The 288,358-nt window shown below is 45.6% G+C and overlaps 3 protein-coding genes across 3 annotated transcripts; all 3 read left to right on the forward strand.

Moving 5' to 3' along the window:
• Positions 1-5,617: 5,617 nt before the first annotated feature.
• LOC120994402 (oocyte zinc finger protein XlCOF6-like) lies at positions 5,618-183,565 on the forward strand. Its single transcript, XM_040422936.1, has 3 exons — positions 5,618-5,680; positions 161,546-161,608; positions 180,816-183,565. The coding sequence occupies exon 3, from the start codon at positions 180,929-180,931 to the stop codon at positions 182,948-182,950; it is 2,022 nt and encodes a 673-aa protein (XP_040278870.1). The 5' UTR covers positions 5,618-5,680; positions 161,546-161,608; positions 180,816-180,928; the 3' UTR covers positions 182,951-183,565.
• LOC120994457 (oocyte zinc finger protein XlCOF22-like) lies at positions 85,819-109,575 on the forward strand. Its single transcript, XM_040423032.1, has 4 exons — positions 85,819-86,089; positions 103,832-104,971; positions 108,084-108,223; positions 109,360-109,575. The coding sequence occupies exons 1-4, from the start codon at positions 85,819-85,821 to the stop codon at positions 109,573-109,575; spliced, it is 1,767 nt and encodes a 588-aa protein (XP_040278966.1).
• Positions 183,566-208,651: 25,086 nt separating the features above from the next.
• On the forward strand, positions 208,652-231,455 carry LOC120994404 (zinc finger protein OZF-like). The gene is made up of 2 exons (XM_040422938.1): positions 208,652-208,721; positions 229,977-231,455. Exon 2 carries the CDS (start codon positions 230,068-230,070, stop codon positions 231,418-231,420), a length of 1,353 nt encoding a protein of 450 aa, XP_040278872.1. The 5' UTR covers positions 208,652-208,721; positions 229,977-230,067; the 3' UTR covers positions 231,421-231,455.
• Positions 231,456-288,358: the final 56,903 nt, after the last annotated feature.

The following is a 288,358-nucleotide window of genomic DNA, read 5'->3' on the forward strand; positions in this document are numbered from 1 at the left end:
ACAGTGACCTCCACAGACCCCCGCCCCCATAACAGTGACCTCCACAGCATCCGCCCCCTTAACAGTGACCTCCACAGCACCCGCCCCCATAACAGTGACCTCCACAGCACCCGCCCCCATAACAGTGACCTCCACAGCACCCGCCCCATAACAGTGACCTCCACAGCACCCGCCCCCATAACAGTGACCTTCACAGCACCCCGCCCCCATAACAGTGACCTCCACAGCACCACGCCCCCATAACAGTGACCTCCACAGACCCCCGCCCCCATAACAGTGACCTCCACAGCACCCGCCCCCATAACAGTGACCTCCACAGCACCCGCCCCCATAACAGTGACCTCCACAGCAACCCGCCCCCATAACAGTGCCCTCCACAGCACCCCGCCACATAACAGTGACCTCCACAGCACCCCGCCCCCATAACAGTGACCTCCACAGCACCCCGCCCCCATAACAGTGACCTCCACAGCACCCCGCCCCCATAACAGTGACCTCCACAGCACCCTGCCCCCATAACAGTGACCTCCACAGCACCCCGCCCCCATAACAGTGACCTCTACAGACCCCCGCCCCATAACAGTAACCTCCACAGCACCCGCCCCCATAACAGTGACCTCCACAGCACCCGCCCCCATAACAGTGACCTCCACAGCACCCGCCCCCATAACAGTGACCTCCACAGCACCCGCCCCCATAACAGTGACACAAGTGACCCCATTTTGGAAAGAAGACACCCCAAGGTATTCCGTGAGGGGCATGGCGAGTTCATGGAATTTTTTATTTTTTGTCACAAGTTAGCGGAAAACTATGATTTTTTTTTTTCTTACAAAGTCTCATATTCCACTAACTTGTGACAAAAAATAAAAACTTCCATGAACTCACTATGCCCATCAGCGAATACCTTGGGGTGTCTTCTTTCCAAAATGGGGTCACTTGTGGGGTAGTTATACTGCCCTGGGATTCTAGGGGCCCTAATGTGTGGTAAGTAGTTTGAAATCAAAATCTGTAAAAAAATGGCCGGTGAAATCCGAAAGGTGCTCTTTGGAATGTGGGCCCCTTTGCCCACCTAGGCTGCAAACTACTTCAGCCCCCCTAGCTTAAACCCCCTTAATGACTAGGCCACTTTTTACAATTCTGCACTACACTACTTTCACCGTTTATTGCTCGGTCATGCAACTTACGACCCAAATGAATTTTACCTCCTTTTCTTCTCACTAATGGAGCTTTCATTTGGTGGTATTTCATTGCTGCTGACATTTTTACTTTTTTTGTTATTAATCGAAATTTAACGATTTTTTTTGCAACAAAATGACATTTTTCACTTTCAGTTGTAAAATTTTGCAAAAAAAAACGACATCCATATATAAATTTTTCTCTAAATTTATTGTTCTACATGTCTTTGATAAAAAAAAAAATGTTTGGGTAAAAAAATAAAATGGTTTGGGTAAAAGTTATAGCGTTTACAAACTATTGTACAAAAATGTGAATTTCCGCTTTTTGAAGCAACTCTGACTTTCTGAGCACCTGTCATGTTTCCTGAGGTTCTACAATGGCCAGACAGTACAAACACCCCACAAATGACCCCATTTCGTAAAGTAGACACCCTAAGGTATTCGCTGATGGGCATAGTGAGTTCATAGAACTTTTTATTTTTTGTCACAAGTTAGCGGAAAATGATGATTTAATTTTTTTTTTTTTTCTTACAAAGTCTCAAATTCCACTAACTTGTCACAAAAAATAAAAACTTCTATGAACTCACTATGCCCATCACGAAATACCTTGGGGTGTCTTCTTTCCAAAATGGGGTCACTTGTGGGGTAGTTAGGGCCCCTGGCATTTAGGGGCCGAATGCGTGAGAAGTAGTTTGAAATCAAAATCTGTAAAAAATGCCCTGTGAAATCCGAAAGGTGCTCTTTGGAATGTGGGCCCCTTTGCCCACCTAGGCTGCAAAAAAGTGTCACACATCTGGTATCTCCGTACTCAGGAGAAGTTGGGCAATGTGTTTTGGGGTGTCTTTTTACATATACCCATGCTGGGTGAGATAAATATCTCGGCTAAAGACAACTTTTCCCATTTTTTTTATACAAAGTTGGCATTTGACCAAGATATTTATCTCACCCAGCATGGGTATATGTAAAATGACACCCCAAAACACATTGCCCAACGTCTCCTGAGTACGGCGATACCAGATGTGTGACACTTTTTTGCAGCCTAGATGCGCAAAGGGGCCCACATTCCTTTTAGGAGGGCATTTTTAGACATTTGGATCCCAGACTTCTTCTCACGCTTTAGGGCCCCTAAAATGCCAGGGCAGTATAAATACCCCACATGTGACCCCATTTTGGAAAGAAGACACCCCAAGGTATTCAATGAGGGGCATGGCGAGTTCATAGAATTTTTTTTTTTTTGGCACAAGTTAGCGGAAATTGATTTTTTTTTGTTTTTTCTCACAAAGTCTCCCTTTCCGCTAACTTGGGACAAAAATTTCAATCTTTCATGGACTCAATATGCCCCTCACGGAATACCTGGGGGTGTCTTCTTTCCGAAATGGGGTCACATGTGGGGTATTTATACTGCCCTGGCATTCTAGGGGCCCTAAAGCGTGAGAAGAAGTCTGGAATATAAATGTCTAAAAAATTTTACGCATTTGGATTCCGTGAGGGGTATGGTGAGTTCATGTGAGATTTTATTTTTTGACACAAGTTAGTGGAATATGAGACTTTGTAAGAAAAAAAAAAAATAATTCCGCTAACTTGGGCCAAAAAAATGTCTGAATGGAGCCTTACAGGGGGGGGATCAATGACAGGGGGGTGATCAATGACAGGGGGGTGATCAGGGAGTCTATATGGGGTGAATAAGGGGTTAATAAGTGACGGGGGGGGGGGGGTGTAGTGTAGTGTGTGTTTGGTGCTACTTATTACTGAGCTGCCTGTGTCCTCCGGTGGTCGATCCAAGCAAAAGGGACCAGCAGCGATCAAAACAGCGTCTAATATACCTGTTAGGGGTTAAAAAAAAATCACATCTCCAGCCTGCCAGCGAACGATCGCCGCTGGCAGGCTGGAGATCCACTCGCTTACCTTCCGATCCTGTGTGCGCGCGTTCACAGGAAATCTTGCGTCTCGCGAGATGACGCATATATGCGTGACTCTGCGCAGGGCTGCCGCCTCCGGAACGCGATCCTGTGTTAGGCGGTCCGGAGGCGGTTAAGAGGGGGGGGGCATACATTTTTTTTGCTATGGTGGCCAGTCATTTCTAGCTACGCCCCTGCTCATCACTACAGCCCTTAACCCCCCCCCCCCCCCTGTTAATAAAAAATAAAAATAAAATAACACTCCCCTCCTCCATTTGCTGGCGGTGCTGACTGGAGGACAGGACCTGTGAGACGTCATCACGCTGGAGGCAAGTCCTGTCCTGAGCTTCCTGTCAGCAGCGAGTGTTCACCACAGCGCCAGCAAATGGAGGAGGGGAGGGCTTTTATTTTGCAAAAGCAGAGAAGCGGGCATTAATATTTTTGGGAGCCACAGTATGATAGCAACTTAACACCCTGTGATAAGCCACGCCCACAACCCATTTGGGCCGTTATTATTTGCTGGGAGAGGCGGTGACACTGGGTGCAGGTGATCTGTGTCTGTCAGTAATAGAGCCGCGATCTGCTCCTGACGTCTGGTCTCAGTGCACATTAGTGGAGCCCAATGTCCGGGGACCGACCCTTCTCTACTCATCCGGACAGCGACTGACCTCCTCCCGTCAGCCCATACATTCTAGTGAACCTCCTCCCGTTAGCCCATACATTCTAGTGAACCTCCTCCCGTTAGCCCATACATTCTAGTGAACCACCTCCCGTTAGCCCATACATTCTAGTGAACCTCCTCCCGTTAGCCCATACATTCTAGTGAACCACCTCCCGTTAGCCCATACATTCTAGTGAACCTCCTCCCGTTAGCCCATACATTCTAGTGAACCTCCTCCCGTTAGCCCATACATTCTAGTGAACCACCTCCCGTTAGCCCATACATTCTAGTGAACCACCTCCCGTTAGCCCATACATTCTAGTAAACCACCTCCCGTTAGCCCATACATTCTAGTGAACCTCCTCCCGTTAGCCCATACATTCTAGTGAACCACCTCCCGTTAGCCCATACATTCTAGTAAACCTCCTCCCGTTAGCCCATACATTCTAGTGAACCTCCTCCCGTTAGCCCATACATTCTAGTGAACCACCTCCCGTTAGCCCATACATTCTAGTGAACCACCTCCCGTTAGCCCATACATTCTAGTAAACCACCTCCCGTTAGCCCATACATTCTAGTACACCACCTCCCGTTAGCCCATACATTCTAGTGAACCACCTCCCGTTAGCCCATACATTCTAGTGAACCACCTCCCGTTAGCCCATACATTCTAGTGAACCACCTCCCGTTAGCCCATACATTCTAGTGAACCACCTCCCGTTAGCCCATACATTCTAGTAAACACCTCCCGTTAGCCCATACATTCTAGTGAACCTCCTCCCGTTAGCCCATACATTCTAGTGAACCACCTCCCGTTAGCCCATACATTCTAGTAAACCTCCTCCCGTTAGCCCATACATTCTAGTGAACCACCTCCCATTAGCCCATACATTCTAGTGAACCTCCTCCCGTTAGCCCATACATTCTAGTAAACCACCTCCCGTCAGCCCATACATTCTAGTGAACCACCTCCCGTTTGCCCATACATTCTAGTAAACCACCTCCCGTTAGCCCATACATTCTAGTAAACACCTCCCGTTAGCCCATACATTCTAGTAACCACCTCCCGTTAGCCCATACATTCTAGTACACCACCTCCCGTTAGCCCATACATTCTAGTAAACCTCCTCCCATTAACCCATACATTCTAGTGAACCTCCTCCCGTTAGCCCATACATTCTAGTGAACCACCTCCCGTTAGCCCATACATTCTAGTGAACCACCTCCCGTTAGCCCATACATTCTAGTGAACCACCTCCCGTTAGCCCATACATTCTAGTACACCACCTCCTCCCGTTAGCCCATACATTCTAGTAAACCACCTCCCGTTAGCCCATACATTCTAGTAAACACCCCCGTTCTCCCATACATTCTAGTAATCACCTCCCGTTAGCCCATACATTCTAGTACACCACCTCCAGTTAGCCCATACATTCTAGTACACCACCTCCCGTTAGCCCATACATTCTAGTAAACCTCCTCCCATTAACCCATACATTCTAGTAAACCTCCTCCCGTTAGCCCATACATTCTAGTGAACCACCTCCCGTTAGCCCATACATTCTAGTGAACCACCTCCCGTTAGCCCATACATTCTAGTACACCACCTCCTCCCGTTAGCCCATACATTCTAGTGAACCACCTCCTGTTTGCCCATACATTCTAGTGAACCTCCTCCCGTCTGCCCATACATTTTGTTAGTGGTCAGTGTGACTTCAGGACATGCGCAGTAGTGCAGCAGGCACGCGCTGTCCGGTGTTCTGAGAAAAAACCTTACCCTGAAAGAAAACCTTACCCCACGTGACTTCCGGGGTGTGTGCGCCTCCGCGCTTGCGCAGTACAACGGGCGAATAGGAACTTAGTGAACTCATGATACACCGGCAGATACCACCCGGTGACGCACGGACCCGACCCCCCCTCAGACTCCTTCCTGTTGGGACCTTCCTGTAAGTACTGAGGTGATACAGAAGGGTCTCTCATCTGACAGAGGCTCAGATTCGCTCGCAGTCTGTGTGACCGTTATGTGGCCCCTCATGTGCTGAGGGGGAGGGGGACACACGCTGGGTCACGTGTGTGATGTAGTCAGTGGTATATATATATACACAGACCTGTTCACAGCGGCCCCCCATAGACTCCGGACCCCCATAGACATATGAAGGGGGATCAGTCATTGCCTTATTACTATCCCCTCAGAGTCTGACGTCTGTGTCTCGTCTGTGTATTATTACTGGGGGCGAGCGAATGGTCGCGGAATCCATAACGGAATTCTCCGATAACCGAACCTTGTGCGCCAAACCGGATCACACAAGTCGCCTCCTCCCTCATTATATATGTATTATAGACCAGCAGAAGACCCGGCTTCACTCCGGTATATCCCCCATAACAGTGACCTCCACAGCACCCCGCCCCCATAACAGTGACCTCCACAGCACCCCACCCCCATAACAGTGACCTCCACAGCACCCCGCCCCCATAACAGTGACCTCTACAGCACCCCGCCCCCATAACAGTGACCTCTACAGCACCCCGCCCCCATAACAGTGACCTCCACAGCACCCCACCCCCATAACAGTGACCTCCACAGCACCCCGCCCCCATAACAGTGACCTCCACAGCACCCCGCCCCCATAACAGTGACCTCCACAGCACCCCGCCCCCATAACAGTGACCTCCACAGCACCCGCCCCCATAACAGTGACCTCTACAGACCCCCGCCCCCATAACAGTGACCTCTACAGCACCCCGCCCCCATAACAGTGACCTCCACAGCACCCCACCCCCATAACAGTGACCTCCACAGCACCCCGCCCCCATAACAGTGACCTCTACAGACCCCGCCCCCATAACAGTGACCTCCACAGCACCCCGCCCCCATAACAGTGACCTCCACAGCACCCCGCCCCCATAACAGTGACCTCCACAGCACCCGCCCCCATAACAGTGACCTCTACAGACCCCCGCCCCCATAACAGTGACCTCTACAGACCCCGCCCCCATAACAGTGACCTCTACAGCACCCCCGCCCCCATAACAGTGACCTCTACAGACCCCCGCCCCCATAACAGTGACCTCTACAGACCCCGCCCCCATAACAGTGACCTCTACAGCATCCCCGCCCCCATAAGTGACCTCCACAGCACCCCGCCCCCATAACAGTGACCTCCACAGCACCCCGCCCCCATAACAGTGACCTCTACAGACCCCCGCCCCCATAACAGTGACCTCCACAGCACCCTGCCCCCATAACAGTGACCTCCACAGCACCCCGCCCCCATAACAGTGACCTCTACAGAACCCCGCCCCCATAACAGTGCCCTCCACAGCACCCCGCCCCCATAACAGTGACCTCCACAGCACCCCGCCCCCATAACAGTGACCTCCACAGCACCCCGCCCCCATAACAGTGACCTCCACAGCACCCTGCCCCCATAACAGTGACCTCCACAGCACCCCGCCCCCATAACAGTGACCTCCACAGCACCCCGCCCCCATAACAGTGACCTCTACAGACCCCCGCCCCATAACAGTGACCTCCACAGCACCCGCCCCCATAACAGTAACCTCCACAGCACCCGCCCCCATAACAGTGACCTCCACAGCAACCGCCCCATAACAGTGACCTCCACAGCACCCGCCCCCATAACAGTGACCTCCACAGCACCCGCCCCCATAACAGTGACCTCCACAGCACCCGCCCCCATAACAGTGACCTCCACAGCACCCGCCCCCATAACAGTGACCTCCACAGCACCCGCCCCCATAACAGTGACCTCCACAGCACCCCGCCCCATAAGTGACCTCCACAGCACCCCTCCCCCATAACAGTGACCTCCACAGCACCCCGCCCCCATAACAGTGACCTCCACAGCACCCCTCCCCCATAACAGTGACCTCCACAGCACCCCGCCCCCATAACAGTGACCTCCACAGCACCCCACCCCCATAACAGTGACCTCCACAGCACCCCGCCCCCATAACAGTGACCTCCACAGCACCCCGCCCCCATAACAGTGACCTCCACAGCACCCGCCCCCATAACAGTGACCTCTACAGACCCCCGCCCCCATAACAGTGACCTCTACAGACCCCGCCCCCATAACAGTGACCTCTACAGCACCCCCACCCCCATAACAGTGACCTCTACAGACCCCGCCCCCATAACAGTGACCTCTACAGACCCCGCCCCCATAACAGTGACCTCTACAGCACCCCGCCCCCATAACAGTGACCTCTACAGCACCCCCGCCCCCATAACAGTGACCTCCACAGCACCCCGCCCCCATAACAGTGACCTCTACAGACCCACGCCCCCATAACAGTGACCTCCACAGCACCCCGCCCCCATAACAGTGACCTCTACAGACCCCCGCCCCCATAACAGTGACCTCCACAGCACCCCGCCCCCATAACAGTGACCTCCACAGCACCCCGCCCCCATAACAGTGACCTCTACAGCACCCCGGCCCCATAACAGTGCCCTCCACAGCACCCCGCCCCATAACAGTGACCTCCACAGCACCCCGCCCCCATAACAGTGACCTCCACAGCACCCCGCCCCCATAACAGTGACCTCCACAGCACCCCGCCCCCATAACAGTGACCTCCACAGCACCCCGCCCCCATAACAGTGACCTCCACAGCACCCTGCCCCCATAACAGTGACCTCCACAGCACCCCGCCCCCATAACAGTGACCTCTACAGACCCCCGCCCCATAACAGTGACCTCCACAGCACCCGCCCCCATAACAGTGACCTCCACAGCACCCGCCCCCATAACAGTGACCTCCACAGCACCCGCCCCCATAACAGTGACCTCCACAGCACCCGCCCCATAACAGTGACCTCCACAGCACCCGCCCCCATAACAGTGACCTCCACAGCACCCCGCCCCATAACAGTGACCTCCACAGCACCCCGCCCCCATAACAGTGACCTCCACAGACCCCCGCCCCCATAACAGTGACCTCCACAGCATCCGCCCCCTTAACAGTGACCTCCACAGCACCCGCCCCCATAACAGTGACCTCCACAGCACCCGCCCCCATAACAGTGACCTCCACAGCACCCGCCCCATAACAGTGACCTCCACAGCACCCGCCCCCATAACAGTGACCTCCACAGCAACCCGCCCCCATAACAGTGCCCTCCACAGCAACCCGCCCCCATAACAGTGCCCTCCACAGCACCCCGCCACATAACAGTGACCTCCACAGCACCCCGCCCCCATAACAGTGACCTCCACAGCACCCCGCCCCCATAACAGTGACCTCCACAGCACCCCGCCCCCATAACAGTGACCTCCACAGCACCCTGCCCCCATAACAGTGACCTCCACAGCACCCCGCCCCCATAACAGTGACCTCTACAGACCCCCGCCCCATAACAGTGACCTCCACAGCACCCCGCCCCCATAACAGTGACCTCCACAGCACCCTGCCCCCATAACAGTGACCTCCACAGCACCCCGCCCCCATAACAGTGACCTCTACAGACCCCCGCCCCATAACAGTAACCTCCACAGCACCCGCCCCCATAACAGTGACCTCCACAGCACCCGCCCCCATAACAGTGACCTCCACAGCACCCGCCCCCATAACAGTGACCTCCACAGCACCCGCCCCCATAACAGTGACCTCCACAGCACCCGCCCCATAACAGTGACCTCCACAGCACCCGTCCCCATAACAGTGACCTCCACAGCACCCCGCCCCCATAACAGTGACCTCCACAGCACCCCGCCCCCATAACAGTGACCTCCACAGCACCCCGCCCCCATAACAGTGACCTCTACAGAACCCCGCCCCCATAACAGTGCCCTCCACAGCACCCCGCCCCCATAACAGTGACCTCCACAGCACCCCGCCCCCATAACAGTGACCTCCACAGCACCCCGCCCCCATAACAGTGACCTCCACAGCACCCTGCCCCCATAACAGTGACCTCCACAGCACCCCGCCCCCATAACAGTGACCTCCACAGCACCCCGCCCCCATAACAGTGACCTCTACAGACCCCCGCCCCATAACAGTAACCTCCACAGCACCCGCCCCCATAACAGTGACCTCCACAGCACCCGCCCCCATAACAGTAACCTCCACAGCACCCGCCCCCATAACAGTGACCTCCACAGCACCCGCCCCATAACAGTGACCTCCACAGCACCCGCCCCCATAACAGTGACCTCCACAGCACCCGCCCCCATAACAGTGACCTCCACAGCACCCGCCCCCATAACAGTGACCTCCACAGCACCCGCCCCCATAACAGTGACCTCCACAGCACCCGCCCCCATAACAGTGACCTCCACAGCACCCCGCCCCATAAGTGACCTCCACAGCACCCCGCCCCCATAACAGTGACCTCCACAGCACCCCGCCCCCATAACAGTGACCTCCACAGCACCCCTCCCCCATAACAGTGACCTCCACAGCACCCCGCCCCCATAACAGTGACCTCCACAGCACCCCGCCCCCATAACAGTGACCTCCACAGCACCCCGCCCCCATAACAGTGACCTCCACAGCACCCCGCCCCCATAACAGTGACCTCCACAGCACCCGCCCCCATAACAGTGACCTCTACAGACCCCCGCCCCCATAACAGTGACCTCTACAGACCCCGCCCCCATAACAGTGACCTCTACAGCACCCCCACCCCCATAACAGTGACCTCTACAGACCCCGCCCCCATAACAGTGACCTCTACAGACCCCGCCCCCATAACAGTGACCTCTACAGCACCCCGCCCCCATAACAGTGACCTCCACAGCACCCCCGCCCCCATAACAGTGACCTCCACAGCACCCCGCCCCCATAACAGTGACCTCTACAGACCCACGCCCCCATAACAGTGACCTCCACAGCACCCCGCCCCCATAACAGTGACCTCTACAGACCCCCGCCCCCATAACAGTGACCTCCACAGCACCCTGCCCCCATAACAGTGACCTCCACAGCACCCCGCCCCCATAACAGTGACCTCTACAGCACCCCGGCCCCATAACAGTGCCCTCCACAGCACCCCGCCCCATAACAGTGACCTCCACAGCACCCCGCCCCCATAACAGTGACCTCCACAGCACCCCGCCCCCATAACAGTGACCTCCACAGCACCCCGCCCCCATAACAGTGACCTCCACAGCACCCCGCCCCCATAACAGTGACCTCCACAGCACCCTGCCCCCATAACAGTGACCTCCACAGCACCCCGCCCCCATAACAGTGACCTCTACAGACCCCCGCCCCATAACAGTGACCTCCACAGCCCCCCCCCCCATAACAGTGACCTCCACAGCCCCCGCCCCCATAACAGTGACCTCCACAGCACCCGCCCCCATAACAGTGACCTCCACAGCACCCGCCCCATAACAGTGACCTCCACAGCACCCGCCCCCATAACAGTGACCTCCACAGCACCCCGCCCCCATAACAGTGACCTCCACAGCACCCCGCCCCATAACAGTGACCTCCACAGCACCCCGCCCCCATAACAGTGACCTCCACAGACCCCCGCCCCCATAACAGTGACCTCCACAGCATCCGCCCCCTTAACAGTGACCTCCACAGCACCCGCCCCCATAACAGTGACCTCCACAGCACCCGCCCCCATAACAGTGACCTCCACAGCACCCGCCCCATAACAGTGACCTCCACAGCACCCGCCCCCATAACAGTGACCTTCACAGCACCCCGCCCCCATAACAGTGACCTCCACAGCACCACGCCCCCATAACAGTGACCTCCACAGACTTCCGCCCCCATAACAGTGACCTCCACAGCACCCGCCCCCATAACAGTGACCTCCACAGCACCCGCCCCCATAACAGTGACCTCCACAGCACCCCGCCCCCATAACAGTGCCCTCCACAGCACCCCGCCCCATAACAGTGACCTCCACAGCACCCCGCCCCCATAACAGTGACCTCCACAGCACCCCGCCCCCATAACAGTGACCTCCACAGCACCCCGCCCCCATAACAGTGACCTCCACAGCACCCTGCCCCCATAACAGTGACCTCCACAGCACCCCGCCCCCATAACAGTGACCTCTACAGACCCCCGCCCCATAACAGTGACCTCCACAGCACCCGCCCCCATAACAGTGACCTCCACAGCACCCGCCCCCATAACAGTGACCTCCACAGCACCCGCCCCCATAACAGTGACCTCCACAGCACCCGCCCCCATAACAGTGACCTCCACAGCACCCGCCCCATAACAGTGACCTCCACAGCACCCGTCCCCATAACAGTGACCTCCACAGCACCCCGCCCCCATAACAGTGACCTCCACAGCACCCCGCCCCCATAACAGTGACCTCCACAGACCCCCGCCCCCATAACAGTGACCTCCACAGCACCCGCCCCCATAACAGTGACCTCCACAGCACCCGCCCCCATAACAGTGACCTCCACAGCACCCGCCCCCATAACAGTGACCTCCACAGCACCCGCCCCATAACAGTGACCTCCACAGCACCCGCCCCCATAACAGTGACCTTCACAGCACCCCGCCCCCATAACAGTGACCTCCACAGCACCCCGCCCCCATAACAGTGACCTCCACAGACCCCCGCCCCCATAACAGTGACCTCTACAGACCCACGCCCCCATAACAGTGACCTCCACAGCACCCCGCCCCCATAACAGTGACCTCTACAGACCCCCGCCCCCATAACAGTGACCTCCACAGCACCCTGCCCCCATAACAGTGACCTCCACAGCACCCCGCCCCCATAACAGTGACCTCTACAGCACCCCGGCCCCATAACAGTGCCCTCCACAGCACCCCGCCCCATAACAGTGACCTCCACAGCACCCCGCCCCCATAACAGTGACCTCCACAGCACCCCGCCCCCATAACAGTGACCTCCACAGCACCCCGCCCCCATAACAGTGACCTCCACAGCACCCCGCCCCCATAACAGTGACCTCCACAGCACCCTGCCCCCATAACAGTGACCTCCACAGCACCCCGCCCCCATAACAGTGACCTCTACAGACCCCCGCCCCATAACAGTGACCTCCACAGCACCCGCCCCCATAACAGTGACCTCCACAGCACCCGCCCCCATAACTGTGACCTCCACAGCACCCGCCCCCATAACAGTGACCTCCACAGCACCCGCCCCATAACAGTGACCTCCACAGCACCCGCCCCCATAACAGTGACCTCCACAGCACCCCGCCCCATAACAGTGACCTCCACAGCACCCCGCCCCCATAACAGTGACCTCCACAGACCCCCGCCCCCATAACAGTGACCTCCACAGCATCCGCCCCCTTAACAGTGACCTCCACAGCACCCGCCCCCATAACAGTGACCTCCACAGCACCCGCCCCCATAACAGTGACCTCCACAGCACCCGCCCCATAACAGTGACCTCCACAGCACCCGCCCCCATAACAGTGACCTTCACAGCACCCCGCCCCCATAACAGTGACCTCCACAGACCCCCGCCCCCATAACAGTGACCTCCACAGACCCCCGCCCCCATAACAGTGACCTCCACAGCACCCGCCCCCATAACAGTGACCTCCACAGCACCCGCCCCCATAACAGTGACCTCCACAGCACCCCGCCCCCATAACAGTGACCTCCACAGCACCCCGCCCCCATAACAGTGACCTCCACAGCACCCCGCCCCATAAGTGACCTCACAGCACCCCGCCCCCATAACAGTGCCCTCCACAGCACCCCGCCCCATAACAGTGACCTCCACAGCACCCCGCCCCCATAACAGTGACCTCCACAGCACCCCGCCCCCATAACAGTGACCTCCACAGCACCCCGCCCCCATAACAGTGACCTCCACAGCACCCTGCCCCCATAACAGTGACCTCCACAGCACCCCGCCCCCATAACAGTGACCTCTACAGACCCCCGCCCCATAACAGTGACCTCCACAGCACCCGCCCCCATAACAGTGACCTCCACAGCACCCGCCCCCATAACAGTGACCTCCACAGCACCCGCCCCCATAACAGTGACCTCCACAGCACCCGCCCCATAACAGTGACCTCCACAGCACCCGTCCCCATAACAGTGACCTCCACAGCACTCCGCCCCCATAACAGTGACCTCCACAGCACCCCGCCCCCATAACAGTGACCTCCACAGACCCCCGCCCCCATAACAGTGACCTCCACAGCACCCGCCCCCATAACAGTGACCTCCACAGCACCCGCCCCCATAACAGTGACCTCCACAGCACCCGCCCCCATAACAGTGACCTCCACAGCACCCGCCCCATAACAGTGACCTCCACAGCACCCGCCCCCATAACAGTGACCTTCACAGCACCCCGCCCCCATAACAGTGACCTCCACAGCACCCCGCCCCCATAACAGTGACCTCCACAGCACCCCTCCCCCATAACAGTGACCTCCACAGCACCCTGCCCCCATAACAGTGACCTCCACAGCACCCCGCCCCCATAACAGTGACCTCTACAGCACCCCGGCCCCATAACAGTGCCCTCCACAGCACCCCGCCCCATAACAGTGACCTCCACAGCACCCCGCCCCCATAACAGTGACCTCCACAGCACCCCGCCCCCATAACAGTGACCTCCACAGCACCCCGCCCCCATAACAGTGACCTCCACAGCACCCCGCCCCCATAACAGTGACCTCCACAGCACCCTGCCCCCATAACAGTGACCTCCACAGCACCCCGTCCCCATAACAGTGACCTCTACAGACCCCCGCCCCATAACAGTGACCTCCACAGCACCCGCCCCCATAACAGTGACCTCCACAGCACCCGCCCCCATAACAGTGACCTCCACAGCACCCGCCCCCATAACAGTGACCTCCACAGCACCCGCCCCATAACAGTGACCTCCACAGCACCCGCCCCCATAACAGTGACCTCCACAGCACCCCGCCCCATAACAGTGACCTCCACAGCACCCCGCCCCCATAACAGTGACCTCCACAGACCCCCGCCCCCATAAGTGACCTCCACAGCATCCGCCCCCTTAACAGTGACCTCCACAGCACCCGCCCCCATAACAGTGACCTCCACAGCACCCGCCCCCATAACAGTGACCTCCACAGCACCCGCCCCATAACAGTGACCTCCACAGCACCCGCCCCCATAACAGTGACCTTCACAGCACCCGCCCCCATAACAGTGACCTCCACAGCACCCCGCCCCCATAACAGTGACCTCCACAGACCCCCGCCCCCATAACAGTGACCTCCACAGCACCCGCCCCCATAACAGTGACCTCCACAGCACCCCGCCCCCATAACAGTGACCTCCACAGCACCCCGCCCCCATAACAGTGACCTCCACAGCACCCCGCCCCCATAACAGTGACCTCCACAGCACCCCGCCCCCATAACAGTGACCTCCACAGCACCCCGCCCCCATAACAGTGACCTCCACAGCACCCCGCCCCCATAACAGTGACCTCCACAGCACCCTGCCCCCATAACAGTGACCTCCACAGCACCCCGCCCCCATAACAGTGACCTCTACAGACCCCCGCCCCATAACAGTGACCTCCACAGCACCCGCCCCCATAACAGTGACCTCCACAGCACCCGCCCCCATAACAGTGACCTCCACAGCACCCGCCCCCATAACAGTGACCTCCACAGCACCCGCCCCATAACAGTGACCTCCACAGCACCCGTCCCCATAACAGTGACCTCCACAGCACCCCGCCCCCATAACAGTGACCTCCACAGCACCCCGCCCCCATAACAGTGACCTCCACAGACCCCCGCCCCCATAACAGTGACCTCCACAGCCCCCCCCCCCATAACAGTGACCTCCACAGCACCCGCCCCCATAACAGTGACCTCCACAGCACCCGCCCCCATAACAGTGACCTCCACAGCACCCGCCCCATAACAGTGACCTCCACAGCACCCGCCCCCATAACAGTGACCTTCACAGCACCCCGCCCCCATAACAGTGACCTCCACAGCACCCCGCCCCCATAACAGTGACCTCCACAGACCCCCGCCCCCATAACAGTGACCTCTACAGACCCACGCCCCCATAACAGTGACCTCCACAGCACCCCGCCCCCATAACAGTGACCTCTACAGACCCCCGCCCCCATAACAGTGACCTCCACAGCACCCTGCCCCCATAACCGTGACCTCCACAGCACCCCGCCCCCATAACAGTGACCTCCACAGCACCCGCCCCATAACAGTGACCTCCACAGCACCCGCCCCCATAACAGTGACCTTCACAGCACCCCGCCCCCATAACAGTGACCTCCACAGCACCCCGCCCCCATAACAGTGACCTCCACAGACCCCCGCCCCCATAACAGTGACCTCCACAGCACCCGCCCCCATAACAGTGACCTCCACAGCACCCCGCCCCCATAACAGTGACCTCCACAGCACCCCGCCCCCATAACAGTGACCTCCACAGCACCCCGCCCCCATAACAGTGACCTCCACAGCACCCCGCCCCCATAACAGTGACCTCCACAGCACCCCGCCCCCATAACAGTGCCCTCCACAGCACCCCGCCCCCATAACAGTGCCCTCCACAGCACCCCGCCCCATAACAGTGCCCTCCACAGCACCCCGCCCCCATAACAGTGACCTCCACAGCACCCCGCCCCCATAACAGTGACCTCCACAGCACCCCGCCCCCATAACAGTGACCTCCACAGCACCCTGCCCCCATAACAGTGACCTCCACAGCACCCCGCCCCCATAACAGTGACCTCTACAGACCCCCGCCCCATAACAGTGACCTCCACAGCACCCGCCCCCATAACAGTGACCTCCACAGCACCCGCCCCCATAACAGTGACCTCCACAGCACCCGCCCCCATAACAGTGACCTCCACAGCACCCGCCCCATAACAGTGACCTCCACAGCACCCGTCCCCATAACAGTGACCTCCACAGCACCCCGCCCCCATAACAGTGACCTCCACAGCACCCCGCCCCCATAACAGTGACCTCCACAGACCCCCGCCCCCATAACAGTGACCTCCACAGCACCCGCCCCCATAACAGTGACCTCCACAGCACCCGCCCCCATAACAGTGACCTCCACAGCACCCGCCCCCATAACAGTGACCTCCACAGCACCCGCCCCATAACAGTGACCTCCACAGCACCCGCCCCCATAACAGTGACCTTCACAGCACCCCGCCCCCATAACAGTGACCTCCACAGCACCCCGCCCCCATAACAGTGACCTCCACAGACCCCCGCCCCCATAACAGTGACCTCTACAGACCCACGCCCCCATAACAGTGACCTCCACAGCACCCCGCCCCCATAACAGTGACCTCCACAGCACCCTGCCCCCATAACAGTGACCTCCACAGCACCCCGCCCCCATAACAGTGACCTCTACAGACCCCCGCCCCATAACAGTGACCTCCACAGCACTTGCCCCCATAACAGTGACCTCCACAGCACCCGCCCCCATAACAGTGACCTCCACAGCACCCGCCCCCATAACAGTGACCTCCACAGCACCCGCCCCATAACAGTGACCTCCACAGCACCCGTCCCCATAACAGTGACCTCCACAGCACCCCGCCCCCATAACAGTGACCTCCACAGCACCCCGCCCCCATAACAGTGACCTCCACAGACCCCCGCCCCCATAACAGTGACCTCCACAGCACCCGCCCCCATAACAGTGACCTCCACAGCACCCGCCCCCATAACAGTGACCTCCACAGCACCCGCCCCCATAACAGTGACCTCCACAGCACCCGCCCCATAACAGTGACCTCCACAGCACCCGCCCCCATAACAGTGACCTTCACAGCACCCCGCCCCCATAACAGTGACCTCCACAGCACCCCGCCCCCATAACAGTGACCTCCACAGACCCCCGCCCCCATAACAGTGACCTCTACAGACCCACGCCCCCATAACAGTGACCTCCACAGCACCCCGCCCCCATAACAGTGACCTCTACAGACCCCCGCCCCCATAACAGTGACCTCCACAGCACCCTGCCCCCATAACCGTGACCTCCACAGCACCCCGCCCCCATAACAGTGACCTCTACAGCACCCCGGCCCCATAACAGTGCCCTCCACAGCACCCCGCCCCATAACAGTGACCTCCACAGCACCCCGCCCCCATAACAGTGACCTCCACAGCACCCCGCCCCCATAACAGTGACCTCCACAGCACCCCGCCCCCATAACAGTGACCTCCACAGCACCCCGCCCCCATAACAGTGACCTCCACAGCACCCTGCCCCCATAACAGTGACCTCCACAGCACCCCGCCCCCATAACACTGACCTCTACAGACCCCCGCCCCATAACAGTGACCTCCACAGCACCCGCCCCCATAACAGTGACCTCCACAGCACCCGCCCCCATAACAGTGACCTCCACAGCACCCGCCCCATAACAGTGACCTCCACAGCACCCGCCCCATAACAGTGACCTCCACAGCACCCGCCCCCATAACAGTGACCTCCACAGCACCCCGCCCCATAACAGTGACCTCCACAGCACCCCGCCCCCATAACAGTGACCTCCACAGACCCCCGCCCCCATAACAGTGACCTCCACAGCATCCGCCCCCTTAACAGTGACCTCCACAGCACCCGCCCCCATAACAGTGACCTCCACAGCACCCGCCCCCATAACAGTGACCTCCACAGCACCCGCCCCATAACAGTGACCTCCACAGCACCCGCCCCCATAACAGTGACCTTCACAGCACCCCGCCCCCATAACAGTGACCTCCACAGCACCCCGCCCCCATAACAGTGACCTCCACAGACCCCCGCCCCCATAACAGTGACCTCCACAGCACCCGCCCCCATAACAGTGACCTCCACAGCACCCGCCCCCATAACAGTGACCTCCACAGCACCCCGCCCCCATAACAGTGACCTCCACAGCACCCCGCCCCCATAACAGTGACCTCCACAGCACCCCGCCCCATAAGTGACCTCACAGCACCCCGCCCCCATAACAGTGCCCTCCACAGCACCCCGCCCCATAACAGTGACCTCCACAGCACCCCGCCCCCATAACAGTGACCTCCACAGCACCCCGCCCCCATAACAGTGACCTCCACAGCACCCCGCCCCCATAACAGTGACCTCCACAGCACCCTGCCCCCATAACAGTGACCTCCACAGCACCCCGCCCCCATAACAGTGACCTCCACAGACCCCCGCCCCCATAACAGTGACCTCCACAGCATCCGCCCCCTTAACAGTGACCTCCACAGCACCCGCCCCCATAACAGTGACCTCCACAGCACCCGCCCCCATAACAGTGACCTCCACAGCACCCGCCCCATAACAGTGACCTCCACAGCACCCGCCCCCATAACAGTGACCTTCACAGCACCCCGCCCCCATAACAGTGACCTCCACAGCACCCCGCCCCCATAACAGTGACCTCCACAGACCCCCGCCCCCATAACAGTGACCTCCACAGCACCCGCCCCCATAACAGTGACCTCCACAGCACCCGCCCCCATAACAGTGACCTCCACAGCACCCCGCCCCCATAACAGTGACCTCCACAGCACCCCGCCCCTATAACAGTGACCTCCACAGCACCCAGCCCCATAAGTGACCTCACAGCACCCCGCCCCCATAACAGTGCCCTCCACAGCACCCCGCCCCATAACAGTGACCTCCACAGCACCCCGCCCCCATAACAGTGACCTCCACAGCACCCCGCCCCCATAACAGTGACCTCCACAGCACCCCGCCCCCATAACAGTGACCTCCACAGCACCCCGCCCCCATAACAGTGACCTCCACAGCACCCCGCCCCCATAACAGTGACCTCCACAGACCCCCGCCCCCATAACAGTGACCTCCACAGCACCCGCCCCCATAACAGTGACCTCCACAGCACCCGCCCCCATAACAGTGACCTCCACAGCACCCGCCCCCATAACAGTGACCTCCACAGCACCCGCCCCATAACAGTGACCTCCACAGCACCCGCCCCCATAACAGTGACCTCCACAGCACCCCGCCCCCATAACAGTGACCTCCACAGCACCCCGCCCCCATAACAGTGACCTCCACAGACCCCCGCCCCCATAACAGTGACCTCTACAGACCCACGCCCCCATAACAGTGACCTCCACAGCACCCCGCCCCCATAACAGTGACCTCTACAGACCCCCGCCCCCATAACAGTGACCTCCACAGCACCCTGCCCCCATAACCGTGACCTCCACAGCACCCCGCCCCCATAACAGTGACCTCTACAGCACCCCGGCCCCATAACAGTGCCCTCCACAGCACCCCGCCCCATAACAGTGACCTCCACAGCACCCCGCCCCCATAACAGTGACCTCCACAGCACCCCGCCCCCATAACAGTGACCTCCACAGCACCCCGCCCCCATAACAGTGACCTCCACAGCACCCCGCCCCCATAACAGTGACCTCCACAGCACCCTGCCCCCATAACAGTGACCTCCACAGCACCCCGCCCCCATAACAGTGACCTCCACAGACCCCCGCCCCCATAACAGTGACCTCCACAGCATCCGCCCCCTTAACAGTGACCTCCACAGCACCCGCCCCCATAACAGTGACCTCCACAGCACCCGCCCCCATAACAGTGACCTCCACAGCACCCGCCCCATAACAGTGACCTCCACAGCACCCGCCCCCATAACAGTGACCTCCACAGCACCCCGCCCCCATAACAGTGACCTCCACAGCACCCCGCCCCCATAACAGTGACCTCCACAGACCCCCGCCCCCATAACAGTGACCTCCACAGCACCCGCCCCCATAACAGTGACCTCCACAGCACCCGCCCCCATAACAGTGACCTCCACAGCACCCCGCCCCCATAACAGTGACCTCCACAGCACCCCGCCCCTATAACAGTGACCTCCACAGCACCCAGCCCCATAAGTGACCTCACAGCACCCCGCCCCCATAACAGTGCCCTCCACAGCACCCCGCCCCATAACAGTGACCTCCACAGCACCCCGCCCCCATAACAGTGACCTCCACAGCACCCCGCCCCCATAACAGTGACCTCCACAGCACCCCGCCCCCATAACAGTGACCTCCACAGCACCCTGCCCCCATAACAGTGACCTCCACAGCACCCCGCCCCCATAACAGTGACCTCTACAGACCCCCGCCCCATAACAGTGACCTCCACAGCACCCGCCCCCATAACAGTGACCTCCACAGCACCCGCCCCCATAACAGTGACCTCCACAGCACCCGCCCCCATAACAGTGACCTCCACAGCACCCGCCCCATAACAGTGACCTCCACAGCACCCGTCCCCATAACAGTGACCTCCACAGCACCCCGCCCCCATAACAGTGACCTCCACAGCACCCCGCCCCCATAACAGTGACCTCCACAGACCCCCGCCCCCATAACAGTGACCTCCACAGCACCCGCCCCCATAACAGTGACCTCCACAGCACCCGCCCCCATAACAGTGACCTCCACAGCACCCGCCCCCATAACAGTGACCTCCACAGCACCCGCCCCATAACAGTGACCTCCACAGCACCCCCCCCCATAACAGTGACCTTCACAGCACCCCGCCCCCATAACAGTGACCTCCACAGCACCCCGCCCCCATAACAGTGACCTCCACAGACCCCCGCCCCCATAACAGTGACCTCCACAGCACCCGCCCCCATAACAGTGACCTCCACAGCACCCGCCCCCATAACAGTGACCTCCACAGCACCCCGCCCCCATAACAGTGACCTCCACAGCACCCCGCCCCCATAACAGTGACCTCCACAGCACCCCGCCCCATAAGTGACCTCACAGCACCCCGCCCCCATAACAGTGACCTCCACAGCACCCCGCCCCCATAACAGTGACCTCCACAGCACCCCTCCCCCATAACAGTGACCTCCACAGCACCCCGCCCCCATAACAGTGACCTCCACAGCACCCCGCCCCCATAACAGTGACCTCCACAGCACCCCGCCCCCATAACAGTGACCTCCACAGCACCCCGCCCCTTTACACCGATCCCCCCCCACCCCTTAACCCTGACCCCCCACAGTGCCCCGCCACTTTAAAATGGGACCTCCACAGCAGCCTGTCCCTTTAACAGTGAGTTTCACAGCAGTGGCGCCTGCCCCCTTAACAGTGACCTTCACAGTGTCCGCCTCTTTAATCCCCTAAAAGGAGTATTCCCATCACAATGATCACTGTTAAATCTCTTAATGATTTGACAGTAATCATTTTTGTAAATTCTTTTTATTACCCAATTCCCACCTTTTTTGAGAAAATAAGTCCCCTCTTACCTGATTGTTGTCTTTCGTCTCTCCCCTGATTACGGCCAACACTCGCTTGCCGAATCCTGTGGCCGCGCTTGCGCAGAAGACTGAAGATTTTCTCCCGGCCGGGCCGCACAATGTCCTGAACGCGCACACCGCCATGATTACTTCTTCCTGGCCGGTATAGTACAGAGCCGCGACCGCGCACGCCGACTCTGTACTATACAGGCCAGGAACAAGTCACCATGGCGCGTGCGCGTTGAAGACAGTGTGCCCAGGTCATATTTAGAAAATCTGCCCAGTGTCACTTTATGTGGTGATGACATTAAACGCTTTATCTTATCCAGGCCGTTCTGAGACTGTTTTCTCGTCACATATTGTACTACATGACACTGGTAAAATTGAGTTAAAAAATTACATTTTTATTAATAAAAAAAAATACCAAATTTACCCAAAATGTAGAAAAATTTGCAAGTTTCCAAATTTCAATTTCTCTACTTTTATAATAGATAGTAATGCCTCTTAAAATAGTTATTACTTTACATTCCCCAAATGTCTACTTCATGTTTGGAAAATTTTGTTTGGATGTTACAAGGTTTAGTAGTTTATAAGCAAATCTTGAAATTTTTCTGAAAATTTCCAAAACCCACTTTTTCAGGAACAGTTCAGGTCTGAAGTCACTTTGTGAGGCTTACATAATAGAAACCACCCAAAAATGACCCCATTTTAGAAACTACAGCCATTAAGTTACTTTTACAAACTTTGTTAACCCTTTAGGTGTTCCACAAGAATTAATAGAAAATGGAGATGAAATTTCATAATTTCACTTTTTTGGCAGATTTTCCATTTTAATCAATTTTTTCCCAGTAACAAAGCAAGGGTTAACAGCCAAACAAAACGTAACCACCTCACATCCGCCCATAGGATATAAACGTCCTATGGGTGGATGTTTAACTCTGAATGAACGTCCTGTCAGAGATCGCAGCTGCACGCTAATCGTCCAGATGCCGAGCGGGGAGCCTGCTGTCAGTGACAGCAGGGCAACCCAGAGAGAAGGCAGGGACAGTTCCCAGGTCTCCCTGCCTTCTAGATCTTTGTATACACAGCACTCACTATAGGAGACAGGGGCTCATATTTTGCAGGTTGAGTTGACGGTTAGATTGGTACTATTTTGGGGGGCATACGCCTTTTTTATTGCTTGGTGTTGCACTTTTAGTGATGTAAGGTGACAAAAAAAATCTAGAAAAATGTTTTTAGCACAGTTTTTGTTTTCTTTTACAGTTCTTTTTTTACGGTGTTCACCTGAGGGGTTAGTTCATGTGATATTTTTATAAAGCCAGTCGATACGGACGCGTGGCGATAACTAATAAATCTACTTTTCTTTTTTTGTTTACTTTATTTTGGGAAAAGGATGTGTATTTTATAAATTTTTTTACTTGAAACTTTCATTTTTATTTTTTTTGGAAAGCTTTATTTTTCTAACTTTTTTTCACTTTATTTTTTGTCCCACTCTGGGTTTTCAACTTTGGGGGTCTGATCCCCTTTACAATGCATTACAATACTTCTGTATTGTAATGCATTGGCAGTAAGTGTATTACTCACAGGGGGCTGGATCTCACAAGCTCTCCCGGAAGGCATCGGGCTCCCCGTCACAGCAGCGCGCATATGCCCATACGCACCAAAAAACTGCGACTTATCAGTGGACTCCGGTCTACGGTTATTTATGACAAACTCGGCCAACGACAAAAATGAAGACCACTCTTCCTGATTCTCAGAGACAAATCATCTCAAATAAGGCTCCAGATTCTGTAGTGTAATTTGAGACTGGCACTCCTCCGTATGAGATAAATATCAGTCGTAGCAGTATTCTCTGAGTAATTCACAATTTTAATATGTTCTAAGTAATTCACAATAATTTAAATTGTGAATTACTCAGAGAATACTGCTATGACTGATATTTATCTCATACAGAGGAGTGCCAGTCTCAAATTACACTATATATTTCTCCTCTTTTTGATTTGAGTGAATCAATCGAGACTAGAGCACCCATTCCACGATTGTCAGAGGGGTGAGCTTTTTGTCTATACCATATATTAAGTCTCCAGATTCTGGTTAGTGCGCTTAGTCTGTCCGTTTGACTGAGGATGAAAGGCAGAAGAGAAGGACAATTGGACCCCCAGACGAGTAGAGAATGCCTTCCAGAATCTGGAAACAAATTGAGTCCCTCTATCAGACACCACATCAGAGGGAATGCTGTGTAGTTTCACGATGTTATCGACAAACACTTGAGCGAGAGTTTTGGCATTAGGTAAACCTGATAATGGTATAAAGTGCGCCATCTTGCTGAAGCTGTCAACAACCACCAGAATCACAGTTTTCCCAGAGGAATTAGGCAAATCTGTGATAAAGTCCATGGACAAATGAGTCCAGGGTCGGGATGGGATAGACAAGGGAAGTAGAGATCCCGAAGGCCGAGTATGAGTCACCTTAGCACGCGTAGAAGTCTCACAAGCTGCCACATAGCCCTCAACACATTTACGTAACCCTGGCCACCAGAATTTCAGAGAAATGAGATCCACAGTGGATCTGCTCCCAGGGTGTCCCATAAGAACAGTATCGTGATGTTCCTTAAACACCTTGTGTCGTTGTTCCAAAGGGACAAACAACTTCCCTGGAAGACAAGAATCAGGTGCCTCTACCTGGGTCTCCAACACCTTTGCCTCAAGTTCAGGATAAAGGGCAGATACAACCACCCCATCAGCCAAGACTGAGAAATCCACGCCTTTCTTAGTCATATCAGTCCCTTTAGCAGTGACCTCCAGAGTATCCACCTTTCTAACAGTGACCTTCATAGTACCTGCCCCTTTAACTGTGACTTGCATAGTGCCCGCCCCTTTAACCACCTCCGGACCGCCTAACGCAGATTCGCGTTCCGGAGGTGGCAGCGCTGCGCACAATCACGCATATACGCGTCATCTCGCGAGACGCGAGATTTCCTGTGAACGCGCGCACACAGGCGCGCGCGCTCACAGGATCGGAAGGTAAGAGAGTTGATCTCCAGCCTGCCAGCGGCGATCGTTCGCTGGCAGGCTGGAGATGTGTTTTTTTTAACCCCTAACAAGTATATTAGAAGCTGTTTTGATAACAGCGTCTAATATACCTGCTACCTGGTCCTCTGGTGGTCCCCTTTGTTTGGATCGACCACCAGAGGACACAGGTAGCTCAGTAATATGTTGCACCAAGCACCACTACACTACACCCCCCCCCTGTCATTTATTAACCCCTTATTCACCCTTGATCACCCCTGATCACCCCATATAGACTCCCTGATCACCCCCCTGTCATTGATCACCCCCCTGTCATTGATAACCCCCTGTAAGGCTGCATTCAGAGGTCCGTATGAATTTTACGGATCCACTGATAGATGGATCGGATCCGCAAAACACATACGGACGTCTGAATGCAGCCTTACAGGGGAGTGATCAATGACGGAGGTGATCACCCCATATAGACTCCCTGATCACCCCCCTGTCATTGATAACCCCCTGTAAGGCTGCATTCAGAGGTCCGTATGAATTTTTACGGATCCACTGATAGATGGATCGGATCCGCAAAACACATACGGACGTCTGAATGCAGCCTTACAGGGGAGTGATCAATGAAGGAGGTGATCACCCCATATAGACTCCCTGATCACCCCCCTGTCATTGATAACCCCCTGTAAGGCTGCATTCAGAGGTCCGTATGAATTTTTACGGATCCACTGATAGATGGATCGGATCCGCAAAACACATACGGACGTCTGAATGCAGCCTTACAGGGGAGTGATCAATGACGGAGGTGATCACCCCATATAGACTCCCTGATCACCCCCCTGTCATTGATTACCCCCCGTCATTGATCACACCCCTGTAAAGCTCCATTCAGATGTCCGCATGATTTTTACGGATCCACTGATAGATGGATCGGATCCGCAAAACGCATACGGACGTCTGAATGGAGCCTTACAGGGGCGTGATCAATGACTGTGGTGATCACCCCATATAGACTCCCTGATCACCCCCCTGTCATTGATTACCCCCCTGTCATTGATCAACCCCCTGTAAAGCTCCATTCAGATGTCTGCATGATTTTTACGGATCCACTGATAGATGGATCGGATCCGCAAAACACATACGGACATCTGAATGGAGCCTTACAGGGGGGTGATCAATGACAGGGGGGTGATCACCCCATATAGACTCTCTGATCACCCCCCTGTCATTGATCACCCCCCCTGTCATTGATCACCCCCCCTGTCATTGATCACCCCTCTGTAAGGCTCCATTCAGACATTTTTTTGGCCCAAGTTAGCGGAATTATTATTTTTTTTCTTACAAAGTCTCATATTCCACTAACTTGTGTCAAAAAATAAAATCTCACATGAACTCACCATACCCCTCACGGAATCCAAATGCGTAAAATTTTTTAGACATTTATATTCCAGACTTCTTCTCACGCTTTAGGGCCCCTAGAATGCCAGGGCAGTATAAATACCCCACATGTGACCCCATTTCGGAAAGAAGACACCCCAAGGTATTCCGTGAGGGCCATATTGAGTCCATGAAAGATTGAAATTTTTGTCCCAAGTTAGCGGAAAGGGAGACTTTGTGAGAAAAAAATAAAAAATATCAATTTCCGCTAACTTGTGCCAAAAAAAAAATTTTTTTATGAACTCACCATGCCCCTCATTGAATACCTTGGGGTGTCTTCTTTCCAAAATGGGGTCACTTGTGGGGTAGTTATACTGCCCTGGCATTCTAGGGGCCCAAATGTGTGGTAAGGAGTTTGAAATCAAATTCTTTAAAAAATGACCAGTGAAATCCGAAAGGTGCTCTTTGGAATATGGGCCCCTTTGCCCACCTAGGCTGCAAAAAAGTGTCACACATGTGGTATCTCCGTATTCAGGAGAAGTTGGGGAATGTGTTTTGGGGTGTCATTTTACATATACCCATGCTGGGTGAGATAAATATCTTGGTCAAATGCCAACTTTGTATAAAAAAAAATGGTAAAAGTTGTCTTTTGCAAAGATATTTCTCTCACCCAGCATGGGTATATGTAAAATGACACCCCAAAACACATTCCCCAACTTCTCCTGAATACGGAAATACCAGATGTGTGACACTTTTTTGCAGCCTAGGTGGGCAAAGGGGCCCATATTCCAAAGAGCACCTTTCGGATTTCACTGGTCATTTTTTACAGAATTTGATTTCAAACTCCTTACCACACATTTGGGCCCCTAGAATGCCAGGGCAGTATAACTAAACCACAAGTGACCCATTTTGGAAAGAAGACACCCCAAGGTATTCCGTGAGGGGCATGACGAGTTCCTAGAATTTTTTATTTTTTGTCACAAGTTAGTGGAATATGAGACTTTGTAAGAAAAAAAATAAAAAAATCATCATTTTCCGCTAACTTGTGACAAAAAATAAAAACTTCTATGAACTCACTATGCCCATCAGCGAATACCTTAGGGTGTCTACTTTCCGAAATGGGGTCATTTGTGGGGTGTTTGTACTGTCTGGGCATTGTAGAACCTCAGGAAACATGACAGGTGCTCAGAAAGTCAGAGCTGCTGCAAAAAGCGGAAATTCACATTTTTGTACCATAGTTTGTAAACGCTATAACTTTTACCCAAACCATTTTTTTTTTTACCCAAACATTTTTTTTTTTATCAAAGACATGTAGAACAATAAATTTAGAGCAAAATTTATATATGGATGTAGTTTTTTTTGCAAAATTTTACAACTGAAAGTGAAAAATGTCATTTTTTTGCAAAAAAATCGTTAAATTTCGATTAATAACAAAAAAAGTAAAAATGTCAGCAGCAATGAAATACCACCAAATGAAAGCTCTATTAGTGAGAAGAAAAGGAGGTAAAATTCATTTGGGTGGTAAGTTGCATGACCGAGCAATAAACGGTGAAAATAGTGTAGGTCAGAAGTGTAAAAAGTGGCCTGGTCTATCAGGGTGTTTAAGCACTGGGGGCTGAGGTGGTTAACAGTGAACTCCACAGCGCCTGTCCGTTTAATAGTGGCCCCTGCCCCCCATGCACGTAGCAGTGTAGTTGTGCCGTCATACGTGATATCACTGAATATTTTAAGAACCTGCAAACTGCTAAAACCTGTGATCAGTTATGACAAGCTTGAGTAGGACCTGCGAGCTTCTATTGGCTAATAAAGGACATGTGACTGTGTAAATGGCAGTTCGGATTTAAGTGAAAGACCTGCTGGCTTCTATTGGCTAATGCAGGTCATTTTTTGGGAATATCTTAGGAACGGTAAGTCCTAGAGAGCTGAGACCCGCTCTAAAACCTTCCCGTACACCTGATGTAACTGTGTGCCAAATTTGGTGAAGATCGGTCCAGTCGTTTGGTCGCGCATAACGAACGTCTAGACAGACAGGCAGACAGACAGAAATTCATTTTTGTATTATAAGAGACTAGCAGAAGGACCTGGCTTCGCACGGGTATATTTCATCTATTTCGTTTTATGTTTCCGTGTGTCGTAAAAAGATATCGACAGTTTCCCCCATAACAGTGACCTCCACAGTGCCCGCCCCTTCAACAATGACCTTCACAGTGCCCGCCCCTTTAACAGTGCCTGCCCCTTTAACAGTGACCTCCACAGTGACTGCTCTTTTATATATAAAAAGGAGTTTCTGTCTGTCTGGACGTTCTTTATGCGCCACCAAACGACTGGACGGATCTTTACCAAATTTGGCACACAGGTACATCAGGTGTCCGGGAAGGTTTTAGACCTTCAGCTCTCTAGGACGTACCGTTTCTGAGAGATTCCCAAAAAATGACCCACATTAGCCAATACAAGCCTGCAAGTCTTTCTCTTCAAATCCCAACTGCCATAATCACAGTTTTACCCCAGGTTTCCATAACAACCCAGCCATTTTTCTTTACTGCTTAAAGGGGCGGGCACTGTTAAGGTCACTGTTATTAAAGGGGCGGGCACTGTGGAGGTCACTGTTAAAGGGGCAGTCATTTTGAAAGTCACTGTTAAAGGGGCGGTCGCTGTGAAAGTCGCTGTTAAAGGGGCGGTCGCTATGAAAGTCACTGTTAAAGGGGCGGTCAATGCTAAACTGTTGGTCACTGTTAAAGGGGCGGGCACTGTGGATGTCATTTTTAAAGGGAAGGGTTCTGTAGAGTTCACTGTTATGGGGGAAACTGTCGATATCTTTTTATGACACACCGAAACATAAAATGAAATAGATGAAATATACCTGCTAGTATAAGATGTATAGAGACACACACACGTACTACCAATGACAACATCTACAATTTATATGTACGCCTTTGATGAAGTCCCACTGTGGGACAATGTAAAAATTTTATTTTTTAAAAAGTGAAAAAAGGTGTTTTTTTAATAATAAATTAAAGTTTCAAGTAAAAGAAAAAAAAAGCTTCATCATAAAATCGTGTATAAAAAAATAAAAAACTGACATATTAGTTATTGCCACATCCATAACGACCGACTCTATAAAAATGGCACATAATCCACCACTGTTAAAAATAAAAACTGCAAAAAATGCCTTTTTTTTTTTTGTCACCTTACATAACAAAAAGTGTAATTCCAATGATCAAAAAGATATATATACCCCAAAATAATACCAATAAAATCGTCATCTCTTCCCGCAAAAAATGAGCCCCCATATAAGACAATCTCCCAAACGATAGAAAATTATGGCTTTCAGAAAATGTGGAGACACTAAAACATGGTTGCCTCGCCCGTAATAACCTGCTCTATAAAATTTTCACATGATCTACCCCCTCAGGGGAACGCGGTTTAAAAAATATAAAAAAAATATTGTGCCAAAATTGCCACTTTTTGAATATTGTAATATTGAATGATCAAGAAATCATATGTACCCAATAATGGTACCAATAAAAATATCAGCTTGTCCTGAAAAAAGAGCCCCTGCACAAAAAATAAAAGAAATGTAGCTTTCAGATAATCAAGACTCAAAAATGCTTCATTACGTTAAGCTGAACAAAAAAAAAAATACACATATTTGGTATTGTCGCATTTGTATCAACCTGCGCTATAAAAACAACACATGATCTATCCTGTCAGGTGGTGCCTCCTTGCTTCACAAAAAGCAAAATATGGAGCGATCAAAAATCATATGTACCCCAAAATAGTACCAATTAAACTGTCACCTCATCCTGTAGTTTCCAAAATGGGGTCACATTTTGGGTACGGTTGAGCGAACCGGAACTTTAGGATTTTTGGAACCCGGACCCAAACATTTTTAGTAAAAGTTTGGGTTCGGTCTTCGGCGCTTTCTTGGTGCTTTTTGAAAGGCTGCAGAGCAGCCAATCAACAAGCGGTTAACTGTGTGCCCTTAGAAGCCATCACAGCCATGCCTACTAATGGCATGGCTGTGATTGGCCAGTGCAGCATGTGACCCAGCCTCTATATAAGCTTGAGTCACGTAGCGCTGCACGTCACTCTGCTGTGCTTAGTGTAGGGAGAGGATGCTGCTGGTGATTTCAGGGAGAGAATAGGAGAGAATCTTTGTTCAAAACGTGAATCTAACTCAGCGATCTACATACATTTTTTTTGTGTGGGTGCAGGGCACAATTTTTTTTATCCTTCCCTGAGCCCAGTGACCGAAAAAAAAAAAAAACTTTTATAAGTCAGTTAGGTGGGTGGCGGCGGCCATTTTATGCAAGCTCAGTGCACCAGCACTGCATCTGAACTTTTGGGACATTGAAATCCAAGCTTTAAGTGGGTCAGGGCGTGTGAGATACACCTTTTTTATACAGGGGTTCAATTCTGTTATTTGAAACACAGCCATTTTTGGCAAACTAATTTAATTGAGGCCTAGTCTGGATCAGGGCATGTGATATACACCCTTTATATACTGAGGTTATATTGTTCTATTAATAAAACACCCTTTTTTGTGCAAAATATCCAATTTTCCTGGCCTTGCACCATCAGCACGTGTGAAATTCCAGGGTTATATACTGCTGTCATATTCAGTTATTTATCAAATACCCATTTTTGGCACAAATCTTTAATAGCGGCCTAGTGTGGGTCAGGGCATGTGAGATGCACCCTTTATATATAGGGGTTATATTCTTCTATTAATAAAACACCCTTTTTTGGGCAAAATACACAATTGTTGCGCCCTTGCAGCATCAAGACGTTTGAAATTTCAGGGTTATATACTGCTGTTATATTCAGTTATTAAATAAACACGCGTTTGGGGGGAAAAAAAGTAGGTTTTGCAGCCTTTGCTGCATATGTCATTGTGAGATACAGCCTTTACATAGTGTGGTTCTATTCACTTATTTGAAATAAAGCCATAGTGTGGGTCAGGGCGTGTGAGATACATCCTTTAAATACAGGGTTTCTATTCAGGTATTTGAAATACAGCCGTTTTGGGCAAACAAATTTAATTGAGGCCTAGTCTGGTTCAAGGCGTGTGAGATACACCCTTTATATACTGTCGTTCTTTTCTACTATTAATTAAACACCCATTTAGGGCAAGATCCTAAATTCAAGAAATATGAGGAGAGCGTCAAATAAGGGACGTGGCCCCGGTCATGGTGCTGCTGGTGGAGCTCCTGTTGCAGGGAGAGGACGTGGTCGATCTGTGCCAGCTACACGCACAAGTGAAACGCCTTCCTCAGGTGCGAGTAGGCGACAAAACCTGCAGCGGTATTTGGTCGGGCCTAATGCGGATCTACGAATGGTGAGGCCAGAACAAGTACAGGTGATAGTAGATTGGGTTGCTGACAGTGCCTCCGGTTCCTTCACATTGTCTCCTACCCAGTCTCCTGCTGAAAGACCACAGTTGGCACCTGCAGCCGATGTCCATCAGTCTTTCACCTCACCCCCTTGCAAATCAGGCAAGCAGTATGAGGCCCAAGTCATGCAGCAGTCTCTTCTGCTTTTTGATGACTCTGTTAGCAGGGTTTCCCAGGGCCATCCACCTAGCCCTGCCCCAGAAGTGGAAGAGATTGAGTGCACCGATGCCCAACCACTTATCTTTCAAGATGAGTACATGGGAGGACCGTCGCAGCACGTCTCGGATGATGACGAAACACAGGTGCCAACTGCTGGGGCTTTCGAAAGTGTGCAGACCGACAAGGAGGGCAGGGGTGAAGACTGGGTGGAAGATAATGTGGAGGACGATGAGGTCCTCGACCCCACATGGAATCAAGGTCATGCGAGTGACCTATGTAGTTCGGAGGAAGAGGCGGTGGTCGCACAGTAGATAAGGGAGCAGGGTGCAAAAGCGGAGCGGCCGTTCCTCTAGACAGTACGCCTGCTACTGCCCACCGCAGCAAGGGACCGAGCACACCAAGGCCAGCTCCAAGGAGTTCCCTGGCGTGGCAGTTCTTCAGACAATGTGCTGACGACAAGACACAAGTCCAGATTTGGGTTAGGTGTTCTGTAGATTTTATTATTTTCCCTTATAACATGGTTATAAGGGAAAATAATAGCATTCTTAATACAGAATGCTAAGTAAATTAGGGATGGAGGGGTTAAAAAAAATAAAAATAATAATTAAACCCTCCATCCCTAATTTACTTAGCATTCTGTATTAAGAATGCTATTATTTTCCCTTATAACCATGTTATAAGGGAAAATAATAAAGATTGGGTCCCCATCCCGATCGTTACCTAGCAACATGCTTGAAAATCGCACCGGATCCGCACTTGCTTGCGGATGCTTGCGATTTTCACGCAGCCCCATTCACTTCTATGGGGCCTGCGTTGCGTGAAATACGCACAATATAGAGCATGCTGCGAGTTTTCACGCAGCGCACAAGTGATGCATGAAAATCACTGCTCATGGGCATAGCCCCATAGAAATGAATGGGTCTGGATTCAGTGCGGGTGCAATGCGTTCACCTCACGCATTGCACCAGCGCGGAATTCTCGCCTGTTTGAAAGGGTCCTTAATCTTATTAATCTTATTATTTTAATCTGTTTATTATCTTAATCTGTTATTTGAAGGGCCCCCTAGCCTGGACCTTTTTCTGCGGGCACCACTGTCTGGACCTGATCACTAGGTACCTCGATTATTGGTATGTTTTATCCCATGATGGGACTTGTAGTGCTGTTTACTATTATTACTGTGATTCTAAGGCCCCTTTCACACGGGGGGGGCGAGTATTCCGCGCGGATGCCATGCGTGAGTTGAACGCATTGCACCCGCACTGAATACCGACCCATTCATTTTTATGGGGCTGTTCACATGAGCGGTGATTTTCACGCATCACTTGTGCGTTGCGTGAAAATCGCAGCATGCTCTATGTTCTGCATTTTCCACGCAACGCAGGCCCCATAGAAGTGAATGGGGTTGCGTGAAAATCGCAAGCATCCACAAGCAAGTGCGGATGCGGTGCGATTTTCACGCACGGTTGCTAGGAGACGATCAATCTTTATTATTTTCCCTTATAACATGGTTATAAGGGAAAATAATAGCATTCTGAATACAGAATGCATAGTAAACTAGCGCTGGAGGGGTTAAAAAAAAAAAAAAAAAAAAATTTAACTCACCTTAGTCCACTTGATCGCGCTGCCGGCATCTCCTTCTGTCTCCTTTGCTGAACAGGACCTGTGGTGAGCATTAATTACAGGTAAAGGACCTTTGGTGACATCACTCCGGTCATCACATGATCCATCACATGATCTTTTACCATGGTGATGGATCATGTGATGACCGGAGTGACGTCACCAAAGGTCCTTTACCTGTAATTAATGCTCACCACAGGTCCTGTTCAGCAAAGAAGACAGAAGGAGATGCCGGCAGCGCGATCAAGTGGACTAAGGTGAGTTAAATTATTATTATTATTTTTTTAACCCCTCCAGCGCTAGTTTACTATGCATTCTGTATTCAGAATTCTATTATTTTCCCTTATAACCATGTTATAAGGGAAAATAATACAATCTACACAACCCCGATCCCAAGCCCGAACTTCTGTGAAGAAGTTCGGATTTGGGTACCAAACATGCGCGATTTTTTTCACGCGAGTGCAAAACGCATTACAATGTTTTGCACTCGCGCGGAAAAATCGCGGGTGTTCCCGCAACGCACCCGCACATTTTCCCGCAACGCACCCGCACATTTTCCCGCAACGCCCGTGTGAACCCAGCCAAAGAGCGACGCCTGTCATCTGCATGTCATAGTGACTCACAGTATTGTTTCACTACCACAGCAGACTCCCGATGCGTGTTACTGCAAGGCACAGTGTTCTACACCACTATCAAGGCTCTATGCATACCAGAAATTGTCGTTTTTTAACGCAATTCCCGGTGAATTTTGATAGAAAATTTGGTAAACCGTCCGAATAGAATTTTTTAAAATTTGCTCATCTCTAATGATAATACTGGCCGCCTCCTAAGTCAATTATGGAGGATACTTCTTTCAAAAGGAGCGTTATTACTGCAAGGGCCGCGCTCCTGTGAGAGATCCCGAATACTGTCACATGTCAGATATTTACCCCACTAACATTTAGTATTAGAATTGATGTTCCACGTCTGTTCCACCAATCTTTGTACACAAAAATGACGCCCTTCAGCCCGACCATCGGTAGGCTGCTGCTTTTTGCAATGAACATCCGTTTACCTTGAGAGAAGACGCGGAGTCAAAAAAATGCATTGAAATGCCGGATCCGTCTTTCCGGTGTCATCCGGCAAAACCGATCTGGTATTTTTTTTCCCCACCTTTTTTTCGATGATCCGGCATTCAGGCAAGTCTTCAATTTTTTTTCGCCGGAGATAAAACCGTAGCATGCTGCGGTTTTATCTTTTGTCTGATTAGTCAAAATGACTGAACTGAAGACATCCTGATGCATCCTGAACGGATTACTCTCCATTCAGAATGCATGGGGATATGCCTGATCAGTTCTTTTCCGGTATTGAGCCCCTATGACAGAACTCTATGCCGGAAAAGAAAAACGCTAGTGTAACAGTACCCTTAGATTGCACACAGGTGGACATGATTTCACTAATGATGGGACTTCTGAAGGTAATTGGTTGCACCAGAGCTTTTTATAGGCTTCCTAACAAAGGGGGTGAATACATACGCACAGGACAATTTTCTGTTTTCTATTTCTAAACAATAGTTTTATTTATATATTTTTCTTATTTCACTTCATTAACTTAGACTATTGTGTTCTGATCCATCACATAAAATTCATATTAACAAAACATTGAACTTAAGGCTGTAATGTAACAAAATACGAAAAAGTCGAGGGGGGTGAATACTTTTGCAAGGAGCTGTAAGTCCGTCAAGTTCAACCAAGGGATCGGTGGGGAAGCGAATCCCAGAAGGAAGTGAGACTCAGATTTCTACACATTTTCATAAGCATTAGTGTCATTTACTTTTAAGAATTCATCTAAACCCTTTTTAACACCGTCCACTGTTCCTGCTGTGACCACGTCCTGAGGAAGTCTATTCCACAGATTCACAGTTCTCACAGTAAAGAAGCTTTGACGCTTCTGGAGACTGAACTTTTTCTTCTCCAGTCGGAGGCAGCGCCCCCTTGTCTTTTGAGGGCATTTTACATGGAACAGTTTTTCACCATATTTTTTGTATGGCCCATTTATATATTTGTATAGGTTAATCATGTCACCCCTTAGACATCTCTTCTCAAGACTAAATAAATTCAATTCTTTAATCTTTCTTCATAACTCAGACCCTCCATGGCCTTTATCAGTTTAGTCGCTCTCCCCTGTACTTTTTCCAGCTGCAGGGCATCCTTTCTATGGACTGGTGCCCAGAACTGAACTGCATATTCCAGATGAGGCCGCACCAACGCTTTGTAAAGTGGTAATATCACATCCCTGCCCCGCGAGTCCATGCCTCGTATAATGCATGACAATATCCTGGTGGCCTTAGAATGGAATAGTTATGGGGGCACTGTGGATGTCACTGTTATGTGGGCGCTGAGTATAAGTGAACTGATGCAGAACTGACATACGGATGTGGAGAGCACATGGACGTCATCAGTGTGTTTTTTACATCCGTATGTCCGTTCCAGTAAAGACAGAACATGTCCTATTCTGGTCTTCAAAATGAGGACCTCAAATCCATAGAACTCAATGGAGCTGAAAAATATGTGGATCGCAAAATGGATACGGTCGTGTGCATAAGGGTTTAGATACACCGCTCAGCAGGCAAGATCATACAAGATAGGATTAGATATACCACTCAGCAGGCTGTGTCATAGAACATGGGATTAGATACCCCGCTCAGCAGGCAGTATCGCACACATACATGATAGGATTAGATACAGATGTGATTGGATACACTTGCTGATTCAAGCTGTTTTTCACACTCTGGAGATGGTGAGGGCAGAGCCTGTGGACGGTCAGTGATGGGATTAGATACACCGCTCAGCAGGATGTATCACACAGGATAGGATTAGATACACATGTGAGGGCAGAGTCTGTGGACGGTCAGTGATGGGATTAGATACACCGCTCAGCAGGCTGTATCACATAGGATTAGATACACATGTGAGGGCAGAGTCTGTGGACGGTCAGTGATGGGATTAGATACACCGCTCAGCAGGCTGTATCACACAGGATAGGATTTGATACACATGTGAGGGCAGAGCCTGTGGACGGTCAGTGATGGGATTAGATACACCGCTCAGCAGGCTGTATCACACAGGACAGGATTAGATACACATGTGAGGGCAGAGCCTGTGGACGGTCAGTGATGGGATTAGATACACCGCTCAGCACGCTGTATCACACAGGATAGGATTAGATACACATGTGAGGGCAGAGCCTGTGGACGGTCAGTGATGGGATTTAGACACTGGGTGAAAAGTAGATTCCTGTCTGGGTGCAGAAAGATGGACACAGGAGTTGTAGTGGGCGTGGCTGCTGCAGAGAGAGCAGTGTGGGGGCGTGGTCAGCCTGTGACTGTGCAGTGCAGCCAGGCTTGTGTATCAATAAAGTTATGTATTCAGCAAAACAAGAAGGGGAGAAAGTAAACAGATCTGCCAGGATAGTCTGATGTCTTCCAGGGGGGAAGGAAAGCTCAGACATGAGAAACGGGTATTGGGGGCTTATGTATGCATGGTGAGGGTTTTAGGAACACATAAAAATAATTTAGATTTTGGGACAGGACAACCTCTTTACCCACCTCCCGTCCGCACGTGGACTATAAACGTCCGGGAGGGGGATCTCTATCTCTGAATGGACTTTTCTGAACGTCTATTCAGAGATCGCAGCTGCACACAAAGGGTACATTCACACGACCGCAAATGGGTCCGCATCCGTTCCACAATTTTGCGGAACGGGTGCGGACCCATTCATTTTCTATGGGGACGGAATGGATGCGGACGGCTGTCCGCATCCGCATTTGCGGAGCGCGGCCCCGATCTTCGGGTCCGCAGCTCCGCAAAAAGATAGAGCATGTCCTATTCTTGTCCGCAGCTTGCGGACAAGAATAGGCATTTCTATGGGGGTGCCGGCTGGGTGTGTTGCGGACCCGCAATTTGCGGGTCCGCAACACACCACGGTCGTGTGAATGTACCCTCATCGTGCAGCTGCAGATCGGGTTGTCCGCTGTCAGTGACAGCAGGGCAACCCTTAGAGAAGGCAGGGACAGTTCCCAGGTGTCCCTGCCTTCTTGATCACTGTATACACAGTGCGTTTACTGAGCGCTGTGTATGCAGAGCAGGAAGCGCTATTCACTTCCTGTTCCGGCCCGGCGCTCATGTGACCGCCGGGGTCGGGAGAGTGCAGGAGCTGTGTGAGGTCTTCCACAGACCTCGATCAGCCCTGCACTGAGGCTGTACAGCACAGTATACCGCTGTACAGCCTCTCTGGGGGGTGTATTTCCCCAGTAACTGGGGCTACTATGTCAGCCCCAGTTACAGGAGAAATCAATAGTGAAGAAAAAAAAAGTGAGCTTAAATGTCCCCCAGAGGTCTTCTATGACTTTATGGGAGACGGAAAAGTGTAAAATAAAACAAAAAAAAAGGTTTCACATGTAAAAAAATTTTTTCCCTAAGTAAGGAATATATATATATATTTTTTAAATAGAATTTTTTTTATAAAATAGACATATTTGGTATTGCCGCATCAGTGACAGTCGGCTCTATAAATATATCACATGATCCACCCAGTCCGATGAACACCATAAAAAAATGAAATAAAAACTGTAAAAAAAGGCTATTTTTGTCACCTTACATCACAAAAAGTGCAACACCAAGTGATCAAAAAGGCGTATGTCCCAAAAAATGGTACCAATAAAAGTCACCTCATCCCGCAAAAAATGAACCCCTACATAAGGAAATATAAAAAAATAAAAATAAAAACTATAGCTCTCAGAACATGGACACATTAAAACATAATTTTTTTGTTTCAAAAATGCTATTATTGTGTAAAACTTAAATAGATAAGAAAAAGTATATATATTAGGTATTGCCACGTCCGTAACGATCTGCTCTATAAAAATTTCACATGACCTAACCCCTTATGTGAATGCTGTAAAAAAAAAAAAAAAACTTTGCTAAAACGACCAATTTTTGGGTCACCTTGCCCCATAAAGTGTTATAATTGATCAAAAAATCATATGTACCTAAAAATAGTGCCAATAAAACTGGCACCTTATCCCCTAGTTTCCAAAATGGGGTCACTTTTTGGGAGTTTCTACTATAAGGATGCATCAGGGGAACTTAAAATGGGACATGGCATCCAGGGCCGGTGCAAGGATTTTTGCCGCCCTAGGCAAGATAAAAATTGCCGCCCCCCCCCCCCTTATCAGATGATCTGCCCATATCATGTTCCACCCCTTTCTCAGCTTTTAAATTAAAAGAACTGCTATGTTTCCCTTAGGGTTAATCCAGCTTCTTGTAGCCGTCTCTTTTTGCGGAACGGAATTGCGGACCCATACATTTCTATTGTGCGGCCCCGATCCGGAACTGCGGACCCGGATCCGCAATTCCGATCCTGAAAAAAATAGAACATGTCCTATTCTTGTCCGCAATAGTGCTGGCAATGTGCGGTCCGCAAAGTGCGGAACGCACATTGCCGCTGTCTATCTTTTGTGGATCCGCAAAACACACACGGATGTGTGAATGGACCCTAAATGTGAGGTAAATTAGTTTCCAATGTAGTATTAATAACTAAACAATTACATAATAAACATATTGCATTGTCTACTTACCACCAGGACAATAAGATGATCTGGTCTCTGGCTGCAGTCTGGCTCTTGGTCTGGCTCTGCGGACTCCCTTGTCACTCTCTTCCCCCCCCTCCCTTGTCACTCTCATTATTCCCCCCCCCCTTGTCACTCTCATTATTCCCCCCCCCCTTGTCACTCTCATTATTCCCCCCCCTTGTCACTCTCATTATTCCCCCCCCTTGTCACTCTCATTATTCCCCTCCCCCTTGTCACTCTCATTATTCCCCTCCCCCTTGTCACTCTCATTATTCCCCTCCCCCTTGTCACTCTCATTATTCCCCCCCCTCCCTTGTCACTCTCATTATTCCCCCCCCTCCCTTGTCACTCTCATTATCCCCCCCCCTCCCTTGTCACTCTCTCCCCCCCTCCCTTGTCACTCTCCCCCCCCTCCCTTGTCACTCTCATTATTCCCCCCCCCTGTCACTCTCATTATTCCCCCCCCCCTGTCACTCTCATTATTCCCCCCCCCTTGTCACTCTCATTATTCCCCCCCCCTTGTCACTCTCATTATTCCCCCCCTTTGTCACTCTCATTATTCCCCCCCCTTGTCACTCTCATTATTCCCCCCCATTGTCACTCTCATTATTCCCTCCCTTGTCACTCTCTCCCCCCCTCCCTTGTCACTCTCATTATTCCCCCCCCTTGTCACTCTCATTATTCCCCCCCTTGTCACTCTCATTATTCCCCCCCTTGTCACTCTCATTATTCCCCCCCCTTGTCACTCTCATTATTCCCCCCCCCCCTTGTCACTCTCATTATTCCCCCCCCTTGTCACTCTCATTATTCCCCCCCCTTGTCACTCTCATTATTCCCCCCCCCTTGTCACTCTCATTATTCCCCCCCATTGTCACTCTCATTATTCCCTCCCTTGTCACTCTCATTATTCCCTCCCTTGTCACTCTCTCCCCCCCTCCCTTGTCACTCTCATTATTCCCCCCCCTTGTCACTCTCATTATTCCCCCCCCCTTGTCACTCTCATTATTCCCCCCCCTTGTCACTCTCATTATTCCCCCCCTTGTCACTCTCATTATTCCCCCCCTTGTCACTCTCATTATTCCCCCCCTTGTCACTCTCATTATTCCCCCCCTTGTCACTCTCATTATTCCCCCCCTTGTCACTCTCATTATTCCCCCCCTTGTCACTCTCATTATCCCCCCCCTTGTCACTCTCATTATTCCCCCCCTTGTCACTCTCATTATTCCCCCCCTTGTCACTCTCATTATTCCCCCCCTTGTCACTCTCATTATTCCCCCCCTTGTCACTCTCATTATTCCCCCCCCTTGTCACTCTCATTATTCCCCCCCCTTGTCACTCTCATTATTCCCCCCCCCTTGTCACTCTCATTATTCCCCCCCCTTGTCACTCTCATTATTCCCCCCCCCTTGTCACTCTCATTATTCCCCCCCCTTGTCACTCTCATTATTCCCCCCCCTTGGCACTCTCATTATTCCCCCCCCTTGTCACTCTCATTATTCCCCCCCCTTGTCACTCTCATTATTCCCCCCCCTTGTCACTCTCATTATTCCCCCCCCTTGTCACTCTCATTATTCCCCCCCCTTGTCACTCTCATTATTCCCCCCCCTTGTCACTCTCATTATTCCCACCCTTGTCACTCTTATTATTCCCCCCTCCCTTGTCACTCTCTCCCCCTCCCTTGTCACTCTCATTATTCCCCCCCTCCCTTGTCACTCTCTCCCCCCTCCCTTGTCACTCTCATTATTCCCCCCTTGTCACTCTCATTATCCCCCCCTCTCCCTTGTCACTCTCATTATCCCTCCCTCTCCCTTGTCACTCTCATTATTTCCCCCTCCCCCTTGTCACTCATTATTTCCACCCCCCCTCCCCCTTGTCACTCATTATTTCCACCCCCCCTCCCCCCTTGTCACTCATTATTTCCACCCCCCCTCCCCCCTTGTCACTCATTATTTCCACCCCCCCCTCCCCCCTTGTCACTCATTATTTCCACCCCCCCTCCCCCCTTCTCACTCATTTCCACCCCCCCTCCCCCTTGTCACTCATTATTTCCACCCCCCCTCCCCCTTGTCACTCATTATTTCCACCCCCCCTCCCCCCTTGTCACTCATTATTTCCACCCCCCCTCCCCCCCTTGTCACTCATTATTTCCACCCCCCCCTCCCCCCTTGTCACTCATTATTTCCACCCCCCCTCCCCCCTTCTCACTCATTTCCACCCCCCTCCCCCTTGTCACTCATTATTTCCACCCCCCCTCCCCCTTGTCACTCATTATTTCCACCCCCCCTCCCCCTTGTCACTCATTATTTTCACCCCCCCCCTCCCCCCTTGTCACTCATTATTTCCACCCCCCCTCCCCCCTTGTCACTCATTATTTCCACCCCCTCCTCCCCCTTGTCACTCATTATTTCCACCCCCCCCTCCCCCTTGTCACTCATTATTTCCACCCCCCTCCCCCCTTGTCACTCATTTCCACCCCCCCTTGTCACTTTCATTATTCCCCCCCCTTGTCACTCTCATTATTCCCCCCCTTGTCACTCTCATTATTCCCCCCCTCCCTTGTCACTCTCTCCCCCCCTCCCTTGTCACTCTCATTATTCCCCCCCTCCCTTGTCACTCTCATTATTCCCCCCCTTGTCACTCTCATTATTCCCCCCCCCTTGTCACTCTCATTATTCCCCCCCTCCCTTGTCACTCTCATTATTCCCCCCCCCCCCTTGTCACTCTCATTATTCCCCCCCCCCCTTGTCACTCTCATTATTCCCCCCCCCCCCTTGTCACTCTCATTATTCCCCCCTTGTCACTCTCATTATTCCCCCCTTGTCACTCTCATTATTCCCCCCTTGTCACTCTCATTATTCCCCCCTTGTCACTCTCATTATTCCCCCCTTGTCACTCTCATTTTTCCCCCCTTGTCACTCTCATTATTCCCCCCTTGTCACTCTCATTATTCCCCCCTTGTCACTCTCATTATTCCCCCCTTGTCACTCTCATTATTCCCCCCTTGTCACTCTCATTATTCCCCCCTTGTCACTCTCATTATTCCCCCCTTGTCACTCTCATTATTCCCCCCTTGTCACTCTCATTATTCCCCCCCTTGTCACTCTCATTATTCCCCCCCTTGTCACTCTCATTATTCCCCCCACCCCTTGTCACTCTCATTTTTCCCCCACCCCTTGTCACACTCATTTTTCCCCCACCCCTTGTCACTCTCATTATTCCCCCACCCCTTGTCACTCTCATTATTCCCCCACCCCTTGTCACTCTCATTATTCCCCCACCCCTTGTCACTCTCATTATTCCCCCACCCCTTGTCACTCTCATTATTCCCCCCCCCTTGTCACTCTCATTATTCCCCCCCCCTTGTCACTCTCATTATTCCCCCCCCCCTTGTCACTCTCATTATTCCCCCCTTGTCACTCTCATTATTCCCCCCTTGTCACTCTCATTATTCCCCCCTTGTCACTCTCATTATTCCCCCCTTGTCACTCTCATTATTCCCCCCTTGTCACTCTCATTATTCCCCCCTTGTCACTCTCATTATTCCCCCCTTGTCACTCTCATTATTCCCCCCTTGTCACTCTCATTATTCCCCCCTTGTCACTCTCATTATTCCCCCCTTGTCACTCTCATTATTCCCCCCCTTGTCACTCTCATTATTCCCCCCCTTGTCACTCTCATTATTCCCCCCACCCCTTGTCACTCTCATTTTTCCCCCACCCCTTGTCACACTCATTTTTCCCCCACCCCTTGTCACTCTCATTATTCCCCCACCCCTTGTCACTCTCATTATTCCCCCACCCCTTGTCACTCTCATTATTCCCCCACCCCTTGTCACTCTCATTATTCCCCCCCCTTGTCACTCTCATTATTCCCCCCCCCCTTGTCACTCTCATTATTCCCCCCCCCCTTGTCACTCTCATTATTCCCCCCCCCTTGTCACTCTCATTATTCCCCCCCTTGTCACTCTCATTATTCCCCCCCTTGTCACTCTCATTATTCCCCCCCTTGTCACTCTCATTATTCCCCCCCTTGTCACTCTCATTATTCCCCCCCTTGTCACTCTCATTATTCCCCCCCTTGTCACTCTCATTATTCCCCCCCTTGTCACTCTCATTATTCCCCCCCTTGTCACTCTCATTATTCCCCCCCCTTGTCACTCTCATTATTCCCCCCCCTTGTCACTCTCATTATTCCCCCCCCCTTGTCACTCTCATTATTCCCCCCCTTGTCACTCTCATTATTCCCCCCCCCCCTTGTCACTCTCATTATTCCCCCCCTTGTCACTCTCATTATTCCCCCCCTTGTCACTCTCATTATTCCCCCACCCCTTGTCACTCTCATTATTCCCCCACCCCTTGTCACTCTCATTATTCCCCCACCCCTTGTCACTCTCATTATTCCCCCACCCCTTGTCACTCTCATTATTCCCCCACCCCTTGTCACTCTCATTATTCCCCCACCCCTTGTCACTCTCATTATTCCCCCCCCTTGTCACTCTCATTATTCCCCCCCCCCTTGTCACTCTCATTATTCCCCCCCCCCTTGTCACTCTCATTATCCCCCCCCCTTGTCACTCTCATTATTCCCCCCCTTGTCACTCTCATTATTCCCCCCCTTGTCACTCTCATTATTCCCCCCCTTGTCACTCTCATTATTCCCCCCCTTGTCACTCTCATTATTCCCCCCCTTGTCACTCTCATTATTCCCCCCCTTGTCACTCTCATTATTCCCCCCCTTGTCACTCTCATTATTCCCCCCCTTGTCACTCTCATTATTCCCCCCCTTGTCACTCTCATTATTCCCCCCCCTTGTCACTCTCATTATTCCCCCCCTTGTCACTCTCATTATTCCCCCCCCTTGTCACTCTCATTATTCCCCCCCCTTGTCACTCTCATTATTCCCCCCCCCCTTGTCACTCTCATTATTCCCCCCCCTTGTCACTCTCATTATTCCCCCCCCTTGTCACTCTCATTATTCCCCCCCCTTGTCACTCTCATTATTCCCCCCCTTGTCACTCTCATTATTCCCCCCCCTTGTCACTCTCATTATTCCCCCCCCCTTGTCACTCTCATTATTCCCCCCCCTTGTCACTCTCATTATTCCCCCCCCCTTGTCACTCTCATTATTCCCCCCCTTGTCACTCTCATTATTCCCCCCCTTGTCACTCTCATTATTCCCCCCCTTGTCACTCTCATTATTCCCCCCCTTGTCACTCTCATTATTCCCCCCCTTGTCACTCTCATTATTCCCCCCCTTGTCACTCTCATTATTCCCCCCCTTGTCACTCTCATTATTCCCCCCCCTTGTCACTCTCATTATTCCCCCCCTTGTCACTCTCATTATTCCCCCCCTTGTCACTCTCATTATTCCCCCCCTTGTCACTCTCATTATTCCCCCCCTTGTCACTCTCATTATTCCCCCCCTTGTCACTCTCATTATTCCCCCCCTTGTCACTCTCATTATTCCCCCCCTTGTCACTCTCATTATTCCCCCCCCTTGTCACTCTCATTATTCCCCCCCTTGTCACTCTCATTATTCCCCCCCTTGTCACTCTCATTATTCCCCCCCTTGTCACTCTCATTATTCCCCCCCTTGTCACTCTCATTATTCCCCCCCTTGTCACTCTCATTATTCCCCCCCTTGTCACTCTCATTATTCCCCCCCTTGTCACTCTCATTATTCCCCCCCTTGTCACTCTCATTATTCCCCCCCTTGTCACTCTCATTATTCCCCCCCTTGTCACTCTCATTATTCCCCCCCTTGTCACTCTCATTATTCCCCCCCCTTGTCACTCTCATTATTCCCCCCCTTGTCACTCTCATTATTCCCCCCCTTGTCACTCTCATTATTCCCCCCCTTGTCACTCTCATTATTCCCCCCCTTGTCACTCTCATTATTCCCCCCCTTGTCACTCTCATTATTCCCCCCCTTGTCACTCTCATTATTCCCCCCCTTGTCCCTCTCATTATTCCCCCCCTTGTCACTCTCATTATTCCCCCCCTTGTCACTCTCATTATTCCCCCCCTTGTCACTCTCATTATTCCCCCCCCTTGTCACTCTCATTATTCCCCCCCTTGTCACTCTCATTATTCCCCCCCTTGTCACTCTCATTATTCCCCCCCTTGTCACTCTCATTATTCCCCCCCTTGTCACTCTCATTATTCCCCCCCTTGTCACTCTCATTATTCCCCCCCTTGTCACTCTCATTATTCCCCCCCTTGTCACTCTCATTATTCCCCCCCTTGTCACTCTCATTATTCCCCCCCTTGTCACTCTCATTATTCCCCCCCTTGTCACTCTCATTATTCCCCCCCTTGTCCCTCTCATTATTCCCCCCCTTGTCACTCTCATTATTCCCCCCCTTGTCACTCTCATTATTCCCCCCCTTGTCACTCTCATTATTCCCCCCCTTGTCACTCTCATTATTCCCCCCCTTGTCACTCTCATTATTCCCCCCCTTGTCACTCTCATTATTCCCCCCCTTGTCACTCTCATTATTCCCCCCCTTGTCACTCTCATTATTCCCCCCCTTGTCACTCTCATTATTCCCCCCCTTGTCACTCTCATTATTCCCCCCCTTGTCACTCTCATTATTCCCCCCCTTGTCACTCTCATTATTCCCCCCCTTGTCACTCTCATTCTTCCCCCCCTTGTCACTCTCATTATTCCCCCCCTTGTCACTCTCATTATTCCCCCCCTTGTCACTCTCATTATTCCCCCCCTTGTCACTCTCATTATTCCCCCCCTTGTCACTCTCATTATTCCCCCCCTTGTCACTCTCATTATTCCCCCCCCTTGTCACTCTCATTATTCCCCCCCCTTGTCACTCTCATTATTCCCCCCCTTGTCACTCTCATTATTCTCCCCCTCCCTTGTCACTCTCTCCCCCCTCCCTTGTCACTCTCATTATCCCCCCTCTCCCTTGTCACTCTCATTATCCCCCCCCCTCTCCCTTGTCACTCTCATTATTTCCCCCCTCTCCCTTGTCACTCTCATTATTTCCCCCTCCCCCTTGTCACTCATTATTTCCACCCCCCCTCCCCCCTTGTCACTCATTATTTCCACCCCCCCTCCCCCCTTGTCACTCATTATTTCCACCCCCCCTCCCCCCTTGTCACTCATTATTTCCACCCCCCCTCTCCCCTTGTCACTCATTATTTCCACCCCCTCCCCCCTTGTCACTCATTATTTCCACCCCCCTCCCCCCTTGTCACTCATTATATCCACCCCCCCTCCCCCTTGTCACTCATTATTTCCACCCCCCCTCCCCCCTTGTCACTCATTATTTCCACCCCCCCTCCCCCCCTTGTCACTCATTATTTCCACCCCCCTCCCCCTTGTCACTCATTATTTCCAACCCCCCTCCCCCCTTGTCACTCATTATTTCCAACCCCCCTCCCCCCCTTGTCACTCATTATTTCCACCCCCCCTCCCCCCTTGTCACTCATTATTTCCACCACCCCCCCCTCCCCCCTTGTCACTCATTATTTCCACCACCCCCCCTCCCCCCTTGTCACTCTCTTTTCCCCCCACCTCTAGTGTAGCGTGGCCGAGCTCTGTTCGGTCCGCGGTACTGGAGCACTTGTTTCCTGTACCCGGCCGGACTGAAAGGAAGCGCACACTAAGTGAGCACTTCCTGTCAGTCCGGCCGGGTACAGGAAACAAAAGCTCCTGTACCGCGGACCGAACAGAACTCGGCCACGCTACATTAACAGCACAGAGCAGACACAGCAGGCGCAGGCAGGATTCTTTAGAGCGGCAAGCGCTCAGCCTCAGTCGCGCCGCCGGCCGCCCGAACTTATATAAGCAATTTTTTTATTTTATTTTTTACCGCAACAGGCGCCGGGCGCCCCCTGCTGCATGGCGCCCTAGGCGACTGCCTAAGTCGCCTTACTGGTGGCGCCAGCCCTGATGGCATCTTAAAACCAGTTCAGCAAAATCTGCCTTCCAAAAACCATGTGGGCTCCTTCTGCGCTCTGCCGTGTGCCCATACACCAGTTTATGACCACATGTGGCGTGTTTCTGTAAACCGCAGAATCTGGGTAATAAATATTGAGTTTTGGTTGGCTGTTAACCCTCGATGTGTTAAAGAAAAAAATTGATTAAAATGGAAAATCTGCCAAAAAAGTGAAATGTAAAAATTTGATCTCCATTTTCCTTTAATTCTTGTGGAACGCCTAAAGGGTTAACAAAGTTTGTAAAATCAATTTTAAGTAACGTGAGGGGTGTAGTTTCTAAAATGGGGTTATTTATGGGGGTATCCACTATGTAAGCCCCACAAAGTGACTTCAGACCTGAACTGGTCCTTAAAAAGTGGGTTTTGGCAATTTTCTTTAAAGTTTTAAGAATTGCTTCTAAACTTTTTATGAGGTATCACTTTCTGTTTTAAAAGCACAGAAATCAAAATTTTAAAAATTGTGAATTTTTCCAAATTTTTGCTAAATTTGGGATTTTTTCATAAATAAAGGTGAAATATATTGACTCAAATTTATGACTATCATGAAGTACAATTTGTCACGAGAAAACAATATCTGAATGGCTTGTATAAGTAAAAGTGTTCCAAAGTTATTACCACATAAAGTGACATATGTCAGATTTGCAATAAAAAAAATAATAATATAATAATGGCTGCACACACATATAAGCAGTAAAGCTGAGAAATGGGGATCATTCTAAATTCAAGTGGTACTATACCTACTATGTCAGATTTGCAAAATTAGGCTTGGTCAGGAAGGGGGCAAATGGCCCGGATGTGAAGTGGTTAAGTCCTTTTATGAAGTTTCTCACTTAAAAAAATGTATTGTACTTACCTCATCCATTTGATTGTGTAGAGGCCGCCGTGGCCATCTTGCTTGAAGATCCAGTGCAAAATCTCGTGCGGCTCGTGATGACGAGACTTCACATGGGATCTTCATGTAGAATGGCTGCGGCGGCCTCTTCGCACTCAAATGGATGAGGTAAGTATGAGTTATTTAATTTTTACCACGATTTCAGGGAAAATCGATTAATTACCACGAAGCACGAGGAAATTCGACTTTGCGATGAATCAAATTTTCCCTGAAATTCGCATTGAATTCCACTTTGTCAGCTTTGATTTGCTCTACGCTAGTTATGTAATCACTAATCAATCAGTAAAACTGCAATTAAGGCTCCATTCAGACCTCCGCACTTTGGGTCCAGATCCTGACGGACCCGTTCGTTTTCAATGGGGACAAAAAGATGCGGACAGCACACAGTATGCTGTCCGCATCCGCAATTCCGGTCCGCGGCTCCACCAAAAAATAGAACATGTCCTATTCTTGTCCGCAGCTGCGGATCCGCAAATAAACTTCGGACGTGTGAATAGAGTCTAAGAAAAAGGGAAATTGGTGCAGAATAAATATGACTTTAGTGATCAATGCCAATGATGCTCCTGTGTGTGTCAAACTGAATTTGGTAACAGATTTATTTTATTTAATGCATTCAATGTCTTATTAGCAGTTAGTATTTATAACATTGGTACATTTTTTTTATCTGCATGTTAATTACATTTTATATTAACTGTTTGTGTGTAATTAGGAAAAAGAGAACCTTTTATCTTATAAATTTTTTCTTTCTTTAGGTGAAGATTGGATAAAAGGCTCCCATGGTCATCTAATTCTATCTCCTTCTTATGAAATAGAAGGTAATCAATCCCAAATTAGCAATAATAGAACCGGGCATAATCTGGGTGAGATGTCTGCAAATTCTGAATATGGGAAAGATTTTGAAAATGATGCTGTGCACAAAGAAATTCAGAAAGATGAACAGTCATGTTCTGAAAGACAGAAAAGTTTTAATTTTATATCGGGTGTTGCTGAAAATCAGAGAAATCACACAGGAGAGAAGCCATATTCATGTCCTGAATGTGGGAAATATTTCAATGAGAAATCAAGTTTTGTAAAACATCAAATAATTCACATAGGAGCAAAGCCATTTTCATGTTCAGAATGTGGGAAGTGTTTTCGTCAGAAATCACATCTTGTTGAACATCAGAAAACTCACACAGGAGAGAAGCCATTTTCATGTTCGGAATGTGGGAAGAGTTTTAGGAGTCAACATTATCTTAAGATACACCTGATAACTCATACAGGAGAGCAGCCATTTCCATGTCCGGAATGTGGGAAATGTTTTAGTAATAATTCAATTCTTGAGGTGCATCAGAGAATTCACACCGGGGTTAAGCCATTTTCATGTCCTGAATGTGGGAAATATTTTAACGTGGAATCAAATCTTGTGAAACATCAGAAAATTCACAGCGGGATGAAGCCATTTCCATGTCCTGAATGTGAGAAGTGTTTTAATCGGAAAGCATATCTTGATATACATCTGAGAACTCACACAGGAGAGAAGCCATATTCATGTCCTGAATGTGAGAAATGTTTTACTCATAAATCAAGTCTTATTAAACATCAAAGAAATCACACAGGAGAGAAACCATTTCCATGTCCTGAATGTGAGAAGTGTTTTAGTCATAAATCAAATCTTGATAGACATCTAAGAACTCACACAGGAGAGAAACCATTTCCATGTCCTGAATGTGAGAAGTGTTTTAGTGATAAATCAAGTCTTGTGACACATCAGAGAATTCACTCAGGAGAGAAGGAATTTTTATGTCCTGAATGTGGGAAATACTTTAATGTGAAATCAAATCTTAATAAACATTTGAGAACTCACACAGGAGAGAAGCCATATTCATGTCCTGTATGTGAGAAATGTTTTACTCATAAATCAAGTCTTATTAGCCATCGGAAAATTCATACAGTGAAAAAAAACATTTCCACATCCTGAATGTGAGAAAAGTTTTAATCCGAAAGAACATCTTGATACACATCTGAGAACTCACACAGGAGAGAAGCCATATTCTTGTCCAGAATGTAGGACGTCATTTAAAAGTAAACATTATCTTGAGTCTCATCAGAGAACTCACACAAGAGAGAAGTCATTTTCATGCCCTGAATGTGCAAAGTGTTTTACTCAGAAATCTATTTTTGTGAGACACCTGAGAATTCACACAGGAGAGAAGTCTATTTACAGAATGTGGGAAATGCTTTAGCTGTAAGGGGTTGTCCAGGCTTTTAACCCCTTCACGTATTATGACATAACTGTACATCATAAAGCCTGAGGGGATGTATCTAACCTGACAGGGAGCGCTGATTGCGTTGCGCCTGCCATTTAACCCCTCAGGTGCCACGATCAATACAGATCGCGGCAGCTGTGAATGAAGGCAGGGGGATGCTGCTTCCTCTGGGTGCTGGCACACAGCATAATTCTGACATGCATTTAGGATGCAGTTTTTTTTATTGTAGCTAGCTGAAATTACTTAAATGATCCCCACTATGCAAAACACCAGGGGTTAACGAGGCGGCCAAACTGGCTATATTGAAAACTGCATCCTGAATGCATGTCAGAACTATCCTCAGAATAGGTCATCAATATCAGACTGGTTGGGGTCTGACACCCGGAACCCCCACTGATCATCTGTACGAGTAGACTGCTAGCGCAGTGCACACGTGCCTTTTCTCTTCTCTCTTCCTGCTCTCCGCTGTATGTCTATGGGACAGTAGCGGTGAACAAGAAGAAAGATGGGAGACGACGCGTGCGCACTACGTGAGCCATCTCCTCAAACAGCTGATCAGCTAGGGTGTCGGACCCCCGCCAATCTGATATTGATGACCTATCCTTAGGATAGCGTAGAAGTAATCCCAGCAGGCGTTTCTCAGTTCTTTATTATAGCATATAAATCAAAGTTTTTCAGGACGTGTTTCATCCCGTCCAGCCGTCCTCAGCTGATTGAACAGGAAGGTCAACAATATAGGAGATCCTGGACAACCAATTTAAGTCTAGTGAGACATCTGAATATTCATATGAGGAAGAATCCATACATGCTTAGAGTCTAGGAGAGATCCATTGTAATATTCAGAGTGTAGAAAATGTGGCAGGTGTGGAGCTTAGTTTTAGGACCTGCTGCTTCACCCTGATTTCTGATCTACAGGGTGGGCCATTTATATGGATACACCTTAATAAAATGGGAATGGTTGGTGATATTAACTTCCTGTTTGTGGCACATTAGTATATGTGAGGGGGGAAACTTTTCAAGATGGGTGGTGACCATGGCGGCCATTTTGAAGTCGGCCATTTTGAATCCAACTTTTGTTTTTTCAATAGGAAGAGGGTCATGTGACACATCAAACTTATTGGGAATTTCACAAGAAAAGCAATGGTGTGCTTGGTTTTAACATAACTTTATTCTTTCATGAGTTATTTACAAGTTTCTGACCACTTATAAAATGTGTTCAATGTGCTGCCCATTGTGTTGGATTGTCAATGCAACCCTCTTCTCCCACTCTTCACACACTGATAGCAACACCGCAGGAGAAATGCTAGCACAGGCTTCCAGTATCCGTAGTTTCAGGTGCTGCACATCTCGTATCTTCACAGCATAGACAATTGCCTTCAGATGACCCCAAAGATAAAAGTCTAAGGAGGTCAGATCGGGAGACCTTGGGGACCATTCAACTGGCCCACGATGACCAATCCACTTTCCAGGAAACTGTTCATCTAGGAATGCTCGGACCTGACACCCATAATGTGGTGGTGCACCATCTTGCTGGAAAAACTCAGGGAGCGTTCCAGCTTCAGTGCATAAAGAGGGAAACACATCATCATGTAGCAATTTCGCATATCCAGTGGCCTTGAGGTTTCCATTGATGAAGAATCGCCCCACTATCTTTGTACCCCAGATACCACACCATACCATCAATTTTTTTGTTCCAACAGTCTTGGAGGGATCTATCCAATGTGGGTTAGTGTCAGACCAATAGCGGTGGTTTTGTTTGTTAACTTCACCATTCACATAAAAGTTTGCCTCGTGACTGAACAAAATCTTCTGCGTAAACTGAGGGTCCTGTTCCAATTTTTGTTTTGCCCATTCTGCAAATTCAGTGCGCTGATCTGGGTCATCCTCGTTGAGATGCTGCAGTAGCTGGAGTTTGTAAGGGGGCCATTTGTGAGTAGCTAATATCCGCCGAAGGGATGTTCGACTAATGCCACTCTCCAGTGACATGCGGCGAGTGCTACGCTGTGGGCTCTTGCTGAATGAAGCTAGGACAGCCACTGATGTTTCTTCATTAGAGACAGATTTCATGCGTCCACATTTTGGCAAATCCAACACTGAACCAGTTTCACGAAACTTAGCAAGCATTTTGCTAACTGTAGCATGGGAGATGGGTGGTCTCGTAGGGTGTCTTGCATTGAAATCTGCTGCAATGACCCGGTTACTGCGTTCACCAGACATCAACACAATTTCTATCCGCTCCTCACGTGTTAACCTCGGCGACATGTCAATGGCTGTAAACAAAGAGAAACTTGTAAATAACTCATGAAAGAATAAAGTTACGTTAAAACCAAGCACCATTGTTTTTCGTGTGAAATTCCCAATAAGTTTGATGTGTTACATGACCCTCTTCCTATTGAAAAAACAAAAGTTGGATTCAAAATGGCCGACTTCAAAATGGCCGCCATGGTCACCACCCATCTTGAAAAGTTTCCCCCCTCACATATACTAATGTGCCACAAACAGGAAGTTAATATCACCAACCATTCCCATTTTATTAAGGTGTATCCATATAAATGGCCCACCCTGTATAACATAAAGGTGTTTCCAGGATTAGAAGAAGAACTCCTTTACTCTAAAACATCACGTCTTCTGTCCAAGGGTTGAGCGCAGCACTGTAATTCTGCCACATTAACTTTAATAAAGCCATACCGCAATACCAGACATAACCTGTGGACAGATGTGGGGCTGTTTCTCTAAGAAAGCAGCCACAAGTTCTAATCCTGTACAACCTCTACAAATATCTGGATATAATACCGAAAACTATTATTACTACAACTATAGATCAGCAAATCTCTTGAGGTTAGTTTGAGTCATATTTGTCCAAAGTGACCTTGCGATTCAATTAGGGTGGAATCAACTCTTCTATTTGCATGTAATTATAATGTAATATAGCTGCTGAGTTATTTAATAAAATGCACCTGTATAGCGCCACCTGCTGTTTGTTGTTTTCCTTATTTCTCTATCCACCTAAGTGACATTACTGAGGAGGACGCACATGCTCACTTATATCCTTCATCGGTCACCAGCCCTTTCCATGGTTAGAAGCCATCACAGGTGCCGGCAGGAATAACATGGACAGGACGAGAGCTGCAGCAGAAAGGACATGCTCCGTGAGAAAGGACATGCACCTGAGCTGCCAGCTTGAAATGAATCTAGAAGAGCAATTGAAAAAATGATTGGGAACATCATTGGATCCACATGATCTACAGGCTGGTTTTATCTTTGTTAGAAAGAGAGTATTATGTTTTGTATAAAGTCCAATTTCCCTTTTTTTAAAAATTTTTATGGGTTAATTCATTTAATTGTAGCGTAAGAATAGTAGTAGTGGTAGTATCGGGTATGGTAATGGAATTGGCAGTAGGGGGATTAGCAGCAGCAACATGATAGTAGGAAGGCAGACAGTGGCATAATGGTGGCAGCAGCTGTATGTCACAGAACATGATGGGTGGAAGGCAGGCGGTGGCATGATGGTGGCAGTAGCTGTGAAGCACACAACATGGTGGTAGGCAGGCAGAAGCAGTGGCATGATAAGCACCCTCTGAGCAGATATAATCATCGGCCTCAGACAGAGGATTGTGAAAATCTGCATGAATCTGCGACTCATTCTTTTGACGAGAGTGATATTTTATACACTGGTGAAGGACAGCTTGGTTTGCTTGGGTGTCACAACTAGAGATGAGCGAATTGAAGTTGGTGAAGTTGAATTCGATTTGAATTTGAGGAATAATTTGATTTGTCCCAAAGTCGATTTTTCTTGCGCTTCATGGTAATGAATAGTATTTTTTCTAAAATTGCAGCTCCACATGTTAGAAAGAGGAAGTAAGAAACCAGGGAAAGAGGGAGCACCCATAATACCATGCAGATAGCCCATCAGCAGCTAGCCAGCCCCTGTGATGTCACAGCCCTATAAAAAAAAGTCTCACTCTCATTTCTTCTTGTTGCATGTTGAAGCTCTACTTGGAACCTTGTTAAGATCCAACAATGTAAAATATGATTTTTTGCAATTTTTCAAGTGGTCTTAAACTTTTGATCAGGACTGTATGTGCTGTGAGGTCTCGCTCAATCTGTACACTGCGTGCAGAATTATTAGGCAAATGAGTATTTTGACCACATCATCCTCTTTATGCATGTTGTCTTACTCCAAGCTGTATAGGCTCGAAAGCCTACTACCAATTAAGCATATTAGGTAATGTGCATCTCTGTAATGAGAAGGGGTGTGGTCTAATGACATCAACACCCTATATCAGGTGTGCATAATTATTAGGCAACTTCCTTTCCTTTGGCAAAATGGGTCAAAAGAAGGACTTGACAGGCTCAGAAAAGTCAAAAATAGTGAGATATCTTGCAGAGGGATGCAGCGCTCTTAAAATTGCAAAGCTTCTGAAGCGTGATCATCGAACAATCAAGCGTTTCATTCAAAATAGTCAACAGGGTCGCAAGAAGCGTGTGGAAAAACCAAGGCGCAAAATAACTGCCCATGAACTGAGAAAAGTCAAGCGTGCAGCTGCCAAGATGCCACTTGCCACCAGTTTGGCCATATTTCAGAGCTGCAACATCACTGGAGTGCCCAAAAGCACAAGGTGTGCAATACTCAGAGACATGGCCAAGGTAAGAAAGACTGAAAGACGACCACCACTGAACAAGACACACAAGCTGAAACGTCAAGACTGGGCCAAGAAATATCTCAAGACTGATTTTTCTAAGGTTTTATGGACTGATAAAATGAGAGTGAGTCTTCATGGGCAAGATGGATGGGCCTGTGGCTGGATTGGTAAAGGGCAGAGAGCTCCAGTCCGACTCAGACGCCAGCAAGGTGGAGGTGGAGTACTGGTTTGGGCTGGTATCATCAAAGATGAGCTTGTGGGGCCTTTTCGGGTTGAGGATGGAGTCAAGCTCAACTCCCAGTCCTACTGCCAGTTTCTGGAAGACACATTCTTCGAGCAGTGGTACAGGAAGAAGTCTGCATCCTTCAAGAAAAACATGATTTTCATGCAGGACAATGCTCCATCACACGCGTCCAAGTACTCCACAGCGTGGCTGGCAAGAAAGGGTATAAAAGAAGAAAATCTAATGACATGGCCTCCTTGTTCACCTGATCTGAACCCCATTGAGAACCTGTGGTCCATCATCAAATGTGAGATTTACAAGGAGGGAAAACAGTACACCTCTCTGAACAGTGTCTGGGAGGCTGTGGTTGCTGCTGCACGCAATGTTGATGGTGAACAGATCAAAACACTGACAGAATCCATGGATGGCAGGCTTTTGAGTGTCCTTGCAAAGAAAGGTGGCTATATTGGTCACTGATTTGTTTTTGTTTTGTTTTTGAATGTCAGAAATGTATATTTGTGTATGTTGAGATGTTATATTGGTTTCACTGGTAAAAATAAATAATTGAAATGGGTATATATTTGTTTTTTGTTAAGTTGCCTAATAATTATGCACAGTAATAGTCACCTGCACACACAGATATCCCCCTAAAATAGCTAAAACTAAAAACAAACTAAAAACTACTTCCAAAAATATTCAGCTTTGATATTAATGAGTTTTTTGGGTTCATTGAGAACATGGTTGTTGTTCAATAATAAAATTATTCCTCAAAAATACAACTTGCCTAATAATTCTGCACTCCCTGTATAATTAGGGTAACTGCACACATTGCAGATTCCATGCAGATTTGATAAATCTTATGTACAATTTGCTTTGTTCTTACGAGCAGAAATTGACCCTCTAGGTGGATTTTGAAATCTGCAACAAGTCAATAGTTTGTGTGATTCCGCACCCTCTGTAGAGTGGTTTTCCCCATAATCAAAAGTGAAATAATAGTGCAGATTTATGTAATTTTATGCAGTCTTTAGTGAGAATTTTATGCTGATTTTCTGCATACAAATCTGCACCGTGTGCTAATACCTGCAGGCTAGAGAAGCAGAAAATCTACAGGTGTTTCCATGTGGATTTCTGTGTTTCCACACAATCTGCACCAAATATTCCATGTTTTACTTGTTTTTTATGAAAATTTGATGTGGTTTTACCGTAGATCTCAGCCCTCAATTAAAAAGAGTGAAATCCACACACACAAAAAAAAATCACACACAGAATGGACATAATGCAAAATCCACTCAGCAGATCAATTTCTGCACGGAAGAAACAAGAAAAGCGTCCATGACATTTTTGTGATCTCATACACTCTGCCGGTGCTATATTACACTGCAGTTTTCCTGCACAAGAATCTGCAAAGAAAAAAAAAAGATGCTGCGTCCATAACGTGTGCCGCTACCATTAGGGAGGATTTATCTACAGTGCTTTTATCTAATCAATTGTTTTTTGCTACTTTTCTGGGAAAATAACCTATTTCTTTTTCTTCTTTTTCGGGCGGGAGATCTTCCACCGCCTTGATCATCTTTTTCTAGGATTGGTCAGCCACTAGGCCGTCCCTCTCCTTTCTCTTCCCCTTTCCTTGCTGGACACCTGGGGATGAAAGAGCGAGATATTCCTCCTCGTAGGAGACTACAGCAGCTGGAGGAGCGGTTAGTGCTACTGCAACGGTGGCAATGGGGAGGGTTGGGCTGGGGGCGGTGGAAGGTGCCACTGAGGTAATGGGCAGTTGGATCTGGGTATCCTTAGTGGTGGTGATAATGGGGCGGGAAAGGTGGGGGGGGGGGCTGAAGCATGGCCCAGGGCAGGTGTCTGCTTACTCTCCTTCCTAGGTGGTTTTGCCTTGGGTTTGGTCACCGCCGGAGTTGAGGCTGGGGTGGGGTTCCCGCTGGCCGGAGCTCTGGGTGTGATGGCTGCCCAGATCCCTTTCCTCCTCGGGCAATCCTTGTAGACGTGGGAGTCCAGACCGCACAGATTGCATACCGTCTTCTTGGGGCAGTCCTTGAAGTCGTGCCCTGCCACATGATTCTGCAGGTGTTTTCCTTGCAGTCCTTCATCTGGTGGCCCTTTTTGCTGTATTTTGTACAGACCTGCGGCATATCTGGGTAGTAGATGAGGGCCGAAGAGTTGCCCAAGGAGAATGACTGTGGCAGGTGCTGTACGCCATCCAGGTCTGAAGGGTCTTTGTTGAGGTGGACGATGACAGACCACTTGCCAGTCCAGAAGTCGTTTCCGTCCAAGATGTGGGTGGGATCCCTCACCACGGTGCAGAACCGCTTCAGGAAGGTGACGATGTCCTTGCCTGGGATGTGTGGATTCCACATAGAGATGATCACTCTCCTTTCTTCCCTCTGTACGGGGCAGCTGCCCACAAAGCGCCTGAAAGGGGATTTCGGTCTCGCTGCTTTGACCATCTCCCAGTACCTTTTGCAGATGGCCATGAAGGCAAAAGTGATCCAGAACATCCCCGCGAAGAATGAATGGATGCTCACCACTTCTGGCTTTGCGAATCCCTGTTCCAGGACCATCTTCTTGCCAAACATGCACTGGCTCATGTCCGGAACTCTCCCGTCCACTTCCTTCAGCTTCAGAACGACGTTCTGCCTCATATATTTCTCCAGGGTTGGGGATGCCTGGGCTGGGCTTCTTGCCCTCCTGTTGCTTTGAGGGAACGGGTGCCGCCGGGTCAGTAGCCGATGAAGTGGAGGCTGAAGGGTCCTGGTGGGCCTCTTCCGTGGCCTTTCTTCCTTCTCTAGCATTCTTCTTGGTCTTAAGAGGCTTGGAGGTTGAGGCCATGGCTTCTTCCTTTCTGCCTTCCTCTCCATTAAAAAGCTTCTCAAAATGTTCCCTTTGCCACTGGTGGGTGGGGCTAGTCAGATTCCTTCTTGCTGGGCAGAGCTTCTTCCGGGGAAGGTCTTCGCCGAGCTTCTTTTCCTCGCCGGGGTTTACTGAAGTCAAAGACCTTCAGGCCAAAGTCTTCAGTCTTCGTCGTCTGGGTTCCTCCTCGAATCTTTGCAAAGATCTTCTCCTTGATCACAGTCGGAGAAAATCTTCCAGTCGTCGTTGTCTTCGGCTGTCGAGAACCAAGTAAGCACTGTCTAACGTCGTACACCAAGACTATTAAGCTACAGGCCAAGAGAAGGTCAGAAACCAGAACACTCTTGTTCCTAGGGGAATAGCCCTACACACAATAGCAGCAGTGAGCTGAATCTGAATTTAATCAATGATGCTCAAAGGCAGAGTGCAGGGGGTACCCAAAGGACCTGGGCCGGCAAGTCAAAGCAGACTGATGAGAACAGATACTTCACTTGATCTTAGCCAAGAGTCCGAGAAGCGATCTCTGTCCTAGCACATGGCACATCTGTCCCTATGCTCAGATCACTGTAAAATGGAAAAGAGCGGGTGGGATTAGGCTTTTTATAGGGCTGTGACATCACAGGGGATGCTTTTTGGCTGGCTGCACGGCAGTATGGATCACATCTCTTTCCTGGGCTTCTTACTTTCACTTTGAAACACGTGTAGCCACCATTTTAGGAAAAAATCGATTAGAAACATAGAATGTGTAGGCAGATAAGAACCATTTAGCCCATCTAGTCTGCCCAATATACTGAATACTATGAATAGCCCCTGGCCCTATCTTATATGAAGGATGGCCTTATGCCTATCCCATGCATGCTTAAACTCCTTCACTGTATTTGCAGCTGCCACTTCTGCATGAAGGCTATTCCATGCATCCACTACTCTCTCACTAAATTAATACTTCCTGACATTACTTTTAAACCTTTGCCCCTCTAATTTAAAACTATGTCCTCTTGTAGCAGTTTTTCTTCTTTTAAATATTCTCTCTTCTTTTACCTTGTTGATTCCCTTTATGTATTTAAACGTTTCTATCATATCCCCTCTGTCTCTTCTTTCTTCCAAGCTATACATGTTAAGGTCCATTAAAGGGAACCTGTCACTGGGATTTTGTGTATAGAGCTGAGGACATGGGTTGCTAGATGGCCGCTAGCACATCCGCAATACCCAGTCCCCATAGCTCTTTGTGCTTTTATTGTGTAAAAAAAACGATTTGATAGATATGCAAATTAACCTGAGAGGAGTCCTGTACGTGAGATGAGTCAGGGACAGGACTCATCTCAGATTAATTTGCATATGTATCAAATCGTTTTTTTTACACAATAAAAGCACACAGAGCTATGGGGACTGGGTATTGCGGATGTGCTAGCGGCCATCTAGCAACCCATGTCCTCAGCTCTATACACAAAATCCTGGTAACAGGTTCCCTCTAAAGGATAACTGTCACATTTAGACCCCAATTTCAATTTTCATATATGTAGTTACTAATAACATGATATTCCAGAATCAGTTACCATCAGTTACTATTAGACTGACTTACCCCATATTTAATAAGATTCAGCCCTTATCAACCAGTCTGCATAAAACTGGGAAAAAATAGTGGCTATTTTTTCCCGATGTGCCATCCCCCCTTACACCAGCATGTGTCTTGTAACATCACCCGTGCTCTGACCAACTCAGTTATTGGAAAGATCCACTTAACGACTGACACATGGACAAGGATTGTGGGCCCTAAATCCATCAGGATTTCCGCCACCACATACATGAGTGGCTGCAGCCCCCCCTTCTCCTCCTCCTCCACTTTCACCTCTGAATTCTCATCTTGCAGCACCAGTCAGCCATCAGTCAGTAGCTGGAAGCAGTGAAGCACTGCAGTGGGGAAGCTGCAACAGGCCATGCTGAAACTAATTTGTTTAGGTGACAAACAGCACACTGCCACAGAGCAGTGTCGGAGTATAAGGGACCAGACTGAGCTGTGGCTCTCGCCACTCAACCTAGAACCAGGCATGGTTGTGTCTGATAATGGCCGTAATTTGGCAGCTTTGGAGCTCGGCAAGCTCACACACATCCCATGCCTAGCCCACGTGTTCAACTTAGTGGTTCAGCGGTTTCTCAAAGCCTACCCCAATTTGCCTGAGCTACTGGTGAAGGAGTGCCGCGTGTGTGCCCATTTCAGAAAGTCATCTACAGCTGCCGCCGGTCTGGCAACGCTGCAGAAGCACTTGCAATTGTCAGCTCACCGACTGTTATGCGACGTGAGCACGCGCTGGAACTCCACGTTCCACATGTTGGCCAGGCTTTGTGAGCAGCAGAGGGCAGTAGTGGAATCCCAGCTGCAACATGGTCGTTGCCTTTCCAGTCATCTTCCGCTCTTCACAAGCGAGGAGTGGACACGGATGTCTGACCTCAGTGAGGTTTTACGCAACTCTGAGGAATCAACACAGATGGTGAGCAGCGATTCCGCTATTATCAGCGTAACCATCCCACTTATGTGTCTATTGAAACGCTCGCTGCTCACAATGAAGGTGGACGCTTTGCATGTGGAAGAGGTGGAAATGGGGGAAGACCTTACACTGGGTGATAGCCAGACCACCCTCAGTTCGTCTTCTCAGCACAAATTGGATGATGATGAGAAAGAGGAGCAGGAGAGGGTTGCTTTCGCTACAGAGGGTAGTACCCATAGCATGTTTATTCCATCTATTCAGCGTGGATGGGCCGAAGAGGATGAGAAGATTGAGAGTCATTCTCCTGATGAGAACAGCGAAGTCTTGTCTGTTGGGACTCTGGCACTGACTTTGTTATGCTGCCTTTCCTGTGACCCTTGCGTTGTACGCAATTTGGCCAACACCGATTACTGATTGTTCACCCTTTTCGACCCCTGCTACAAAGAGAACTCATCTCTCATTCCTGTGGTGGAAAGGACTAGCAAAATGGTAAAATACCAGAAGGTCCTTGTGGAAAAATTTCTCCAAAAAGTTCCAGCTGACAACGCTGGTGGCAGAGTACATAGTTCGTTGGTCAACCTAGGAGGGGAGATGAGGGCAACACACAGCAGCAACCTCACCCTGATGCGCGGCCTAGTGTCACAAGGAGAAAAACGTTTTGGAAGATGGTGAAGGAGTACGTAGCAGACCGTGTCAGCGTTCTTAATGATCCCTCTGTGCCTTACAACTATTGGGTGTCCAAGCTGGACACGTGGCATGAACTGGCGCTCTACGCCTTGGAGGTGCTGGCCTTCACACAGCTTCCTAGCATATAACGACTGACGAAAGCCATAGTTCGTGTCCATGGGTTCCACCTCATGTGGACAGTCAGCTCGTACATGGCCAGGCTCCCGACACCGCCAGCAGACTATCGGACCTGGGTCAACAGGGGGTACATCCCGGGCGGGTTTGGTGGGAACAAATCGCCAGGTCTGGGGATATGCATCAAATTTAGATGGTGTACCTTGTAATTTACCTGGGTGCCACGGAGACTCTGAATCACCTGTGCCAGATGAAGGTAGGAGACACTGCAGCGGAGGATCTGTTGGACTCAGGGAGTCTGGTGACCCTGGTAAGGGCTCCCCTGGTACGGTCCACTGAGTATACTGGCCGGTAAGTATGGGTCATATGTATTCATGGAGACTTAAAAGACTACCCCACTGCTATGGTGTCTCTATTCACGGTTGCCGGCAGGTGGACCCATGAGGTGGTTGTCGCCACCAATCTACACTACAAACGTATAATAGGGAGAGACTTCCCGGCACTGTGGCCTGCTACGAGAGTGACTGATACCCATGAGACAGGGGTAACCCTAGCAGAGTGGTTTGGCTCAGGAGGGAGACCAGAACGCTGGGAACCTGAGTCCAAAGGGCCAGCGGTAGGGGTGACTGCCACTTCGGTGGAAGAGGTGGAGACAACCCCGCTAAGTGTGATGGTGGGAGACATGGAGGACTTGCCGCCGGGCCCTCAGCTGGCAGACCTCAATGTCTCCGGAGATAATTTTGGTACCGCCCAACATCTTTAACCCGGGTGATCAGGTTTTGGTTCTGGTACCGACCGTGGACAGTTAATTCCTGGCGAGATGGCTGGGGCTCTACGAGGTACTCGAGAAAGTTGGAGAGGTAAATTACAAGGTACACCAGCCAGGGCGGCGGAAGCCAAAGCAGGTTTACCATGTTAATTTACTTAAACCTTGGAAAGATAGGGAGACCTGTACTGAAGACAGTCCATGGCCGGGTTTTCTAGGGGAAGAGGTTCCCGCTCCTATGTCTGATGCAAGGGAAGCGGTTGCCACAGTAAAAATTGCTGACATCCTCTCCTCTAAACAGGTTCAGGAGACCAGGGAGTTCGTTAGTCGGAACACGGATGTGTTCTCGGACCTCCCTAGACGCACTTCCGCAATCCAGCATGACATTGTCACTGAGCCTCAGGCAAAAGTCCGGTTAAAGCCATACCGGGTACCCGAGGCTCGGCCACAAGCCATCTCGGAGGAAGTGCAGCTCATGCTGCGGCTAGACGTCATCAAGGAGTCTAAAAGTGAGTGGGCCAGTCCTATAGTCTTAATACCCAAGCTGGATGGGACATTACGTTTTTGTAACGATTTTCGTAAGCTAAACGAAATATCTAAATTTGATGCATATTCCATGCCTCAGGTGGATGAGCTTATTAAAAGGTTAGGCCAAGCCCGGTATTTTGCTGTTTTGGACTCACCAAAGGGTACTGGCAGGTACCCTTGATGGAGGCTGCCAAAGAGAAAATTGCCTTCATTACACCAGAGGGGCTGTACCAATATAAGGTGTTACCCTTCGGTCTGCATGGCGCCCTTGCCACTTTTCAACGTCTAATGGACATTGTGCTTCGTCCACATCGGCGGTACACCTCAGCTTACCTGGATGATATTGTCATTCACAGTACCGACTGGGAAAGTCATCTCCCCAAAGTACACGCTGTAGTGGACTCCCTTCAAAAGGCTGGTCTAACAGCTAACCCAAAAAAATGTGCGATAGGGTTAGAGGAGACCAAATACCTAGGGTATGTCATTGGGCGCAGAGTCATCAAACCCCAAGTAAACAAAATAGAGGCGATAAGGAATTGGCCCCGACCTGTCACCTCTAGGCAAGGCATTCCTGGGAATGGTGGGCTATTATATGAGGTTTGTTCCCCATTTTGCCACTTTAGCAGCTCCATTGACAGGGCTCTTGAAGGGACGGAAGTATGTGATGGTCCGCTGGAATGACGAGGCGGAAGAAGCTTTCTCCGCTTTCAAGTCAGCCCTGTGTGGGTCCCCGGTTTTGGTGACGCCCGACTTCAAAAGGGAGTTTATAGTACAGACCGATGCCTCCGAAGTAGGCCTCTGTGCTGTACTGTCTCAGAAAGTCAACGGGGAGGAGCATCCCATTGTCTTCCTCAGCCGTTAGCTCACTCCAGCCAAGACCCGGTAGAGTATAGTGGAGAGAGAGTGCCTGGCCATCAAGTGGGCACTCGAGTCTCTCCGCTATTATCTGTTAAGGAGAAAGTTCTGTCTGGTGACCGACCACTCCCCTCTCAAGTGGATGAGCCAGGCCAAAGAGAGGAATGCTCGGGTCACCAGATGTTCTTGTCCTTGCAAAACATTAAAGGGAGTCTGTCAGCACATTTACCCCTTTTTAACAGTTCCCATAGCGCTTTAGCCGCAACACAGATGATTAAAACGGTACCTTTTATATGCTTTTGTAGACTTGTAAAACTGCCAAAAACTAACTTTGATGCATATGTAAATGAGGGCTCGCAAGTGCCCAGGGGTGGCGTCCACCACATTGGTGCCCAGGCAGCTTTGCCTCTTCGGCTCTTATCCCCGCCTAGCCTCTTCCTCTGCCCGCCCATCTGTTTTCTCTCCCCCCTCAGCGAGATCCCGCGCCTGCGCACTGACTTCCTTGGCCGGGGCATGAGCACTGCGATCCCCATTGCTGGCACGGCACCGCAGTAGCTTATGCGCATGCGCCAGCTAACGGATCAAACAGATAAATTTACCTCTCTTGGCTCTTGTCTGCAGTGACAGCTGCTCGCTCAGCTTTCCTCCTCTTTTCCTGCGCTGATGGACCGCCTCCTTTCTGTGCATAAGCTACTGCGATGCCGTGCCAGCAATGGGCATCGCAGTGCGCATGCCCCGGCCAAGGAAGTCAGCGCACAGACGCGGGATCTCGCTGAGGGGGAGAGAAAACAGATGGGCAGGCAGAGGAAGAGGCTGGGCGGGAATAAGAGCCGATGAGGCAGAACTACCTGGGCACCAACGCGGTGGGCGCCGCCCCTGGGCACTTGCGAGCCCTCATTTACATATGCATCAAAGTTCGTTTTTGGCAGTTTTTTCAAGTCTACAAAAGCATATAAAGGTACCGTTTTAATCATCTGTGTTGCGGCTACAGCGCTATGGGAACTGTTAAAAAGGGGTAAATGTGCTGACAGACTCCCTTTAAGTTTACAGTAGAACACAGGGCAGGCCGGTTACAGCGAAACGCGGGTGCCTTGTCCCGGGTACACTCTGGCGTGTGTTCACCCCCTCAGGGTTAAACAAAGGGAGGGGGGGTATGTGACATAGCAAGGGGTTTTGTTTGGGAAGGCAGGTATTTTCCTCCCAACATGGGCGACTGGGCTGATTTCTAGCCAGGTGAGATCAAGAGTTTAAGTGGGTCTGGGTTTTGGCAGCACCTGGCTGACCTTTAAATAGTCAGCTGGGCTCAGCAGCTGAGTCTCTGTTTTGGGATTTGAAGCATGGTGCTGTGCTGGAAGGTTGAGATCCGCATGAGGGCTGCATGCTGGGAAACAGGCCCCCTAAAGCCTGCTGTGGACTGCTGGGGATAAAACGGCTAGCACGGTGACGTGTCTGTTCTATGGACTTTTCATTGTGTGAATTAACACCAAGACTGTAATGAGTCGTTTTTCTTTTGCCTTTTGCGTGAATAAACACTGACATTTTGATTTACGAACTTGTTTTGCCTCTGTACTGCGTCCGCTTACACTGCCTACCAGAGAAAATCCTTACAAGGGTCACCAGCAGGCCCTCGCCCCTAATGTTTTAGATGGTCAGATCAGCAGCAGGCCCTCACCCATAATGCTTTAGATGGTCAGATCAGCAGCAGGCCCTCACCCATAATGCTTTAGAGGGTCAGATAAGGAGCAGGCCCTCGCCCCTAATGTTTTAAAGGGTCACCAGCAGGCCATTACTCCTAATGTTTTTGAGGGTCACCAGAAGGCCATCAATCATAATTTTTTAAGGGTGTGTATGATGCCCTCCTTTACGTGTAATAAAAGGTGTATTTGGAGTGCCGGTTCCTTGTAATTTTTGGGAGCCCTTTCACTTAGTGCATAGGCTTTATGCGTGTAGGAGTCCCACTACCAGAACAATTGTACCACAATGTGAATGAGGCCCTCCTTTCTGTGATACACAGGTTGTATCAGAGTGCCTCTTCCTTGTAATTTTTGGCAGCCCTTGCACTTTATATACAAGTAAATATATAGGAAAGAATGTTTCCTAACAATTTTTCCTCTAAAATCTATTTTATCTTCTGTTTTATGCGTATTATTGTAGTCTGTAAAAGTGGCGTACTAATCGGACAACATCGGTCCCAGCAGCGACCTGGGAGTCCAAGATGCATCCAGAAATCCTCCCCATGCTGTTCCCAAACCATCTTGGTGGTGTTTCCATCAATTTCTGACCTTTTCCTGTAAACCAGACACACTCCCCTCTTTAGAGCAGGTGCTCTCGTTCTCCCATTGTTTTCCATTGTGCTCGGGTGCTCTGCAGAGCACCCGAGCATCCCAAAGTGTTCTACTCGAGCACTTTGGTGCTCGATCAACATTAGTAACTCTGCCCCTCGCCACAATAAACACCCGCTCTGGTGCCACACTACTGGCCTGACAGGAAAGGTTGTCCGGGGAAAACTCGGTGAGTTGCAGCCACAAATCAAGTTTGGCTGCCCAATAGTCCAAGGGATCTTCGATGTGGAATGGCAGGGTGCAGTGCAAGTATGCCACCACCTGCATGTTCAGGTTCTGCTCTATGTCTTGCTGCTGTTGGTGGGTGGGCTCATCAGAGACTCTAGACTTAAGTTGCTGCTGATGGAGCTGGTACAGCAGCCAAGTGACTACATAGGATCTCTTGATAAAAAAAAAAGCCCCCATTTTGGACCGGTAGCAAGGGTCTTACATGGTACGGAGCCAGTAGTCATCCCTCTTCTGAACTGTGACAATTCGGCTGTCACTACGCAAGCAACCAAGCATGCATCAGGCCATTTGCACAAGGGACTCGAAGGGACTCCCGGCCTCCATCTCCACTGCATACTGCCACTGTGTCTCTTGGTCATCTGCCTGGTCTTCCTCATCGCACTCTAACTCCTCCTGCTCCTGTCACTTTTGCAGAAAAACCACCCATTTCTATATACATTGCTTGTGTATCAATGTCCTCCTCCAGTTCAGCCCCCACAGGGCTTAGGTGGCCGTCTACTTGTCCAGCCAGATTTAGTAGCATCTGTTCCAGGAAATGAAGCAGTGTAATTACGTTGTACATCCTGTAGTCCTGGCGACTGACAAATAAAATGGCCTCCTCAAAGGACCTGAGCAAACGGCAGGTTTCACGTATGAGCTGCCACTGGCTAACGTCAAAGTTACACAAGGGAATTTTCCTGCATCATCAAGAAATCGTTTATGGCCTTCCTCTGCTTATATAGTCGGTCCAACATGTGAAGGATGGAGTCCCGAGTGGAAACGTTGCATATGAAGTGATGTTGGGGAATGCCATTCTTCCTGTGTAGCTCAAAAAGGGTGTGCTTTGCAACCACATTAACCACATGCATCATGCAGAGCGCATGGCTTGATGCAGCACTGACACAATGTTCTTCCCATGGTCGGTGACCATGGTTCTGCTCTTAAGTTGGCAAGGAGACAGCCAGGATTCAATTTCTTGATGGTGGACGTGGAGCAGTTCCTCCCTCATGTAACTCCGTTTGCCCAGGCAAACTAGGTGCAGAACAGAGTGACACTGCCATGCCCTGCAAGCTACGACCCACAGCTTCAGACCGTGGAGGCGGCAGTGACGTCATCTGGCCAAGTTGCTAATGTCGCTGGGCAGGAACCACATTTACTCAGTGGACCGTAAAGGACATATATTGTCCTTGACCGTAGTTACAGCTACACATGTCAGTGCTCAGTATAAACTTTAGCAGACACTGACAGGCTCAAGGACTGGCCCACCTTCTGTTCAACATAGGTGTGCAGGGCTGGTACTGCCTTTTTGGAGAAGTAATGACTGCTTTGGACTCTCCACCTTGGCTTGGCACAACCCATCAGTGCAGGGTCCACCAGAGTCCAGGGAGGGACTGAAATACAAGCAACTTGGCCTGGAGCACGTTCAGCTTTTTGCACCATTGGATAAGTGCACTTGTACTGTTGTATTTTTGCAATTGCCTTGGTGATTGATTGCTGATGAAATGACTGAGGAGGAGGAGGAGAAGCATCAGGAACAATAGATGATGGGAAGGAAACACAGCTGCCTTCTGTTAAGGTGGTGGAACCTTGACTCCAGGAAAAGGGGTGCGAACCCAAAACTGACCAATTAAGTAAAGTAGGAACTGATGCTAAGAGTGACGCCTGTGAACTAAATTGCATACTGATGTATAGTAACTGTTTGACTACCACAGCGGACTAGCTATGCAAGTTTCTGCAATGTCCAGTCATATACATCAAGATACATACTCTCTGCAGCCGGAAAATAGTTGTTTTTTACTGTGCTTCGTCAAAAAATAATTCAGTTCAAATCAAATTTTTGGAGGAAATTCGGAGAAGCATCCCAATTGAATTTTTTAAAACGTCACTCATCTGTAATAATTATATACAGGAGATGCCCAGGTTATACCAGCATGCTCCATATCACTATAAACAAGAAGATGTATAACTTATACCAGCTACAAAAAAGTTGTAGAGTCCAGCTTCCCATAAAAAAAAATATTTGATTAATTTGACGTAAAATCCAGACATCCAATACAGTATAAAATGTCTACGCGTTTCGGACACCAATATATAGGTGCTTTATAATTAGGTTCGAGAACTTTGCGAAAATGTTCGGGATCCGAACTCGCCCCAAACTTCGCCCCGAACCCCATTGAAGTCAATGGGGACCCGAACTTTTCGGCATTAAAAAGGCTGTAAAATAGCCCAGGAAAGGGCTAGAGGGCTGCAAAGGCAGCAAAATGTAGGTAAATCCCCTGCAAACAAATGTGGATAGGGAAATGAATTAAAATAAAAGAAAATAAATAAAAATTAACCAATATAAATTGGAGAGAGGTCCCATAGCAGAAAATCAGGCTTCATGTCATAGCAGAGAATCAGGCTTCGTGTCACCCACCACTGGAACAGGCCACTGTCAGATATTTTTAGGCCCCGGTACCCAGACAGAGGAGAGAGGTCCCATAGCAGAGAATCAGGCTTCATGTCACCCACCACTGGAACAGGCCACTGTCAGATATTTTTAGGCCCCGGCACCCAGACAGAGGAGAGCGGTCCCATAGCAGAGAATCAGGCTTCATGTCACCCACCACTGGAACAGGCCACTGTCAGATATTTTTAGGCCCCGGCACCCAGACAGAGGAGAGGTTCATTCAACTTTAGGTTGCCCTGCAATATAATGGTAAAAATTAAAAAAAGAGGATTGAATGAGGAAGTGCCCTGGAGTACAAGAATATATGGTTAAGGGGAGGTAGTTATAAATGTCTAATCTGCACAAGGGATGGACAGGTCCTGTGGGATCCATGCCTGGTTCATTTTTATGAACGTCAGCTTGTCCACATTGGCTGTAGACAGGCGGCTGTGTTTGTCTGTAATGACGCCCCCTGCCATGCTGAATACACGTTCAGACAAAACGCTGGCCGCCGGGCAGGCCAGCACCTCCAAGGCATAAAAGGCTAGCTCTGGCCACGTGGAAAATTTGGAGACCCAAAAGTTGAATGGGACCGAACCATCAGTCAGTACGTGGAGGGGTGTGCACACGTACTGTTCCACCATGTTAGTGAAATGTTGCCTCCTGCTAACACGTTCCGTATCAGGTGGTGGTGCAGTGACAAAACTTTTCCACATCTCTGCCATGCTAACCCTGCCCTCAGAGGAGCTGGCCGTGACACAGCTGCGTTGGTGACCTCTTGCTCCTCCTCTGCCTTCGCCTTGGGCTTCCACTGGTTCCCCTGTGACATTTGGGAATGCTCTCAGTAGCGCGTCTACCAACGTGCGCTTGTACTCCCGCATCTTCCTATCACGCTCCAGTGCAGGAAGTAAGGTGGGCACATTGTCTTTGTACCGGGGATCCAGCAGAGTGGCAACCCAGTAGTCCGCACACGCTAAAATGTGGGCAACTCTGCTGTCGTTGCGCAGGCACTGCAGCATGTAGTCGCTCATGTGTGCCAGGCTGCCCAGAGGTAAGGACAAGCTGTCCTCTGTGGGAGGCGTATTGTCATCATCCTCCGTTTCCCCTCAGCCACGAACCAGTGATGGGCCCGAGCTGCGTTGGGTGCCACCCCGCTGTGAACATGCTTCATCCTCATCCTCCTCCACCTCCTCCTCATCCTCGTCCTCCTCGTCCTCTAGTAGTGGCCCTGTCTGGCCACATTTGTACCTGGCCTCTGCTGTTGCAAAAAAAGTCCCTCTGAGTCACTTCTAAGAGACTGGCCTGAAAGTGCTAAAAATGACCCCTCTTCCTCCTCCTCCTCCTCCTGGGCCACCTCCTCTTCCATCATCGCCCTAAGTGTTTTCTCAAGGAGACATAGAAGTGGTATTGTAACGCTGATAACGGCGTCATCGCCACTGGCCATGTTGGTGGAGTACTCGAAAAGGCGCAACAGGGCACACAGGTCTTGCATGGAGGCCCAGTCATTGGTGGTGAAGTGGTGCTGTTCCGCAGTGCGACTGACCCGTGCGTTCTGCAGCTGAAACTCCACTATGGCCTGCTGCTGCTCGCACAGTCTGTCCAGCATGTGCAAGGTGGAGTTCCACCTGGTGGGCACATCGCATATGAGGCGGTGAGCGGGAAGGCTGAAGTTATGCTGTAGCGCAGACAGGCGAGCAGCGGCAGGATGTTAATGCTGGAAGCGCGAACAGACGTCCCGCACTTTATGCAGCAGCTCTGACATGTCGGGGTAGTTGTGAATGAACTTCTGCACCACCAAATTCAGCACATGCGCCAGGCAAGGGATGTGCGTCAAACCGGCTAGTCCCAGAGCTGCAACGAGATTTCCCCCATTATCGATTATTACATAGGTGTATACCCAGCGTACGTAGAGGCACTTTTTATTGTATTTTACATTTAGTCATGAGACTATTGGCTGCCTTCTCTTGACGTGCGCTTTTTAATTTTTCAATCTTATTTGTACTAAAAATTAACTTTTATTTATTATATTTAATAGTTAGTGAATAACTTATTACTAGCCTGCTTAAATTATGTATTTAAAACTTTCACTGATGGACTTAAGTTGTGCTATACTCAATGTATTGATCGACTAGCAGCCGTTTGAAAATGGTGGCTGCGACTAGATTCAGCTGGCAGGTTGCCTCTTATTGTGCTGAATAAATATAAGTATTTGCTATTTAGTCACAGTTGTTCGCAACATTGTCAGCAAGCTGCTTGGTTTATGTGCCTATTGGCGCTATATCGTAGCGTTATTGGTACTGCAGGTTCTGCGATAACTGCCTGCTGCCTGTCTTATCTACTGAATTAATACAATTGACAGTACAGTCTCACGCTGTACTGCCTTATTGGCAACGCGGTCACCTGCTGTACTCAGGACTGGCTACTCTATAGCCAGCGCTCTGATATTAGGTCCACAGTGTTCTAAAAACTTAGATTCTGCCCCCCGACATGTTTCGCCATAGATATGGCGTCCTCAGGGGATCGGGCAGTCTATGAGGAGAGTGGAATTGCCGGGTCTATTTGAAAACTCCCACTGGGATGACGCAATAGGTTTCAGCCAATGATCTTGCTCCTTAGTGAGCTCGTCCCTATTACTTCTCACGTGATCTCTAATAGGCTGTTTCTATCGCCCAGTTCTGATGTGTTTACTCGCGCGATCTCACTCTGTTCCCGCGCATGTCTCTGGACTTTGAGCTTTTACGATTTGGATTCACTGGCTGATCTGTCCGTGTTGGATTATTCGCCGATCATCTGATGTTGAAATGTGTAGATTCGGCTGGGATGAGGTACTGCGCATGTCGCTGTACTTAGAGATTTTGTAGGCCGTGTTGATTCTCTGCGCATATCTCTTATACTTGGGTATTTTTATCTATTCTCTCTTCCTGCTTATCTTCCTTTTAGCGCTTTCTCTCAGGGCTTGGATAATTTTATACCTTCTTTTTGTCCTGTTATTACAGGCATGATGTATAATACCTTCTTACTGTTGATATTAATATGGTATTTATCGTGTGCCAAACCACCTGTCCTGATTTCGTTGTTATCTTTATTTGAACATTTTTCAACTGTATAGCTGTGAATTGCATGATTTTGATACAGTTATATTTTATTACTTATTTTTCTAATTCTTATTTTTTATATATTATTTTTTTGTTTTTTTATGTTTTTAAGGGGGTTCCTTACAGGTCCAAACAGCATCATCTGGATCCACAGGAAGGCGACGCGCCCACTACGATCTACATCTCTTCCAGGTATTAATTTGAGGTATTATTAGTTATTATTGTTATTTTCCTACAGACCTATCAGCTGACAGTGAATTTTCCAGTGGGTATTGCATTATATAGACTCCTTAAGTTGTTTACATTATAGTTTTTATATAATTTTTTATTATAAATGTGCCACTCTCCAAATTATTAAATTCAAGAAGGTCTAATTACTTTTATTTCGTTATTGTTTTGTTCTGTTATTTTAATTAGGATAATTTTTACAAAAATGATGCAAAAGTGAACCCTTCATTTAGGCCTAGGGGTGAGAGACTTCTGAGTCTATATATCCAGCGAGTTTCTTCCTGCTGTAATTTTTTATCTATATCCCCTTGTCTCGGGCCTATATCCCCTTGTCTCGGGCCCCCATTATCGCACACCACCAGGCCGGGCTTGAGGCTCACCGGCAGCAACCACTCGTCGGTCTGTTGTTCTATACCCTGCCGCAACCCCTGTGCGGTGTGGGGCCTGTCCCCCAAACATATGAGTTTCAGAACGGCCTGCTGACGTTTACCCCGGGCTGTGCTGAAGTTGGTGGTGAAGGTGTGTGGCTGACTGGATGAGCAGGTGGAAGAAGAGGAGGAGGAAGCCGAGTAGGAGGAGGAGGAGACAGGAGGCAAAGAATGTTGCCCTGCGATCCTTGGCGGCGGAAGGACGTGCGCCAAAAAGCTCTCCGCCTGGGGCCCAGCCGCCACTACATTTACCCAGTGTGCAGTTAGGGAGATATAGCGTCCCTGGCCGTGCTTACTGGTCCACGTATCTGTGGTTAGGTGGACCTTGCCACAGATGACGTTGCGCAGTGCACACTTGATTTTATCGGATACTTGGTTGTGCAGGGAAGGCACGGCTCTCTTGGAGAAGTAGTAGCGGCTGGGAACAACATACTGTGGGACAGCAAGCGACATGAGCTGTTTGAAGCTGTCTGTGTCCACTAGCCTGAATGACAGCATTTCATAGGCCAGTAGTTTAGAAACGCTGGCATTCAGGGCCAGGGATCGAGGGTGGCTAGGTGGGAATTTACGCTTTCTCTCAAATGTTTGTGAGATGGAGAGCTGAACGCTGCCGTGTGACATGGTGGAGATGCTTGGTGACGGAGGTGGTGGTGTTGGTGGTACATCCTCTGTTTGCTGGGTGGCAGGTGCCAACGTTCCTTCAGAGGCAGAGGAAGAGGCTGTGGCGGCAGCAGCAGAAGAGGTAGCAGGGGGAGCCTGAGTGAGTTCCTTGTTTTTAAGGTGTTTACTCCACTGCAGTTCATGCTTTGCATGCAGATGCCTGGTCATGCAGGTTGTGCTAAGGTTCAGAACGTTAATGCCTCGCTTCAGGCTCTGATGGCACAGCGTGAAAACCACTCTGGTCTTGTCGTCAGCACATTGTTTGAAGAACTGCCACGCCAGGGAACTCCTTGAAGCTGCCTTTGGGGTGCTCGGTCCCAGATGGCGGCGGTCAGTAGCAGGCGAACTCTCTTGGCAGCGGGTGTTCTGCTTTTGCCCACTGCTCCCTCTTTTGCTACGCTGTTTGCTCGGTCTCACCACTGCCTCTTCCTCTGAACTCTGAAAGTCAGTGGCACGACCTTCATTCCATGTGGGGTCTAGGACCTCATCGTCCCCTGCATCGTCTTCCACCCAGTCTTCCTCCCTGACCTCCTGTTCAGTCTGCACACTGCAGAAAGACGCAGCAGTTGGCACCTGTGTTTCGTCATCATCATAGACGTGCTGAGGTGGTATTCCCATGTCCTCATCAGGAAACATAAGTGGTTGTGCGTCAGTGCATTCTATGTCTTCCACCGCTGGGGAAGGGCTAGGTGGATGCCCTTGGGAAACTCTGCCAGCAGAGTCTTCAAACAGCATAAGAGACTGCTGCATAACTTGAGGCTCAGACAGTTTCCCTGATATGCATGGGGGTGATGTGACAGACTGATGGGCTTGGTTTTCATGCGCCATCTGTGCGCTTTCTGCAGAAGACTGGGTGGGTGATAATGTGAACGTGCTGGATCCACTGTCGGCCACCCAATTGACTAATGCCTGTACCTGCTCAGGCCTTACCATCCTTAGAACGGCATTGGGCCCCACCAAATATCGCTGTAAATTCTGGCGGCTACTGGGACCTGAGGTAGTTGGTTCACTAGGACGTGTGGCTGTGGCAGAACGGCCACGTCCTCTCCCAGCACCAGAGGGTCCACTAACACCACCACGACCATGTCCGCGTCCCTTACTAGATGTTTTCCTCATTGTTACCGTTCACCACAATAAGAAAAAAATTATTTGGCCCAATGTATTGAATTCAAATTCAGGCCTTTTTTTTTACAGGCACCTAACACTATCTGGCTATCTATCTATGTACCGTATTACACTAATACAGGCACAGCAGTAACCACAGATTTAGCTGAATATAAATTGTAGGCCTAGTATTTAGACCCTGGATGAAAGGTTTCCTTTTACGGACAGAATTATACTTGGAGATGCACGGTAGCGTGTGAAGTTATTGAGGATGACCCTATCAGCACTTGAATTTGCACCTTGAATGTAATATACCCTTTTACGGACAGAAATACACTATGAGATGCACAATAGTGCGTGCAAATTTAAAGGCTTATGCTATCAGCAATTGTAATTTAACACTTTGTGTAATATACCCTTTTACGTAAAAAATACACTTGGAGATGCACGCTGAGTGTAATATACCCTTTTACGGACAGATTTACACTTGGCCTGCAACAGCAGAAACCACTGATTTAGGGTATTGCTATTTTGGGAATTGAATTTCACCCCAGAAAAAAATATATCCTTTGCCAGACAGCAGACAGTATTACACTTGGCTAGCCACAGCTGGAACACCAGATTTAGGGGATTGCTATTTTTGCAAGTGAATTTCACCCCTCAATATAATATAGAAAATTCTATCCTGAGTTTCTGGGGGTGACAATAAGCACAGCCAACCCCCTGATGTAGGATATAGAAAAAAAAAAAAAAAAAACTACTATTGATGGTTAAATGGACTTGGTGGCAGCTTGTGCTGGCGCACCACAAAACACAAAATGGCCACCGATCACCCCAGAAAAAAGTGACAAAGAAACGCTCTGGGCAGCCTAAAAACAGTGGGCAATTAACTAGCAGAAGTTGAATGATTCACAGCTGTAGATCGATCACTTCATTAAGTGTTTTTGCTGAGTTAATCCCAGCCTAATCTCGCCCTAACAGCAGCAGCTGCATCCTCTCCCTACACTGATCAGAGCAGAGTGACGTGCGGCGCGACGTGACTCCAGCTTAAATAGAGGCTGGGTCACATGCTGCACTGGCCAATCACAGCCATGCCAATAGTAGGCATGGCTGTGATGGCCTCTTGGGGCAAGTAGTATGACGCTTGTTGATTGGCTGCTTTGCAGCCTTTCAAAAAGCGCCAAGAAAGCGCCGAACACAGAACCCGAACTTTTACGTAAATGTTCGAGTTCGGGTCCATGTCACGAACACCCCAAAATTCGGTACGAACCCGAACAATACAGTTCGGGTTCGATCATCCCTATTTATAATGACATACAAATAAAAGACTGAGTCCCCTTCTTATAAGCAAGGATAAAGACCAAGCCAATTAATAAAATTGCTCACAACCCATGCAATCAAGATGGGAGTGATCAAAACACAGAAACCAAATAAGGGGAAGCACTTAGAAAAATTTACTACAAAACATTTAAAACAATCATCCAAAATGCAAAATGAAGTGATGCTTTTTATTCAGACCCTTAGGTGCACAACTTCCCAATCTGAACATCCAGAATGTCTCTGCTGAGAAGCTTCTGTCTGTAATTCCCACCTCTGACAGGGAAAGAAACTTTCTCAACTCCTTGTGCTGAAAACGTAGCCCTACTGCCTTTGTGAACAGCGGTAAAATGGAAGCTGGCCGCGGACACATTGCGTGTGCTATAATGAGGGATATCAGACACATGTTTTCTGATTCTAGCTTTAATTTGTTTCGTTGTACAACCAACATACTGCGATTTACAGTCCCGGCAAGTAATAACATAAACCGCATGTTCCGTATGGCAGTTCATCTTTTGCTGTATTAAGCAGCTAGATCCCTTCGCTGTAGAAGTGATGGTTTGACTTACCGTCATATATCTACAGCCGATGCGTCTATTGCCACCACATTTAAAGCTGCCTTTATATGAAAGCCATGTATGCACAATTACAGGACGGTCAATAAACAGACTGGGACTGACTTTCTGTCCTATGGTGGGAGCTTTCCTCGCTACAAATCTGACTCCTGCTGAAACCACATCACCCCAGTCTTTATCGTTATTTAGTACATGTAAATGTTGGTGGATAATCGTACAAATTTGTGTATACTCCTTACTATATCCTGTTACAAAGGCGATGGGCTTCTCCTGTCTCTTGGAAGTTAAGGGTCCATTCACGCGTCAGTATGTGTTTTGCGGATCCGCAAAACACAGACACCGGCAATGTGCGCACATCGCCGACACTCGTAGAAATGCCTTTTCTTGTCCGCAATTGCGGACAAGAATAGGACATGTTCTATTTTTTTGCGGAACGGAAGTGCGGATCCGCGGATGCGGACAGCACATTCTGGCCCCATTGAAAATGAATGGGTCCGCACCTGTTCCGCAAAATTGCGGAACGGATGCGGACCCATTTTGCGGACATGTGAATGGACCCTAAATCTCGATTTGTTAGGCTAGTTTAAACTATATTAGTGGTGACCTCTTCTCCTGCCTTATGATGAAAAATGAGGCTCTTTCTATCTCGTTTAAGTGCCAGCTGTCTAGCCTCACTAATGCTTTCTGGAGGGCATTGTGTCCTTTGCAGTCTGAACGCGACCCTATCTGCTTCCTGTTTGAGCAATTTCGTCGAGTTCTACTCATCTCACCTTTAGGTATGTTTTTGATAATATGCGTAGGATGGCAAGATGTTGCTAGAAGGGTAGTATTGCCTGCAGTTTTTTTCTTATAGGTGTATGTGAAAACCTTATTAAAATCGGCCTGCGAGCAGAGATCCAGGAAGACTATTGATGCAGGGTCACTATGTGCAGTGAGCTTAATGGAGGGAATGCACTGATTCCGATATTCAATGAATGGTCTAATTTCAGACGCCTTTTTTTGGCCAAACTAGCAGCATATCATCTATATATCTACCATACCATTTAATGCTCTGAAGGAAAGGATTGCTGTCTGAAAACAAAAAGTTTTTCTCCCACCAGGCCATAAATATGTTGGCAACAGACGGTGAAAATTTGGCCCCCATGGAAACTCCCGAGATTTGGAGGAAAAAAAATCTCCATTAAACATAAAAAAAATGATGTCGCAATAAAAAATCTATTGTAATGCATATAAAATCCTGGAGAGCGGATGTATAATTGCTGTACGTTACCAAATACCATTGCAGAGCTTCTATGGCCAAATTGTGGGGTATGTTTGTATATAGTGATGTGATGTCTGCAGTAATCCAAATATAATGCTCCTGCCATCTAAAATCATCAAAGGAGCGCAAAACCGTACAAGTATCTTTTATGAAACCCGGCATGAGAGGGATTATGGGTTGTAATAAGGAATCGACCCACTCCGATAACCTTTCAGAGCAAGAGCCGATGCCTGCAACAATGGATCTAGATACTTAATACAGCAATACATGAACTGCAATACGGAACATGCGGTTTATGTTATTACTTGCCGGGACTGTAAATCGCAGTATGTTGGGTGCACGACGAAACAAATTAAAGCTAGAATCAGAAAACATGTGTCTGATATCCCTCATTATAGCACACGCAATGTGTCCGCGGCCAGCTTCCATTTTACCACTGTTCACAAAGGCAGTACGGATACGTTTTCAGCACAAGGAGTTGAGAAAGTTTCTTTCCCTGTCAGAGGTGGGAATTACAGACAGAAGCTTCACAGGAGAGACATTCTGGATGTTCAGATTGGGAAGTTGTGCACCTAAGGGTCTGAATAAAAAGCATGACTTCATTTTGCATTTTGGATGATTGTTTTAAATGTTTTGTAGCAAATTTTTCTATGTGCTTCCCCTTATTTTGTTTCTGTGTTTTGATCACTCCCATCTTGATTGCATGGGTTGTGAGCAATTTAATTAATTGGCTTGGTCTTTATCCTTGCTTATAAGAAGGGGGCTCAGTCTTTTATTTGTATGTCATGATGAAGAACCTATATATTGGGGTCCGAAATGCGTAGACATTTTATACTGTATTGGATGTCTGGATTTTACGTCAAATGAATAAAATAATCTTTTTATGGGAAGCTGGACTCTACAACTTTTTTGCAATTTCTACATGACCGTGTCCGGGCCATTTGTCCGTGCCTCCCAAAGAGATACACAGGTGAGCGCTGCAATACGTACGTCTATCAACTTATACCAGCTGTACATATATAATTAGGGATGAGCCGAAGTCGATTCGCATAAAACTTTGTTCTAATACTGTATGGAGCTCCGTACAGTATTAGAATGTATTGGCTCCGATGAACCGAAGTTATTGCTTTGCGAAATCTCGTGAGACTTCAGGCAATAATTTCATAAATTAATTTGTACTGAAAAAAAACATTTCCCGAACTCGGGTTCAGTTCCAAGTTGTAATTATTGTAATCATTATTGTTATAATTATAAACGGGAGATACCCAGGTTATACCAGCTGTACATATATAATTATATACAGAAGATACCCAGGTTATACCAGCTGTACATATATAATTATATACAGAAGATACCCAGGTTATACCAGCTGTACATATATAATTATATACAGGAGATACCCAGGTTATACCAGCTGTACATATATAATTATATACAGAAGATACCCAGGTTATACCAGCTGTACAGTCGTGGCCAAAAGTTTTGAGAATGAGACAAATATTAGTTTTCACAAAGTTTGCTGCTAAACTGCTTTTAGATCGTTGTTTCAGTTGTTTCTGTGATGTAGTGAAATATAATTACACGCACTTTATACGTTTCAAAGGCTTTTATCGACAATTACATGACATTTATGCAAAGAGTCAGTATTTGCAGTGTTGGCCCTTCTTTTTCAGGACCTCTGCAATTTGACTGGGCATGCTCTCAATCAACTTCTGGACCAATTCCTGACTGATAGCAACCCATTCTTTCATAATCACTTCTTGGAGTTTGTCAGAATTAGTGGGTTTTTGTTTGTCCACCCGCTTCTTGAGGATTGACCACAAGTTCTCAATGGGATTAAGATCTGGGGAGTTTCCAGGCCATGGACCCAAAATGTCAACGTTTGGTCCCCGAGCCACTTAGTTATCACTTTTGCCTTATGGCACGGTGCTCCATCGTGCTGGAAAATGCATTGTTCTTCACCAAACTGTTGTTGGATTGTTGGAAGAAGTTGCTGTTGGAGGGTGTTTTGGTACCATTCTTTATTCATGGCTGTGTTTTTGGGCAAAATTGTGAGTGAGCCCACTCCCTTGGATGAGAAGCAACCCCACACATGAATGGTCTCAGGATGCTTTACTGTTGGCATGACACAGGACTGATGGTAGCGCTCACCTTTTCTTCTCCAGACAAGCCTTTTTCCAGATGCCCCAAACAATCAGAAAGAGGCTTCATCGGAGAATATGACTTTGCCCCCAGTCCTCAGCAGTTCATTCACCATACTTTCTGCAGAAGATCAATCTGTCCCTGATGTTTTTTTTGGAGAGAAGTGGCTTCTTTGCTGCCCTTCTTGACACCAGGCCATCTTCCAAAAGTCTTCGCCTCACTGTGCGTGCAGATGCGCTCACACCTGCCTGCTGCCATTCCTGAGCAAGCTCTGCACTGGTGGCACTCCGATCCCGCAGCTGAATCCTCTTTAGGAGACGATCCTGGCGCTTGCTGGACTTTCTTGGACGCCCTGAAGCCTTCTTTACAAGAATTGAACCTCTTTCCTTGAAGTTCTTGATGATCCTATAAATTGTTGATTGAGGTGCAAACTTAGTAGCCACAATATCCTTGCCTGTGAAGCCATTTTTATGCAACGCAATGATGGCTGCGCGCGTTTCTTTGCAGGTCACCATGGTTAACAATGGAAGAACAATGATTTCAAGCATCACCCTCCTTTTAACATGTCAAGTCTGCCATTTTAACCCAATCAGCCTGACATAGTGATCTCCAGCCTTGTGCTCGTCAACATTCTCACCTGAGTTAACAAGACGATTACTGAAATGATCTCAGCAGGTCCTTTAATGACAGCAATGAATTGCAGTGGAAAGTTTTTTTGGGGATTAAGTTAATTTTCATGGCAAAGAAGGACTATGCAATTCATCTGATCACTCTTCATAACATTCTGGAGTATATGCAAATTGCTATTATAAAAACTTAAGCAGCAACTTTTCCAATTTCCAATATTTATGTAATTCTCAAAACTTTTGGCCACGACTGTACATATATAATTATATACAGAAGATACCTGTCATGCCCTGCTCTGACTATGTGCGGAGTACGGCCAGAATAGCAGCACGTGTTTAGTTTTTTGTTTTGTTTTGGAGTCGTGCTGGATCCGCCTCCCTTCAGGTGCACTGGGTGGGGTCATTGGTTTAAATCTCACTCAATCCCAGTGTTCTGTGCGGGTTATAGAAATCAGTCTGGCCTTGGAAGCAAGGAAGGAAGGATTGTCTGTTCCAGCTCAGATAAGATAAGTTTGGTAGCTCAGATAAGATAAGTTTGGTTTCTGTTTTTGTTGTTTGCTGTCTAGGTTGTTTGTGTGTCATCTGTTCCCTCCAGGTTCTGAGGGAGCAGGCTGCTCCTATTCCCCTTTTCACCATCTCAGGGATTCTAGGGTATTTTAGCCCAGGCACGAGGACACATTATTCCTACCATCAAGGTCTGAATGTGGGCTTAGCAATGTAGGGAGAGAAGTCAGGGATTTGCTAGGAGGTGACCCTTCCCCTGCTTCTCGCCTAGAAACTGGTTTGTTGGTTTATCTGTGTATCTGAGATCCCGTCCGCCGTGACAATACCCAGGTTATACCAGCTGTACATATATAATTATATACAGGAGATACTTAGCTTATACCAGCTGTACATATATAATTAGGGATGAGCGAATCGACTTCGGATGAAACATCCGAAGTCGATTCGCATAAAACTGTTCTAATACTGTATGGAGCTCCGTACAGTATTAGAATGTATTGGTGCCGATGAGCCGAAGCTACTGCTTTGCGAAGTCTCGTGAGACTTTGCGCAATAACTTCATAAATTTATTTGTACTGTAAAAAAACATTTCCCGAACTCTGGTTCGGTTCCAAGTTGTAATTATTGTATCATTATTGTTATAATTATAAACGGGAGATACCCAGGTTATACAAGCTGTACATATATAATTATATACAGGAGATACCCAGGTTATACCAGCTGTACATATATAATTATATACAGGAGATACCCTGGTTCGTTAACACAAAGCACAAGGAAATTCAGATTTGTTGCAAATGGAAGTTTTCCTAAACTTCGGTCTGAATGCTGCTTTGGATGTTTTACTTTGCTCCACACCATAACTATATATAAGATGATGTATAACATATCAAATGTACAAAATAATTCTAATGCTAGTACATGTCTGAAATACATTTGTCTTGGTTTGGTATAAATGGATAACATGAGAAAAGAGAACATCTGCATCAGAGGAGACATCACTGCATGTAAGAGGTATATCGTACTGTTGGTAATGCTTACGGCTCATGCACACGACCGTGCCGTGTTTTGCAGTCCGCAAATTGCAGATCTGCAAGACATGAATGCTGGCCATGTGCGTTTCGCAAATTTGTGGAATGGAAAAGGTGGCTCATGATAGAAATGCCTATTTTTGTCTGCAAAATGGACAAGAATAGGACATGTTCTGTTTTTTTTGCGGGGTCACGGAACGGAGCAACAGATGAGGACAGCAAACTAAATGCTGTCCACATATTTTGCGGCCCCATTGAAGTGAATGGGTCCAAATCTGAGCAGCAAAACATGCAGCCTGGATGTGGACCCAAACAACGATCGCATGCAGGAACCTTAAGTTCAAATATGCCGTTAACATTAGGGCTGTGGTAGGGGCTGGATTGAGAAATTGGCAAGGTGGAGACACTATATTTCAATTTTTACCACAGGCAGCAAAAAACTAAAATCTGCCCCGGCCACAACTTTTGAACTGTATCTGCAGATCTGGGAGAGCAAAATCACTATCTAAATGATGGGAGTAGTTGTCATTGTGAGGCTAATGTCCAGGTGAGGATCTCTCGCTATTGTTGTGTGGACAATCACACGTCTCTGTGAATGTGGTAGACGATACACAAGGCGCGGCCTCATCTACACATCCCGGTGCGGCAATGTTTTCATTTTGTTGGAACTTTAATCTATTTACATTTTTCTCATTGACAACAGGTTTTTTATATCTATCAGATGACATGCTCTTGTAAATACTTAAGGATATAGCCTAGTTTGATAATTAAACAACAAATTCTTTCATCTACATATTACAGAGGAGCAACGGTTACATATCTGTGAAACTATTTTTGTTGAATTCCACTTAATTTGCAATAAATCTTCTATAGACAATTATACAAAAAGAAAACCATGCAAAAATAAATAAAAGATCCCCTAGCCCTCCGCCAACCCACTCAGAGAGAAATGAGGAGGGGAAAAAAAAAAAAATATATATATATATATATATATTTTACCCGATTCCCCATGCTCTTCATGGTACTGCTAAGTATATTTACCCCAATACTCTGAACCCAAAAATCTGGTGAATCCATTTTGTTCGTTTTTTTTTTTTTGTAATTACCCTTTTAAAGAGTCTTTAGGCCTAAAAGAATGCTCGCTTTTTTCTCTATTATACCACTACTACTCCCAATGATAGATAGCCAAGACCGTGAATGCCGAACAGTGTGTTGTCTGCCAGGTGCTCGGGTTTGGCATATTGCGGATCGGATTGACAGATTGATGGGTGGGGCTGGGGAAGACCCGGCGCTCATGGTACACATTGGCACCAATGACAAAGTCAGTGGGAGATGGATGGTCCTTAAAAAGGACTTTAGAGAACTAGGTGAGAAGCTCAAGTCCAGGACCTCCAAGTTAGTGTTTTTAGAAATACTACCAGTGCCACGAGCGTCACGAGAGAGACAACGGGAGCTTAGGGATTTAAATAAGTGTCTCAGAAGCTGGTGCAGGAAGGAAGGGTTTGGGTTCATGGAGAACTGGGCCGACTTCTCTGTCGGTTACAGGCTCTACAGTAGGGACGGGCTGCACCTTAATGGGGAGGGTGCAACTGCCCTGGGGGAAAAAATGGTTAGACGGCTGGAGGAGCTTTTAAACTAGGATCTGGGGAGGGAGGTGTCATACTAATAAGGGGGTAGATAGTGTAGATAGACAGTGGGTTATACAAGGGGACAGTGGGGTTTTAGTGGGGCCTGGGGTTAGCGAAGAAAATAGGGAGAAGACTGGGCATAACTATACAATTATGAAAAATAGAACTGCTGGTAACAAGAATCTGTTATATACAAAAATCAACCAAGGTAACCAAAAAATCCTGGATAATCACTTTTACAGTTAATAGTAATTTAAAATGTATTTTCACAAATGCCAGAAATCTAGCTAGCAAAATGGCGGAGCTAGAGGCTATGGTACTAGAAGAACACATAGATGTAGTTGGTGTGGCTGAGACATGGTTGGACTCTTCGCATGACTGGGCTGTAAATATTGAGGGTTTTACACTATTTAGGAACGACCGGGTCAATAGAAAAGGCGGTGGTGTGTGTCTGTATGTGAGGAGTGATCTGAAGACAAGTGTGAAAGAAGCAATTGAAGAAGCAAATGTGTGAGGATGATGAGGATGTGGAAACCTTATGGGTGGAAGTTCAAAAGGATATAAACACTCAAAAAATAATACTTGGTGTAATCTATAGACCCCATAACATCCCAGAGGATATAGAAATGCAACTGTATAACCAAATAGAGCAGGCGGCACAGGCTGGTACAGTGGTCATAATGGGAGATTTTAACTTCCCAGACATTGACTGGGGTCATGGTTCTGCCTCAACCGCAAAGGGGAGAAAAATCCTCAACTTGCTGCAGGACCACTTTATGGGCCAGTTTGTAGAAACTCCCACTAGGGGCGATGCTCTGTTGGATCTGGTAATTTCTAATGATGCAGAGCTTGTTGGTAATGTTACGGTTCGAGAAACCATAGGTAATAGTGACCACAATATAATTATATTCCCCCTAAACTATAAAAAGCAAACTCTGTCAGGCAGAGCAAAGACACTGAATTTCAACAAGGCTAATTTCCCTGGGCTGAGGGCAACATTTGAGGGCATAGACTGGGAGCAGCTACTGTCACATAATAATACTGAGGATAAATGGGAGAGCTTCAAATCCACATTGAGTAATTGCACTAAAAAATTTATCCCTTTAGTTAACAAATATAAACGGCTAAAATTACCCCCTTCCCCCCATGGTTTACAGCTACTGTAAAAAGAGCAATATAAGACAAAAAGAGGGCATTTAAAAAATACAAATCTGAGGGGTCAGCTGTAGCGTTTTAAGATTACAAAGGGCTTAATAAAATCTGCAAAAAGGCGATAAGATTATCAAAGATACAAAACGAACAGCAGGTAGCAAAAGAAAGCAAAACAAATCCCAAAAAGTTTTTTAAATATATAAATGCTAAAAAACCTATGTCTGAGCAGGTAGGTCCCATAAATAATGGTGAAGGGGGGGTAGTCACTGAGGATATGGAAAAGGCAGAGTTCCTAAATAGTTTTTTTTAGCTCTGTATATTCAAAAGAAGCAAAGGGAGCTGATATCTGTGGTGTCAGGGCTGTTAGTACATGCAGTGATATACTCAATTGGCTAACTGTAGATATATTGTTCAAGAGAAGTTAAATAGGGTAAATGTGAACAAAGCTCCGGGTCCAGATGGAGTACTCCCAAGAGTGCTTAAAGAGCTCAGTTCAGTCATTGCCATGCCCCTGTTTATAATTTTTAAGGATTCTCTAGGGACTGGTACAATGCCAAGTGATTGGCGCAAGCCAAACGTGGTGCCCATATTCAAAAAAGGATCAAGGTCCTCCACAGGTAATTATAGACTATTTAGTTTAACTTCTGTTGTGGGAAAAATGTTTGAAGGACTCTTAAGGGACTATATACAAGAGTATGTGACTATAAATAATATTATAAGTGATAACAAACATGTGTTTACCAAGGACAGAAGTTGTCAGACTAACCTGATTTTGTTTTTATGAGGAGGCGAGTAGTAGCTTGGAGAGAGGGGCGGCTGTGGATGTAGTGTTTCTGGATTTTGCAAAGACTTTTGATACTGTCCTTCATAAACGCTTAATAAGTAAAGTAAGGTCTATTGGCTTGGAAAGTATAGTTTGTAATTGGATTGAAAACTGGCTGAAAGACCGTGTCCAGAGAGCTGTGGTCACTAATTCCTATTCAGAATGGTCCCAGGTTATAAGTGGTGTACTCCAAGAATCAGTGCTGGGCTCTTTATTATTTTATTTATTTATTAATGATAATTGAGGACAGGATTATTAGCATCATATCTATTTTTGCAGATGACAATAAGCTGTGTAGAACTGTACAGTCTATGGAAGATGTCCACACACTACAAGCTGACTTGAACACTTTGAGTGATTGGGCATCAACTTGACAAATGAGGTTCAATGAGGACAAATGTAAAGTTATGCATCTTGGTAGTAATAATCTCTGTGCTTCATATGTCCTAGGTGATATAACACTGGGAGAGTCACTTATAGAGAAGGATTTGGGTGTCCTTGTGGATGGTAGATTAAATTACATCATACAATGACCCATCTGCGGAAGCCACCTTGACGCCTGGTGGATGGGCCCGACACACGTTTGATCAAATATGTGCGCTTAGATAAATTTTTGAAGTCACCACCACCTAAAACTAGAGGAGGGGTACATAGGTCTGCCGCCCAGACTGAGTCTGGATTAGAAAATATGGATCAGTTAGAACGGGGTTTATCAAAGGCCAGCTCCTCCCATAGTGAAGGTTTTGATAGTATTAATAAAAAACTCCAGGATATACTGGGAGTAGTAAATGCTACTAATACCTCGGTGGCAGAGCTGACTTCTTCCCTTGCAGTAGTTCAAGGAGATGTCACCATAATAAGAGATGAAATGGCGAAGTTGAGACTAAAAGTGAAGGAATTGGAATCTGCAGTCAACTCTGTCACCGCGGAGAATGGTCAATTAAAGAACAGACTAGAAGAGGTAGATGAAGACCGCTCTTGGTTAAGAAGGAAAGTGGTAGAGCTGGAGGACAGATCTCGTAGATATAACCTGCGGCTAGTAGGGTTCCCAGAAGGGGCAGAACAGGATAACTCGTCGAATTTCATTCAGAAATGGCTGGTAGAGAGTCTGGGACCAGACTATGATGTGTCTACCTTCTGTGTGGAAAGAGCCCATAGAATCCCCTTTAAAAAACCTCCTCCAGGGGCCCCTCCTAGAGCTATCCTGGCAAAATTTGTTTGCTCAAAGGATCGGGACTGGGTCTTTAGACGCAAAAGAGTAGTAGCAGACATACAATTTAATGGTAATCTGATATCAATCTTTCCTGATTTTTCGCGAGAAACCCAAAATAAAAGAAGATCCTTCTTTGAAGTGAAAAAAAGATTGATTGCAGCTAAGATTAACTATTCAATGCTATATCCCGCTAAACTGAGAGTGGTATATAATGACTCGGTGCGTTTTTTTTTCCACACAGACGGAAGTGGCGCAATGGTTGGATTTAAAGGGTCTATGAACGGTGCGGAAGGTGGGTGAGGGGGGAGGTTAATGAGGGGAGGTGGCGGGGGGGAGGTTTGGTGGAAGGAAAGAGGTTGATGGGTATTGTGAGATGCCCTGTCAACCAGATAGGGGGGGTTTTTGGGGGTGGGTTTAAGGGAGGGATTGGCTGCCGTCGTTTGCTGTGTAGATATGCGTGCTTCTCCGTTAAGGAAGGGGGCTTTTTTCTTTCATAGGATATGCCGTGTAACATTCTATTTTGGAATGTGAGAGGGCTGGGAGACAGGGTGAAGAGGACGGTGGTGTTTGACCTTGTAGTTCGCCACCTGCCGGCGATTGTGGTACTACTGGAGACCCACGCTACAGCAGATAGGATTTACACACTGAAAAGGAAATGGGCTTCTCTTGAGTACCACGCTTGCTACTCTTCTTATGCAAGAGGGATTAGCGTATATATTCATCATGGGATGGAGTATCAACCGCTAGATAATTTGATTGATAAAGAGGGTAGATTTGTATTTCTCCATGGGTATTGGAAAGGACAGGAGGTCATATTGGCTTTTATTTATATCCCCCCCACCATTTAATGCAACGGTGTTTGCACTGCTGGTTCAATATATATATACAAAAAATCAATGTGCGCTTTTAGTGGCAGGTGACTTTAATGCAGTACCTAATCCTGAGTTGGACCGGTTCTCGTCGTGCTCCGGGCGCGGCCGCGCGGGATCCCCCTTGACTGCTGTATGCCAGGAGCTGGCGCTGGTCGATATCTGGCGCCACCTATATGGCAATAAAAAAATCTTTTCATGTTTTAGCCAGTCATTCGGGTCAATGTCCCATATAGATCTGGCGTTCGCAAGTCGTGATCTGTGCGGTCGAGTCCTGAGAATGAGATATGAACCCCACGGAATCTCGGATCACTCCCCAGTTCTTGTTGTGTTTAAGGAGGCTCCAAATATAGGTAGAACTTTTAAACTGAACCCGCACTGGTTTGATGTGATAGGGGAGCAATCCCAAATAGACCAAGATAATTGGGATTTTTGGGACCTTAATGTAGGATCGGCACATATTCACTATGTGTGGGACGCTTTGAAGGCTCATATAAGGGGCTTATACTTTAGTAAAATTAATAGGTTCAGAACGGAAGTACGGCGCAGGGAACAACAATTGACAGACTTAATAAGGAGTTTACGCGCCGCACTAATTGACTCCTATACGGAACAATCTATTAAACAGTTAAAAGAGGCCAATTTACAGCTTAAGACGCTCCTTTATAAAAAAGCACAACATAAGCTCCTATTTCAGGGCCAGAATCGTTTCTGCGAATCTGGTAAAACGGGCAGGTTTCTGGCTCGCTTGGTGGCCAACCAGAGGGAGTCTACCAGTATAAGAGAAATTAGGAACCTACAGGGTGCTGGGGTGAACTCTGCAGAGGAGATAAGGGAGGAATTTGCGAGATATTACTCTACCCTCTATAAATCTGAGTCTATGATTAGTCGCACCGTTATGGATCAATATCTTCAAAAATTAGAGCTCCCCCAGTTATGTTCTCAAGATAGAGAGCGCTTGGACTCCCCCATTCTGTTAGAGGAACTCCAGGCGACTCTTTCCTCTCTAAAATATAAATCAGCCCCTGGATCAGATGGATTGCCGTTTGATCTTTATAGGTATCACGCTAGCGCACTTTTGCCGATCCTGCTTTTAGTCCTGAATGAATCTCGCGTATGCTGTGCTTTACCTCCATCATTTGGGGAAGCAGTGATTATTTTGGTCTTGAAAAAGGACAAGGATCCGTGTGATATGGGGTCATATAGACCCATATCACTCCTGAATACGGATTATAAGATTTTCCCCAAAATTCTGTCTAATCGTCTAAAGAGGGTTATAGCGGGTTTGGTACACCCCAATCAGACGGGCTTTATTCCGGGACGGCAAATACAGATGAGTCTATATAGGGTTTATTTGAATCTGTCTGTTGGGGGTAGTATAGACCACTCCATTCTGTCTTTAGACGCCGCAAAGGCGTTTGACAGGATGGAGTGGCCTTTTTTGTGGGCTACAATGTCCCATTTTGGCATTGGGAATCCCTTTTTGGAAATGACTCAAATGCTATATGCACATCCTGTTGCATGTATTAGTGTCAATGGTATTAGATCTTCCCCCGTTACGATGCAGAGAGGGATGCGACAGGGTTGCCCCCTGTCTCCTCTCCTCTTCGCTCTCTTTATTGAACCATTGGCTTCTCGGATTCGCTTAGATAGCCGTATAGACGGTTTTGGAGTAGTGGGAGCGGGCGATAAAATAAGTCTATATGCCGATGACGTGATTCTGTTCCTGGACCAGGGGTGGAAAATTCTCCCGTATGTCATAGAGGTAATAGAAGATTATGGTAAACTATCAGGCTATAGAATCAACTGGTCAAAATCATCGCTCCTCCCGCTAAACCGGAAAGCTGTAGACGAGGGGAGGCGAGTTCGTGTTTTGGTCCCCAATGACACTCTAGATTATTTGGGGGTTAAGATTGGGCTCCCTATAAATAGGTTTTACGATCTTAATCTGGCCCCGGTTCTGAATAAAGTTAGGGACAAAATCTGCGCTTGGCGGAAGCTGAGACTGGCACAGACGGATCGAATAGCTCTGATTAAAATGATTATCCTCCCTATAGTTTTATTTCCGTTGTGTGCCTCCCCCATTTGGATAGATGATATTTTCTTTCATAGGTTAGAGGCTATGATCAATGATTTAATTTGGGGAAGGAAGAGGGTTCGCATAAAGCAGAGATATCTATGGTTGTCGGAGGCAGATGGTGGGCTGTCATTACCCTTTTTTCAAGGTTATTATTTGTGTGCACAGATTCAGCGTTGTTGCTGTTCCGAGAAGAGTTTACTTTCACAATATTTGACAAAGCTTTTTGATAGTCCAGTTGATAATATTTTTGTATGTTTGGAGAATGGGTTTATGGGAATGAGGAGGTCCTTGTTGATCCCGTGCTCACTGCAGAGGGTTTGGAACAGACTGAAGAAGATCCTTAAATCTTCCGGTCCGTTTGGTTTCACCCCTCTGTGGGAGAACAGGGAGCTGGAGGAGTTCTTCAAAATTACAGATTTTGGTTATTGGGTACGTAATGGTATCAACAGGGTGTCTGACCTTTTTTATATTGGTCAGTTTAAATCACTTTTGGAATTTGGTTTTACTGATAGTTCACCATTAGATTTATTTATGTATTCACGTTTGAAACATATATTTGAAGCCTCTAGGAATAGAGGCCTCTTCTGTCCACGAGAGAATATATTTTTTGATTTTTGTGACGCTCAGAAGTATGAAAAAGTGAAGTTATCCAGACTTTATGCAAAACTCCGAATTGCACTGGCAACTGTAACACCTTTCAAAAGCACAAATAAGTGGGAGCAAGAGCTGAATTGCCCCCCACTACAGTGGTCTACTATTTATAGGAATATGAGAAAGGCGTCAGTTTCCAGTGCGCACAGGTTAATCCAATTTAAGATCCTCCACAGACTTTACTATACGCCTAAAATCCAAGGAAAATTTCCCCAAAATAAAGATCGGGATTGCTGCTGCTCCAAATGTGGATATATTAATGCGGACTATGTCCACTTGCTTTGGAGCTGCAGCAAAATAAGAAGTTATTGGGATGAGGTTTTCGTTACCCTACAAAGGGAGAGCTCAATGAATTATAACCCGGGGGTTTTGATAGTGCTCTTTGGAGAATGTGGGTCAGAAGTGGAAGTCCCGGCCCAGGTCAGACGGATTTGGATGCGGGGATTGATGGTCGCTAAAGCTATATTGATAAAGTATTGGGGCTCTGTCTCCCCGCCCTCAACAAGGGAGTGGGGTTCATATCTTCAGAGAATTAGAGTTTATGAGGACATTGAAAGGAAACGGAGAATTGCACGCACATCTACATAGACATAATTAATATTATTTTACACATTGATGAATGGAGTGGACGGCAGCCAATGGGGGGGGGGGGGTGGATATAGTTATTATTAATTGTCGTGAGGGTGTTGTATAGAATTCTTCTTTTTGTAAAGATGTTTATGATTGCCATGCTAGGCATACCGTTGTGATTATTACTGTTTTATGTATTAATATCATGATTTGGAAAATAAAAATATATATTTATTTAAAAAAAATATGTGCGCTAAGAGCTTCCATTGACTCCTTCATAGTAGGTATTATACCACTTTTATTTAGAATGATCCCCATTTCTTAGCTCTATTGTTTGTATGTATAATGGTGTGCAGCCATTTTTTTTTTTATAATCATGTTTGCTTCATGGTTATGCACCTGCGATTCTGAAGGTTCTAGTCTTAAATATTCCTGTAGCATACAATGTCAATCAGCTGCTTCTAAGGTCACCAGGATATTGTCATGCATTAAACATGAGGCATGAACTCGCGGGGCAGGGATGTGATATTACCACTTTACAAAGCGTTGGTGCGGCCTCATCTGGAATATGCAGTCCAGTTCTGGGCACCAGTCCATAGAAAGGACGCACTGCAGCGGGAAAAAGTACAGAGGGCGACTAAAATGATAAGGGACATGGAGGGTCTTGGTTACGAAGAAAGATTAAAAGAATTGAATTTATTTAGTCTTGAGAAGAGACGTCTAAGGGGGAACATGATTAACCTATACAAGTATATAATGGGCCATACAAAAAATATGGCGAAAAGCTGTTTCATGTAAAATGTGCTCAAAAGACAAGAGGGCACTGCCTCCGACTGAAGAAGAAGAAGTTCAGTCTCCAGAAGCGTCAAAGCTTCTTTACTGTGAGAACTGTGAATCTGTGGAATAGACTTCCTCAGGACGTGGTCACAGCAGGAACAGTGGACAGTTTCAAAAAGGGTTTAGACGAATTCTTAAAAGTAAAAAACATTAATGCTTATGAAAACATGTAGAAATCTGAATCTCACGCGTCCCCACCTATCCCTTTGATAATCTTGATGGAGTTATGTCTTTTTTTTTTAACCGTATTAACAATGTACATATGTAACAAATACTCATGTAAAGTTGTCACATAGGTATTTCCCTCTGAGGCCCCATGCACACGACCGTATCAGTTTTTCGGTCCGCAAACCACCGATCCACAAAACCTTTATAACGTCCTTGTGCACAGTGTGGACATATTAACTTCAATAGGTCCGTGATCCGCATAAGGTGGTGAAGAATAGGATCTTTGGTCATCCTTAAATGGAGACTTTCATATATGTGAATTATGGATGGAGAGTCATGTGGTTATAGATCTGGATGGAATGTATCTCATCAGGATGTAAAATGCTCATTGTTTACACTGATTCTCACATGAAAAGGTCTCGGAGTATCCCAGGAATCTCTCACAGATGCTAAATAGGAGTGTGGACAATAGGTCTCTACCCTGCAAATACAATGTGTAAATGAAGGACCATCTCAGGAGGCCAGAAAATGCTAAACTGATTGATGAGGAGAAGGCTCCATTATTCTTTCCAATGTATATTGTAATGAGGAAAGCCAGATCTGATGATCGTAAGTTTCACTGATTATGAAGGTGGAACTGTGCGTCTCCTGGGGGGAGGAGGAGTGGCAGATAGCTATAGACACCAAAGGGGTATAAAAGACCCAAACATGGCTCAGAAAGCTAGAATTCACCAAGGGAATTGACTTGGATCACTGACTTGCTGAAGAGAAGACACTGACTGGAGATCAAGTCCTGAGTGTGTGGAGGGTCCATGTCTGGTAAGTGTCACTGAACTGACTGTAAGTGGAAGGAATTATAAAATATTGTAATCTGTGCTGTGTATAAGGACAATGCGTCTCTGTAATGTCTCTTGTGTATGTCTCCATGTAGATCTCCATATAATTCCCATCATAACTGGACACTGATTTTCCACCTTTTACAATCCACATTTTCTACACTTCTTCTTGTATTTAATTTCTTGCCCTGAACCTTAGACTCAGACCCAGTAAGAGGGAGGAAATTCTTACAATGGGAATAACTCTTTCCTGGAGGTTCAGTGATGGCAGCAGTGACTGGTGATTGTCCGCACTGTAGTGTGTAAGTAATTGTACACGCAGTGTCCATACATGTGATAGTACATACGTGTAACTGTGCCGGGAACACGGACAATCACCGATCCTGACTGCCATCACTGGACCGCTCCAAAGCATCAATAATAGGAGGAAAGAAGATTACTGACAGGGGGAATCTTTAATTGGTGTCTGATTTGTCAATACGTTATTTTCACCGTAGATACTTTTATTTCCAGCACCTCTATAGATATCTGTACATAGTAATATAATAACGGTCTCTATACAGAAAGCAGTCAGTACAGAATATAGTAAATATCACCCCAAAGTCATCTATTACACACAAGCTTAGAAGTGTCATAAAGCCGTCCAGAATGTCTTTTGAAGGTTTTTTGTGTCCTTATGACTTGAATAAATTCATTATTATTTAAAATGAGCGACTGGAGGACAATCTTCTAGTTTGGAACTATATTAAAATGAGGAGAAAAGCAAATGGTTAAAAGAGCATCATGGTGATTATTATTATTATTAATTCATTTAGATTCCATCATATTCCAGGCACTAGACCAATCCAATATTAAAATATGTATAAAATGCCGTACAGAAACAATGTCAATCAGAAAACAGATTCTAGTGATTTTACCATAAGAAATATGTGTCAAAGCCTCACTTCTCCACCTGGGTCCATGTGCCAGTCTCTAGGGGCTGTTGGGATCCATGCACCAATCTGTAACTCCTCATCTCCCACAATTAATTAAATAAAATGAATAAGACAATAGAAATATTACTTTATTATAAATGCATTACCAGATTCCCCTCATTATTTATAATGGTAGTGTCATGGTGTGGCTCACTGTGACACGGGTTGCCATGTTTCCTCACATTGGTTGCTCTGGCATACTAGCTATGGTGGATACCGTGTAGGCTGCTTCCCATGGGTAGGTACGGCAGCCTGTGTGCATACTGTTCTTTCTCCCCTCCCTGATGTCTGGTTCTTGTGGGGTAAATGTCTTGGTCTGGCTGTGGTCACTATGTGCTATATATTCCTGTTAGCTATGGACCTGGAGGTCAGTCTGTCTCCAGATTTGCTGGGTGCAGGTGCCATGCACCTAACCTGGGGCTCTTCCATCTTCCCTGTCCATGTAGTCACCTACTGAGACATCAAGTTCACCTTGTCCGGTTCCATGTCTTGTGTGCAGCTCTGTCTGTTCGCCCATGGACTTACACTGCATGGAGAACAGGCATCTGCTAGTCTGGTACTTTGTCTTGTGTGCAGCTCTGTCTGTTTGCCCATGGATTTAATCTGCATTGGGAGCAGGCATCTGCTTATCTAGGTCTTTGCCTTCATGGAGAAGGCTCCTGGGTTCTCTAGAGGAAGAACATCTAGAATATGTATCCAGTTCTGCCTGTGACCGCCATGCATCCATTCCGCATGGAGTCCAGTCATCTGCCTGTCTGCCGGTCTGTGCAGCTTTGCCTGTGACCACAATGCATCCGTTCTGCATTGGATCCAGGCATCTGTCTTGTTTTCTGGTTCCTGTTATGTCTTGTCTGAACAGTGTCCTGAGTTTGTTTGGGTTCCTGTTTGTGTGTCTGGACTGTTGGTGCTTGCACCAACATCTGTCTCGGCTTGTAAGTGGCCAAGTGCATCGGGACCATCCTGCAGGTGCAACCAGTGAGCTCTCGGCTAAGTTAATCCCCACCATCAGGGGCTCTATGAAGAACGGGGCTCACTGAGTTTCCGTCCTCTGGGTTTGACCCCAAGTCAAACCGGTGTACTTGGTCCAGTGGTATTACCTACCAATTAACCCTTACCTGCTGGTCCAGCTTACTGTCATGTCCTGATTCATTATGGACCTTGCCCTGCCTGTCTGCTTGTTTTGGTGTGTTTATGCCTGAGAGATGTTCTAGGGGTCCGAATAGCCCTCGGGCAGATCTATAGATTCATGTTCTGAAATAACCCATCCTGCTGTGTGATTAGGACTGGTTTTCTTTGTACTTATAGGATTGTGGTATTTTTATTCTAGACTGATGATTGCCCTGTAGAGAAGACAAGCCATTATAAATAACGAAATGTTTGATGTTTTTATAGTAAAGTAATATTTCTGTACAATAATGTTATTTTATTACTTACCAGAGAACCCCCTTAGGTTGGGCCCATTAACTGCCCTCAACAAGTTTTGTAGTCCCTTTGGCTTTGCTTCCACAACTATCATAAACCTGCAATACAGAAATCTATGTCCCTTACAGAAGGGGAACCAGAAGAGAGATACAACTGATTTATAACAACGTCTGGCTCAATGCTGCCTTATCTACTTGATCATGTGACCATAGCTGTCCTGTTCAACTGAGACTTTATATATTATATTTCATGATGGAAATATCTGAAGTCAGTTTTCTGTGTCGGTGTTGAACTACTTTGCACCAAACATCTCAATTGTCATACATTGTTTGATCAATTTGGCTCATCTTTAAACCTAACGCTCTTGTCCAGAAATGTTACTCCAGATTTTTACACCACCGCTCTACAAGGTGCTGATAGCATTCTTTAGAAATGTTGGCCCATATTGATAGGATAGCATCTTGCAGTTGATGGAGATTTGAGGGATGCACATCCAGGGCACGAAGCTCCCGTTCCACCACATCCCAAAGATGCTCTATTGGGTTGAGATCTGGTGACTGTGGGGGCCATTTTAGTACAGTGAACTCATTGTCATGTTCAAGAAACCAATTTGAAATGATTCGAGCTTTGTGACATGGTGCATTATCCTGCTGGAAGTAGCCATCAGATGATGGATACATGTTCTCATTCTGTTTACGCCAAATTCGGACTCTACCATTTGAATGTCTTAACAGAAATCGAGACTCATCAGACCAGGCAACATTTTTCCAGTCTTCAACAGTCCAATTTTGGTGAGCTCGTGCAAATTGTAGCCTCTTTTTCCTATTTGTAGTGGAGATGAGTGGTACCCGGTGGGGTCTTCTGCTGTTGTAGCCCATCCGCCTCAAGGTTGTGCGTGTTGTGGCTTCACAAATGCTTTGCTGCATACCTCGGTTGTAACGAGTGTTTATTTCAGTCAACGTTGCTCTTCTATCAGCTTGAATCAGTCGGCCCATTCTCCTCTGACCTCTAGCATCCACAAGGCATTTTTGCCCACAGGACTGCCGCATACTGGAGGTTTTTCCCTTTTCACACCATTCTTTGTAAACCCTAGAAATGGTTGTGCGTGAAAATCCCAGTAACTGAGCAGATTGTGAAATACTCAGACCGGCCCGTCTGGCACCAACAACCATGCCACGCTCAAAATTGCTTAAATCACCTTTCTTTCCCATTCTGACATTCAGTTTGGAGTTCAGGAGATTGTCTTGATCAGGAGCACACCCCTAAATGCATTGAAGCAACTGCCATGTGATTGATTGACTAGATAATTGCATTAATGAGAAATAGAACAGGTGTTCCTAATATAATTCTTTAGGTGAGTGTATGTGTAAATATATATATATATATATATATATATATATATATATATTTTTTTTTAAGAATTCCACAGTGCAGAAATTTTCCCCCAAAGGCTGCTACCACTGAGGTGGATGTCATCGTTGTTCTGCTGGAGTTTTGTGTTAGGCATTTGGGAAGCAGGAGTATTAAGCAGAAAAAATTGTTTATGAAGTTTAACCCCTTACCACATTATCATGTACATGTACGTGAAAGAATGCGGTTTTTCCCACATCTGCATGTACATGTGCGTGATGTGATTGGGCGGGTGCAGGAGCTGTTCCTGTCCGATCAGCAGCATTGGCCCAGCTGTTACTGACAGCGATGCCTGCGTATTAACCCTTTAATATGCCGCAGTCCGCACTGACCTTGACTCGTGCGGGCTTTACAGAGGGAGGGGGCTCCCTCTGACTCCATCGGCCCCCCACGCTGTGGTGACAGGGGGCTGATGGTTGCCATTGTTGCCTGCCAGTTACGGAAGCCCAGTAGATCCAGCCCCCAGGCTGGGTCTCCTAGGCAAGTATCAGAGTCTTACTGTGTAAGATGTTGACAGTTAAATGCAGTTCAATACGGAATGGATTGTACTGTACTGAAACAGGGATGAAACCCCGAAAAGGTGAAGTCCCACAGTGGGACAAATATAAAAAGTGAAAAAAGTGTTTTTTAATAAAAAAAAATAATAAAAATAAAATAAAAAACAGACATATTAGGTATCGGCTCTATAAAAATGTCACAATCTACCACCCCAGGTGAATACCTCAACCCCTTAAGGACACGGACATATTTCACCTTAAGGACCAGGCCATTTTTTGCAAATCTGACCAGTGTCACTTTATGTGGTGATAACTTTAAAACGCTTTGACTTATCCATGCTATTCTGAAATTGTTTTTTTTTCGTCACATATTGTACTTCATGACACTGGTAAAATGGAGTAAATTATTTTTTTATTATTTATAAAAAAAATACCAAATTTGCCAAACATTTGGAAAAATTTGCTAATTTCCAAGTTTCAATTTCTCTACTTCTATAAGACATAGTAATACCTACAAAAATAGTTATTACTTTACATTCCCCAAATGTCTATTTCATGTTTGGATCATTTTGGGAATTACATTTTAATTTTGGAAGATGTTACAAGGCATAGAAGTTTAGAAGCAAATCTAGAAAATTTTCTGAAATTTTCAAAAACCCACTTTTTAAGGACCAGTTCAGGTCTAAAGTCACTTTGTGAGGCTTACATAATAGAAACCACCACATTCTAAAAACTACACCCCTCGAGGTATTCAAAACTGATTTTACAAATGTCGTTAACCCTTTAGGTGTTCCACAAGAGTTAATGGCAAATGGAGATAAAATTTCAGAATTAAAATTTTTGGGCAGATTTTCCATTTTAATCAATTTTTTCCAGTTACAAAGCAAGGGTTAACAGCCAAACAAAACGCTATATTTATTGCCCTGATTCTGTAGTTTGCAGAAACACCCGATATATGGCCGTAAATTACTGTATGGGCACACGATAGGGCATAGAGGGAAAGGTGCGCCGTGTGGTTTTTGTAAGGCAGATTTTGCTGGACTGGTTTATTTACACCATGTCCCATTTGAAGCCCCCCCGATGCACCCCTAGAGTAGAAACTCCATAAAAGTGACCCCATCTAAGAAAAAAACAAATTAAAATGGAAGATTTGCCAAAAAATTGCTGTTTTGGCACCGTTTTTATTTTTTTGACAGTGTTCATCTGAGGGGTTAAATCATGGGATATTTTTATAGAGCACATTCTTACGGATGCGGCGATAACTAATTTTAATTTATTTTAGTTTTACTAAATAATATTTTTTTCCGATTGTCAGTGACTAAATGGAATTAAAATCGGGGAAGGGGATTATAAATTTAGCACTCCATGGAAGTGTGGTACCCCCTGAAGCAACCGTTAATGCAGAGTCCCGGATGATCGGGACATGTGTCACACTGAGTGGTGTGTCCTTCCGTATCCCCCTCCTGTGACACACTCTGCACTTTTTTTGGGTCCGTCTCTTCTTTCCAGTATGGGGGACCACACCTGGAAAGTGTTGGCCAGGGACGATCCGGGCGCCTTCAGTTCCCGAGGTACTCCGGCCTGCTCTTTCCCAGTCAGAAAAGATCAGGGCCTTGAGGACTGCCTCATAGAACTGAAGGAATTTCCCTGTGTTGCCAGCACTCTGGGACAGCACAAAAAAGTTGTACAAGGCAACCTGTACCAAGTAGACTGCAACTTTTTTGTGCCATGCCCGGTTTTTGCGCATGGTGTTATATGGCTTGAGGACTTGATCAGAGAGATCAACTTCTGCCATATACCGATTGTAGTCGACGATACAATTGGGCTTGAGGACCGTTGCCGTGGTAACTCGGACAGGGGTTATGCCGTTACCGATAATTGTGGACAGTACAAGGACATCCCTCTTGCCCTTATATCTGACCAGCAACAGGTTTCTACTGGTAAGTGCATATGTCGCACCCCTGGGGATAGGTACCTGGAGGGGGTGGGAAGGGAGGCTGTGTTGATTTTTCCGCACGGTCCCATAAGCGGACGTGAATCTGGCAGGGAGAGACTGGAACAAGGGGATACTAGTATAAAAGTTATCCACGTACAGGTGGTAACCCTTATCTAGCAGTGGGAGCATAAGGTCCCACACAAGTTTCCCGCTAACACCCAGAGTGGGGGGACATTCTGGGGGTTCAATACGGGAATCTCGCCCCTCGTACACACGAAACTTGTAAGTTTACCCTGAGGTACTCTCACAAAGTTTGTACAGCTTCACGCCATACCTCGCCCGCTTAGAGGGAACATGCTGGCGGAAAATGAGTCTCCCCTTGAAAGCAATGAGAGACTCCTCAACAGCGACCTCCCTTCCAGGTACATAGGCCTCCAAAAATTTGGCCCCAAAGTGATCGATGACGGCCTGATTTTGTACAGGCGGTCATAGGCAGGATCATTTTGGGGATGACATGCTGCATTAGCTGCATAATGCAGGCATTTCCGGATGACCTCAAACCGGGTACGTGTCATGGCCGTACTGTAAAGTGGGGTCTGGTAGAGGACGTCCCCACTCCAGTAATGCCTGACACTAGGTTTTTTGACTAGGCCTATGTGCAGCACGAGGCCCCAAAACGTCCTCATCTTGGCTGCACTGACCGGAGTCCAGCCACCGGCCCTAGCCAAAAAGGAGCCCGGGTGTTGAGCAATGAACTGTTGGGCGAACAGGTTCGCTTGCTACACCATCAGGTTCACAAAGTGGTCACTGAAAAAAAGACTAAAATAGTCATATTCAAGCCCACTGTGCGAATCTGGATTCCTGGTTGGCCAACAAAATCAGGAATTGCAGGCTCAAAATGCTCTGGGGTACACCAGACAAGTTCACTGGTAGTGGGCTCAGGTGGACTTATCTGGTGGGCCAGAAAACTAGTATGAGCCCCAGAGCTGCTTGTACTAGTGTGGGCCACAGGGTCCCTAGCATGGCGGTCCCCTTGCTCCGCCTGGAGGCGCCTCCAACCTTGGGGGCTCATCATCATCGCTAGATGAGGAGGAGGACGCGGATGACAAAAAGAAAGGGGGGGTCATCCTCGTCCTCACTGGGACTCTCGGAGTTGGAGGCAAGCTGGGCCGAGAACATCTGGCGGGCCATAGGGGAGTGTGTGTGTGCATGCTGGTGTGGAAATCTTTATTTGGTGTGCGTGTGTGTGGGGGCACGGGTGTTCACGTACTTACCCTAAACCTAACAGAAAAAAAAAAAACTAAATAAAAAAAGGGCAAAAAAATGAGAATTTTTTTTTTACAAAAATTCTAACTCGCTGATCAGCCGTCCGAAGCTAATGAGCGGTGGGGTGTGCGATGCGCTAACAGTGGCCGGACGCTAACAAAAAACTGCTTGCGCCCTAAAAAAAAGTTGTGGGGGGGCAGGGGGGCAAGCTGCAGCACCCCTGGGGGGGTCTATGGTCACACAGCTGTGCTGTGGACCCCAGACACCCGATTTAGTGTGATGCAACAAAAAACATTTTTTTTTTTTTTAACTAAACTTTTCCTGAATATCCCTGCCTAACCTAACCTGTCCCTAACCTTTCCCTAAAAACCTTTTAGTGCCAGATAGCACTGTGGAGGGTCAGAAGGGGGTGCTGTCTCTGGAGATCCGATGCAGCGCTCCTCTCTCCTCGGCTCCCAAACACTGAAGGAAGGAGGAGAGGAAAGCTTCAATAATTTGAACTGTCCGCCCGCCCCTGCCGCCAATCAGAGCCAATCCTGAGAGGTGATGTCACCATAACCTCTCAGGATCACAGGATGGTGATTGGTGATGTATTATCACACCAACGATCACCATCCTGTTATTGGGTCCCCAGATACCCGAATAACCGGGAAACGCAACAAACCGCAGGTCTGAGCGGGCACCCAGTTCCGATTACTGCCCGCCGCGCCGCAGTGATCGGAACTACACAGGACGTACAGGTACGCCCTGTGTCCTTAAGTACCAGGACATCAGGGCGTACCTGTACTCCCTGTGTCCTTAAGAGGTTTAAAAAAAAAAAAAATGCAATTTTTTTGTCACCTTACATCACAATAAGTATAATTCCAAGCAATCAAAAAGACATATATACCCCAATATAGTATCAATCAGACCATCATTACTTTCAAGAAAAAATGCTCTCCTACATAAACGCACAGACGATAAAAATTGGATTTCTAAAATGAAGACACAAAAACATATTACGTAAAACTGAAACAAAAATAAAAATGCACATATTTGGTATTGTCGCATCTGTATCAACCTGCCTTTATAAAAACAATACCTGCTTTATTCTGTCAGGAGAACTCCATAAAAAAATTTAAATGGGGTCACATTTTGGGAGATTCTACTGTAGGGGTGCATCAGGGAGTCTTCAAATGTGACAAAAAAACTGTGAGCAAAATCTGCCCTTCAAAAACCATATGGCACTCCTTCCTTTTGAGCCTAAGTTTATGACCACATATGGGGTGTTTCTATAAACTGCCAAATCAGGAAAATAAATATTAAGTTTTGTATGGCTGTTAACCCTTGATGTCTTACAGGAAAAAATGGATAAGAATGGAAATGGAATGGAAATTTCACCTCTATTTTCCTTTAATTCTTATATAACATCTAAAGGGTTAACAAAGTTTGTAAAATCAGTTTTGAATAATTTGAGGGGAGTAGGTTCTAAAATGGGGTAATTCGTAGATGGTTTCTATTATGTAAGACCCACAAGAGGAGTTCATAACTGAATTAGTACTTAAAAAAGTGGGTTTGGAAATTTTCTTAAAAAATTTCAAAATTGCTTTTAAAATACAATGCCTTCTAATGTCCTAAAAAAAAAGAATGTACCATATTTTTCGTTTTATAAGACACACTTTTTTCCCCTCCAAAGTGGAGGGAAAAAGTCACTGCGTCTTATAAAACGAATGCGATGCAAATGAGGTGGCCATTAAACTGTTGGGTGGGCTGGCGGCTTCACTGAAGGCTTCTGCCGCCAGCCCGCGCTTCCTTAACAAGACAGCACCAGGGATGGGCAGGCTGGTGGCTTCACTTATTATGCTCCACTGCCGCCAGCACCCGGGACCGGAGCCCGCAGCTCCAGTAAGTAAAAGTGTTTTCCCCCTGTCCCCTCCTCCAGCCTGCACGTCTGGTGCGCACCTGGCACCGGAGTACTCAGCTCCTGTAAGTGAAAATTTTTCCTCCTGTCCCCTCCTTCAGCCTGCGCGTCTGGTGCGCACCCGGGACCGGAGCCTGCAGCTCCAGTAAGTATAATCTTCTCCCCCCTGTCCCCTCCTCCAGCTGCTGCCGGGGGACCCCGGCACTAACCTGAGCTCCAGGGTCCCGGTCTTCTCGTCTCTGTGCTGGATGCCTGTCACACTGTGCGCTCCAGCGCCTCTGTTATTTTGCAAGCCAGCCCTGCTGCTCTCTGCTCATATACCCCCCATGTACTGCAGTGTATGAGTGGATGAGGGGGGTTATAGTATTTAATATAAACACTGTCCAGGGACTGTTCTGTAATTGGCATGTGTTTATATTAAATATGACTATAACCCTCCTCATCCATAGGAATCCACCCATGTACTGCAGTATATGAGTGGATTCCTATGGATGAGGGGGGTTATAGTCATATTTAATTTAAACACATGCCAAAACAGAACAGTCCCTGGATAGTGTTTATATTTAATCTGACTATAACTCCCCTCATCCTTGAGAATACACCAATGTACAGTACCTACAGTACATCAGTGTATTCTTTAGGATGATCAGTGTTATAATCACATAAGTGTCATCCACAGACCCCCCCATGACAGTGGCATCCACAGATCCTCCCATAACAGTGTCATCCACAGATCCCCCATAAGTGTGTCATCCACAAATCCCCCATAACAGTGTCATCCACTATATTTTGGTTCAAAATATATTTTTTCTTATTTTCCTCCTCAAAAACCTAGGTGCGTCTTATCATCAGGTGCGTCTTATAAAGCGAAAAATACGGTAATTTACAAAGGATGCCAACATAAACTAGTCATATTGGGAATGATATGTAATTTTATTTTATGAGGTATCACTATCCCTATTGAAAGCAAAGAAATTAAAATTTTGAATAATTATGAATTTTTCTAATTTTTCTGTAAATTAGATATTTTTTTTATAAATAAAGGTCAAAAAAATGTTGATTCAAATTTACCAGTAACATGAAGTACAATATGTCACAAGAAAACAATCTCAGAATTTCTTGTGAAAGCATTCCAGAGTTATTCACAAAAACAAAGAAACCGGCAGGACAGCTGCTGGGCTAACAACTTGACACCTCAAATCATCCACCGTATGTCCACGTCATCAAAAAACAATATAGTGGTGCTCAAGCCCTCATAGAAGCGACAAAATCCATAGAAAAAAAGAAAATGAATCGGGCGGCACTCACCAATGCTATGTTGTAAAAGCAGTCCTTTATTCTTGAAGGCCACTGAGTTATTACTACATAAACATGTCAGATTTGCAAAATGTGGCCCGGTCCTTATGGTACAAACTGGCTTGGTTTTGAAGGGGTTAATATAGATAAATGTAAATTTATGAAACTGGTACATGAAATTAATTTCTATAGTTATATATAGAGATGAGCGAAGTTCTCAAAAATGTAATTTGCTTCGCAAAATTATACAAAAGATACAAAACATTTGCTTTGTAATGTATTACTTTGCCGCCCATCCCCCCCCCATCATTGAACCCCCTCAGATTCTGTGTTCATTGTTCATTGTGACATGGAGATCAATATTAAGTCCTTTAAGAAGTTACTCACTTAAAAAAAAAAAAAATTGTACTTATGGTACCTCATCCATTTGATTGCAAAGAGGCTGCTGTGACCATCTTGCTTGAAGATCTAGTGCAAAATTTTGTGCGGCTTGTGATGACGAGATGTCACATAGGATCTTCATGTAGTATGGCTGCGGCGGCCTCTTCGCACTCAAATGGATGAGGTAAGTATGAGTTATTTTATTTTTATCACCATTTCAGGGAAAATGGATTCTTTACCATGAAACATTAGGAAATTCGGCGATGCTTTGAATCAAATTTTTCCTGAAATTCGGATTGAATTCCACTTCGTCAGCTTTGATTTGCTCAACACTATTGCGTTATGCAATCACTAATCAATCAGTGAAACTGCTATTAAAAATTTTTGGAAATTGTTGCAGAGTAAATTTGGTGACAGATTTATTTTATTCAATGCATTTCATGTCTTATTAGCAGTTAGTATTTATAACATTGGTACATTTTTATCTGCATTTTAATTACATTTTATATTTTAACTGTTTGTGTGTAATTCGGAAAAAGAGAACCTTTTATCTTATAACATTTTTCTTTCTCCAGGTGAAGACTGCATAAAAGGCTCCCAAGGTCATCTAATTCTATCTCCTTTTTATGAAATAGAAGCTACTCAATCACAAATTAGCATTAATAGAACTGGACATAATCTGGGTGAGATGTCTGTAAATTCTGAATATGGGAAAGATTTTGAAAATAATGCTAATCTTTCTGTGCACAAAGAAATTCAGAAAGATGAATGGTTATTTTTATGTTCTGAAAGAGAGAAAACTTTCAATGTGATATCAAGTGTTGCTGAAAATCAGAGAAATTTCACAGGAGAGAAGACATATTCATGTTCAGAATGTGGGAAGTATTTAAGTAAGAATTCAAGTCTTGGGTTGCATCAGAGAATTCACACAGGAGTGAAGCCATTTTCATGTCCTGAATGTGGCAAATATTTCAATGAGAAATCAAGATTTGTGAAACATCAAAGAATTTCCACAGGAGCAAAGCCATTTTCATGTCCTGAATGTAGGATGTCATTTAAACGTAAACATAATCTTGAGACTCATCTGAGAATTCACACAGGAGAGAAGCCATTTTCATGTTCTGAATGTGGGAAGTGTTTTAGGGATAAATCAAGTTTTGAGATACATCAGAGAACTCACACAGGAGAGAAGACATTTTCATGCCCTGAATGTGGGAAATGTTTTAATCGGAAATCATATCTTAATGCACATCTGAGAGCTCACACAGGAGAGAAGCCATATGCATGTTCTGAATGTGGGAAGTGTTTTAGAGATAAATCAAGTTTTGTGATACATCAGAGAACTCACACAGGGGAGAAGCCATTTTCATGCCCTGAATGTGGGAAATGTTTTAATCGGAAAGTATTTCTTAATGCACATCTGAGAGCTCACACAGGAGAGAAGCCATATGCATGTTCTGAATGTGGGAAGTGTTTTAGTGATAAATCAAGTTTTGAGATACATCAGAGAACTCACACAGGGGAGAAGCCATTTTCATGCCCTGAATGTGGGAAATGTTTTAATCGAAAAGCATATCTTAATGCACATCTGAGAGCTCACACAGGAGAGAAGCCATATTTATGTCCTGAATGTGGGAAAGGTTTTAATCAGAAAGCATATCTTAATACACATCTGAGAGCTCACACAGGAGAGAAGCCATATTCATGTTCTGAATGTGATAAATATTTTAATCAGAAAGGACATCTTAATACACATCTGAGAACTCACACAGGAGAGAAACCATATTCATGTCCTGAATGTGAGAAATGTTTTGCTGATAAAGCAACTTATAAAAGACATCAGACAATTCATACAAGAGAGAAACCATTTCCATGTCCTGTATGTGAGAAATGTTTTACTCGGAAAGAAAGTCTTGATGCACATCTGAGAATTCATACAGGAGAGAAACCATTTTCATGCACTGAATGTGGAAAGTGTTTTACTGAGAAATCAAGTTTTGGGATACACCTGAGAAGTCACACAGGAGAGAAGCCTATTTAATATACAAAATGTGGGAAATGCCTTGGCTGCAAATTAAAGGGGTTGTCCGGGCTTTTAACACCTTCACGCAATATGACGTAACTGTACGTCATAATGCCTGAGGGGATATATGGAGTGGACCTCTGCAGCGGGCCCACTCTATACATGTCATGGCCTTTGCTGTGTGCGCCGTGACATGGTTGCCACGCATGCTGTTGCCGGGTGCAACGTTGTGGCTCTTGTGTGCACTTCCCCTTTAAAGGGAGTCTGTCACCACATTTCAGCATATTAGACCGATCAAATAGGGTTATATGATCCACCCAGAACTTAAAAACGGTACCTTTGTTGTAGAAAACGGACTTTTCTTTTAGCCGAAAATGAACTTATAAGGTTATGTTAATGAGCCCTCTCAAGTGCCCAGGGCGGTCTCTCAATCCTCGGAGCCCCAGGCAGCACCTCCTAAACGGTTCATAACCCCGCCCTCCGTGCGCCTCTGCCCGCCCGTTTACTCCCCTCCCCTGTCCTTTTCCACTGCGGCTGTGCGGTCCAAATCATAGCGGGCGCATGCGCAGTAGGTATCGCGATGCCCTGCCAGGAGCGGGCATCGATTGCCCATGCGCCCGCTACGATTTGGACCGCACAGCCGCAGTGGAAAAGGACTGGGGAGGGGAGTAAACGGGCGGGCAGAGGCGCACGGAGGGCGGGGTTATGAGCCGTTTAGGAGGTGCTGCCTGGGGCTCCGAGGATTGAGAGACCGCCCTGGGCACTTGACAGGGCTCATTAACATAACCTTATAAGTTCATTTTCGGCTAAAAGAAAAGTCCGTTTTCTACAACAAAGGTACCGTTTTTAAGTTCTGGGTGGATCATATAACCCTATTTGATCGGTCTAATATGCTGAAATGTGGTGACAGACTCCCTTTAAGTTGTAGCCTTCCCCTGTCTGGTGCAGTAAGGGTAAACTACCTTGCTGGGTGTGGTCACTAGGTGCTTCTTATACCTGTGGCTTAAGGTCAGGAGTCAGTTGTACATCAGCCTTGGTGTGTGCTGGAGTTATGCTCCTTGTCTGGTTGTTCCATCTTCCATCAGGGTGGAATCAACTCTCTTGTATTAGCATGTAATTATAATGTAATATAGCCGCTGAGTTATTTAATAAAATGTACCTGTATAGCGCCACCTGCTGTTTGTTGTTTTCCTTATTTCTCTATCCACCTAAGTGACATTACTGAGGAGGACGCACATGCTCACTTATATCCTTCATCGGTCACCAGCCCTTTCCATGGTTAGAAGCCATCACAGGTGCCGGCAGGAATAACATGGACAGGACGAGAGCTGCAGCAGAAAGGACATGCTCTGTGAAAAAGGACATGCACCTGAGCTGCCAGCTTGAAATAAATCTACAAGAGCAATTGAAGAAATGAATAGGAACATCATTGGATCCACATGATCTACAGGCTGGTTTTATCTTTTTTAGGGCTCATTCACACAAACTTGTGATGCTCGTTTCCATATTGTGGACCGCATTTGTGGATCCGCAATACACGGGCAGCGTTCCATGGCCATTCCGCATCACGGATGCGGACTCATTCATTTCAATGGGTCCGCAAATCCGGAGATGCGGAACGGAATGGAACACTATGGAAGCACTACAGAGTGCTTTCTGGGGTTCCGTTCAGTGATTCTGCACCGCAAAAAGATAGAACTTGCTCTATTTTTTTTGCTGAACGGAAGGATTGCGGACCCATTCAAGTGAATGGGTCTGCGATCCACAATCGCCTGCCCCACGGACGGTGCCCGTGCATTGCGGACCGCAATTTGAGGTCCACAGCACGGGCACAGCCTTCACACGTTCGTGTGAACGAGTCCTTAGAGATTATCTTGTATTGTGATAAGTCCAATTTTCATTTTTTAATAATTATTCGATAATTCATTTAATTGTAGAGTAAGAATAGTTAAATGTGAGTTGATGGGAGCAGTGTCAGAAGCGGAGCAAAAGTATATAAAGAATCCGCAGAAAGGAAAATATTAAAATGGAAGACCGTTACAGAATAAATGACTGAACAGGTTACCCTGGAAAACTTCTGGCTGAGTTAGTTTGTAAAAGTAAAGCTTTTATAAATTATCTGATAGGGCCTATGAAGGAATTTGCAAAATTGCTGGGGTCAGACAAGGCAGAAGATGTGTGTCCAGCTGTTTAGGGGGGTGGTAATAGGGGGATTATCAGCAGCAATATGATAGTAGAAAGGCAGACAGTGGCATAGTGGTGGCAGCAGCTATATGTCACAGAACATGATGGGTGGAAGGCAGGCAGTGGCATGATGGTGGCAGTAACTGTACAGCACACAAAATGGTGTTAGGCAGGCAGACAGGAGCAGTGGCATGATAGGGCACCCTCTGAGAAGATCTAGTTATCGGCCTCAGATGAAGGATTGTGAAAAGCTGCATGGATCTACGACTAGACCTGTCATCTATGACAGGTGACAGGGCCTTCTAAGGGAACGGGCAGTGGTCAAAATATTGCTGGAGCTGGCAAAAGTAGCAGCACAAGAAGGGAGAATGGTAGCAGCAGTCTCAGGGACAGGCCAGAGCTGTCAGAGTCATCCAGCGGACGTGTTTTGACCCACAACCCAGCTGTCCATGATTGGTTGACTTGGTTTTCAACTTTATCGCAATTGACATCAGACACCCCCATCCAGGAGTCGATGGGTTCCTATTACACCATACTTAGATGGCATGGCCCAGAAACAAGCTCTCTGCCCCTACCTGTCCTGAACCTGCCGCTTTCATTTTTTGTTACTTCTGCTCGAGTCGGCTCGGCTCCACTTTTCAGGGAGGACAAGCTTCTAGAGGTAAGTCAGCAGCTACTGCCCAGCCAAGATGTGGAAGAGAGATCCACTGCTTCCCCCAGTAGGCTGGCAAGTAGCAACAATGATGTTGCGAGTGGTCAGGTACGTGGCCCTGAGACTGGTGAGGGTGACATCAATGATGTGCAGAGAGTAGTGGATTATGATATAGCTGATTGCACATGGTAGCCGGGTAAAGAGGTGGCTTCATGATCATTAGGAGAAAAGGGTGCCAGCTTGTGTGTGAGGCAACCTCTGAGACAGCAGGGTGGTAGCGTGGTCAGGAGTCAGCAAGCTGGCAACAGTGTGAGATCTGGAGCCAAACGTGCCCAGGGGAGACCAACTGCTATACAGGAGCCTACCTGTCTGGAAATAAGTGGTGGTGCATGGGTTCACAAAGGCAGCGGTAGCAGACAGTCAGCACAAAATGGTGGAGGGAAAATGCCATACTCGGCGGCGTGGGAATTTTTCATCAAGCCGCCGGGTGATGTCAGCATGGCTATTTGTATTATCTGTGGGCAGAAGGTGAAGCGTGGCCAGGGTGCCAATGTTGGCATCATAGCCCTGTGTCAACACATGCAGCATCAGCATGAAGTGGCCTGGTAAAACAGTGGCGCTAATGTAGTGGTACAGCCTGACGCAGCAACTGCTGCATCACCCAATGGCCCGCACTCATTCTCCAGCAGTCAAGGCTCCACCACCTCAGCAGAAGGAAGCTGTGTTTCCTTCCTATCATCTACTGGTCCTGATGCTCCTGATCCTCCTTCTACTCCTTATCACTCATTTTGTCAGCAATCGATCATTGGGGCAATTTAAAAAAGACAACAGTATGCATGCACTCATCCAAAGGCGCAGAAGCTGAATGTGCTCCTGGCCAAGTTGCTGGTACTACAGTCCCTCCCTTTCCATGTGGTGGACTCTGCACCTTTCAGAGAACTGATGGCTTGTGCCAAGCTAAGGTTGAAAGTCCTAAGTCATTATTACTTTTCCAAAAAGTAATGTACCAGCCCTGCACACGTATGTTAAACAGAAGGTGGGCCAGTCCTTGAGCCTGTTGGTGTCTGCTAAAGTTCACAGCAGTGCAGAAGTGTGGAGCTTTACAGCCCACTGGGTAAATGTCGTTCCTGCCCAGCCACACCAGCAACTTGACAAGGTGACTGCACTTCCGCCTCCACGTTCTCAAGCTGTAAGTCCTGCGCCAATGTCCTCCTCTGCCTCTTCATCCTCCACCTTGTCCTCAGCCTCCACTGCAAGCACAATTTGTAGTGCTCCTACAGCATGCCACCTTTGCAGAGCACGCCGGTGTCACGGTGTTATGCACCTCGTTTGCCTGTGTGAACGCTGTTACACTCCATCAAGAAATCGAATCCTGGCTGTTTCCTTGCCAAGTGAAAATGGTAGCCATGTTCACCGACAACGGGAAGAACATTGAGTTGGCGCTGATTAACGAGGGCTGAGCCATGCGCCCTGCGTGGCATACGTCTTTAATCTAGATAATGGGAGAAAAGAAGAAATGAATCGCACATCCACTGCTAATGCTATGATCTCATCCCTGCATTTCTGCAGGAGACAGCACTAAATAGCGCATGTGTACCACCTCTATTCTACATGCTAAATGAGGCATTAGTGTACATTTTGATCAAAAGGCATAAGTACGTCTTTAATCTGTTTGTAAGGTGGTTCCTGAAGTCTTCCATCCATATGCAAGACATTCTGAAAATGGCCAGGAAACTGTGAATGCACTTCAGCCACTCTTACACAGAATAATGTTTCCCAAGATTCCCTAATATGTGACGTTTCCACCTGTTGGATCTCCACCCTCCACATGTTGGACCGACTATATTAGCAGTGGCAGGCCATAAACAATTTCTTGAAGATGCAGGCGGACAGGAGCACTCCCCTGTGTAACGTCGACATTAGCCAGTGGCACATCATGCGTGACACCTGTTGTTTGCTCAAGCCATTTGAGGAGGACACTTTATTTGTCAGTCGCCAGGACTATGGGATGAACTATTTCTTTCACTCCTTTCTGTCCTCGAGCAGATGCTGCTAAATCTGGCTGGCCAGGGGACAGGAGACGTGGCACCTACATCTCACGGCCACCTAAGCCCTGTAGGGGGTGAACTGAAGGAGGAGGAGAAGCAGGATTAGGACATTCACAAACAAGCAATGTATACAGAAATGGGTGGTTTTTCTGCATAAGTGACAGGAGAGGAGCAGGAGGAGCTAGAGGGCGATGAGTGAAGAAACCATTCATCAGCAGCAGCAAGATATGGAGCAGAATCTGAACCAGCAGGTGGTGGCATACTTAGACTGCATCCTGCCACCCCACATCCAAGATCCCTTGGACTACTGGGCAGCCAAACTTGATTTGTGGTCGCAACTGGCCGAGTTTGCCCAAGACAAGCTTTCTTGCCTGGCCAGTAGTATGGAATCAGAGCGGGTGTTTAGTGTGACGGGGGGCATAGTTACCCCAAAAAGAACTCGCCTTTCTACACAAAATGTTAAGAGACTAACCTTTTGTAAAGACTAGATACTTCTCAGTGCCACACCCAAACTTTGTGAAAAGAGACTCTTTTCTTCTGGCCACCTACTTCAGCCACTATTCTGATGCTGCCACCCAACTGATGCCACACACCTGCTGCCTTGTTCTCCTACTGCCACCCACCATCTTGTGCTGTTACTGCCACTGCTGTTGTCCTCCACCTCCCCACTCTGTGACTAGGCTACTGTGTTGACTTCTCATGTGGCTGCCACCTCACCACTCTGTGAATGACCACTATGTTGACTCCTCATGCTGTTGCCACCTCACCACTCTGTAACTGGGCCACTATGTTGACTCCTCATGTGGTTGCCACCTCACCACTCTGTGACTGACCACTGTGTTGACTCCTCATGCTGTTCCCACCCTCACCACTCTGTGACTGACTACTATGTTGACTCATCATGTGGTTGCCACCTCACCACTCTGTAATTGGGCCACTGTGTTGACTCCTCATGCAGTTGTCACCTCACCAATCTGTGTCTGACCACTATGTTGACACCTCATGCGGTTGCCACCCTCCCCATAATGTAACTGGGCCACTGTGTTGACTCTTCATGCGGTTGCCACCCTACCCACTGTATGACGGGGCCACTATTGTCCTTGTTTGGCCTTGACATCATTGTTGACATTTATTTTATCCTTCTGCTGGTCTGTCAGAAGGACAGAAAAATAAGAAACACAAGGACCCTGTCTTTTGAGCAGCAATAAGGCCTGTACCACACAGTCCCTATTTTGCATCAGGATTTGCTCATGATTTGGAGGCCAAAAGCAGGAGTTGGTACAAAACACAGAAGACACGCAAACTTTCCAATCATGTGTCATCTCTGTTTTGGATCAACTCCTGTTTTTCTATTCTTTTTTGTTTGGCCATAGCAATACTGATGCATTACTGACCATATGAAAGCAGATGCTCAAAAGACAGGATCCATTTTTGGAGGTTGTTCTTATGATGGATCAGAAGAAGGGCAAAATAAACTGTGACGTCAACAGAAACTTCCTGCTGACACCCTCTCCACTCCAATGTCATGGGGCCACTACTTGTATCAGCATGTAACAGACCACTTTCTGTAGAAATCTATGTGGAATCAGCTGACAGTGTAAAAGGAGTGTGCTGTTTCACTCTATAGTAGAATCTTGGGCCACTGCACGGTTCTTTATACCTGGCGCTAACATTGACCTGTAAGGCTGAGTTCATACTTACTTGGCGACTTAACTGACCAAATAAGTAAAGTGTAAAGTGATTCTAAGAGTACCGCCTCGCACTTGCCTGTCACACAGATGCAAAGTAACTGTTTCACTACCACATCGGACTACTTATGCATGTTTCTGCAATAAACAGTGTTCTACACCAATAAACAGTCTCTCTGCAGCCGTGAAACAGCCATTTTTTAACACAGCTATTTCACGAATAAATTTGGATCGAATCAAATCTTTTCGGGAAATTCAGCGAACTGTTCGAATCGAATCTTTGAAAAAATTGCTCATCTCTAGTCATAACGTCCACTACCACTGTAGGCTGGGCAAGAGAGAACAGACAGTGCATACTAGGCGAGTTCAGGCCACTGTACCAGTGTGCCTGAAACACATGAAGCAGCATCACCCCATCCTGTTGGCAAACAAAGGTGGCCACCAGTATCCGCAACAAGAGCTTCTTCCATCTCCTGATCTCCCTTGTGGCAGCCACATCCACGAGCGGCACGGTGTCTTTTAAATTGTCGTCATCACTTTCTGCTTCTCCTGCTCAGATTTCTCCTCTGCTTCTTCGTCAGCCATCGATCATGGAATGCATGGCCACGAAACAAATTTACATGCCCAGCAATCCAATAGTGTTAAGCTCAATTCCCACCCGGCCAAGTTGATGACGACGCAATCACTAGCATAACATTTGGTAGAGTCCACCACCTTTAGAAAGTTGATGGTTTGTGCTCAGTCTCATTGGAAAAAAAATAGCCGGCATTATTTCTCCCAAAAAGCCACCCCACCTTGTTCTCTCTCATGGTGGATAACTTGGGTCACTCTTTGCGATTATCACTGTGCACAAGGCATATGCCTCGGTGGACACCTGGAGCAGCAGTTATGGGCATGGACAGCGCTAGAGATGAGCAAACCTATTGAGATTCAGTTTCTTCTGATTTGCAAAACTTTAAAAAAAAAGTTGGTCTGAAACAACTGGCTCCAAATGCCCTTGAAATTAGTTACTATTCTCCTAGGATTTAGAATTTTATCTCTTTTAGTCAATGTTTTATGATTTTTTGCTCTTTTTCTCTCGGCTCCGTAAGCTCTTAAATGCAATGACATGATTAGTAACTCATGACTGAGTTACAGTGACACAAATAGCTATAAGTAAATGCATGTGTCACGCTGGACAGGATACAAGATACACAGAATACAACAAAACAAATGTCAAGATAAGAAGCTGGGGATAAAGGTCCCCTCCTGAAAAATCCCTACCAGCTCTCCCTAGACTTCTATGCCCACATTCAGACCCTGAAGGTGGGAATGAACTTGTCCTCGTGCCTAGGCTGAAGATTCCCTAAAATCCCTAAGATGGTGAAAGGGGGAAAGAGGCAGCTTGCTCCCTCAGAACCTGGAGGGGGCAGGCGTCTCTCTAACAGCCTAGACAGACATTCACAAGAAAACAAAACCAACTTATCTTGTACTGAGCAGGAACAGCAATCCTTCCCTCCTTCCTTCCTCTAAACAAGACAGAAGCTATAACCCGCACAGGACACTGGGAGTGAGCGTAATTTAAACTCATACCAACGACCCCACCCAGTGCACCTGAAGGGAGACGGATACAGGTCAGCTCCAAAACAATAACAAAAGGCTACACATGTGCTGCTAACCTAGCAGACCTCCGCACATGACCTTAGCAGGGCATGACAGCATGACTGTGTTAATCTACAGCGTGTTTAAACATATCATGCGTTGGGTTGAGGATTTAGCATGATGGGGGAAGGGGGGTTGCTGTTTCAATTGTCATCCCAGACAACAGAAAGGCTGGGTATACTCTTGTCACAAAGCTACGCCCCTGGTGGGAGAGAAGCACATATTAGAAGTCTCATGGCAGCATGTCCTTGTAGCACAATATCTTGCGTTAACAATACAGTTGAATACTGTGCGGCAGATGGCAGTAGTTTGTGCTGCTCTGTGGTATTTGGTTAAGCTGAGGCAGTATAGTATGCACTATGGTATTGCTGGCCCTGCATAATTATGTCACCCTGCCTTCTGTCAGTTTGGACCCGCCTACAACATGGGGACACTTTACGGTTTTTTTCCAGGGCCACATTCAGTTCCCAATCAAGCCTTGCCACTGACATCACTGATAAAAACCCTCAGATGCCACTGGTAATGCTGACCGTACCATGTACAGAGTTTGCAGATTGAGGAGACTACTCATCTGACTGATGGCTGCTATGGCCACCATGGGTCTTGTAAAGGCATTGGAGCCTGCTAGTTATGGAGGCGTATGAGGCCCGGACCACACGCTACGTCTCCTAGGTAATTGTAATGCTCAGTGACATACTACTGAGACCCTGTAATGGTGTGGGTACACGAGCTATGCCCTCAACATTACACCATTGGCCACTATATTATACAGCTGGTGTCCTGCTCTCATTGACAGGATCATAGATAACTCCAATCCTGACAGTTTAACCCATTACATGCCAGGAACAATACTGTCTCAACATTTAACTGATATTAAGGAGGGAGAGTGCTTCCTTTCTCACCCTATTACCCTCCATGATTTATTGTTAGGTTTTGTAGGGTTACTATCTAAAATTAAGGTCCAGCAATGTCCCATAGGTCTACCATGTTCAGTTACCGACGAGAACCTCCCTTTACCAGGGCTGATTATGCATAATATCAGTTTTTACAGTAACTAGTGTAATACATTGCAAATCAGAAGTGTTACAGTGTATTAAATGGGCGATGAGCAGATCCCATGAACATTAGCACTAAACAAAATAAGAAATGATAAGTAATGTAACATAAAAATGCCATAGTTGTTTATTTCAATCATTCCATCTCACAAGAATACAATTAAGAAGGAAATCTTACCAATGGAAACTGTAACTTGTCCCTCAAGACAAGCTCTCATGCAGCTAGATTTCAAGAAAAGCACAAATGTTATGGGCCATTGAATGTAGAAATGCACAAAATGTAAAAAAAAATAATAATGTGTTTACTGTGCAAAAGATTAAAACAAACTGTATGTTTGGAATAACAAACTCAAAAAGCAACAGCAGAATAACTATTTTTCATGTGTTCACTACAAAAAAGTTATCTCTTTTAACCCCTTCAGGACCCTGCCATTCTTCACCTTAAGCACCAGGCCATTTTTTGCAAATCTGACGTGTGTCACTTCATGTGGTGATAACTTTAAAACGCTTTTACTTATCCAAGCCGTTCTGAGATTGTTTTCTCGTCACATATTGTACTTCATGACAGTGGTAAATTTGAGTCAAAATATTTCACTTTTATTTATAAAAAAATGTCTCTGCTTTTAAAACAGATAGTGATACCTCCTATAATAGTTATTACTTTACATTTCCCATACGTCTACTTCATGTTTGGATCATTTTGTAAATGACGTTTTCTTTTTTGGAACTTTAGAAGGCTTAGAAGCAAAACCCACTTTTTAAGGACCAGTTCAGGTCTGAAGTCACTTTGTGAGGCTTAGGCCTCATGCACACGACAGTTTTTTTTTTGCGGTCCGCAAAAACGGGTTCCGTTTTTCCGTGATCCGTGACCGTTTTTTCGTCCGTGGGTCGTTCTTGATTTTTGGAGGATCCACGGACATGAAAAAAAAAGTCGTTTTGGTGTCCGCCTGGCCGTGCGGAGCCAAACGGATCCGTCCTGAATTACAATGCAAGTCAATGGGGACGGATCCGTTTGACGTTGACACAATATGGTGCAATTTCAAACTGATCCGTCCCCCATTGACTTTCAATGTAAAGTCAGGAGTCCCTATTAATATACCATCGGATCAGAGTTTTCTCCAATCCGATGGTATATTTTAACTTGAAGCGTCCCCATCACCATGGGAACGCCTCTATGTTAGAATATACCATCGAATTTGAGTTACATCGTGAAACTCAGATCCGACAGTATATTCTAACACAGAGGCGTTCCCATAGTGATGGGGACGCTTCTAGTTAGAATATACTACGAACTGTGTACATGACTGCCCCCTGCTGCCTGGCAGCAGCCGATCTTTTACAGGGGGCTATGATCAGCACAATTAACCCTTCAGGTGCCGCACCTGAAGGGGTTAATTGTGCGTATCATAGCCCCCTGTAAGAGATCAGGGGCTGCCGTGGAGACATCGACCGGATGTGGTCGATGTCTCCGGTCGATGTCTCCGTCAAACTGCAGCACCCCTGGGGTGCTGCACACAAAAAAAACAACTTTTTTTTCCTTCACTCTCCCTGCAGTTCTAACCTAAAGCTCTCCCTAAATGTTTATGTGCCAGATGGCACTTTATGGTGGCTCAGGGGCCACGGATGGCGACAGATCGCATGGGAGGCAGAGGGACTGACACGGGGCTCCTCTCTTCTCGCTCACACGGAAGTTTGTGGGCGGGGAGAGCGGCGCTCCGTCCACCCGTCCGTCCAGCGAATCAAAGGCGATCCTGAGAGGTGGCGTCACCGCCATCTCACAGGATCTACGGAGGGTGATTGGTAGTGTATATTACACCACCGATCACCCTCCTATTCCGGGTCATTGGGTCACCGGTGACCCGAATGACCCGGAAATGCTGCAAACCGCAGGTCTGAATTGCAAACCGCCCGCCGGTGATCGGAAATACACAGGGCGTACAGGTACACCCTGTGTCCTTAAGGACTCGGACATCAGGGCGTACCTGTACACCCTGTGTCCGTAAGGAGTTAATCCATTTTTTCTAGTAACAAAGCAAGGGTAAACAGCCAAACAAAACTCAATATTTATTACCCTGATTCTGTAGTTTACAGAAACACCCTACCTGTGGTTGTAAACTGCTGTATGGGCACATGGCAGGGCGCAGAAGGAAAGAAACGCCATATGGTTTTTGGATGGCAGATTTCACTGGGACAATTTTAAATTGCCATGTCACATTTGAAGACCTCCTGATGCACCCCTAGAGTAGAAACTCCCAAAAAATTGACCCCCTTTTGGAAACTACGGGATAAGGTGGCAGGTTTGGTGGTACTATTCTAGGGTACATATGATTTTTGGTTGCTCTATATTAAACTTTTTATGAGGCAAGGTAACAAAAAATAGCTGTTTGGGCACCGTTTTTATTTTTTGTTATTTACAATGTTCATCTCAAAGATTAGATCATGTGGTATTTTTATAGAGCAGGTTGTTACGAACACAACAATACCAATTATTTTGGTTGTTTGTTTCAGTTTTTACATAATAAAGCATTTTTGAAAGAAAATGCTTTTTTAGTGTCTCCATATTCTAAAAGTCAGTTTTTATTTTTATTTTTTGGGCGTCTGTCTTATTTTGGGGCTCATTTTTTTCAGTATGAGATGATGCTTTGATTGGTACTATTTTAGGGTGCATATGACTTTTTGATCGCTTCGTATTACACTTTTTGTGATGTAAGGTGACAAAAAATTAATTTTTTTACACACTTTTTATTATATTTTTTTTTTACGGTGTTCACCTGAGGGGTTAGGTCATGTGATATTTTTATACAGCAGGTTCTTACGGACGCGGCAATACCTAATATGTCTACTGTTTATATTTATTTTAGTTTTACACAATAACAGCATTTTTTAAACAAAAAAAATCATGTTTTAGTGTCCATATTCTGAGAGCCATATTTAAAAAAAATAAAAATTTGGGGTGATTGTCTTAGGTAGGGGCTCATTTTTTGCGGGGTGAGGTGACGTTTAGATTGGTTCTATTTTGATCGCTTGGTGACAAAAAAAGGTTTTTTAGCACAGTTTTTATTTAATTTTTTTGAAGGTGTTAACCTGAGGGGTTAGGTCATGTGATATTTTTATAGAGCCGGCCGATACGGACGCGACGATACCTAATATGTCTATTTTTCTTTTTTTCCTATTTAAAAAAAAAATTATTAACTTTACTTTGGGAAAAGGACGTTTTTTGTTTTTTTACTTGAAACTTAATTTTTTTGCAAAACATTACTTTCTTCTTTTTTAATTTTATTTTTTGTCCCACTCTGGAACTTTAACTTTTGGGGGTCTGAACCCCTTTATAATGCATTACAATACTTTGCAGAGACGTGTAATTGTCTATAGAGATGTCGCAAACATAAAATTTTCCATTTGCGAACGGCGAACCCGAATTTTCGCAAATGTTCGCGAATGGGCGAACCGCCATAGACTTCAATAGGCAGGCGAATTTTAAAACCCACAGGGACTCTTTCTGGCCACAATAGAGATGGAAAAGTTGTTTCAAGGGGACTAACACCTGGACTGTGGCATGCCGGAGAGGGATCCATGGCAAAACTCCCATGGAAAATTACATAGTTGACGCAGAGTCTGGTTTTAATCCTTAAAGGGCATAAATCACCTAACATTCCTAAATTATTTGGAATAACGTGCTTTAAAACATCAGGTATGATGTTGTATTGATCAGGTAGTGTAAGGGTTACGCCCGCTTCACAGTGACAGACCAAACTCCCCGTTTAACGCACCGCAAACAACCGCAAACAGTCCATTTGCACAACCGCAAACTCCCCATATGCACAAGGTTGGATACCCAGCTAGCCATGTCCCATTCCTTGTCCTCACTGATGTCATTGAAGGTCTCTTCCTCCACCCAGCCACGTACAACACCAAGGGTCCCCGAAAGGTGACAACAAGCCCCCTGGGACGCCTGCTGTGGTTGGTCTTCCAATTCCTCAAAGCCACCTTCCTCCTCCGACTCCTCTTCTTCAAACTCCTCTCTGCGTTGCCTCTCTCTGTGTTATTATAAGGTGTGTTAAGTAGTACTATTCCTATCAGTTTAATCCCTGTTACGTCCCCTATCAGGGGACGTGTATATGGCATCGATGTTAGGAACGGGGAGATGGAAAAAGATGCTTGGTCGGTCCTCCTACTTCAAATTTGGGGCACTGCACGTGCAATCTAATGTGCCACCAGATAGTTGTAGTGTGTTATGTTGTTCTATTCTTATCAGTTTAATCCCTGTTACGTCCCCTATCAGGGGACGTGTATATGGCATCGATTTTAGGAACGGTGAGATGGAAAAAGATGCTTGGTCGGTCCTCCTACTTCGAATTTGGGGCACTGCTCGTGCAATCTAATGTGCCACCAGATAGTTGTGGTGTGTTAAGTAGTTCTATTCTTATCAGTTTAATCCCTGTTACGTCCCCTATAAGGGGACGTGTATGGAATAGATTTTAGACAACCGCAAAGAGTTGTCAATAGTTGACACACTCATGACATAAATTTTATACCTCTATGCGTCAATCTTGGTGTAGTGATGACTGTGCTCGTGCGCACGTTTGATTGCAGGCGATGGGGTTTTTTCAAAGCCTATGGTCGTGCTGAGGTAGTTAAGTGACAGTTAAGTGACCCAGAAAACAATGATTCTGCAGTGTGGGCCCATTGTTGGCCTAGTAGGCTTTAATAATCACCTTAGATGATCACAAAGAAAATTAATGTTTTTTCTATGCAAAATTATCCAGCCGATCGCTTTTGGTCTGTTCACAATGAAGCAACGACCTTATGATCTGGGGTGTGCCAACATTGCCATTGCCAACACACTCATAGAGGTGCTCGCTTCATTGTGATACGCAAGGCCCTTCACCACGACAAGGTAACGATCATGAAGGGGAATTGACACATGTATGTGCCTTTTTTTTTGTTTGGTTTTTGAAGCCACAGTGCAGCACCAGAGGCCAGAAAAATTAGGCATGTACACATGCCTGAAAAATTTGGTATTGTTGCAGCCGCTGCTGTTTGTTTCCCAGGCAGAAAGTGCCCTAAAACATTGCAGCTTGAACCCTAGTTGGTGGCGGATAAGTCACGCAAGTCATCAGGCATTCAGAGATAAAATACAGCAGCGTGTTAACCATTTTTAGCCCAAGGCAGCTCATCTCATCAGGCCTTTTTTAGTCTAATGTATCGCCCACTGTTAGTCCCTTCGGGATCCATCCCTCATTCATCTTAATAAAGGTGAAGTAATGTAGACTTTTTTGACCTAGGCGACTTCTCTTCTCAGTGACAATACCTCCTGCTGCACTGAAGGTCCTTTCTGACAGGACACTTGAAGCGGGGCAGGCCAGAAGTTCTATCGCAAATTGGGATAGCTCAGGCCACAGGTCAAGCCTGCACACCCAGTAGTCAAGGGGTTCATCGCTCCTCAGAGTGTCGATATCTGCAGTTAAGGTGAGGTAGTCTGCTACCTGTCGGTCGAGTCGTTCTCTGAGGGTGGACCCCGAAGGGCTGTGGCGATGCGTAGGACTTAAAAAGCTCCGCATGTCCTCCATCAACAACACGTCTGTAAAGCGTCCTGTCCTTGCCAGCGTGGTCGTGGTAGGAGGAGGATTACTTTCACCTCTTCCCCTGTTAGATTCCCGTTGTGCTGTGACATCACCCTTATACGCTGTGTAAAGCATACTTTTAAATTTAATTTGGAACTGCTGCATCCTTTCCGACTTGCGGTAATTCGGTAACATTTCAGGCACCTTCTGCTTATACCGGGGGTCTAGTAGCATGGACACCCAGTACAGGTCGTCCTCCTTCAGCCTTTTTATACGAGGGTCCCTCAACAGACACGACAGCATGAAAGACGCCATTTGCCCAAAGTTGGATGCCGAGCTACTCATGTCCCGTTCCTCGTCCTCAGTGATCTCACTGAAGGTATGTTCTTCCCCCCAGCCACGTACAACACCACGGGGTACCAGATAGGTGACAACGAGCACCCTGGGATGCCTGTTGTGGTTGGTCTTCCTCCTCCTCCTCAAAGCCACATTCCTCCTCTGACTCCTCTTCCTCACAATCCTCTTCCAGCGTTGCCGCAGGTCCAGCAAGCGATGCTGATAAGGCTGTTTCTGGTGGTGATGGTGACCACAACTCTTCCTCTTCACGCTCATCTACGGCCTGATCCAGCACTCTTCGCAGGGCATGCTCCAGGAAGAAAACAAATATTATGATGTTGCTGATGGTGCCTTCGGTGCGAATGACTAGGTTTGTCACCTCCTCAAAAGGACGCATGAGCCTACAGGCATTGCGCATGAGCGTCTAGTAACGTGGCAAAAAAATTCCCAGCTCCGCAGAGGCTGTCCTAGCACCCCGGTAATACAAATACTCGTTGACTGCTTTTTCTTGTTGGAGCAGGCGGTCGAACATTAGGAGTGTTGAATTCCAACGTGTCGGGCTGTCGCAAATGAAGCGCCTCACTGGCATGTTTCGCCGCTGGATATCTGAAAAGTGCGCCATGGCCGTGTAGGAACGCCTGAAATGGCCACACACCTTCCTGGCCTGCTTGAGGACGTCCTGTAAGCCTGGGTACTTATGCACAAAGCGTTGTACGATCAGATTACACACATGTGCCATGCACGGCACATGAGTCAACTTGCCCAAATTCAATGCCGCCAACAAATTGCTTCCATTGTCACACACCACTTTGCCGATCTCCAGTTGGTGCGGAGTCAGCCACTGATCCACTTGTGCATTCAGGGCGGACAGGAGTGCTGGTCCGGTGTGACTCTCTGCTTTCAGGCAAGTCAACCCCAAGACGGCGTGACACTGCCGTATCCAGGGTGTGGAATAGCCCCTGGGGAGCTGGGGGGGTGCCGTTGATGTGGAGCAAGACGCAGCAGCAGAAGAGGACTCAGCCGAGGAGGTTATGGAAGAGGATGGAGTAGGAGGAGTAGAGGAGGTGGCAGCAGGCCTGCCTGCAAGTCGTGGCGGTGTCATCAACTCCTCTGCAGAGCCACGCATTCCATGCTTGGCAGCCGTCAGCAGGTTAACCCAATGCGCAGTGTACGTGATATACCTGCCCTGACCGTGCTTTGCAGACCAGGTATCAGTGGTCAGATGGACCCTTGACCCAACACTGTGTGCCAAACATGCCATTACTTCCTTTTGCACAATCGAGTTCAGGTTGGGGATTGCCTTTTGTGCAAAGAAATTTCGGCCGGGTACCTTCCACTGCGGTGTCCCAAACGCCTCAGACTCCACCAGCTTGTATGGTAAAAGCTGGCGGGCTAAGAGTTCAGACAAGCCAGCTGTCAGACGCCGGGCAAGGGGGTCACTTTGTGACATTGGCTTCTTACGCTCAAACATGTCCTTGACAGACACCTGACTGTGGGCAGATGAGCAGGAACTGCTCAAGGCGAGAGACGGAGTGGCGGATGGTTGAGAGGGGGCAAGGAGGACAGCAGTGGTTGATGTGGCTGAAGATGCTGGACCAGGAGGAGGATGGCGGCTTTGAGTTTGTGTGCTGCTTGTACTCATGTGTTGATCCCATAGGCGTTTGTGATGTGCGATCATGTGCATTCGCAAAGCAGTTGTACCTAGGTGGGTGTTAGACTTCCCACGACTCAGTTTCTTTTGGCACAGGTTGCAAATGGCATCGCTGTTGTCAGAGGCAGACACACAAAAAAAATGCTACACTGCTGAGCTCTGCAATGACGGCATTCTGGTGGTGGCAACAGCATGCGTTGATTGGCGTGCTGTCTGGCTGACCCCGGGTGCCGATACATGCTGTCTGACTCTGCCACTAGCTCCTTGCGACGACCTCCCCCTGCTTCCAACTCGTCTCCTCCTCCTCTCTGTCTCCCAATCTGAACTTTCCCCCTGTTCTTCTTCTCTTCTAGCGGGCACCCACGTGACATCCACGGACACATAGTCATCATCAACCGCTTCACTTGTATCTGACAACTCATCAAAGGAAGCAGCAGTGGGTACAACATCATCATCATCACACCGTACGTCCATGTGTAATGCTGCCTGACTGAGGCATATCCCTGTTATCTCCATCCTCTGGCAATAATGGTTGCGCATCACTCATTTATTCCAACTGATGTGTAAATAACTCCTCTGACAGATCAAGTGAAGCGGCTGTGGTGCTAGTGTTGGTGGTGGCGGCAAGCGGGCGAGTGGTAACTTGAGAGGTGCCCGAAGCTGAGCTGGAGGAGGATGGTGCGTCAAGGTTCCGAGCGGAAGCTGTAGAAGATTGGGTGTCCTGTGTTAGCCAGTCAACTATGTCCTCAGAACTTTTCGAGTTCAGGGTACGTGGCCTCTGAACACCGGGCATTATTCTAGGGCCTAAGGGAATCACAGCACCATGACCACGACGGCCCCTGCGGGGTGGCCTGCCTCTGCCTGTCATTTTTTTTTAGATTAGTTAAGTTGTACTATGCGTGCAAGCTACTGTGACACCAGATATGAGTGGCACTGTGCACTGGCAGAAGTTGGCAGAGTAGACGCTGTAGGCCTGACACACACGCTTGCAGACAACTAACTGCTATTCAATCTATTACAGTCAAAAATTTTTTTTTAAATGTGCACCACTGTTACACCAGATATGAGTTGCACTGGTGTGACACTGTGCCCTGGCAGGCCCTGAAACGCACACCTGTGAAGGAAACTGACTGATATTATTTCACAGTCAAAAATGTTTTATTTATTTTTTGTGACACCAGATATGAGTGGTGGCACTGGGCAAGTAAGCACAGTATACGCTGTGAGCCTGACACACACACTGGCAGGCAACTGCAATTAGATTACACAGAAAAAAAAAAAAGCAGACTGATGTTCTAGCCCTAAAAAGGGCTTTTTGGGGTGCTGTCCTTACAGCAGAGATCAGATGAGTTCTTCAGGACTGTAGTGGACACTGAATACACTGGCCTAGCTATCGATTTCCCTTTTAAATCAGCAGCAGCTGCACTGTCCCTCCTCTCACTAAGAATGCAGCTTCCGAATGAATCTAAAATGGATGCTGTCCAGGAGGTGGGAAGGTCTGGGAGGGAGGTTCTGCTGCTGATTGGCTGTAATGTGTCTGCTGACTGTGAGGTACAGGGTCAAAGTTTACTCAATGATGATGAATAGGGGGCGGACCAAACATTGCATATGTTCGCCCGCCGCGCCGAACGCGAACAAGCTATGTTCGCCGGGAACTATTTGCCGGCGAACTATTCGGGACATCTCTAATTGTCTACACAACAATAGTGACAGATCCTCACCTGGACATTAGCCTCACAATGACTACTACTCCAATCATTCAGATGGTGATATCCCCGCTCAGATAACAGTCCAGGTTTTTGTTGAAAATAAAGCAACATAAAAAGAGAAGCTTACAAGTTATTCCCCGACTGTGCATTTATCCATCCCCCTGACATTTCATGTCTCTTTCCTCTGCAACATGACTCCACCACTTTCTGAACCATCAACAAATTGTCTTTTGAGTTCTTCTGTTTTCTATGATCAGATGTGACCTTGTCAAGAATAGCCGATTGCAGATATCTTGTAGTAAATAGGTAATCTATGCGAGACAGTGATCCCCGGACTGTTGTAAAAAATTGTTTTGACTAGATACATTAGAGATCATGTACTACTACCCTACTGTATTTCCATTTTGCCCAGGGCCACACTTTGGAACGATCAGGGTCGGTTTCAGTCAAAGTTGTTACCACATACAGTGACTCGTGTCAGTCGTCTAGTCCAGAGTTATATTTCCATGAAAGAAAAAAAGACCAATAAGCAAAAATTTAAATGGTGCGGAATTTGTCTTCTTTGTAAAAACCACAAGATGGAGAATAGGAGATTAAATTGTTGTGAAGTCCAGTTCACTAAGGAGGGATCAAGATTTAAAATTGAAGAGCAGATTACATGCAAGCACTCGGGGGTCATTTACGTACTGGAGTGCCCTTGTGGACTCCAGTACGTTGGACAGACTATGAGAAAATTGAAGACTAGGGTCCAAGAGCATATTAGGAATATTAAGAAGGGAATTGAGAATCGGTGTTCCGTCACATTTTAAAAAGATGCACAATATAGACCCCAGTGGACTTTTATTTGTGGTAGTTGAACAAGTTAATTACAAATAGCAGGGAGGGGATCCAGTAGCTCAAATCAATAAAAGTGAAGTGGAATGGATTTACAAATTGGGAAATCAGATGAACTCCTCATTGGCTGAATTTGATCACGTGATCGGAATAAGTATGCAAAACAACTGGAGCTAGTGGAAGGGCGAGTCAGCCGAAGGTACTGGATGGGGGAGGTATGTGTGGTCACCTGGTGGAATAGTATGAAACTTAGGGATAGGCATAAGATATGGATAGGTAGAACATGTGTACAAAAAACTGATAGCCTTTTTAGAGTCGTTTTTATAACACTGTTGTTTTGTTACATTTTGGAAGAAATATGAAAGATATATGATGTTTTAGATGAAAATATAAAAAGAAATGTATATGTATTAATGATCGAAGTCCTGAGTATAATGCAAGTGGATTGAGAGGGAGGGTCTTCATGTTAACCTGAAGGGTATAAAGTGAAGGTCACAATGAGAGTGAAAATAGGCCACTGATGAAGCGAAAGCGAAACCTAGGTCAGGCGTGATACGAGGAACTTCGCTTGTATTTTGATACTCTGTTGATATTTTTACTTTTGCGAGTATAATAAATGTTATTTATTTGATCTCACTTTGCGGTGCTTCGCTATTGGTGCTCTCCTTTTGGTTACATATAGGATGGTTTAAACCAAAGGAGGAGCGATACCTGATTAACTGCATCATTTTTTGTACAGGGACTGACTGTGATCCAGCTTTCTTTGAAAATATAGAGCAGCACGGTTTCCTTTGATGTTCTTTGTGCTTAGGCCTCTTTCACACTTGCGTTGTTGGGATCCGGCATGCACTTCCGTTGCCGGAGGTGCCTGCCGGATCCGTAACAACGCAAGTGTACTGAAAGCATTTGAAGACGGAACCGTCTTCCAAATGCTTTCAGTGTTACTATGGCACCGAGGACGCTATTAAAGTCCTGGTTGCCATAGTAGTAGTGGGGAGCGGGGGAGCGGTATACTTACAGTCCGTGCGGCTCCCCGGGCGCTCCAGAATGACGTCAGAGCGCCCCATGTGCATGGATGACGTGATCCATGTGATCACGTGATCCATGTGATCACGTGATCCATGCGCTTGGGGCGCCCTGACGTCACTCTGGAGCGCCCGGGGAGCCGCACGGACGGTAAGTATGCTGCTCCCCTGCTCCCCGCTACACTTACCATGGCTGTCAGGACTTTAGCGTCCCGGTAGCCATGGTAACTATTCAGAAAAAGCTAAACGTCGGGTCCGGCAATGCGCCGAAACGACGTTTAGCTTAAGGCCGGATCCGGATCAATGCCTTTCAATGGGCATTGATCCCGGATCCGGCTTTGCGGCAAGTCTTCAGGATTTTTGGCCGGAGCAAAAAGCGCAGCATGCTGCAGTATTTTCTCCGGCCAAAAAACGTTCCGTACCGGAACTGAAGACATCCTGATGCATCCTGAACGGATTACTCTCCATTCAGAATGCATTAGGATAATCCTGATCAGTATTCTTCCGGCATAGAGTCCCGACGACGGAACTCTATGCCGGAAGACAATAACGCAAGTGTGAAAGAGCCCTTAGACTGTGAATTGGACCCACTTCACCTTGATACCAGCAGTTCTCGCAAATGGTGATGTCTACAAGGCCAAACAGGCAAAATAGCGGCCCAGTGACAGTGTTGAAGTGGCAACCACATGAGGAGTCAACACTGTGGCTCAGTCACAGTGTGGTGAGGTGGGGGCAAAAGCAGTGGCAGTAACAGCATAAGATGGTGGGTGGCTGTAGGAGCACATGGCAGCAGGTGTGTGGCATCAGGCGGGTGGCAGCATCTGAATAGTGGCTGTAGCAGGTGGTCAGAAGAAACAGGTCTCTTCTCACAAACTTTGGGTGTGGAACCCAGAATGATCTAGTATGATCCATTAGGCACTGGCATACGGAAATCCTGGCTGATCCACGCCTGATTAATCCTCACAAAAGTCAGTCTCTACACATTTTGGGTGGAAAGGCGAGTTCTCCTTGGGGTAAATATGCCCCCCGCCGCACTAAACAACCGCTCTGATGCCACACTACTGGCCTGTCAGGAATGCTTGCCTGGGGCAAATTCGGCGAGTTGCAGCCACAAATCAAGTTTTGCTGCCCAATAGTCCAGGGGTTCTTCAATGTGGGATGGCAGGGTGCAGTCCAAGTTTACCACCACCTGCTGGTTCAAGGTTCTGCTATATGCCTTGCTGCTCCTGCTGGTTGGGTGGTTTCTTCACACGACGAGGGGAAAAAACTGCTCATCAGAGACTCTAGACTTAAGTTGCTGCTGATGGAGCTGGTACTGCTCCTGTCCCCCCAGGCTATGAGTGGCCTATTATTTGCCACTGTCTCCAAACCCGTTTTTCAAAATGTCCCAATTATTACAGATGGCCCGTTTTATGAGATTTGCTGTGGGGCTATATTTGAAAGAAAAGACTAATCTCTCCATCTCTTTATGGGTATATTTATTTTTGTTACATAATAACTTTTGTTGGGTATGGGAGCCTGCTTTTTTTCTGGCTGTGTCTACATCCCTTTCCTTATAATTTCCTGTCTAATAATCTACCTCTTAGTTCTTTTGACTGTCTGTTGTATCCCTCCTCAGTATTGTATATTCGTTTCAGCCGCATGAACTGACCGTAGGGTATGGATTTTTTGACGTTAGTTAGGTGAAAACTCCTATGATGCAAGAGGGAATTCGTGGCAGTAGGCTTATGATAGGCGCTAGTGTGAATGCCGTCCTCTCCGGCCTCTATGAGCACATCCAAAAATTCAAGTGAATGGCCCCCAAAATTGAGGGTGAATCTCATATTCATATTGTTGCTGTTATTTAGATAGGACACGAATTCCCTGCATTTCATCTCAGTACCTGACCATATCATAAACACGTCGTCGACATTTCTTAAAAATGACTGTATGTATTGCAAATATGGATTCGCCGTGGTGAAGACATACAGTACAGACCAAAAGTTTGGACACACCTTCTCATTCAAAGAGTTTTCTTTATTTTCATGACTATGAAAATTGTAGATTCACACTGAAGGCATCAAAACTATGAATTAACACATGTGGAATTATATTCATAACAAACAAGTGTGAAACAACTGAAAATATGTCATATTCTAGGTTCTTCAAAGTAGCCACCTTTTGCTTTGATTACTGCTTTGCACACTCTTGGCATTCTCTTGATGAGCTTCAAGAGGTAGTCCCCTGAAATGGTTTTCACTTCACAGGTGTGCCCTGTCAGGTTTAATAAGTGGGATTTCTTGCCTTATAAATGGGGTTGGGACCATCAGTTGCGTTGAGGAGAAGTCAGGTGGATACACAGCTAATAGTCCTACTGAATAGACTGTTAGAATTTGTATTATGGCAAGAAAAAAGCAGCTAAATAAAGAAAAACGAGTGGCCATCATTACTTTAAGAAATGAAGGTCAGTCAGTCAGCCGAAAAATTGGGAAAACTTTGAAAGTAAGGGCTATTTGACCATGAAGGAGAGTGATTGGCTGCTGCGCCAGATGACCTGGCCTCCACAGTCACCGGACCTGAACCCAATCGAGATGGTTTGGGGTGAGCTGGACCGCAGAGTGAAGGCAAAAGGGCCAACAAGTGCTAAGCATCTCTGGGAACTCCTTCAAGACCATGTTGGAAGACCATTTCAGGGGACTACCTCTTGAAGCTCATCAAGAGAATGTCAAGAGTGTGCAAAGCAGTAATCAAAGCAAAAGGTGGCTTCTTTGAAGAACCTAGAATATGACATATTTTCAGTTGTTTCACACTTGTTTGTTATATAATTCCACATGTGTTAATTCATAGTTTTGATGCCTTCATAGTCATGAAAATAAAGAAAACTCTTTGAATGAGAAGGTGTGTCCAAACTTTTGGTCTGTACTGTATCTGTCCTCAAACACGGCTAAAAATAGATTAGCATAAGTGCATGATACATGCGTACCCATGGCACTTCCTACCCTCTGTCTGTACCATTGGTCATCAAACGTAAACACATTATTAGAGAGGATAAAACTGAGCACCTCCGCTATAAACTGGCAGTATATCAACTTTTTATCAGTTTTTCCCAAAACCTGGTTGATTGCCTGGATCCCCACATCATGCGGTATCCTTGTGTAGAGGCTCTCCACATCCAGTGACACCAGAACAAGTCCATTGCGCCAATCAAATAGATTGATGGCCCGGAGGAAATCGCTCGTGTCACTAAGGTATGTGGGGGCCTTTGATAAAAGGGGTCTGAGCAACCAGTCCACGTATTGGGAAAGGGGTTCTGTAAGCGACCCTATACCTGCCACAATGGGGCGACCAGGTGGGGCTGTGATAGACTTGTGTATTTTGGGAACATTGTGGTACCAATTTCTCAAACATTCTAAATGGCAAAAAATCAGCAGCTATATATTTAGAGACTACCGTATTTTCCGGCGTATAAGACGACTGGGTATATAAGACGACCCCCAACTTTTCCAGTTAAAATATAGGATTTGGGCTATACTGGCAGTATAAGACTATCCCTCCAACACTATTTACTTTGGCATCAAGATCTGCAGGTAATTGTTGTGCAATTTTTGTTTTTTGCCTCAGTACCATGTTATGCCTTTCCAAGAATCTAGTACACCAGGATACAGTGGCCTAAAATCTGTTGCTGTGATCTGGGTTAGATTTGGCCCACTGAAGAGCAAACAAACGTATTTTATTTCGTGTAACTACATAACCGTTTTGGCGATGCTCATTCTCCATGTCTGCTACATGTTTTTCAAGTTCTGGCCAATGTGGGGTGCCTCTTCTTAATGCACACTTACCCCTTGGCATACTCTTTAATGCTTTTTCATTTGCTTTCCAGTCCCGAACCATCTTTTCTGTTACTCCATATTGATTTGCAGCAGTGCAGTTATTATGTTCCATGGCAAAGTTTACAACTTTAAGTTTAAAACTGGCTTCATATTTCTTTCTTTTTGCTGGTAGAGCCATGATGGAGTCTTGACTTTTAGCCATTTGTATACTGTACTGTATGTACTGGTGCTGTACTGTATGATCCAGTACAGATACTGGTGCTGTACTGTATTCACCACCACACGTATCTGCTCCCCAGATACATTCTGTTCTTTCACAACAGATAAGATGCACACCAAACTTCATTAGAGATCCGCCGTTCCAACATTAGAATTGGCTGAAGTGCAGATGCTCCTGCTTACCCCTGCCTTCCCTCAGAATCGCCAATCCAACTCAGTATACAACAACCAGCCAATCACGGCAAGCGATGTACCGGTATTTTCTGTGCACACTGCATACAAAGCCTTCTTGGATTGGGTGGGTCAGCTCTCCCTGCCTGCCCAGCCCTCCCTGTCTCCAAGACGATCTGAGCGGTAATACGCAATGTGATTCTGCCGGCATGAGAAAACCACTGAGAGCAGGGAGAGAGGGCTGCTTCAGGGGCAGCTGGCCGGGATGCAGCTCACGGTGGCTCAGCTAGAGGGCGCCTGTCCCTGAAGCTGGAGAAGGACAGCTTCTCCAGTCCGGCTAGGAAGTACGTTTTAAGCACGCCGTATACCGGCATAAAGGACGACACCCGGCGTATAAGACGACCCCTGACTTTTGAGAAGATTTTCATGTGTTAAAAAGTAGTCTATTACGCAGAAAAATACAGTAATTCCTTTAGCTGAGACAACAGGCCTATTATAAGGTCCTTCCCTAATTTCTCATAGGTGATTGTGTCATCAAGCTGTCTATGCACCTCACTCATGTAATACTGTTTAGTTAGTAAAACCATGTTGCCCCCCTTGTCGGCTGGCTTGACTACGACATCCTCTAAACTACCCAGCCACTTCAAAGCGGCTTTTTCTTGGGAGTAATATTTTCATACGTAGTGGGATAGATGAGAGCCTTTACATTTCTCATCACACACTTCTGGAAGATGTCGATGCCACAGCCAGCCGGCATGGGGGGAATAAAAGTGGACCCAACGCCTCCTGTAAATATGTCCTTATCAACAGCCCTGTCCTCTGTCTCCTGTAAGTTGATGCTGGTAAGTAGTTCCAGACAGCTAACTTCCTCTGCATTAAAGGGATCGGTGATATCAAACCCTAGATGGTCAGTGTGGGCTGGGATCTCTCCCTGTTTAGGGGGTCGCTGATGGAGTGGTGGATCTTTAAACATTTTCTTTAGATGGAGTTTCCACACGGCCTTGTGCAGATCCACCTCGAAGCCCACCGGATCGAATTGTTCTACCAGACTGTATCCCAGCCCCAGGTTAAGGGCTGATATACAGTCCGGGGACAACACGTAATCCGTGAGGTTAACAACAAGGTTCTGTGTTGATCATGTGTCCTTATCATTGGTAGATGGTCGGGCTAGCATTTCCAAGAGACTTGTCTCCTCCTTCTGGTCGATTTTCATTTGTTCTTTTATTTCTCCTTCTTCCCCCTCCTCGGATTTTCTTCCTAAAGGGTCTGTTCCAGAGTTGTTATTTACTGGACCCCCTTCTGAGGCACTGGAGTCAGTCCGTAGTCCAGAAGTCGCTCTTAGTTCTGCGTATAGGGCGTATCTTGCGTTGCCTCCGTTTATTCCATTCAAATACCCTTCCATTATCATAGTCCCATTTGTCTCTCAGGAACTTGTCCTTCTTTCTCTCTTTTATCTCTACTTGTGTTAGGATTAGCTTTTTATTCAATTTTTTCTCAAAGTTGAGATATTGTGTTTCAGTTAATCTCCCTTTGAGTTCCTCTTTCATTTTGGTCAGATCTTCATTAACAGCCGCATACTCTGCTTCATCTCGTTGAAGCACCATCTGCAGTATTTGCACGGAGAAATTCATGTGCATTTCTTTCCATTTGGCAACCAATATCTCATCGTCCTCATATTGCATGAGTTCCTTATAGATCATCAGTCCTCTAGGAACTCTCTGGCTCTCCTGGTATGATGTAAGTGAGTTTACCGTCCAAAAAAGACGTACTTCTTTATCTGCCAATTGTGTTATTCTGTATTCCAGTGACTTAACGCTCATAGACTGGAGCGTATCTTGGCGGTTACAATCTGTGAAAAACGCACCAGCACTTCTCTGCACATATTCAGACTAGGTGCTGGCTCATCGGACGCCATGGGTAACAAATGTGTGTGAGTCAAAAAATGGTTAGCGTGCTCTGCCCGTGAAAAGTCCATGAGACATGCGGGGTTTGAGGAGAAGAGAGATAGGCGGCACTGCCAGAAATCACATGTATAGTAATTACCCGGTCCCCAGCTACCTGTCTCTTTAACACTGTCGGTGGTGCACAACCTCGATAGTACATGTATACAAATGTGGAGAATGATAGAACAGGCGGCACTCACATACTTTACAATATACTTTTCCCGCGGCTGCCTCACTTGTGTGCTCGTTTCTGACATCAGATGTCGGTGGGCGGAGATTTTAATATGGGAGCAAAGAGGAGGGAGAGCCGGGGACGGCCCGCTGCGGGAAGTAATACGTTTCTAATTTTGTCATCAGAGCACACGAGCGAGGCAGCCTCACGAAAAGTCTCTCCAGAGACACCCTACTCACACAGAGTTCGCCACATACAATAGAACCGGCATGGGTGGGTGACGGACGGTGATGTCAGATGGTGGGTGGAGTCTGGGAACTTGAATAAGGGAGGCTGAGCAACAAGGAGCCAGGAGCGAGTGGAAGTAATGTGTTTGTACTCACTACTCAGCGCTATGCAAGGTGCAGGGGCGGGCGGACGCAGATTTAGAAGCGGTCAGCGCACATGACCGCTTCGATGATACCACGGTAATTAGGAAACAGCGATATCGCCCAACCCTAGGAGGTCTTGATTATTACTTGAAATATTTTACTCCACCCTTCAGAATTTATCTGTTCCACTCTCCCATCCCATTTTCCCATGTTAATCTTCACACCTTGTTTTTCCCTAATTTTTTGGGACAAGATATTATACATATTTGATATTCTTCTCCTACCATTAATCATTTTTGAAATTACCTTGACTTTTGAAAGGCGTGAGGTAGCTATTCTTTTCCCTAACAAAGATTGTTTAAGAGCTACTCTAAGTTGAGAATAATGGAACCAATCTTTATCTATAAAACTATTTTTGCATTTAAGATCTTGATTTTGCTATGATCTCATCCCTGCATTCCTGCAGGAGACAGCACTGAATAGCGCATGTGTACTACCTCCATGCTACATGCTAAATGAGGCATTTGTGTACATTTTTATCAAAAGGCAATAAGCCCACTCACCACGCCAAGGTTGCCTCTATGAGTGGGTCCTAACCTAAAATTGGCGCGGCGCTACACGGCAACCGCCAGCGATAGCGCCGCGCCAATTTTTAGGTTAGGACCCACTCATAGAGGCAACCTTGGCGTGGTGACTGGGCTTATTGCCTTTTGATCAAAATGTACACAAATGCCTCATGTAGCATGTAGCATGGAGGTAGTACACATGCGCTATTCAGTGCTGTCTCCTGCAGAAATGCAGGGATGAGATCATAGCATTAGCAGTGGATGTGCGATTCATTTCTTTTTCTCTCTCATTATTTAATGACAGGGGGGTGATCACCCCATATAGACTCCCTGATCACCCCCCTGTCATTGATCACCCTCCTGTAAGGCTCCATTCAGACGTCCGTATGTGTTTTGCGGATCCGATCCGTGGATCCGCAAAACACATACAGACTTCTGAATGGAGCCAGCCTTACAAGGGGGTGATCAATGACAGGTGGTGATCAGGGAGTCTCTATGGGTGATCACCCCCCTGTAAGGCTCCATTCAGACGTCCGTATGTGTTTTGCGGATCCGATCCGTGGATCCGCAAAACACATACGGACCTCTGAATGGAGCCTTACAGGGGGGTGACCAATGACAGGGGGGGTGATCACCCCATATAGACTCCCTTATCACCCCCCTGTCATTGATCACCCCCCTGTAAGGCTCCATTCAGACATTTTTTTTGCCACAAGTTAGCGGAAATTGATATTTTTTTATTTATTAATTTATTTATTTTTCTTACAAAGTCTCATATTCCACTAACTTGTGACAAAAAATAAAATCTCACATGAACTCACCATACCCCTCACGGAATCCAAATGCGTAAAATTCTTTAGACATTTATATTCCAGACTTCTTCTCACGCTTTAGGGCCCCTAAAATGCCAGGGCAGTATAAATACCCCACATGTGACCCCATTTTGGAAAGAAGACACCTCAAGGTATTTTGTGAGAGGCATGGCGAGTTCATGTAAAATTTTTATTTTTTGTCACAAGTTAGCGGAAAATGAGACTTTGTGAGAAAAAAAATAAATAAATCAATTTCCGCTAACTTGTGCCAAAAAAAAAAAACCTTCTATGAACTCGCCATGCCCCTCACGGAATACCTTGGGGTGTCTTCTTTCCAAAATGGGGTCACATGTGGGGTATTTATACTGCCCTGGCATTTTAGGGGCCCTAAAGCGTGAGAAGAAGTCTGGAATCCAAATGCCCTCCTAAAAGATACTCATTGGAATTTGGGCCCCTTTGCGCACCTAGGCTGCAAAAAAGTGTCACACATGTGGTATCGCCGTACTCAGGAGAAGTTGGGCAATGTGTTTTGGGGTGTCTTTTTACATATACCCATGCTGGGTGAGAGAAATATCTCTCTATAATGACAACTTTGTATAAAAAAATGGGAAAAGTTGACTTTTAGAGATATTTCTCTCACCCAGCATGGGTATATGTAAAAATACACCCCAAAACACATTGCCCTACTTCTCCTGAGTACGGCGATACCACATGTGTGACACTTTTTTGCAGCCTAGGTGGGCAAAGGGGCCCAAATTCCAAAGAGCACCTTTCGGATTTCACCGGCCATTTTTTACACATTTCGATTTCAAACTACTTCTCGCGCATTAGGGCCCCTAAAATGCCAGGGCAGTATAACTACCCCACAAGTGACCCCATTTTGGAAAGAAGACACCCCAAGGTATTTCGTGATGGGCATAGTGAGTTCATGGAAGTTTTTATTTTTTGTCACAAGTTAGTGGAATATGAGACTTTGTAAGAAAAAAAAGAAAAGAAAAAAAAAATCATCATTTTCCGCTAACTTGTGACAAAAAATAAAAAGTTCTATGAACTCACTATGCCCATCAGCGAATACCTTAGGGTGTCTACTTTCCGAAATGGGGTCATTTGTGGGGTTTTTCTACTGTCTGGGCATTGTAGAACCTCAGGAAACATGACAGGTGCTCAGAAAGTCAGAGCTGCTTCAAAAAGCGGAAATTCACATTTTTGTACCATAGTTTGTAAACGCTATAACTTTTACCCAAACATTTTTTTTTATCAAAGACATGTAGAACAATAAATTTAGAGAAAAATTTATATATAGATGTCATTTTTTTTAAAAGAATTTACAACTGAAAGTGAAAAATGTCATTTTTTTTCAAAAAAATCGTTAAATTTCGATTAATAACAAAAAAAGTAAAAATGTCAGCAGCAATGAAATACCACCAAATGAAAGCTCTATTAGTGAGAAGAAAAGGAGGTAAAATTCATTTGGGTGGTAAGTTGTATGACCGAGCAATAAACCGTGAAAGTAGTGTAGTGCAGAATTGTAAAAAGTGGTCTGGTCATTAAGGGGGTTTAAGGCATCTTTCACACTTGCGTTGTCCGGATCCGGCGTGTACTCCACTTGCCGGAGGTGCCCGCCGGATCCGTAACACCGCAAGTGAACTGAAAGCATTTGAAGACGGATCCGTCTTCAAAATGCGTTCAGTGTTACTATGGAACCCAGGACGCTATTAAAGTCCTGGTTGCCATAGTAGTAGTGGGGAGCGGGGGAGCGGTATAGTTACAGTCCGTGCTGCTCCCGGGGCGCTCCAGAATGACGTCAGAGCGCCCCATGCGCATGGATGACGTGATCCATGCGATCACGTGATCCAAGCTCTTGGGGCGCCCTGACGTCACTTTGGAGCGCCCGGGGAGCCGCACGGACGGTAAGTATACTGCTCCCCCGCTCCCCACTACACTTTACCATGGCAAACAGGACTTTAGCGTCCCGGCAGCCATGGTAACCATTCAGAAAAAGCTAAACATCGGATCCGGTAATGCGCCGAAACGACGTTTAGCTTAAGGCCGGATCCGGATTAATGCCTTTCAATGGGCATTAATTCCAGATCCGGCCTTGCGGCAAGTGTTCAGGATTTTTGGCTGGAGCAAAATGCGCAGCATGCTGCGGTATTTTCTCCGGCCAACAAACGTTCCGGTCCGGAACTGAAGACATCCTGATGCATCCTGAACGGATTTCTCTCCATTCAGAATGCATTAGGATAATCCTGATCAGGATTCTTCCGGCATAGAGCCCCGACGACGGAACTCTATGCCGGAACAGAACAACGCAAGTGTGAAAGAGCCCTAAGCTAGGGGAGCTGAGGTGGTTAAAGAATGCTATTATTTTCCCTTATAACCGTGTTATAAGGGAAAATAATACAATCTACACAACACCTAACCCAAACCCGAACTTCTGTGAAGAAGTTCAGGTCTGGGTACCACATTCAGTTTGGGTACCACAAAACGCATTGCACGCGCGCGATAAAAACTGAACTACGGAACGCAATCGCAGTCAAAACTGACTGCAATTGGGTACCTACTCGCGCGGGTTTGCCGCAATGCACCCGGGACGCATCCTGAGCCAAAACGTGATGCCCGTGTGAACCCAGCCTAAGTGACTCTCCCAGTGTTACATCCCCTAGGACCTCATTTGCCAAGTTGATGCCCAATCACTCAGTGTCCCAGTCAGCTTGTAGTATGTGGACATCTTCCGTACACCGCACAGTACTACATAGAGGAATCACATATACAAGATTAAGCAGCGCGACCTTTAGGTCCAGATTGGACAGTCCATGAAGTGGCGGTGCCAGCGGTGTTAGGCCCAGGAGGCCCCTGATAATCCAGGATTAGGAGGAAATGATCAGCCCCTCCATCCAGATTACCGTGAAGTCCCCCTTCCCCAGTGCCTCCATGTCCCCCACATCAGCCCCTCCATATGCCAAATCACAGGTGCCCCCATCCCCTCCCTGCCGCCTTCATACTTACCTTTCAGTGCAGAGCGCGCCGACACATGGAGTCCGCAGGAGACGCATCTTCCTCCCAGCATGCACTGGGGACCTGACGTCACACACAGCGTCAGCCAGCGCACTGACCATGTGTGAACGCAAGGTCCTGCAGCGCGGTGTCGACGGGAGGCCACGGAGCGGTGAGTGAGAAGCTTCGTTTGACTCGCGCTCTGTGGTCATGCGATTTAAACGAATCCTCGACGCAGGGAAACTGCCTCATAATTTTTTTTTTTGCCTCGTTTATATCGATGACTGGGTTGCTATGAGCCACTAAGGCTGGGTTCACACTGGCGTTTCTGGGTCCGCCTGTGAGATCCGTTTCAGGGCTCTCACACGCGGCCCAAAACGGATCAGTTCAGCCCCAATGCATTCTGAATGGATAAGGATCCGCTCAGAATGCATCAGTTTGGCTGCGATTGGTCTCCGTTCCGCTTTTGAGGCGGACACTATAACTGCTTGCAGCGTTTTAGTGTCCGCCTTATGATTCGGAGCCAAACGGATCTGTCCTGACTTACAATGTAAGTCAATGGGGACGGATCCGTTTTCACCGACACAATATGGTGCAATTGAAAATGGATCCGTCCCCCATTGACTTTCAATGTAAAGTCTGGACGGATCCGTTTTGACTTAGACTTTTTTTTTTTTAAAGAATAATGATAGTGGGCACAGAAGTTATACTGAATGCCCACCATGGTGCCATTGAGCAGTAGGGTAGGGGTTAATCTAATTTATGTCTTCCCATTTTCCCGCCTTTTGGATTTTAACCTCCTCAGGACCGCCGTACGCAGGATTGCGTCTTTGCGGCGGTCCTGTTGTTCTGGGTGGACGCGCCGGTGCGTCCTCTCGCGAGACGCGAGATTTCCTGTGAACGCGCGCACACAGGCGCGCGCGTTCACAGGATCGGAAGGTAAGCGAGTGGATCTCCAGCCTGCCAGCGGCGATCGTTCGCTGGCAGGCTGGAGATGTGATTTTTTTAACCCCTAACAGGTATATTAGACGCTGTTTTGATAACAGCGTCTAATATACCTGCTACCTGGTCCTCTGGTGGTCCCCTTTATTTGGATCGACCACCAGAGGACACAGGCAGCTCAGTAATATGTTGCACCAAGCACCACTACACTCCACCCCCCCCCCCCCCGTCACTTATTAACCCCTTATTAGCCCTTGATCACCCCTGATCACCCCATATAGACTCCCTGATCACCCCCCTGTCATTGATTACCCCCCTGTCATTGATCACCCCCCTGTAAAGCTCCATTCAGATGTCCGCATGATTTTTACGGATCCACTGATAGACTGATCGGATCCGTAAAAATCATACGGACGTCTGAATGGAGCCTTACAGGGGAGTGATCAATGACTGTGGTGATCACCCCATATAGACTCCCTGATCACCCCCTGTCATTGATTACCCCCCTGTCATTGATCACCCCCCTGTAAAGCTCCATTCAGATGTCCGCATGATTTTTACGGATCCATTGATAGACTGATCGGATCCGTAAAAATCATACGGACGTCTGAATGCAGCCTTACAGGGGAGTGATCAATGACTGTGGTGATCACCCCATATAGACTCCCTGATCACCCCCCTGTCATTGATCACCCCCCTGTCATTGATCACCCCCCCTGTCATTGATCACCCCCCTGTCATTGATCCCCCCCCCTCTGTAAGGCTGCATTCAGTCTTTTTTTTGGCCCAAGTTAGCGGAATTTTTTGTTTTTTCTTACAAAGTCACATATTCCACTAACTTGTGACAAAAAATAAAATCTCACATGAACTCACCATACCCCTCACGGAATCCAAATGCGTAAAATTTTTTAGACATTTATATTCCAGACTTCTTCTCACGCTTTAGGGCCCCTAGAATGCCAGGGCAGTATAAATACCCCACATGTGACCCCATTTCGGAAAGAAGACACCCCCAGGTATTCCGTGAGGGGCATATTGAGTCCATGAAAGATTGAAATTTTTGTCCCAAGTTAGCGGAACGGGAGACTTTGTGAGAAAAAAATAAAAAATATCAATTTCCGCTAACTTGTGCCAAAAAAAATAAATTCTATGAACTCGCCATGCCCCTCATTGAATACCCTGGGGTGTCTTCTTTCCAAAATGGGGTCACATGTGGGGTATTTATACTGCCCTGGCATTCTAGGGGCCCCAAAGCGTGAGAAGAAGTCTGGTATCCAAATGTCTAAAAATGCCCTCCTAAAAGGAATTTGGGCACCTTTGCGCATCTAGGCTGCAAAAAAGTGTCACACATCTGGTATCGCCGTACTCAGGAGAAGTTGGGCAATGTGTTTTGGGGTGTCATTTTACATATACCCATGCTGGGTGAGATAAATATCTTGGTCAAATGCCAACTTTGTATAAAAAAATGGAAAAAGTTGTCTTTTGCCAAGATATTTCTCTCACCCAGCATGGGTATATGTAAAAAGACACCCCAAAACACATTCCCCAACGTCTCCTGAATACGGCGATACCAGATGTGTGACACTTTTTTGCAGCCTAGGTGGGCAAAGGGGCCCACATTCCAAAGAGCACCTTTAGGATTTCACAGGTCATTTACCTACTTACCACACATTAGGGCCCCTGGAAAATGCCAGGGCAGTATAACTACCCCACAAGTGACCCCATTTTGGAAAGAAGACACCCCAAGGTATTCCGTGAGGGGCATGGCGAGTTCCTAGAATTTTTTATTTTTTGTCACAAGTTAGTGGAAAATGATGATTTTTTTTTTTTTTTTTTTTTTTCATACAAAGTCTCATATTCCACTAACTTGTGACAAAAAATAAAAACTTCCATGAACTCACTATGCCCATCAGCGAATACCCTGGGGTCTCTTCTTTCCAAAATGGGGTCACTTGTGGGGTAGTTATACTGCCCTGGCATTCTAGGGGCCCAAATGTGTGGTAAGGAGTTTGAAATCAAATTCTCTAAAAAATGACGAGTGAAATCCGAAAGGTGCTCTTTGGAATATGGGCCCCTTTGCCCACCTAGGCTGCAAAAAAGTGTCACACATCTGGTATCTCCGTACTCAGGAGAAGGTGGGGAATGTGTTTTGGGGTGTCATTTTACATATACCCATGCTAGGTGAGAGAAATATCTTGGCAAAAGACAACTTTTCCCATTTTTTTATACAAAGTTGGCATTTGACCAAGATATTTATCTCACCCAGCATGGGTATATGTAAAAAGACACCCCAAAACACATTCCCCAACTTCTACTGAATACGGAGATACCTGATGTGTGACACTTTTTTGCAGCCTAGGTGGGCAAAGGGGCCCATATTCCAAAGAGCACCTTTCGGATTTCACTCGTCATTTTTTACAGAATTTGATTTCAAACTACTTACCACACATTTGGGCCCCTAGAATGCCAGGGCAGTATAACTACCCCACAAGTGACCCCATTTTGGAAAGAAGAGACCCCAGGGTATTCGCTGATGGGCATAGTGAGTTCATGGAAGTTTTTATTTTTTGTCACAAGTTAGTGGAATATGAGACTTTGTAAGAAAAAAAAAAAAAAAGAAAAAAATCATCATTTTCCGCTAACTTGTGACAAAAAATAAAAAGTTCTATGAACTCACTATGCCCATCAGCGAATACCTTAGGGTGTCTACTTTCAGAAATGGGGTCATTTGTGGGGTATTTCTACTGTCTGGGCATTGTAGAACCTCAGGAAACATGACAGGTGCTCAGAAAGTCAGAGCTGCTTCAAAAAGAGGAAATTCACATTTTTGTACCATAGTTTGTAAACGCTATAACTTTTACCCAAACCATTTTTTTTTACCCAAACATTTTTTTTTAATCAAAGACATGTAGAACAATAAATTTAGAGCAAAATTTCTATATGGATCTCGTTTTTTTTGCAAAATTTTACAACTGAAAGTGAAAAATGTCATTTTTTTGCAAAAAAATCGTTAAATTTCGATTAATAACAAAAAAAGTAAAAATGTCAGCAGCAATGAAATACCACCAAATGAAAGCTCTATTAGTGAGAAGAAAAGGAGGTAAAATTCATTTGGGTGGTAAGTTGCATGACCGAGCAATAAATGGTGAAAGTAGTGTAGGTCAGAAGTGTAAAAAGTGGCCTGGTCTTTCAGGGTGTTTAAGCACTGGGGGCTGAGGTGGTTAATATATGTTCTTTTACATTTTCTGAGGTGATTTCTAATTGAGGATTCTGATTGGTACCTGGTTGCTTACCTGTTGCTGAGGTACCTGTTTTCTGCCTGTTCCTGATTGGAGGTTGATATTCTTGGGCGGGAAAATTGAATATTTAAAGAGGATCGCAGCAGGTCCGGAGCCTGGATGAAGAGGACGTCGCCCCGCCGACCCTCCCTTGTTTTAAGAAGAAGAAGTCGTGGTCTGATATTGAAGGGGGGTTAGTCACCCAGCTTTGCTGGGGGGGATAATTTTTGGACTCAATGAATTTTTAAAATGAGTATTTATTTAATTATTATGGTGTTTATCAGCAGTATTATATTGATGTAACCCTTAATAAAAGACCACGGCCAATTTCTACCACAATTTTGGTTTGTGTTTATTTTTATTGGTATAAGATTTATAGATTAATTATTATATTTATATACGAGTATTGCTCATATGGCAACATGCAAACGGATCCGTTATAAACGGATACAAGCGTCCGCATTATCGGTGCGCATCCGTCTGTGCAGATACAAGACGGATCCGCATCGAACGCCAGTGTGAAAGTAGCCGAAGCCAGGTCTACTTTACACCAGTTCTGATAAATCTCCCGCTATGAATTTAATTAACGACATTATAAGGGCTCTTTCACACTTGCGTTCTTGTCTTCCGGCATAGAGTTCCGTCGTCGGGGCTCTATGCCGGAAGAATCCTGATCAGGATTATCCTAATGCATTCTGAATGGAGAGTAATCCGTTCAGGATGCATCAGGATGTCTTCAGTTCCGGTACGGAACGTTTGTTGGCCGGAGAAAATACCGCAGCATGCTGCGCTTTTTGCTCCGGCCAAAAATCCGGAACACTTGCCGCAAGGCCGGATCCGGAATTAATGCCCATTGGAAGGCATTGATCCGGATCCGGCCTTAAGCTAAACGTCGTTTCGGCGCATTGCCGGAGCCGACATTTAGCTTTTTCAGAGTGGTTACCATGGCTGCCGGGACGCTAAAGTCCTGACAGCCATGGTAAGTGTAGTGGGGAGCGGGGGAGCAGTGTACTTACCGTCCGTGCGGCTCCCCGGGCGCTCCAGAGTGACGTCAGGGCGCCCCAAGCGCATGGATCACGTGATCCATGTGATCACGTCATCCATGCGCATGGGGCGCTCTGACGTCATTCTGGAGCGCCCCGGGAGCCGCACGGACTGTAAGTATACCGCTCCCCCGCTCCTACTATGGCAACCAGGACCTTAATAGCGTCCTGGGTGCCATAGTAACACTGAAAGCATTTGGAAGACGGTTCCGTCTTCAAATGCTTTCAGTACACTTGCGTTTTTCCGGATCCGGCAGGCACCTCCGGCAACGGAAGTGCATGCCGGATCCCAACAACGCAAGTGTGAAAGAGGCCTAAGTGTTTTTATCTACACAGAACAGGTGCCGGTAGGGCTGACACCCGGCCGGTGTTTTAGTGGCTCTGCCGATAATTTTTTCAAACATTGCCGGTATTTTCCTGTTACTAATGAGGCTTCCATTGCGGAGCGCTCATTAGTACAGCCCTTCCCCCGCCCGTGTTAATAAAAAATAAAATAAAACAACACTCCCCTCCTCCATTTGCTGGCGCTGCTGACTGGAGGACAGGACCTGTGAGACGTCATCGCGCTGGAGGCAGGTCCTGTCCTGAGCTTCCTGTCAGCAGCGAGTGTTCTACACCAGTGATGGCCAGTTCTCATTGTTCGCCCGCCGGAGGACTACGCAGAAGCACGCAGCCTGCAAGGTCACATTACTGACAGCCAGGGACTGTAGGTAAATGATTACAGCCAGGTCCTCCCCAGCAGCTGATAACAGTGCCTGGGCTGTGTGCACTTCTCCCTGTCCCTGCGCTTGGCAGACGCTCCCTCACTCAGCAGAGTTGAATCAGCGCAGACCAGGGAAGGGAGATCTGCCGTCTGCTCAGTGTGTAAATGAAAGCAACATGTGGTAAGAGGACCCCTTCATGCTGCAGGAGATTAACCCTTTAGAGGGGAGGGCTCTGGTTACTGACACTTTTGGGGGGCTATTGTTACTGGCTAGTGAGGGCAGTGGCGGCCATCTAAACTGAATAGTGAAATTGCAGTTTTATGCAGACTGGTTGATAAGGGCTGAATCTTATTAAATATGGGGTAAGTCAGTCTAATAGTAACTGATTCTGGAATATCATGTTATTAGTAACTACATATATGAAAATTTCAATTAGGGTCTAAATGTGACAGTTATCCTCTAACACCATGTGATAAGCCACGCCCACAACCACACCCTATGGGCCGTTATTTTTTGCTGGGAGAGGCGGTGACACTGGGTGCAGGTGATCTGTGTCTGTCAGTAATAGAGCCGCGATCTGCTCCTGACGTCTGGTCTCAGTGCAGATTAGTGGAGCCCAATGTCCGGGGACCGACCCTTCTCTACTCATCCGGACAGCGACTGACCTCCTCCCGTCAGCCCATACATTCTAGTGAACCTCCTCCCGTTAGCCCATACATTCTAGTGAACCTCCTCCCGTTAGCCCATACATTCTAGTGAACACCTCCCGTTAGCCCATACATTCTAGTGAACCACCTCCAGTTAGCCCATACATTCTAGTGAACCTCCTCCCGTTAGCCCATACATTCTAGTGAACCACCTCCCGTTAGCCCATACATTCTAGCGAACCTCCTCCCGTTAGCCCATACATTCTAGTGAACCTCCTCCCGTTAGCCCATACATTCTAGTGAACCACCTCCCGTTAGCCCATACATTCTAGTGAACCACCTCCCGTTAGCCCATACATTCTAGTAAACCTCCTCCCGTTAGCCCATACATTCTAGTAAACCACCACCCGTTAGCCCATACATTCTAGTACACCACCTCCCGTTAGCCCATACATTCTAGTGACCTCCTCCCGTTAGCCCATACATTCTAGTGAACCTCCTCCCGTTAGCCCATACATTCTAGTAAACCTCCTCCCGTTAGCCCATACATTCTAGTAGACCACCTCCCGTTAGCCCATACATTCTAGTGACCTCCTCCCGTTAGCCCATACATTCTAGTGAACCTCCTCCCGTTAGCCCATACATTCTAGTAAACCACCTCCCGTTAGCCCATACATTCTAGTGAACCACCTCCCGTTAGCCCATACATTCTAGTGAACCACCTCCCGTTAGCCCGTACATTCTAGTAACCTCCTCCCATTAGCCCATACATTCTAGTGAACCACCTCCCGTTTGCCCATACATTCTAGTGAACCACCTCCCGTTAGCCCATACATTCTAGTGAACCACCTCCCGTTAGCCCATACATTCTAGTGAACCACCTCCCGTTAGCCCATACATTCTAGTGAACCACCTCCCGTTAGCCCGTACATTCTAGTAACCTCCTCCCATTAGCCCATACATTCTAGTGAACCACCTCCCGTTAGCCCGTACATTCTAGTACACCACCTCCCGTTAGCCCATACATTCTAGTGAACCACCTCCCGTTTGCCCATACATTCTAGTAAACCACCTCCCGTTTGCCCATACATTCTAGTAAACACCTCCCGTTAGCCCATACATTATAGTAAACCACCTCCCGTTTGCCCATACATTCTAGTGAACCACCTCCCGTTTGCCCATACATTCTAGTAAACACCTCCCGTTAGCCCATACATTCTAGTGAACCACCTCCCGTTTGCCCATACATTCTAGTACACCGCCTCCCGTTAGCCCATACATTCTAGTACACCACCTCCCGTTAGCCCATACATTCTAGTGAACCACCTCCCGTTAGCCCATACATTCTAGTACACCACCTCCCGTTAGCCCATACATTCTAGTGAACCTCCTCCCATTAGCCCATACATTCTAGTAAACCTCCTCCCGTTAGCCCATACATTCTAGTAAACCACCTCCCGTTAGCCCATACATTCTAGTGAACCACCTCCCGTTAGCCCATACATTCTAGTAAACACCTCCCGTTAGCCCATACATTCTAGTACACCACCTCCCGTTAGCCCATACATTCTAGTGAACTTCCTCCCTTTAGCCCATACATTCTAGTAAACACCTCCCGTTTGCCCATACATTCTAGTAAACACCTCCCGTTTGCCCATACATTCTAGTAAACCACCTCCTTCAGGACATGCGCAGTAGTGCAGCAGGCGCGCGCTGCCCGGCAGATACCACCCGGTGACGCACGGACCCGACCCCCCCCTCTGACTCCTTCCTGTTGGGACCTTCCTGTAAGTACTGAGGTGATACAGAAGGGTCTCTCATCTGACAGAGGCTCAGATTCGCTCGCAGTCTGTGTGACCGTTATGTGGCCCCTCATGTGCTGAGGGGGAGGGGGGGCACACGCTGGGTCACGTGTGTGATGTAGTCAGTGGTATATATATATACACAGACCTGTTCACAGCGGCCCCCCATAGACTCCGGACCCCCATAGACATATGAAGGGGGATCAGTCGTTGCCTTATTACTATTTCTAACAGGACAATGAGCGGCAGGGACCGGATCCCCTCAGAGTCTGACGTCTGTGTCTCGTCTGTGTATTATTACTGGGGGCGAGCGAATGGTCGCGGAATCCATAACGGAATTCTCCGATTACCGAACCTTGTGCGCCAAACCGGATCACACAAGTCGCCTCCTCCCTCATTATATATGTATTATAGACCAGCAGAAGGACCCGGCTTCACTCCGGTATATCCCCCATAACAGTGACCTCTACAGACCCCCGCCCCCATAACAGTGACCTCCACAGCACCCCGCCCCCATAACAGTGACCTCCACAGCACCCCGCCCCCATAACAGTAACCTCTACAGACCCCCGCCCCCATAACAGTGACCTCCATAGCACCCCGCCCCCATAACAGTGACCTCCACAGCACCCCGCCCCCATAACAGTGACCTCCACAGACCCCCGCCCCCATAACAGTGACCTCCACAGCACCCCGCCCCCATAACAGTGACCTCCACAGACCCCCGCCCCCATAACAGTGACCTCCACAGCACCCCGCCCCCATAACAGTGACCTCTACAGACCCCGCCCCCATAACAGTGACCTCTACAGACCCCGCCCCCATAACAGTGACCTCCACAGCACCCCGCCCCCATAACAGTGACCTCCACAGCACCCCGCCCCCATAACAGTGACCTCCACAGCACCCCGCACCCATAACAGTGACCTCCACAGCGCCCTGCCCCCATAACAGTGACCTCCATAGCACCCCGCCCCCACTACAGTGACCTCCACAGCACCCCACCCCCATAACAGTGACCTCTACAGACCCCGCCCCCATAACAGTGACCTCCACAGCACCCCGCCCCCATAACAGTGACCTCCACAGCACCCCGCCCCCATAACAGTGACCTCCACAGCACCCCACCCCCATAACAGTGACCTCTACAGACCCCTCCCCCATAACAGTGACCTCTACAGACCCCCGCCCCCATAACAGTGACCTCCACAGCACCCCGCCCCCATAACAGTGACCTCCACAGCACCCCGCCCCCATAACAGTGACCTCCACAGCACCCCGCCCCTTTAACACTGACCCCCCCCTCCTCCACAGCACCCCGCCGCTTAACCCCTTCCCGACTGCCATACGGCTATATACGTGCTATTTGCACATACCTTGTGCAGCCACCATGTGTATAGACGTCATGGCAGCTCTTTAATCCAGGCACTACAAAGCGCTTGAATTAAAGCTTCTGCCCCTGTCATGGACAGCATACAGTCCCGTAATGCCGGCAAGGGACCAATCAGAGTGGCCCCTTGCCGACAATCGATCCGATTGGTTAGTCTGCACAGACTAACCAATCAGATCGCGGCAGTGTAAAAGTGCATTTTCCAATGGGGTAATGTGTCCTGGTGCCCTCCGATCTGTGTCAATGTAGCCGAAGTGAGGATGTGTGGTTGAGTCACTCACATTTCTTTTTCTACAAGTTTAGCAATACATCCAATCACTTTGCCTGTGTATACATCCATACGGGAATATCTCAGGAACGGTACGTCCTAGAGAGCTGAGATCCGCTCTAAAACCTTCCCGGACACCTGATGTACCTGTGTGCCAAATTTGGTGAAGAACGGTCCAGTCGTTTGGTCGCGCATAAAGAACGTCTAGACAGACAGACAAACTCATTTTTATATTATAAGAGATATATAGACACACACACGTACTACCAATGACAACATCTGCGTGCACTTTTTATGGGGGGTCTAATTCTGAGTTTTGCAATTTCTTTGTACGCCTTTGGTCCCACAGTGGGACAATGTTAAAATTAAAACAAAAAGTGAAATAAATATATATATATATATTTTTTTTAATAATAAAAAAAATTTAGTTTCATGTAAAGAAAAAAAAAGCTTCTTCAACATAAAATCGTGTATAAATAAAAAACAATCATATTAGTTATTGCCACGTCCGTAGTGACCGACTCTATAAAAAATGACACATAATCTACCAGCTCAGGTGAACACTGTTAAAAATAAAAACTGCAAAAAATAGCATTTTTTTTGTCACCTTACATAACAAAAAGTGTAATTCCAAGTGATCAAAAAGATATATGTACCCCAAAATAATACCAATCAAATCGTCATCTCTTCCCGCAATAAATGAGCCCCCATATAAGACAATCGCCCAAACGATAAAAAATTATGGCTTCCAGAAAATGTGGAGACACTAAAACATGATTGCCTCGTCCGTAATGACCTGCTCTATAAAAATATCACATGCTATACCCCCTCAGGGGAACGCGGTTTAAAAAATATTAAAGGGAGTCTTTCACCTAAAATGAACAAATTATAGAACACTAACCCCATAATCTGCATTATAGTCCCCATATTTCAATGCTACTTACCGTATAGCTGTCCGTCGCTTATTGTCGCTAAAAAACACTTTTTTTCAATATGTAAATTAGGTTTTGAACGCGCCCAGGGGCGGTGTGCAAGCGGCCAGTGCCCAGGCCCCTTGTCGCTTTTCATATAAAACCCCTCCACTTTCACCCCTCTGGCCCGTCCTAGGTTCTTCAGAAATCCAGCGCCGTTCACAAGATTCGCCGCGCCTGCGCACTTTATTCCTCATTATGGGAAGAGGCACAAGGCCGGCTAGATGTACGGGCCGGCACATGCGCATTAAACGCTCTTGTGCCTCTTCCCATAATGGGGAATGACATGCGCAGGCACGGCGAATCTTGTGAACGGCGCTGGAGGGGTGAAAAGGGAGGGGTTGCCTATAAAAAGCGACGAGGGGCCTGGGCACCGGCCGCTTGCACACCGCCCCTGGGCACCTTCAGATCCTAACTTACATATTGAATAAAAGTGTTTTTTTCGCAAAAAATAAGCGACGGACAGCTATACCGTAAGTAGCATTTAAATATGGGGACTATAATGCAGATCTGACCGCGGCACATGCGATCTGCGGAGGGAGGGAGAGAGCTTCCATCAGGTCTCCGTGCTGCTGTAACGGGGACCCGATGGCAGGGAAGGCAACTTGATGCCTTCCTTAGGCATCGTGGCTGCCTTCCATGACAGCCTGTGAGATCCAGCCCCCTGATCTGACAGGTAATCAGGCTGTAAGTGTATTACAGTCTGTAATACACTTACAGCCAATGCATCACAATACATAAGTATTGTGATGCATTGTGAAGTGGATTAGACCCCCAAAAGTTGAAGTCCCAGAGTGGGACAAAAAATAAAGTGAAAAAAAGCTTAAAAAATAAAGTTTTACAAAAAAGTTTCAGGTAAATAAGAAGATATAATGGGTATCGCCGTGTCCGTATTGACCGGCTCTATAAAAATATCACATGACCTAACCCCTCAGGTGAACACTGTCAATAAAAACTGTGCTAAAAACATTTTATTTGTCACCTTACATCATTAGAAGTGCAACACCATGCAATCAAAAAGGCATATGCCCCCCAAAATAGTACCAATCTAACCGTCACCTCATCCTGCAAAAAATGAGCACTTACCTAAGACAATCGCCCCCCCCCCCCCAAAAAAAAATATGGCTCTCAGACTGTAGAGACACTACAACATGATTTAGTTTTTGTTTCAAAAATATTAATGTGTAAAAATTTAATAAATAAAAAAGTTGACATATTAGGTATTGCCACGTCCGTAACGAACTGCTCTATGAAAATAGCACATGACCTAACCCCTCAGATGAACACGGTAAAAAAACTAAAATAAAAATGGTGTAAAAAAAATGAATTTTTTTGTCACCTTACATCACAAAAAGTGTAATAGCAAGCGATCAAAAAGTCAGACGCACCTCAATATATCAATCAAACGTCATCTCATCCCGCAAAAAATGAGCTCTTAGGCTGGGTTCACACGGGGGCGAGATTTCCGCGTGGGTGCAATGCGTGAGGTGAACGCATTGCACCCGCACTGAATATGGACCCATTCATTTCTATGGGGCTGTGCACATGAGCGGTGATTTTCACGCATCACTTGTGCGTTGCGTGAAAATTGCAGCATGCTCTATATTGTGCGTTTTTCACGCAACGCAGGCAAGCAAGTGCGGAGGCGGTGCGATTTTCACGCATGGTTGCTAAGATGAAAGTCTATTCAACTGTATTATTTTCCCTTTTAACATGGTTATAAGGGAAAATAATAGCATTCTTTAATATAGAATGCTTAGTAGAAGGTCAATTGAGGGTTAAAATTTTTTTTTTTTTACTTACCTCCTCCAATTGATCGTGTAGCTGCTGTTCTCCTGTTCTTTCTTCAGGACCTGTCAAAGGACCTGTGGTGACTTCACTGAGCTCATCACATGGTCCATTACCATGGTGATGGATCATGTGATGAGCACAGTGACGTCACCACAGGTCCTTTGACAGGTCCTGAAGAAAGAACAGGAGAACAGCAGCTACGCGATCAATTGGAGGAGGTGAGTTAATTTTATTTTTATTTTGTAACCCTCAATTGAACTTCTACTAAGCATTCCTTATTCAGAATGCTATTATTTTCCCTTATAACCATGTTAGAAGGGAAAATAATTTAATCTACACAACCTAGAACCCAAACCTGAACTTCAGCGAAGAAGTTCAGGTCTGGGTACCACGTTCAGTTTTTTATCACGGGCGTGCAAAACGCATTGCACCCGCGCGATAAAAACTGAATAACGGAACGCAATCGCAGTCAAAACTGACTGCAATTGCGTACCTACTCGCGTGGGTTTGCCGCAATGCACCGGGACGCATCCTGAGCCAAAACGTGACGCCCGTGTGAACCCAGCCTTACCTAAGACAATCGCCCAAAATATAAAAAAAAACTATGGCTCTCAGAATATGGAGACACTAAAACATGATTATTTTTTTTGTTTAAAAAATTCTGTTATTGTGTAAAACTTAAATAATTTAAAAAAATAGGAATCGCCGCGTCTGTAAGAACCTGCTGTATAAAAATATCACATGACCTAATCACTCAGGTGGACACCATAAAAAAATAAAAAAGTGTGTCAAAAAAGCTATTTTTTTGTCACCTTACATCACAAAAAGTGTAATACCAAGTGATCAAAAAGTCATATGCAACCTAAAATAGAAACAATCAAAACTTCATCTCATACCGAAAAAAATGAGCCGCCTAAAATGTAAAAAAACGATGGCTTTCAGAATATGGAGACACAAAAATATTTTTTTTTCTAAAATGCTTTATTATGTAAAACTGAAACAAACAAAAAAAGGAGTCATATTTGGTAGTGTCACGTCTGTAACAACCTGCTCTATAAAAATACCACATGATCTAACCTGTCAGATGAATGTTGTAAATAACAAAAAATAAAAACTGTGCCAAAACAGCTATTTCTTGTTACCTTGCCTCACAAAAAGTGTAATATAGAGCAACAAAAAATCATATGTGCCCTAAAATAGTACCAACAAAACTGCCACCTTATCCCGTAGTTTCCAAAATGGGGTAATTTTTTTGTGGTTTCTCCTCTAGGGGTGCATCAGGGGGTCTTCAAATGTGACATGGCAGCTTAAAATTATCCCAGTGAAATCTTCCTTCCATAAACCATGTGGCGTTCCTTTCCTTCTGCACCCTGCCGTGTGCCCATTCAGCAGTTAACGACCACATATGGGGTGTTTCTGTAAACTACAGAATCAGGGCAATAAATATTGAGTTTTGTTTGGCTGTTAACCCTTGCTTTGTTACTGGAAAAAAATAGATTAAAATGGAAAATCTGCCAAAAAAGTGAAATTCTGAAATTTCATCTCCATTTTTCACTAATTCTTGTGGAACACCTAAAGGGTTAACAACGTTTGTAAAATCTTGAGGGGTGTAGTTTCTAAAATGTGGTCATTTTTGGGTGGTTTCTATTATGTAAGCCTCACAAAGTGACTTAAGACCTGAACTGGTCCTTAAAAAGGGTTTTGGAAATTTTCTGAAAAATTTCAAGATTTGCTTCTAAACTTCTAAGCCTTCTAATGTCCCCAAAAAATAAAATGGCATTCACAAATTGATCCAAACATGAAGTAGACATATGGGGAATGTAAAGTAATAACTATATTTGGAGTTATTACTATCTATTATGAAAAAAGATAAATAGAAATTTGCAAATTTTTGAAAATTTTTGGTAAATTTGGTATGTCATGAAGTACAATATGTGCCGAAAAAAACAATCTCAGAATGGCCTGGATAAGTAAAATAGTTTTTAAAGTTATTACCACATAAAGTGACACATGTCAGATTAGCAAAAAATGGCCTTGGCAGGAAGGTGAAAACTGGCCCGGGGTTGAAAGGGTTAATTCTTATGGAACACCTAAAGAGTTATCAAAGTTTGTAAAATCAGTTTTGAATAATTTGAGGGGAATAGGTTCTACAATTGGTCATTTATGGGTGGTGTCTTTTATGTAAGCCCCACAAAAGGAGTTCATAACTGAATTAGTACTTAAAAAAGTGAGTTTGGAAAAAAATGTAAAATATCAATTGCTTCTAAAATTCAAAGTCTTTTAACGTCCTAAAAATAGAGACATTTACAAAATGATTCCAACATAAAGTAGACATATGGGGAATGATATGTAATAACTAGGGATCGACCGATTATCGGTTTGGCCGATATTATCGGCCGATATTGAGGATTTTGAACGTTATTAAGAGGAGGGGAGGGGCTCTGACCGCTGCGCCACCAATGAAGATAAGCCTTTCATTCATTCATATACAGGAGGCGAGAGCTGGCTGCAGAATCACATAGCCGGCTCCCGACCTCTATGAGCGGTAGCTGCGGTCCGCGGTAGTTAACTCCTCAGGTGCCGCGGATCGCAGCTATCGCTCATAGAGGTCGGGAGCCGGCTATGTGATTCTGCACCCAGCTCCCGCCTCCTGTATATGAATGATTGAGAGACTTATCTTCATTGGTGGCGCAGTGCGCCCCCCCCCCAAGCCCCCCAGTATTAATCATTGGTGGCGCAGTGCCCCCCCCACCCCCATCCCAATCCCGGCCAATAGTAAAAACATTGGTGGCGCAGTGCACCCCCCCCCCCCACCCAGTATTACTCATTGGTGGCAGTGGCCACAGGGTCCCCTCTCTCCTGCTCCTCCGATCGGAGCCCCAGCTGTGTAAGCCTGGGGCTCCGATTGGTTACCATGGCAGCCAGGACGCTATTGAAGCCCTGGCTGCCATGGTAAGCTCCATGCTGCTGTGTGCACTATGCACAGAGCAGCAGGGACAGTGTGAGCTCCTATTCACCCTGATAGAGATCTATCAGGGGGAATAGGACAAGGGTTCTAGTCCCTAAGGGGGCTAAAAGTTAGTAAAAAAAACCCACAAAAATATTAAGTATAAATGAAAAATATTTATAAAAAAAATACACATTAACAATAAACAACAAAAATACAGATTAACAATAAACATATTAATTTTCAGCAGATTTGTGTAGGAATTTTTTATTTTTTCTCAAAAATGAAAATTCCCAGAATATCGGTATAAATTATCAGCTATCGGCCTGAAAGTTCACAAATTATCGGTATCGGCCCTAAAAAATCAATATCAGTCGATCCCTAGTAATAACTATGAGGCATCACCATCCATCTTTAAAGCAAAGAAATTCTAATTTAGAAAATAGTACATTTTTCAAAATTTTCTGTAAATGTATTATTTTTTTTATACGTAAAGGTCAAAAATGTTGACTCAAATTTACCACTAACAGGAAGTACAATATGTCACAAAAAACTGTCTTAATCTCTTGGATAAGTGAAAGCGTTCCAGAGTTATTACCTCATAAAGTGAAACGTTAGACTTGCAAAATGTGGCCTGGTCTTTTATGGTGAAAACTGGCTTGGTCTTAAAGGGAACCTGTCACCTGGATTTTAGGTATAGAGCTGAGGACATGGGCTGCTAGATCGCCGCTAGCACATCCGCAATACCCAGTCCCCATAGCTCTGTTTATTTTTTTTTGTAAATCTTTTTATTTCATTTATAAGTAATATTTTGGTGTGTTTTTTTTTTTTAAACAAACTATTAGCCCCCTTAGGGACTACAACCCTTGTCCTATTCACCCTGATAGATCTCTGTCACGGTTAATAGGACCTCACACTGTCCCTGCTGCTCTGTGCATAGTGCACACAGAGAGCATGGAGCTTACCATGGCAGCCAGGGCTTCAGTAGTGTCCTGGCTGCCATGGTAACCAATCGGAGCCCCAGCATTACACTTCTGGGACTCCGATCAGAATTGCCACTGCACCACCAATGAGGAGGAGGGGAGAGGGGATCCTGTGGCCACTGCCACCAATGATTAATACTGGGGGGCTTGGGTGGGGGGGTGCACTGCGCCACCAATGATTAATACTGGGTTTGGGGGGCGCACTGCACCACCAATGTCTAATCCTGGGGTTAGGGGGGCCGCACTGAGCCACCAATGATACTGGGGCTGGGGGGGGGAGCCGGCTCCCGACCCCTATAAGCGGTAGCTGCGATCCGCGGCACCTGAGGGGTTAACTACCGCGGATCGCAGCTATCGCTCATAGAGGTCGGGAGCCGGCTATGTGATTCTGCAGCCAGCTCCCACCTCCTGTATATGAATTAATGAGAGACTTGTCTTCATTGGTGGCAGCGGCAGCAGCACAGGGGGAAGGGAGACACTGCTTCCTTCTCCACTGTGCTGCTGAGGGAACACGGAGAGCGCTGTCAGCAGCGCGATCCTTGTTCCCCATACGGCAACATAGATGCCGATACCGATGACGTTCAAAATCCTTAATATTGGCCGATAATATCGGTAAAACCGATAATCGGTCGATCCCTACTACTAACGTTTCTAGAACCCAGCCACGACCACTGTGAAGGAGCCCAGCACCGCTCCGCATCCTCCGAATCTCCTCCTTCCTTGCTCCCCGACATGTCATATATCTTCTATATAAAAAGAATCTTCATATAAAACAGAGGATCAAAAAAAATATATGTATGTATCAAAAAAATTAGATGATCCTTCGGGCAGACATAACACCTCTAAGTTCTTTTTATCGAGTATCTTAATTTGATTCGTGCAAGCAGTGAAACAAAGGGACAATTGTATATGCAAAATATATAATCGTTTATTATAAAACAAAGAATATAAAATCAATACTATTGCAAAACAAATGAAGTTACAAAATAATACCCGAACACGCCACACGGTGGTGCTAACACACCCCTATCTCACCAGCACAGTATAACTTAGTGATTTATGACAACCAGTGTCATACCTTTAACAAACAGACTCATATACCAAGAGAAACTTAGGATCTTCTGTTTTTCAAACAGGCTATAGCAATAAAACACGGCTATACAGGAAAATAAATGTTATCCCTTGACTCTGTTTTCCTATGACAAATCAAAAATATATGATATTAATATGATAAAATATTCAGCTCGGCAATCAGACTATGGAAAAATAACTTTCCAAGGGTTTAGTCCTTTTAAAAAAATGTCAGATCTTCCATTAACAATATGCATCTTTGCTAAGAGAATAATCAGCATTATAGAGGCGCCTAACACTATATATTCCCACAGTATGGGAACTCTTGGCTATATACTGAGAGAAATATCTTAATAATTTCATGAGCAGTAAACACAATATACGTTACTGGGTCAAAGGTAGATAAAGTCCAGATAGGACCAGTTTTCAAGAACTTTCCTAGTTGTTCAAAAAAAAAAAATCCAAGTTTCTTCTGGTATAGTATTCTTTTTGAGTTTTTCTTTTGGTCTTGATTGAATGGATAGATCTATGGATCTCTCTTGATGTCCTGCACACGAGTAATTATTCCCCCCACCCTATCTAAGAATCATCCCCTTTAGATGAGTGATTTCCAATCAGGTAAGGTGGGTGTATTCGCATGCTAATAACACAATGATGTCATATTAACCCTTGACATGGTATGAAAACAAATTATAAAATAATATATTGTCCATCTGCCTCCAGATGGCATTGTGGTACTGCAGATTAATATCACCACCTTAAACATTAATTCTAAATACCTAATAATACGTTCACATGACCTTCTTAACCCTTTTAATATACATCATTGAGGAAGGTCTTTTCCTGAAACTTTTAATTACCTATAACCTAGACTTGTTGGTGTCACTGTCTTCTCCTATCTTTTTGAATATATGTTAATTGATGCGATTTATAACGGCCTTGATACTCGGCATCGGGACTTGTATACTTTACTTAAAATATGTTGTAAAACTAAATATACCATACAGAAATATATAGAATATAATTATGAATATATGAATTGAACCTCATACAGCAGGTGTGTCTCAAGGATATAAATTCTTATCTCGTCATGGCTTATCCATGAAACAACCTTGTTCCCTTCAGACAGACATGTCTGAGGAAGCTAGTGTACTCCCCATAGATAAACCCATATCTTTAGCAATAACTTAAAAAATATAATGTCTGTCCATATTTACAATTATATATTTTTTTTATAAACTGAACTTGCCATGAATTCATCTTGGCCTCTCCAGCCACATAACAGAACTTTGGTTCAAGCTGATTTTATTCTTAAAGGCAATGAGCATTCATTTTGGCTATAATATCATTAGATAATATTGTATACCTATGAAAATGCACAACAGACATCACAAAGCTAGAGCGCCGTAATCTCGCGATGCGTGAGCTAGCTCATGAGCAATGTCGGCATAGTGTTCCTTCCCTGTGCTGGCATCGGCTTCAGGGGACGAACTGTGCATGCGCTAGCTCGTGCATCGCGAGATTATGGCTCTCTAGCTTTGTGATGTCGGGGAGCAAGGAAGAGATTCGGAGGATGCGAGGGCGTCAGAGAATGCTGGACTCCTCTCTCAAGCATGGAGGAGACAGGACTCCTCTAAGGTTAATTTACATATCTATAAAATAGTTTTTTTGACACACAGAGCTATGGGGACTGGATATTGCGGATGTGCTAGCGGCGATCTAGCAGCCCATTCCTCTTCGCGCTCAAACGGGTAAGGTAAGTATTATTTCTTTTATTTTTACCACCATTTCAGGAAAAATCGATTCATTACCACCAAGCATGTGAGGAAATTCGGCTTTGCCGTGAATCTAATTTTTCCTGAAATTCAGATCGAATTCTACTTCGTCAGCTTTGATTTGCTCTACACTAGTTATGTAATCGCTAATCATTCAGTAAAACTGCCATTAAGAAAAAGGGAAATTGGTGCAGAGTAAATATGACTTTAGTGATCGATGCCAACGATGCTCCTGCGTGTGTCATACAGAATTTGGTGACAGATTTATTTTAATCAATGCACGTAACGTCTTAAAGGGGCTGGCCACTCTCCATGTATTTGCTTGTACTGTGTGAGAGGCAGGGAAAAAGTAAATTTCCTAATATATATCATTAAGCAGATCTGCCTGTTTTTTCTATAATCTGAAGCCATGCCCCCTGAGCCCTCTCTGCACGCGACATGGAGGAGCTTCACAACGAGCTTGTCCATGCCAGATCATCTGTGAAGTCTATCTGCGCCTGCGCTCTTCATGCACAGTCTGCTCCTGTCAGTGAGGACTTCCGAGTCTATAAGACATGAGCAGCTAGTGGAGAAGGAGGACAAGCTCTTCCCTGAAGTTCCCTGCCATAAACCCTTCTGAGCCCCTGCATACAGTAGGCATTTGATAGATTTTTTTTGGGTCGCTGTCCTGACCCGAAAATGGGCGGGGCTAATGAAAGCGGGCAGAGCCTAGCTGGTACCAACTATATATAGATGAACACACAGTATATAAATATATATATATATATATATATATATATATATATATAGAATTGCAAAAAGGGGCAGCACTCCAGAAAGTAAAAGAAGAAAAAACTTTAATTACCCCTTTAATTAGGCCTGTCCCATATGGGTAATTAAAGTTTTTTCTTCTTTTACTTTCTGGAGTGCTGCCCTTTTTTGCAATTCTTTCTACTTGGATTGGCTTTATCCACACTGGGCCAGCTGCACCCGTATTTTTTCCTCTGACGGTGCTGCCACTGAACTTTTTTTGTTTTTTATATATATATATATATATATATATATATACAGTGGATATAAAAAGTCTGCACACCCCTGTTAAAATGTCAGGTTTCTGTGATGTAAAAAAATGAGACAAAGATAAATCATTTCAGAACTTTTTCCACCTTTTAATGTGACCTATAAACTGTACCACTGAATTGAAAAACAAACTGAAATCTTTTAGGTGGAGGGAAGAAAAAAATAAAATAATGTGGTTGCATAAATGTGCACACCCTTAAACTAATACTTTGTTGAAGCACCTTTTGATTTTATTACAGCACTCAGTCTTTTTGGGTAGGAGTCTATCAGGTGAATGGAGCCAGTGCTTGTAATTATACTAGACGACCCATAGTGTAATGATCAGAAAGCAACGCCTCCTCTCCAAACAGCTGATCAGCGGGGGTGCCACGTGTCGGACCTCTGCTGTTCAGATATTGATGACCTATCTTGATGATAGGTCATGAATATATATGGAAGGACAACCCCTTTAACCCCTTCAGTACCAGGCCATTTTCCAATTTTTACTTTTTTAGCCTTCCCGGAGCAATAACTTTTATAAATTTCCATTCAAATAGCTGTATGAGGGCTTTTTTTTTTTTTTTTTTTACGGGACAATTAGTATTTTCTATTGGCACCATGTACTTTTGAATTTGATGTGGTGTAAAGCTGTAAAATCCAGATATGATGTAATGTAAAAAAATAAATCTGCCACAGTGTAATTACAGTGATAGCACATTTGCAATTTTTTTTCTTTTAATACTGAAAAAGATAATTAAAAAAAAATATATTATTTTCTTTGCATCTCTATATTCTGATCTCCATTTCTGTTTTTCTGAAGGCTCATTTTTTGCGTTTTGAGTTTTATTATTTATACCACTTTGGAGTGTGTGGGTGAGTGTGGTTTTTTTGATTTTTCTTTTTTTTTCTTTCTTTAATGAAGTAATGAAAAAAGTCAAATTGGCCATTTAGATTTTTTTTTTTCAGTTCTACCGTCCACCCTATGGGATACATATTTTAATAGTGATGCATTTTTTTCTAAAGTGGCTGTAATGGTGCAGAACCCCCAGCAACCAGGCAGAGGTTAAACAATAGTGGATTTATTAGCAAATCGGCAGTACAGTCCAAACCAGTAATAAGGTGATCAAACTGAAATATAACTTGTGCAGGAAAACATCAAAGAGAGCCAAACTAGGCCAAAGTTCATATGCGCAGTAATAGTCCGTGCAACGTAGTACCTAAGGCTACATGCACACGACCGTGCTGTTTTTTGCGGTCCGCAAACCGCGGATCAGCAAAAAACGGAAGCCACCCGTGTGCCTTCCGCAATTTACGGAACGGGCGGCCATTGATATAACTGCCTATTCTTGTCCGTTTTGCAGACAAGAATAGGACATGTTATATTTGTTTTGCGGGGGCCGCGGAACGGAGCAACGGATGCGGACAGCACACGGAGTGCTGTCCGCATCTTTTGCGGCCCTATTGAAGTGAATGGGTCCGCGCCCGAGCGGACCAAAACAACGGCCGTGTGCATGAGGCCTAAGGATGAGACAACAGAATTTCCAAAGTCCGATCCAAGGTCAAACGCGAGACAAACTTTTCAGCATAGATGAGGTTTCCCAAAGGCAGTCTCTGGAGGTGACTTGAGGCAGGTAGAGGTCATGCACAGTTAACGGACGCCGGAACGGAACCCGCAGGTGATACCAGAGACAGGACCGACTGCTGCGTGTCGCCACCAGTCCGGTCAATCTGCCTCCAAGACCCCGGCGGTCTTCCCCTCCGACGTCCACGCAGACGCACTACCGCGTCTACCCGCAAAGGAGTCGGAACCGAAGATTCTGCAGGCACATCCGTGACCTGTCCCGCTACTTCAATGGGGTCCCCTGCAGACGGAGCCCCTCGACGACTCCTGGGGGCCCCAGTGGAACGCGAGACAGGAGAGTGTCTTACAGTGGCGGTGCTAAACATAATTTATATTTTTACTTTATATTTATTTTGGAGAAAGAGGGATGATTTTAATTTCAATATTTTAAAAAGCCCTCCTTATTTAAAAGCCGTCCTAGGGGATCTGAACATACAATCTTTAGATTGCTTCTCCTATAGACTGCTGTGAATTAGCATTTGCAGTCTAAGCACTCATGCACACACGTGTGTGTGCCCCATTCCTGTATTGCAGACAGCAAACATCCTATTGACTTAAATGGGTCTGAAATCTGCAAGATACAGAGTGGTATGGAGCGGAGGCACGGATCAGAAGCCCATGGAAGAATTACAAAGTGCTTCCAAAGGATTTTACTCCATGCTTCTGCACCACAAAAAAATACAACGTGCTCTATCTTTTTGTGGTATGGAACATATCTTGCGGTTCGCAGACCCATTGAAGTGAATGGGTCCACATCTGCAAACTACCTGCACTCGGCTGGTTCCTGTGCAATGGGGAAAGCCACCTCAGATGTGGTTACAAAAGACCATGGCATCTGTCTGCGATTGGCATTATGTACAATCATTGACATTAGCCCTGGGTCTCTTTAAAACAGCAGAAACCCAGAACAGAATCTAAACAAATCTATCTCAGCAAACTGCACTTAGCTGAAACCACTGCAGCTTTCTGGATTTCAGTTATCTCATCCAACTGAGGTACACATTACCACAGTAGATATACACTGCCTGTCCAAAAAAAAAAAAGTCGGCATAAAAAAAAAAAGATTCTCAATTGGGTTAAGGTCTGGACTCTGTGGTGGCCAATCCATGTGTGAAAATGATGTCTCATGCTCCCTGAACCACTCTTTCACAATTTGAGCCCGATGAATCCTGGCACTGTCATCTTGGAATATGCCCGTGAATAACCTGGTCATTCAGTATGTTCAGGTAGTCGGCTGACCTCATTCTTGGAGCACATACTGTTGCTGAACATAGACCTGACCAACTGCAGCAACCCCAGATCATAGCACTATCCCCACAGGCTTGTACAGTAGGCACTAGGCATTATGGGTGCATCACTTCATCTGCCGCTCTTCTTACCCTGATGCACCCATCACTCTGGAACTGGGTAAATCTGGACTCATCAGACCACATGACCTTGAGTTCCCTTTGCATTGTGCGTGTGGAAATGCTCTTACTTCGACTATTAAACATAGCCCTGAGTTCTACTGTTGTTTTTCTTCGATTTGATTTCACCAAACGTTTAAGTGATCGCCGATCACGATTATTCAGGATCCTTCCAGTTTTTAATAATGTGTTGGACAGTTCTTAACCCAATTTTGGTAGTTTATGCAATCTCCTTAGATGTTTTCTCTGCTTGATGCAGGCCAATGATTTGACCCTTCTCAAACAGACTAACATCTTTTCCACGACCACGAGATGTGTCTTTCGACATGGTTGTTTAAGAAATGAGACTCAACTCATTGCACCAGTTGGGGTTAAGTAACTTATTGCTGAAAGATAATCGCCCATGTAGTAATTATCCAATAGGAGGCTCAGAACGATTTGCTTAGTTAAATCCAGGTGGTGATTTTTTTTTTGGACAGGCAGTGTAGATAGATATAGAGATCAAAATAGATATGGTAAATGATGATAGATATCTCTCAATCTTCACACACATATTATATACACACACACACACATACATACCCTGTACACCTATGTACATATCCACACACATGTATGTATTTTATATATATCACATTGTGGGAAAAGCAGTAACCTTTATTCATTGCTGGGAATATAGGATTGCTATCATTATGTTGATTTCTCTATGCAGTTATTTGACTGAAGGACTGATGAGATGACTCCTGAGGAGCTTTTGTCACTATGGCATCACAAGTAGGCAGAGATGTCATGTGACGGCTCCTCTGAAGATGCTTGCTCTGCTGCATGCTGGGATTTTTACTTTCACTTTGCAGCTGCTCCGCCCACACAGCCTCTCATCAATGTGAGCATGCTATGCTGAATGCAGTAGAAAAATTGTATATACACAGTATATCTGTCATGATACAAATACCTCTTGGCATTAGTTATTGTCTGGGGTACTTTGTTTTTTATACTTATGGTGGCCAACCCTTTAAGTATGACATTAGTATTTATAACGTTGGTACATTTTTTTATCTGCATGTTAATTACATTTTATATTTTAACTGTGTGTAATTAGGGAAAAGAGAACCTTTTATCTTATACATTTTTTCTTTCTTCAGGTGAAGACTGGATAAAAGGCTCCCAGGGTCATCTAATTCTATCTCCTTCTTATGAAATAGAAGGTAATCAATCACAAATTAGCAATAATAGAACCGGGCATAACCTGGGTGAAATGTCTGCAAATTCTGAATATGGGAAAGACTTTGAAAATAATGCGAATCTTTCTGTGCACAAAGAAATTCAGAAAGATGAACGGTCATGTTCTGAAAGAGAGAAAACTTTTAATGTGATATCAAGTGTTGCTGAAAGTCAGAGAAAACACACAGGAGAGAAGCCAAAGTCATGTTCAGAATGTGGGAAGTGTTTTCGTCAGAAATCAAGTCTTCTTAAACATCTCAAAATTCACACAGAAGAGAAGCCATTTTCATGTTTAGAATGTGGGAAGTGTTTTAGTCTTAAATCAAATCTTTTTAAACATCAGAAAACTCACACAGGAGAGAAGCCATATTCATGTTCAGAATGTGGGAAGTGTTTTAGTCAGAAATCAAGTCTTCTTAAACATCTCAAAATTCACACAGGAGAGAAGCCATTTTCATGTTTAGAATGTGGGAACTGTTTTCGTCAGAAATCAAATCTTGTTGAACATCAGAAAACTCACACAGAAGAGAAGCCATTTTCATGTTCGGAATGTGGGAAGTGGTTTAGGAGTCAACATCATCTTAAGATACACCTAATAACTCATACTGGGGAGAAGCTATATTCATGTTCAGAATGTGGGAAATGTTTTAGTTATAAATCAACTCTTGTGAAACATCAGAGAATTCATACAGGAGAGCGTCGATTTACATGTCCGGAATGTGGGAAATGTTTTAGTGATACATCAAGTCTTGTGCAACATCAAAGAATTCACACGGGAGAGAAGCCATTTTCATGTCCTGAATGTGAGAAATGTTTTAATCAGAAACCAAATCTTGATATACATCTGACAACTCACACAGGAGAGAAGTCATTTTCATGTTCTGAATGTGATAAGTGGTTTGCTCTGAAATCAAGTCTTAATAGACATAAGAGAATTCACACAGGAGAGAAGCCGTTTCCATGTCCGGAATGTGGGAAATGTTTTAGTGATAAATCAAGTCTTATACGACATCAGATAAATCATAAAGGAGAGAAGGGATTTTCATGTCCCGAATGTGAGAAGTGTTTTAGTCAGAAATCAGTTCTTGAGGTACATCAGAGAATTCACACTGGGGTTAAGCCATTTTCATGTCTTGAATGTGGGAAGTGTTTTAATTGGAAATCAAATCTTGATACACATCTGAGAACTCACACAGGAGAGAAGCCATTTTCATGTCCTGAATGTGAGAAGTGTTTTAGACAAGAATCACTACTTATTTCACATCTGAGAACTCACACAGGAGAGAAGCCATATTCATGTCCTGAATGTAGTACGTCATTTAAAAGTAAACATCATCTTGAGTCTCATAAGAGAACTCACACAGGAGAGAAGCCATTTTCATGCGCTGAATGTGGAAAGGGTTTTAGTGCGAAATCAAGTTTTGGAAGACACCTAAAAATTCACACAGGAGAGAAGCCTATTTAATATACAGAATGTGGGAAATGCTTTGGCTGTAAACTAAAGGGGTTGTCTGGGCTTTTAACCCCTTCACGTATTATGATATAACTGTACGTCATAATGCCTGAGGGGATGTATTTGACCTGACAGGGAGTGTAGATTGCGTCGCACCCGTCATTTAACCACTCAGGTGCCGCGATCAACACAGATCGCGGCACCTGTGAATGAAGGCAGAGGGATGCTGCTCCCTCTGGGTGCTGGCACACAGCGCAGTTCTGACATGCATTCAGGATGCAGTTTTTTATTGTAGCTAGCTGACATTACTTAAATCATTCCCTCTATGCAGAACACAAGGGGTTAACGAGGCTGCCAAACTGGCTAAATTGAAAACTGCATCCTGAATGCATGTCAGAACTGCACTGTGTGCCAGTACCCTCTGCCTTCCCATCGGTTGCCATGGCAGCCTGGACGCTGCTGAAGTGATCCAGGCTGCCATGGCGTTCTCCATACTGAGCTATGCACGATGCACAGCTCAGAATGGATAGAGTAAAAATCCTATTCACCCTAAGGGCTCATGCACACAAACGTATTTTCTCTCCGTGTCTGTTCCTTTTTTTGTGTGTACCGTATGCAGAACCATTTACTTCAATAGGTCCGTAAAAAAAAAAACTGAAAAAATAAAAACTAAAGTTACTCTGTGTGCATTCTGTTTCCGTATGTCAGTTCCACAAAAAAAAAAGGAACAAGTCCTATTATTGTTTGCATTACGGATAGTAATGTTCATCAGGGGCCAGACGTTCTGTTCTCCAAAATACGTAATGCACATGGACATCATCTGTGCTTTTTTGCGGACCGCAAAATACATACGGTCTTGTGCATGAGCCCTAATAGAGATCTATTAGGGTGAATAGGGGACGGGATCAAAAGATTCCCTGTACTAGGCATGTATAGTTATTTAAAAAAAGTGGACATTTTAAAAAAAAATTATTAATAAAACACCAGTATATTATAAGTTAAAATCGCCCCCCTTTCCCAATTTCACATATAAAAATATATAAACATGTTTTCAATGGAGTTGTACAGTTTATAGGTCACATTAAAGGTGGAAAAAGTTCTGAAATGATTTATCTTTGTCTCATTTTTTTACATCACAGAAATCTGACATTTTAACAGGGGTGTGTAGACTTTTTATATCCATTGTATGTGGCTTAGCTGGGATCCCTTAGCCACAAAAAATCCCCGCAGACACAGCTTGTATCAGTCACCTCTGTTGCGCTATAGCAGTCTGTTACTTTTGGATAAATGTTCAATGTAGTGCTGTTGAAAAACGCAGTTAATATGGCGCATTCTTGAATCCACTGCTGTTAAAGGCACCAGACGTGTTTCAGAATAACAAACTCCTTTTCCACAAAATTTTTTGCGGTTTATTTATTTTTATTCTACTCATTTTTATTCCCATTTTATTTATATATTTTTTGATAATAAAAATCTCTATTTTTATAAAAAACGCATCTGTATATTCTGTGCAACACCAGATAACAGAGTGCCCTCCAACATATATATTCTTTTTTTTTTTTTTTTAAACCGGCATTGGGTGTGTCGTGGAAAGTGCACCTAAACCGTAGTTTTGGGTTGGTAGAGCCACTGTGACCTGGCACTATTATTTTAAAACACTTTTTCTATTTGTCCCACTGTGGGACGTCACCTTTTCAGGGTTTGATCCCTGTATTGTACTGAATTGAACTGTCAGCGTCTTACACAATAATGCCGTCTGGATCTCCTGGGCTTCCGTAGCTGGCAGGCTCCGATGCCTATGTAAAGCATCGGGCCTGCCATAGGAACCATTGGTTCCCTGTCACTGAGGCGCGGTGGGGGGGGGGGGGCGCGATGGAGTCAGAGGGAGCCCCCTCCCTCTGCAAAACCCGCATGTGCGGCGGATGCAACAGGGCCCCGGCTATCAAACAGGATGGTTATATGAGGAAGCGTGAAGGGGTTAAAGAATCTGAATATTAACGGATGATGTACAATCTTGTTCTCAGTCATCGCGTTAATTGCTGTCATGTGGATTCTCGATGTATTTCGTTTGAGATCTTTCTGGAAGCCGACTTGAAGGAATTGGAGAATGAAAGAAACATTAATGTCTGTACAATTAGACTATGTCTGCCAGGATGCAAATTTTTTCCATATCTTTGCATATTTAATATTTGTACCGTTTTTAAGGGCACAGAGTAAAGTATTAATCACTGACTCAGAGAGACCTTTTTCTTCTAATCTGAACCTTTCAGTCTCAAAGCTATAAGAGAAAGTCTGTCCAGGTTTTGGGAACAAAATTTTAGTAGTTTCCTGTTCTGTCTGGATGCCAAGTCAAATCAATCACAAGCTGGCATGCCCCACTTGGCTGTAATCTGTTGGAAGTAAAATGGGTTTAGCTCTCAATCCACCGGATTGATCTTCCTCCGACTCAGATGATCCGCTTGAATATGCATTGCTCTTAAGTCTAGAAGATACAATTTTGCCCAGGCAAAGATCTCCTTGCATAACCTCAGAGGGGACTGACTTCTTGTCCCTCCTTGTTTGTTCAGGTAAAATACAGAAGGAAGATTGTCCGACTGAATCATCACAGATGTTCCCATCAGATCTGCTTGAAAATGGCATAGAAGCAAGCTTGACTGCCTTTAGTTCTCTGAAATTTGACTGTTGTTTCTACAAAGTGGACCACCAACCCTGAATCCACTGGTCTTGAAGATGAGCTCCCCACCCTAGGGCAGAAACATCTGTGGTAACTACTATAAGCAAAGAGAACCGGAACGTTTTCCCCCTGGATAAATTTCGATCCTGTAACCACCATTTGAGATTTTGAGCTCTGGATGCTCTTAATTCGACCCTGGCTCCCAAATTGTGATGACTGTAATGCCAGACTTGTAACATGTCTTGTTGGAGATCTCTCATATGAATTCTTGCCCAGGGAACAGCATCTATCACTGCAGTTAGGTGACCAAGAGTCTTCATCACTCTGCGGACTGAAGGTATTGGAGAAGTGATTAGAGCTTTTACTTCTTTCTTTAGAGAATTAATCTTTGGTAGAGGTAAGTAAAGGGTCATGGCTCATGTATCTATCTGGAATCCAGAAAACAGTATGGAAGTGGTAGAGTGGATGTCTGATTTAGGCTCCATTCAACTTTGCGGAACGGGTGTGGGCCCATTCATTCTCTATGGGGACGAAATGGATGCGGACAGCACACAGTGTGCTGTCCGAATTTGCGGTGCGCGGCCCCGATTTTGGGTCCGCAGCTCCGCAAAAAGATAGAGCATGTCCTATTCTTGTCCGCAGCTTGCGGACAAGAATAGGCATTTCTATGGGGGTGCCGGGCTGGTGTGTTGCGGACCCGCAACACACCACGGACGTGTGAATGCAGCCTTATCCCAGTTGATCAGGAACCCTAATGATTGGAGAAGTTTGGTGACCACCTGAAGATGAGTCTTTAACAGGCACTCGGATGGAGCTACTATGAGCCAGTTGTCTAGATATGGGAATACTTGTAAGGCCTGGAGACGAAGACTCGGCATGCTACGACTGCAATCTTTGTGAATATCCTGGGAGCGGAAGAGAGAGCGAAAGGTATTGCTTTGAACTAGAAATGTTTTATTTTGCCATTCTTGAGAATGGACACACTCAAGAATTTTCTTGAAGACTGTCTTATTGGTATATGTTGGTAAGCATCTTTCAGGTCTAAAGAAACCATGAATTGACTGTCTTGAAGCACCGCAGTGACCGATCTTATGGTTTCCATTCTAAAGTGGATTTTTCTGATATAATGATTCAGATAACGAAGGTCTATGATCAAACGCCATCTTCCTCCTGGTTTGGGAACAGTCTATAATACACTCCTGCCCCTTCTTGATGTCTTGAGACTGGTTCTAATGCACCTTTTTGTAGAAATTCTTCTACTAGTTGTATAATTTGCGGGTCTTCTTTCTGATTTAGAATTCTTGGATGGCGATGGAATTCCAGAGCATAACCTTCTTTTATGACTTCCAAAAACCATCTGTCTGAAGTAGTCTTTTGCTAAGTTGAGTAATATTGAATAAGGCGAGCCCCTACTCTTTGACTTTTGGCATCAGAATTCTGATTTAGATGGCTTATTTCATCCGTTTTTCTCCTTCTTTTTTCTGACAGTACTCCACGGAATCTACGATCTGTTCTCCCTGTTGAAACGTCCACGAAAGCCAGATCTTTGGTATCTTGTTTTCTGTAGGCACGAAAAACCTCTGGACTGCGGGAACTCTAGAGCTTTATCTTCCTTAATGGCTTCTAGCAGTTTGTCCAGCTGAGAGCCAAACAATCGTCCTGGCTCAAAAGGAAGAAAACATAGATCACTCTTTGATGCCATGTCTACTGACCACAGTTTCAGCCAAATGGATCTTCTAACAGAATTAGTAAGTGCCATATTCTTGGCTAGAACCCTTAAGGAATCTACAGGAAAATCACAGAGGAAATCTGCTGCAAGCTTCATGGTTGGCAACTGCTGGAGTAATTCTTCCCTTGGTACTCCATATCTATATCTTTCCCAAAATGGCTTAACCAGATTGTAAGAGTACGGGCTACTGGTACTGTAGCCATGGCGGTTTTATTGAGTGTAGCCAGGGAAGTATGCAATCATTTTAAAAGGTTGTCTCTTTTTTTATCCATTGGATCCTTAACCCCTTAGGGACCGGGCTCATTTTTTGCAAATCTGACCAGTGTCACTTTATGTGGTGATAACTTTAAAACGCTTTGACTTATCCAGGCCATTCTGACAATGTTTTTTTTGTCACATATTGTACTTCATGACACTGGTAAAATGGAGTAAAAAAAAATATTTTTATTTATAAAAAAAAAAAACAAATTTACCAAAAATTTTGAACAATTTGCAAATTATTAAGTTTCAATTTATCTACTTCTATAATACATAGTAATACCTCCAAAAATAGTTATTACTTTACATTCCCCATATGTCTACTTCATGTTTGGATCATTTTGGGAATAATATTTTATTTTTTGGGGATGTTACAAGGCTTAGAAGTTTAGAAGCAAATCTTAAAATTTTTCTGAAATTTTCAAAAGGACCAGTTCAGGTCTGAAGTCACTTTGTGAGGCTTACATAACAGAAACCACCCAAAAATGACCCCATTCTAGAAACTACACCCCTCAAGGTATTCAAAACTGATTTTACAAGCGTTGTTAACCCTTTAGGTGTTCCACAAGAATTAATGGAAAATAGAGATCCAATTTCAAAATTTCACTTTTTTGGCAGATTTTCCATTTTAATATTTTTTTTCCCTTTACAAAGCAAGGGTTAACAGCCAAACCAAACTCAATATTTATGGCCCTGATTCTGTAGTTTACAGTAACACCCCATATGTGGTCGTAAACTGCTTTACGGGCACACGGCAGGGCGCAGAAGGAAAGGAATGCCATACGGTTTTTGGAAGGCAGATTTTGCTGGACTGGTTTTTTGACACCATGTCCCATTTGAAGCCCCCCGATGCACCCCTAGAGTAGAAACTCCAAAAAAGTGACCCCATTTTAGAAACTACGGGATAGGGTGGCAGTTTTGTTGGTACTAGTTTAGGGTACATATGATTTTTGGTTGCTCTATATTACACTATTTGTGAGGCACGGTAACAAGAAATAGCTGTTTTGTCACAGTTTATTTTTATTTTTTGTTATTTACAACATTCATCTGACAGGTTAGATCATGTGATATTTTTATAGACCAGGTTGTCACGGACGCTGCGATACCTAATATGTATACTATTTTTTTTATTTATACACGTTTTACACAATGATTTCATTTTTTAAACAAAAAAAAAAATCATGTTTTAGTGTTTCCATAGTCTGAGAGCCATAGTTTTTTCAGTTTTTGGGCGATTATCTTAGGTAGGGTATGATTTTTTGCGGGATGAGATGACTATTTGATTGGCACTTCTTTGGGGTGCATATGACTTTTTGATCGCTTGCTATTACACTTTTTGTGATGTAAGGTGACAAAAAATAGCTTTTTTAACACCGTTTTTATTTTTTTAACACCAATTTATTTAATTTTTACTTTATTTGGAGGAAATGACGTTTTTGGTTTTCTTTTACTTTAAACTTTAAATTTTTTAGGGGGGAAAACTTTATTTTTTCAACTTTTTTTTCACTTTATTTTTTCAACTTTTTTTTCACTTTATTTTTTTGTCCCACTTTGGGACTTCAACTTTTGGGGGTCTAATCCCCTTTACAATGCATTCCAAAACTTCTGTATTGGAATGCATTGGCTGTATGAGTAATACAGTGTGTATTACTCATACAGCTTCCGGCCTGTGAAATCCAGGGGGCTGGATCTCACAGGCTCGTCACCGGAAGGCAGCGCCGACGCCTTCCATGTAATCGGGTCCCCCCTACAGCCGCATGGGGACCCGATGGCACCTCCGCCCGCCACTGCCCGCAACATGTAAAAGCCGCAAACCGCAGGTCTGAATTGACCTGCGGTTTGCGGCTATCGCCGACACCGGGGGGGAGGGGGGGGTTCGCGGAACCCCCCCCGTGCATTGACCCAAGTAGGCACCTTGTTCCGATCACCGCCCGTACAGGTACGTCCTGTGTCCCAAACAAGTTAAGCAAAGTGAAATAATCTGAAGGAAAAAAATGTATCTTCTGGCAAGTCTAGTGACAGCAGGATTAACCCTGGATGGAGACTCCCTGCTTACTGACTCAGAAGGATCCGTTTTATACATGGCTTTAAATCTATACCCTAGGTCCATCTTTTTAATAGGATATTTCCATTCATAATGAATGATAGACTCCAATACAGGATGGCTTGGGAATACACATGCTCTTTTTCTTGGAAAGTAGAATAAACTTTCTTCATCCTGATCAGCAGTTGTCTCCTTCTTAGGCCTATTGCACACGACCGTATGGCTTTTTCAGTGTTTTGCTGTCCGTTTTTCACGGATCCGTTGTTCCGTTTGTTTCCGTTGTGTTTCTGTTCCGTTATTCCGTTCCGTTTTTCCGTATGGCATATACAGTACAGTAATTACATAGATAAAATTGGGCTGGGCATAACATTTTCAATAGATGGTTCAGCAAAAAACTAAACGGAAGACATACGGATGCATTTCCGTATGTGTTCTGTTTTTTTTCGCGGACCCATTGACTTGAATGGAGCCACGGAACGTGATTTGCTGGCAATAATAGGAAATGTTCTATGTTAGAACGGAACGGAAATACGGAAACGGAATGCATACGGAGTACATTCCGTTTTTTTTGCGGAACCATTGAAATGAATGGTTCCGTATACGGAACGCAAAAAACGGCCAGTAAACGGGGAAAAAAAACGGCCGTGTGCAGGGGGCCTTAGACTACATTATATTTTCTACCTCCTTTATTAAACGATTAGCATTTTCCTTTCTGAAAAGAAAATTATCTTCAGCAATAGTCGATTTATTTTCTGAACCAGAAGAAACTTCTTCAGAGCGGGCAGATTCCTCAGAGGAGGAAGATGGTAACTGGTACAGGTGTTTTTTTTGTTTTTTTTTTACTTTTCTTTGGAGAACATGACAGAATAGATTTTTAAAAGAATCAACAACTTTTTTGTTTCATTATCAGGAGTTTCATCAGGCTGAGAACAATCTACACAAATGTTAGATGTGTAGTCATCAGGCAGCGGTTGGATACAGGAGATGCACAGAGCATGTTTTCTCTTTTGCTTTCTTAGGCTGCGTTCACACGGGCGAGATTTCCGCGCGCGTGCAATGCGGTAGGTGAACGTATTGCACCCGCATTGAATCCCGACCCATTCATTTCAATGGGGCTGTTCAGATGAGCGGTGATTTTCACGCATCACTTGTGCGTTGCGTGAAAATCGCAGCATGCTCTATATTCAGCGTTTTTCACGCAACGCAGGCCCCATAGAAGTGAATGGGGTTGCGTGAAGATCTGAAGCATCCGCAAGCAAGTACGGATGCGGTGCGATTTTCACGCACGGTTGCTAGGAGACGATCGGGATGGAGACCCGATCTTTATTATTTTCCCTTATAAGATGGTTATAAGGGAAAATAATAGCATTCTGAATACAGAATGCATAGTAAACTAGCGCTGGAGGGGTTAAAAAATAAATAAATAATAATTTAGCTTACCTTAGTCCACTTGATCGCGTAGCCCGGCATCTCCTTCTGTCTCCTTTGCTGAACAGGACCTGTGGTGAGCATTAATTACAGGTAAAGGACCTTTGGTGACGTCACTCCGGTCATCACATGATCTTTTACCATGGTGATGGATCATGTGATGACCGGAGTGACGTCACCAAAGGTCCTTTACCTGTAATTAATGCTCACCACAGGTCCTGTTCAGCAAAGGAGACAGAAGGAGATGCCGGGCTACGCGATCAAGTGGACTAAGGTGAGTTAAATTTTTATTTTTATTTTTTTAACCCCTCCAGCGCTAGTTTACTATGCATTCTGTATTCAGAATGCTATTATTTTCCCTTATAACCATGTTATATGGGGAAATAATACAATCTACAGAACACCGATCCCAAGCCCGAACTTCTGTGAAGAAGTTCGGGTTTGGGTACCAAACATGCGCGATTTTTCTCGCGAATGCAAAACATTGTAATGCGTTTTGCACTCGCGCGGAAAAATCGCGAGTGTTCCCGCAACGCACCTGCACATTTTCCCGCAACGCCCGTGTGAACCCAGCCTTAGAGGTCTGGCAGTAGAAGTCTTCTGAGAAGAACGAGCAGCTAATTCCACATGACAAGCCTCACAGCAATCACACAGGTGTTTATCAGAAAGGGGCTGTTCACATGACAGACACAGCCTGTGTTTCTTAGCTTTCTTTCCTCCCCTTGCTGAAATAGCTGGACATCTGTTTTAAGTTCTCATGCACACGACCGTTGTTTTGGGCCGCATCCGAGCCACAGTTTTTGCGGCTTGGATGCGGACCCATTCACTTAAATGGGGCCGCAAAAGATGCGGACAGCACACGAAGTGCTGTCCGCATCCGTTGCTCCGTTCCGTGGTCTGCAAAAAATAATATAACGTGTCCTTTTCTTGTCCGTTTTGCGGACAAGAATAGGCAGTTATATTAATGGCTGTCCGTGCCATTCCGCAAATTGGGGAATGCACACGGGCCATCCGTTTTTTGCGGATCCGCAATTTGCGGACCGCAAAAGACACAACGGTCGTATGCATGTAGCCGAAATAATAGAAACAGGGACCCAGTTACTCACAAACATAGGCATCAATAAGGTAAGTCTGACCCAGGACAGAAACTGCACCTTGTAACTGCAAGAGCTCGGCTGCCAGGCACCTACACCACTTAAATACTTAACTGTGGCACCACAAATGGAAGGGAGGAGGCGCGCTGACGACGTCAGACGCTGCTGAATGATGTGGGTTCTACCCATGCGTTCCACCGCCTTGCACAGGATGCTGACTTTGGATGTACACATGCGCCTCCCGGCTTGTGCACCGCGCTCACTGCCAGGTGATACTTTCCCGCCAGCAGCCTGGATCATATCCCAATACTCAGGGCGAACAGAGCGGACACATCAATACAGAGCAGCGCCAGGGACACACCTCCTGGCTATGCTGAACTCTAAGCCATGTAACTTGGGAACACACCCCGCGGTATAGGAGGCAAACACACCACAGGTGGTCTTCTCTTCAGGAATGAGAACAAATAAAAGTATGGTTGTTGGGGGCGTGTTTATATACTATCTAAGTTATTATACTAATTATATGTTTAATCTAGGTGGGCGGTCCTAGTGGGGAGAATGAGGCAAGATTAACCCTTCATGTGCTGCCGAGGACGAAAAGGGAAAACCAGGTTATACCAGCATGCTCCATATCACTGTATACAAGAAGATGTATAACTTATACCTGCTGTACATATATAATTATATACAGGAGATGCCCAGGTTATGCCAGCATGGCCCATATCACTATATACAAGAAAATGTATAACTTATACCAGCTATACATACAGTACAGACCAAAAGTTTGGACACACCTTCTCATTCAAAGAGTTTTCTTTATTTTTATGACTATGAAGGCATCAAAACTATGAATTAACACATGTGGAATTATATACATAACAAACAAGTGTGAAACAACTGAAAATATGTCATATTCTAGGTTCTTCAAAGTAGTCACCTTTTGCTTTGATTATTGCTTTGCACACTCTTGGCATTCTTTTGATGAGCTTCAAGAGGTAGTCCCCTGAAATGGTCTTCCAACAGTCTTGAAGGAGTTCCCAGAGATGCTTAGCACTTGTTGGCCCTTTTGCCTTCACTCTGCGGTCCAGCTCACCCCAAACCATCTCGATTGGGTTCAGGTCCGGTGACTGTGGAGGCCAGGTCATCTGGCACAGCACCCCATCACTCTCCTTCATGGTCAAATAGCCCTTACTTTCAAAGTTTTGCCAATTTTTCGGCTGACTGACTGACCTTCATTTCTTAAAGTAATGATGGCCACTCGTTTTTCTTTACTTAGCTGCTTTTTTCTTGCCATAATACAAATTCTAACAGTCTATTCAGTAGGACTATCAGCTGTGTATCCACCTGACTTCTCCTCAATGCAACTGATGGTCCCAACCCCATTTATAAGGCAAGAAATCCCACTTATTAAATCTGACAGGGCACACCTGTGAAGTGAAAACCATTTCAGGGGACTACCTCTTGAAGCTCATCAAGAGAATGCCAAGAGTGTGCAAAGCAGTAATCCAAGCAAAAGGTGGCTACTTTGAAGAACCTAGAATATGACATATTTTCAGTTGTTTCACACTTGTTTGTTATGTATATAATTCCACATGTGTTAATTCATAGTTTTGATGCCTTCAGTGTGAATCTACAATTTTCATAGTCATGAAAATAAAGAAAACTCTTTGAATGAGAAGGTGTGTCCAAACTTTTGGTCTGTACTGTATATATTTTTTTTATTATTATTATTATTTTTTTTTTAAGAATTCCACAGTGCAGAAATTTTCCCCCAAAGGCTGCTACCACTGAGGTGGATGTCATCGTTGTTCTGCTGGAGTTTTGTGTTAGGCATTTGGGAAGCAGGAGTCTTAAGCAGAGAAATTGTTTATGAAGTTTAACCCCTTCCCACATTACGTACATGTACGTGAGGTAATGCGGTCTTTCGCCGCATGTGCATGTACATGATGTGGTTAGGCGGGTGCAGGAGCTGCGTCTGCCCAATCAGCAGCACGGGTCCAGCTGTTACTGACAGTGATGCCGCCCGATTAACCCATTAACATGCCGCGGTCAGAGCTGATCTCGGCATGTTATGGCTTTACAGAGTGAGGGGGCTCCCTTAGACTCCATCACCCCCCTGTGCTAAGGTGACAGGGGGCCAATGTATGCCATGGCAGCCCAGATGCCTTACATAGGCATTGGTGCCTGACCGCTAAGGAAGCCCAGGAGATACAGCCCCCAGGCTGGGTCTCCAAGGCAAGTGTCAGTCTTACTGTGTAAGATGCTGACAGTTCAATGCAGTATAGTACAGAATGTATTGTACTGTACTGAAAAGGGGATGAAACCCTGAATAAGTGACGTCCCACAGAAAAAAGTGAAAACGCGCCTAGGTTTTAGAGGACAATAAGAAAAAATATTTTTCATTACACCTCAGGTCAGACCACTAATGAGATCCCCAATGTTAATCAGACCTCAGCTGACAGCTCCAATCGGACCCCCAATGTTAATAAGATCCCAATAAGACCTCAATCAGACTCCAATGTAAATGACCCCCAGTCAGACCTCCGATAAGAGCCTCATGCCTCTCATCAGCCCTCATATCAGCCATTATGCCTCTCAGCCCCCATTATTCCTCTCATTCCCCTTTATGCCCCCAGCAGCCTCATGTTTTATAAAAATAAAAAAAACACTTACCTCTCCTGCTTCTGGATGCCGCCGCTCCTCACCTACATCGCGATCCTTTTCCTCCTGCTGTCGGCTGTGATGTGAACTGGCGCGCATGTGAACTCGCGCGCACAGTGTGAGGTCACAGAGCGCCCTCACGCTGTTTGTAGCCTTGACAGCCGAGGACCATGAAGCGGTGAGTACAGAGTACATAATGGAAACGCAGGGCTCCTACTTTTGGGAGGAATGCATCTTATGGGGCGAAAAATACGGTAAAGAACTTCTTCACCATAAAATCGACATATTAGTTATCGCCACGTCTGTAACGACCGGCTCTATAAAAATGTCACATAATCTACCACCTCAGGAGAATGCTGTTAAAAAATATTTTAAAAAATTGTGGCAAAATAGCAATTTTTTGATTAGTGTAATATTGAATGATCAAAAAACCATATGTACCCAATAATGTTGCCAATAAAAACGTCAGCTCGTCCTGAAAAAAGAGCCCCTGCACAAAAAATAAAAGAAATGTAAGCTTTCAGATAATGAAGATACAAAAACATTTTTATATAGAAAAGAATGGGCACTCTTATAACTGGACCACAAAGTTCGTAAAGTGACACTGATTTATTAATAGCGGTATATAGATTGGTACAGACAATTATAGATTGTTACTGTAAACGGATTAAAACTAAATAGTATACCCTAAACAGACCTAGGCCTCTAAAAATACGTTAAAACAATTAATAATACTAATTGATAAAATACTATTTAATCTAATATCAGTCCACTGGTGTAGCTGGTAAATGATAAGCTGCAAAGTCTGGTTTCCCGGCCAAATAGTGAATAATATCTGAAGTCTGAAACAAATCTATTCAGGCTGCAGATACACCAACAGATTGGCTGTGATCGATTAACTACAGCAGTGACTGATACCCAATGAATATCCGTAGAATTCCTGTGAAACACAATCCAACTGGGTCGGCGATACTAGTGGACAGTCCGTCTCACTAACTTGTTATATTGCTAAAACTCAGTCTTTCTGCTATAGTATAGCGAATCTCCTGGTAGTTGACCTTATGTTAAAATGTTGCAATCCACACAATTCCTGGGAGTATGCTCGATAATGAACAGTTACTATCCACCAGGTTATAAATTCAATAGCACCAGTGCGGTATAGATGCAGTAAAATTGAGCAACGATCAATGCAGTTACAGGAGTGTTGGTTTGCTACTCACATTTGGTCCTGCTGTTCACACCGTGGCGTCCCACGTAGTGTAAGTTCAGGGTAAACTTCCCTTTTGGCAGCGAGTAACAAGGCTGCCTTACTGCTAAATGAAGTTACTGTGCAGTCCGGTCTTGCGGTTTTACACGTCCGGTTGTGAGTGAGAGCGCTTGCTCTATCACACCGCAGATTCACACTGGGCTTCTTTAATTGGGATAGGTGTTCCACCTGTCTTTGGCAGCACAGATGGTTCTGCTTCACCTGTAGATCGCTGGGCTATATCCAGAAGGGCCGCGGTTCCATTTTTCTTTAAAGCGCTTTCTTATTACAGCAAATAATAGCAAGCTGTTGTAGTTGCAGATTAGCCGGTTTTTGTCAGGTCCAATTCCTCCACGCCAGACGCGTTTCGAAGTTGTCCACCTTCTTCCTCAGTGGCTTTGAGGAAGAAGGTGGACAACCTTCGAAACGCGTCTGGCGTGGAGGAATTGGACCTGACAAAAACCGGCTAATCTGCAACTACAACAGCTTGCTATTTGGAAAAATTCGCAATTTTCTAAATTTCAATTTCTCTTCTTTTAAAACAGAAAGTGATACCTCATAAAATATTTATTATTTAACATTCCCCATATGTCTACTTTATGTTGGCATCATTTTGGAAATGTTATTTTATTTTTTTAGGACGTTAGAAGGCTTAGAAGTTTAGAAGCAATTCTTCACATTTTTAAGAAAAATGCCAAAACCCACTTTTTAAGGACCAGTTCAGGTCTGAAGTCACTTTGTGGGGCCTACATAGTGGATACCCCCATAAATGACCCCATTGTAGAAACTACACCCCTCAAATTACTTAAAACCGATTTTACAAACTTTGTTAACCCTTTAGGCGTTCCACAAGAATTAAAGGAAAATGGAGATCAAATTTTTAAATTTCACTTTTTTGGCAGATTTTCCATTTTAATCCAATTTCTTCTTTAACACATCGATGGTTCCAGCCAAACAAAACTCAATATTTATTACCCAGATTCTGCGGTTTACAGAAACACCCCACATGTGGTCATAAACTGCTGTATGGGCACACGGCAGGGCGCAGAAGAAAAGGAACTCCACATGGTTTTTAGATGCCATGTCCCATTTCAAGCCCCCCTGATGCACCCTTACAGTAGAAACTCCCAAGAAGTGACCCCATTTTGGAAACTAGGGGATAAGGTGCCAGTTTTATTGGTACTATTTTTGGGTACATATGATTTTTTGATTATTCATTATAACACTTTATGGGGCAAGGTGACCAAAAAATTTGTTGTTTTAGCACAGTTTTTATTTATTTATTTTTACAGCGTTCACCTGAGAGGTTCAGTCAAGTGACAATTTTTATAGAGCAGATTGTTACGGACGTGGCGATACCTAATATGTATACTTTTTCTTATTTATTAAAGTTTTACACAATAATAGCCTTTTTGAAACAAAACAATTATGTTTTAATGTGCCCATGTTCTGAGAGCTATAGTTTTTTTTATTTTTTGAGAGATTTTCTTATGTAGGGGCTAATTTTTTGCGGGATGAGATGACGGTTTTATTGGTACCATTTTGTGGGACATACGCCTTTTTGATCACTTGGTGTTGCACTTTTTGTGATGTAAGGTGACAAAAATTGCTTGTTTTGACACAGTTTTTATTTTTTTATTGTAGTTCATGTGATATTTTTATAGAGCTGGTTTTTACGGACGTGGCAATACCTAATATGTATACTTTTTTTTATTTATTTTACTTTAACACAATAATAGCATTTTTGAAACCAAAAAAGTGATGTTTTAGTGTCTCCATGTTCTAAGAGCTATAGTTTTTTTATTTTTTGAGAGATTTTCTTATGTAGGGGCTCATTTTTTGCGGGATGAGGTGACTGTTTTATTGGTACCATTTTGTGGGACATATGCCTTTTTGATCACTTGTTGTTGCACCTTTTTGTGATGTAAGGTGACAAAAATGGCTTTTTTTGACAGTTATTTATTTCTATTTTTTATGGTGTTTATTGGACTGGGTCGATTATGTGATATATTTATAGAGCCGACTGTCACGGACGCGGCAATACCAAATATGTCTATTTTATTATATTTTTTCTATTTTTAAATTATTTTTTTTTATTCCTTACTTGGGGAATTTTTTTAACATTTATTTTTTATTTATTTTATTTTACACTTTGCATCCCCCATAAGGTCATACAAGACCTCTGGGGGACATTTAACTTCACTTTTTTTTTTTTTCTTTTCAATGTTGATTTCTCCTGTAACTGGGGCTGACATAGTAGCCCCAGTTACAGGAGAAATACACCCCCCAGAGAGGCTGTACAGCCCAATACTATGCTGTACAGCCTCAGTGCAGGGCTGATCGAGGTCTCTGAAAGACCTCACAGCTCCTGCACTCTCCCGGCTCAGACAGTCACATGTCCTGGAGATCATGCTGATTGGTCTCCAGTGAAAACAGCTGCTGGGGGAGTGTAAATGTTCCGATCTCCCTCTCCTGCCAGCACTAATGAGAGGGAGACAGTACAAGCCTTTCTGAGCGCTGTAACTGCAAATTACAGCGCTCACAACACATGCTCTGGAGACAATGCTGCTGATTTGTCTCTAGTGTAAACAGCTGCTGGGGGATCGCTGGTGGGGTGTGAATGTACCGATCTCCCGCTCCTGCCAGTGCTACAGAGAGGGAGACGGTACAAGCATTTCAGAGCGCTGTAACTGGAAATTACAGCGCTCACATGCCCCGGAGACCATGCTGATCGGTCTCCAGGGCTTACAGTTTAACATTACTATCGCGATGCCTAGTTTAAATACCGATCTCCGTCTCTGACTGGCAGTTATTAGAGGGAGATGGTAGATGCATTTGTGATCGCTCTGACTGCTTGTCAAAGCGATCAAAAGCCCGGAGACCAGTAAAAAAAGGTCTCAGGGTAAAGCTCCATGTTCTTGGCTGTCAGGAGGGAGCTGAGTCACGGAGTTTCTATGTACAGGGGCGGAGGACAGGGGGGAAAGCTGCAGGACGTTTTAAAACGTGCTTTCAGAAATAGAGATCCACCTCCTGGACGTTTATAGTCAATGGGCAGACGGGAGGTGGTTAACAAGTGGGAGGCACATATGCAATGTAATTCCTACACCTTTCACCTGAGTTGGATGTAAATACCCTCAAATTAAAGCTGACAGTCTGCAGGTAAAGCACATATTGTTCGTTTAATTTCAAATCCATTGTGGTGGTGTATAGAGCCAAAAATGTTTGAATTGTGTCAATGTCCCAATATTTATGGACCTGACTGTACTTAAAAAAAATATATTGTACTTATGTCCTCCATTTGATCATGAAGAGGCCGCTGTGGCCATCTTGCTTGAAGATCCAGTGCAAAATCTCATGATGACGAGATTTCACACGGGATCTTCATGCAGAATCGCCGTGGCAGCCTCTTCGCACTCAAACGGATAAGGTAAGTATGATTTCTTTTATTTTTACTACCATTTTAGTAAAAATCGATTCATTATCACGAAGCACAAGGAAATTCGGCTATGCTGTGAATTAAAATTTTTCCTGAAATTCGGATGAAATTCCACTTCGTCAGCTTTGATTTGCTCAACGCTAGTTATGTAATCACTAATCAATCAGTAAAACTGTCATAAAAAATTTTTGGAAATTGGTTCAGAGTAAATTTGACTTTAGTGGTCAATGCCAATGATGCTCCTGCGTGTGTCAAACAGAATTTGGTAACAGATTAATTTTAATCAATGCATTTAATGTCTTAGGGCTCTTTCACACTTGCGTTCTTTTCTTCCGGCATAGAGTTCCGTCGTCGGGGCTCTATGCCGGAAGAATCCTGATCAGTTTTATCCTAATGCATTCTGAATGGAGAGAAATCCGTTCAGGATGCATCAGGATGTCTTCAGTTCCGGACCGGAACGTTTTTTGGCCGGAGAAAATACTGCAGCATGCTGCGCTTTTTGCTCTGGCCAAAAATCCTGAACACTTGCCGCAAGGCCGGATCCGGAATTAATGCCCATTGAAAGGCATTAATCCGGATCCGGCCCTAAGCTAAACGTCGTTTAGCTTTTTCTGAATGGTTACCATGGCTGCCAAGACGCTAAAGTCCTGGCAGCCATGGTAAAGTGTAGTGGGGAGCGGGGGAGCAGTATACTTACCGTCCGTGCGGCTCCCTGGGCGCTTCAGAGTGACGTCAGGGCGCCCCACGCGCATGGGTGACGTGATCACATGGATCAGGTCATCCATGCACATGGGGCGCTCTGACGTCATTCTGGAGCGCCCCGGGAGCCGCACGGACTGTAAGTATACTGCTCCCCACTACTACTATGGCAACCAGGACTTTAATAGCGTCCTGGCTGCCATAGTAACACTGAACGCATTTTGAAGACGGATCCGTCTTTAAATGCTTTCAGTTCACTTGCGTTTTTCCGGATCCGGCGGGCACCTCCGGCAAATGGAGTACACGCCGGATCCGGACAACGCAAGTGTGAAAGAGCCCTTAAGTATGCAGTTAGTATTTATAACGTTGGTACATTTTTTTTATCTGCATGTTAATTTCATTTTATATTTTAACTGTGTGTAATCAGAAATAAGAGAACCTTTTATCTTATAAATTTTTCTTTCTTCAGGTGAAGACTGGATAAAAAGCTTCCAAGGTCATCTAATTATATCTCCTTCTTATGAAATAGAAGGTAATCAATCACAAATCAGCAATAATAGAACTGGACATAACCTGGGTGAGATGTCGTCTGCAAATTCTGGATATAGGAAAGATTTTGAAAATAATGATAATCTTTCTGTGCACAAAGAAATTCAGAAAGATGATCAGTCATTTTCTGAAAGAGAGAAAACTTTTAATGTGATATTAAGTGTTGCTAAAAGTCAGAAAACTCAGACAAGAGAGAAGCCATTTTCATGTTCAGAATGTGGGAACTGTTTTCCTCAGAAATCAAGTCTTGTTAAACATCTCAAAATTCACACAGGGGAGAAGCCATTTTCATGTTCAGAATGTGGGAACTGTTTTCGTGAGAAATCAAGTCTTTTTAAACATCTCAAAATTCACACAGGGGAGAAGCCATTTTCATGTTCAGAATGTGGGAACTTTTTTCGTGAGAAATCAAGTCTTCTTAAACATCTCAAAATTCACACAGGGGAGAAGCCATTTTCATGTTCAGAATGTGGGAACTGTTTTCGTCAGAAAACAAATCTTGTTGAACATCAGAAATCTCACACAGGAGAGAAGCCATTTTCATGTTCGGATTGTGGGAAGTGGTTTAGGAGTCAACATCATCTTAAGATACACCTAATAACTCATACTGGAGAGAAGCTATATTTATGTTCAGAATGTGGGAAATGTTTTAGTCATAAATCAACTCTTGTGAAACATCACAGAATTCACACAGGAGAGAATCCATATTCATGTTCAGAATGTGGGAAGTGTTTTCGTCAGAAATCGCATCTTGTTGTACATCAAAAAACTCACACAGGGGAGAAGCCATTTTCATGTTTAGAATGTGGGAACTGTTATAGTCGGAAATCAAATCTTGTTGACCATCAGAAAACTCACACAGGAGAGAAGCCATTTTCATGTTCAGAATGTGGGAAGTGGTTTAAGGGTCAACATCATCTTAAGATACACCTGAGAACTCATACTGGGGAGAAGCTATTTTCATGTTCAGAATGTGGGAAATATTTTAGTCATAAATCAACTCTTGTGAGACATCAGAGAATTCACACAGGAGAGCGGCCATTTCCATGTCCAGAATGTGGGAAATGTTTTAGTGATAAATCAAGTCTTGTGCAACATCAGAGAATTCATACAGGAGAGAAGCCGTTTTCATGTCCTGAATGTGAGAAATGTTTTAATCAGAAACCACAACTTGATATACATCTGACAATTCACACAGGAGAGAAGTCATTTTCATGTCCTGAATGTGAAAAGTGGTTTGCTAAGAAATCAAATCTTAATAGACATCAGAGAATTCACACAGGAGAGAAGCCGTTTCCATGTCCGGAATGTGGGAAATTTTTTATTGATAAAATAAGTCTTGTGCAACATCAGAGAATTCACAAAGGAGAGAAGGGATTTTCATGTTCCGAATGTGAGAAGTGTTTTAGTAATAAATCAATTCTTGAGGTACATCAGAGAGTTCACACCGGGGTTAAGCCATTTTCATGTCCTGAATGTGGGAAATATTTTTATGCGAAATCAAATCTTAATACACATCTGAGAACTCACACAGGAGAGAAGCCATATTCATGTACTGAATGTAGGACGTCCTTTAAAAGTAAATATCATCTTGAGACTCATCAGAGAATTCACACAGGAGAGAAGCCATTTTCATGTCCAGAATGTGAGAAGTGTTTTCGTCTGAAATCAAATATTGTTGAACATCAGAAAACTCACACAGGGGAGAAGCCATTTTCATGTCCAGAATGTGAGAAGTGTTTTAGTCATAAATCAAATCTTGTTCAACATCAGAAAACTCACACAGGAGAGAAGCCATATTCATGTCCTGAATGTGGAAAGTGTTTTAGTAAGAAATCAAGTCTTGAGGCACATCAGAGAATTCACACAGGGGATAAGCCATTTTCATGTCCAGAATGTGAGAAGTGTTTTCGTCATAAATCAAATATTGTTGAACATTGGAAAACTCACACAGGAGAGAAACCATTTTCATGCACTGAATCTGGAAAGTGTTTTAGTGAGAAATCAAGTTTTGTGAAACACCTGAGAATTCACACAGGAGAGAAGCCTATTTAATATACAGAATGTGGGAAATGCTTTGGCTGTAAATTAAGGGGTTTTCCGGGCTTATAACCCCTTCATGTATTATGACATAACTGTACGTCATAATGCCTGAGGGTATGTGTCTGACCTGACAGGGAGCGGAGATTGCGTTGCGCCCGTCATTTAACCCCTCAGCTGCCACGATCAACACAGATCGCGGCACCTGTGAATGAAGGCAGAGCGATGCTGCTCCCTCTGCATGCTGGCACACAGCGCAGTTCTGACATGCATTTAGGATGCAGTTTTTTATTGTAGCTAGCTGAAATTACTTAAATAATTCCCTCTATGCAGAACACAAGGGGTTAACGAGGCTGCCAAACTGGCTAAATTGAAAACTGCATCCTGAATGCATATCAACTGCACTTTGTGCCAGTACCCTCTGCCTTCCGATCGGTTGCCATGGCAGCCTGGACGCTGCTGAAGCGATCCAGGCCTGCCATGGCGTTCTCCATACTGAGCTATGTACGAGGCACAGCTCAGAATGGAGAGAGTAAAAATCCTATTCACCCTAAGGGCTCATGCACACAAACGTATTTTCTTTCCATATCATTTTTTTTTTTTTTTGTGGACCATATGCAGAACCATTTACTTCAGTAGGTCTGTATAAATAAATAACGGAAGTTACTCCATGTGCATTCCATTTCCGTATGTCAGTTCCACAAAAAAAAGGAACATGTCCTATTTTTGTTCGCATTACGAATAGTACTGTTTCATTAGGGGCCAGACGTTCCGTTCTCCACAATACGGAATACACATGGACATCATCTGTGCTTTTTGCGGATCATTTTTTTTAGCGGATATGTGCATGAGCCCTAATAGAGATTGATTGTCTTTTTGGGTATGAGACTATCAGCATGGCACATTTTGACTTGGCAAGATTTGCCCACTCTTCTTTGCAAAAACACTCTAAATCTGTCAGATTGCGAGGGCATCTCCTGTGCACAGCCCTCTTCAGATCACCCCACAGATTTTCAATCGGATTTAGGTCTGGTCTTTGGCTGGGTCATTCCAAAACTTTAATCTTCTGGTAAAGCCATTCCTTTGTTGATTTGGATGTATGCTTTGGGTCGTTGTCATGCTGAAAGATGAAATTCCTCTTCATGTTCAGCTTTCGAGCAGAAGCCTGAAGGGTTTGTGCCAATATTGACTGGTATTTGGAACTGTTCATAATTCCCTCTAGCTTAACTTAGGCCCCAGTTCCATATGAAGAAAAACAGCCCCAAAGCATGATGCTGCCACCCCCATGCTTCACTGTGGGTATGGTGTTCTTTTGGTGATGTGCAGTGTTGGTTTTGCGCCAAACATATCTTTTGAAATTATGGCCAAAAAGTTCAACCTTGCTTTCATCAGACCATAGAACCTTTTCCCACATGCTTTTGGGAGACTTCGGATGTGTTTTTGCAAAATGTAGCCTGGCTTGGATGTTTTTCTTTGTAAGAAAAGGCTTTCGTCTTGCCACTCTACCCCATAGCCCAGACATATGAAGAATACGGGAGATTGTTGTCACATGTACCACACAGCCAGTACTTGCCAGATATTCCTGCAGCTCCTTTAATGTTGCTGTAGGCCTCTTGGTAGCCTCCCAGTTTTCTTCTCGTCTTTTCATAAATTTTGGATGGACGTCCAGTTCTTGGTAATGTCACTGTTGTGCCATATTTTCTCCACTTGATGATGACTGTCTTCACTGTGTTCCATGGTATATCTAATGCCTTGGAAATTCTTTTGTACCCTTCTCCTGACTGATACCTTTTAACAATGAGAATCCTCTGATTTCAGGAAGGACCAACTAGAGCAGCTGAACTTTATTTGTGGTTAATCAGAGGCACTTCAAATAATGGCAGGTGTATGCTGACTCCTATTTAACATGATTTTGAATGTGAGTGCTTAATTCTGAACACAGCTACATCCCCAGTTATAAGAGGGTGTGCACACTTATGCAACCACATTATTTTAGTTTTTTTTGTTTTCTTCCCTCTACCTAAAAGATTTCAGTTTTTTTTTTCAATTGAGTTGTATAGTTATAGGTCACATTAAAGGTGGAAAAAGTTCTGAAATGATTTATCTTTGTCTCATTTTTTTTACATCACAGAAACTTGACTTTTTAACAGGGGTGTGTAGACTTTTTATATCCACTGTGTGTGTGTGTGTGTGTGTGTGTGTGTGTGTGTGTATATATATGTGTATATATATATATTAGTAACATAGCAAGGGGCTTTGAGGATATATATATATATATTGTGGGGATTTGCTCTGGTAGACAGCTTGCGGACGCAGTACAGCGGCAACGACAACGTCTTTAACTTAAACAGTTCAGTATTTTATTCACACATAAGGAAAGTGACAACAAAAAGTCAGTTTCAAGAAAAAAAAACTGTCACCTTGGGTCTGGTGTTTGTTCACACCAGGCAGCAACACATAAGTCCTTGGGTGAAACAGAAGTCCATGTGCTTTCATCCAAACAAGATAGCAGGCTTTAATCCTGGCCTAAACTCTCAGGCCCCAACACAGAGACTGGCAAAGCTCCACTGTCAGACGGAGGATAATCCACACCCGGGTGAGACTGCTGGCTGGGTTTTATATCCCTAACCAAAACCTGTCCTGGAACGTGGGGAACAGCCACCCACCCTGCACTTTTGCTGCTCCCAGTAAGAGCCGGCCCGGATCGGCTTTACAGCCACACTAAATAACCAATAGTGCCAGTCAGCACTAGCTGCCGCTGACACTTAAAATTACCGGCTCTTACCTCGCCGAGGCCAGGAACCTCGGTGACGCATATCTTCCGTCAATGACGGCCCCTTGTGCTTTCCTACTATATATATATATATTATAGTGTTCTCTGTAGTATATATACAGTATACTGTTCTCTTCCGTGTTAACGTTATTATATAACATATTATTGTTATAATTTAATAACGTTATACATTTATAACAGCCCCCATAACCATTTAGAGATGAGCGAATTTATAAAAAATTCGATTCGCCGGTTTGGCGAATTTTTTTAGAAAAATTTGGTCTGCTCCGAATAAATTTGCGGCGAACACACATAGGGAGTCTGTTTTGATAGTGAAATAATACTGTAAGTATGACATGCAGATGACAGGCGTCACTCTTAGAATCACTGCACACTTCACTTATTTTTGCAGTCACGGAACCAAAGCTGACCAAATAAGGCTACTTTCACACTAGCGTTCGGGGCTCTGCTTGTGAGTTCCGTTTGAAGCCCTATTGCATTCTGAGTGGATGCGGATCTGCTCAGAATGCATCAGTTTGGCACCGTTTGTCCTCCGCTCAGCAGGCGGACCCCTGAACGCAGCTTGCTGCGTTCGGGTGTCCGCCTGGCCGTGCGGAGGCAAACGGATCCGTCCAGACTTACAATGTAAGTCAATGGGGACGGATCCGTTTGAAGTTGACACAATATGGCTCAATTTTCAAACAGATCCGTCCCCCATTGACTTTCAATGTAAAGTCAAAACGGAATATCATGAACAAACAAAAAAAAAAATTATTATTATTTTTTTTTTTTTTGTTCATGGTAATGCAAACGGATCCGTTCTGAACGGATCTAAGCGTTTGCATTATAGGTGCGGATCCGTCTGTGCAGATACCAGACGGATCCGCACCTAACGCAAGTGTGAAAGTAGCCTAACTCAAGTATGAACTCAGCCTTATAGGTCGACGTTAGTGCAAAGAAGAAGCGCACTCCTTTTACAATGTTGTCAACTGATTCCACATAGATGTCTACAGAACCTGTTCTATTAAACGCTTATACAAGTAGAGCCCCCCCCCCCCAACAGAGTGGAGAGGGTGTCAGCAGTAAGTTTGCGTTGACATCATGTGACTCTGCTTTCAGGCAAGTCAACCCCAAGACGGGATGTGGAAAAGCCCCTTGGGGAGCTGGGGGGGTGCAGTTGATGTGGAGCAAGACGCAGCAGCAGAAGAGGACTCAGCCGAGGAGGTTAGCGAAGAGGATGGAGTAGAGGAGGTGGCAGCAGGCCTGCCTGCAGGTCGTGGCGGTGTCACCAACTCCTCTGCAGAGCCACGCATTCCATGCTTGGCAGACGTCAGCAGGTTTACCCAATGCACAGTGTACGTGATATACCTGCCCTGACCGTGCTTTGCAGACCAGGTATCAGTGGTCAGATGGACCTTTGCCCCCAACACTGTGTGCCAGAAATGCCATGACTTCCTTTTCCACAATAGAGTACAGGTTGGGGATTGCCTTTTGTGAAAAAAAAATTCGGCCGGGTACCTTCCACTGCGGTGTCCCAATAGCTACACGTTTTTGAATGCCTCAGACTCCACCAGCTGGTATGGTAAAAGCTGGCGGGCTAAGAGTTCCGACAAGTCAGATGTCGGGCAAGGGGGTGACTCTGTGACATTGGCTTCTTATGCTCAAACATTTCCTTGACAGACACCTGACTGTGGGCAGATGAGCAGGAACTGCTGAAGGTGAGTGGCGGATGGTTGAGAGGGGGCAAGGAGGACAGCAGTGGTTGACGTGGCTGAAGATGCTGGACCAGGAGAAGGATGGTGGCTTTGAGTTTGTGTGCTGCTTGTACTCATCATGTGTTGATCCCATAGGAGTTTGTGATTTGAGATCATGTGCCTTCGCAAAGCAGTTGTACCTAGGTGGGTGTTGGACTTCCCACGACTCAGTTTCTTTTGGCACAGGTTGCAGATGGCATCGCTGTTATCAGAGGCAGACACACAAAAAAAATGCCCCACTGCTGAGCTTTGCAATGACGGCATTCTGGTGGTGGCAACAGCATGCGTTGATTGGCGTGCTGTCTGGCTGACCCCGGGTGCCGATACATGCTGTGTGACTGTGCCACTAGCTCCTTGCGACGACCTCCCCCTACTTCCAACTCGTCTCCTCCTCCTCTCTGTCTCCCCATCTGAACTTTCCCCCTGTTCTTCTTCTCTTCGAGCGGGCACCCATGTGACATCCACGGACACATCTTCATCATCAACCGCTTCACTTGTATCTGACAACTCAGCAAAGGAAGCAGCAGCGGGTACAACATCATCATCATCACCACACTGTACGTCCATGTGTAATGCTGCCTGACTGAGACATATCCCTGTTATCTAAATTTTCTGGCAATAATGGTTGCGCATCACTCATTTCTTCCAACTGATGTGTAAATAACTCCTCTGACAGATCAAGTGAAGCAGCTGTGGTGCTAGTGTTGGTGGTGGCGGCAGGCGGGCGAGTGGTAACTTGAGAGGTGCCCGAAGCTGAGCTGGAGGAGGATGGTGCGTCAAGGTTCCGAGCGGAAGCTGTAGAAGATTGGGTGTCCTGTGTTAGCCAGTCAACTATGTCCTCAGAACTTTTCGAGTTCAGGGTACATGGCCTCTGAACACTGGGCATTATTCTAGGGCCAAAGGAAATCACAGCACCATGACCACGACGGCCCCTGCGGGATGGCCTGCCTCTGCCTGTCATTTTTTTTCCGATTAGTTGTACTATGCGTGCAAGCTACTGTGACACCAGATATGAGTGGTGGCACTGGCAGTAGTGGGCACAGTACACCCTGTAGGCCTGACACACACGCTTGCAGGTAAGTGCAATTAGATTACAGTGAAAAAATATTATTTTTTAAATGCAATCTACTGTGACACCAGATATGAGTGGTGGCACTGGGCACTGGCAGTAGTGGGCACAGTACATGCTGTAGGCCTGACACACACGCTGGCAGGCAACTGCAATTCGATTACAGAGAGAGAAAAAAAGCAGACTGATGTACTAGCCCTAAAAAGGGCTTTTTGGGGTGCTGTCAGGACGCTGTCTTTACAGCAGATCAGATGAGTCTTTGAGGACTGGAGTGGACACTGAATACACTGGCCTAACTATCGATTTCCCTATTAAATCAGCAGCAGCTGGACTGTCCCTCATCTCACTAACATGGCAGCTTCCGAATGAATCTAAGATGGATGCTGTCCTTGCTTTTTGATAGGAGGTGGGAGGGTCTGGGAGGGAGGGTATGCTGCTAATTGGCTGGAATGTGTCTGCTGACTGAGGTACAGGGTCAAAGTTTGCTCAATGATGACGTATAGGGGGCGGACCAAACATCGCATATGTTCGCCCGCCGCGGCGAACGCGAACAAGCGATGTTCGCCGGCGAATAGTTCGGGACATCTCTAGTCCTGCTCCAGGTCTACCTGCTGCTGCTGGTGAGTAGTTTCTTAACTATGCCTTTGAAGAAAGCTGCTCATCAGCGACTGTAGACTCAGGCTGCTGCTGATAGAGCTGGTACTGATCCTGCCACTCCAATCCTTCCATTCAGCCATGGTAGTGGAACGTGAGCACAGAGGGCCCCCCCCCCGGTCAGACCTGCGAGAGGATTGATGATGGTGCAGATAGGCAGTGGCCAACTGACTACATAGGATGTCTCTGTAGTAGTTCAGTTTGTCCTCCCTCTCAGCGGGTGTAAAAAAGGCCCCCATTTTGGACCGGTAGCGAGGGTCCAACAAGGTGGAGAGCCAAAAGTCATCCTTTTGCCGAATGGTGACCATTCGGCTGTCACTACGCAAGCAAGTGAGCATGCATCAGGCCATTTGTGCAAGTGACTCGGAGGGACTCCCTGCCTCCATCTCCACTGCATACTGGGTCCTCTGTCTCATCTTCCTCATCGCCCTGTAGCTCCTCTGTTTGCTCCTGCTCCTCCTGTCCTGTCAGATGAGTAGATAAACCACCTATTTCTTTACACATTGCCTGTGCACCAATGTCCTCCTTCCCCTCCTCCTCTTCCAGTTCAGCCCCCACATGGCTCATGTTTCAGCCCCCACATGGCTCATGTGGCCGTGAGATCTAGGTGCCACGTCTCTTTGTCCCCTGACGAGCCATTGTTGCCAGCATCTGTTCCAGGACATAAAGCAGTGGAATGACATCGTTCATCCCTTAGTCCTGGTGACTGACAAATAACGTGGTGTCCTCAAACGGCCTGAGCAAACGGCAGGTGTCACGCTTGAGCTGCCACTGGCTGACATCAAAGTTACACAGTGGAGTACTCCTATCCGCTTACATCATCAAAAAATCGTTGATGGCCTTTCTCTGTTCGTATAGTCAGGTCAACATATGGAGGTGGAATTCCAATGGGTAGAAACGTTGCATATCAGCCTATGTTGGGGGATGCCGTTCTCACACTGCAGCTCAAGGAGGGTGTGCTTTGCGGGTGTACGAGTGGCTGAAGTGCATGCAAAGTTTCCTGGTTGTTTTTAGGATGTCTTGCAGATAGGTGTAAGAATTCAGGAACCGCTTTACAACCAGATTCAACACGTGTGCCATGCAGGGCGCATGGCTCAGCCTTCCTTGATGCAGCGCTGACACCATGTTGTTCCCGTTGTCGGTCAGCATGATTCCGATTTTCAATTGTCGCAGAGAAAGCCAGGATTCAATTTCTTGATGCATCACACGGAGCAGTTCCTCCTCTGTGTGACCAGGTGCAGAACAGCTTGACACCGCGAGCCCCGCACATGTGGTATGCTAGAGGTGTACTGTGACTTGCCCCTGTAGTGGAGACTGAGGAGGCAGAGGTGGACATTGTCTCTTGACTAACGGCATGAGAACGTGGAGGCGGAATCGGCGTGACCTGGCCAAGTTGTTGTTCTGGCTGTGCAGGAACCACATTCACCCATTGGGCCGTAAAGGACATGTATTGTCCCTGACCGTAGTTACAGCTCCACATGTCAGCGCTGCCATTCCACCACTTGGAAAGGGAGGGACTGAAGCACCAGCAACTTGGACTGGAGCACGCTCAGCTTCTGCGCCGTTGGATGCGTTCGCGCATAGTGTTGTTTTTTGGCAATCGCTTTGGTGATCGATTGCTGATGGAATGACTAACGAGGAGTAGGAGCATCAGGAACAGCAGACGATGGGAACCACAGACCGCTCCCTTCGGCTGAGGTTGTGGAGCCTTGACTGCATGAAATTGGGTGCGTGCCATTGGGTGATGCATCTTGCTGCGGTAGGCTGCTGCAAAGCGGAAGGTCTACCCCGTGCCCGTTTGGCTCCCGACCTCCCACTGCTGCCATGCTGCTGACTCCCGGCCACAGTAGCGACTTGTTGGCTCCACTGCTGCCTCATGGGCAAGCTGCCACCCTCTGCTCCTGATGATGATTAAGCCCCTTCTGCACCTGGCTCCCAGGTGCGATCGGCTTCATCATGACAGAGTAGTGTCTACATGTCACTGATGTCCTCCTCAACGGTCTCTGGGTCAGGTACCTGACCTCTTGCAACACCACCTACCACGCCACTCTCCTCATCACTACTTGCCCACCTAGCGGAGGAAGCAGCGGATGTCTCCTCCAGATCTTGGCTGGGCAGTAGCTGCTAACTGTCCACTAGTAGCTCGTCCTTGCTGTATAGTGGAACTGAGCCCATAGCATACAATACTTCTGTGGCTGAGGGAACAGCAAAGGATAGAGGCAGGTTGAGGACAGGTGAGGGTACAGGGCCTACTCCCAGGCCATTCCAACTAAGGGTTATGTCTGACAAACCCGACTGTTGGCTGGGGGTGTCTGATGTCACTTGGGATGAAGTGGATGACCCAGTTAACCAATCAATACCCGGTGTGTTGCTGGTCAAGACACGACCGCTAGATGATACGACTAGAGTGGAGCGGACACCTGGATGTTCAGGTTCGACGGGTTCGGCCAAACTTCACAAAAAAGTTCAAGTTCGGAACCCAAACTTAACCCCGAACCTGAACCCCATTGAAGTCAATGGGGACACGAACTTTTGAGCACTAAAATGGCTGTAAAAAAGTCATGGTAAGGGCTAGAGGGCTGCAAATGGCAGCAAAATGTGGTTAAGAGCATGGCAAGTGCTCTACAAACAAATGGGAAATTACTTCAAATAACATAAAATACATAAAAATAAAAAATAATAATCTTGATCTTGGAGGACAAGGTCTATATGGAGTAGGAGGTTGAGGAGGCGGTGGATGTGGCGGTGTAGGTGGAAGCGACGGTGGAGGAGGAGGAGGTAGCCAACATTGGTTTTTGGTTAAAATTTAATTTTTTGGTTTAAATTAGGGTACACCCCAAAACATTGGGAAATATAACCTGTTATAACCCCCTCCAGCCATGCTAAACAAACGTTCAGGCAATACACTGGTTGCAGGGCAGGCCAGCACCTCCAAGGCGTAAAGGGCAAGCTCATGCCATATGCCCAATTTGTAGACCCAGAAGTTGAAGGGGGGCAGACCCATCAGTCAGTACGTGTATGTGTGTGCACACATACTGCTCCACGATGTTGCACGTCCCTGTGATGTCCACGATCCAATTGGATATCTGCTCTTTCAACTTTCGATGTTCTTTTCTACGCCTACCATGTTGATCATGGTTAGCGGTGAATCGGGGTTCCACGCTGTAGAGGGAGCGTGAGAAAGGGAGACCACATCCAAGGGAGGTAATTAGCTGCAATGTGATCTAGCTGAAATGTGGACAAATTACTAAAGCTGGAGGATCGAGTGAAAGGGCCAATTAAAGACGAATTTTAGAAATGTAAGTCCCTGTCACCTATGCAGAGCAGGGGTTTTTCATTGCCAGAAATGGGTTAATGTCACCCACCAATGGAACAGATGATTTTTTTTTAAATTTTGGTTCCTGTCTCCTATGCAGAACATGTACTCGCGCATCTTACGATCATGCTCCAGTGATGGAATTAAGAACGGTATGTTGTCCTTGTAATGGGGATCCAGCAGCGTGGCCACCCAGTAATCAGCACAAGTTAGAATGTGGGCAACTCGACGGTCATTGCGGAGACACTGCAGCATGTAATCGCTCATGTGTGCCAGGCTGCCCAGAGGCAACGAAAAGCTGTCCTCTGTGGGAGGTGTATCGTCTGTGTCCTCTGTATCCCCCCAGCCACGCACATGGCCATGAGCTGGTTTGGGTGCCACCCTGCTGTGAACACGGTTCCTCCTCCTCTATCTCCTCCTGCTCCACCTCATCATCCTTCAGAACTGTGCCCTGGCTGTACAATTGTGTACCTGGCGTTTGTGTGGTGCAGCAACCCACCCTCGGACCCACTTGTGAATGACTGGCCGGAAACCCTATGAAATAATCCCTCTTCCTCCCCCTCCTGTGCCACATCCTCTTCCATCATCACCAGAAGCGTTTTTTCAAGGAGGCATAGAAGTGGGATAGTAACGCTGAGAATGGCGTTATCGGCACTGGCCATGTTGGTGGAGTATTTGAAACAGCGCAACAAGGAACACAGGTCTCGCATGGAGATCCAGTCATTGGTGGTGAAGTGGTGCTGTTCCGCAGAGCGACTCACCCGTGTGTGCTGCAGCTGAAACTCCACTATCGACTGCTGCTGCTCGCACAGTCTGGCCAGCATGTGCAAGGTGAAGTTCCACCTTGTGGGCACGTCGCATATGAGGCCGTGAGCGGGAAGGCCGAAGTTAGGCTGCAGCGCTGACAGGCGAGCAGCAGCAGGGTGGGAATGCCGAAAGCGTGCACAGACGGCCCGCACTTTCTGCAGCAGCTCTGACATATCGGGGTAATTTTTAAGGAATCTCTGCACCACCAAATTCAGCACATACGCCAGGCAAGGGATGTGCATCAAACCGGCTAGTCCCAGAGCTGCTACGAGATTTCGCCCAATTATCGCACACCACCAGGCCGGGCTTGAGGCTCACTGGCAGCAACCACTCGTCGGTCTGTTGTTCAAGGGCCGTCCACAGCTCCTGTGTGGTGTGGGGTTTGTCAAACAAATAAGTTTTAAACTGCCTGCTGTCGTTTACCCCTGGCTGTGCTGAAGTTGGTGGTGAAGATGTTATGCTGACCGGATGAGGAGCCGGTAGAGGATGAGGAAGCATAGTAGGAGGAGGAAGCAACAGGAGGCAAACTAAAGCGCTCTGCAATCCTCGGTGGTGGAAGGACATGCGCCAAACTGCTATCTGCCTCAGGCCCAGCCGCCACTGCATTTACCCAGTGCAGTGCACACCTGATTTTGTCCCCCACTTGGTTGTGCAGGGAAGGGATGGCTCGCCTGGAAAAGTAGTGGCGGCTGGGCATGACGTACTGTGTGACAGCCACCGCCATAAGGCTTTTAAAACTCTCCGTCTCCACCAGACGGAATGGCAGCATTTCAAAGGCCAGTAATTTTGAAATGCTGGCATTCAGGGCCAGGGATCGTTGGTGGGTAAAGGGGTACTTCCTCTTACGCTCCAGTGTTTGGGACATGGAGAGCTGAACGCTTCCGTGGGACATTGTGGAGATGCTTGGTGACCCAGGTGGTGGTGTTACTGGCAGATCCTCTGTTTACGGGGTGCAGGTACCACTGTCACTCCAGAGGTGGATGAAGAGGCTGAGACTGCAGCAGAAGAGGAAGCAGGAGGAGCCAGAGACCTTTCTTGGTTTTTGAGGTGTCTACTCCACTGCAGCTTTTGCTTTGCACTTAGATGCCTGGTCATGCAGGTTGTGCTCAGGTTGAGGACGTTTATGCTTCGCTTCAGGCTCTGATTGCACAGCGTGCAAACCACTCGTGTCTTGTCGTCAGCACATTATCTGAAGAACTGCAATGCCAGGGAACTCCTTGGAGCTGGCTTTGGTGTGCTCAGTCCCTTGCTGCGGTGGGCAGTAGCAGGCGTACTGTTTAGGGGACGGCCGCTCCGCTTTTGCACCCTGCTCCCTGTTTTGCTGTGCTGGTGGCTTTGTGCGACCACCGCCTCTTCCTCCGAACTACATAGGTCACTCGCATGACCTTGGTTCCATGTGAGGTCGAGGACCTCATCGTCCTCCACATCATCTTCCACACAGTCTTCACCCCTGCCCTCCTTGTCAGTCTGCACACTTTTGAAAGCCACAGAAGTTGGCACCTGTGTATTATCATCATCAGAGACATGCTGCGGTGGTCCTCCCATGTACTCATCTTGAAACATAAGTGTTTGGGCATCGATGCTGCTGGGGCCGGGCTATGTGGATGGCCCTAGGAAACCCTGCTAGCAGAGTCATCAAAAAGCAAAAGAGACTGCTGCATGACTTGGGGCTCAGACTGCTTGGCTGATTTGCAAGGGGGTGAGGTGAAAGACTGATGGACATTAGAGATGTCGCGAACATAAAATGTTTCGTTCGGGAACGGTGAACGCGAATTTCTGCAAATGTTCGCGAACGGGCGAACCGGGTGAACCGCCATAGACTTCAATAGGCAGGCGAATTTTAAAACCCACAGGGACTCTTTCTAGCCACAGTAGTGATGGAAAAGTTGTTTCAAGGGGACTAACACCTGGACTGTGGCATGCTGGAGGGGGGTCCATGGCTAAACTCCCATGGAAAATGACATAGTTGATGCAGAGTTGGGTTTTAATCCATAAAGGGCATAAATCACCTAACAATCCTAAATTTTTTTGAACAACGTGGTTTAAAACATCCAGTGTGTGTATACGATCAGGTATAATGTTGTATCGATCAGGTAGTGTAAGGGTTACGCCCGCTTCACAGACATTGACAGACTAAACTCCCCTTTTAATGCACCGCAAACATCCGCAAACAGTCCATTTGCCCAACTGCAAACTCCCCATTTGCACAAGGTTGGATACCAAGCTAGCCATGTCCCGTTGATGTCATTGAAGGTTTCTTCCTCCACCCAGCCACATACAACTCCAAGGGTCCCCGAAAGGTGAATTGAATTGATTTTTCGAACGGGGAGATGGTTAAAAAAACGATGGCTCCCTCCCCTTTGTTTGAATCCACGGTCACTGCGTCTGCGCTGTGCAATTTACTCTCACACCCGATATGAGTGGTATTTTCTGTAGTTCTCTCTTCTCATCAGTTTAATCCCTGTTATGTCCCCGATCTGGGGTCCATTTATTAAATTGATTTTTCGAACGGGGAGATGGTTAAAAAAACGCTGGCTCCCTCCCCTTTGTTTGAATCCATGCCACGGTCACTGCGTCTGCGCCGTGCAATTTACTCTCACACCCGATATGAGTGGTATTTTCTGTAGTACTATTCTCATCAGTTTAATCCCTGTTACGTCCCATATCAGGGATTGCCTTTTGTGAAAAAAAATTTAGGCCAGGTACCTTGACAGTGACAGACCAAACTCTGATACACCAAAATGAATTGATTTTAGGAACCGGTAGATGTAAAAAGCAGCTTGGTCGGTCCTCTTACTCCCAAGTTGGGGCACTGCGCGTGCACGGAGCAATGTGCTGTGACACCCTATATGAGTGGTGTCTTAACTAGTACTATTCCTATCCGTTTAATCCCTGTTACGTCCCCTATCCGGGGACGTGTGTAGAATTGATTAACCATTGTCGAATTAACGAACCATTACGACATCCTGCAATAATTTAGTTCTGAGCTTTGTACTTGCTTTGTATTGGAATTGATGGGGATTTTTTAAATTGTCTGCATTATTTCTAATAAACTATTAAGAGACTTTATTATGATTTTTTTTTTATGTATTAAAAACCCATACAAAAAAAATTTAAATAAAAATTAATGTTTTTTCTATGAAAAATTATCCAGCCGATCGCTTTTGGTCTGATCATAATAAAGCAACAGCCTTATCATCTGGGGTGATGATCGCTTCATTGAGATACGCAAGCCCCTTCACCACAACAAGGTAACGATCACGAAGGGGAATTGACACTTGTATGTGCATTTTTTATTTTTTTTTGCAGCCACAGTGCAGCACCAGAGGCCAGAAAAATTAGGCATGTACACATGCCTGAAAAACAATGGTATTGTTGCAGCCGCTGTTGTAGCAGCGGCCAGAAAAATTGATGTTTTCAAGGCAGAAAGGTGACTAAAACATTGTGTCTTGAACCCTAGTTGGTGGCGGAGAATTCACGAAAGTCATCCGGTATGCAGACATTAAATACAGCAGCGTGGGGACCATTTTGAGGCCAAGGCATGTCATCAGGCCTTTTGTTAGTCAAACGTATCCCCCACTGTCAGTCCCTTCGGGATCCATGCCTCATTCATCTTAATGAAGGTGAGGTAATCAACACTTTTTTGACCGAGGCGACTTCTCTTGTCAGTGACAATGCCTCCTGCACTGAAGGTCCTTTCTGACAGGACACTTGAAGTGGGGCAGGCCAGAAGTTCTATCGCAAACTGGGATAGCTCAGGCCACAGGTCAAGCCTGCACACCCAGTAATCAAGGGGTTCATCGCTCCTCAGAGTGTTGATATCTGCAGTTAAGGCGAGGTAGTCTGCTACCTGTCGGTCGAGTAGTTCTCTAAGGCTGGATCCCGAAGGGCTGTGGCGATGTGTAGGACTGAAAAAGCTCTGCATGTCCTCCATCAACAACACATCTGTAAAGCGTCCTATCCTTGCCGTCGTGGTAGGATTACTTTTACCTCTTCCCCAGTTAGTTTCCCGTTGTGCTGTGACATCCCCCTTATAAGCTGTGTAAAGCATATTTTTTAGTTTGGTTTTGAACTGCTGCATCCTTTCTGACTTTCGGTAATTTGGTAACATTTCCGCCACTTTCTGCTTATACCGGGGGTCTAGTAGCGTGGCCACCCAGTACAGGTCATTATCCTTCATCCTTTTTATACGAGGGTCCCTCAACAGACATGACAGCATGAAAGACCCCATTTGCACAAGGTTGGATGCCGAGCTACTCATTTCCCGTTCCTCGTCCTCACTGATGTCATTGACGGTCTGTTCTTCCCCCCCAGCCACGTACAACACCACGGGTCCCAGATAGGTGACAACAACGAGCACCTTGGGATGCCTGCTGTGGTTGGTCTTCCTCCTCCTCAAAGCCACATTCCTCCTCTGACTCCTCTTCCTCATACTCCTCTTGCAGCGTTGCCGCAGGTCCGGCAAGCGATGATGACAAGGCTGTTTCTGGTGGTGATGGTGACCACAACTCTTCCTCTTCACGCTCATCTACAGCCTGATCCAGCACTCTTCACAGGCCACGCTCCAGGAAGAAAACAAATGGGATGAGGTCGCTGATGGTGCCTTCGGTGCGACTGACTAGGTTTGTCACCTCCTCAAAAGGGCGCATGAGCCTACAGGCATTGCGCATGAGCGTCCAGTAATGTGGCAAAAAATTCCCAGCTCCGCAGAGGCTGTCCTAGCACCCCGGTCTTACAAATACTCGTTGACGGCTTTTTCTTGTTGGAGCAGGCAGTCGAACATTAGGAGTGTTGAATTCCAACGTGTCGGGCTGTCGCAAATCAAGCGCCTCACTGGAATGTTGTTTTGGCGCTGAATGTCTGAAAAGTGCGCCATGGCCGTGTAGGAACGCCTGAAATGGCCACACACCTTCCTGGCCTGCTTGAGGACGTCCTGTAAGCCTGGGTACTTAGACACAAAGCGTTGTACGATGAGATTCAACACATGTGCCATGCACGGCACATGTGACAACTTGCCCAAATTCAATGCCGCTAACAAATTTCTTCCATTGTCACACACCACTTTGCCAATCTCCAGTTGGTGCGGGGTCAGCCACTGATCCACCTGTGCGTTCAGGGCGGACAGGAGTGCTGGTCCGGTGTGGCTCTCTGCTTTCAGGTAAGTCAACCCCAAGACAGCGTGACACTGTCGTATCCGGGATGTGGAAAAGCCCCTGGGGAGCTGGGGGGATTCAGTTGATGTGCAGCCAGACGCTGCAGCAGAAGAGGACTCAGCCGAGGAGGTTATCGAAGAGGATGGAGTAGGAGGAGTAGAGGAGGTGGCAATAGGCCTGCCTGCAAGTCGTGGCGGTGTCACCAACTCCGCTGCAGAGCCACGCATTCCATGCTTGGCAGCCGTCAGCAGGTTGACCCAATGTGCAGTGTACATGATATACCTGCCCTGACCGTGCTTTGCAGACCAGGTATCAGTGGTCAGATGGACCCTTGCCCCAACACTGTATGCCAGAGATGCCATGACTTCCTTTTCAATCACTGAGTAGAGGTTTGGGATTGCCTTTTTTGAAAAAATAAAAATCGTACAGGTACCTTCCACTGTGGTGTCCCAATAGCGACAATTTTTTTTAAGGCCTCAGACTCCACCAGCTGGTATGGTAAAAGCTGGCGGGCTAAGAGTTCCGTCAAGCCAGCTGTCAGACGCCGGACAAGGGGGTGACTCTGTGACATTGGCTTCTTACTCTCAAACATTTCCTTGACAGACACCTGACTGTGGGCAGATGAGATGGAACTGCTGAAGGTGAGAGGCGGAGTGGCGGATGGTTGAGAGGGGGCAAGGAGGACAGCAGTGGTTGACGTGGCTGAAGATGCTGGACCAGGAGGAGGATGGTGGCTTTGAGTTTGTGTGCTGCTTGTACTCATGTGTTGATCCCATAGGCGTTTGTGATGTGCGATCATGTGCCTTCGCAAAGCAGTTTTCCCCGGCAAAATGAAAGGATCCGGGGAATGACTATCAGAGGGAGAACCCATTTGATTGCAGCATTCGCAGACGATCTCCTCCTCGTTATTACAAATCCTGTTGAAGCCTTCCCGGCGATTCACGTGTTGCTGGAATATTTTGGGTCCCTATCGAATTTTAAAGTGAATCTCACCAAGTCACAAGTCTTAAATGTCACCCTTGGCGCGCAATTACAAGCTGACTTAGAACTCAGTACCCCATTCAAGTGGTCTAATGGTAGTATATCCTTCCTAGGGGTGAAAATTACTTCCCATTACTCACAGATGTATTCGGAAAATTTTAAAAATATCCCCCGGCAGATTAAAGAACGGATGTCATCTTGGGACCTACCATTTACGTCTTGGTTTGGCCGTAGAACCCTAATTAAAACTATGATTCTTCCAAAGGTCCTATACTATTTGCAGGCGTTACCAATTTTTATTCCAAGAGTTTTTCGCTCAACTAAGAGGGATACTGTCGCGTTTCCTCTGGAGCAGTGCCAGACCTAGATTGCCGTACAGTCAAGTGATCAAACCTCAGAAAATGGGAGGCTTAGGGATCCCTGATTTCCTCCTGTATTATAAGGCTGTCCATGGATTGAGGGTCTTGGAATGAATACGTAGCCCACCAGAAAGGTTAGACGTGGGGTTGGAGCAAGATTTAGTAAGCACTCCATTACGTTCATTAGCGCTAATGACAGACCACAGGCAAGCTATCTTGAAGCAAGTAACTAATCCTCTAGTACGTAACACGCTTAAAGTATGGTTTGCTGGAACATTAGAGAAACTGGTCCCAGGTCCGATCTCCCCACTTTTGCAGGTTAGGGATGTCTTATGGGACTCTTCCCCGGAATTTAGATCCACTCTGAATGACAGACACAAAGTAAACTCAACCCCAATACTTGACCTTTTGGATATACCTCCTGAGGGAGAGGATGAATATTTGCTTCAACCCCAAGTCGGGAATTTAACCCAATTTCACTATGCCCATTTACTTAAGGCCATAACAGGGAGACTAACACAGACCCGGAGTGTTCATACCCAATTTGAGCGAATGTCCTTGGAGAAGAGAGAACCAAGTAAAAAAATATCCAAAATCTATGCCTCCCTACTTGAATCTCCTCAGACAGTTGCTCCCCCATTCATTAAGAGTTGGGAGAAGGACCTGGGAATCACGTTTACTTCTGACGAAATAAAAACACTCTTATCACAAACCAATAAAATATCCAGATGTGTGCGGCTGCAGGAGAACTAATTTAAAATGGTTACTAGGTGGTACTATACCCCCACGAGGTTGCACAGGATTTTTCCTGACTCCTCGCCAATGTGTTGGAGATGCCTTGACTCTGAAGGCTCTTTTTTTACATATATGGTGGGATTGCCACTTAATAAAACCCTTCTGGAAGGATATATGTGAGGTTATTTCCAAACTGCAGGATAAGCATTTCCCTTGGTCACCACAAAATTGCTTAATTGGCCTAAAGACGTCTAACAGCAGTTCAACGCATACCAATTGCCTTCATCAACATCTCCTGGCAGTAGCCAGAATTCTTATTGCTTCGAATTAGAAGTCAAGAAATGTGCCCGCTGTCCATCACTGGTTGGCTCGCTGTGACCAAGTTTATAGGCTTGAGCAAATAGCACATTGGGAATGTAATAATACTCCTAAGTTTGAGAAAGTCTGGGGGGGGGGGGTGGAAGAAATTAAGAGAGTTTACTTAACTGTAACCTATCTTGTTATGTATATGCTTATATGTCTCCCGAACTGAGTGATACTTAGACGATGTTAATAACTATATCCTAGGAACAGTATTAGGAGGAAAGACGATATAGCTAATATCACATAATTCTCTGTCGGATGTTACGGTTGTTGTTCTCATTTGGCAATACAAAATAGTTGATTTTATCTATATGTTAATGTCAATATTTCTGTGCGTTATGCAGAGGCATAATGTGATGCCATTGTTGTCCTTAAAGTATGACATTCTTCTTGTTTTGAATAATAAAATATTTTACAAACTATTCTTTCCCTCACAGCAGCAGCATCCTATCCCTACACTAAGCACAGCAGATTGATGTGCAGCGCTACGTGACTCCAGCTTATATAGAGGCTGGGTCGCATGCTGCACTGGTCAATCACAGCCATGCCATTAGTAGGCACGGCTGTGATGGCTTCTAAGGCCACACGAGTTAAATGCTTGTTGATTGGCTGCTCTACAGCCTTTCAAAAAGCGTCATTAACGCGCCGAATACCAAACCCGAATTTTCACTGAAAAGTTCGGGTCCAGGGTCCAAAAATCCAAAAGTTCGGTACGAACCTGAACTTTACAGTTCGGGTTCACTCAACCCTAGACACGACCCCTTACTCTGCTGCGACCTCTGCCTGCGCCAGAAACATTTAGGCCTCTGCCACTCCTGGCAGTTCTCTGCTTGACATACTTTTTAGCTGAATTAAATAAATTAAACACAAATTAAAACATCCCTAAAAGCGACGAATATATTTTTCTTGTTGTACTAAAATAGGCCACTATACGTGTTCACCAAAAAATAATTGAACTGAGAATATATTTTTCTTGTAGTACAGATAAGCTTTCACCAGGAAAAAATGAAGCAGTGAAGTGCGTATATATTTTTCTTTCTTTAATAAAATACGCCCCTATACGCTTTCAACAGGAAATAACCAACAGTGCAGTGCGTATATATTTTTTTAATTTTTTTATGAAATGTGACATCACAGGGCTGGCTGCTGATTGGCTGCATGCATGCATGTCAATCTGAGTGATCCCGCCTTCCCAGAGTTCCTTGCCCCATGTCCTCAGTCCTCACATGTGTAGCCGCCATTTTAGGAAATATTGCAATTCGTTACCACGAAGAGCGAGGAAATTAGCATTCGTTGCAAATCAAATTTTTCATGAAATTCTAAACGAATTCCACTTTGTCAGCTTCGATTTGCTCATCTCTAATAATCATGTTTAAGAAATGAATCATCTAGAATCCGAAAATATTAAAAAAAATATTATAAAATCATATGTGCACTCTCCACTGCATGCAAGGTTGGCTGAAGTAGATGTGCCGAGTGTGTAATGAGATAGCTGATACTGCCAATCACTGATTGCCTTTCAGTCCACCCCAGTATAAGGCTTTGTGTTACTTCAGCAAATGGCATTTATCATGTAGATCCAGTTAATACAAGGCACTTACTAATGTATTGTGATTGTCCATATTGACTCCTTTGCTGGCTGGATGCATTTTTGCATCACATTATACACTGCTCGTTGCCAAGGTTATAACCATCCTGCAATCCTTCAGTGGTGGTAATGCTAGGACATTATAGGAAAGATGGCTGGCCTATGTGCACTCATGTGGTCTCGGCCACCAGGGAGGCTGGAACTTTCTTAATAGACCAAAGCCTTGCATTTGTTTACACTAAAGATCCTTTTATAGCGACAGGGCCGGCGCCACCTGTAAGGCGACTTAGGCAGCCGCCTAGGGCGCAATTTATCAGGGGGCGCCGGAACCGTGCATTTAAAAAAAAAAAAAAAAACGTTGATTAAGTGGCCGGCGGCGCAGCATGCTCTATTAAGCAGGGCCGGCGCTTCTATAGAGTCCTTAGGGGCGCCGGCCCGCAACTAACTATAGGCAGGAGTCGGGACTGTGGACACGGAGATGAGCGCTTCCATTGTGGAAGCGCTCATCTCCAGTCATCTGTATCGCCGTCCTCAGGACAGCGATACAGATGGCTGTGCAGCAGGGCAGGGGAGGGAGAGGTGTGTCCCTTCCCCTTCCTCTGATAGGCTGCAGGCACTAGGACGGCGCAGGCGATGACATCATCGCGCCGCCTGAGCCCTGAGCCGTACAGCATGGGACACAGGCCGGAAGAGGTCTGCATCGCATCGCTGACATGGAGGTAAGTATACGTTTTTTTTTTTTGTTGTTGTTGTCAATACTGGTGGCTACTGGGCTGGCACATGATGGGGGGCTCTGGCTACTGGCACATGAGGTAGGGGGGGCTCTGGCTACTGGCACATGATATAGGGGGGGCTCTGGCTACTGGCACATGATAGGGGGGCTCTGGCTACTGGCACATGATATAGGGGGGGCTCTGGCTACTTGCACATGATCGGGGGGCCTATAGCTACTGGCACATAAATAGGGGGGCCTATAGCTACTGGCACATGAGATAGGGGGGGCCTATAGCTACTGGCACATGAGATAGGGGGGCTCTGGCTACTGGCACATGAGATAGGGGGGCTCTGGCTACTGGCACATGATATAGGTGGTGCTCTGGCTACTGGCACATGATATAGGTGGTGCTCTGGCTACTGGCACATGATATAGGGGGGGCTCTGGTTACTGGCACATGATATAGGTGGTGCTCTGGCTACTGGCACATGATATAGGTGGGGCTCTGGTTACTGGCACATGATATAGGGGGGGCTCTGGCTACTGGCACATGATATAGGGGGGCTCTGGTTACTGGCACATGATATAGGGGGGGCTCTGGTTACTGGCACATGATATAGGGGGGGCTCTGGCTACTGGCACATGATATAGGGGGGGCTCTGGTTACTGGCACATGATATAGGGGGGATCTGGCTACTGGCACATGATATAGGGGGGGCTCTGGCTACTGGCACATGATATAGGGGGGCTCTGGTTACTGGCACATGATATAGGGGGGGCTCTGGTTACTGGCACATGATATAGGGGGGGCTCTTGTTACTGGCACATGATTGGGGAACATCTATGAGGGCACATTTTACTGGCACATTATTGGGGAACATATATGGGGCACTTATTACTGGCACATTGGGGGCACTTATTACTGGCACATTATTGGTGGGCACTATAGGGGCATCTATTGAGGCCACAAAGAACGGCTATTTTATATGGGGGCTCTGTATAGGGGCATTTTATACTGGGACACATTATGGTGGGTACTATGGGGAAGGGGGAGAGGAGTACTATGGGGTCATCTACTGGGGCACTATATATGGGGCATTTTTATACTGGTACATTATGGGGGCACTATGGGGACATTAGCTCAAATGGGGGCATTACAAGGGGGTATTTTTTGCACTGTCACATTATAAGGAGGATTATTTCTACTAGGGGGGGGGGGGCATTATGGTGGGCTTTATTATTCCCTCATGGTATGACCCCCTAGTAGCAGCACCAGCCTCTCCCTGCTCTGCTATCCCTCTGCCCCTTCTCCAAATCCTTATTATGAAATCTTTCTCATTAGGATAAAACACAACATCAGCTCCGCCGAGCCCCCGGCCAAAGTGTGGAAGTGGCGTCCGAGATCACCAAGGGTCAAGTAACTGTAAGTTTTCATATGAAATATGTTTGTTATACACATATAGCCTACACTGTGCCACACAATATACAGTATACCGCTACACTGTGCCCCACAATATACAGTATACCTCTACACTGTGCCACACAATATACAGTATACCGCTACACTGTGCCACACAATATACAGTATACCTCTACACTGTGCCACACAATATACAGTATACCGCTATACTGTGCCACACAATATACAGTATACCTCTACACTGTGCCACACAATATACAGTATGCCTCTACACTGTGCCACACAATATGCAGTATACCGCTACACTGTGCCCCACAATATACAGTATACCGCTACACTGTGCCACACAATATACAGTATACCTCTACACTGTGCCACACAATATACAGTATACCTCTACACTGTGCCCCACAATATACAGTATACCTCTACACTGTGCCACACAATGTACAGTATACCTCTACACTGTGCCACACAATATACAGTATACCTTTACACTGTGCCACACAATATACAGTATACCTCTACACTGTACCACACAATATACAGTATACCTCTACACTGTCCCCCACAATATACAGTATACCTCTACACTGTGCCACACAATATACAGTATACCTCTACACTGTCCCCCACAATATACAGTATACCTCTACACTGTGCCACACAATATACAGTATACCGCTACACTGTCCCCCACAATATACAGTTTCTTCTGTAAAAGTCATCAAGTGTCATAGGGGGGGGGGGGGGGGGGGGGGCCTTATTGTTTTTCGCCCCAGGCTTGTTTCTTTAGCTATGGCTTAAGTTATAGTAGTTATTCTCCACCATTCTTAATAGGGGGCTTTATTGCAACATATAACTCTCTTTTAATTTAAATGCTGAGGAACGGGTGGAACATACAGTATGTGATGTCATGATATGGGCAGATCATCTGATAAGGGGGGCGGCAATTTTTATCTTGCCTAGGGCGGCAAAAATCCTTGCATCGGCCCTGTATAGGGACGGATGTTTTAGACATTCATAGACAAACCAAAAGTTCCCAATAACTACTTGATCAGCAGAGATGAAGGTGCATTCAAGAGGACCTCTCCCCTCTCCTGACATGCCCGTTTTAATAGCTTCATGCATTCCCCATGTAGTAACAATTCTGGAGCATCCAGTCTTATGGCTCTATGTTATGAAGTTATGAATGAATTGCTAGCAGTCTGCAGTAAGGGTACAGACGGGTGGTAACCAGTTGGAGGTGTGTGCCTGCATACATACATACACTCAGCTTTATATATTAGATTAATATTCCACAATAAATCACTGAACGTTTCGGTCCAAGTGGACCTTCTTCAGCGTTGTGACCTACAGTTATATGGTAAGTCATAAATCGCATAGAAACATAGAATGTGTCGGCAGATAAGAACCATTTGGCCCATCTAGTCTGCCCAATGGACATCTTCCGTACACCGCACAGTACTACACAGAGGAATCACATAAACAAGATTAAGCAGCGCGACCTTTAGGTCCAAATTGTGCAGTCCATGAAGTGGCGGTGCCAGCGGTGTTAGGCCCAGGAGGCCCCTGATAATCCAGGATTAGGAGGAAATACTGCAGCACTCGATGTCTTACCCAGTTAGGGAATAAAGGAAGACCTGGAAGTGCTTGAAAACAATACCATCTCTATATATCTAGAAGATCCCAGAGTCCGTATCAGGTACAAAGTCCAGTTAAGGCCGTGTGCAGGGAAAGTTGGACATCACTTCCAGGTCTTTCTTTATTCCCCAACTGAGTAGATCTGTACAACAATGTGACCCCTATAATTGGGTTGATTACCCTTCGACCAGGATATTTGCCATATCTGGAGCCAAGCCTTGTGCCGGGCGGTGTAGGTCCTCTAAATGGGGATCATCCCCATCCCTGGTGGTCTGCGATCCGGAGTATGTGTGAGGCTATTATACTGTAATAAGAATAACTGTTTGGTATTGAGAGCTGGGTGTGTGACTGATGGGACCGGGACCACCCCTGGGGGTGCGCAGTTCCTCTATCTGGGGATCTTCCTAGTCCCGGGGGTACAAGGACCGGAGCACGGATGGAGACAGGTTGCCCCATTGTCGAGGGTGAAAGCTGCTGGACAGGAGCGCGCATCCTATCGATCAGTAATACGGAGCGGCTCTGACCAGATTACCACGTCCGTCATATATGGAGGCCACAGCACAGCCCCTGTGTCTGGGACACCATTATTATGATCTATCAGGGTTGGTTTCTAGATTCTATTGTTTGTTTTTGTTGGATCGCATCCCGGTACAGACCGTCCGTGATTTCCTTATCCCAGATTTAGGCCACACTCTATTTAATTAAAGACATTAGAAGTGTTTTTTATCTACACAGTACAGGTGCAGGTAGGGCTGACACCCGGCCGGTAGTTTTTTCTGTTAATTATTAATTAATTGTTAATTATTTTCCTGTTACTAATGAGGCTTCCATTGCAGAGCGCTCATTAGTACAAAGAAAAACAACCCTCCCCTCCTCCATTTGCTCGCGCTGCTGACTGGAGGACAGGACCTGTGAGACGTCATCACGCTGGAGGCAGGTCCTGTCCTGAGCTTCCAGTCAGCAGCGAGTGTTCACCACAGCGCCAGCAAATGGAGGAGGGGAGGGATTTTATTTTATTGCAAAAGCAGAGAAGGGGGCACTAATGGGGCCATTATTTTAACGAGAGTCTAGAGACATTATTCTTGCGGGTGCACTAATGGGAGCGTTAGTCCTCTTAGGGGGCACTAATAGGGGGCATTATTTTTACTGGGAGGCGCTAATATTATTGGGAGCCACAGTATTATAGCGATATAACACAATGTGTTAAGCCACGCCCACAACCGATTTGGGGTGCGGTTTATTCTTTGCTGGGAGAGGCGGTAACACTGGGTGCAGGTGATCTGTATCTGTCAGTAATAGAGCCGCGATCTGCTCCTGACGTCTGGTCTCAGTGCACATTAGTGGAGCCCAATGTCCGGGGACCGACCCTTCTCTACTCCTCCGGACAGCGACTGACCTCCTCCCGTCAGCCCATACATTCTAGTGAACCACCTCCCGTTAGCCCATACATTCTAGTAAACCACCTCCCGTTAGCCCTTACATTCTAGTACACCACCTCCCGTTAGCCCATACATTCTAGTAAACCTCCTCCCGTTAGCCCATACATTCTAGTACACCACCTCCCGTTAGCCCATACATTCTAGTGAGCCACCTCCCGTTAGCCCATACATTCTAGTGAACCTCCTCCTGTTAGCCCATACATTCTAGTGAACCTCCTCCCGTTAGCCCTTACATTCTAGTGAACCTCCTCCCGTTAGCCCATACATTCTAGTGAACCTCCTCCCATTAGCCCATACATTCTAGTACACCACCTCCCGTTAGCCCATACATTCTAGTACACCACCTCCCGTTAGCCCATACATTCTAGTAAACCTCCTCCCGTTAGCCCATACATTCTAGTACACCACCTCCCGTTAGCCCATACATTCTAGTGAGCCACCTCCCGTTAGCCCATACATTCTAGTGAACCTCCTCCTGTTAGCCCATACATTCTAGTGAACCTCCTCCCGTTTGCCCATACATTCTAGTGAACCTCCTCCCGTTAGCCCATACATTCTAGTGACCCTCCTCCCGTTAGCCCATACATTCTAGTAAACCTCCTCCCGTTAGCCCATACATTCTAGTGAACCACCTCCCGTTAGCCCGTACATTCTAGTAAACTACCTCCCGTTAGCCCATACATTCTAGTGAACCTCCTCCCGTTAGCCCATACATTCTAGTGAAACACCTCCCGTTAGCCCATACATTTTGTTAGTGGGCAGTGTCACTTCAGGACATGCGCAGTAGTACAGCAGGCACGCGCTGTCCGGTGTTCTGAGAAAAAAACCTTACCCTACGTGACTTCCGGGGGGGTGTCCCCTTACCCCACGTGACTTCCGGGGGTGTGTGCGCCTCCGCGCTTGTGTAGTACAACGGGCGACCAGGAACTTAGTGAACTCATGATACTCCGGCAGATACCACCCGGTGACGCACGGACCCGACCCCCCCTCAGACTCCTTCCTGTTGGGACCTTCCTGTAAGTACTGAGGTGATACAGAAGGGTCTCTCATCTGACAGAGGCTCAGATTCGCTCAGGGGGTTTTCTTCTACATTTATTATGTACCTTTAAAGGGAATCTGTCACCTGCTTTAACCATTTTTAAGCTGGCACCATCGCTATGTGGACTAAAGTACCTTTTTTCCAGCAGTCTTCTTTTTACTTGATTTCGTTTAGTAGTTTTGATGTAAAAGTGATTTTTCTGATATGCTAATTAGGGTCCAAGGAGCCCAGAGGGGCGTTTTTTCCCCTCTCCGGAGCCCAGTGACGCCCCCCTGCAGTGCCCAGCCCGCCTTAATTTGAATTCCAAGACAGCCTCCTGATCATCAAATAACCTCCCACAGCCCGGCAGACGGTTCCGCCCCCTCCCCACGTCATAGTCTACCTTATAGAAATGCCCCGTCCTTCTTCCTGTCTGCGGCCAGAAAACTCGCGCAGGCGCAGTACTGCCAGCGGCCTGCGCGATCATCAACGTCCTGAGGGCAACAGCCTCAAAAGTCTCACTGGGCATGCGCCGAGCCCAGTGATGTGACCTGAGCGCTGTTGCCCTCAGGACGTTGATGATCGCGCAGGCCGCTGGCAGTACTGCGCCTGCGCGAGTTTTCTGGCCGCAGACAGGAAGAAGGACGGGGCATTTCTATAAGGTAGACCATGACGTGGGGAGGGGGCGGAACCGTCTGCCGGGCTGTGGGAGGTTATTTGATGATCAGGAGGCATTCTTGGAATTCAAATTAAGGCGGGCTGGGCACTGCAGGGGGCGTCACTGGGCTCCGGAGAGGGAAAAAACGCCCCTCTGGGCTCCTTGGACCCTAATTAGCATAACATAAAAATCACCTTTACATCAAAACTACTAAACGAAATCAAGTAAAAAGAAGACTGCTGGAAAAAAGGTACTTTAGTCCACATAGCGATGGTGCCAGCTTAAAAATGGTTAAAGCAGGTGACAGATTCCCTTTAAAGGGTTTGTCCGGGATCACAGCTGACATTCCCTTATTTTCACCCCGGCAGCCCCCCTGATGTTAGTATCGGAGCGTCTCTCGCTAGATCGCGCAGGGCACTGGCTCTTTAGTTTTCAAGAACACACTGCTGGGCGGAAACTTCCGGCAGTGTGTTCGGTGACATCACCGGCTCTGATGGGCGGGCTTTAGCGCTGCCCTAGCAGTTTTGCAGGCTAGGGCAGCGCTAAATCCCGCCCATCAGTGTCGGTGATGTCACCGGGGTTCCTGGCAGCCCCATGGAGAGCCCCGGTACGTCACCGGATCTCCAAAAAATGCCTTTGCCTTGTGTGATTTAGCGCAGGGCAAAGGAGAGCATCGGAGCATGAACTGCTCCGATGCTCGTGTCAGGGGGGCTGGTGGGAGGGAAATGGAGGGATGTCGGCGTTCAGCTCTAAACCCGGACAACCCCTTTAAAGGGAACCTGTCGCCTGGATTGTGTGTATAGAGCTGAGGACATGGGTTGCTAAATGGCCGTTAGCACATCCGCAATACCCAGTCCCCATAGCTCTGTGTGCTTTTATTGTGTAAATACACTGATTTGATACATATGCAAATTAACCTGAGATGAGTCCTGTCCCTGAGTCTTCTCACATACAGGACACATCTCAGGTTAATTTGCATATCTATCAAATTGTTGTTTTTTTTTTACACAATAAAAGCACACAGAGCTATGGGGACTGGGTATTGCGGATGTGCTAGCGGCCATCTAGCAGTCCATGTCCTCAGCTCTATACACAAAATCCCAGTGACAGGTTCCCTTTAACACTTATTACATCACCCATACCTCCTAACTATGGAAATGAACAAAGAGGGACACATGGTGCGGGACGCTGCCGTGGCTTCTTTTTTTCCGCAGTGAGTGAAGCGCGCTCGCCTGCGCTGTATACTGAACGGGACAGCACAGGCCGGCAGGAGGAGACCACGGCTGTCTGGTCCTGTCAATCAAGTGTAAGGAGAACGGAGCCTCCAGGTGCACCCCCCCCCCCCCCGCGCTCCTAGAGGCCTTATTTGCATATTATAAAAGTAATTTTTTCTCACTAACGGCGGCAGCAGTGAGATGGCGCTAATATAGTTATGTTCAGGAGACATCAGTACATCACCAATGTCAGCCAGGTTAATAATCATTGTCCTGTTGACAGAAACCCTTTAATGCCCCCACATAATAATTATTCCCCCTTCATGCCACCCAACAGTATTTATGCCCATATTGTGCCCCCAGCGATATGCCCAGCTCTGTTCCCCCAGCGATATGCCCAGCTCTGTTCCCCCAGCGATATGCCCAGCTCTGTTCCCCCAGCGATATGCCCAGCTCTGTTCCCCCAGCGATATGCCCAGCTCTGTGCCCCCAGCGATATGCCCAGCTCTGTGCCCCCAGCGATATGCCCAGCTCTGTGCCCCCAGCGATATGCCCACATAGTTAATACGGTTGAAAAAATACATAATTCCATCAAGTTCAACCGTGGGATAGGAGGGGACGCGAATCCCAGAAGGAAGCGAGACTCAGATTTCTACACATTTTCATAAGCATTAATGTCATTTACTTATAAGAATTCATCTAAACCCTTTTTAACACCGTCCACTGTTCCTGCTGTGACCGCGTCCTGAGGAAGTCTATTCCACAGATTCACAGTTCTTACAGTAAAGAAGATTTGACGCTTCTGGAAACTGAACTTTTTCTGTGGGGTTCAATGACGGGGGCGGCACAATCACCGTTCCCCATCATTGCGCCCTCTACGTGTAAAGGAATGTGCTTCGTGATGAAGTAATTTGTCACAAAGCGAATTTCTTTACGAAATTTGGCGAAGCAGCCAAATCAAAATTTTGTAAACTTCCCTCATGTCTAATAATGATGACCTATCCTCAGGATAGGCCATCACTATTAGATTGGCGGTGGTCCGAGTCTTAACAACCCCTATGATCATCATAGCTTTGGTAAGCACAGCTGGCTCCGAAAATCTCTACAACCATAGAGCGGCTGCTGTTTGACGCTGTTCCTCTGCTTACCGCCACGGTCCCGAGCGGCATGTTCATAGGTGCTCTGCTGCCAGTGCTTCCCCATTCACCACTGCAGTCCTCGGCTCTGTCCTTACAGGTACTGTCTGTTCTGGGATCCGCTCCATGGTATTCTTTCAGCCCTGGCCATAGCATGCTTTCTACTTGTTCCTTGTCTTAAGGAAGTGCTGCTTGCTGTAGCACTTCCTTAAGGGCCGGCCTGCGTCAGATCGCGGGGTTAGATCACGGGACCTCGCTGACCAATCCTAGCCATCCTGCACGTATATTAGTGGCTCAGCCCCCTTCCCAGATGCCTGAGTGTCAAGGTCCTTGTGTCTTGCAAAGTTTGCTGATATCGCTGCTCTTGTTCCTTTGTACCTTACTCGTGCTTGTGTTTCTGGACTCCGCTACCTGTTTGATCCCTGCCTGCTTGCCTTGACTCTCCTGTTGCCGACCTGGATTGCCTGACCTGTGCCGTCTGCCCTGACCTATTGCTTGTTTGACTCTGCCTCTTCCTCCGATCCTGCACTGTTGCTCCTGGTTACGACTCAGCCTGCTCACTAAGTCTGTACCTCTGGTGCCTCCTGGTACGTCTGGATCAGTTGCCTCGTGTGCCAATCCTCCTCAAGAGGTAGCGACCTGGTGTTCCCCTCGGGAAAGTCTATCCCCACCATCAGGGGTATTGTAAAGAACGAGGGATTCACTTAGACAACGCCCTTAGAGGAGGTAGGACACATGGCACAGTGAGATCACACCCGTTGGTTTTTGACAGCCATACATTGTATAGCGGCTGTGCTTGGCATTTCAGCTCGGTCCCATTCGCTTTAATAGGGACGAGCTGCACCTAGGCCATGTGACCGATGTACGGGGACATCCTATGGCCTAGGAAACTGATCATCAGGGGTCCCAGGAGTCTCACCACCTCCGGTCTGATATTGATGACTAGAGATGAGCCTGTCCACAGGCTCTGCCCTCACATGTGTATCTAATCCTGTCCTGTGTGATACAGCCTGCTGAGCGGTGTATCTAATCCCATCACTATCTGTCCACAGGCTCTTCCCTTACCATCTCCAGAGTGTGAAAAACAGCTGGAATCAGCAAGTGTATCCAATCACAACTGTATCTAATGCTATTCTGTATGTGTGCCTACTGCCTGCTGAAGTGATGTATCTAATCCTATCTTGTATGATACTTCCTGCTGAGCGGTGTATCTAAGCCCTTATGCACACGACTGTATCTATTTTGCGATCCACATTTTTTTCAGCCCCATTGAGTTCTATGGATTTGAGGTCCTCATTTTGAAGACCAGAATAGGAAATGTTCTGTCTTTACTGGAACGGACAGACGGATGTAGAAAACACACTGATGACGTCCATGTGCTTTCCACATCCGTGTGTCAGTTCTGCGAAAGAAAGAACATGTCCTATTCTGGTCCTCATAAGATCTAAAGCCCATAGAACTCAATGGGACTGCAAAAAAATGTAAATCGCACACAGACAGTAACCTTATTTAGTGGATCTGCGAAAGTGACGTCCACAGCGCCCCCAGAACAGTGACGTCCACAGCGCCCCCAGAACAGTGACGTCCACAGCGCCCCCCCCAGAACAGTGCCACTGGTGCCATGCAGCACCCCCTTGTGTCATCCACTGTGCCCCAGTGAAATCCAGTGCCCCATGTGCCATCCTCATTGCCCCAAAGTGCCATCCACAGTTCCTCAGTGCCCGCAGTTAGATCCACAGCATAGTGATCAGCCACATAGCTTACATCGCACTGTGCAGGAGTCAGTACAGGCTTCACAAAGAAGCCTGTACACTGCAGAGAGCGGCCGGCAATCCCGCGCATGCGCACTAGCATTGAGCATAGTGCGCATGCGTGGTGAGTGAAGACGGACACCCGGCGCTTTCTTCAGCAGGAGGCGCTGACGTCACTCATGACGATCCATCCCCTGCTCAAGAAAGGAAGAGAAGACAGACTTCGGCCAGAAGCAAAGAAAAGCCATGTGGAGGGACCACGTGACCGGGAGGCCGATCTCAGGGACGTCTGCTCTCTGGAAGGTAGGAATGTGAGCAATAATCCTTCCTCCACAGGTTAGCCTTTAATACCCCAAAAATAGATAGACATAGAAAATGATCATATGGTATTGCTCCACAAATTCTGTATGTTCTTGCCCCTTGTGTAGTATGGATTGAGGATTCTTTTTTTAACCCATTTGAAGTTATGATGAATAAATTGGTGAAGGAAGAGAGTGGGTTAAACAGATATTTGTGGACTCCAGAAGAGAAGGACGGTCTGTCTTTACCTTTTTTTTAAAGGATATTTTTGTAGCTTCTCAACTTCAATGGATAATAACTGAGGCCAAATTAGGCTTCTTTAGGGATTTGGTAATTAATATGGAAGGGAGATATGAGAATATTTTCCCGATGTTAGAGGCAGGTGCCCTTCATCATGGAATCTATAAAGAATCTCAGATTTGTGATATGTTGCAGCGGGTATGGAGCTGGATACCAGTTTGTTTTGGCCTTAACCACTCTGGTGCTTCTAATCCACTATGGTATAATAGACCCCCGTAAAGTGTTTAAAGATTAAGGATGATAAATATTGGGTTGATACTTGATAGGGGTATTTATTTGGCTGCGGATCTTTTTTGTGAAGGGAAAATAAGGATGTTAACGGATATTGGGGTAGAAGGGAGCAGCGATCTGATGCACAGGTTTTGTTATCCTCGGTTAGTACGTACTTATAACAGTACTAAGGATCCGTCTGTATTTTTTGTGAGACCCCATAAAGTCCTCCAGGTATATGTGGGGGAGAAATGGGGGAGCGAGTTTCACTTTTTAAAAATCTATAAAGTTATTATGAGAGAAACTGCGGCGACAAATAGATTTAAAAGTGAAGGAGATTTGGAATTGAGATCTAGGGAACATAACTGAGATGCAATGGGGACAGATATATCGGAATGAGCCTCCGTCTCTAAACAACATAGATGGATTCGGTTTAATATTTTACATAGGTTATATTATACACCGAAATTTTTATATAGAATAGGACGGGTCGAACATTCGAGATGCCGAAAATGTTTTTTGGAGGAGGCAGATTTTCTGCTTTTCATCTGGAACAGGTTTTTTCTATAATTAACGGTAAACTGGGCATTAGGGCTGCAGCTATCGACTATTTTTCTAATGGAGTATTCTATAGATTAATCCAACTATTAATCGAGTACTCTAATAACAAAAAAAATAATTAAAAGAACGTTTTTCTTTATAAAAACTTATCAGCCTTCCCCCGTGCCCTGACCCCCGTACCACCAGCGTGCCCCCCAGTGCTACCATCTCTCCCTCCGAGCCATGTCCTCAGCGCCAGTGAGATAAAATACTTAGCTCTCCTGTAGGGGCGCCGCTCCACAGCTCGTCCATCTTCTTCTCCCGCGTCCTGCACGCTTATGTGTCAGATCCAGAGATTAAGTGCATGATGGGCCCGGGGCTGTCTACCAAACTCGGGCCCCTCCCTCTGTTTTAGTTTAGTGTTTTTTTTATATATATGAAGAGGCTGCAGTGCTTCGTGAGCGTCACACTCTCTTCCTAGGCCATATGACATCACATTCACATCATAGGCCATCAATATATAAATCCCAGAGAACCCTTTTATCATATGCTATCTGTAGTGTTACATAGGACTGCAAAAATACCCAGTAGCCATTGGCTCCTAAACTGAAAAATGTAGGAGCCAAATAAAATTTTTAGTTGCCAAATTTTAAATACATGCCGTATTTTTTGCTTTATAAGACGTACCTGAATATAAGACGCACCCCAGGTTTAGAGGAGGAAAATAATAAAAAAAATATTTTCAACCAAAAGGTAGGCTGAAACCTAAAATACCTATGGATGAAGGGGGTTATAGTCATATAATATAAACATTGTCCAGTGTACCGTACTTCACCTGAGTTATAACCCCCCTCATCCATAGGAATGCACCCATCTACTGCAGTTCCTATAGATGATCGGTCTTATGGTCACCTTTAATGTACACAGGTCAATGATGGTACAATCCCTGGACAGTGTTAATATTAAATGTGACTATAACCCCCCTCATCCATAGAAATTCACCCACGCACTGCTGTCGCATTTAATGCAAACACTTAGGCCAATAATAGTAAAGCTCCTGGACAGTGTTTATATTAAATGTGACTATAACCCCCCTCATCCTAAAGAGTGCACCCATGTGCTGGAGTACATGGGTGTATTCCTATAGATGAGGAGAGGTTATAGCCATATGTAATACGTATTTGTCCAGGTCGGCCCTTGAGCTCCCTTCTTTATATCCAGGCTGTCACTCACCAAGTCTCGGGTAGAGACAGCCCAGTAGTCCCAGGGGAAAGCAGTGCTGACTCGGGGGGCCGGAGGGTCAGCAGTGACGAGCGGTCGGGCATCTGACTAAACTGATTGGTGGAGGCGGCAGAGCAGCAGTTCCCGCCGTGCTCACCACCAATCAGCTCAACATATAAGGCAGCAGTGGCGGAGCGCGTCACAGTAGGGGAGGGAGGTGTGGTTCGGAGGACTGAGCGCTCACATGTCATATTAAACATGCGTGCTGGCGGCATTTAGCTTCAATGACGGCCGCCCGCCCCACACGTCCTACTAGAGGGCGCCGACTCGCATTATTAACGCTGGAGGTGCGTCTCTAGATAACAGCCTGCAATGTGACGGCCATTATTCTGGGCACCTTTGCTTTATAAGACGCATTGACTTGTCGGGGGGGGGGGGGGATCTTATAAAGCGAAAAATACAGTAAATTATAATAAAAAAGACTTTGAGGAGAAGATGAGACTCGGGTCACAGTAGTGAGCCCGCTCTACATATAATAGAATACAGCACCACATACCTCTTACTTCCAGGGACATCTCCTGTCATGTAGATCTTCTCTTTCCTCTTCTCCTCTGTTTGTCCCAGACCGCCATGACTAATTCTTTCAGCCGCATCTCGTCTCTACAGAGCTTGTTACACAGACACGTTAGATTTCTCATAATTGGGGTCATTTATCAAACTGGTGTAAAGCACAACTGGTTTAGGTGCCCACAGCAACTAATCAGATTCCACCTTACATTTTCAAAAGGAGCTGTCTAAAATGAATAGTGGAATCTGGTTGCTATGGGCAACTAAGCCAGTTCTACGTTACAGCAGTTTAATAAATGACCCCCAAATGTCCCTATAGTGTCTACAGCAATTATAATATCCCCTAGAGTGCCCCCAGTAATAATAACACCCTATATTGTGCTCCAGGTAATAATGCCTTTATAGTGTCCCCTAATATGTCCTTGTGATAGAAATGCCCCTAAAGTTCCTACCCAATAGCAACATCCCTCACACTACCCCCATATAGTAGTTTGCCCCCACAGTATTAATTTCTCCACATTGCCCCCACAGTAATAATTCCCCCCCATGGTAGTAATTTTCCCCCACAGTATTAATTTCCTCCACACTAGTAATTTGCCCCCCCACTGTCCCTTCAGTAATATTCTCCTGTGTCCCCCAGTAATGTCCCCCAAATTTGGCACACAAAAGAAATTAATAAAAGCTAATACTTACCTGTATCCCAGTAACCGCTCACTCGTAGATGGTAGGCAGGTGCGCTGCGCACACACGTTAGTGTGCTGCGTCCGGGCACAGGAGCGCGATGATGTCATCACCCCCGCCTGCCCCAGGATTTTACTACCGCATAGTCTTCAGGCCTGCTAGGCCTGAAGCCTATAGTGGTGATCGGGGGGCAGGGAACTATGCGCTCCCGTGCCCCGCCGTAGTTTGGGTCGGCGTTGGGCCCCCCAGCGATGCCGGGCACGGGGCTACAGACCCAAACGCCCCAATTGTAATCCGCCACTGGTCAGGAGGAAAGTGCAGTGCTGACCACGGAGCGGTGAGTAATAGCAAGCGCTTCACTCCCGCTCTGTGGTCACATGACACAAACAAATCCTCGATGCAAAAAAATTTGCATCAAGGATTTTTTTTTGTGTCGAATTACTCCATTCAATTGAGTAATCGTTTCAGCCCTACTGGGCATTACATGCCCTAATATACCAGATATTGCAGTGATAACTGCTCCAAAATAGGTGATAAGTGTAAATGCTTGCTCCGTGTTCTGTTAATAGCCAGGATCATAATTGCTGGGGAATGGGGTCCGGATAAAAAGTTGGCGATAAAGGCCTGGGAAGGTTTTACTGGACATGGTAATTAACAATGAAAAGACATACATGAATCGTAACAAAGGTTAATATTTTATTTAATTTTTTTTCTCCAGCTGGCTCCCAAGGGGGGATGAGGGTGGGAGTTAGATATGAATATGAAATATTTCTAATATTGATATGTTTTGTAATCATAATGGAAAATACTAAAAATATTTTATTAAAAAAAAGTTTTAGGATTTGCTCCAAATTAATCTGTCATAATCTGGTATACCCAGGCAACGCTGCCAGGGGCGTAGCTATAGGGGGTGCAGAGGTAGCAGTCACTACCGGGCCCAGGAGCCTGAGGGGCCCCAAAGACCCTTGTACCACATGAGAAGACACCTGTTTTATAGAAGGTGCATGCTGGTCAAATTACACCACTGGCTGGAGGGAAGGTGTTAGGTCAAGAATTTGGCATGGTGGGGGTGCACTTTAAATTTTTGCCTCAGGCAGCAGGAAGGCAATGTGCTTCCCTGACCCTGGCCACAAAGCACTGAGGGAAGAGGGGCCCAAGCTGAACTCTTGCACCAAGGCCCATGAACCTTTAGCTACACCCCTGAACGCTGCCTAATCATATCCCTCTTGGTGGCCCAATGTCAGGGATAGTGCAGGGAAGAGGGTATCACCCACATTCATAGTAGGGTTGTCACGATACCAAAGTTTTGATTCGATTTCGATACCACACAAAAAAAGCTGTATGCGTTCTACATTTTATGGAACGTCTGGCCCATAATAGAACAGTCCTATTTTTTGGGTGGACAAGGTAACTAAAAAATTGCGAATCGCCCTGTTTTTATTTAACTTTTTTCTGTTACAACATTCACCGCATAGGAGATATTTTTTTATATTTTAATAGCTTGGACTTTTTGGACGTGGCGATATGTAATATGTTTATTTATTGTTTATATATTTTATATGTAAAATTGGGAAAGGGGGTGATTTAAACTTAATATTTTGGTGTTTGTTTTTTGTAAAACCTTTTCTTATTTGGGGAAGAAAACTACCATCTGAATGACTGGAGTAGTTGTCATTGTGAGGCTAATGTCCAGGTGAGGATCTCTCACTATTGTTGTGTGGACAATCACGTGTCTCTGTGAATGTGGTAGACGATACACAAGGCGTGGCCTCAACTACACATTACAGGGAGAATATCTGGAACTTTTTTACTTTAATTTTACACAATGACAACAAGTACATTTTTTATCATTTATTAGATTTCACATTCATTTAAATCGTTAAATATGCCGCCTAGTTTGGTTCATGAGGACACCACAATTTTTTTTTTTTTACTTTTCTCTTTTGCATTTCAAAATATAAAACTTTAAAAACTAAGGAGAGCTTCCGTGGTGTTTCTGTCCGTACCTCCGCACCGCAAAAAAATAGAACATGTTCTATTTTTTTTGCGGTGCGGACGGATCACGGACCCATTCAAGTTGAATGGGTCTGGATCCGTCCTGGCCGCCGCACGGTTGTTGCCCGTGCATTGGGGACCGCAAATACGTTTTGGCTTTCTGTTTGTGAGATACGTTCAGGGCTTTCAAAGGCGGTCCAAAATGTATCAGTTTTGCCCTAATGCATTCTGAATGCATCAGTTTGCCTCCGTTCAGTCACCATTCCACTCTGGAGGTGGACACCAGCTGTCCGCCTGACGGAGCGGAGCCAAGCGTTTTCTCTGACACAAAAGAAAACTGATCCGCCCCCCCATTGACTTTCAATGGTGTTCAAGACGGATCCGTCATGGCTCTAGAAGACATAATACAACCGGATCCGTTTATGACAGATGCATGTGGTTGTATTATTGTAACGCAAGCGTTTTTGATGATGGATCCGCAAAAAACGCTAGTGTGAAAGTAGCCTGATAAACAAAAATCTCAGAAAAGAGATAAGAAATAAAGATAAAAGCATCCTGCACTATATGATAAATAAATATGCGGATGTCCATGGCTACATTTATGGAAAAAAAGATAATGCAACAAAATAGATGCAAGCATTATATATGTAGGAAGCCCTCATTCTGATGTAATAAAATCGGAGACTCTCAGCCAATATATTTTGATCAAAACACATCTGTGCCCGCCTACCCCCGCCAAGGTGGTCTGAGGTCAGTCAGGTCCTACACTAAACCTACCTAAGCCATTGGGCATGTTTAGGAGCGCAGACTCTGCACACATAGTGTGCTGCTCCTAGTCACCTCTATGTTCATCCAGCAACCGATGAGAAGAGGAGCAAGCACACCTATATTTACCACCTAATCAAGGCGGCCTGTTTGATAGGAAGTGCACAGGAACGCTACTCCCAAGATAAAATAGGAGAGCGTTCAAGCATATACTACAAAATAAACAAAAATCTTTTTTTTGGTACTAGCTAATAACTCTGTACCGAAGCCTACTTCGGTTTACTAATTTAAAATGTTTTAAAAGATTCAGAAATTAATACCAAATTAATTCAACAAAGTTTTGCGCCACTTCGGACGAAACTACGTTTGGCTCCACGAGCCAATACATTTTAATGCTGTACGGAGACGACGCTAAAATAAAAAAAATGAGTTTTGAACTAATCGACTTCGGATCTTGGATCTAGTTAGTGTCAGTCATCCTTAAAACAACAAATACTCATGTAAAGTTATCATCCAGGGTTTATTCCTCTTAGAGCCATTCGTCCTCTAGGTGGGATCTGTAACAAATAAGGACCTTTGAATAATAGTCTTAAAATCTGTTCTACTGAATATAATATGGAGTATTTCATATATGTGAATTATAGAAGGACAGTCCAGTGGTTGTATGTCTGGATGGGATGTATCTCATCAAGATGTAAAATGCTCATTGTTTACACTGATTCTCGTATGAAAAGGTCTCGGAGTTTCCCAGGAATCTCTTACAGATGCTAAATAGGAGCGTGAACAATAGGTCTCTACCCTGCAAATACAATGTGTAAATGAAGGACCATCTCAGGAGGCCAGAAAATGCTAAACTGGTTGATGAGGAGGTGGCTCCATTATTCTTCAATTGTATATTGTAATGAGGGAGGCCAGATCTGGAACGGTTTCATTGAATGTAAAGGTGGGACTGAGCATCTCCTGGGGAAAGAGGAGGAGCAGATAGCTATAGCCACCAAAGGGATTAAAAAGACCCAAGCATGGCTCAGAAAGCTGGAATTTACCAAGGGAAATCACTTGGATCACTGACTTGCTAAGAAAACACTGAGTGGAGATCAAGTCCTGAGTGTGTGGAGAGTCCATGTCTGGTAAGTATCACTGAACTGACTGTAAGTGGAAGGAATCATGAGATATTGTAATCTGTGCTGTGTATGAGGAACAGTGGGGCAGAAGGATTAACATGTTTGTGTCTGGATTGTGGCTGATAATGTGACCGGTTTGTTGAAACATAAGTCAAGAATTTGGCATGGTGGGGGTGCACTTTAAATTTTTGCCTCAGGCAGCAGGAAGGCAATGTGCTTCCCTGACCCTGGCCACAAAGCACAGAGGGAAGAGGGGCCCAAGCTGAACTCTTGCACCCGGGCAATGGAGACAGTTCTTGTCTCCATTTATAAAAATTGTAGTTGTAAATATTTGGTGCACATTATTCCAGCTCTGGACTGATGTACACTTGGCCATTTCTATCTTCTTCTGAAGTCACAACATGTTGGTTGACATTTTCAAATATGTAACAGAATCCTCTGCAGACTCGTCTTGTAAGCAGTTATAACTAGGGTTGAGCGAATTTTGTTTGGATTGCTGTATCGCTACTTTAAGGTTCCGTCCTAGTGTAACATGTATGGTTTTCACGAAAGTCTTTCTGAAGTTTCAACAAATATTGCTAGACTTACTTCATCTTGGCTCTATCATGTCTCAGTTTGTTTATTCACATAAAGTACTGAATCAAAATATGAAGATGAACGCGGTTTCATTAACAAAGAAAGAAACCGAGTTTGGCTTAATATTTTGATTCAGTAATTTATGCGAATAAACTAAGTGACCCTTGTAAAGACGAGGCAACGTAAGTCTTGCGATATTTTCTGGAACTTTGGAAAGACCTTCGTGAAGGTAATACATTTTACAGTAGGACAGAGCTGATATTCTTAGCAAAATGTTTAAAAGAATCCGATCCGGTTATAGCAATCCGAACCCGATTTGCTCACCCTAGTTATAACCACTTTGGTTTGATTAGTTTTTATTGCACATTTTTCTTTGCTAAATACACATTTATACTCTGTAAATCTGGGTTAACATGTAGTTTTATAATTTAGTTTTTTTTGTTGTTGTTTCAGCTCCAGAAGGTCTGTAGGAAATATGAAAAGAAGGACACAAACACTTTTTTTGCTTCTATTTATTTATTTTTATTAAAGGGGCTCCCTCGGCTTTTAGTATTGATGACCTATCCTTTAATTATGCTGCATTCTTTTCTTTCTTGCTTCTTTTCAAAAAACAAAGTGTGCTGATGTTCCGTTCTTGTTTTCAGGCATTTTTACATTTCTTTCACTGTATGGGGAAAAAAATGCCAGAATTAAAGGGTTTCTGTCACCCCGCAAAACTCTTTTTTTTTTTTTTTGGATAGTTAGATTCTTCATAGTGCGATATAGGAGAATATAATGCTCTTACTTACTTTCATGCGGCCGATTCTTTATAAAACGAACTTTTATAATATGTAAATGAGGGCTCTACCAGCAAGTAGGGCGTCTACTTGCTGGTAGCTGCTGCAGAAATCCGCCCCCTCGCCGTGTTGATTGACAGGGCCAGCCGTGATCTCCTCCTCCGGCTGGCCCTGTCAGTAATTCAAAAATCGCTCAGTGCGCCTGCGCCGATGACATCACCGAAAGAGAAGACGTCATCGGCGCAGGCGCACTGAGGGAGTGCTGAGGAGACGAGCCTCCTCATCTCAGAGCGCCTGCGCCGAATGACGCGAGGCGCGCGATTTTTGAATTACTGACAGGGCCAGCCGGTGGAGGAGATCACGGCTGGCCCTGTCAATCAACACGGCGAGGGGGCGGATTTCTGCAGCAGCTACCAGCAAGTAGACGCCCTACTTGCTGGTAGAGCCCTCATTTACATATTATAAAAGTTCGTTTTATAAAGAATCGGCCGCATGAAAGTAAGTAATACCATTATATTCTCCTATATCGCACTATGAGCAATCTAACTATCCAAAAAAAAAAGAAAAAGAGTTTTGCGGGGTGACAGAAACCCTTTAAGATCTTTTCAGGTCTGCTTGGAATGCTTTATTTAAATCTATAGAAACCAACAATTTTAAGATACCGCTGTTTCCTGAGACCTTCAAAGCATTGGATCGGAGCAGAACTAGTGGTGTCCAATGTTTCTCTGGGCAATAGACGGATGGAAGGAGAGGATGACACATGTAGTATTAAACATCCCCTCTCCGCTCTGCACTAATAAGAGCATCTGATCATTTAGTCAGGTTGTATTTAATACAGTGGGGGGGGGGGGGGGGGGGGTGTTATTATGAAGACATTTGGGGAAGCGGGTGTCTTGGGCAGAGAAATTGCAAATGACATTTAATATGCAAAATATAGAAGAATATGAACTTTGTAGAAGAAAATAATTTCTACTTTCATGTTTTTACTAATAAGCCTCTGGGCAATGCTTCTCCTGTTCTGGAAAACCCAAGCTTTGTATTAGATATCATTTTATCTGAATGGCCGCCGTGTAAACTACATTTCCAGATATCTGTTTTGTTACCACTTCCTCTCACCATATTTAGCTGTTTTCTGTGTTTTTTATAGACTGTGACAACTTGGGGTCACTTAGCTCTCCAGGATCTCTGTCTTCTCATCTTAGATGGATGGCACACCTCAAAAAGCCGCTCCAACACTGCAGATTTGGGTGCAAACTGGCCACGACCAGCTTTATTGTCACTTTTACAGCAGTCCAAACAAATCATAAGTCCTCGGCCATCTGGCCACTGACTACACAGTATTTCTCCCTCTCTATTGGGTTCTGGGTCTACCACCCAGCGCCCCAAAACACAACACGGTGCTAACCCAGGGTTAGAGGTTCCCATCTCCCACAGGCCTTGCCGGAGCCTGCTCCTTCCCCAGACTGGGAGCCATGATTTAGGAGCTCAGCCCATATGTACCTGAACTCCTCAGCTGGCTGCTAATTATCTTAATAACCAGCCTAGCTGCTGCAGACAGTGGGAAAAACCTGTTTTTCCAGCCTTTCTTGTTCTGACCCAGCTTCCTCTGGGTGAGATACACAATTTTAATGGCTCTCATATGACCCTCTGGCAGCTCCACTGAAATGAATGGTTCCGCATACGGTCGACAAAAAAACGTAACGGACACGGAAAGAAAATACGTTTGTGTGCATAAGCTCTTTGTCTCATCTTTCTCTCATACTCCTTCCTGGGACATTTACCCTCACTTCATCTCCATCCTTGGTGCATGCTATAACCTGCAGGCTACTGTGCAGATCAGAACAATGGGGCTCTTTCCCAGTATCGGGCATGTTATCTCCTATGAGCATCTCCTCTACATGAGGTTGTTGACTTCTCTCTTTGGAAGGTCTATCATCTGTTCTCTCTCCATCATTATCACACAGCTCATCACCATGGGCTTGTGGAAGTGTCCCCCTCAGGTTTCACTATCCTGCTTCCTCTTACACGGGTTAGCATAGGATCCCCGAGTTTAGTCATCCCAAAGTTACCTCTTGTAACTGACAATTCAGGTAAAGCAGTAACTTTCTCTCCTGAAGACACCCGAGAGGGAGACATCTCAGCTGGCTTACCTGCCAGTTCACACACTGCTTTTACCTGATCAGGTTTTGTGCTCCATGAAACAAAGGCAGGTTAGACATAGTATGCAACATCACATTGCCGTTTCCACATAACAGTTGTATCTCTTTTTCATTAGACACCTTTTCATTTAACCCATTGTTGTCCATGAGTCCATTAGACTTTTCAAGTCCATGTTGCACAGTCTCAACAGAAAACAAGATGGACTCGCCACGCTCAGGACTCTTTTTCCTAGCAACTTCTCTGGTTGCACTTTTGTTTGGTCACACAATTCAGACCGTCAGATCGTGAGACTCCACCCACCATTATCTCATTGACTTTTGGCTGAGATTCTTCTGGCTTTTCTCTTTTAGGCAGCTGAACAGCCTGATCTGGGACCTTGTCTCCCTCCCACAACTGCCAGAAATATGGGAAGTCTCTGCCCAGTATGAGCTCCACTTTAAGCTCAGCACACTTTAACAGTTCATGTTGTCCAGTTCCATAATCAGTCACAAAAGTAAGAAATACGGTCTTACTGGTCTCTGGACCCGACTTAAGGAACAACAGTACCCCTGGAAGTACCCGTGACACTCTTTGGCGACAATCCAGATCAACCCATAGTTCCAACCACCAACAACTTGCATATCTTCCTCTGCAATTCCTCTGGCCTCCTGACCAAAGGACAATGCGGTGTACACTTTCCTACTTGACGGCCTCTCCAGCAGCACTCTCTCTTTTGCCGGACAGCTGCATGCTGTCGTGGTTGGTTGCTAATAGCAACAGCATTACGGCACCTCCGCACATGCTCTCTAGGACTCTGTACACATTGGCAGGGAACATATGAACTCCTGAGAGCCGAACCTCTCTCCATCTCACTTTGTTCATGTTGGTTGCCCTTGCATGGCACACATCGCCTTTTCCTCTGGAACTCCTGGCACATCACCTTTACAAAGTGTCCATTCAGCGTTGAAGACTTTCTTTTAGGGCCCACTGCAGTTGCGCCTCCAAAGCCTCCCGCTCTGCATCAAACCAAACCATTTCACTTTGTGGCCATGTTTTCCTGCTGCTTTATCCGCCACAACCGCCTGGCGTTTTCTTCTTTGAGACCCATGGCAATAGACTTTTAAGCAAGCAAGTCTACTTTAATCAGAGACCACAGCCTCCGGGTCTCTCTCTCTATCTCTCTCTCTCTATCTCTCTCTCTATCTCTCTCTCTCTCTATTCACATTTATTTTGCACCGCAGAAATCATGGTCTTTTTAAATTTGGCTTCTGGCCCTTTAAGCACCAACACAGCAATTCCTTGCAAACACAGCTTTTCCACAATAGGCTTCTGGCAGTTTAACCTCTGCCGCACCCAGCTTTGTGTGCCATTTTCATGCCATACTTCCACCATATGTGACAACTCGGGGTCTCTTAGCTCTCTAGGATCAGTGTCTTCTCATCTTAGATGGATGGCACACCTCAAGAAGCCGCTCCAACACTGCAGATTTGGGTGCAAACTGGCCACAACCAGCTTTATTGTCACTTTTACAGCAGTCCAAACATAAATCCCCTGCAATCTGGCCACTGACTACACAGTATTTCTTCCCTCTTTATCTGGATCTGGGTCTACCACCCAGCTCCCCAATACACAACACGGGGCTTACCCTTAGAGAGTCCCGGCTCCACAGGACTTGCCGCAGCCTGCTTCTTCCCCAGACTGGGAGCCCTGATTGAGGAGCTCAGCCCATATGTACCTGAACTCCTCAGCTGGCTGCTAATTATCGTAATCACACAACAAAACAAAGTGTACGCCTGTACACAACAGAGAAGTATCCAATCCACGGCGCTTCAAAGTTTGTTGGAGCCAGCCCGAAATCAACAGTATTGTGAAACAAGAATTGGTACTTAGCGTCTCTTTGTGCAGCAATTCAAGGTCCACTCCTCCTGCGTATGGCAGAGAAGCTAAGTACCAATTCTTGTTTCACAATACTGTTGATTTTTCGGGCTGGCTCCAACAAATTTGGAAGCGCCGTGGATTGGATACTTCTCTGTTGTGTACAGGCGTACACTTTGTTTTGTTGTGTATATAGGTCCCCTGATGACCTGGCTGATTGCCAGTGAAACGCGTCGGGACTATGTGTATGTCTAGTACTTGTGATGTGTATGTTCTGGGATGAATGATACCTTTGCACTTCTGACGAAGCTGGGCAGTCACCGCTATTGCCTGCAAGGGAAACGAAGGGACATACAGAGAGGGGACTATTTTGAGTTAGAACCTAGGGATACATTAGGGGAAGAGACCCAGCATCTGTCTCCCTTTTTATTGGCATTTCCGTATGTGTTCCGTTTTTTTTTTTTTTTTGCGGACCCATTGACTTGAATGGAGCCACGGAACGTGATTCGCGGGCAATAATAGGACATGTTCTATCTTTCAATGGAACGGAAATACGGAAACTGAATTTATACGGAGTACATTCCCTTCTTTTTTTTTTTTTTGCGGAACCATTGAAATGTATGGTAACGTATACGGACCGTATACGGAATGCAAAAAACGGCCCGCAAACGAAAAAAAAAAAAAAAACGGTCGTGTGAAAGAGGCCTTAGCCTTGCTATTTAGTTCCTGGATTCAATCTGATATTTTTTCTGAATTGTGTGGCCAGAATCGGGCTGTGTAACAATGTATGCGTTTGTGTAACAGTGTTTGATTCTAAAGTATCACTCTGTGTAAGTCTGGATTCCAAAAGTCTAGATCCAAGTCTGAATAAGTTTGGAGTCCATATGTTTGTTGCCCTATAAGTCAGCTGCCTTTAACCTAGATTCCAGCCTTGATATGTTTTCCCCCGTCATGCCCCCTTTTTTAGACCTGATATGAACAGGGAAAGGTCGCAGATTGTGGCGCAAATAACCTTTGCTCCACAATCTGCCACAGAGATATACACCAGTTTTTTAGTGTATCAGTTGGTAAATGACTGCTTAAGTCTTGATCGAAATCTGAAGAAGTTCAAAGTTAATGTCTTTGTTTGTCTGGGTTCCAGAAGTCTAGATTCAGGTATACGTCTTTGTTTTTCCTAGCCTGTAAGTCAGCTGCCTTCAATCTGTATTTAAGTCTTGCTATGCTTCTCTTTAAGTTTGAGGTATAGGGTTTCCACAAAATCCATAACAAGGTGGTTTTGGTGTCAGCTTTAAGTTTCTCTTTGGTTTGTGAAGTTACGGCAAATGGCTCACAGTATTAAAATATTTGACGCAAGTGCAATATGGTGTACGCCTATGTCTGTAAAAGTACAGCAGAAGGATTGACTGGCTTGGAGAAGTGACATTTTTGCAATTTTTTTTTTTTTTAAATATCTGTCAACATAAATAAGGCAAACAATTATTCTAATCTGTAATCCTGACCTACCTTTTACTCCACTTCTGAAAGTGGGAACGTTGACGGTCTTAAAATTTGATCAACTGGAGTAGAAGATTTGACAAATGTCCCTCATATTGCTTGTACAATTTCAAGATGCTTTCCTCTGATAAGAAAACCACTTTAACACTGACCTCACTGAGGGCAGCATAAAATAGTGACAGAAATGCTGATTTCAGCCGTGTGTGAGCTAAAAGTAAGAGGTTGCTGAAAATTGGCAGTTCTCTTCTAGGGAGAAAACTAGGTAGAAGCCTGTCAGTCATCAGCAGGCGGGCAGGGAGAGCAGGAATTCATGAATAACCAGGACTCTTCTCAGGTGGCCGGGACTCTTTTCCAGGCCTAATCTGCAATGATTGTGATGTTGGTTCTCGTCAACCACTTACTTTTAACTTTTAAATGACAGACCTCTGAAATCAACTCACCTGTCTCTACTTTATACTGGCGTTAGTATGGACATCATAAAGGTGATGACAGGTTCCCTTTTAATAACTAGAAGAGGAAGACTCTAGTTTCAATGCACTTGGAGACTGCTAACTGGCACATTGTACCAACAGTGTAATGTACTAAATAAAATCTAGTGACCAGTTTTGTTTCACCCCTTTAAGGACCCTGGGATTTTCCATTTTTGCGTTTTCGTTTTTCACTCCCCGCCTTCCCATAGTCCTTTTTTTATTTTTCCATTCACATAGCCTTATGAGGGCTTATTTTTTGCGGGACAAGTTGTGCTTTCTAATGGCACCATTTACAGTTGTATACCTTGTAGTAGGGAGTGGGAAAAAATTCCAAATTGGGTAGAAATGGGAAAAAACGCAATTCTGATAAAGGTTTTTATTTTTTTATTTTTTTACACTGTACACTATGTGGTAAAATTGACCTGTTATCTTCATTCTCCAGGTCAGTACGGTTCCAACAATACCACACTTGTATAATTTTTCTTGCGTTTTAATACTGAAAAAAAAAAGTAAACATTTGAGGCTCATTTTTTGCGGGACGATCTGTTCTTTTCAGTGATGCCAATTTTAATTGTGTGCAACTTTTTGATCACTTTTTATTAAAAAATTATTGGGTAGTTGAAGTGACAAAAAATGGCAAATTGGCTGTATGCCATTTGCCGTATGCCATTAATATAATTATATTTTAATAGTATGAGCATTTTCGCACGCGGCGATGCCTTTTTTATTGGTTAAGTATTTTTATTTTAAGGAAAGGGAGGTGATTTTAACTTTTTTATTTTTTTATATTTGTAAAAACTTCTTTTTATTACCTTTTTTTAAAGTCACCTTGGGTGACAATAACTGGCAATCATTCGATTGCCCATAGTATTCAGTGATGGCTAAATAGCCATCATTGAAGACTTAATTTGCACTATATCAATACAAGGCTGCCACCTAGTGGCCTGTATTGATATATGCATCTAATTGACTGAAGCCGGTTTGAGGCTTCGGTCAATTATATCGAGGTAACAGGACCCCCGATCTCAGCCGGGGAACGCTGTTACTAGACCGGAAACGTGCGACTTCCGGTTCCGGTCTGCGCAGATGTCGTCACATTTGACCACGGCATCTGAAAGGTAGGATGTATGCAATCAGCCTTATGGCTGATCGCATACATGTGCCGCGGGTCTCTGCTATTTAAAATAGCAGAGACCCCGCCGCTAAGGTACCCGCTGCACGCATGAGCGGGCACCATGTTTAGGGATCGGACCCATGACGTACAGCTACGTCATGGGTCCTTAAAGGGTTGATCAGTTGACACCTCGTTTTTCAAACTTTGGCAGATTTTAATTTATGTAATTATAATTATGTAATTATGGTTGACTTCACGTTACCGAAATATCTTTTACACTTTTGTACTATTTGTGTGTTAATATGAAAAGAGAATCTCTCGTCTTATAAAATAATTTCTTTTTTTTGCAGAGGAAGACTGGGTGAGAGGCTAATTTGACCTCTTATGAAGTAGAAGATAATCAATGACAGATTGTCAATAGTAGGACATAAACCTGGTGAGATGTCTGCGACTTCCGATTGTGAGAAACATATTGAAAACAAATCTTATCTTTATGTGCACACTAAAATTCATAAAGATAAAATACCATTTCCATTTTTAGAATGTGAGAAAACTTTTAATACGAAATCACATATTGTTGAACATCAGCGAATTCACACAGGAGAGACGCTGTTTCCATGTCCAGAATGTGGGAAGGGGTTTAAGCGTAAGAATGATTTTATGATACATCTGAAAAGTCACAAAGGAGAGAAGCCCAATTGCTGTTCAGAATGTGGAAAAACATTTGCTCAAAAATCAAATCTTGTTCAACATCTCAGAATCCACACAGGAGAGAAGCCATTTTCATGTCCTGAATGTGAGAAGTGTTTTAATGACAAAACAAGTTTTGTGAGACACCAAAGAACTCACACAGGAGAGAAACCATTTTCATGTTCAGAATGTGAGAAATGTTTTAATCAAAAAGCAAAGCTTGTTGAACATCTCAGGATTCATACAGGAGAGAAGCCATTTTCATGTACAGAATGCCGGAAGTGTTTTGCTGATAATTCAAATCTTTTGAGACACCAAAGAACTCACACAGGAGAAAAGCCACATTCATGTACCGAATGTGGGAAATGTTTTAGAGCTAAATCAAATCTTGTTAAACATCAAAGAATTCACACAGGAGAGAAGCCGTTTTCATGCCCGGAATGTGGAAAATGTTTTAATCAGAAATCAAATCTTGATATACATCAGAGAACTCACACAGAAGAGAAGCCACATTCATGTACTGAATGTGCAAAATGTTTTATAGTTAAATCAAATCTTGTTAATCATCAAAGAATTCACACGGAAGAGAAGCCATTTTCATGCCCGGAATGTGGGATTTTTTTTAATCAGAAATCAAATCTTGATATGCATTGGAGAACTCACACAGGAGAGAAGCCGAATTCATGTCCTGAATGTGGTAAATGCTTTACTGAGAAATCAAATTTAACTAAACATCAGAGAATTCATACAGGGGAGAGGCCATATTCATGCATTGAATGTGGGAAATGTTTTAGAGCTAAATCAAATCTTACTACACATCAGAGAATTCACACAGGAGAGAAGCCGTTTTCATGCCCGGAATGTGGGAAATGTTTTAATCAACAGTCACATCTTGATATACATCAGAGAACTCACACAGGCGAGAAACCAAATTCGTGTCCTGAATGTGGGAAGTGTTTTACTCAGAAATCAAGTTTAATTATACATCAGAGAATTCACACAGGAGAGAAGCCACATTCTTGTACTGAATGTGGGAAATGTTTTAGAGCTGAATCACATCTAGCTAAACATCACAGAATTCACATAGGGGAGAAGACATTTTAACGCCCTGAATGTGAGAAATCACTTCTTAATATACACCCCAGAAAACTCACACAAAAGAGAAGCCAAATTCTTGTCCTGACTGTGGGAAATGTTTTATTGAGAAATCAAGTCTTATTAAACATCAGAGAACTCACCTAGGAGAGAAGCCATTTTCATGTCCTGAATGTGGAAAATGTTTGTCAGAAATCAAATCTTGCTAGAAATCAGAGAATTCAAGAGACAATTGTGGGAAATATTTTAACTGTAAAATAAATTTGGTGAATCATCTAATAATTCATGGGGGAGAATCAATATGTTTCTAATGTCGAAAAAAAGCCATATATCAAATGTCACCTAGGTGACAATCCATTGAAATGTTCAGATTGTAGGAGATTTAGCAAATTTGAAGCTCCATACTAGGATCTGTTACCTCGTGCCCTGTTCTGATATGTAATTCTCTAGAGATTGGAACAATACAATTTTTTGCATAGTACATGTTGCAGGGCAACCAATTAGAAGCCATCAATTTTACTATAAGGGCTCTGAAGACAGAGGAAACCCAATGCCTCTGATTAACTATCCGGATGTCATGGACGCTACTGACTGTTGCCTCTTAGAGGTCAAATGACCAGGATCTGAGTTATCTCTGATCCCTGTCATTATGACAGAGTGTAAGTTTTATAGCCAGTGTCTGCTATGTATGGAGGAGCTCAGATCATGGGCCCGACCAGTAAATTCCCCTTAAAGTAATGTACATTCATGTTATTTGCACTAAAGGGCTCATTTTATTAAGCCAGATATGCCTGTTTTTTTATGTCTAAAAAACACCGCAAAGGGCGTTTTTGCGAGTTTTTGCTAATATTTGCGACTTTTGTGCCTTATAGCCAATTCCTCATGAGTTCCATGTTCTAGATCAGAACGTCAGATTAGAATGGAATTATGGCTCTGTTATGTGTTACAACTTTTTTGCAACATTTTGAAAGGCTGTATCTCCCGCCAGATGCTACCCTGATCTAAAACTGTTTTGTTGGATGTTTGGACAAATTGATAGTTTGTACGGTGACAATACCTTTATTACAATATCCATGCAGAGGCTGCAGAAAACATGCAAATCTCAAATTTTTATACATTTATGTCCAAGTGCTACATGTTAGCCATAACTTTTTTTTATATTTCATTTCACCTAGCCGCATAAAGGCTTGTTTTTTGTAGAACAAGTTTTAATTTGTAATGCTACTATTTCCCAAATGAGGTGGAATTAGAAAGAAATACAATTCCGTCACGGTTTTACAGGTTTTGTCCCTACGGCATTCCCTATAAGGCAAAACTGACTTGTGTCTTTCATTCTTTGGGTCAGTATGATGCCACATTTTTTATATATATATATATATATATATATATATATATATATATATATATTTATTTATTTTACATTGCCATATTCTGACCCCAGCAAATTTTGTTATATTTATGTCTGTGTGGGCTCATTTTTTTTATAGGATCATCTTTAGTTTTTACAGATACCATTTTAGAGTGTGTGTAACTATTATATTTTATTAGGTAAGTGAATCAATGAGAAAATGGTGAAACCGTCATTTTGATTTTATATTTTCATAGTGTGGGCTTTTTCGGATGCTTTTATTGAATAGAATTTGATTGAAAAGTCACACTCCAAAAAGGTATCAATAAAACACACAGATTGTCTGACAAAAATGAGACCCCAAACAGCTCAGTAGACAAAATTATTTAAAAAAATCCAAAAAATACTGGGGGTCAGAATATGGTTAAGAAAAAAATATTTGTTTTAGTTTAACTTTTTTTTTTCCAGTATGAAAACACAAGGAAACTTATAGAATTTGAATATTTGTAGTAATAATAATATAAAACCTACCTAGAGAATGAAGGGCACAGGTCAGTTTTACCACTTGCCATTTGAAATATTTTTACGATTTCCCATATGTTGTATACCATATTAAATGGTGGCATTAGAAAGTGCAACGTGTCCCACGAAAAACAAGCTCTTATACGGCTATGTGAACGAAAAAATAAAGATTATGGGTCTGTGAAGGGAGGGAAGAAAATGAAGATGCAAAAATGAAAAAGTTCTACTACTCAAAGGGTTAATATTCCCTACCGAATTTAACCCCTTCAGGACCCTGCCCTTTTTCACCTTAAGGACCTATTTCTATTTCTCTACTTTTATAATAGATAGTAATACCTCCAAAAATAGTTATTACTTTACATTTCCCATATGTCTACTTCATGTTTGGATCATTTTGTGAATGCCATTTTATTTTTCGGGGACGTTAGAAGGCTTAGAAGTTTAGAAGCAAATATTGAAATTTTTCAGAAAATGTCCAAAACCCACTGAAGTCACTTTGTGAGGCTTACATAATAGAAACCACCAAAAACTTACCCCATTTTGGAAACTACACCCCTCAAGGTATTCAAAACTGATTTTACAAACTTTTTTAACCCTTTAGGTGTTCCACAAGAATTAATGAAAAATGTTCACTTTTTTGTCAGATTTTCCATTTGAATCCATTTTTTCCAGTTACAAAGAAAGGGTTAACAGGCAAACAAAACTCAATATTTATGGCCCTGATTCTGTAGTTTACAGAGACACCCCATATGTGGTCGTAAACTATTGTACGGCACATGGCATTGCACAGAAGGAAAGGAACGCCATATAGTTTTTGGAAGGCAGATTTTGCTGGACTGGTTTTTGACACCATGTCCCATTTAGAGCCCTCCTGATGCACCCTTCCAGAAACTCCAAAAAAGTGACCCTATTTTGGAAACTATGGGATAAGGTGGCAGTTTTGTTGGTACTATATTAGTGTACATATGATTTTTGGTTTTTTTTGGCACTGTTTTTATTTTTTGTTATTTACAACATTCATCTGACAGATTAGATCATGTAGTTTTTTTTTTATAGAGCAGGTTGTTATGGACGCGACAATACCAAATATGTATTTTACATAACAAAGCATTTTGGAATAAAAAAAATTTTTTTATTTGTATCTCCACATTCTGTTTTATTTATTTTTTGGGTGACTGTCTTGTGTAGGGGCTCATTTTTTTCGGGATGAGATGACGTTTTGATTGGTACTATTACAGGGTGCATATGACTTTTTAATCGCTTGCTATTACATTATTTGTGATGTAAGGTGACAATAAATGGCTTTTTTGACACCCTTTTTGTTTATTTATTTTTATTTTTTTACGGTATTCACCTGAGGGGTTAGGTCATGTGATATTTATATAGAGCCGGTTATTCCGGACACGGCGATACCTAATATGTCTACTTTTATTTTTTACTTAAGTTTTACACAATAGCAGGATTTTTTTAAACCAAAAAAACTATGTTTTAGTGTCTCCATATTCTGAGCCATAGTTTTTTTTTTTTTTGGGGGGCGATTGTCTTGTGTAGGAGCTAATTTTTTGCGGGATGAGGTGACAGATTGGTACTATTTTAGGGGGTATATGCCTTTTTGATCGCTTCGTGTTGCACATTTAGTGATGTAAGGTGACCAAAAAATTGTTTATTTAGCAGTATTTTTTATGGTGTTACCTGAGGGGTTATGTCATGTGTCAGTTTTATAGAGCCGATCGATACGGATGCGGCGATACCTAATATGTGTACTTTTATTTTTTCCCCTATTTACAATTTTTTTTTTCCCTTTTTATTTTGCCAAAAGGATTTTTTATTTTTTTTTGTCCCACTCCTAGACTTCAACTTTTGGGGGTCTGATCCCCTTTACAATGTATGACAATACTTCTGTATTGTCATGCATTGGATGTAAGTGTATTACACAGTGTAATACACTTACAGCCTGCTTACCTGTGAGAATCCAGGGGGCTAGATCTCACAGGCTCTCCCGGATGGCATCCACGATGCCTAAGGAAGCCATCGAGCTGCCTTTAATGCCATCGGGGACCCGATGGCAACTCTGATACCCGTAAGGACATTGCATGTGCCGCGGTCAGCGCTGACCGCAGCACATCAGGGGTTAATGTGCGGGCATCGGTGATTTCACCGATGCCGGCGCATGCAGCAGGGGACCGGCTATCAGTGACTGCCGGACCCCTGCTGCGGATCGGGCGGGCTCATCTCCTGCACCCGCCCTATCACAGCGCCGTACATGTACTGCGCTGGTCCTTAAGTCACGGACATCTGCGCCGTTAAATCTCCCGCCAACAGCATAAATTGTGATTAGTGTAAGTTAAAACGTTTCTCTAAAGACACAAACAATTCCTCATCTGGATTATTAAATATAAATATTAAATATAATACTTATTGAAAATAATCACACTTATTTTCAAAAGTTCCCATATTCACACAAGTTCTTTAGCATCACCCAGAGTTGTGGGTACTACATTAACCTTTAACCACTTGCCATCTGGGCCATTTGCCCCCTTCCTGACCAGGCCAAATTTTGCAAAACTGACATATCTCACTTTATGTGGTAATAACTTTGGAACGCCTTTATTTATCCAAGTCATTCAGAGATTGTTTTCTCGTGACACATTGTACTTCATGATAGTCATAAATTTGAGTCAAAATATTTCACCTTTATTTATGAAAAAAATCCCAAATTTACCCAAAAATTTGAAAAATTCGCAATTTTCTAAATTTCAATTTCTCTGCTTTTAAAACAGAAAGTGATACCTCATAAAATATTTATTATTTAACGGAAAATGCAAATGTGATCGCACACTACATCCAGCACTCTGCCCTCCATGCTGGATGAGACATTGGTTTATATTTTGGCCAAAGCATAGTAAGCCACTCACCGCGTCAAGGCTGTCTCATGAGTGGTCCCTAACTCTTGTTCCTACCTGTTCATGGGCCATGACAGCCACATAAAATCCAGGGAATGCAGGTCAGCATGCAAGCCAAGTACACTTTGCTTGTAACCCCGTCCGGTGCCATTACAGCTTTCATCGGATCCAGGGATGCAAGTACCAACATGCATGCTGAACCCACCATATACTTCTCCTGGAGCCAAATGGCTAATGGTAGGTTCTATACAAGCAGACTCAGTTTTATACTGACTTTAAAACCAGCCTCAAGGACAGATTAACTGGTCAGGTGTGCAATGACTCCAAGGAGATCGCCACGCCTCCAATATATACTACAAAGAAAAGAATAAGGGGTTGGGTCAGCACAACCTGCCTGTAGGTGCAGATCGCTATGGCGAAATACATATACAAACGGAAAATGCAAATGTGATCGCACACTACATCCAGCACTCTGCCCTCCATGCTGGATGAGACATTGGTTTATATTTTGGCCAAAGCATAGTAAGCCACTCACCGCGTCAAGGCTGTCTCATGAGTGGTCCCTAACTCTTGTTCCTACCTGTTCATGGGCCATGACAGCCACATAAAATCCATGCTGACCTGCATTCCCTGGATTTTATGTGGCTGTCATGGCCCATGAACAGGTAGGAACAAGAGTTAGGGACCACTCATGAGACAGCCTTGATGCGGTGAGTGGCTTACTATGCTTTGGCCAAAATATAAACCAATGTCTCATCCAGCATGGAGGGCAGAGTGCTGGATGTAGTGTGCGATCACATTTGCATTTTCCGTTTGTATATGTATTTCGCCATAGCGATCTGCACCTACAGGCAGGTTGTGCTGACCCAACCCCTTATTTATTATTTAACATTCCCCATATGTCTACTTTATGTTGGCATCATTTTGGAAATGTCATTTTATTTTTTTAGGACGTTAGAAGGCTTAGAAGTTTAGAAGCAATTCTTCAAATTATTAAGAAGATTGCCAAAACCCACTTTTTAAGGACCAGTTCAGGTCTGAAGTCACTTTGTGGGGCCTACATAGTGGATACCCCCATAAATGACCCCATTGTAGAAACTACACCCCTCAAGGTATTCAAAACCGATTTTACAAACTTTGTTAACCCTTTAGGCGTTCCACAAGAATTAAAGGAAAATGGAGATCAAATTTTTAAATTTCACTTTTTTGGCAGATTTTCCATTTTAATCAATTTTTTTCTTTAACACATTGATGGTTAACAGCCAAACAAAACTCAATATTTATTACCCAGATTCTGCGGTTTACAGAAACACCCCACATGTGGTCATAAACTGCTGTATGGGCACACGGCAGGGCGCAGAAGAAAAGGAACTCCACATGGTTTTTAGATGCCATGTCTCATTTGAAGCCCCCTGATGCACCCTTACAGTAGAAACTCCCAAGAAGTGACCCCATTTTGGAAACTAGGGGATAAGGTGCCAGTTTTATTAGTACTATTTTTGGGTATATATGATTTTTTGATCATTCATTATAACACTTTATGGGGCAAGGTGACCAAAAAATTGGTTGTTTTAGCACAGTTTCTATGTATTTATTTTTACAGCGTTCACCTGAGGGGTTCAGTCAAGTGACATTTTTATAGAGCAGATTGTTACGGACGTGGCGATACCTAATATGTATACTTTTTCTTATTTATTAAAGTTTTACACAATAGCATTTTTGAAACAAAAAAATTATGTTTTAATGTGTCCATATTCTGAGAGCTATTGTTTTTTTTAATTTTTTGAGAGATTTTCTTATGTAGGGGCTCATTTTTTGCGGTATGAGGTGACGGTTTTATTGGTACTATTTTGTGGGACATACGCGTTTTTGATCACTTGGTGTTGCACCTTTTGTGATGCAAGGTGACAAAAATTGCTTGTTTTGACACCGTTTTTTTTTTTTTTTTTTTTTTTTTTTTTTTTACGGTGTTCACCCGAGGGGTTAGGTCATGTGATATTTTTATAGAGCTGGTTTCTACGGACGCGGCAATACCAAATATGTCTATTTTATTTTATTTTTTCTATTTTTAACTTTTTTTTTTCATTCCTTACCTGGGGACATTCCTTACCTGGGGACATTCCTTACCTGGGACATGGTAGCCCCAGTTACAGAAGAAATGCACCCCCTAGAGAGTCTGTACAGCAGCAATCCAGCGCTGTACAGCCTCAGAGCAGGGCTGATCGAGGTCTCTGAGAGACCTCACACAGCTCCTGCACTCTCCGGTCACGGCGGTCACATGACCGCCGAAACAGGAAGCGCATAGCGCTTCCTTCTCTGCATACACAGTGCTCGGTGAGCGCTGTGTCTGCGGCAATCCAGAAGGCAGGGACACCTGGGAACTGTCCCTGCCTTGTCTTAGGGTTGCCCTGCTGTCACTGACAGCGGGCAACCCGATCAGCAGCTGCACGATTAGCGTGCAGCTGCTATTTCTGAAAGGACGTTTTAGAACGTACTTTCAGAAATAGAGGTCCACCCATAGGACGTTTATATCCTATGGGCGGACGTAAAGCGGTTAATATACATTAAGGTATATTAAAGGTTAGGACATTATATATTGCTGATACAGCATTGCCGGCAAGAGGTTGAAACAGTTTGTCTTTCCATCTGGCTCTATTGGAGCCCACCGCTGGGCTACAGACAAGGACTGGCATCCACATATTACCGTCATCCCTTGCAATTATCTGTGATTAGAGGTTATATTGGGACTACATTCATCCAATGTCCAGATTTATCTGAGACACCGTTTTATTGCATATATGATTTTATTGTTGACATTGTATTAACTGGTCCACCATATTAAATATTTGATATATTTTGATAGCGCTGTTTGTCATTTCCTGAATTTGGAGTGCCCCCCATCATTTTTGCTATTTAATATACATTTTCTTAACCCCCAAGGTGTAATCTTCAATCGTCTCAAAATACATTTATTACATAACAAATGCCTTCTATAAAGAAATCCCCTAATTTATAAGGAGAATGAGATATAACAAAGAGAGCGAGATAAAAGAAAAGAACAAAAAAAACTAAAAAATACTGTATATCATGTATATTAGTAGTAGAACTAATATCTATTATTCATTTCAGTTAATCTCCTAGTGTATATTATACCTTCCATAAAAAATAACTTCTTTCCCTATCCCCTCCCCAACCCATTTAGGTATACATTAAATATCGGATTGTAACCACCATAATCACAGATATCCTCCAAAAAACATTCTTAGCCTCCTCTTTCACGTTAAAGGAAATAACAGAACCATTTTTCTTAAAAATATTCAGTAGTGTCGGAGTTTAGAGAGCAAATGTAATATTTTTATCAACCAAAAATGAGCACAGATCAGAAAATGCTCTTCCTCTTTGAGACCAAAATTTTATAGTCTGAAAAGATCAAGTTTTTTGTCCTCAATCAGCATCTCCTTAGGTTGTCTGCATGCCTTTAATAGTGATTCTTTATCTCTTTAATCCATCAACTTCACTATCGCTGTTCTTGGCCGTTTCCCGTCCTGGATATCTCCTAATGGGCTTAATTTATGAGCTTGCTCAATTTTAAGAACTTTATCCAATCCCAATTTCTTGGGATTCTGAACAGCGACCAAATCCTTCAGGGGGTTATTATATATTTATGGAACATCTTTTCTCCTTACATTATTTCTCCTTGTCCAATTTTTCAAATCATCTACTTTTCCTTTAATTTCCTTATTTGCTTTATTGACTTCATGCAACTTTACATTTAAGGATTCCAGTTCGTCTCACATAGATAATAACATATGTTTAAATTCCTCCATCTTGTCTAATTGTATTTTATTTTCTTCTACTTCCTGTTTAATCTTTTTTTGCAGAAACTTTTCCACCATTTCTGGTAAGGAATGCAACAGACCTTTTTATTACAGCTTTAGCCAAAGCCCAAATATCTAAAGAAGGCTTTCTCTTCATCTCTTTCGCCTCCATCTCCAGCGCATCAACACACAGAGGGCGCATGACTGGAAGATGGCCTAGTTCTGGTGTGTTTCCCATAGAGTTTCAGCTGTAAGAAGCAGCATTAAAAAGTATAGGTGTAAAAACATCGTTAAAAGTGCAAAAAAAATTCCATTAAAAATCTATAAAGCAACACTTAAAGTAGTTTCATCCATACTTTTTGTATCTAATTATTTGTGTTTGCAGCATTTTGTTGGTGTTTGTTTACATTTTATGACAAATAGGCACTGGTGCCAAATGTTTGATACAAGATAATAAAAACATTGACATATTACATTTGTTCTGATTCTATACTGTATTTTTGTGTGTATTTTGAGTTCCTGATATAGTTTCCAGAATGCCACTTGTACTGAATATCTTGGTCTGCCCCCAGATCACCTAGCGCTCTTCCCTGGTGATCTTTCACCTTCTCACTACACCAGATGATCCTCTACTATACCAAATTGGCATTAGATAGGCGGCTAGCCCTGTGGGGCAGCTTTCCTAAATAACTTCGATGTTGGCATGTCTCTTCAGTATAGATAGTAGTACAGCATCACAGCATGTGACTATTATATAGTATGTCAGTAGATAGCCCGTCCCAGGATGGTGACTGTAATCGAAACTGAACCCACTTAAGATCAGAGTTCTTGTTCCAGGACCATGGCTGCAATCTCTATATAGAAATGTCCATGCTAACAAGAACTACTTAGTGAAATTAGGAATAGTCATAATGCAAAAACATCACCTGTTTCCAATACCTAAAATACTGAAGACAAACTAAGGCTCCATTCACACGTCCGTGTGTGTTTTGCGGATCCACGGACCCGCCAAATATGGACATCGGCGATGTGCGTTCCACATTTTGCGGACCGCACATCGCCGGCACTTAATAGAAAATGCCTAATCTTGTCCGCAATTGCGGACAAGAAGAATAGGACGTGTTCTATATTTTTCGGGAACGGAATTGCAGACCCGGAAGTGCGGGTCTGCAATTCTGTATCCGGGCAGCACATCGTGCTGCCCCATAGAAATTAATGGGTCCGCAATTCCGTTCCGCAAAATGTGGAACGAAATTGCGGACATGTGCATGGACCCTTACATGGAGGTCCCTTTGCATTTCGTAAACAATAGTGGAATACACAGAAAACACATACAGCACAGTTGCATATACCCCATAACAAACACAGCATTGCTACACAGCTGCATAGAACCCATGACTAGAGACCAAAGTTTTGAAAAATTTGATTTGGATGATTCGCCGAAGTTCTTCAAGAAATTTGATTTGTTCCAAATTAATTTCTTATGAATCACAATAAATCTAGCATACCCAGGCCACTCTAGCTAATCATATGCATCCCACTTGGTGGCCCAATCTGATTGTGAAGGCTTGGAACTCAAACTGCAGGGATAGTACAAGGAGAGGACAGCTCTAGTGCAGGTCTAGTTAATCCACATTCATAGTTGAATGCTGTACAAAGATCCGTCTCCATACAGCATTCAAATGTATGGGCTCTGGCGAGGTGAAATTCGTTATCACTGAAGTCTGGCAAGACTTCGGTGAATAACTTCGAACTTTGATTTTCTCACTTTAAAACCAATATATTGGGCAGACTAGATGGGCCAAATGGTTCTTATCTGCCGACACATTCTATGTTTCTATTTTAACATCACTGTATGTTCCGATCTGTCAGAAAAACATAAAACAAAAAAAATCCTGTATTTTGAGCATCCATAAAGCCTCTTTCAGATGGTCAGTATTTTGTATCCGTATTTGATCAGTTATTATAACCCGAAAACAGGAGTTGGTCCAAAACAGTGATAAAATGTAATGGAATTATTTGCGTCTCATCTGTGTGTTGGACCAACTCCTGGGATCCACATGGGCCAAAACGTTATTAAACTGCACATTGACATAGAATTTGTTAAAAGAATAATGAACTTGAGTTGAGTCCTTGGTGAGATTTGTGTAGTTCCTTTTGATAAAAGAAAATAATAGCTACGATGAATTTGGATTGAGTGGGTGGAGAGATTTGTGTGGTTCATTCTGGCAATAATACAGCTGCCATGTTTGATCCATCCACCAAGTTTGGCCCATCCTTCGTGGCTGTCAGAGTGACACCGAATAAAATTTTCCATAACAGAACGTGGTAGCTAGGAATAATGAATTTGGGTGAAGTTGTTGGAGTGATCGTCTGGTAATATCTGCCCATAGGGTGTTAAATAAGAACACTCTCTAACACTAAATTACAGTAACTGTTTGGCTAACAGAGGTGCCTAAATATCAATGTGGACATGCCAGAAACAATAGAATGAGTCAGGTGTATCACCCTAATTTGAGAATCAGGGCCTAATAGAATTGCTTATCTATTAATCATTGTAGACACACCACAAACAATACAATGAGACAGGTGAATCACCTCAATTTGTGAATCAGGGCCTAATAGCATTGCTTACTTATTAATCAATGTGGACATGCCACAAATAATACAATGAGACGGGTGATTCACCCTAATTTGTGAATCAGGGCCTAATAAAACTGCTTATCTATTAATCAATGTGTCACAATAAATCTATGTATAACAGAACAGATCAAGTATGAGTGGCACAGCAGATGAACAAGATGCACAGGGTGATTACACTGTCCCTGCAGTCTCCCTATGTTTCCCCTACAGTGTTTAAAAACTCTCCCTTCAATCTCCCTGAACTGTCCCTCTCCAAGATTCTACAATTAAAAAAAAGCTTTGTTAAACACTGTCCCTAGTACTTGTCACGAGTCTACCGATGTCGGAGACCAAGTGGGATGAGGCTTTTTATAGGGCTGTGACATCACAGGGGCTGGCTATCTGCTGAATGGCTGGCTGCACAGCATTATGGGTCATACCACATTCCTGGGCTTCTTTTACTTTGTAACATGTGCAGCTGTTATTTTTCATTTCCATAAAGTGCAAGGGAATTTGACTTTGTAGCAAGTCAAATTATTCCTGAAATTCAGATCGAAGTCAATTTGTTTCACTTTGATTTGCTCAACACTGTTGATGACCTATCCAGAGCATATGCCATCAATGCAAATTACAGGCCAACTCTTTTAATTGGATAAAATAACACATCATTATTTATTTCTATAATAACTGTAGACTGATAGGTATGAAGCTTGGGGCACCACCACACAATAAGTTTGAAGTTTGGATCACACCATTTGGATCAGATCTGCATTAATACTTTTACATCTAGTTGAAGAATACTCCTTAGCAGCAGCTTATGAGTATCATGTACAGTATATTATAGAGCAAAATTATTGTAGTTAGTCTGGATGCCTTATCCCTGAATATTCTAGGAATCATGTGCAGAACATTCAGCCTTATACAGTCATGTCCATAAATATTGGGACATAGACACAATTCTAACATTTTTGGCTCTATACACCACCACAATGGATTTGAAATGAAACGAACAAGATGTGTTTTAACTGCAGACTGTCTGCTTATAACTTTTGAGGGTATTTACATCCAAATCAGGTGAACGGTGTAGGAATTACAACAGTTTGCATATGTGCCTCCCACTTGTTACGGGATCAAAAGTAATGGGACAAAAAAATAATCATAAATCAAACTTTCACTTTTTAATACTTGGTTGCAAATCCTTTGCAGTCAATTTCAGCCTGAAGTCTGGAACGCATAGACATCACCAGCCGCTGGGTTTCTTTCCTGGTGATGCTCTGCCAGGCCTCTACTGCAACTTCAGTTCCTGCTTGTTCTTGGGGCATTTTCCGTTCAGTTTTGTCTTCAGCAAGTGAAATGCATGCTCAATCGGATTCAGGTCCGGTGATTGACTTGGCCATTGCATAACATTCCACTTCTTTCCCTTAAAAAACTCTTTGGTTGCTTTTGCAGTATTCTTTAGGTCATTGTCCATCTGCACTGTGAAGCGCCGTCCAATGAGTTCTGAAGCATTTGGCTGAATATGAGCAGATAATATTGTCCAAAACACTTCAGAATTCATCCTGCTGCTTTTGTCAGCAGTGACATCATCAATAAATACAAGAAAACCAGTTCCATTGGCAGCCATACATGCCCACACCATGACACTACCACCACCATGCTTCACTGATGAGGTGGTATGCTTAGGATAACGAGCAGTTCCTTTCCTTCTCCATACTCTTCTCTTCCCATCACTCTGGTACAAGTTGATCTTGGTCTCATCTGTCCATAGGATGTTGTTCCAGAACTGTGAAGGCTTTTTTAGATGTCGTTTGGCAAACTCTAATCTGGCCTTCCTGTTTTTGAGGCTCACCGATGGTTTACATCTTGTGGTGAACCCTCTGTATTCACTCTGGTGAAGTCTTCTCTTGATTGTTGACTTTGACACATATACACCTTCCTCCTGGAGAGTGTTCTTGATCTGGTTGAAGGGTGTTTTCTTCACCAGGGAAAGAATTATTCGGTCATCCACCAGAGTTGTTTTCCGTGGTCTTCCGGGTCTTTTGGTGTTGCTGAGCTCACCGCTGCGTTCCTTCTTTTTAAGAATGAGTAAATAGAAAGGTTGAGCAGCTCTCACCTGTTGCACCTGTAGTGAGCACGGCAACCAGCCTGGACACGGCCGTAGTAGCAAACCAATAAAATAAAGAGAAAAATCCGGCTCTTGAACAACAGGAGACACTTTTATTTGCGGTAAAAACTTTCCAATCCTCATAGGCAAGGGTATAGTCAATGCTTTTCGGACCTTCGTATTTCAGTCCTTATTTATGACATAAAAAAACCCAAACTGAGCAGTTACCCATATACTCCTCCCCCACCAATCCGTGGGGGTCGAGGTGTCACATGGGTATTTAACTGCTTAGTAGGATTTAAAACGAACATTGTGTTAAAGCAGCTTGTGCACGTATTGCTAAAATCAAAGTATAACAAAAAATAACGGCTTATATATTACAACATGGTATAGAAAACACTTGTCTCTTGTTTAAACCTGATGGAATCCGGGTATTGAGCTGGAACATCCAGAAAGTCTCTCTGTTGAGAAGCTTTCTGAGATGGTCCCCACCCGGTAAGGGAGCTGTAACCCTTTCAATGCCAAGCACCCTCAAAGCTGAAGAGTCGCCTTCATGTTCTATGGCAAAATGCAGACTTTTATTTATTCTTTTTAAGAATGTTCCAAACAGTTGTTTTGGCCAAGTCTAATGTTTTTGCTATCTCTCTGATGGGTTTGTTGTGTTTTTTCAGCCTAATGATGGCTTGCTTCACTGATAGTGACAGCTCTTTGGATCTTATCTTGAGAGTTGACAGCAACAGATTCCAAATGCAAATAGCAGACTGGAAATGACCTCTGGACCTTTAATCTGCTCATTGTAATTGGTATAATGAGGGAATAACACACACCTGGCCATGGAACAGCCGAGAAGCCAATTGTCCCATTACTTTTGGTCCCTTAACAAGTGGGAGGCACATATGCAAACTGTTGTAATTCCTACACCGTTCACCTGATTTGGATGTAAATGCCCTCAAATTAAAGCTATGACAAAAAATAGTTGTGGAATCGCACTCACCAGATCTTGAGGTCATCCGGAATGCAACAGCCTACCTGGAGTCCAAGATTCATCAGGGCTCCTGCGTAACAAGTCCCAGGAAAGAAGATGGAGGCAGCATGTCCGGTAAAAAACCCTTTAATGGGAATCGCCAAGTGAACCGACGTGCAACAGGTTGTGACGTTTCGGCTGATCCGCAGCCTTTATCAAACACAATGTGAGATCTAAAAGTATCTGTTTAAATATATTAAAACACACCCACTCGCACAGGAGTGGCCAATAACGTGCTCCCACTCAGTGTATGAATATACACCCATCATATATATAGGATCCAATACCTCCACATACCTTCAGGGCACACATGTTCTTCGGCGTCCCTAGGCCACCAGCGCGCATGTCAGGGAAGGCAGAACTGTGCCTGGCTATGAGCTGTGCGCTGCGATTGGCCAGCGCTGCAGTAAGACACGCCTCATACAAGAAATCAGTCAGAGGGAGCGCAGACACCGGAGCCTATACCGGGCGAACGGAGCGGCGCCCAGACATACTAGTAAGTGCAGGGGGACCCCTGGGCGCCGCTCTGCCCACTGATATAGTTAGTTTTTATTTTGTACACAATCACATTTTCTCTTCCGGATACATCTGTTCCACAGTCTGTTATGACTGAAATGTAAGTTGCCTTGCTAGCTTTATTTACTGTTTGGGCTCTTAATTCATCTGCAATGCAACCAATGAACTCAGCGCATGCAGTGTCGTTATCATACGTTTTGGATATATCCATTCCGGTTTTTTTCATAAGCAAGATTTGAGAGGCAAACTTTGTAAATGGTAGCTCTTCACATGCAATCATGTAGTCTGCATAAAATTTCATTTCTTTAAAATCTTTCTCTGCCATTTTTTTCACAGGCTCTGGACACAAAACGGGCTAAAGGTGCCTCTGTTGGGGCACACCTGGCTATGATACTGTCACGAGCATTTCTATGCTTCTGACTCTCTCCATGTTTTTTATAGTTTCTTTTATGAAATGATGCGTTCTTTTGATAAAATCTGTTTTGCCTGCAATATCTGGGCCAGCTGTAGAACAAAACTCACACTACATAACAATGATGTATAATTACCTGATCTGCCTAGATGACAATACACAAGAATCCGTGGTGATGCGGCTTACCAGATTGTTCCTTGCTGTAACTCGCAAGGGAGTGGCAGGCTTTCCTGTCTGCGCAGGCGAGCAGTGGCGGGCTTTCCTGTCTGCGCAGGCGAGCAGTGGCAGGCTTTCCTGGTTGTGCAGCGGCGGTCTTTCCTGTCTGCGTAAGTGAGCAGCGGCGGGCTTTCCTGCTGCCCCCAATGTACAAGAATGTGACTACTATAATACTGCCCACTATGGATAAAAATATCACTACTACCAAAATAAGCCATACGTTCTCTTTGCCACAGGTGGTAATAGCCAGACAATACACAAGAATTAGTATCTACTGGTAATGCGGCTTACCAGATTCTTCCTTGCTGTAACTCGCAAGTGAGGAGTGGCGGGCTTTCCTGTCTGTGCGGGTGAGCAGTGGCGGGCTTTCTTGTCTGCGCAGGTGAGCAGCGGCGGGCTTTCCTGGTTGTGCAGCGGTGGTCTTTCCTGTCTGCGTAAGTGAGCAGCGGCGGGCTTTCCTGCTGCCCCCTATGTACAAGAATGTGACTACTATAATACTGCCCACTATGGATAAAAATATCACTACTACCAAAATAAACCATACGTTCTCTTTGCCACAGGCGGTAATAGCCAGGGCTTTACAATACACGAGAATCAGTATCTACTGGTGATGCGGCTTACCAGATTATTCCTTGCTGTAACTCGCAAGTGAGTGGCGGGCTTTCCTGTCTGCGCAGGCGAGCAGTGGCGGGCTTTCCTGTCTGCATAGGCGAGCAGTGGCGGGCTTTCCTGTCTGCGCAGGCAAGCAGTGGCGGGCTTTCCTGTCTGCACAGGCGAGCAGTGGCGGGCTTTCCTGCTGTGTGTCAGAGATGAGTCTAGATAAGCTACTTAAAGATACTCCCTATGGATAAAGAATATACTATAATATACAAGAACACTTTTCCTCCTTCACACCCCAGCCATCAATCTTGAGGCTCACCGTACTTCATTACACCCCCTCACTGTTCCTGACCATTTCACCATTTTAAATTTAAATTCCTCTCTCAGACTGAATCCACCTTTCTCGAAGCACCAAATCTGTCACGTAGTGCTTGGAGCGGTAGATTCTGCAAAACTCAATGCAGTAAGAATTGAACAGGGATGTCTGGTCGTTGTGTCAGGGAGCAGTGGGTAGCTTGGTGGCACTGGGTGGCGGTCTGGGATGAATGCAAAGGAGGCAGTTTTAGGACAGTCTTATACACGATGTGTGAACAATGTTAGCTCTAGTCCCATCACATACAATGTGGGCATATTGCTAGGATATGCCCCCATTGTCTGATAGGCGTGGGTCTCACCACTGGGACCCACACCTACAACGAGAACGAAGCGGGGAGAGCTGTGGCTGGAGGACCCCGGATTTCGTCCACCACCAAGCGCTGCTCCCCTAGAAGTGAATGGGAGCGCACCACGCATGCTCCCATTCATTTCTATTGGGCAGACGGAAATATCCGAGCCAGCACTTGGATATTTTCGGCAGCCCCATAGAAATGAATGGAGGGCGGCTGCGCATGCGCAGTGCGCCCTCCTTCACCTTTGGTGCTCCGTTCTCAATATAGGTGTGGGACCCGCACCTATCAGACAATGGGCATATCCTAGCGATATGCCCCCATTGTCTGAGATGGGAAAACCCCTTTAAGGAAATAATTTACATTTGCTTCGTTTTGTAGGAGCCTTGAAAAATGTACTTAGAGTTGTTTTTAGCAGACTCTGGCACTTGGCGGGACTGTGCCAGACCGGAGACTGCAAAGAGTAAGGAGCGGAGCGATGCAATCTGCAGCTGGGGTGGATGTAACTCAGGATCAGTACAGGATAAGTAATGTAATGTATGTACACAGTGACTGCACCAGCAGAATAGTGAGTGCAGCTCTGGAGTATAATACATGATGTAACTCAGGATCAGTACAGGATAAGTAATGTACACAGTGACTGCACCAGCAGAATAGTGAGTGCAGCTCTGGAGTATAATACAGGATGTATCTCAGGATCAGTACAGGATAAGTAATGTAATGTATGTACACAGTGACTGCACCAGCAGAAAAGTGAGTACAGCTCTGGAGTATAATACAGGATGTAACTCAGGGTCAGTACAGGATAAGTAATGTATGTACACAGTGACTACACCAGCAGAATAGTGAGTGCAGCTCTGGAGTATAATACAGGATCAGTGCAGGTTATACATGTACTTCTAGGACAGGTCTGATGTAGCAGTTGTGGATGCAGGGTTGACCACTTAGGGGCACTCTACCACCAGTTCTTAAGGGAGGGCTCACGTTCTTTGTATTTGGGACAGGTGATGACCAGTAACTTCAGAGCAATTACTAAGCAGGGATACAAGTTTTTTTAGGGTACCCTTTCACCCCCGTTGTGAAATTCCTGTCCTCTGCCGGCGGTCTCGCCTGGATTGTGGGTCTCTTGGTCCCAGTATTGCTCCCCCAGTCTTCTTCCAGTTGCTGGGGCAGTGTGAACAGTCTCCGGTCTGACAGTCTGGGTACATGGCTACAGTGCGGGGAAAGAAGACTGGGGTGACGATACGCAGTCCGGCATGCTGCCCAGGTGTGGCATGGCACAGTAGTGCCCATCCCTTGCGGCTCTTCAGCGTACGGGGCCCAGTGAACACTAAACAGACGCATCCACTCTGGGGTTCACCTGAACCTCTACTTATTTGGTGTAAGAGCGGCTCAGTCAGCCCCAACTCCGGCCCCAGCTGACTGAACAAGGCCTACAGCTGAGCCCATAACCGGTAGTTATCCAGGCAGTCAAAGGGAAGGGCAGACTTCATGGGCCCCCTTGTAGGGAGGCTTCCAGTTGGGCCCCTTGGGTTTGTAGTAGGGGGGCTGTAGCCGGTAAGTGGGCCCATAGTTTGTGAAGGGTGGATAGGGAGGGTGCATGATCAGAGTCCTGCAAGTAGCAGGTGGGCTGCGCGGCTGCCCCTTATATCAGCCTAACATTACTTTAATGACCGGCAGCCCTGCAGCCTTAACACCTTCACTGCCAGCCACACCTGAGCCTCCCCAGCGTGGTGGCATCTCCGCATTGTGGGCTGTACAAATGGCGGAGTGCTCCCTCATACCGCCGCACGTGAGCCAACTGATGGAACTGGTCACAATTGCACTTATCAGGCTCACACCAGAAAAGGTCCTCCCCCTTCAGCATAAAATAGGAGATGCGCAGAGAAAGTTAGGTAGGTAGGCGGGGGGATACTGGGCAGCGGCAGCCATTAGCAAGTGGCGAGGTGATCATCCGTCATCTCACCACTTGCTAATGTTAAGTATGTAAAGGGTTAATAGGAGCCCCACGCTGGTCAAGACACTAAAGCCAGTGAACCATATCTCTTTCAAAAGTCCGTGCTTAGTAGGAGGGGAGGTTATCTCCTCCTACTAAGCACGGACTATTGAAAGAGATATGGTTCACTGGCTTTTTAGTGTCTTGACCAGCGCGGGGCTCCTATTAACCCTTTTATTCCCTTATTAAGAATGTTTGTTAGCCCAGGCAGGGAGCTCACACGGAGCACCAGCAGCTGCCCCCCTGAGGATTAGCCTTTATCAGCGGCAGCACAGGGTGACTGTGACTGTCTGTTTGTGGATTGTTAAGTATTCGCTTCTCAAGCTAACCTCTGTTCTATGGATCAGTCGGCATGGAGCGGCTCCCTGTTCTCATGACTCTGACTGAAGATCAAGCTCCTGCTGTGTTCAGCGCAGGAGAATGGGGGGTGGTGTGAGAGGAGCAGCCAATGGCAGGGCAGCCCGGGGATACTATGACCAATCAGCAGCCTCCTCTCTAATAACAGAGCTCTGTACTGTGCGGAGCTCTGTTATTGGATTGCCGTCTGCCTGCTGTATGAAATCCCGTTCTTCTTAGAGCAGCGGAGGTTCTAGGCGCAAATGGCGACAAAACTACAAAGTCTTATCGCCATTTTACAATTCTAAGTTGCATTGGCGACCATTTTGGTTGCCATCTGGAGCCCTGAAAACTCGAGCTAATTTCCCTGCACACCTAGAAAGCCAGCTTCCAGTCCAGCCTGCAGAGCCACCTTATCCTACAAGATGGTATGACATAGGCTGGCCTAAGTCAGAGACTCCATACAGGTATGATCACCCACCGCACTCTCACCGTGACTTTCCACCACCAACTTACCCTAGTAGTAACCAGAGCACAATAGACTTTGCCAGGTTTTTTACTAAAAGAGAGCTAGTTACAAAGGGACTGGCGAAGTTCAGCGATCACCCTGAAAACTATAGAGCATGGCGGGCCTCCTTTTATAACATTACAAAAGACCTGGGTCGGTCATGTAGTGAGGAGATAGACTTCCTCGTAGATCGGCTTGGAAAAGACTCTGTAGAACATGCCAAGAGAATCAGTAATATTATTATAAACTACCCAGAGATTGGTCTAAGTATGATCTGGGATAGACTTGATGAATGTTATGGTTGTAGAGGATGCGTTGTTTAAAAGAATTGACGAATTCCCTAAAATATCTAGAAAATGTTTCCAGAAACTTGGGGATTTAAGTGATCTACTGATGGAATTACAGTTCGCCAAAGTCGAAGGGGATTTACCGGGGCTTGCTTTCCTCAACACTGTCAAGCCTATTGTATTAAAGCTTCCCCACAACCTGCAGGAGAAATGGGTCTCCCACGGATCAAGGTATAAACATACCTACAATGTGCCATTCCCTCTCTTCAGTGTGTTTGTTGACTTTGTAAGGCTAGAGGCTAATATTCGTAATGACCCTAGCTTTGATCTATCACAGTCTTGTGCCACTCCCTATGACCACAGACCACACAAAGGATCAGTGGCAGTGCACAAAACTAATATTTCACCTGCAGATTCTTACAGGTATTACAGCTCCTCCAACCGCGAAACAGTCAAAGATCCTGGTAAGCAGTGCCCTCTACACAAGAAGCCACACCCTCTTCTGAAGTGCAGAGCCTTTAGAGAAATGTCCATAGCAGATCGCAAAGCCTTCCTCAAGGAGAACCGCATTTGCTGCAAGTGCTGCTCATCAACATCACATATTGCCAAAGACTGTCAGGTTAGTGTAAAATGCACAGAATGCAACAACTGAGATCACAACACGGCCCTACATCCTGGGCCTTTCCCATGGACCTCATCACAGAGTAACAGTGCCAGAGAGCATAGCGGGGAGGAAAGTAACTCTGAAGCTAACCCACCAGCAGTTACTTCACAATGCACAGAAGTCTGTAAAAGACCCATAGGTGGCAGGTCCTGCTCAAAAATCTGCCTAACAAAAGTATACCCAAAGGGCTGCAGAGACAAAGCCATCAATGTTTACGCCATCCTAGATGACCAAAGTAATGCGTCCCTAGCCAAATCTACTTTCTTTGACATTTTCAACATCAAAGGGCCCAACACTCCTTATTCTCTAAAGGCTTGTACAGGTACTGTAGAAACAGCGATGAGGAGAGCTAGTGGCTACCTAATTGAGTCCATAGATGGTAAGATGTGTCTTTCCTTACCAACTATTACTGAATGTAATCAAATCCCTGATAATAGACACGAGATCCTTACACCAGAGGTAGCCATACATCACCCCCATTTACAGCGTATAGCCCACCTCTTACCAAAACTTGATCCTAACGCTCAGATAATCCTACTCCTAGGGAGAGATATCTTACAAGCTCATAAAACTAGAGAACAGATTAATGGCTCACATCATGCTCCTTATGCCCAAAGGCAGGACCTAGGATGGGTCATAGTAGGAGATGTCTGCTTAGGAAGCATACACAAACCAACTTCCATTAATAGCATGCTTACAAGCACATTAGATAATGGACGTCCCTCTATCTTCCAACCATGTAAAAACAACTTCCTCATAAAGGAATTGCCACATAGTACTCACCGACCTTGTTCCTTCATAGACCCTTTAGACCACAACATAGCTTGTGACAGTGACAAAGACCACCTAGGATGCTCAGTGTTCCAAAGGACCAAGGAGGACAATCAGATAGCAATGTCCCATGAAGACAGATTGTTTTTAGTGACCATGCAAAAGGAAATCACTAAGGATGAAACAAATAGTTGGGTCGCACCCCTTCCCTTCAGGCCTTAAAGGCAACTTTTGCCTAACAACAGAGGGCAAGTCTACAGACGTTTTGTCTCTCTAAGACGTAGCTTCCACAAGAAGCCAGAAATGAAACATCACTTCTTTACTTTCATGAGGAAAATATTTGAGATTGGTCATGCTGAGGTAGCTCCCACCCTTAAAAACTCAGAAGAATTTTGGTATTTGCCCATATTCGGGGTTTACAACCCAAAGAAACCAGGTCAAATTAGAGTAGTGTTTGACTCTAGTGCAAAATATGAAGGCGTTTCCTTAAACGACGTCCTGCTCTCAGGTCCAGATCTTAACAACAGGCTCCTAGGAGTACTGCTTAGTTTTTGCAAAGACTCTGTTGCCTTCATGGCGGACATTCAGCAGATGTTTCATTGCTTCTCGTTAAAGAGGAACACAGAAACTTCTTAAGATTTCTTTGGTTTATTGACAATGACCCCACAAAAGATATCGCGGAGTACCGTATGCGGGTACATATCTTTGGTAACAGCCCCTCCCCTGCAGTTGCAACTTATGGTCTCAGACACTCTGCTCAGGAAGGCGAACTAGAATATGGGTCAGACGTCAGACAATTCGTAGAAAGAGACTTTTATGTAGATGACTGTCTAAAATCACTACCAACTGTTGAGGGCGCAGTAAGTCTCCTTAAGAGAGCTCAAGAAATGCTCGCATGCTCGAACCTGAGACTCCACAAAATAGCCTCCAATAGTAAGCAGCTGATAGAAGCATTTCCCTCTCAAGACCACTCAAGTGACCTACAGAGCTTAGACTTAGGGACTGACTCCCTTCCAATACAACGTAGCCTTGGTCTCCTCTGGGATCTAAAATCAGATACGTTTACCTTCCAAGTCAGCCAGGAAGAGAAGCCCTTTACCTGTAGAGGTGTCCTGTCTGCCATAAACTGTTTTTATGATCCCTTTGGATTCACGGCCCCCATTACAATCCAGGGCAAATCACTACTTAGAGACTTAACTCAGGAGACATTGGATTGGGATCACCCACTATCCCCTGAAAAAAGAAACATATGGATAGAGTGGATAAACTCCCTAAAGACTCTATCTAACCTCCATGTTCCACGTTCTTACGCTCCTGTGCCATCCACAGAAGTAAAAACACAAAGACTTTACGTATTCTCTTACACGTCCATCAAAGCAATTGCCGCTGTAGCTTATCTTAAAACTGTAGACAACAAAGGTCAGTGCCACACAGGGTTTGTCATGGGCAAAGAAAAATTCGCACCACTTCTCAAACATACAATACCCAGGCTAGAACTCTGTGCCGCTGTACTAGCCGTTGAACTAGCTGAATTAATTACATCAGAGATAAATCTAGAGATCCGAGACACAGAGTTTTATACAGACAGTAAAGTGGTCCTTGGCTACATTTACAACCAAACTAGGAGTTTTTACGTTTACGTTAACAACCGAGTGTTAAGAATCAGGAGGTCCACTTTCCCAAAGCAATGGCACTTTGTACCTACTGACCATAACCCAGCAGACCTAGCAACCAGGTCAGTTGCTGCCAGTCACCTTAAGGACACGATTTGGTTCATGGGTCTTGCTTTTCTATACAACTCAGAACATTCTTCTGCCTTTGACTCATATGAGCTGTTAGATGCAGATTCTGATAAAGAAATCTACCCCCAGGTATCTGTGCTACTTACTGTAAATTCGTACAATCAGCTTAGTAGCCACTGTTTCATCAGGTTTTCAGCCTGGAAGTCACTTGTGCGAGCTATCACCTGCTTAGCGCACACAGCCCACAGAATCTTGAACTCTATCTTCCTACAAGTGGGCAAAGATAGACTCTCTCAGGAATGCCTTACAACCTTTATGGCCGAAGTCTCAGCCATTATTAATGCCAGACCCTTGGCTCCGATATTAAATGACCCAGGAGATCCAATACTGCTTACACCTGCCTCTCTACTTACCCAAAAGACTGGTATAGTGAGTGCTCCTTCCGGAGAGTTTGGCACCAAAGATCTCTACAAACGCCAATGGAGACAAGTGCAAGGCCTTGCCGATACTTTCTGGAATAGCTGAAAGAAGCAATATCTTCCCACCTTACAGACAAGAACCAAATGGCATACAGTTAAGCCCAACCTGAAACCGGATGATATTGTTCTTGTTAAAGACTCTCAGGCTCAAAGAAATCATTGGCCTTTTGGCCTCATTACTAAAGTTTTCCCAAGTGAAGATGGATGTGTCCCTGAAGTTGAGGTCAAGATTTTCAAACAAAATGAGACCAAACTGTTTATCAGACCTACTTCCGAACTAATCCTACTGTTATCTGTAGAGGACTTTAATAGTGACATCAGCTGATGTCAAGCGGGGAGTGTACTGTCTTCTCTTCACTATTGCATAGTTTGGTAATGTGTGTGTTCATATGTGTGCCTTCAGCACCATCTAGTGACCTTTAGCTGTAAGTGCATCTTCTGCCTTGTTAAACTATGCATATTCATTAGGTCATCTGACTTCCTGCTCACAGTGCTTTCTGGGAATGAGACAGGCACCTTCTTCCTTTTTCCCTTCACCTCATGGAAGGAGCAGCTGCACATTATGTGTCTCTTACTAAAGCATCGTCGGTAAGGGATTAATTAATGTTTTTGTGTAGGTTTTGTGTACATTGTGCTGTATATTCAGTTCTTGTATGTTCATTTTCTTATAGTTTACCTTATCTACTGCCGGTTAATAAAAACCACAGACTACAGAAACAAGTCTCATCTTATTAACTAGTAGAATGGTGGTATCTGCCTGTTGAACTTCCTACAGACCCCGGGGGTACATGTTGTGAGAACAGGACAACATGAATGTAGATCATTTTCTTAAGGAGAATTTTTTAACCTGAGCTCGCTTCATACACAGCAGGTATTGCATATAAAACTGACACCCAGTCATATTGACAGGGATCAGAGATAACTCTGATCCTGGTCATTTGAGCCCTAGGAGGCAACACTCGGTAGCGTTCATGACAACTGGATAGTTAGTCAGAGGGATTGGGTTTCCTCTGTCTTCAAAGCCCTTAGAGAAAAATTGCCGGCTTCTGCCCTACAACATGAGCAATTCAAAAAAATTAAATTGTTCCAATCTTTAGAGAATTATATATCAGAACACAACATGAGGTAGAAGATCCTACTTCAAATTTGCCACATCTCCTATAATCTGAACATCTCAATGGGTTGTCACCTAAGAGACAATTGGTATATGTTTTTTTTTTATTTTAGACATTAGAAACATATAAAACATATTGATTCTCCCCCGTGAACTCTTAAATAATTCACAAGCTTTGTTTTACAGTTAAAACATTTCCCACAATCTGTATATGATTATGGGGTCTCTCCTGTGTATATTCTCTGATGTCTAGCAAGATTTGCTTTCTGACTAAAACCTTTCCCACATTCAGGACATGAAAATGGCTTCTCTCCCGTGTGAGTTCTCATATGTATATCAAGAAATGATTTCTGATTGAAACATTTCTCACATTCAGGACAAGATAATGGCTTCTCTCCTGTGTGAATTCTCTGATGTCTAGCAAGATTTGATTTTTTACTAAAACATTTCCCACATTCAGGACATGAAAATGGCTTCTTCTCCTGTGTGAGTTTTTTGATGTTTAATAAGATTTGATTCCTTAGTGAAACATTTCCCACATTCAAGACACAAATTTGGCTTCTCTACTATGTGAATTCTCAGATGTACAGTACAGACCAAAAGTTTGGACACACCTTCTCATTCAAAGAGTTTTCTTTATTTTCATGACTATGAAGGCATCAAAACTATGAATTAACACATGTAGAATTATATACATAACTAAAAAGTGTGAAACAACTGAAAATATGTCATTCTAGGTTCTTCAAAGTAGCCACCTTTTGCTTTGATTACTGCTTTGCACACTCTTGACATTCTCTTGATGAGCTTCAAGAGGTAGTCCCCTGAAATGGTCTTCCAACAGTCTTGAAGGAGTTCCCAGAGATGCTTAGCACTTGTTGGCCCTTTTTCCTTCACTCTGCGGTCCAGCTCACCCCAAACCATCTCGATTGGGTTCAGGTCCGGTGACTGTGGAGGCCAGGTCATCCGGTGCAGCACCCCATCACTCTCCTTCATGGTCAAATAGCCCTTACTTTCAAAGTTTTCCCAATTTTTCGGCTGACTGACTGACCTTCATTTCTTAAAGTAATGATGGCCACTAGTTTTTCTTTAATTAGCTGCTTTTTTCTTGCCATAATACAAATTCTAACAGTCTATTTAGTAGGACTATCAGCTGTGTATCCACCTGACTTCTCCTCAACGCAACTGATGGTCCCAACCCCATTTATAAGGCAAGAAATCCCACTTATTAAACCTGACAGGGCACACCTGTGAAGTGAAAACCATTTCAGGGGACTACCTCTTGAAGCTCATCAAGAGAATGCCAAGAGTGTGCAAAGCAGTAATCAAAGCAAAAGGTGGCTACTTTGAAGAACATAGAACATGACATATTTTCAGTTGTTTCACACTCGTTTGTTATGTATATAATTCCACATGTGTTAATTCATAGTTTTGATGCCTTCAGTGTGAATCTACAATTTTCATAGTCATGAAAATAAAGAAAACTATTTGAATGAGAAGGTGTGTCCAAACTTTTGGTCTGTACTGTATATCAAGAAGTGATTTCTGATTGAAACATTTCTCATATTTGGGACAAGAAAACGGCTTCTCTCCTGTGTGAATTCTCTGATGATTAGCAAGACTTGATTTAGCTGTAAAACATTTCCCACATTCAATACATGAAAGTGGCTTCTCTCGTGTCTGGGTTCTCTAATGACTATCAAGATTTGATTTCTGAGTAAAACATTTCCAACATTCCGGCCATGAAAACGGCTTCACTCCTAAGTGAATTCTTTGATGTTTAACAAGATTGTGTGAGTTTTTTGGTGTCTCAAAAGATTTGATTGAACAGCAAAAACACTTCTGACATTCTGCACATGAAAATGGCTTCTCTCCTGTGTGGATTCTGAGATGTTGAACAAGATTTGAATTGGGAGCAAATGTTTTTCCACATTCTGAACAGCAATTTGGCTTCTCTCTTTTGTGACTTTTCAGATGCATCATAAAATGATTCTTATGCTTAAAGCTCTTCCCACATTCTGGACATGAAAACAGCTTCTCTCCTGTGTGATTTCGTATTAAAAGTTTTCTCACATTCTAAAAATGTAAATGGTCTTTTATCTTTGTGAATTTTCTTGTGCATAGAAAGATGAGATAAGATTTGTTTTCAATATGTTTCCCGCATTCATAAGTCGCAGACATCTCACTGGGTTTATTTCCAGTTCTACAATTGACAATCTGTGATTGATTATCTTCTATTTCATAAAAGGTAAAATTAGCTTCTCACCCAGTCTTACTCTGGAAAAAAAAAATGAAATTATTTTTATAAGATAAGAGACTCTCTTTTCAGAGTAACATACAAATAGTACAAAATCTTAAAAGATATCTTGGTAACGTGAAGTCAACCATATTTATATAAAGTAAAATCCACCGAAGTTTGAAAAACTAGGTGTCAATTATAAAAAAGTGTAAAATCTGTGATTATTGTCACTAGCTTTTATTTAGTACATTACACTGTTGGTACATGTGCTATTTAGGGGTTTCCAAGTGCATGGAAACTGGAGTCTTCCTCTTCTAGTTATTAAAATGTTTTTTTCTATCAGAGAAAACATCTTGAAATTGTATAAACAATATGAGGTACATTTATCAAATCTTCTACTCCAGTTGATCAAATTTAAAGACAGTTAACGTTCCCACTTTCAGAAGTGAAGTAAAAGGTAGGTCAGGATTACAGATTAGAATACTTTTATGTCTTATTTACGTTGATCGATATTTAATAAAAGTTGCAAAAATTTCACTTCTTCATGCCAGTCAATACTTCTAATGTACTTTTATGGACATTGGCGTACAACTAGGGATGAGCGAACCCGAACTGTATAGTTCGGGTTCGTACCGAATTTTGGGGTGTCCGTGACACGGACCCGAACATTTTCGTAAAAGTCCGGGTTCGGGTTCGGTGTTCGGCGCTTTCTTGGCGCTTTTTGAATGGCTGCAAAGCAGCCAATCAACAAGCGTCATACTACTTGCCCCAAGAGGCCATCACAGCCTTGCCTACTATTGGCATGGCTGTGATTGGCCAGTGCAGCATGTGACCCAGCCTCTATATAAGCTTGGGTCACGTAGCGCTGCACGTCACTCTGCTGATTCAAGCATAGGGTGAGGTTGCTGCTGCGACGTAGGGCGAGATTAGGCAGATTAACTCCTCCAAAAGACCTTAATTCAGTGATCGATCTCCAGCTGTGGATCATTGAAGTGCTGATATTGAATTGCTCACTTTTTTTTAGGCTGCCCAAAGCATTTTTATATCACTTTTTTTCTGGGGTGATCGGCGGCCATTTTGTGGCTTGTGGTGCGCCAGCACAAGCTACCCACCAAGTGCATTTAACCATCAATAGTGTGGTTTATTTTTTGGCCATATACTACATCAGCTGCAGGCTGAGCCTGTGTCACCCAAGTGCATTTAACCATCAACAGTGTGGTTATTTTTTGGCCATATACTACATCAGGTGCAGGCTGAGCCTGTGTCACCCAAGTGCATTTAACCATCAACAGTGTGGTTATTTTTTGGCCATATACTACATCAGGGGCAAGTTGAGCCTGTCATCCAGCGCCTAAAAAATAGACCTGACATTTCTATTCAACCAAATCTGTACTGTTTTAGCTGGTCAAGTTATTTGTAGTGACCGTAAAAGCACAGTTTTTGTTCTGGGTTGAAAAACTATTCCCAAATTTGCCATTCTCAAAATTAGTAGTTTCTGCTATATCAGGCCTACTTTAAATCTATCCCAAAAAGGATATCTTAGATTGAAGGTGCTGATAGTGTCATTCTGAAAAACTTAACACACACGCTACAGTGCAGATACAAGTCTAATTCTGTGATTAAAGGTATATCTGTCACACAGCGGGTAAAAAATAGGCCTCACATTTATATTCAACCAAATCTGTCATTACTTGTGTGCCTGTATTAGTGTAATACGGTACCTAAATAGATAGCCAGACAGTGTTAGGTGTCTGTAAAAAAAGGCCTGAATTTTAATTCAATACATTGGCCCGAATAATATTTTTCTTATTGTGGTGAACGGTAACAATGAGGAAAACAACTAGTAAGGGACGCGGACGTGGACATGGTCGTGGTGGTGTTAGTGACCCTCTGGTGCTGGAGAGGACGTGGCCGTTCTGCCACAGCCACACGTCCTAGTGTACCTACTACCTCAGGTCCCAGTAGCCGCCAGAGTTTACAGGGATATTTGGTGGGGCCCAATGCCGTTCTAAGGATGGTAAGGCCTGAGCAGGTACAGGCATTAGTCAATTGGGTGGCCGACAGTGCATCCAGCACGTTCACATTATCTCCCACCCAGTCTTCTGCAGAAAGTGCACAGATGGCGCATGAAAACCAAGCCCATCAGTCTGTCACATCACCCCCATGCATATCAGGGAAACTGTCTGAGCCTCAAGTTATGCAGCAGTCTCTTATTCTGTTTGAAGACTCTGCTGCCAGGGTTTCCCAGGGGCATCCACCTAGCCCTTCCCCAGGGGTGGAAGAGATAGAATGCACTAACGCACAACCACTTATGTTTCCTGATGATGAGGACATGGGAATACCACCTCAGCACGTCTCTGATGATGACGAAACACAGGTGCCAACTGCTGCGTCTTTCTGCAGTGTGCAGACTGAACAGGAGGTCAGGGATCAAGACTGGGTGGAAGACGATGCAGGGGACGATGAGGTCCTAGACCCCACATGGAATGAAGGTCATGCCACTGACTTTCACAGTTCGGAGGAAGAGGCAGTGGTGAGACCGAGCCAACAGCGTAGCAAAAGACAAAGAGGGAGCAGTGGGCAAAATCAGAACACCCGCCGCCAAGAGACTCTGCCTGCTACTGACCGCCGCCATCTGGGACCGAGTACTCCAAAGGCAGCTTCAAGGAGTTCCCTGGCATGGCACTTCTTTAAACAATGTGCTGACGACAAGACCCGAGTGGTTTGCACGCTGTGCCATCAGAGCCTGAAGCGAGGCATTAACGTTCTGAACCTTAGCACAACCTGCATGACCAGGCACCTGCATGCAAAGCATGAACTGCAGTGGAGTAAACATCTTAAAAACAAAGAAGTCACTCAGGCTCCCCCTGCTACCTCTTCTGCTGCTGCCGCCTCGGCCTCTTCCTCCGCCTCTGGAGGAACGTTGGCACCTGCCGCCCAGCAAACATGGGATGTACCACCAACACCACCACCTGCGTCACCAAGCATCTCAACCATGTCACACGGCAGCGTTCAGCTCTCCAGATCACAAACATTTGAGAGAAAGCGTAAATTCCCACCTAGCCACCCTCGATCCCTGGCCCTGAATGCCAGCATTTCTAAACTACTGGCCTATGAAATGCTCTCATTTAGGCTGGTGGACACAGACAGCTTCAAACAGCTCATGTCGCTTGCTGTCCCACAGTATGTTGTTCCCAGCCGGCAACTACTTCTCCAAGAGAGCCGTGCCTTCCCTGCACAACCAAGTATCCGATAAAATCAAGTGTGCACTGCGCAACGCCATCTGTGGCAAGGTCCACCTAACCACAGATACGTGACCAGTAAGCACGGCCAGGGACGCTATATCTCCCTAACTGCACACTGGGTAAATGTAGTGGCGGCTGGGCCCCAGGCGGAGAGCTGTTTGGCGCACGTCCTTCCGCCGCCAAGGATCGCAGAGCAACATTCTTTGCCTCCTGTCTCCTCCTCCTCCTACTCAGCTTCCTCCTCCTCTTCTTCCACCTGCTCATCCAGTCAGCCACACACCTTCACCACCAACTTCAGCACAGCCCGGGGAAAACGTCAGCAGGCCGTTCTGAAACTCATATGTTTGGGGGACAGGCCCCACACCGCACAGGAGTTGTGGCGGGGTATAGAACAACAGACCGACGAGTGGTTGCTGCCGGTGAGCTCAAGCCCGGCCTGGTGTGTGCGATAATGGGCAAAATCTTGTTGCAGCTCTGGGACTAGCCGGTTTGACGCACATCCCTTGCCTGGCGCATGTGCTGAATTTGGTGGTGCAGAGTTCATTCGCAACTACCCTGACATGTCAGAGCTGCTGCATAAAGTGCGGGCCGTCTGTTCGCGCTTCCGGCGTTCACACCCTGCTGCTGCACGCCTGTCTGCGCTACAGCGTAACTTCGGCCTTCCCGCTCACCGCCTCATATGCGATGTGCCCACCACCTTGCACATGCTGGACAGACTGTGCGAGCAGCAGCAGGTCATAGTGGAGTTTCAGCTGCAGCACGCACGGGTCAGTCGCACTGCGGAACAGCACCAGTTCACCACCAATGACTGGGCCTCCATGCGAGACCTGTGTGCCCTGTTGCGCTGTTTCGAGTATTCCACCAACATGGCCAGTGGCGATAACGCCATTATCAGCGTTACAATACCACTTCTATTTCTCCTTGAGAAAACACTTAGGGCGATGATGGAAGAGGAGGTGGCCCAGGAGGAAAAGGAGGAAGAGGGGTCATTTTTAGCACTTTCAGGCCAGTCTCTTCAAAGTGACTCAGAGGGAGGTTTTTTGCAACACCAGAGGCCAGGTACAAATGTGGCCAGACAGGGCTCACTACTGGAGGACGAGGAGGACGAGGATGAGGAGGAGGAGGATGAGGATGAAGCATGTTCACAGCGGGGTGGCACCCAAAGCAGCTCGGGCCATCACTGGTGCGTGGCTGGGGGGAAACACAGGACGATGACAATACGCCTCCCACAGAGGACAGCTTGTCCTTACCTCTGGGCAGCCTGGCACACATGAGCGACTACATGCTGCAGTGCCTGCAGCAACGACAGCAGAGTTGCCCACATTTTAACGTGTGCGGACTACTGGGTTGCCACCCTGCTGATCCCCCGGTACAAAGACAATGTGCCCACCTTACTTCCTACACTGGAGCGTGAGAGGAAGATGCCGCGAGTACAAGCGCACGTTGGTAGACGCGCTACTGAGAGCATTCCCAAATGTCACAGGGGAACCAGTGGAAGCCCAAGGCGAAGGCAGAGGAGGAGCAGGAGGTCGCCAACGCAGCTGTGTCACGCCAGCTCCTCTGAGGGCAGGGTTAGCATGGCAGAGATGTGGTAAAGTTTTGTCACCACGCCACAGCTAACTGCACCACCACACCTGATACGGAACGTGTTAGCAGGAGGCAACATTTCACTAACACATGGTGGAACAGTACCTGTGCACACCCTCCACGTACTGACTGATGGTTCGGTCGTGGGCCCCCATTCAACTTCTGGGTCTCTCAAATTGTCCACGTGGCCAGAGCCTAAGCCTTTATGCCTTGGAGGTGGCTGACCTGGCCCGGCGGCCAGCGTTTTGTCTGAACGTGTATTCAGCACGGCAGGGGGCGTTCATTACAGACAAACGCAGCCGCCTTGTCTACAGACCAATGTGGACAAGCTGACGTTCAGTATAAATGAACCTGGCATGGATCCCACAGGACCTTGTCCATCCTTGTGCAGATTAGACATTAACTACCTCCCCTTAACAATATATTTTGTACTCCAGGGCACTTCTCCTCATTCAATCCTATTATTTATTTTCATTTTACCATTATATTGCGGGGCAACCCAAAGTTGAATGAACCTCTCACTCTGTCTGGGTGCCAGGGCCTAAATGTGTGACAGTGGCCTTGTTCCAGTGGTGGGTGACGTGAAGCCTGATTCTCTGCTATGACATGAAGGACTGATTCTCTGCTGACAATGAAGCCTGAATCTCTGTTTATGGGACGCTCTCTCCTCTGCCTGGGCCTAAATCATGTGTACAGTGGCCTGTTCCAGTGGTGGGTGACGTGAAGCCTGATTCTCTGCTATGACATGAAGACTGATTCTGTGCTGAACATGAAGCCAGATTCTCTGTTACGGGAGACCTCTCTCCTCTGTCTGGGTGCCTGGCCTAAATATGTGACAGTGCCTGTTCCATTGTGGGTGACGTGAAGCCTGATTCTCTGCTATGACATGAAGACTGATTCTGTGCTGAGCATGAAGCCAGATTCTTTGTTACGGGACCTCTCTCCTCTGTTTGGGTGCCAGGGCTTAAATGTGTGACAGTGGCCTGTTCCAGTGGTGGGTGACGTGAAGCCTGATTCTCTGCTATGACTTGAAGACTGATTCTGTGCTGACATGAAGCCAGATTCTCTGTTACGGGACCTCTCTCCTCTGTCTGGGTGCCTGGGCCTAAATATGTGACAGTGGCCTGTTCCAGTGGTGGGTGACGTGAAGCCTGATTCTCTGCTATGACTTGAAGACTGATTCTCTGCTGACATGAAGCCTGAATCTCTGTTATGGGACCTCTCTCCTCTGCCTGGGTGCCTGGGCCTAAATATGTGACAGTGGCCTGTTCCAGTGGTGGGTGACGTGAAGCCTGATTCTCTGCTATGACATGAAGACTGATTCTCTGCTGACATGAAGCCTGAATCTCTGTTATGGGACCTCTCTCCTCTGCCTGGGTGCCTGGGCCTAAATATGTGACAGTGGCCTGTTCCAGTGGTGGGTGACGTGAAGCCTGATTCTCTGCTATGACATGAAGACTGATTCTCTGCTGACATGAAGCCTGAATCTCTGTTATGGGACCTCTCTCCTCTGCCTGGGTGCCTGGGCCTAAATATGTGACAGTGGCCTGTTCCAGTGGTGGGTGACGTGAAGCCTGATTCTCTGCTATGACATGAAGACTGATTCTCTGCTGACATGAAGCCTGAATCTCTGTTATGGGACCTCTCTCCTCTGCCTGGGTGCCTGGGCCTAAATATGTGACAGTGGCCTGTTCCAGTGGTGGGTGACGTGAAGCCTGATTCTCTGCTATGACATGAAGACTGATTCTCTGCTGACATGAAGCCTGAATCTCTGTTATGGGACCTCTCTCCTCTGCCTGGGTGCCTGGGCCTAAATATCTGACAATGGACTGTTCCAGTGTTGGGTGACGTAAAGCCTGATTCTCTGCTATGACATGCAGACTGATTCTCTGCTGACATGAAGCCAGATTCTCTGTTACGGGACCTCTCTCCTCTGCCTGGGTGCCGGGGCCTAAATGTATGACAATGGACTGTTACAGTGGTGGGTGACGTGAAGCCAGATTCTCTGCTATGGCATGAAGACTGATTCTCTGCTGACGTGAAGCCAGATTCTCTGCTATGGGACCTCTCTCCAATTGATATTGGTTTATTTTTATATATTTATTTTTATTTTAATTCATTTCCCTATCCACATTTGTTTGCAGGGGATTTACCTACATGTTGCTGCCTTTTGCAGCCCTCTAGCTCTTTCCTGGGCTGTTTTACAGCCTTTTTAGTGCCGAAAAGTTCGGGTCCCCATTGACTTCAATGGGGTTCGGGACGAAGTTCGGGTCGGGTTCGGATCCCGAACCCGAACATTTCCGGGAAGTTCGGCCGAACTTCTCGAACCCGAACATCCAGGTGTTCGCTCAACTCTACGTACAACACATTGCACTTGCATTAAATATATTATTATTGTGAGCCATTTCACAAATTTAGCACAAGTGCACAAAGCAAAGTGAGACTTAAAGCTGACACCAAAACCACAATGTTATGGATTTTGTGGAAAAACTGTTCCTCAAACTGGAAAACATAAGCTGGAATTCAGGCTGAAGGCAGCTTCAAACATAGATCAAGACTTCTGGAACCCAGACTTGCAGAGAAAGAGACTTTAGGAGAAAACACTATTACACAAAAGCAGTCATTGTCACATAGCCTCGTTCAGGCCACTCAATTCAAACAGAATATTACTGATACAACTCAGGAACTAAATGGCAAGACTAACGAGCACATAGACAAGAGGATCAGATTCAGACACAAACTGAGGAATTAACAAGCCTTGGAACCAGATTAGAGAGACAATAAAGCAATTCACCCCAAGTAATAAATTTAACCAGTAAAATTTTCATAAAAATTTTTAACTTTTGATTGAAGAATCATTAAAAAGGTTGCATGGAACAAAAATAGATGCATGGATGTGCACTGTCCCACTGAAACAAGGCACTAGATACACAACCACAATATCCAGCAACCAACGCACACAATATACAGTCATGGCCAAAAGTTTTGAGAATTACATAAATATTGGAAATTGGAAAAGTTGCTGCTTACGTTTTTATAATAGCAATTTGTATATACTCCAGAATGTTATGAAGAGTGATCAGATGAACTGCATAGTCCTTCTTTGCCATGAAAATTAACTTAATCCCAAAAAAAAGCCCTTTCCACTGCATTTCAATTGCTGTCATTAAAGGACCTACTGAGATCATTTCAGTAATCGTCTTGTTAACTCTGGTGAGAATGTTGATGAGCATAAGGCTGGAGATAATTATGTCAGTCTGATTGGGTTAAAATGGCTGACTTGACATGTTAAAAGGAGGGTGATGCTTGAAATCATGTTCTTCCATTGTTAACCATGGTGACCTGCAAAGAAACGCGTGCAGCCATCATTGCGTTGCATAAAAATGGCTTCACAGGCAAGGATATTGTGGCTACTAAGATTGCACCTCAATCAACAATTTATAGGATCATCCAAGAACTTCAAGGGTAAAGAGGTTCATTTCTTGTTAAGAAGGCTTCAGGGCGTCCAAGAAAGTCCAGCAAGCGCCTGGATCGTCTCCTAAAGAGGATTCAGCTGCGGGATCGGAGTGCCACCATTGCAGAGCTTGCTCAGGAATGGCAGGAGGCAGGTGTGAGCGCATCTGCACGCACAGTGAGGCGAAGACTTTTGGAAGATGCCTGGTGTAAAAAAGGGACAGCAAAGAAGCCACTTCTCTCCAAAAAAAAACATCAGGGACAGATTGATCTTCTGCAGAAAGTATGGTGAATGGTCTCTGAGGACTGGGGCAAAGTCATTTCTCCGATGAAGCCTCTTTCCGATTGTTTGGGGCATCTGGAAAAAGGCTTGTCCGGAGAAGAAAAGGTGAGCGCTACCATCAGTCCTGTGTCATGCCAACAGTAAAGCATCCTGAGACCATTCATGTGTGGGGTTGCTTCTCATCCAAGGGAGTGGGCTTACTCACCATTTTGCCCAAAAACACAGCCATGAATAAAGAATGGTACCAAAACACCCTCCAACAGCAACTTCTTCCAACAATCCAACAACAGTTGGTGAAGATACAATGCATTTTCCAGCAACGATGGAGCACCGTGCCATAAGGCAAAAGGGATAACTAAGTGGGCTCGGGGACCAAAACGTTGACATTTTGGGTCCATGGCCTGGAAAACTCCCCAGATCTTAATCCCATTGAGAACTTGTGGTCAATCCTCAAGTGAGGCGGTGGACAAACAAAAACCCACTAATTCTGACAAACTCCAAGAAGTGATTATGAAAGAATGGGTTGCTATCAGTCAGGAATTGGCCCAGAAGTTGATTGAGAGCATGCCCAGTCGAATTGCAGAGGTCCCTGAAAAAGAAGGGCCAACACTGCAAATACTGACTCTTTGCATAAATGGTCAAGTAATTGTCCGATAAAAGCCTTTTGAAACGTATAAAGTGCGTGTAATTATATTTCACTACATCACAGAAACAACTGAAACAAAGATCTAAAAGCAGTTTAGCAGCAAACTTTGTGAAAACTAATATTTGTGTCATTCTCAAAACTTTTGACGACGACTGTACAATGGTGAATAATGAACAGACATTTAACACACCGCAAATTATAAATTCCCCCCTATATGTCTATATGTATAAACATCGTCTCTGTCCTACTGTAAAATGTATTGCCTCCTCAGAGGTCTTTCCGAAGTTTCAGCAAATATCGCGAGGATACTTCGTCTCACTTCTATGACTTCATTTAATTACAAATTACTGAATCACACTACTAAGTCGCACTCGGCTTCGAGTCTCATTAACAAAACCGAGTTTATCTACCTATTTTGATACAGTAATTTATGTGAATAAACAACACATGACAGAACCAAGACGAAGTAAGTCTAGCAATATTTGCTGAAACTTCAGAAAGACCTCGTGGAGTCAATACATTTTACAGTAGGAGCCAATATTCCTAAAGTCGTTTATAAATGAATCAGGTTTAGATATAGCAATCAGAACCCGATCCTCTCAACCCCAGTTATAACTGCGAAGGATTTTGTGGCACATTTTAAAAAGTCATCCAATATCTTGAGACAACTCAAAATGATGTAAATACTTTGACCACCCAATGTGCTAACGGTTAACTTAAAGTGTCGCTAAAATGTAACTTTTATTAAGTATCTCTTAAATAATGGGGAAAATTTTTCTCATAAAATGTATTCACCAGATGGGACAGCTAGCCAAACTGAAGGCTCCGCTATCTCTCTGGGGACAAAGTTGATGTGGGGGAGGAGGAATATATGCTCAGTGCAAACGGCGCGGGTGACTAGTGAATCCTTACCACCCTGTGTGTATAATAATACTATCGCCTAATATGTGCACTTGAACCTAGTGTTGTCACTAATACTATTAACAAACAATCAGTAGCCAAAGGTCTCTCACACACCTCCTTTACACTGTACACCTCCAATAATCTCCCGCACCAACTAGCTAATACTAGTTAATACTAGCTAATACTGGCTATAAACTCATGACCTCTAGCTGTCTCATCTGCGCTGTTCTAAACTCAGACTGTATTGCTGTCATATACTTAAACCCTCGATGTGTTTCTGAGGTAACTAATGAACATTAGCCTCTTCATCAGGAGTGTTTTTTTTGACGACAGACAAACATACAAACATGCTGCACGCTGTTATTATCATGCGTGCAGCACACAGAGACATAGCCTGCGGCACTGGGATGGCTGTAACGCAGCCGCTCGATGTGCCTGTTTATGTAGACCTATTCCGCCCCCTCTGGGCTGTGCCGGCATCACAGGATCCAATCAGCTTGGGGGAGTGTCACGTCAGGCACTCCCCTGTCCCGCCTCTTCATCGCTGGAGCGCCGAAGGGTAAATAATAATTGAAATGATAAAAGGCGGCTCACAAAACCTAATGTAGTGGCTATGTAGCCCCCCACAATCAGCCGAAGAATTATTAGGGGGTACACTCTAAGCAGCCAGCTCTCAATACAATAGCAGCCAATATATATGAGATCAAAGGATCTATGCTGCATTTTATTGTCATATAAGTGCTAAGTGCACGCACTACAGATTCTATTTATTTCTGTTTGCTCCATCAGACAAATTATAGATTTTATATCACATCAGATTTTATTTTATTTTTATTTTATTTTATATATATGACACATTCACTACAAGGTCCACGGTATTTGCTCTGTAATTCACTTATGGCCATCACCATGATACAAGTTCAGGCTGTCCTCACTGGGCTCTCAGATATATGTGGCTTTATCACTGGTTCTGAGAATATAGACCTCTTCTGGTCATCGGCTTTATTTCTCGTGACTGGACTTATGACTTCATTAGGAGCCACTTACAACATTGAGTCAAATTCAAAGCCTTCAGTCTATGATATATACAATGCTTCATAACAAGTGGTCAACTTGAGGAACAAAATAATTTTGGATAATTTTCTAATTATAGATGTTTCTACTGATATTAACCCTTTCCCATTCATTGTGCTTACAGTCCATCGCTATAAGCAGGTAGATAGTACTCAGCGATTTTCTATTACAGCTCCAGGATGCTATGGGCTCAAGAGTTATGCTCCATGTCCTGACTTGCTAGAGCCAGATATACACTGCTCCAAAAAATAAAGGTAACACAAAAATAACACATCCTAGATCTGAGTTAATTAAATACTCTTCTGAAATACTTTGTTCTTTACATAGTTGAATGTGCTGACAACAAAATCACACAAAAATAAAAAAATGGAAATCAAATTTTTCAACCCATGGAGGTCTGGATTTGGAGTCACACTCAAAATTAAAGTGGAAAAACACACTACAGGCTGATCCAACTTTGATGTAATGTCCTTAAAACAAGTCAAAATGAGGCTCAGTAGTGTGTGTGGCCTTCACGTGCCTGTATGACCTCCCTACAACGCCTGTGCATGCTCCTGATGAGGTGGCGGACGGTCTCCTGAGGGATCTCCTCCCAGACCTGGACTAAAGCATCTGTCAACTCCTGGACAGTCTGTGGTGCAACGTGACGTTGGTGGATAGAGCGAGACATGATGTCCCAGATGTGCTCAATTGGATTCAGGTCTGGGGAACGGGCGGGCCAGTCCATAGCATCAATGCCTTTGTCTTGCAGGAACTGCTGACACACTCCAGCCACATGAGGTCTAGCATTGTCTTGCATTAGGAGGAACCCAGGGCCAACCGCACCAGCATATGGTCTCACAAGGGGTCTGAGGATCTCATCTCGGTACCTAATGGCAGTCAGGCTACATCTGGCAAACACATGGAGGGCTGTGCGGCCCTCCAAAGAAATGCCACCCCACACCATTACTGACCCAATGCCAAATCGGTCATGCTGGAGGATGTTGCAGGCAGCAGAACGTTCTCCACGGCGTCTCCAGACTCTGTCACGTCTGTCACATGTGCTCAGTGTGAACCTGCTTTCATCTGTGAAGAGCACAGGGCGCCAGTGGCGAATTTGCCAATCTTGGTGTTCTCTGGCAAATGCCAAACGTCCTGCACGGTGTTGGGCTGTATGCCCAACCCCCACCTGTGGACGTCGGGCCCTCATATCACCCTCATGGAGTCTGTTTCTGACCGTTTGAGCAGACATGCACATTTGTGGCCTGCTGGAGGTCATTTTGCAGGGCTCTGGCAGTGCTCCTCCTTTTCCTCCTTGCACAAAGGCGGAGGTAGCGGTCCTGCTGCTGGGTTGTTGCCCTCCTACGGCCTCCTCCATGTCTCCTGATGTACTGGCCTGTCTCCTGGTAGCGCCTCCATGCTCTGGACACTACGCTGACAGACACAGCAAACCTTCTTGCCACAGCTCGCATTGATGTGCCATCCTGGATAAGCTGCACTACCTGAGCCACTTGTGTGGGTTGTAGACTCCGTCTCATGCTACCACTAGAGTGAAAGGACCGCCAGCATTCAAAAGTGACCAAAACATCAGCAAGGAAGCATAGGAACTGAGAAGTGGTCTGTGGTGACCACCTGCAGAACCACTCCTTTATTGGGGGTGTCTTGCTAATTGCCTATAATTTCCACCTGTTGTCTATTCCATTTGCACAACAGCATGTGAAATTGATTGTCACTCAGTGTTGCTTCCTAAGTGGACAGTTTGATTTCACAGAAGTGTGATTGACTTGGAGTTACATTGTGTTGTTTAAGTGTTCCATTTATTTTTTTGAGCAGTGTATTTTACAAAGGTATAACAATGACCCAGAGGCCTTCCAGGTACAATTGCCCATAAGGTTCAGTTTTTGAAAGGGCTAGATAGGCATAATATCAGTACGTACAAAAACTAATATGTAGTACTGGGACTTTGAAAAAACTTTCAAAAAGTTTTTGAAAAAAAAAAAAAATTGCTATATTTTTTTGCAATTATCTTTATGTAACAAAATAAAAAAAATAATAAAAAAAAATATATATAGTATAGGCCCTTGAATGCATATAAAACATTAAGAAAAAAAAATATTATATGCATACTATATATATATATATATATATATATATATATATATATATACAGTACAGACCAAAAGTTTGGACACACCTTCTCATTCAAAGAGTTTTCTTTATTTTCATGACTATGAAAATTGGAGATTCACAATGAAGGCATCAAAACTATGAATTAACACATGTGGAATTATATACATAACAAACAAGTGTGAAACAACTGAAAATATGTCATATTCTAGGTTCTTCAAAGTAGCCACCTTTTGCTTTGATTACTGCTTTGCACACTCTTGGCATTCTCTTGATGAGCTTCAAGAGGTAGTCCCCTGAAATGGTTTTCACTTCACAGGTGTGCCCTGTAAGGTTTAATAAGTGGGATTTCTTGCCTTATAAATGGGGTTGGGACCATCAGTTGCGTTGAGGAGAAGTCAGGTGGATACACAGCTGATAGTCCTACTGAATAGACTGTTAGAATTTGTATTATGGCAAGAAAAAAGCAGCCAAGTAAAGAAAAACGAGTGGCCATCATTACTTTAAGAAATGAAGGTCAGTCAGTCAGTCGAAAAATTCGGAAAACTTTGAAAGTAAGGGCTATTTGACCATAAAGGAGAGTGATGGGGTGCTGCGCCAGATGACCTGGCCTTCACAGTCACCGGACCTGAACCCAATCGAGATGGTTTGGGGTGAGCTGGACCGCAGAGTGAAGGCAAAAGGGCCAACAAGTGCTAAGCATCTCTGGGAACTCCTTCAAGACTGTTGGAAGACCATTTCAGGGGACTACCTCTTGAAGCTCATCAAGAGAATGCCAAGAGTGTGCAAAGCAGTAATCAAAGCAAAAGGTGGCTACTTTGAAGAACCTAGAATATGACATATTTTCAGTTGTTTCACACTTGTTTGTTATGTATATAATTCCACATGTGTTAATTTATAGTTTTGATGCCTTCATAGTCATGAAAATAAAGAAAACTCTTTGAATGAGAAGGTGTGTCCAAACTTTTGGTCTGTACTGTATATATATGAAATTATTATATTTCTAAATATATAATATATTGTACAAAGAAAAAAATAGGGGGTTGGGTCAGCACAACCTGCCTGCAGGTGCAGATCACTATGGCGAAATACATATACAAACGGAAAATGCAAATGTGATCGCACACTACATCCAGCACTCTGCCCTCCATGCTGGATGAGACATTGGTTTATATTTTGGCCAAAGCATAGTAAGCCACTCACCGCGTCAAGGTCGTCTCATGAGTGGTCCCTAACTCTTGTTCCTACCTGTTCATGGGCCATGACAGCCACATAAAATCCAGGGAATGCAGGTCAGCATGCAAGCCAAGTACACTTTGCTTGTAACCCCGTCCGGTGCCATTACAGCTTTCATCGGATCCAGGGATGCAAGTACCAACATGCATGCTGAACCCACCATATACTTCTCCTGGAGCCAGATGGCTAATGGTAGGTTCTATACAAGCAGACTCAGTTTTATACTGACTTTAAAACCAGCCTCCAGGACAGATTAACTGGTCAGGTGTGCAATGACTCCAAGGAGATCGCCACGCCTCCAATATATACTACAAAGAAAAAAATAGGGGGTTGGGTCAGCACAACCTGCCTGCAGGTGCAGATCACTATGGCGAAATACATATACAAACGGAAAATGCAAATGTGATCGCACACTACATCCAGCACTCTGCCCTCCATGCTGGATGAGACATTGGTTTATATTTTGGCCAAAGCATAGTAAGCCACTCACCGCGTCAAGGTCGTCTCATGAGTGGTCCCTAACTCTTGTTCCTACCTGTTCATGGGCCATGACAGCCACATAAAATCCAGGGAATGCAGGTCAGCATGCAAGCCAAGTACACTTTGCTTGTAACCCCGTCCGGTGCCATTACAGCTTTCATCGGATCCAGGGATGCAAGTACCAACATGCATGCTGAACCCACCATATACTTCTCCTGGAGCCAGATGGCTAATGGTAGGTTCTATACAAGCAGACTCAGTTTTATACTGACTCTAAAACCAGCCTCCAGGACAGATTAACTGGTCAGGTGTGCAATGACTCCAAGGAGATCGCCACGCCTCCAATAGTATAAAACTGAGTCTGCTTGTATAGAACCTACCATTAGCCATCTGGCTCCAGGAGAAGTATATGGTGGGTTCAGCATGCATGTTGGTACTTGCATCCCTGGATCCGATGAAAGCTGTAATGGCACCGGACGGGGTTACAAGCAAAGTGTACTTGGCTTGCTTGCTGACCTGCATTCCCTGGATTTTATGTGGCTGTCATGGCCCATGAACAGGTAGGAACAAGAGTTAGGGACCACTCATGAGACGACCTTGACGCGGTGAGTGGCTTACTATGCTTTGGCCAAAATATAAACCAATGTCTCATCCAGCATGGAGGGCAGAGTGCTGGATGTAGTGTGCGATCACATTTGCATTTTCCGTTTATATAATATATTGTACCCTCTTACTGGGTCTGATTCTTTAAGTTGGGTGTAATAAATGTGACAACATGGAAATTATAAAATATGTATTTTGTACAGTGTGGAAATGTTATTACAATTATTATCAATGAGTAAATATGCAAGTATAAAGGAACAAAAATAAATATATATCACATACAGAGAGACTTGTACACAATAATAGTTACAATTGCTTAAACTACAAAATTACATAAATATAAAGATACCCCCAAGACCATTTGGTAACTAAACAACTAAATCACTCTTACTCTAAAGTAATTACCATACATGGGTCTGTCTAGGTCTCTTAATCAGTCCTTCTTTTGCCCCTTCCAGTTTCTATGTCCTCCTCCTCCATCTGTGCTTTCTTCTCTCTTCCTTCCTTGCTGTCCAGTCCCCGTCCTCCTTTGGGTCTCGCGCTCTGGCCTTATATGATTAACAGCCAGTTCTAGAATCTTCTAGAAAGTGGCCTGGACACATCTGATTGGTTGCTCCCTGTGATTTCCTAGCACTTTCTGGTTAACTCTGGTAAAGATTGATAGAAGTAGCTGGAATGTCCAGCATTTTCCTTCCTCACTAGCCACTGTACAACCTACAGGACAACTATCACACATTCCTTAGGCAGTTGACAACGATTTGCTGCCTTTGATATGTTATTGGTATTCCTTTGTCCAGATACACAGTACCTGCTCATACTGGCTTTGAGAGGACACTAATTAACAGAAAGTTGCTGAAAACCTTACATACGTCCAGGGTACCAATACAATATATGGCTTATATTATTTTCCTAAAAATTAATAAGTCTGTATTTCTTACAAATTTTGATAATTACACTGACCTACAGTACAGACCAAAAGTTTGGACACACCTTCTCATTCAAAGAGTTTTCTTTATTTTCATGACTATGAAGGCATCAAAACTATGAATTAACACATGTGGAATTATATACATAACAAACAAGTGTGAAACAACTGAAAATATGTCATATTCTAAGTTCTTCAAAGTAGCCACCTTTTGCTTTGATTACTGCTTTGCACACTCTTTGCATTCTCTTGATGAGCTTCAAGAGGTAGTCCCCTGAAATGGTCTTCCAACAGTCTTGAAGGAGTTCCCAGAGATGCTTAGCACTTGTTGGCCCTTTTGCCTTCACTCTGCGGTCCAGCTCACCCCAAACCATCTCGATTGGGTTCAGGTCCGGTGACTGTGGAGGCCAGGTCATCTGACGCAGCACCCCATCACTCTCCTTCATGGTCAAATAGCCCTTACTTTCAAAGTTTTCCCAATTTTTCGGCTGACTGACTGACCTTCATTTCTTAAAGTAATGATGGCCACTCGTTTTTCTTTACTTAGCTGCTTTTTTCTTGCCATAATACAAATTCTAACAGTCTATTCAGTAGGACTATCAGCTGTGTATCCACCTGACTTCTCCTCAACGCAACTGATGGTCCCAACCCCATTTATAAGGCAAGAAATCCCACTTATTAAACCTGACAGGGCACACCTGTGAAGTGAAAACCATTTCAGGGGTCTACCTCTTGAAGCTCATCAAGAGAATGCCAAGAGTGTGCAAAGCAGTAATCAAAGCAAAAGGTGGCTACTTTGAAGAACCTAGAATATGACATATTTTCAGTTGTTTCACACTTGTTTGTTATGTATATAATTCCACATGTGTTAATTCATAGTTTTGATGCCTTCAGTGTGAATCTACAATTTTCATAGTCATGAAAATAAAGAAAACTCTTTGAATGAGAAGGTGTGTCCAAACTTTTGGTCTGTACTGTACATAACCGTTTTTATGCCACTAATGCTGCACAGTGAGCACCAGAAAACTAAACACCCCCTTCCCCCCCTAAAACAGAAAGGCAGAATCACTGCAAAAAGTTTTTAAAAGTTATATGTTCGGAAGTGCAAAGGCTAAAAGGTGAAAAAATTGTGGTGTCCTCATGAATAGAGTTGAGCGAACACCTGGATGTTTGGGTTCGAGAAGTTCGGCCGAACTTCCCGGAAATTTTCGGGTTCGGGATCCGAACCCGAACTTCGTCCCGAACCCCATTGAAGTCAATGGGGACCCGAACTTTTGGGCACTAAAAAGGCTGTAAAACAGCCCAGGAAAGAGCTAGAGGGCTGCAAAAGGCAGCAAAATGTAGTTAAATCCCCTGCAAACAAATGTGGATAGGAAAATGAATTAAAATTAAAAAAAAAAAAAAAAAAATGACCCAATATCAATTGGACAGAGGTCCCATAGCAGAGAATCTGGCTTCACGTCAGCAGAGAATCAGTCTCTTCATGCCATAGCAAAGAATCTGGCTTTATGTCAGCAGAGAATCAGGCTTCACGTCACCCACCACTAGAACAGGCCACTGTCACATATTAAGGCCCAGGCACCCAGGCAGAGGAGAGAAGTCGTGTAACAGAGAATCTGGCTTCATGTCAGCACAGAATAAGTCTTCATGTCATAGCAGAGAATCTGGCTTCATGTCACCCACCACTGGAAGAGGCCACTGTCACATATTTAGGCCCCGGCACCCAGACAGAGGAGAGCGGTGCCGGAACAGAGAATCTGGCCTTATGTCAGCGCAGAATCTGTCTTCATGTCATAGCAGAGAATCAGGCTTCACGTCACCCACCACTGGAACAGGCCACTGTCACACATTTAGGCCCAGGCACCCAGGCAGAGGAGAGAGGTCCCGTAACAGGGAATCTGGCCTTATGTCAGCACAGAATCTGTCTTCATGTCATAGCAGAGAATCAGGCTTCACGTCACCCACCACTGGAACAGGCCACTGTCACACATTTAGGCCCAGGCACCCAGGCAGAGGAGAGAGGTCCCGTAACAGCGAATCTGGCCTTATGTCAGCGCAGAATCTGTCTTCATGTCATAGCAGAGAATCAGGCTTCACGTCACCCACCACTGGAACAGGCCACTGTCACACATTTAGGCCCAGGCACCCAGGCAGAGGAGAGAGGTCCCGTAACAGAGAATCTGGCCTTATGTCAGCGCAGAATCTGTCTTCATGTCATAGCAGAGAATCAGGCTTCACGTCACCCACCACTGGAACAGGCCACTGTCACACATTTAGGCCCAGGCACCCAGGTAGAGGAGAGAGGTCCCGTAACAGAGAATCTGGCCTTATGTCAGCACAGAATCTGTCTTCATGTCATAGCAGAGAATCAGGCTTCACGTCAGCCACCACTGGAACAGGCCACTGTCACACATTTAGGCCCAGGCACCCAGGCAGAGGAGAGAGGTCCCGTAACAGAGAATCTGGCCTCATGTCAGCGCAGAATCTGTCTTCATGTCATAGCAGAGAATCAGGCTTCACGTCACCCACCACTGGAACAGGCCACTGTCACACATTTAGGCCCAGGCACCCAGGCAGAGGAGAGAGGTCGCGTAACAGAGAATCTGGCTTCATCTCAGCACAGAATAAGTCTTCATGTCATAGCAGAGAATCAGGCTTCACGTCACCCACCACTGGAACAGGCCACTGTCACACATTTAGGCCCCGGCACCCAGACAGAGGAGAGGTTCATTCAACTTTGGGTTGCCCCGCAATATAATGGTAAAATTAAATTAAAAATAGTATTGAATGAGGAAGTGCCCTGGAGTAGAATAATATATTGTTAAGGGGAGGTAGTTAATATCTAATCTGCACAAGGGATGGACAGGTCCTGTGGGATCCATGCCTGGTTCATTTTTATGAACGTCAGCTTGTCCACATTGGCTGTAGACAGGCGGCTGCGTTTGTCTGTAATGACGCCCCCTGCCGTGCTGAATACACGTTCAGACAAAACGCTGGCCGCCGGGCAGGCCAGCACCTCCAGGCATAAAAGGCTAGCTCTGGCCACGTGGACAATTTGGAGACCCAGAAGTTGAATGGGGCCGAATTATCAGTCAGTACGTGGAGGGGTGTGCACAGGTACTGTTTCACCATGTTAGTGAAATGTTGCCTCCTGCTAACACGTTCCGTATCAGGTGGTGGTGCAGTTAGCTGTGGCGTGGTGACAAAACTTTTCCACATCTCTGCCATGCTAACCCTGCCCTCAGAGGAGCTGGCCGTGACACAGCTGCGTTGGCGACCTCTTGCTCCTCCTCTGCCTTCGCCTTGGGCTTCCACTGGTTCCCCTGTGACATTTGGGAATGTTCTCAGTAGCGCGTCTACCAACGTGCGCTTGTACTCGCGCATCTTCCTATCACGCTCCAGTGTAGGAAGTAAGGTGGGCACATTGTCTTTGTACCGGGGATCCAGCAGGGTGGCAACCCAGTAGTCCGCACACGTTAAAATGTGGGCAACTCTGCTGTCGTTGCGCAGGCACTGCAGCATGTAGTTGCTCATGTGTGCCAGGCTGCCCAGAGGTAAGGACAAGCTGTCCTCTGTGGGAGGCGTATCGTCATCGTCCTGAGTTTCCCCCCAGCCACGCATCAGTGATGGGCCCGAGCTGCTTTGGGTGCCACCCCGCTGTGAACATGCTTCATCCTCATCCTCCTCCACCTCATCCTCGTCCTCCAGTAGTGGGCCCTGTCTGGCCACATTTGTACCTGGCCTCTGGTGTTGCAAAAAACCTCCCTCTGAGTCACTTCGAAGAGACTGGCCTGAAAGTGCTAAAAATGACCCCTCTTACTCCTCTTCCTTCTGGGCCACCTCCTCTTCCATCATCGCCCTAAGTGTTTTCTCAAGGAGACATAGAAGTGGTATTGTAACGCTGATAACGGCGTCATCACCACTGGCCATGTTGGTGGAGTACTCGAAACAACGCAACAGGGCACACAGGTCTCGCATGGAGGCCCAGTCATTGGTGGTGAAGTGTGTCTGATCTGCAGTGCGACTGACCCGTGCTTGCTGCACCTGAAACTCCACTATGGCCTGCTGCTGCTCGCACAGTCTGTCCAGCATATGCAAGGTGGAGTTCCACCTGGTGGGCACGTCGCATATGAGGCGGTGAGCGGGAAGGCCGAAGTTACGCTGTAGCGCAGACAGGCGAGCAGCGGCAGGGTGTGAACGCCGGAAGCGTGAACAGACGGCCCGCACTTTATGCAGCAGCTCTGACATGTCGGGGTAGTTGCGAATGAACTTCTGCACCACCAAATTCAGCACATGCGCCAGGCAAGGGATGTGCATCAAACCGGCTAGTCCCAGAGCTGCAACGAGATTTCGCCCATTATAGCACACCACCAGGCCGGGCTTGAGGCTCACCGGCAGCAACCACTCGTCGGTCTGTTGTTCTATACCCCGCCACAACTCCTGTGCGGTGTGGGGCCTGTCCCCCAAACATATGAGTTTCAGAATGGCCTGCTGACGTTTACCCCGGGCTGTGCTGAAGTTGGTGGTGAAGGTGTGTGGCTGACTGGATGAGCAGGTGGAAGAAGAGGAGGAGGAAGCTGAGTAGGAGGAGGAGGAGACAGGAGGCAAAGAATGTTGCCCTGCGATCCTTGGCAGCGGAAGGACGTGCGCCAAACAGCTCTCCGCCTGGGGCCTAGCCGCCACTACATTTACCCAGTGTGCAGTTAGGGAGATATAGCGTCCCTGGCCGTGCTTACTGGTCCACGTATCTGTGGTTAGGTGGACCTTGCCACAGATGGCGTTGCGCAGTGCACACTTGATTTTATCGGACACTTGTTTGTGCAGGGAAGGCACGGCTCTCTTGGAGAAGTAGTGGCGGCTGGGAACAACATACTGTGGGACAGCAAGTGACATGAGCTGTTTGAAGCTGTGTGTGTCCACCAGCCTAAATGAGAGCATTTCATAGGCCAGTAGTTTAGAAATGCTGGCATTCAGGGCCAGGGATCGAGTGTGGCTAGGTGGGAATTTACGCTTTCTCTCAAATGTTTGTGAGATGGAGAGCTGAACGCTGCCGTGTGACATGGTTGAGATGCTTGGTGACGCAGGTGGTGGTGTTGGTGGTACATCCCATGTTTGCTGGGCGGCAGGTGCCAACGTTCCTCCAGAGGCAGAGGAAGAGGCCGAGGCGGCGGCAGCAGCAGCAGAAGAGGCCGAGGCAGCGGCAGAAGAGGCCGAGGCGGCAGCAGCAGAAGAGGTAGCAGGGGGAGCCTGAGTGACTTCCTTGTTTTTAAGGTGTTTACTCCACTGCAGTTCATGCTTTGCATGCAGGTGCCTGGTCATGCAGGTTGTGCTAAGGTTCAGAACGTTAATGCCTCGCTTCAGGCTCTGATGGCACAGCGTGCAAACCACTCGGGTCTTGTCGTCAGCACATTGTTTGAAGAAGTGCCATGCCAGGGAACTCCTTGAAGCTGCCTTTGGGGTGCTCGGTCCCAGATGGCGGCGGTCAGTAGCAGGCGGAGTCTCTTGGCGGCGGGTGTTCTGATTTTGCCCACTGCTCCCTCTTTTGCTACGCTGTTGGCTCGGTCTCACCACTGCCTCTTCCTCCGAACTGTGAAAGTCAGTGGCTCGACCTTCATTCCATGTGGGGTCTAGGACCTCATCGTCCCCTGCATCGTCTTCCACCCAGTCTTGATCCCTGACCTCCTGTTCAGTCTGCACACTGCAGAAAGACGCAGCAGTTGGCACCTGTGTTTCGTCATCATCAGAGACGTGCTGAGGTGGTATTCCCATGTCCTCATCATCAGGAAAAATAAGTAGTTGTGCGTTAGTGCATTCTATCTCTTCCACCCCTGGGGAAGGGCTAGGTGGATGCCCTTGGGAAACCCTGGCAGCAGAGTCTTCAAACAGCATAAGAGACTGCTGCATAACTTGAGGCTCAGACAGTTTCCCTGATATGCATGGGGGTGATGTGACAGACCGATGGGCTTGGTTTTCATGCGCCATCTGTGCGCTTTCTGCAGAAGACTGGGTGGGAGATAATGTGAACGTGCTGGATCCACTGTCGGCCACCCAATTGACTAATGCCTGTACCTGCTCAGGCCTTACCATCCTTAGAACGGCATTGGGCCCCACCAAATATCGCTGTAAATTCTGCTGGCTACTGGGACCTGAGGTTGTTGGTTCACTAGGACGTGTGGCTGTGGCAGAACGGCCACGTCCTCTCCCAGCACCAGAGGGTCCACTAACACCACCACGACCATGTCCACGTCCTTGTCCCTTATTAGATGTTTTCCTCATTGTTCCCGTTCACCACAATTTTGAGAATGGCAAATTTGGGAATAGTTTTTTAACCCAGAACAAAAAGTCTGCTTTTACGGTCACTACAAATAACTTGACCAGCTAAAACAGTACAGATTTGGTTGAATAGAAATGTCAGGCCTGTTTTTTTTTGCGCTGTGTGACAGGTATAGGTTTAATCACAGAATCAGACTTCTATCTGCACGGTAGCGTGTGTCTTAGGTTTTTCTGAATCACACTATCAGCACCTTCAATGTAAAATATCCTTTTTGGGATAGATTTCAAGAAGGCCTCAAATACCAGAAACTAGTTATTTTGAGAATGGCAAATTTGGGAATAGTTTTTCAACCCAGAACAAAAAGTCTGCTTTTACGGTCACTACAAATAACTTGACCAGCTAAAACAGTACAGATTTGGTTGAATAGAAATGTCAGGTCTATTTTTTAGGTGCTGGGTGACAGGCTCAACTTGCCCCTGATGTAATATATGGCCAAAAAATAACCACACTGTTGATGGTTAAATGCACTTGGGTGACACAGGCTCAGCCTGCACCAGATGTAGTATATGGCAAAAAAATAACCAGACTGTTGATGGTTAAATGCACTTCGGTGACACAGGCTCAGCCTGCAGCTGATGTAGTATATGGCCAAAAAATAACCAGACTGTTGATGGTTAAATGCACTTCGGTGACACAGGGTCAGCCTGCAGCTGATGTAGGATATAGCACAAAATAACCACACTATTGATGGTTAAATACACTTGGTGATAGCTTGTGCTGGCGCACCACAAGTCACAAAATGGCCACCGATCACCCCAGAAAAAAAGTGATCTAAAAACGCTCTGGGCAGCCTCAAAAAAGTGAGTAAGTCAATATTAGCGCTTCAATGATCCACAGCTGCAGATCGATCACAGAATGAAGTCTTTTGGAGGAGTTAATCTGCCTAATCTCGCCCTAACGTCGCAGCTGCAACCTCTCCCTATGCTTCAATCAGCAGAGTGACGTGCAGCGCAACGTGACCCAAGCTTATATAGAGGCTGGGTCACATGCTGCACTGGCCAATCACAGCCATGCCAATAGTAGGCAAGGCTGTGATGGCCTCTTGGGGCAAGTAGTATGACGCTTGTTGATTGGCTGCTTTGCAGCCTTTCAAAAAGCGCCAAGAAAGCGCCGAACACCGAACCCGGACTTTTACGAAAATGTTCGGGTTCGGGTCCATGTCACGGACACCCCAAAATTCGGTACGAACCCAAACTATACAGTTCGGGTTCGCTCTTCCCTACTCATGAACAAAACTAGGCTGCATCTTAAATTATTTAAAAGAATGTGAAATCTAATAAATGATAAAAAAATAAATAAAATTGTTGTCATTGAGTAAAATTAAAATAAAAAAGTTTCAAAGAAATGCAACCATTGCTCCCCTGTAATGTGTAGATGAGGCCGCACCTTGTGTATTGTCTACCACATTCACAGAGATTGTCCGCACAACAATAGTGAGAGATCAGCGAACAGCGATAGTGAAATTGATTATCCTGCAGATAAAGTATCTAACCACATACCATGTTAAGCACCAGTATACAAGGGAAATGAGGGGGATATCAGCATCCCCATCAGATAAATTAACCCTATTGTGCCTATCTTCTATACACAAAAGATGTCCAGACAAATAAAGCCCACAGAATCAAGAAATTCTGAAACAACCATAGTATTATCCAAAATCATAATTGTTATAAAATAACAGATGCAACGCAGATGTAGGGGGCGACCTACATATGTGCACTGTGCATTTATCCCTCTGTGTCAGGATGTTGTGAATATTTGGACGCTTCGTGCATCACTGGCTCAGTGATGACTACCCTTCAGATTATAGAGGCAAACTACAAATAGAATAAGGACATACTGTCCAATCCCCTCGTCTTAAATGTAACAACTGAAAGGGAGCCTCTCGTTAAGTCCAACCGGGGCCTGGGACTGGAATCTGAAAATCTATTCTGTCTCTTTCTGTAGGATCTTCCTGTCCCAGTCCCCTCCTCTTGGTGATGGAGGGATCACTTCCAGTATTGAAAATTTTAAGACCCTCGGATTACCAGAATGGGCCTCCCAAACATGGCTAGCCAATGGGGTGGCATTCTTTTTATGGACGTCGTTGACATGTTCACATACACGTCTCCTGACTTCCCTGATAGTTTTGCCCACATAGTCCTTAGGACATGGGCACTGACATGTAAACAATCCCTCTGGTTGTCCTGAATAGTGAAGACCTCTTTCGTTGCGGAGCATGTGATAGTTTTGGAAGTGGAGAAATACTCGCATGCTTTACACGCTCCACAACGAAACATGCCAAGGGGGCGACGGTCAAGCCAAGTTTCCACACTTGGCATGGTGGTGTAGTGACTATGGACTAGGCGATCCCTGAGACTTCTCCCCCTGCGATATGTTACGTTAGGGTTAGGTGTAACTACCTTGGACAGATCCGGGTCCGTGGCTAGAATTAGAGGTCTTGGCGCGCCATTTAAAATTCAGTGCACCGGGGCTCCAGTATGCCCATATTATCAGGCATCTGCAGGATGCGGCACCCGTTTCAAGCTGGGAGGTCAAGTAAGTCCTTATTACCAAAATGTAGTTACTTTGCATGGACCCTATATAGATACCTCTTTTTTTCTCTATTTTGTAGGTATCAGGCTGTAGATACCAATCCCACTGACCTCTAAACTGTGAGACAGATGGTAGAAACCATCACTCTGTCTATCTTTGCCACCTCACTGCATTATTTATTGTTTATTATTATTATTTATCTATGTGTCCATCATTTCACCTAATATCCTGACCCTCTGAAGAACCCACTTTGTTAGGGGAAACGCGTCGGGATCCCGGGGGTTTCTTACCCCCCAAAACACCTGTAGGGAGATTAAGGGCAATCTAGTTCAGGAACGAGGACAGAGTTTCCACCATCAGGATTCGTCTCTGGGCTGAGGGGTACAACAGGGTTATTCAGGGTAAGTGCATTGCCCCCCCCCCCCCCCGCTCCCGTCTAGTTTCATTATCTATGATTTAATTTTTGCAGCATTAGTGTTTTTGATTGGCATATTTTTCCAATCATAGTTTGGGCAATAGGTTTTAGATTGATACATTAAAAATTATAGTTTTAAGGGTCTTACATATACTTTTGTGACTTTATTACAATCCAGGCTATAGAAGATGGCGGCTCACCGAGGGGCACTCAAATATCAAGGAGCCTAGGGTAGCAGGTAAATAGACAGTATTGTTTATTAACCACTTAAGGACCACAGGTTTATACCCCCCTAGTGACCAAGCCCTTTTTTACAAATCGGCACTTCACAACTTTAACGGTTTATTGCTCGGTCATGCAACTTGGCACCCAATTGAATTTTACCTCCTTTTCTTCTCACAAATACAGCTTTCTTTTGGTGGTATTTGATTGCTGCTGACATTTTTTGTTTTTCCGATATTAATCAAAATAGGCCGCAATTTTCTCAAAAAAAGTGTATTTTTAACTTTCTCTTGTAAAATTGTTCAAATATAATTACATTTCTATACAAGTTTGTGTTAGAATTTATTGTGTTACATGTCTTTGATTAAAAAAAATCCAATAAGTGTATATTTATTGGTTTGCGCAAAAGTTATAGCGTTTACAAACTATGGTACAAAAATGTGAATTTCCGCATTTTGAAGCAGCTCTGACTTTCTGAGCACCTGTCATGTTTCTTGAGGTGCTAGAATGCCAGGATAGTATAAATACCCCCCAAATGACCCCATTTTAGAAAGAAGACACCCCAAAGTATTTGCGGAGGGGCATGGTGAGTTCATGTATGATTTAATTTTTTTTCACAAGTTAGCGGAAAATGACACTTTCTGAGGAAAAAAAATAAAAAAGAAAGTTTCCATTTCTGCTAACTTCTGGCAAAAAAAATATAAAATCTCCCACGGACTCACTATGCCCCTCAGTGAATACCTTGGGGTGTCTACTTTCCGAAATGGGGTAATTTCTGGGGTGTGTTTACTGTTCTGGCATTTTGGGCGGGGTTAAATTGTGAGCAACCCTGTAAATGCCCTCCTAAAAGGTACTCGTTGGACTTTCGGCCCCTTTGCGCATCTTGACTGCAAAAAAGTGTCACTCATGTGGTATCGCCGTACTCAGGAGAAGTAGGGCAATGTGTTTTGGGGTGTATTTTTACATATACCCATGCTGGGTGAGAGAAATATCTCTGTAAATTGACAACTTTGTATAAAATAATTTAAAAAGTTGTCATTTACAGAGATATTTATCTTACCCAGCATGGGTATATGTAAAAATACACCCCAAAACACATTGCCCTACTTCTCCTGAGTACGGCGATACCACATGAGTGACACTTTTTTGCAGTCAAGATGCGCAAAGGGGCCGAAAGTCCAACGAGTACCTTTTAGGAGGGCATTTTTAGACATTTGGATTCCAGACTTCTTCTCACGCTTTAGGGCCCCTAAAATGCCAGGGCAGTATAAATACCCCACAAGTGACCCCATTTTGGAAAGAAGACACCCCAAGGTATTCTGTGAGGGGCATGGCGAAAGTGTCACACATGTGGTATCGCCGTACTCAGGACAACTTTTTAAATGTTTTTATACAAAGTTGTCAATTTACAGAGATATTTCTCTCACCCAGCATGGGTATATATAAAAATACACCCCAAAACACATTTCCCTACTTCTCCTGAGTACGGCGATACCACATGTGTGACACTTTTTTGCAGCCAAGATGCGCAAAGGGGCCCAAATTCCAATGAGTACTTTTAGTATATTACAGGGCATTTTTACGCATTTGGATTCCGTGAGGGGTATAGTGAGTTCATGTAAGATTTTATTTTTTGTCACAAGTTAGTGGAATATGAAACTTTGTAAGAAAAATAAATAAAATAAATAACATTTCCGCTAACTTGTGGCAAAAAAAAAAATCTTCTATGAACTCGCCATGCCCCTCAAAAGTGATCTTTATAGCGCTGCAGCGATTTTACTGTGTTTTTGCGGAACGGAATTGCGGACCCATTCATTTCTATGGGGACAGACTTTGTCCCGCTCGGATCCAGAATTGTTGATCTGCACTTCCGGGTCCGCACTTCCGTTCCGCAAAAATATAGAACATGTACTATTCTTGTCTGCAATTGCGGACAAGAAAAGGCATTTTATATATAGTTCTGGCAATGTGCGGATCCGCAAAATGCGGAAAGCACATTGCCGGTGTCCGTGTTTTGCGGATCCGCAAAACACATACGGACGTCTGAATGCAGCCTTACAGGGGGGTGATCAATGACAGGGGGGTGATCGGGGAGTCTATATGGGGTGATCAGGGGTTAATAAGTGACGGGGGGGGTGTAGTGTAGTGTGGTGATTGGTGCTACTTACAGAGCTGCCTGTGTCCTCTGGTGGTCGATCCAAGCAAAAGGGACCACCAGAGGACCAGGTATATCAGACGCTGTTAACAAAACAGCATCTGATATACCTTTCTGATGCGATTATTTTAACATCTACAGCCTGCCAGCGAATGATCATCGCTGGCAGGCTGTAGTATAACTTTCGAACAGCGCGCCGCTGTGAATCAACACTGCCCCGCCCTTATCTGCAGGGTGTATTTTTACATCATGCATCTCTTGAAGTTGTTGAATCGCCTCTATTTCTTTATGGCTGAGATTATTAGGGACTCTATTGCTATTTAATTGTCTAAGTTCTCTTTCAACATTTTTCTTAAATGTCGCTATATGCTCACCGGTCTCTTGTTTAGGGTATTTTTTAGATTTTTCTCTGAGAGTGGTGTGTGCATATTTACTTATATGTTGTTCTTCCTGATAGTTGGAAAGGATCGGGTTCTTTATAAAGTATTTTTTGAGACCTAGTCTCCTTACAAATTTCTCAATTAATTTATACATATCCCCCTAGCACGTGTTGGGACTTCAAACTATATTATTTACAATTGGCCACTAGGACCATCAGTGTCCCTGGATTAACACGTGTTAGTAATTCTAAAATATAGCTTTTATTACTTGTCCATAAAATAGCTAACTGGGAACTCTATCTTAACTCTCTAGTTAAAATTATCAGCATAGCCTGCCTGTCTGTTGGTAATTATTACAATGTGATCTCTGATTGTCAGGTCCGTCCACTAGGTGTCTCTGTGCGCCTGCAGCAGCCTGTTTCATACGTCCTTTATTATTCAGGTGCCTCTCTGCTTATATAATGCACGCAGTTGTTCTCACAGCGTGTAGGCTCCAGCCACTTTAGCGGACTAGACTCATGTATTTGTAGCTCACTCAGACATAAATACGGCCAGGCTATTGCTGGCTAAAACGCTAACATCACTAACTGCCCCCCGACATGTTTCGGGTTTGGGCAGAGGAGCTACAAATACATGAGTCTAGTCCGCTAAAGTGGCTGGAGCCTACACGCTGTCGGAACAACAGCGTGCATTATATAAGCAGAGAGGCACCTGAATAATAAAGGACGTATGAAACAGGCTGCTGCAGGCGCACAGAGCCACCTAGTGGACGGACCTGACAATTAGAGATCACATTGTAATAATTACCAACAGACAGGCAGGCTATGCTGATAATTTTAACTAGAGAGTTAAGATAGAGTTCCCAGTTAGCTATTTTATGGACAAGTAATAAAAACTTACAAATTTCTCTACTCCATTTTTTGGTAGGAGCAAATTTAAGCCCTTTATTCAGAAGTGCCATTTGTGAATCAGTGAGTTGTGATTTACTTATATTTATCACGTTCGACGTGTCCCGTGATAATTGTGATTGTCCCTTCTTGTGCGAATGCCTTCCTCTCCGTATCTTTTTTGTCGTGTTTGTGTATTGTCGTGTATTGTGTTGTTGAATTATTGATTGTGGTCTATCTGACTGGAATAGTGTCTGTTCGTGGTGTAATTTGTGTGTTTGTTCTCGTTTTCCTCGTGTCGATTCCTCAAATTGTAATTGTGTTGTTGAGTGTACATGTGCTGTGCTCGATTCCTTCCTCTCGGTGTGCTGGGTAGTGTCGTTGACCATCTTATCCTCACTTTGTGGTGTGGGAGGGTGAAATCTAAAAAAGAAGGTGAAGAAAGGGCCTCATACCTATTAGATGTAGACACCTGGGGTTGTTATTTAGTATTACCAACTTTATGGAGTTTTCTATTTTCCTCTGTTTCTTCTATCGTATGTCTCAGTTTATCTCTTGTAGTATCATTACCTTTGTCTATATTCCAAAATTTTTT

This window comes from Bufo bufo, chromosome 3, assembly GCF_905171765.1.
Source record: "Bufo bufo chromosome 3, aBufBuf1.1, whole genome shotgun sequence".
NCBI classification, from domain to species: domain Eukaryota; kingdom Metazoa; phylum Chordata; class Amphibia; order Anura; family Bufonidae; genus Bufo; species Bufo bufo.

What these genes read in the sequence shown, in the direction of transcription:
- LOC120994404 (XM_040422938.1), top strand. Translation starts at nt 230,068, where the DNA reads ATGTCTGCGACTTCCGATTGTGAGAAACATATTGAAAACAAATCTTAT.
- LOC120994402 (XM_040422936.1), top strand. Translation starts at nt 180,929, where the DNA reads ATGTCGTCTGCAAATTCTGGATATAGGAAAGATTTTGAAAATAATGAT.
- LOC120994457 (XM_040423032.1), top strand. Translation starts at nt 85,819, where the DNA reads ATGGCGAAGTTGAGACTAAAAGTGAAGGAATTGGAATCTGCAGTCAAC. An exon ending in CTATGATGTGTCTACCTTCT is followed by an intron (nt 86,090 to 103,831) that starts GTGTGGAAAGAG and finishes TTCTTTCTCCAG; the next exon opens with GTGAAGACTGCATAAAAGGC. An exon ending in ATGATGTTGCGAGTGGTCAG is followed by an intron (nt 108,224 to 109,359) that starts GTACGTGGCCCT and finishes CCTTGTCCTCAG; the next exon opens with CCTCCACTGCAAGCACAATT.